At 44.8% G+C, this 288,358-nt stretch overlaps 1 protein-coding gene across 4 annotated transcripts; it reads left to right on the forward strand.

The window, feature by feature from the left end:
• The first annotated feature begins 37,518 nt into the window (after nt 1–37,518).
• Nucleotides 37,519–209,409, forward strand: OS9 (OS9 endoplasmic reticulum lectin). 4 transcript variants are annotated; one of them, XM_069230849.1, is made up of 15 exons: nt 37,519–37,716; nt 65,171–65,347; nt 81,225–81,288; nt 82,023–82,099; nt 85,571–85,669; nt 90,272–90,473; nt 99,360–99,512; nt 102,955–103,082; nt 108,129–108,180; nt 130,527–130,615; nt 150,677–150,907; nt 151,544–151,739; nt 201,728–201,895; nt 203,246–203,358; nt 208,181–209,409. In XM_069230849.1, exons 1-15 carry the CDS (start codon nt 37,552–37,554, stop codon nt 208,319–208,321), a joined length of 2,055 nt encoding a protein of 684 aa, XP_069086950.1. In that variant the 5' UTR covers nt 37,519–37,551; the 3' UTR covers nt 208,322–209,409. The 4 variants fall into 4 exon arrangements, with proteins under 4 accessions (XP_069086950.1, XP_069086952.1, XP_069086949.1 ...); XM_069230848.1 differs by having other exon boundaries at nt 37,520–37,716; nt 150,674–150,907; XM_069230850.1 differs by lacking the exon at nt 37,519–37,716 and adding an exon at nt 37,876–37,943 and having other exon boundaries at nt 150,674–150,907.
• The last annotated feature ends 78,949 nt before the right edge of the window (nt 209,410–288,358 follow it).

Genomic DNA, 288,358 nt, shown 5'->3' on the forward strand with positions numbered 1-288,358 from the left:
GGCGTGACGTGTCAGTTTTGTTACCACCAGTTTATCACTGACCTTTGATGTGGCAGACTTGTGTGGGTGTCTGGATTTTGGCAGATTCCGAGCTGTGGGTCGTAATAGCTGTAGCGGATTTCCGAGGCCGCGGCAGTGTGTTGGCAGTCTTCTGCACAGCGGTAAGTGGGATTTACCGCCAATGTTGTAATGAGGGCCAATGTGTTCAAGGATGAGCCACGACTTAATCAAACAGGAAAAGCATAATAAAAGTGTCTTGAGATTGCTCATGTTTGGCAAAAAAAACAGCTCTAAACAATTTCCCTCCCACCCCTGTAACTTGACATCTACTCTCTATGCTAATTATATTGCAGTTGTAAGCTCCAATCTCGATAACATGCAGTGTAGCAATCAGTTACTAGATAGATCTGATACAAAATGGCCTTGAGCATTCACCCTTGACTAGCGGCTCATGAGTACTATGAGAGGCCTAATGTCCCTCTCCTGCTGCTCTAATGTCAACAATGCAAGAAGCGCAGCAGAAGAGCTTGCGCTCATGAGGCCAGCAGCAGAAGCGGCATTACCAGAATCTGCCTCGCAACAGTGACTGTTTTAAAGGATTCCAAAAGACAGTCCCATTCTAACGCTAGTGGATGTCTCCATTGACCTCTGTAGTCTTCTCTGTGAAGTGCTGTACTTTCAGCTAGGCCCCACTCCCCCACTTCTGTTATCCACTGTACTATTGGAGGTGCTGTGGTGGCTTTCCAGCACTTAGTTAGTAAGCACTTCGCTAATATTAAAGCTAGATCAGCAAATCGTGATGTCACCTTTCTTCTCTTAGTATGTGAGAAAAGTCCTAAAAGGCAGGATTCTGCCATTCACCATTCATCTCTCTCAGTTACCTCCGCATGTTCCAGTGTGGGACCAGTAAGGGACTATACTGGGCAATTCCGAAGCATATGCAATAACAACGCTTCGTCTGTTTTGCACCTAGGGCATGCCGGTGATGCTGTTGGATATAAAATGTGTAATCTATGTGGTGTAAGATATGGGCTGTGCAGTATTGCTCTGTTAGGGTATTCTACTATGGAGGCCCATTCTTTATCTAGAATGTCCCTTCCTTTGTCTCCTTCCCATTTGATCCTCAGGGGCATCAAGGGCGGTGACAGGTGTGCTGGGAGAACTTTATAGAGCCATCTGATTAGATGCTGCCCATGCCTCGTGGTATAGACTGCCTGAATAAATGTGTGTGTCAGGGTTTCAGTTCCTTCGGGTGCTTAATAACGTTTGATATAATACAATATATCATGTAATAGAACCAGTATGTTGGGAAAGTTGTGTTCATGGGCCAAGTCAGTATGAGTGAGCAACATTCGATCCTGGAATAGCGATCCAATCGCTACCACCCCTTCTTGTGCCCACAGTTGTATCCTAGATTGTGTTAAGATCCCAACAATCATAGTAAGTCCAAGTAGTGGTATGTTTGGTGCGTAAAGCACCATAGCAGAGGTATAACGCAGAGTCATCTTCCAGTATTGGAGGGCCACACACAATAGGAGCAGTAGATTATCCGGGGGTGAGACCCTGGGCAAATCAAATAATGGAGTTGGCCCCTACATAACATGAATTGCGTATATTCTATTTGCTCTAGGTTTTGTCCAGCCAACCAATATGCCAGCCACTGTAGCTGTCCTGTTATGCAATAAGCCTTAAAATCCGGTGCTTCCATTCCCCCTTCATCTGCTGGAGTCTGGAATTTTGCTAAACGTACCTGTTGTCTACCATTACTCCTTATCAAGTCAGTCAGGAGAGAGTGCAGGGTTTTAAAATAGGTAGGTAGAACAATATGCGTGGCAAAATTACCATCTTGGCAAGAGCCATGCGGCCAGCAATCGATAACGGTAGGGAGATCCAAAAGCGGATCTGAGACATGAGTGAAGTGATTGCGCTCTGTAAGTTTCCATCCAGGAGATCCACAAGGGTCCTGTTTATATGTATTCTTAGATATTAGAAAGTGTCAGATGTGACTCGCAAAGTCTTGTTACCAGATAAGATGGTGTTCCCAATATGAGCCCTCCTGAAAGAGAATGCGATTGATTTACTATAGTTTATTTAAAGTGCAGATAAGGACGCAAAGTTGATAAATATCTGGGCTGCCTGCGTCAGGTTCTGCCCCTGGTCGTTTGCACACAAAATGATGTGTTCAGCATATGAGGAAATTGAACGGGTCGTAGTTCCTATCGCGATACCCAACTCGCAGCACACTGCCAAAGGCATTGCATCATGGGTTCCAGTGCTAATTCAAACAGCAAAGGAGAAAGTGGGCATCCCTGCCTAGTGCCATGAAATATGGGGTATGAGTCTGATGCCCTCGCCGTGGGGAGGCATAAAGTAGCCGTACCCAATGTATATAGGCTGGTAGGAGTCCAAAGCACTTAAAAACCACAAACATTTAGTCCCAGTGTAATGTATCGAATGCCTGACAGAGGTCTAGGGAAAGACAACCAGCCTGGGGGTACTTGTCACCCACATCATCCATAATATGGTATGGACAGCGAATATTAAGGGATGTATTTCAGCTTAGTACAAATCAACATTGAGTTGTGTGTATCGGTTTGTGTAGTAGCAGGAGGAGTCTCTGCACCAAGATCTTGGCCAGTATTTTGTAATAGGTGTTTAATAATGAGAATGGTCTGTACGAGGACATATCGGTTGGGGCTTTTCCAGGTTTTAATTACAAGGTCACCAAGGCCTGCTTTGTAGTACAGGGAAGATGGCCAGTAGCTAGGGAGGCTTTATACAGTTTTTCCAACTAGGGAACCAGTTTTGTACTATAAGTGGAATAAAATTCAGCTGGGATACCATCTGTCCCCAGCCATTTGTTGCAAGCCAAGTCTTTTATGGCCCCCCGAATTTCACTCTGTGTAATACGTGCCGCTAGGGCCTGTTTCTCATTGGTTTTAAGTTAAGGCAGAGTGAGTTTATGGAAGAATAATCAATACTCCGGTTGGCTCAGTTGCGTGGGAGCAGAATAGAGGTCTGTATGGTAGTCACGGAATGATGTATTAATATCAAGCTGAGTGTCAGCACTGGTTAGTTGAAGCGTGTGTATGTGAAAAATGGGAGTGGGAGTAGGCATGTCTTTTATCATCTGTGCCAATAGTGTACCCGCTCTAGCCCCCTCACTGTGAGTTCGCTGCTTGTATGATCTATAATATACAGGACACAAACGCTCAAAGAGATCATTATACTCGATATGGGCCACCCGTAAGGCTAGGGTTTGTGAGGTATTGAGCGCTGCATCTGTGTCTAGCTGGCCCATACTGGCTCCTACTCAGACAAAATCTTTTGCTATCGTTTGTCGAGCACCCACAGTAGCCCCCATAACTGCACCTCTAACCACCACCCTAAATGCCTCCCACTCCACTAATAGGGAGGAAGCCATACTAGCATTTTCTATAAAGTAATTATCAATTCATGTGGCAAAGTTGTCTTTAAGCACGAAGTCTTCCAGGAGTTGTGGCTGTAGCCGCCACGTAGGTATCGGAATGGGCACCCTCCCCAAGGACATCGTCAGTTCGAGCGGGTTGTGATCAGACAGTGTTTTTCCTTAGAAAGTAGTGTGGGTTATGTGAGTCTGTAGTGTGGAAGTGCACAGTATACGATCAAGACGGATGTGTAAATTGTGTGGAGGGGAGTAAAATGAGTATTTGTGCATCCCTGCATTTCTAGCATGCCATATGTCTATTAACATACAGCCCTGCGTCCATCCCCTCAGGGCCTCTGCCTGCCTATGGGCATTGGAGCCAGGTAATGGCGGGGTACGATCGGTCAAGGCACAGGTTCAGTACTGCGTTATAATCGCCACCCATTAACCAGGGTAGCTGTGCCCAATTTGCCAGGGCAGTAGATAGGTGTGCTGGTAATGTGCCCTGTTCAATTTTGGGGGCATAGAGGCTTCACACTACCACAGGCTCTCCATCTAAGGTGCCCTGGAGCACCACATATCTGCCATTGTTATCTATATTAGTATTAGTATTATCTGTCACTTCAAAGGGGACTCCAGAGGGCAGCCATATGGCCGCTCCACTGACAAACGCAGAATAGGAAGTGTGGAACAATTGCCCTCTCCACTTCCTGCGCAATTTAGTTGCCTCATGTTTAGTCAGATGAGTTTCTTGCAAGTGCACTATGGCCCTCATTACAACCCTGGCGGTCGGTGATAAAGCGGCGGTAATACAGCTAACAGGCCGGCGCTCAAAAAAACTGGAATCACGACCATGGCGGAAACCGCCAACACAGACAGCCACTTTAACACACCGACCACTACGGCGGTAGCAACAAACACTGCGGCGGACACCGCCAACAGACAGGCGGAAGACAATGTACCGCCCACACTATTACAAGGCACCAATCCGCCAGCTTTTCCGGGGCGGTACCAACGCCATCAAAAGCACGGCGGAAACCGTCTTTGGAAGGGAAACCACTCACCTCACGACACTCATCGAAGAACCAGGATGCTATGGAGCCCAAACTACAGGTCCTGCCCATGTTGCTGTATCTCTTAATACACCACGAAGTAGAAAGAAGTCGGCGGCGGCGACGACCACGGTGAGTACTGCACCTAGCACACAGGGGAGGGGAGGAGGGAAAAGAGAGTGACACACACATGCAAAACGCAACACCCCCAACCCCCACCCACAACAACACACACACAAACCTATCCAATAACATCACAGATACACCCTCTCACCCCCTGAATGAACGCAAGGACCAAACAAAATTAGTTTAACTAGTGTAATATTCAAACAATCAGATAGCCCAAGAGAACAGCAAATAATCAGTATACATAAATATTTACAGCAAGTACACAAGTCCGTACACTGTCCCATCAAATGTCTGTGGACCAGTGGTCCCAAAAAGCATGGGCGAAGCCCACACATGACACCTGCCTCAAAACGGAGAGAGAACACTGCAGGGGCATCAGGTCGATAAAAAAACAGGCACCTCATGGCGAAGGGGAGGGGGGCACCTCAGCCGGATAATGGTACGACGCCACTGCTCCTCGAGGGGGCTCCATGCCCGCTGCTTGCTCCTGGGGAGTGCAAAGACACAGTCTCTCAAGTGGGCGGTTTGCCCACTGCTTGGTCCTGGGGAGTGCAAAGGCACAGTGTCTCAAATATCTCAAGTGTGTGCACTGCCCACTGCTTGGTCCTGGGGAGTGCAAAGCCACAGTCTCTCAAGTCTGTCAAGTGTGTGCACTGCCCACTGCCTGGTCCTGGATAGTGCCAAGCCACAGTCTCTCAAGTCTCTCACCTGTGTGCACTGCCCAATGCTTGGTCCTGGGGAGTGCAAAGCCACAGTCTCTCAAGTGGGTGGGTTGCCCACTGCTTGGTCCTGGGGAGTGCAAAGCCACAGTCTCTCAAGTCTCTCAAGTGGGTGCTTTGCCCCCTGCTTGGTCCTGGGGAGTGCAAAGCCACAGTCTCTCAAGTCGGTGACATGTTCCACTGCTTCTGGAGAAGGCTTTGTGCCCAGAGTGCTTTATCCTGCCAAGGACTGTGTTGTTGGATGTTTTTCTCCACTGGTTCTGGAGGGGGCTTTGTGCCCAGAGTGCTTCATCCTGCCAAGGACTGTGTTAGTGGATGCATTTCTCCACCGGTTCTGGAGGGGGCTTTGTGCCCAGTGATGCTGCACCTGGGGTGTGGCATGTTGACTTCGTCTCACCTGGTTGTCACAGCCACACGAAGTACCTGGAACAGGTAGCATGATACTCCATGGAGGCAGACCCACAATCCATCCTGCGGTGACTTAGGCTGCCAATTGCTGGTTCGTGTCAGTGCTGGAGGTGGTGTCTCAAGTGGCGTGTCCAGGGTCAAAGACGTCACCTGCAGACTCTGATGGCTGCACACTGGGGATGGGGCTGACGTCCGACAGAGTCGCATCGGCTGTGCACGTGGCGGTGCTGATGGTGGTGCAGGCGGCGGAGAAGCTGCCAGTGCTGGCCGTGGTGCAAGTGACTGCTGGGGTGGATGGAGACACCAGACCGTCTCCGGCAGCATCGGATGGCTGATCCTTGGGGAGGATGCTGCAGACTGACATTGTGGCAGCGGCGGTGCAGGTGGTGGTGCAGGTGGCGGTTGGAGTGGCGGTGGTGACTGGGGTGCATGTGGCTGCCATCGCTGATGATTTGGTGGTCATCAGCCCCTACCCAGGTGAAATTGTGCCCAGAGGTGATGTGCCCTTTGGCTTGTGGCCCTTCCCCATCTTGACAGCCGCTGCAGGGACCTTGGCACCGTCCACTCTGTGTTTGTGCGAGGTCTTGCTGGGTGGGTGGTGTGACTGTCCCCTGCTGGAAGCCGGTCCCTTTTTGAGCTTTGCAGGTGGTGGAATAGGGTGGTCCTTCTTTTCTGTTGGTGGCACACTGGCAGCTCTGACGGTGCCCACTTTGACCGTACTGGAGTAGCAGGGACCACAGCGGATTCAGATTTGGTGGCTGAGGTGCTGGGCTGGGATCTAGACATCCTGGCCCTAGGAGAAGGACGGGGGAGGTGTAGGGTAGAGCTTCAGGTTTGCTAGGTACATTTTTTTGGACACACTGGGACGGGAAGATGGAGGGGGTTTGGGAGTGGAGGAAGAGGTAGTGGTTGTAGGAGGTGTACGTCTGCTGAGTTTGGGTGAAGGTGCATGGGTTGGAGGCTGTTGTGAGGTGGACGGGTGTTGAGTGGGTGTGTGCCTGCGTTTGTGTACTTTGGGAGGAGGGCTCACAGACACACTGGGAGAGGACACAGGGGACGTGTGAATGGTAATGGGGTGGTGATTGCACGTGAGTGGTGTGTAGTGATGGGCGTGCTGATGATGGAGGTAGTGGCTGAGGATGTAGTGCATGCAGGTGTGAGTGGAGATGAGACTGGGAGGGAGGTGGAGGACATGGAGGAGGGGGACTCAGTGGAGGCAGTGGTTGTTGGTGTGTCTGCATGGGTATGGTGCTGTGTGAGTGCCTGTGGGATGTGTGGTGCTTATGTTTTCCTGTGCCACTTTTGTTTGTTGATGTGTGTGCATGCTGGGCTGATGGTGTGCTTGGGATAGGCAGAGGTAGAGGGGATTGGGTCTGGCTAGTGGAAGTTGGATTGGGGAGGCTGGACAAAGGGACAATGGCTGCCATCAGTGCAGAGGCCAGAGTCTGAAATGCTCTCTGTTGGGCTGCCACACCAGAATGAATGCCCTCCAGGTATGCATTTGTTTGCTGCAAATGCCTCTTGACACCCTGGATGGCATTCAGAATGCTTGACTGCCCAACAGTGAGGGATCTCAGGAGGTCAAGAGCCTCCTCACTGAGGGCAGCAGGGCTGACTGGGGCAGGGCCTGAGGTGCCTGGGACGAAAGAGATGCCCACCCTCCTGGGTAAGCGGGCATGGGAAACACGCTGAGGGGCTGCTGGGAGGGCGTTGCTGGTAGGGGGGATGGCAGCGGTACCTGTTGTGTCGGTGGGCACAGAGGTGCCCGCCACCGCAAGGGAGCTCCCATCAGAGGAGGAGTCGCTGTTGCTGGTGTCCCCTCCTGTCCCCGTCGTGGAGCTCCCCTCGCCCTCCCTCCCACTGGTGCCTTCACCCTCCGTGGATTCACCCTCCTGGGCCATGTGGGATGCAGCTCCCTCCATCTCAGGTGTCTCTGCTCCTCCACCAGATGATGCTAATGCACACAAGGACAGGGTGACAAAACAAGAAGGGGGGGAAGACAGAGGAGACACATGGTTAATGCCAGCAACACCAGTACCGCTGGCGGGCACAACACACAGGGAGCAGCCCTATGCACTAGGCCATGCACTAGCAGTTAGTAGGAAAATCACCTGCCCATGGGGGACTATGCCTAACACCATTTGCTGGACACCTGGAACCCACAGGAGCCTGACTAGTTGTAGATACCCACTACAGCTATTGCAGTTGGAGTGCCTCAGAGCCTGCCTAACAAGGGACCTACGCTACCAAGTTCGCCCTGGCCTAGGGGAACCCACAGCCCACATCCCCCACCCAGACACCTCATAAAGCGCGCAGAGTCAGCTGAATGAGACTGTACTAACCCCCTTGTGGCTGCTGTGATGCCCTCAAGCGCCCATCCAACTTTGGATATGCCATAGCGAGGATCCGGAACATCAGGGGGGTCATGCTGCGAAGGGCACCCCTTCCACGTTGGGAGGCCATCCCCAGCTGGGCCTTCGCCATCTTCTTGCTCCAGTGGCGCAGGTCCTCCCATCTCTTGCGGCAGTGGGTGCTCCGTCTATGATAGACCGCCGGGGTCCGCACTTCCTTGGCGATGGCATGCTAAAATACCCTTCTTCTGGTGGGCGCTGACTTAGTGGAAAGGTACAGGATGAAAGGAAATGACTCTCCCGTCCGGACCGTCATACTTATTGCACATCAGTGCCCACCCATGCCCTGACGCACATACACTCAAAATCCTCACATGCAGGCCTCAGCCCACATGTATCTTCCATCTACATCACTCCATACATTCATGGCCCACGCATCATGCTCACAGTGTACTCACCTGTTTGTCTGGAGGACCGTAGAGTATCATGTACTGGGGGAGGACCCCATCCACCAGTTTGTCCAACTCCTCTGCGGTGAAGGCAGGGGCCCTTTCCCCAGACACATGAGCCATTGTCACTTCCAGACTGAGGTCACAGCAGCACTTGCAGTGTAGGTCCTCTCCTGTTGAAGGTCAGGTATCAAATGAGTGAACAGATAGAAAATGGCAGTAACGTCCGCGGCGGTGCGTACTGTCACTGCAGGCGTATATCGTCATTGGCTCCTGGAACCCATAGGGCCCAATGATAACCAATGCTAAATTGCTCGTCAGTCTTCGACCGCCTACCGTGATGCTGCAAAATGCCAGCGCAGTTACCTTATTTCCCCTTGTACCTCCTTACAGGTCAGGCAGCTGGCATTTCAGGGGGGCACATGGCATGCACCTAACTGCGTCACAGCACATTTTGGCAGAAATACGGACATAGCACACCACACACGGATTTACTCACATTACAAGAAAAACACTTGTGCAACCTATGTGGTACATGACCCTCTGTTCACCATTCTCCTCCATAGGGCATATCCGCTGGGGCAAATGATGAGATGGCATCATCTTCCAGTGTACAGACCCCTGGTGGACCTGTCGACAATGGAAGACAGACACATCATTATCACCTACAGATTTGATCGTGCCACAATCCAAGAACTGTGTGCCCAGTTGGAGCCAGACCTGATGTCAGCTATCCGCCATCCCACAGAAATACTCCCTCTAGTGCATGTCCTGTCAGTGCTCCATTTTCTGGCAAGTGGCTCCTTTTAAACTACAGTGGCCATGGCATCAAGGATGTCTCAGCCAATGTTTTCTAACGTGTTGACCAGAGTGTTGTCAGCCCTGCTGAAACACGTGCGCAGCTACATCGTATTCCCCCAGTTGGAGGATTTGCCCACAGTGAAAGCTGACTTCTATGCCCTGGGACATATCCCCAACATAATTTGTGCCATTGATGGTACACATGTGGCATTTGTCCCCCGCAGAAATGAACAGGTGTACAGAAATTGAAAAGGCTACCATTCTATGAATGTCCAGATGGTGTGTTTGGCAGACCAGCACATATCTCATGTGAATGCCAAGTATCCTGGCGCTGTGCATGACGCTTACATTTTGAGGAATAGCAGCATCCCTTATGTGACAGGCCAACTCCAGAGGCACCAGGTGTGGCTAATAGGTGAGCCCAAGGTCCCCACACAGTATGAATAGGTGTCTGGGTATGGGGTAGTCACTAAGGGTTAGTATGTGTCTAACAGATTTTCCTCGACATTTGCAGGTAACTCTGGTTACCCCAGCCTCTCATGGCTACTGACCCCAGTGAGGAATGCCAGGACAAGGACAGAGGAACGCTACAATGAGGCGAATTAGGCGTATTATTGAGGGGACTTTCGGCCTCCTGAAGGCCAGATTCCGGTGCCTCCATCTACCAGGTGGCTCCCTATACTACTCACCGAAGAAGGTGTGCCAGATAATCGTGGCATGCTGCATGTTGCACAACCTGGCTTTGCGACGCCAGGTGCCTTTTCTGCAGGAGGATGGGCCTGATGATGGTATTGTGGCAGCTGTGGAGCCTGTGGACAGTGAGGAAGAGGAGGCAGAGGAAAAAGATATCGACAACCGAAACAACAGCATTATGCAGTACTTCCAGTGACACACAGGTAAGAGACTGGCACTGCTCATCTCATATCTGACTACTGTAGGACATTGTATAAGTCAGCCTCTTAACCTCTGTGTATGGACACTGACAGTTCACTTTGGCTTTCCATTTCACAGATCAGGGTACCTCATTCTGCCTTCTGCTATATTTACTGCTGCCCAACAACTGTCATACATTGGTATGTGCAAATGAACATTTAGATTGACATTTGTGGAAGAAGTTGTAATTATACATTTGTGAAAGTACAGACTGACTTCAGATTGGTTTGTGGGTCAAGGGTGTTTATTTATGTGCTAATGTGTATAGGGGTATGTGGAAGGGGCTGGGGTGATGGTGGAGGAAGGTCCATAGTAGAGTCCACTCTGTCGGTATCACAGGTGCATTGTCCAATGTGGCATAGGAAGTGGAGCAATGTCAGTTAAAGGTGGACAGGGTGACAGAGTGGGACACAAAGGTGACAATCAGGAGAGTCTTATTTCCTGGTGGGGGTCTTGGCAATGTTCTCTGTCTTCTGCCTGGATCGCAGGCACCGTTTGCGGGGTGGTTCTCCTTGTGCAGGGGCTGGGGTGCTGGTGGCCTGTTGGTCCTGTGGCGGGACCTCCTGTCCACTAGCGTCGGAAGACGTGGCAGGCTGTTCATCGTTCGGGCTGGTGTCAGGGGCCCGGTGGTATGCCACTGTCTCCCTCATGGTGTTGGCCATGTCTGCCAGCACCCCTGCAATGGTGACCAGGGTGGTGTTAATGGACTTCAAGTCCTCCCTGGTCCCCAGGTACTGTCCCTCCTGCAGCCGCTGGGTCTCCTGAAACTTGGCCAGTACCGTGGTATGCTCCCGTGATGTTTGAGAGTGCCTCGTGGAGGGTTGGTTCCCTGGGCCTGTCCTCCCCCTATCTCACAGTAGCCCTCCCAGTTTCCCTGTTATCCTGTGCCTCTGTCTTCTGAACCGTGTGCCCACTGCCACTGACCCCAGGTTCCTGATTGTCTTGAGTTAGTGGGTTTGCCTGGGTTCCCTGTAGTGGTTTACACACTGCTGATTGACGTGTCCTGGGAATAGTGGCATGGGCCCGCTGAGTGGGTGCTGTGGTGGTGTTTCCTGAGAGGAGAGGTTCTGTGGTGGGTTGGGACTGTGGCAGGGGAACCGACGGTTCAGAGGTCCCTAATGGGCCAGGCTGGTCATTTTGATCCAGGCGTGCAGAGCTGCTGTTGTCACTGTGGGCCTCTTCTGTGGGGGGACCTCCTGTCCGGTGACGTTATGTAGGGGTCCTTTTGGGGTGTAAATGCATTGTTATTTTATCTGTGTGTGCAATCTTGTGCAATGGGTGTGTTTCCCTCTATTACTGTGCTTGCAATATCGCCTTGGCCCTTGTGTGAGTGGTGATTGTGTGCCCTGGGTGAGTCTCTCCTTTAGACATGCTTTGGTGATGGGTGTCCATGCAGGTCTGTGAAGGGTGTCCATGCATTGGTGTAACATGCAGGGCTTGGTATTGGGATGAGTGGGTTGTGATAGTGGGGAATATGTGAGGTGGTGGAGTGATGGGGTGAGGGTAGGAGTTTGTGATGGCATGCTTGTAGGGTGGGGGATACAGTAGTAAAGATTTCCCTTACCAGAGTCCAGTCCTCCTGCTTCTCCTGCGAGGCCCTCAGGATGCATGATAGCCAAGACTTGCTCCTCCCATGTTGTTAGTTGTGAGGAGGAGGTGGAGGCCTGTCCTCTGTACGGCTACCTGGTGTCTGGATACCACGGAACGTACCTTCCCCCGTAGGTCTTCCACCTCTTCCTGATGTCATCCCGTGTTCTTGGATGCTGTCCCACTGCGTTGACCCTGTCGACAATTTTTGGTCATAGCGCCATCTTCCTAGCAATGGATGTCTGCTGCACCTGTGATCCAAATAGCTGTGGCTCTACCCAGATGATTTCCTCCACCATGACCCTGATCTCCTCCTCAGAAAACCTGGGGTGTCTTTGAGGTGCCATGATGTGGTTTGAGTGATGTGTGAGGTGATGTGTGGGGTGATGTTTTGGGGTGTGTGGTGTTTTGTGTGTGGATGGTATATGAGTGATGGTGTTGTGTGCCTCTGGATGCTGGTGTGGTCTTTGTTTTTCTGTCTCTCTGCTTCTTCCTAAATTTTCGTTGTAAGAGGTTGTGGGTAATGTGGGTGTGTGTTTTATATTGGATTGGGTGTGTGGGTGTGGTGTGTGTATATGTATCAGGTGTGTGTATTTTGAATTGTCCAATGTGGTTGTGTTTTGTAAGTGTGTGTGTATTTTGAGCGCGGCAGTGTGTACCGCCAATGGTTTACCGTTGTTGAATGACTGCCACGTTGATTCGTGGGTCGTGATAGTGTGGGCATATTCCTGTTGGCGTAACGGTGTGGGTTTTGGTACCGCCAATTTATCACTGACCTTTGGTGTGGTGGACTTTTGTGGGTGTCTGTATTGTGGAGGATTTCTAAGTGTGGGTCCTAATACCCGTAGTGGATTTCTGTTGCGGACATGGTATGTTGGCGGCCGTCGGCACGGCGGTCAGTGGACTTTACCGCCAGGGTTGTAATGAGAGCCTATGTGTGCTGTGCCACGGTTTAACTGAGCCAGTATTCTGTACCGCTTATGAAACGGAGCCCATTCCGCACACATTCCTGGTTCTAATGTTATAGCTACGTATCAAAGTCATCACAGGCCCCTAGTATGTAACTAGGTAGGGTGGCATACATGTACCGGCAATGAGTAGTATAGAAGTCATGTGCTAAATGTGTAGATGTTCAACAAGTATCATAATTAACATTTACCCCAACAATTTCCAATACTAGGCTAAGCATAAAACCCACTTGGCCAAACCTGTGATAAAAAGGAAACCATTAAATCACAAAGACGAGCAATCGCTAGTGGGGCAATAGGCATGTAACCATAACACTTCTCATTAGTGATTAGCAGTTGGCTCAGCGTAATAACCAGTACATGGGCCTGCCCAGGCCCGCCAGTCAATGGTAATTATGCACTCGCTAGGAAGGGTAGGCTCAGGAAGACCAATGGAGGGGCCATCTATTCATAGTTCGTAGCAATGTTTCATGACCAAGACAGACCCTAGCAATAATGCTTTGGCACATAACATATACTGTAATCAGTCAAGGTTCAAAGTCGCTTTGTGTGCCCATCATAGTAGGAGCGGGAGCAGGCGGTCACTGCATGTCAGTGCACCGCCCCTTTCGGTCCCTTCAGCACCTCTCAGTGATGTTTAGGTCATAGCTCCTCCAGGAATATATGTTGTGGGCCATCTGGGGCGTAATAGATAGGAACAAGGCGACGCTCCCCTCCGAGTCTGAAGCAACAGTATTATCCACAGAGGAAACAACACTTGGAAGGGGAGAAGGGGCTCGTCGTATGGAATACGCCCATTTAATTGCTGCTCTCCGACTCCACAGAGCCTAATTTTTAAGTCACTTAGGGCCAGATGTACGACACAATTTTGCAGTCTCAAAATGTGAAAAACGCCATTTGTGACCGCAAAATGTCCTTGTACAATGTACCATCCTTATTTTGTGAGGCGGTTTCCTGTTACTGACTCGCAAAATAGGGATTGCGACTCGCAGTTAGGAAGGGAAGTTCCAAGGGCATAATTGCGAATCGCAGGCCCATGTATGATTGTTTTGTGACCATGAGTGCGGTCACAAATCAATGGCAGTTAACATCAATTCAAAATTGATGTTAACCTATCCGCAAACAGGATGTAGGCGAAAATTAGTTTTTCAGAGCAGGCAGTGGTCCCATGGAACACTGCCTACTCTAAAAAAATGAAAAGAAAACGTTTCATTATTATTTTTTAAATGCATCCTGCTTTCCTTTAACCCCTTGGGTGCCCTGGACGTAACGGGACTTTCCTCACCTTTCATATCTCTCTCTGCATTTCTGCTGCCCGATCGCAATGCGATCGGGCAGCAGAAATGCCACTAGACACCAAGGAATTTTTTGTTTGTTTTGTTTATGTCATAAGGGGAGTGGCCCCTTGGGCAAGGGCCGCTGCCCAGGGGGGCAATTTATTGTTAGGCTATTTCTGCCCACCCCTGGAGGCAGATCGGCCTATTATAATTAGGCGATCTGCCCCCAGAGGGGGCAGAAACCGCTAGACACCAGGGATCATTTTTTTTCATGTTTACTTTTTTTTATAAATGGGGAGCGACCCTTTAGGCAAGGGTCGCTCCCCTGGAGGAGCAAATTGTATTAAGGCCATTTCTGGCCCCCTTGGGGGCAGATCGGCCTATTGTAATTAGGCTGATCTGCCCCCGGGGGGCGGAAAACCCTAGACACCAGGGTTTTTATTTTTCTTGTTTATCTTATATTTTATTTGTGGGGAGTGAACCCTTAGGCAAGGGTCGCTCCCCTGGGGGGCAAATTGTCTTTAGGCCAACTGCCACCAAGGGGGGCAGAAACCACTAGACACCAGGGAGTTTTATTTTTTTGCCTCCATTTCATGCAAGGGGGGGGCGACCCCTTAGGCAAGGGTCGTTCCCCAGGGGGGCAAATCTATTTTTAGCCATTTCTGCCCACCACTAGGCACCAGGGATTTTTTTTTGCACCAATTTCACGCAAGGGGAGCGCCCCTTAGGCAAGGGTTGCTCACCTGGGAGAGGGGGGCAAATTTATTTTAGGCCATTTCTGCTTACCTTGGGGGCAGATCAGCCTATTTCTATTAGGACGATCTGCCCTCGGGGGCAGAAACCACTGAGGCCCAGGGATTGGTGTGTGTGTATGTGTGTGTTTTGTTTGGTTGGGGCAGCTCCATGGGCAAGGGTCACTCCCCATGGGGGGCACATTACTGTTGGCCATATCTGTCCCCCTGGGGGCAAATCGGCCTATTTTTGGAAGGCCCATCTGCCCCCAGGTGGGGCAGAAAGCCCACCAGAGACCAGGGAAGATTTTTTTTCCAAAATAAGAGGGTGGGGGTATGGCCATAATCCCACCCCAAATAAATGGGGCCAAAGTTGTTCTGCCCGCCGGTAGGCACCAGGGATCATTTTTTTTCATGTTTACTTTTTTTTTTTATATATGGAGAGCGACCCTTTAGGCAAGGGTCGCTCCTCTGGGGGGAAAATTGTATTTAGGCCATTTCTGCCGCCCTTGGGGGCAGATCGGGCTTTTTATATTAGGCCAATCTTGACACCTCTAGACACCAGGAATTTTTTTTGTCAGTTTCACACGAGGGAAGCGACCCCTTGGGCAAGGGTCGCTCCCCTGGGGTGCAAATTGTCTTTAGGCCAACTGCCACCAAGGGGGGTAGAAACCACTAGACACCAGGGAGTTTTATTTTTTGGAGTCAATTTCACGCAAGAGGGTGGGGTGACCCCTTAGGCAAGGGTCATTCCCCTGGGGGGCAAATTTATTTTAGGCAATTTCTCGCCACCACTAGCCACCAGGGATTTTTTTTGCACCAATTTCACGCAAGGGGAGCGCCCCTTAAGCAAGGGTCGCTCCCCTAGTAGAGGGGGGCCAAATTTATTTTAGGCCATTTCTGCACCCCCTGGGGGCAGATCGGCCTATTTCTATTAGGCCGATCTGCCCTCGGGGGGCAGAAACCACTGAGGCCCAGGGATTGGTGTGTGTGTATGTGTGTGTTTTGTTTGGGGGGGGCAGCCCCTTGGGCAAGGGTCACTCCTCACTTGGGGCACATTGTTGCTGGCCATATCTGTTCCCCTGGGGGCAAATCGGCCAATTTTTGGATGGCTCATCTGCCCACAAGGGGGGCAGAAAGTCCACCAGAGACCAGGGAAGATTTTTTTTTCCACAATAAGAGGGTGGGGGTATGGCCATAACCCCACCCCAAATAAATGGGGCCAAAGTTGTTCTGCCCACCGGTGGCACATGGGGCAATTACCCCGGATCCACTCCCCGGGGGGGAAGAAAGCATACTAGATGCCTGGGAATTGAAAAAATATATAAAATAGTGGTGTGGTGGTTCCCAACCAGTATGGGCCTGGTTATGCCCCCACCCCAACTGAAGAGGGTAATAGTCTTTCAGATCTCCCCCCGCACACTAAAACATCTTATCCCACTGCAAGCAAGAGGACATTTGATTATTTTGGGTTTCGGTTTTACATTTGAGCCATGAGAGCTTGGCTAACTCTCAAAATCGTCCCACTTGGAATGGTGAGGGCTGCACTTTTTGGACTTTGGGACGCTGCCATGTAGAAATATCCACAAGACCTAGACACATCTGAAAACTAAACATCTGGATGATTCCAGGGTGGTGTGCTTCACATGAATCCTGCACCATTTTGTTACCCACAATGCTCTGCAATCCTCCAAGTTTGCTGGAAATCACACATTTTTCCCACATTTTTGTGATGGAACCTTCCGGAATCTGCAGGAATCCACAAAATTCCTACCACCCAGCATTGTCTCATCTATACTGATAAAAATTCTGCTGCACTTGTCAACCTAAAATTATTTTTTTTCAAACTGCACTTTTGGACATGCTTTGCATCCCCCTCGAATTTCGACATGTTTTTGCTTCTTCCTTGTCACAGGCACTTAGCCCACCTACACAAGTGAGGTATCATTTTTACCGGGAGACTGAGGTGAACGTTGGGTGGCAGGAAATTTGTCCCAGTGCGGAGATCCCACACAGAAATGTGGGAAAAATTTGATTTTTTAGCTAAATTTGAGGTTTGCGGAGGATTCTGGGTAAGAAAACATTGGGGGATCCACGCCAGTCACACCTCCCTGGGCTCCCTCAGGTGTCTAGTTTTCAGAAATGTCTGGGTTTGGTAGGTTTCCCTAGATGTCTGCTGAGGCCTGCAAAAAAGCAGGTGCCCCCGCAAAAACAGGTCATTTTGTATTTGATAATTGTGATGTGTCCAGATAGTGTTTTGGGGGCATTTCCTTTTGCGGGCATTAGGCCTACCCACACAAGTGAGGTACCATTTTATCGGGAGACTTGGGGGAACGCTAAGTGAAAGGAAGTTTGTGGCTCCTCTCAGATTCCAGAACTCTGTGACACCGAAATGTGAGGAAAAAGTGTTTTTTTAACCAAATTTTGAGGTTTGCATAGGGGTAACAGAACCTGGTGAGAGCCCCACAAGTCACCTCATCTTGGATTCCCCTAGGTGTCTAGTTTTCAAATATGCACAGGTTTGGTAGGTTTCCCTAGGTGCTGGCTGAGCTAGAGGCCAAAATCCACAGCTAAGCACTTTGAAAAAAACAGGTCTTTTTTTTGGGAGAATGTGACGTGTCCACGTTGTGTTTTGGGGCATTTCCTTTACCGGGCGCTAGGCCTAACACACACACAAGTGAGGTACAATTTTTGTTGGGATACTTGGGGGAATGCTGGGTGGAAGGAAATGTGTTGCTGCTCTCAGATTCCAGAACTTTGTTTCACCAAAATGTGAGAAAAAAGGGTTTTTCTTAACCAAATTTTGAGGTTTGCAAAGGATTCTGGGTAACAGAACCTGGTGAGAGCCCCACAAGTCACTTCATCTTAAATTCCCCTAGGTGTCTAGTTTTCAAAAATGCACAGCTCTGGTAGGTTTCGCTAGGTGCAGGCTGAGATAGAGGCCAAAATCCACAGCTAGGCACTTTGCGAAAAACAGGTCTGTTTTCTTTGGGAGAAAGTGATGTGTCCACGTTGTGTTTTGGGTCATTTTCTTTCATGAGCGCTAGGCCTACCCACACACAAGTGAGGTACAATTTTTGTTGGGATACTTGGGGGAATGCTGGGTGGAAGGAAATTTGTTGCTGCTCTCAGATTCCAGAACTTTGTTTCACCAAAATGTGAGAAAAAAGGGTTTTTCTTAACCAAATTTTGAGGTTTGCAAAGGATTCTGGGTAACAGAACCTGGTGAGAGCCCCACAAGTCACTTCATCTTATATTCCCCTAGGTGTCTCGTTTTCAAAAATGCACAGCTCTGGTAGGTTTCCCTAGGTGCAGGCTGAGATAGAGGCCAAAATCCACAGCTAGGCACTTTGCGAAAAACAGGTCTGTTTTCTTTGGGAGAAAGTGATGTGTCCACGTTGTGTTTTGGGTCATTTTCTTTCATGAGCGCTAGGCCTACCCACACACAAGTGAGGTACCATTTTTATTGGGATACTTGGGCGAATGCTGGGTGGAAGGAAATGTGTTGCTGCTCTCAGATTCCAGAACTTTGTGTCACCGAAATGTGAGGAAAAAATTGTTTTTTAACCAAATTTTGAGGTGTGCAAAGGATTATGGGCAACAGACCCTGGTGAGAGCCCCACAAGTCACTCCATCTTAAATTCCCCTAGGTGTCTAGTTTTCAAAAATGCACAGCTCTGGTAGGTTTCCCTAGGTGCAGGCTGAGATAGAGGCCAAAATCCACAGCTAGGCACTTTGCGAAAAACACGTCTGTTTTCTTTGGGAGAAAGTGATGTGTCCACGTTGTGTTTTGGGTCATTTTCTTTCATGAGCACTAGGCCTACCCACACACAAGTGAGGTACCATTTTTGTTGGGATACTTGGGGGAATGCTGGGTGGAAGGAAATTTGTTGCTGCTCTCAGATTCCCGAACTTTGTTTCACCAAAATGTGAGGAAAAAGGGTTTTTTTAAAACCAAATTTTGAGGTTTGCAAAGGATTCTGGGTAACAGAACCTGGTGAAAGCCCCACAAGTCACTTCATCTTAAATTCCCCTAGGTGTCTAGTTTTCAAAAATGCACAGCTCTGGTAGGTTTCCATAGGTGCAGGCTGAGATAGAGGCCAAAATCCACAGCTAGGCACTTTGCGAAAAACAGGTCTGTTTTCTTTGGGAGAAAGTGATGTGCCACGTTGTGTTTTGGGTCATTTTCTTTCATGAGTGCTAGGCCTACCCACACACAAGTGAGGTACCGTTTTTATTGGGATACTTGGGGGAATGCTGGGTGGAAGGAAATTTGTTGCTGCTCTCAGATTCCAGAACTTTGGGTCACCGAAATGTGAGGAAAAAGTGTTTTTTAGACAAATTTTGAGGTTTGCAAAGGATTATGGGCAACAGACCCTGGTGAGAGCCCCACAAATCACCCCATCTTGGATTCCCCTAGGTGTCTAGTTTTCAAAAATGTGCAGGTTTGGTAGGTTTCCTCAGGTGCCGGCTGAGCTAGAGGCCAAAATCCACAGTTAGGCACTTTGCAAAAAACAGGTTTGTTTTCTTTGGGAGAATGTGATGTGTCCATGTTGTGTTTTGGGGCACTTCCTTTGGCGGGCGCTAGGCCTACCCACACAAGTGAGGTACCATTGTTATCGGGAGAGTTAGGGGAACGCTGGGTGGAAGGAAATTTGTGGCTCCTCTCACATTCCAGAAATTTGTGTCACCGAATTGTGAGAAAAAGGTGTTTTTTTAGCCAAATTTTGAGGTTTGCAAAGGATTCTGAGTAACAGAACCTGATGAGAGCCCCACAAGTCACTTCATCGTAAATTCCCCTAGGTGTCTAGTTTTCAAAAATGCACAGCTCTGGTAGGTTTCCCTAGGTGCAGGCTGAGATAGAGGCCAAAATCCACAGCTAGGCACTTTGCGAAAAACAGGTCTGTTTTCTTTGGGAGAAAGTGATGTGTCCACGTTGTGTTTTGGGTAATTTTCTTTCATGAGCGCTAGGCCTACCCACACACAAGTGAGGTACCGTTTTTATTGGGATACATGGGGGAATACTGGGTGGAAGGAAATTTGTTGCTGCTCTCAGATTCCAGAACTTTGGGTCACCGAAATGTGAGGAAAAAGTGTTTTTTAGCCAAATTTTGAGGTTTGCAAAGGATTATGGGCAACAGACCCTGGTGAGAGCCCCACAAATCACCCCATCTTGGATTCACCTAGGTGTCTAGTTTTCAAAAATGTGCAGGTTTGGTAGGTTTCCTCAGGTGCCGGCTGAGCTAGAGGCCAAAATCCACAGTTAGGCACTTTGCAAAAAACAGGTTTGTTTTCTTTGGGAGAATGTGATGTGTCCATGTTGTGTTTTGGGGCACTTCCTTTGGCGGGTGCTAGGCCTACCCACACAAGTGAGGTACCATTGTTATCGGGAGACTTAGGGGAACGCTGGGTGGAAGGAAATTTGTGGCTCCTCTCAGATTCCAGAAATTTGTGTCACCGAATTGTGAGGAAAAGGTGTTTTTTTAGCCAAATGTTGAGGTTTGCAAAGGATTCTGGGTAACAGAACCTGGTGAGAGCCCCACAAGTCACCCCCATCTTGGATTCCCCTAGGTGTCTAGTTTTCAAATATACGCAGGTTTGGTAGGTTTCCCTAGGTACTGGCTGAGCTAGAGGCCAAAATCCACAGTTAGGCACTTTGAAATAAACAGGTCTGTTTTTTTGGGGAGAATGTGACGTGTCCACGTTGTGTTTTGGGGCATTTCCTTTCCCAGGCGCTAGGCCTAACACACACACAAGTGAGGTACTATTTTTATCAGGAGACTTGGGGGAACGCTGGATGGAAGGAAATGTGTGGCTTCTCTCAGATTCCAGAACTTTGTTTCACCAAAATGTGAGGAACAACTGTTTTTTTGCCATATTTTGAGATTTGCAAAGGATTCTGGGTAACAGAACCTGGTCAAGTCGCTCCATCTTAAATTCCCCTAGGTGTCTAGTTTTAAAAAATGCGCAGCTCTGGTAGGTTTCCCTAGGTGCCGGCTGAGCTAGAGGCCAAAATCCATAGCTAGGCACTTTCCGAAAAACAGCTTTGTTTTCTTTGGGAGAATGTGATGTGTCCATGTTGTGTTTTGGGGCATTTCCTGTCGCGGGGGCTAGGCCTACCCACACAAGTGAGGTACCATTTTTATCGGGAGACTTGCGAGAACGCTTGGTAAAAATAACTTTGTGGCTCCTCTCAGATTCCAGAACTTTGTGTCACCACCTAAATGTGAAGAAAAAAGTGTTTTTTTTAGACAAATTTTGAGGTTTGCAAAGGATTCTGGGTAACAGAACCTGGTGAGAGACCCACAAGTCACCCCATCTTGGATTCCCCTAGTTGTCTAGTTTTAAAAAATACACAGGTTTGGTAGGTTTCCCTAGCTGCCAGTTGAGCTAGAGGCCAAAATCTACAGCTAGGCACTTTGCAGAAAACACGTCAGATTTCAATGTAAAAATGTGATGTGTCCATATTGTATTTCCTGTCGCGAGCATTTGGCCTACCCACGCAAGTGAGGTACCATTTTTATTGCGAGACTTGACGAAACACAGAATAGCAAATCATGTGTTATTGCCCCTTGTCTTTCTCTACATTTTGTCCTTCCAAATGTAAGACATTGCGTAAAAGGAAGTCTATTTGAGAAATGCCCTGTAATTCACATGCTAGTATGGGCACCCCGGAATTCAGAGATGTGCAAATAACCGCTGCTTCTCAACACCTTATCTTGTGCCCAGTTTGGAAATACAAAGGTTTTCTTGATATCTATTTTTCACTCTTTATATTTCAGCAAATGATTTGCTGTATACCCGGTATAGAATGAAAAACCATTGCAAGGTGCATCTCATTTATTGGCTCTGGATATCTAGGGTTCTTGATGAACCTACAAGCCCTATATATCCCTGCGTCCAGCAGACGTAACAATATATTGCTTTCAAAAATCTGACACTGCAGGAAAAAGTTACAGAGTAAAACGTTGAGAAAAATCGGTGGTTTCTTACCTCAAATTCAATATTTTTTATTTCAGCTGTTATTTTCTGTAGGAAAACCTTGTAGGTTCTACACAAATTACCCCTTGCTGAATTCAGAATTTTGTCTACTTTTCATAAATGTTTAGCTTTCTGTGATCCAGCATTGGTTTCACACCTCATTTCTGTCACTAACTGGAAGGAGGCTGAAAGCACAAAAAATAATAAATATGGGGTATGTCATAGTAAAATGCCAAAATTGTGTTGTAAAATGAGGTTTTCTGATTCATGTCTGCCTGTTCCTGAAAGCTGGGAAACTGGTGATTTTAATACTGCAAACCCTTTGCTGATCCAATTTTCAGGGAAAAAACCACAAGCCCTCTTCTGTAGTCCTTTATTCCCATTATTTTGAAAAAACTAAATGGTCACTGTATTTTGGCTAATTTCTTGGTCTCCTTCAGGGGAACCCATAATGTCTGGGTACCTCTAGAATCCCTAGGATGTTGGAAAAAAAGGACACAAATTTGGCATGGGGCGCATATGTGGACAAAAAGTTATGAAGGCCTAAGCGCAAACTGCCCCAAATAGCCAAAAAAGTGTCTGCCACCTGAGGGGAAAAGGCCTGGCAGCGAAGGGGTTAAAGAAAAAGGGCTGCATTAAAAAAAAATGCTGTATTGAAAAAGCAGTCACAGACATGGTGGTCTGCTTAACCCCGCAACCCGCCATCCCTCTGAGTGCGGCTTTTCCCAAATGGGTCGCAAATTGCCCAATGAATATTAATGAGGCAGGTTGAGGTATGGACGAAGAAATCGGAAGAAACAGGTAATTACTCCAGATTTATTTATATGTGTGGAAACATGGAAAACCCCAGCCACTGCCTCAGCCTCCAACTGCCAACTATCGGAGTCAGACCGCGTTCCTTGAACAGAAGTTCCAGAACCAGAAGATAAACGCCACACCACCTCCCTCACTATACCCATTAACAATGCACATTTCGTATCTACACAACTTACATGTTGCAACAATTGTAAACATAACTATAGTCTAATACAGTTTTACAAACAATGAGGAAAACCCTTTAGAAGATACAAGATATTATTATATATTTTTTTTAAACTAATGCCAGACTTTGGGGGTCATTCCAACCCTGGCGGTCGGTGATAAAGCGGCGGCCAACCCGCCAACAGGCAGGCGGTCAAAAAAAAGGTGTTCTGACCCTGGCGGGAACCGCCAACACAGGCCGCCACTTTAACACTCCGACCGCCACGGCGGGACAGACAAAACAGCACGGCGGTCACCGCCAACAGGCAGGCGGCAGACAATGTACCACCCACCCTATCACAACTCACCAATCCGCCACCTTTTCCGGGGCGGGAGCCCCGCCAATAAAAACACGGCGGAAACAGACTACGAATGGGAAAACGCTCACCTATACACACTCCACGAGGACGGAGAACAGCATGGAACCCAAATTAAACATCCTACCAGCTATTGTCTACCTGCTCATCTACCACGAGTACGAACGCCGGCGCAGACGCCAACGGTGAGTACTGCACCTACGACACAGGGGAGGGGGGAGGAGGAAAGCTTACGGGCACACACATATACTACCCCCCCCCAACTATCTACACACCAATGCAGAGCACCAAGTCACAGTGACACCACCCAAACCCCCCGGAATAATGCAAAGACATAATTAAAGTGAGAAACAACATTTATGTATAAAAGAGGTTCTTTGAAGTCATGGTAAAATAGCAATATGAATTGTAAAAAATCAAGTAAGAACATTGCGAAACCGATAAACATAGGCAATAAGTCCTGCACAGTCACTTAAATTTCCACTGTCCGTAGGCCAAAGTGTATCAACACATGGGCAAAGCCCACACAGGAGACCTGAGTCCGTTGGAGAGAACACTGCTGGGGCATCAGATGACAAAACTACAGGCACCTCAGGGGGAAGGGAAGGGGGGGCACCTCAGCCACATGAGTTCACGATGCCAGATCCACGAAGGGTCCACCATGCCCACTGTGCCATCCTGGGGAGTGCAAAGCCACAGTCTCACAAGTCTCTACAGTGGGTGGTCTGCCCACTGTGCCATCCTGGGGAGTGCAGAGACACAGGCCATCAGGTGGATCACAGACTCCACAGGTAATGGAGGAGGCAGGGTGCCCCGAGTGCAGCGTGAACACTAGCTCAACACAGAACCGGCACTGTCAATGGGCCTGCGGTGCTTGACAGGAAGGGCCCAGCGGAGCGGTGCTTGAGACGGCGGGGCCCAGCGGAGCGGTGCTTGACAGGAAGAGCCCAGCGGAGCGGTGCTTGAGACGGCAGGGCCCAGCTGAGCGGTGCTTGAGACGGCGGGGCCCAGCGGAGCGGTGCTTGAGACGGCGGGGCCCAGCTGAGCGGTGCTTGAGACGACGGGGCCCAGCTGAGCGGTGCCTGACAGGAAGGGCCCAGCGGAGCGGTGCTTGAGACGGTGGGGCCCAGCTGAGCGGTGCTTGAGACGGCGGGGCCCAGCGGAGCGGTGCTTGACAGGAAGGGCCCAGCGGAGCGGTGCTTGAGACGGCGGGGCCCAGCGGAGCGGTGCCTGACAGGAAGGGCCCAGCGGAGTGGTGCTTGAGACGGCGGGGCCCAGCGGAGCGGTGCTTGAGACGGCGGGGCCCAGCAGAGCGGTGGCTGACAGGAAGGGCCCAGCGGAGCGGTGCTTGAGACGGCGGGGCCCAGCTGAGCGGTGTTTGAGACGGCGGGGCCCAGCGGAGCGGTGCTTGAGACGGCGGGCCCAGCGGAGCGGTGCTTGAGACGGCAGGGCCCAGCGGAGCGGTGCCTGACAGGAAGGGCCCAGCGGAGCGGTGCTTGAGATGAAGGGCCCAGCGGAGCAGTGCTTGAGACGGCGGGGCCCAGCGGAGCGGTGCTTGAGACGGCGGGGCCCAGCGGAGCGGTGCCTGACAGGAAGGGCCCAGCGGAGCGGTGCTTGAGACGGTGGGGCCCAGCTGAGCGGTGCTTGAGACAGCGGGGCCCAGCGGAGCGGTGCCTGACAGGAAGGGCTCACCGGAGCGGTGCTTGAGATGAAGGGCCCAGCGGAGCGGTGCTTGAGACGGCGGGGCCCAGCGGAGCGGTGCCTGACAGGAAGGGCCCAGCGGAGCGGTGCTTGAGACGGTGGGGCCCAGCTGAGCGGTGCTTGAGACGGCGGGGCCCAGCGGAGCGGTGCTTGACAGGAAGGGCCCAGCGGAGCGGTGCTTGAGACGGCGGGGCCCAGCGGAGCGGTGCTTGAGACGGCGGGGCCCGGCGGGGCCCAGCGGAGCAGTGCTTGAGACGGCGGGGCCCAGCGGAGCAGTGCCTTTCTGCACGGCGGGCCCTCTTCAGCAGTGTCTTTCTGCACGGCGGGGCCCTCTTCAGCGGTGCCTTTCTGCACGGCGGGGCCCTCTTCAGCGGTGCCTTTCTGCACGGCGGGGCCCTCTTCAGCGGTGACTTTCTGCACGGCGGGGCCCTCTTCAGCGGTGCCTTTCTGCACGGCGGGGCCCTCTTCAGCGGTGTCTTTCTGCACGGCGGGGCCCTCTTCAGCGGTGTCTTTCTGCACGGCGGGGCCCTCTTCAGCGGTGCCTTTCTGCACGGCGGGGCCCTCTTCAGCGGTGTCTTTCTGCACGGCGGGCCCTCTTCAGCGGTGCCTTTCTGCACTGCGGGGCCCTCTTCAGCGGTGTCTTTCTGCACGGTGGGGCCCTCTTCAGCGGTGCCTTTCTGCACGGCGGGGCCCTCGTCAGCGGTGCTTGTCCAGTCATTCAAGGGAGCCAGACCTGGCCAGGACTCCCTGCTTAGTCGCCCTCCGACCGTGCAGTTGCTGGACCCTTCTGTGACAGAGTCCTGGGCCCGTGGGTGTCCTCCCTCACACCCGGGATGGGGCCTGTGGGGCCCTCCTGGTCCGCACCCCTGCTGGCTGACTTCTCCGCCCTGCTGCCCTTGCCCTCCTTCGATGAGGCTCTCTGGCCCTTGCCTCCCCTGGATGTTGTGGCAGGTGACGGCCCAGGACTTTGCTCCTTGGGGGCAGCCGTGTCAGTCTTCTCGTGGCGGCCCTTGATTTTACGGGTCCTCTTTCCAGGGGGGGGCTGGCTGTCCCCTTGCTGCTGGCCGATGTATCAGTGCTGGGAAAGGGTGGACTACAAAACCCGTGCACAATGGTGACACTTGAAGCAGGGCTGGTGGTGGCTGAGGTGCTCTTGGGACTCTTAGCAGATGGAGGGGGTGGGTCAGGTGGGGCAAAGAGGTTAAGTTTGGAGAGGTAACGTTTTTTAGGACCAATGTAAAGGGTAGGTGTAGTGGGTATGGGAGTGGAGGAAGAGGATGTGGTTGTAGGAGAGTCAGGTGTGCTGTCTTTGGGTGCAGGTGCTTGTGACGTAGGCTGTCGTGAGGTGGTTGGCTGTTGGGTGGGTGGCTGCCTGCGTTTGTGTGTCTTGGAAGAGGGGGTGACAGACACAGTGGGAGAGGACACAGGGGACGTGTAAATGGCAGTGGGGGTGGTGACTGCACGTGTGCGGACTGTACTGGAGGGTGTGCTGGTGGTGGAAGTACTGGCTGATGGTGGTGTGCATGCAGGTGTGAGTGGAGACGTCACAGGGAGGGAGGAGGGAGACGACGAGGAGGGGGACACAGGGGTGGTAGTGACTGTTGGCATGTCTGCATCTGGGTGTTGCTTGGGTGAATGCTTGTGTGATCTGTGGTGCTTATGTCTGGATGAGCTGCCCTTGGGTGTTGAGGTGTGTGAAGGCTGGTCTGATGGTGTGGATGGGATAGGCTGAGGAATAGGAGACAGAGACAGGGTGGAGGCAGTTAGAAGAGGGAGGCTGGAAACAGGGACAATGGCTGCCGTCAGTGCTGAGGCCAGAGCATTGAACGATCGTTGATGGGCAGCCTGACCCAAATGAATGCCCTCCAGGTATGCATTGCTCCGATGCACCTCCCTCTCTACCCCTGGATGGCATTCAAAAGGGTAGACTGCCCAACAATGATGGTCTGTAGGAGGTCAATGACCTCCTCACTGAGGGCAGCAGGGGTAACATGGGCAGGGCCTGAGGTGCCTGGGGCGAAGGAGATGCCCGCCTTCTTGGGCGAGCGGGCACGGAGCGAAGGCTGAGGGGCTGCTGGGAGGGCGGAGCTGGTGCGCTGGGTGGCAGCTGTACCTGTAGAGGCGGGGGGCCCGGATGTTGCCGCCACCGCTAGGGAGCTCCCTTCCGAGGATGTGTCGGTGTCGCTGGTGTCACCATGGGTCCCCGTTGTGGGGCTCCCCTCGCCCTCCGTATCACTGGTGACCTCGGTGTCTGTACCATTGCCCACCGGGGCCTTGTGAGTTGCAGCTCCCTCGTGCTCCGATGCCAATTCTCCTCCGCCTGATGATGCTAATGCACACATGCACAAGAAGATAAAGAAAAAGGGTGGGGGGAGAAATAAAAACAGGTTGAGTGCATGCATTGTCAACACCGTCGGCGGAGAGGACAGACACAGGAGCCTCATGCACCACGCCGCGCAATCAGGGTACACTACTCAGTACTTGTGACTAGGCCAACAGGTCCATGGACAACAAATGCGCACATGGGTGATGCTGGACCATGGATTGCTGTACTTGGCACCCTACAGAGGTGGGGGGCGGGGGCACAGGGCCATGCCTAAAGGAGGGGACTACACTACAGAAAGCGCCCTGGCCTAATGTCACCCACAGCCCTCCTCCCCCACCCAGACGCTTCCACTGCGTGTAAAGATAGCAGAATGTGCTGGTACTCACCCCCTTGTGTCTGCTGTGATGTCCTCACGCGCCCATCCAAATCGGGGTAGGCCACCGCCAGGATCCGGGACATCAGGGGGGTCAAGGTACGACTGGCACCCCTCCTACGTTGGGAGGCCATCGCCAGCAGTGACTCGGCGGTCTTCCTGGTCCCGCGGCGGATGTCCTCCCACCTCTTTCGGCAGTGGGTGCCCCGTCTGTTGTGGACCCCCAGGTCCCAGACTTCCTTGGCGATGGCACGCCAAATGTCGACTTTCTGATGGGCGCTGACCTATTTGACATGTACAGGGTGGGAAAGGAAATTTCAACATTTTTCTGCATGTTAGATGTGATTGCCCCCCCCTCCCCAACCCTGCCATGTGGCACATGCTCTCATCTGTCGTGCCTTGCACTCCTCATTCGCTCCCCACCCCACCATCTTACATCCACCATACACAACCCAGGCATAGCCCATTCAACGTGCACCCAGTGTACTTACCTGTTGGTCTGGAGGACCGTAGAGTAGCGCATACTGGGGCAGGACCCCATCCACAAGTTTCTCCAACTCTTCTGAAGTGAAGGCAGGGGCCCTTTCCCCAGTCGCAGCAGCCATTGTCTCTTCCAGACCGAGGTCACAGCAGCACTTGCAGTATAGGTCCTCTCCTGTGGATGATCAGGTCTCGAGTGATTAAGCAGATAGAAAATGGCGGTCACGCCCGCGGCGGTGCGTACCGCGGCGGTGCGTACCGCGACCGCCGGCGCACATCGTCATTGGCTCCTGAGACCCATAGGGTTCAATGTTAACCAATGCTGCTTTGCGCCGCGGTCTTCGACCGCCTACCGCCACGGTGTGCCACGCCAGCGCAGTGACCTCTCATCCCACTGTCACACTTCACAGGTCAGGCAGCCGCCATTTCAAGGGCCCACATGGCATGATTTCTACTGCGTCACACAGGCCTAGGCCTTGAATTGCCACTCATACAAGCCTTTCAATGCATAGCGATTCGTGTACTGTGCAAGCTGTGGGAACGAACCTGTGGGTTGCTTGACTCTGTGCTCCATGTTGTCCTTCCTAGGCACCATCCGCTGGGACTTGCGAGGAGAAGGATGAATCCTCCTGTGTACCGACCGCTGGTGGACCTGTCGACAATGGAAGAACGACATATTATACTTCGATACCGACTTGACCGAGCCACTATACATGAACTGTGTGCCCAGCTGGAGCCAGACCTGATGTCCCCATCCGCCAACCCACAGGGATTCCCCCTCTGGTGCAGGTTCTGTCAGTACTCCATTTTTTGGCAAGTGGGTCTTTTCAGACAACAGTGGCCATGTCATCAGGGATGTCTCAGCCTATATTTTCTAAGGTTTTGTCCAGAGTGTTGTCTGCCCTGATGAAATACATGCGGAGATACATTGTTTTCCCTGAGGAGGGTGATTTGGCCACTGTGAAGGGTGATTTCTATGCCCTTGGACATATCCCCAACATCATTGGTGCCATTGATGGGACCCATGTGGCTTTAGTACCCCCAAAAGACAATGAGCAGGTGTACAGAAATAGAAAAAATTACCATTCGATGAATGTCCAGGTGGTCTGTTTGGCTGACCAGTACATCTCCCATCTAAATGCCAAGTTCCCGGGGTCAGTGCATGACGCGTATGTCATGCGAAATAGCAGCATCCCTTATGTGATGGAACAGCTACAGAGACACCGTGTGTGGCTAATAGGTGACTCTGGTTACCCCAACCTGCCTTGGCTATTGACCCCAGTGAGGAATCCCCGGACCAGGGCAGAGGAACGGTACAATGAGGCACATGGGCGAACTAGGAGGATTATAGAACGGACCTTCGGGGTCCTGAAGGCCAGGTTTAGGTGCCTGCATATGACAGGGGGATCCCTCATGTACTCACCAAAGAAGGTGTGTCATATCATCGTGGCCTGCTGTATGCTTCACAATCTTGCATTGCGACGCCAGGTGCCTTTCCTGCAGGAGGATGGTCCAGATGGTGGTGTTGTAGCAGCTGTGGAGCCTGTGGAGAGTGAAGAGGAGGAAGACGACGGGGACGACACGGACAACAGGGACACAGTTATTCAACAGTATTTTCAGTAGCACACATGTAAGAATCACCCACGCCATTTTACATTTACTTCTGGCCTCCTGCATCTCTACTTTCTGTGTTTCCCCCCAGTTCCTTTTCACTGATTTTTGACTTTCCCTTCCCTTTTCAGAGCTGTATGACCCACAGCGTGACTTCTGCTTTGTTTGCCCATGGACTAATGCTTATTGACACTGGTATGTTGTCATCACAATGTAAATGAACATTATTGCACCGTTATGTGTAATACATTTGTAAAGAATACAAGCAGACTCCTGACATTTGAAGTGCAATTGGTGATTTATTTTAAGTGCTGCGTATAGGTCCATGATAGTAAAACGGTGATGGGTGGGGGTGGAGTAATGTCCATGGCAGAGTCCAGTTCTCAGTAGCACAGGTGCATTGCCCATATACCTGTGGAAGGATGGAGCAGGGGCAGTTCAAGGTTGGACAGGGTGACAATGTGGGACAGTGGGATGACATCAGGGGGTATCGTTTGCTGGCGGGGGTCTTGGCATCCTACTCTGTCTTCTTGTGTGATCTCAGGTTCCGCTTGCGGGGTGGTTGATCTTCAGCAGGAGGTGGGGTTCCGGTGGCCTGTCGTTGTGTGGGGGCCTCCTGTACACTAGCGCCGGCAGAGGTGGTAGGCTGTTCGTCGTACGGGCTGGTGACAGGGGCCCTTTGGGGTACCACATGGTCCCGCAATGTGGTGACTATCTGGTTGAGGGCCAGGACGATGGTCCCCATTGCAGTACCGATGTTCCTGAGTTCGTCTCTGAACCCCATGTACCGTTCCTCCTGCTGTGCCTGGATCTCCTGGAACCTGGCCAGTACCGTCGCCATCGTCTCCTGGGAGTGGTGGTATGCTCCCATGATGGTGGTGAGGGCCTCTTGGAGAGTGGGTTCCCTGGGCCGGTCAACCCCCTCTCGCACAACAGCCCTCCCAGTTCCCCTGTTTCCCCGGGCCTCTGTCCCCTGGATGGTGTGCCCACTACCACTGCCCCCAGGTCCCTGTTGTTGTTGGGGTGGTGGGTCAGCCTGGGTGCCCTGTAGTGGCGGACACACCGCTGATTGACGCGTCCTGGAGACAGAGGCATGGGCCCGCTGGGTGGGAGCTGTGCTGGTATTCCCAGAGGGGGTTGGGTCTGCTGTGGCCTGTGTCTGTGTGTGGGGAACCGACTGTCCAGAGGTCCCTGATGGTCCGGGCTGGTCATCAGGTTCTAGGTCGACAGAGCTGCTGTCATCACTTGGGGCCTGTTCTGGGGGCGGGATGGACAAATCTGGACCCTCCTGGCCGGTGTGTTTGCGTTCGGGCCCTGCAGGGGTAAAAGAGTATGGTTATTGCTTCTGTGTGTGCCATGGCGTGCGATTTGTGGGTGCCCTTGTCCCCCAGTGCTGGCATTCCCTTGTGGGAGGAGTTGTGAGGGTGGTTTGTGGGGGGGGGATGGGTATGTGCAGTGGTCATGCTTGGGTGATGGGTGTCCATGGTTTGTGTTGGCATTCAGGGATTGGTGTTGTGTTGGGTGGGTTGTGCTGGTGAGACATTGGCAGGGAGGATGTGTGCTGGGGGGTTGGGGGTGAGGGTGGGGGTGTGGGTTGGCATGCTGGTGGTTGGGGGGGTGAAGTAGTTGGGATTAGACTTACCAGAGTCCATTCCTCCGCCTACTCCAGCGAGGCCCTCAGGATGCAGGATGTTCAAGACCTCTTGCTCCCATGCTGTGAATTCGGGTGGAGTGGGTGGGGGTCCACCACCAGTCTTCTGCACAGCGATGTTGTGTCTTGACACCATCGACCGCACCTTCCCCCGTAGGTCGTTCCAGCGCTTTCGGATGTCTTCCCGGTTTCTGGGATGCTGTCCCACAGCGTTGACCCTGTCGACGATCCTTTGCCATAGCTCCGCCTTCCTGGCTATTGTGGTGTGCTGCACCTGTGTGCCGAATAGCTGGGGCTCTACCCTAATTATTTCCTCCACCATGACCCTGAGTTCTTGGTCCGAGAACCTGGGGTGTCTTTGGGGTGCCATGGGGTGGTGTGGGGTGGTGTTTGTGGTGATGAGTGTGGTGTGTGTGGTGGTGTGTGGTGTTTTGTGCGTGGATGTAGTGTGGGTGATGATGTTGTGTTCCTCTGTGTGTTGGGGTTTTCGATAGCTGTGCTCTCTCTCTCTCTCGCCTTCTCTCCGAATTTCTAGTAGTGGGGGTTTGTGGGTGATGTGGGTGTGTGTTTTATAGTTGATTGGATGTGTGGGTGTGGTGTGTGTATGTGTATCAGGTGTGTGTATTTCGAATTGTCCAATGTGGCTGTGTTTTGTAAAGGTGTGTGTATTTTGAGCGCGGCGGTGTGTACCGCCAATGGAATACCGCGGTTGAAAGACCGCCGCGTGGATTCGTGGGTCGTAATGGCATGGGCGTGTTTGTGTTGGCGTGACGGTGGAGGTTTGGTCATCTCCAGTTTATCGCTGACCGCTGATGAGGCGGCCTTCCGTGGATGTCGGGTTTTTGGCAGTTTGGCAGTTGTGGGTCAGAATGGCCGTGGCGGTTTACCGCGGCGGTAGAATGGCGGACTTCTGACCGGCGGTAAGAGCCTTTTACCTCCGAGGTCAGAATGACCCCCATAATCTTTCAAAAAGACTGGACTGTTTTTCAATCTCCGAGGCCTACTTCCTTCTCCCTGAGCCTTGTGATGTTCCATAAAATTATCACATTGCGTTTTATCACACATACCACACTCATCACGACCTTGTATAGCTCTTGCTACTCTATTCAAATTCCATATTCTATGGTCACTCAACTTTACTGCATTCTTAAAAACTTTAATCACCTTAAAAGGTTGACTGAATTTGGATTCACCCCCTTTCCTAGGTAATTTTATCTTCACCCAATCTCCCACACTTACTACAGTTTCTATCACTGCTTTTCTTACATCATACAACTCCTTCCTACGCAACATTTTCTCTCTCTCTTTCTCTCTCCAATTTCCAGTCCCATCAACCTGACTATCCACCATCTTTTGTTTCTCAGATACTCACAACGGCAAAATCTCAGTGTTTGGCCTCCTTCCTCTAAATAATTGGAAAGGAGCAACACCAGTAGAAGAATGTGGAGTAAAGCGATACTCTCACTTTTTTTCTTATCACTACCTCCCAATTACACCCTGAAGACAGAGCTTGTTGCACACTTTCTTTCAAAACTTTGACAAACCTTTCAACCACACCATTGCTTTCTGTATGATAGAGAGCCGCTTTCTTATGCCTCACTCCTCTCTCACGAAGAAACTCTTCCACCTCCTTTGAAGTGAATTGCACACCATTATCAGAAACAATAGAGCTTGGAAACCCCTCCTTTTCAAATAAATCTTCTAAAAATTCAATAACTACTTTCGACTCCATAGAATTTACAACTTTAACTTCTGGCCAACGTGAAGACATATCCAGACACACTAACACATAACGATCAAATGAATTAATTCTCAGTGGTCCCAATATGTCAATAGCAATGTCTGACCAGGGGCGGTTTGCTTGTTCTCTCAACACCATTGGTTGCGTCCTGCACTTCAACCCTTTATCACACGTCGAGCATTCAATGCAATTTCTTACCATACGTTCTACCTGTACATCCATAGCCGGCCACCAGTATCCTTCTCTCACCCTCTCCTTAGTATTGGCTATACCCATGTATCTTGCATGAGCGTGCTTTACTAAAACTTCTCTTATGTTGGTCGGGGGAACCAGTTTTGTGCCTCTCATAAGCAAACCATCCACAACTAACAACTCATCTTTGACCTGCCAAAAACCTTTCAAAGTATCATCACATTTACTTTCCTCAGACCAACCATTATTCACCAGAGACATCACCTTTATTAACACCACATCATTCCCTAATCCAACCATCCACATTTCTTCAGAAACAATCCCTTCTGATATTTTGCACACACTGACTTCCTCATCCTCTTCCACACCTTCTTCCTCCTCCATGACACCTTCACCGCTTTCAACATTCACCATCCTTGATAGACAATCAGCTAACATCTTATCCACACCAGCATTATACAAGACCTCAAAGTCAAACTCCTGCAGCGCAACCACCCATTTCCGTATCCTATGAGACACTAAGTCTATTCCTTTCTTGCAAAACACTTCTTTAAGTGGCTTATGATCAGTTTTGATTTGAAAATTCTTTCCCCACAGAACCTTTCTTAACTTACACACTGACCAATATACAGCCAGTGCTTCTTTCTCCAGAACATAATAATTACATTCTGCACCCCTCAACGCACGAGACACAAACAAAATGGTACGTTCAACACCATCCTTTCTCTGCATAAGTACCGCACCTAAACCTTTAGAGCTGGCATCAGTCAATATTGAAGATTCCTCTGATGTGGCAAAACTGCCTAAATTTGCAGCTGAGGTCAAACAATGTTTTAACACGCCAAACTGCTCCTCACAATTTTTTGTCCACTGAAACTCTTTTCCTTTCTGCAACAACTCCCTTATACCTGACGTCTTCTAAGCCAAGTTAGGAATAAACTTGCCATAAAACTCCACCATGCCCAAAAGCTTCATCACTTCTCCTTGTTTTTAGGACTCTCAAGTTTACAGATTGTGTTGACCAAATCATCCTTAGGTTTGATCCCTTCACCACTTAGGAGATGACCTAAATATTCAATTTCCTGCAAGTCAAACTTGCACTTCTCAGCCTTCAAAGTTAAACCAACACTTTCCTCAACCGAATATCATGCTGTACCACATCAGAACCAAAGATCAACACATCATCATGGTACACTTTAACACCTTCCAGCCCGTTAAGAATATGCTTCATTACTCTCTGGAATACTGCAGCTGCGGAAATTAACCAAAATGGCATTCTCACAAATTTAAATGTTCCAAAAGGTGTCACAAAAGTGGCCAAATCTTGACAATCCAGATGCAGGGTAATTTGATGGTTACGCAGAAGCTAACTCCAGAGATGAAAAGTGTTTTGCACCATCCAGAGAACACAATTAATCGCAAATATTAGGCAGTGGATAATGATCCACAATCACCATCTTGTTGAGTTCCTTAAATGTACACACAGCCTTGCACTCCCATTAGCCTTCCTTGCCGTGACCACCGGAGACAACCATTCTGTAGCCTCGACCTCTTGTATAATGTCTTCATCTACCAATCTGTCTAATTCCATCCTCATGTCTTGTCGCACCAAAATTGGTACATTCCTGACTTTGGCAATTTTAGGTTTGGCATTAGATTTTAATTTTATCAACTGACAATTATTCTTGAGACAACCAACCCTTTTAGTAAAAACTTCTGGAAACTCTTGCATCCATTTTACATCTCTTTCCCGCACCAGACTGACCACAGAATCATTCCTCACTTGTACATCAGGCACCTTTTCACTTATGTCTTTTCTAACACATACTGGGGATCCTCATTAGGATCTAAATATACATTAAGATCTTGTTGATGCACCCAACTGATAAGAGAATCTCCCTTCATGGAGACATAAATTTTCCCAAGGTATAATTCTGTCCTTTAATTCTATGGTGCCCCAAAAGTATACTAGTAAACGTATTGGTACAACTCCATATCCTCTTGGTTTAATGTCTGGATTAAATAGTCGAACACTGCCAAACAACGTTTGCTCAAAAAGTGTTTTGGGAATGAGTGTTATTTTGGCACCAGAGTCAAACAACATTTTAACAGGACTGCCATTCATTTTAACCACTTCCAGAGGGCCATTGCCAGAAAAACTTTTAATCTGAAAAATGTAATTTTCTTTCTCTATATCCTCTTCATTGTCCACAATGCCCACCTCTTGCACTTTCTTTTGATTTTTCACTGATCTACAGCACCTTGTGAAATGACCCTTCCTTCCACAACTTTTACATTGAGCTTTCCATCCAGCACATCCTTTAGTGTTAGCAAAATGTCCCTCATTACCACATCTAAAACATTTTCCCTTCAATTGCCTCATGCTGCCTTTATTAAACTCTGATCTTGCTAAGAAGCTTAGTATTTTGCACAACCTGTACCAAGCTTCCTTTCTGACACTCAGGCCCATTGTCACTTGAATATATTTCTTTCTTCAGAACCTCAGAACATGCTTTTGAATGTTCAAAATTTTTTGCAGCAATAATGACCTCCTGCAAAGAAGGGTTATCCTTGTGCCACATGCTTTCCCAGGGTTTATCTGTAGAACATCCTAACATTAACTGATCTCTCACTCTTTCATCAAGTGAAGTTCTAAAGTTACACGTTGAGGCCAATTTTCGCAACTCTGTGATGTGTTGTTCCACAGACTCTCCTGAACGCTGCAGCCTCCGACCAAAATGATAGCGTTCGAGAACCGTACTTATCTTTGGAAGATAGTGCATATCTAATTTCTTGATGCAAATCTCAAATTAATTTAAGCCTGCCGCCTCTTGCTCTAACAGTTAGGGCAGATGCTCAAATATTTCCTGCCCTTCCGATCCCAAACAGTGCATCAAAAGTGAAGTTTTCCTCTCCGCACTCAACGATCTTCCACACACTCTTGCGTATTGAGCAAATACTTTTTTCCACTTAATCCAAGGAATAGGAGGACTTCCTGGAGTTGACAAAAAAAAAAAAAACAAAGGTACAGGAACGTTCTGCATCCTTTAATTTATTATTTTTTATATATTTTATTTATTATTATTTTTAACACTATATATATTTTTTTATCTCACCAAGATCGGAACTATAAACTAAGGTAAAAGTCTCAGCGCCTTCCTCAAAGTACAATACAAATAAATACAGAATTTGTACTTAATTTAACTGCATGAAAAAGACTGAAGCTGCACCCACAGCGTTAAAAAAATGACTTTATTGGCATGGAGACACAACACTGTGCGGAGAGAGAGAGTGCGAAGCTAAAGCGCTCGAAAACAAATGAGCTGCTTAACCTCTCCTCTCCACCATGCCCTTGAGGTCACCAAGCCTTTTTGACGCCCGTACTCACGGGAGCGATTCACTGCCTCCGAAATTAATACGTGTATCTGCCGACAAACATGTCCAAGGAGTTCGTCGCTTGTCCCCAAAGTGAAGTATGGACGAAGAAATCGGAAGAAACAGGGAATTACTCCAGATTTATTTATATGTGTGGAAACATGGAAAACCCCAGCCACCGCCTCAGCCTCCAACCGCCAACTGTCGGAGTCTGACCGCGTTCCTTGAACATCAATGTTCCAGAACCAGAAGATAAACACCACACAGGTCCCTTGCGATCCAATTGGTAATTGCAAACAGTGAGGTTAACTCTGTCTTAGATTTTGTTTTGTGACTCACAAATAAAAGCTCATACATCTTGTCCCAAAGCAATTGCTGTTTCATATCCTCCCAGCTGAAACACAGTCCAAAGGTCAACACCAATACCTTTGAGATAGCCGCGTCCAATTGGCTGTGCCAATGTTTGTTTTTTGGCTTGTATTAATTGTGATATATGTGTAATCTTGAGACGGGCACCGCCATTCCTCCCACGATTTAAACATTTATAAAGTGAGGTATTTCACGTCGCCGCCGGAAAAGTGCAGTCGGCTAACCTGCAAGAAGAACTGACCGTACCACTTTTGCTACGGAGGTCACTGACAGCTGCGTGTATACAAGGCGGAGTGTAACCCAGAACACAGTTGAGTGGCAGACGGGTGTGCGAATCGGCTACTGATTGGCTCAAAGTACAACGGAAACATCAAACTATCCGCCTATCCCTAACGAAGAGTACCTAATTTTATTGGCTCTGTAAGAGCTGACTCGGACCAATTAGCTCCGAGCACCTGAGAACCAAAACAAATCGGAGTCAATTGAATTGAGAGTAGACGGCTGAAGGCTGAATGAGTAAGACGGACTACTTAGCTAGCCAATAGGAAGTTTCCCTAGTGTGTCTGTGTCCTATCGGCATTGTCGGGCGGGTGCGGCTTTGACATGGTCGAGGAAGGGATTGAGAGCCTTACCAAGATGGCGGGGCCACGGCTCCTGCTGCTTCTTTTCGGGTTATGTGAGCTTACTTGGGGCTTCTTGAACCTGGAAGAGCTGACTCACATGAAGTACGGCATCGAAATAGCGGCCGAGCCTGTGCTGCGGGGCCAGGTGAGCCCTAGGGAGGAGGAGGGAAGGGTCAGGAAAGGAACATATGTGAGAGGATGGGCATGAGAGAGTGTGTGAAAATGTAGGAGTTCCTGTTAAATAGGGAACGTACCTGAGGGGTAAGTGGCTAGGGACTACAAGGGAAGAAGAGGCCACCGTGGATCAGGGTGGTAGGTCAACAGAGGGAGGACAAGCGAGGAGGCGCGAGGGAGCACATGAAGTTAGAAGAGGTACCAGATGGCGAAAGAATGGGAAGATAAGCGGGCAGGGGTATGAAGCGTGGCAGATGGGGAGAGAGAGGCAAGGTGGCAGATGCAGGTAGAGCGACCACATATTGGGGACATTTGTCGCTTGGCGTTCATTTAACAAATCTGCCTTAAGAGGAGTTACAGATGTATTTAGTTGAATGGGTCCACTTAAAGTAACATCGTGCATTACGATGATTTGTTGAGGTTGCCGAATTAGAATAATGGTGTAATTGTGACATGGAGCTCTTTGATCAATGAAAGCTTAAGGGATGAGTCAGCTGAAGAGCAAAGTAAAAGAGTGGATGCAGGACAGCGGTTGAAGTGTATTAAAGTATGGGAACTGTGATACTGCAAGCAGTTGAGGGAGAGTCATTGACCATGGGGGTGAGGTCAAAGGTGCTGCCAATAAAATATGCTGTAATTTTTTTTATTTTTTGGGGGGCTTTCGCCAGTCAGGTAGTTATATATAAAATAACATGCAGCTTAAATGAATGAAATGAAAAATAAATCAAAAAAGTTGTTACTCATTGGGAAATGCACTATAATGCATTTAGAAACCTGTGTTAGTATATGCACTGCAGAGGTCTCTGGGTAACGAGCGAGTCACAGAATTAAGGGCCTGATTTAGATGTTGCGGGTAACGGTCCTACTGTGGATTTTTCAACTGGAAACCGGTCCACCTGCTGTCTTTAGATGTTTGCAGCCCCATAGATGAAAGCCATCATTGGAAACCCCGCCAAGAAATACAGCTCACTTCGACGATGGGAGAGGGAAAAGTGGATGCCGGCGGGACCCCAGCCACTTTTCCTGCCATGCAGATTGGGATGTGCCTTCCTGTCGAGAAAAAATGTCTGAGCTGGCGGATTGGAGGGGTGGGAGTGTAAGGGGTGTTTGGGGAAAACTCACCTTTTTTCCCCATTCCACCCCGTCTTCAACTGGACATGACTTTACAACACCTGCTCTTATTACTGTCACCAACCCATGGAGAAAATATGACCCCTCCCGTTGCCGGATACAAAGGTAGGGGTGCCGCAATGCCAGGGTACGTTGGGTGGGCACTGCTTAGGAGGTCAGGACCACTGCAGTCATATACATGTCGCAGTCAATTTTGTTTCATATGCATATGTCTGGGACACGAGTGGGTCAGACACAGATGGATACAAGCTGGTTCACAACACATATCGCACACATACGCAGCTGTCGTTATGGTGCCAGCATTCATTGGCAAATGAATGCTGGCACCACAATTACAGTACATTCACACCTGTCAGCTGTGTCCATTTGTGCACATTCCCAGAGGACCTGTACTTGTCATGCCGTGCTGCTAGTTGTGTGTGTCAGTACGTCTGTGTGTGTTTGTGGATTGGCTGGTTGAGTTGGAGGGACCTGGAGTGGGAGATGTGGTTGTGACTCTGTGTGTTACTTGCATGTCAGATTGATCTGTTGCTGTGTGACACTTTCAGGTGAGTGTGGTCGTTCTGTGGCAGGCGATGTCTTGATGTATGTAGTTGTCCGTTTGTGTTTTTGTGTAGCTGGATATGTAGTTGTGTTGGTTGTTCTGGCTGTGTTGTGTGTGGGTGAAGTGTCAGTGGTGTGTTTGTTGTCATGGATGTATGTCAGTGTGTGTTTTAGGCATGTGTGGGTTGTATTAGAATTGTAATGGATGATGGTATGTTGTGTAGTGCAGGAGGACACCCATGGCAAAGCGATTGTGTGTTGTCACTTACCTCTATTCCATAGCTGCTGCCTTTGTACAAAGTCATTCGGTCCTGCTGTTTCCCTCTGTCAACAATCCATTGCTGGTCGTCTGCTTGCAGAGCTGTAACATCTAAATACTGCGGGCGGAACACCATCGACTTGACAGTCTTCTCGGGTCCATAGTCAAGACGGCTTGATGGTAACAGCACCAAGATCTAAATCCGTCTGATTCTTGGTTGCTGCAGTGGAAATAAGTGCCTCGTGTATTTTTAGTGCTACGAGGTCACAACTTGTGGCAGAAAGCACTGTGAATATGTAATTCTTTATTTTAAACTTTCATTACACACAGTATAAGGTAGACTGCTACAAGATTTGCAAAATGTTTAAGATAAAATGATGATCCTAAAATATAGATTTTAGTAATACCCAGAGTGTACATATTGCAATTGGTTTACATTTCTGTTCCTTCAACACCTCTAAGTATAGAAATAGCGAAATAAATACATTTACAATTAAAAGCACGCACTTCACAGCCCAGTTGTTAACTCTTTTAACTACCACTCAAAAATAATAAATCTTTGTCATCACAAAGCTGCGAGTGAAGTAATCAATTAAAGCCAGTACCGGCCCCCAAAGCATCCTTTAAATTTGCAGATTAACTTGTAGCTCATGTTTGAATTTCTTTCAGACATGCAGACACCATGACGGGAACGCTTCTTTAGCCATTTGCCTGGCTTTTGTTTTACTGCGCAGGAGACTCACTAGATGACACTTCAGCTGATGCATTTAAACTATCAGAATTGGTCATCTCGGGATGGTTGTCTTTTTACTAAATGTAAGGGAATGCTTTTTCAAAAATCATAAAAGTATGGGCATGTCGTGCCCCTCAGATCCCGCCCACTTCAACCACTTATGCATGGAAATGGAAAGTGTGAGGATGTAGGGGACAGCTGAGACAGAGACTTGGATGAGTAGGAGCAGAAGTGAGGGGTGCGGCACCTGAATGGGAGCAGTTGCTTGAGAGGATATTATGAGGGCACATGTAGAGAATCCAAAGGGACCAGCTAAAAGGGTACACTGTATGGAGTAGGCTAGGCAAAATGGGGCATATTATGAACAGTAACCGTTGAGGTAGAAAGAATAGGTGAAGAGCTAGAAGCCTGTCAAATGGCTAACGGACATCTGCGGGATTGGTGGGGTAGTAGTGGAGATGACAAAGAGAATGAGCTGCAGAGGGTTAAATGTTTAAAGGAAACATGAGACTGCATGAAATATCAGAGGGAAGGAAACCCCTGCATTATCCCTCCATCCTAATCCCAGTCATATACATGCCAACAGTCCCAATGTTTTTAAGCCAAAAATAGCTTTGTTTTAACTGTCTCCCACCTAAAATTACACTTGCTTCAATAAATATCTAAGAAGAAGAAACATTCCCAGGATCTTTTTCAATATCTCCCAGTTTTAAAATGTTGTAATGTATGCAGTCATTACTTGTTAGGTTAACTTACCTCCGACATGAGCAATAACAAGAAGTACCTAAAAAAGATACACCCACCTAGTAGGTATATAATAACTAACCCACCAAAGGCACTTCTGTTTTTTTTCTCATGACTGATACAGGAGTAGGAAGTAGGGATTCCTGCTGGGCTTGAGTCCCCAGCATGAGAGGCACAGGGATCTGCCTCTGCTGGGCACAGAGAGAAATGGTGGTGCAATGGATATTTGGATTATCCGAGGAAAGGTGTCCTGAATATTCCCTGCTGTTACCTCCATAACCAGTGATTAAATGGGCAGGTACTCTCCGGTACTGAGCACGTGCACTTCTTCAATTTGAAAGGGGGAATACCTGCACTTTTCAGCTCTGCTGCAGTACATTTAATGAGAGAGTACCAGCACTTCTAAGGAACAATCAGGTATTCTAAAGAGTGAGTATCTGGACTTCTGTATTTTAATTTAAAGCACTGTTCATAACAGAAGGTTTTGTTGTCAGTTACGGTGATTTGCGCCACCCAACTTTCAGGTTTGCTGATTTTCAGGTATGCGGTTTATTAATGATATTTGACTTTTTTAAAAATCTTAAGTGCTTACGGCTAGTGGCAGAAGCAGCTAAACCTAAAGCATTGCTATATGTGGGAACGTTTCCTGTATTATGGTGACCTTCAGTTCCGGCCTATCTCCTTTGAGTTAGCAGACGTGTACTTTGGAGATGAGACTCTGCCCATGTGCATTGCTGGTTTAAGTACCCACTCTTCTCCTGTATTTAAACCACATCAGTCTTAGGTCCAGCTGTTACTTTGTAACTAAGAGAAACACTCTGCAGATGTGGTCTCAGAGCAAGACAACGGAGTGTTTGGAAACAGGTAAACACTCTAAGAAAATACATTTGTTGAGGATGGTTCAGGCCCCTATCAATCCACAATTACTACGTAATACCTCTTCATCTGGTTTTGATGGGAAAATGAGAGACTGTGATAGGACACAAAGGGAAGTACATTGATCATGAAGTTCTGTCAGAAGTCCTAGCTAGGATTAATTAAACATGTGGTTACAGAGGGACGAGATGCCCTCCACTTCAGCTGATACAGTTCTCAGGCAATTTTTAACGGCTCTTTTGCCCAGGGCTACCTATCCAACATGTTCTGGATGTCTTAAAGCAGGAATGGTGTGATCCAGATACTATTTCTGTACCCAGGCCAATATCCATGCTTTAGCTATTGGTGGACATGGATAAGACTAAAATGGTGGCTTCTACAGAGGGGTAGCTTGGTGGGATTTACATCTCTCACAGAAGAATCTATTCTCAAGGATCAGACTGACAAGAAACTGAATTCAGCTTTAAAAAATGAGTTACTCTGGAAGTCATTTGGCTATGAGAGCAAGAATTTATAGAGCCTAATACAACCAGTCACTCCTTTCTGAATATTAATGATTTGTTTAAAGCAGTTCACGAGGGCCTGAATGTTGTAACGTATTGGAAGCATTTGAGAAACAAGCTGAATTCCTGTTGGATATCTCTTTTGATGTGATGCATGCTACAGCATTATCAGAGGGAGCTAAAATGTCTGCAGGGAGAAATCTGTTTCTTAAAAATTGGTGTACAGCCTCATTACAGAAGTCAGTTGTTTGTTGTTTACCATGTGAGGGAATGCGACTGGTTGAAGTGAAGTTGAAAGATAAGCTTTGTTGCTTTTCGAGAAAAAAATACATTCCTTCTTTAGATCACCTTCACCTCTGCTTCCGACAACGGCACATTTTCATGAAAATCTCCTTTTCATCAAGGTTATAGAAGACAAAGGAATAAGCGCTTCAGAAACCTTCCGAATCTCCTCCTACAAATAAACATCAGCACACCTGTCTATGCAGAGGGCACATCTACACCCATTGGGGGCCAGTTAAAGCTGTTCAGGACAGCATGGCAAAAGACTGACTTCCGACACTTGGGTCATAGAGGTTATCAGATCAATATTTGTCTCCATTCCCCCAGAGACGGGGACCATAATTACTCTGTGCTTTTCTGATCTGTCCTAGAAAAAGGCAATTTTGAAACAGTAGACACTTTGCTTCTAAAGAGATTCATAATTTCTGTGCCCAAGGTAGTAGGAGGAAGGTGTTACTCGATTGTTTTCTTAGTTCTGAAGTCATTGGAAGAGTTCAGACTGATTATCGACCCCAGGAAAGTCACAAAGTGGATCACAATACCCTTAAATTGGACATTCTTAAAAGTAATATAATCCTTTTAATAATGAAGGGGAATTTTAATGATTGCTGTGGAGGTTGCCATCCTACACATGCCCATAATTATGGACCATCAAAGTTTCTTGAGGTTTTGTCTCTGGGGGTCAGAGCTTTAAATTTTAGACCCTACCATTTGGAGTTAAATCCGCACTAAGGATATTCACCAAGATTGCTCCTTCAGTGACCTTGCTTTATCTCAAACGTTGGAGAATTTATCCCTACCTAGCCGACTGATTACTCCACTCTGCATGTGAAGCGAACGCAGTTCTGGGATAGAATGTCTGCAGGAAAACATCCTTTAGAAAAATTTGCAGAACTGTCTGATAATTCTGACAAAAGACATATTTCAGAACAGATTTGGGGTTGGTTTTTCTCCCGACAGAGAGAGTGAAGAGATTGAGACAGATCATGCTATAGCTGTTGAAACTGGAGCAAGCCACTACCACAGTATGGATCCACGTGTAGGGACATATGGCATCTTCTGTGTTTCTTATCCCATGGGAACAGGTATAGGCCTCAAGAAAATTCCATCTTCTCGAAAACATAGAAATGGAAATTTGTATTATAAGGCCCCAAGTTCTCCAATTCATCTTGCTGATGTAATTGTTACAAACACAACTTTCATTACTAAATATTAGAATTGAAAGTGTGGCATAGGGAGAAAACCTTTTTGGTCACAAAGTGTTGACTGCAGTTAAGAAATAATTTCCCTAAGTAAATGTTTGATGGCTTTTGGACACTAAGCTGAAGTAAACCTTGATTTATTTGTTTTTCATTGATCTCAACAAGGACTGTAGGAAACTTTGATATATCTCATAAGTAATGACAACGAGGACGTAAGGATTATGAACAGGGCTTGAAAAATCTACTCTGCCACTCGCTATGGCATGTAATTTTTGATCCGATCAAACTATTTTTAGGACTTTCTCGCCCCTTCTGGCGGATTGACAAAGAACAGGTGTTCTGTCCAGTCAAAAAAGGGAGGGGCAATAAAAGATGCCTTTAAATCTTGATCTTGTATGTCACATTTGCTCTATGTTCACAGAGAGGTCAAAGGTCTGTTTGTCTTACAATTAATTTTCCTTTCAACTGCAGAGTTCCAGGATTTTGTAAGGTGAACTGTCTGACCTGCTGTTTATAGTGTGAAATGAAAGGGTACAGGGTGTCAGTTTTTTCTTAACACACAACATTTAAATTACTTAGTCAACTGTACAAACATTTCAAAATATATATCGCTAGTTGTGAAAGACCATTTTTTGTGTTTCTGTGGGAAGAAAAAAATATTTTAATAGGGTGAAAACAAATCAGAATACTTTACGTGTTGACGTGCAAAGGATGTTTTCTGAAACCCAATTTTCACAGATTGTTAATACACTATATAGTTTTATCAGTAAAGCTGCAAGTTAGTGGAAAGGTTTTTGGACATTTCTTGGAAATGTACTGTGTGCAGAGAACAGTATGATACCACATGTTGGTTTAGTAATATATGTTTTTGAAAGTGAGTGTTTAAATAAACTGAGAAACACCACTGCCCTTATGGCAATGCTGTTCATAAACTAAAAGCAAGTCATGGGTCATGTGTCCCCTATATGTGGGCTCGATAATTGTTATACATGTAGCAAACCTTTAGTCAAACAAAATAAGGGTTTTTGTACAGCAGAAATGCTGAGCTCACATATCTGATGGTGCAATCATATGTGTGAATGAATAAAAAGGTGACTCTAAACTCTGTGCCTTGAATCATACAATTTGAGACCTGTTTATGGATCAAGTACTTTACAGTTAGGTTGAGTAGATTATTCAAATTACTCGACCCGCAGGTCTAGTAACATTTGTATGATTTTTCGAGGCCTGATGTTGATTACTAGTAAGTAACCAGGGCATTAGCACAGTTGAGAAGAACAGTAGAACAGCGCAAATAAGCACCAACAGAATGGGCTAGTTAGAGCTAGTTGCTGAAGCATACTGTTGTCATGGCTTGTAACTTTTAAGTTATGTATGGCAGAGTGATTTTTTTTTTTTTGTCGTCTGCTAGCTTAAAAGATTCAACTGATTCAATTGTAAAGGGCACCTCACTATGCCTTTAATGTTTTTTAGCTAGCAAATGCGACTCCATGCCCGATTCTGAACTTGTTGTGCTAGCACTTTTATTTGCTGTGCAGATGTTTTGCATGAAGCCTTTGTGGCCCAGTGCACTTCATTTTTATCGTGCCGTTTGTTTAACACGAGGCATCAACAGCTTCAGTATTTTGAAAAAAAAAATGCTTCTTCTCAGTTCCCCTTTTCAGCCTATCTTTAGGCTAACCTTTAAAAGAGTTTCGGATGAGCATATTTTTCTCACAATCTGCCAAACTCCAACGAATTAGTAAACCTGCCTTTCACTTTGGGCCAGGTTAAATGCACAGGTGGTCCCCACGAGGAAAGTGTATCCCTCGACTTCGACAACAATAATTTTCTCACCAAACCCTTCTTTTACAATCGGGGACAATTCATACATTTAATGCATATTTATTAGAGCGAAAACAGTCTCAACATTAAAATAGTAACTACTATTTGTTAAAGGTGCTCCTATTCAGTGGTGGCTCAGTGCAGAAGTGACAGTGAATGAATGGTGCACTGGCGCTACATACAATCCTATATACATGTGACTGAAAGGGATAGCATGATATTCATCAGGACACTCGCATCCTGAGTGTCAAGAAAGCCACATTCCAAATAAAAACAGCTCACATCCGAAAACTGTTTGACCCGCAATGCCAAGTTAATCAGAAAGTGGTCATCATCAGGACAGTAGATTAGAAGGAGACATGAAACAGATATGACAGGAGTCTCATATATTACAGGGTGTTTACTTCAGAGCTTGCGTCAATCCTTCAGTACAGAGGGAAAATGTCCATCACATATTCCATTTATTCGGGTTCCCAGCAGAGAGAGACACTGTCTAGGAAACTTACAGACGCCACTCCCAATATTAAATACATGGAATATGGAAATCTGCAGTAGGAAAACCATTTTCCCCCAAAATCAAATTGATACTGAAAAAGCTGTGGCAAACTCTGGAACTGGGTTCTGTTTGTCAGTAAGCAGGGAGTTAGAAGGTGGAATGGGCCTGGCAGTGATTTCCTGTCTAATTCTTTGTACACATGGTCTGACTGTTTTATGTTCAAGCATTTGATAACAATTAAACGTTTTCCTATTGTCCACATAGTTGTTGTGGACTGGCACTAATTTACTATTAAACACCTATGGCCTCATTCGCAGAGGTATTATACGACCAAAAATACCGCCAGGAACATGCAGAAGGATTCCTGACAGACATAAATGGTTTTACTACAGCAGATTTCTCTGCCAGGAGTGCTGAGAAATCTGCGGTAGTAATTCCCATACTAGAGTTGGGAAGTTTTACAAGGCGTGGTTTGTATTTTACATTTGTGAATGTCAACAAACATGGGTATTCACAAACTGAAATTTGACCTTTTCTCACCCTGGCAATGGTTGGAAGGTTGAATGGTACGTTTCATATAAGACCACATATAAAGAATAAGCAGTCCTAAAAATAAACACTTCACTGGTGCAATAGTAGGCATGGAACCCTCGCCTAACATGATTTTCCAGGCATACCATAGCCCCTGTTTTTAGTTCTGCTGTTAGCCAAAACATTTTGATTTTATTAATTTACTAAATTACTCGTTTACTGGTTTTAAAACTTTTGATTTTACCACTATTAAATGTAGAATAAACTTATTTTAAGGGGCTTTCAGCTACCTCTCTTTATCCAGTGGTATGTTGTTGGCCCATTCACATTTGGCTTCTGCCCACTACAGCATACAACATGGGGCAACAGTTCAGCCTACATAAGTCACTGGTTATCATCAGTTTGAGTGACTGCATGTTGCTCTTTCTCAAGAATCACATTGCACACAAGTTCGTTCTCTCAGTGCCAGTGTTTTTGTTTTTACTTTATATTTACTTTACGGTTGTGTTAGTATTTGGGTGTATTATATGCAATGGTTGTGCTTCCTTACTATGTAATACACTTGGGAAAACTGTCTTGGGTCCAGTAAGGCTCGTTTGTAAAACCTTTAGGTCAACCCAGGGTAAATATTGCTTCGAGCAGCAAAACTTAAGCAAAGGAACACGTGTAAAGCATTTAGAAGCACCAAACAACAAAATAAGTCACGGAACACAAAATAAATCTGACGCCATTTGTAGTAATAGATTATATTTTTATGAATGTTTAGAGACCAAGAGAAGCAAAATTCACCAGAGGGTACCAGAGATATAGATTAAAAAGATGTAAACCTCAGTGCATTGGTAACCATAACCTTTGGAAACATTTGAAAAGTCTGAAAGAGTTGTGTTTGGCTACCAGCCCAACTAGGGTGACCAAATCCAACAGTGAGATGGGCAAGGGGGCCACCAAGGAGTATTTGGACAGTTATCTGGTCGCCAACTCGTTCTTCAGCCTAGTTCTGAACTTTACAACACGCCGGACATAGACTTCAATGGAGTGGGTCATGATGCTGAGGGTGCAGGAACTGGATTATGCTCTGGGTGGAGTGCGGTTGACTGGAGGTGTCCTCATGGTTACTCCTAAGTCAACAAGTCATGTGGGGCAACTTTAGCCGTCGAGGTCCCTCGAAGTGTTCTTTGAGCCAGTAGAATGCCAGCTGCTGCTGGGCTACCAATCTCTGGCCACAGCGGGTCCAGCGATATCCTTTGATGGAGGCTAGTGTCCTTCTTGGGCGTCCAATCTGGACTTGGACAACACTCCCGGGTCCAGAAGACTTGGGTGCAACCTTTGGCTGTCAAGGATCGGTCTCTTGGGGTGCCTAGTGGCGGTTCTCCAGAAGTGGCTACTGACTTGTCATGTTGGGCTACTCCAGCTTTGATGGCCCTGGTGCTGGTTCTAGGAGGTCAGCCAACTGACCCTCTGAGTCAGTTCTTTGGGGTGGGCCCTGGGAGCGGCTTTTTATCAAGCCAAGAGCCGTAGGTACAGTCCTGTCTTCACTAGCCCAAGGCACAGTAGGTGCAGACCAGCAGATAGTTCAGCCTCACCTGTCCTGGTCCAGGGGTCAGCAGGGCATTCCTCTTTCCGCCTTTTCTCCAGTTCTATAGTGATTTGATGTTCAGGGTGCCATATTTATTCCCAGAAAGTGCCCTGGAGGGGTTGATGCAGTCACTAGCCAATAGGCTACCTGGATCTCTGCCACCCCGTGGCCACTTACAGTTATGTGTGGAATCTAGCGATTCTAGAGCGCACTATTCTACCCACATCCAAGATGTCTGAACTTTTCCTTGGATGTTAGGAGCTAGGTAGCCCATCCTAGAGGTGTGGCTACTTGTGTGCTACCCACCCACGGGAAAATCTGTTTGGGCACTGGTCTCTCCCTCTCTTTCCGCTGCCAACCTGTCTACCTGAACAAAGGGACAACCACTCAGGAGTGTGAGCGCCATTTGCCCACCGAAGGCGGCTTTGGCTTTGAAGCTCACCATTTGGGACAACACCCTGAGTGGTTTCCTACAAGGGGGCAGTAACACCTCCCTCTGTAGCAGGGTACCATTTTTTCTAAGCCCTGCAGTTGTTCACACTACTCCCCAGTGACATTAAATTTGATGTGAGCATCATGTCGGGTTTAACACAACAATTAATTTGATACCTTGAAGTGCCCATGTTACTTGTCCCATTAAGAAGTTAGCTGGGCTAAGAACTTAGCCGGTAATGCTGGTAATTGATTGTTAGCCAATGGGCTACTAACTTTGCAACAGCAACACAACAGTTTGGAAGTGTTACTGTCAGGACAGATTAAAAGCATATGTTCTACCTAATGATGTATAGCTCCCTGCCTCAGGGCTTCATAGGCCTTCCTTAAGGGAAACTTAAATATATTGTTAAGGGAAGTGGGACTTTGCCTTTGGTTAAAATGACAAAGTCCAACTAGCAGTTTAAAACTGTTCTTCCAGGCTGCAGTGGCAGACTGGGAGCCATTTTGTACTTTGTCCCACACAGTGTAGCACAACCAGTGCTGCAGCCCTGGGAGGACACTCTGTCTTACATGCCTTGGTTACCCTTGGTACCATATACAAGGGACTTATAAGTAAGTCGGCTAGTGCTATTTGGAGGTAGCAATTTCAACATGTACTTTGTAAAGGGTTAGAACATTAGCACTGAGGTTTGGTTAGCAGCCCTCATTGCACTCTAAGCCCAAACTTTGGGGGTGATCATGCAAAAAAGTATTTCCTCACAAGCTGACTTTGTGTTTAGAGACTGATCTGATAAGACATTTTTGACGTGAGCACCTGGCACATTCCATTTGTACCAGTTTCTTGCTTCTGCCAGTATTGTTGTAAATTCTTTTTGGATTGTCCTTTGTTGATCTGACTGCTGCTGTTTCACAGCATACCAGATTGTGTCTATTTGTAGTTATATCTTTCTTTTATAATATGAAATAGCTTTCACCCCATTTGTGTTTTTCATTCAGTCCTTCTGCCTTTCTTTCTTCTGCTCCTTTTTGTTTTTTTCATTTGACACATTTGTCTTTCTTTCGACCCACCTGTCTTTGATCCTTTTTTATTTCAATCTTTTTTCTTTCCTTTGTCGATTTTCTTCTGATCCCTCTCCTACTTTCGATCCTTCCTTCTTTTTTCAAGACTTCTTTGCTTTTCTTTCTTTTGATCCTTCTGTCTTTCCTTTTTTCTTTCTTCCGACCCTTGTGTCTTTCTTTCGTCTTGTTTTGTCTCTTCAGACCCTGCTGTCTTGGATCCTTCTTTCCATCTTTCTTTTTTCTTTCCTTCTTTCTTTTCTGTCTTTCGAGCCTTCTACCTTTTAATCCTTCTATTTCTATTGAGCCTTCTGTCTTTGATCCTTTTTTCTATGTTGATATTTCTTCTTTCTTTTGGTCATTCTTTCAATCCCTGTGTCCTTCTTTCACTCTTTTTTGATTTTCTCTTTCTTTCCTGACTGGTCCCTTCCTTTCTTGCCTCCTTTAGTGTGTGGTTGTCATTCACATTTTCTACCACCCACTCCAGCATGCATTTGTCATTGGCTGAGGTACGTCATGCTGCTCTTTCACAAGGAGCTTATCAAGACACAAAGTAGTTCAATTCCGTGCAAGGGAGTACTATGGTAATGCTTGCTCTTTTGAGACCAGAAAAACATTTTGCCTTTAGCCAATTTGATTTATTTTTAGATTGATGCAGGTGTGACAGCTTCCTAGTCAATAAACTTTTACAAAAATCTTGACTAAACAAGAATTGCCAAAAGGCTCGCAGCCAACGCCTGATATTTCTGCCGTAATGTATTTTTAAGTGATGCATGTAAATTAATGGGAAAATGAAAACTGAGAAACCATGCTGGAAGGAAACCAATTCACTGAAAACCAATTTTAAAGAAAAACAATTTTAAGGCAAATAAATAAAAAATTAAAGGAAACTCTTTAAATAAGAGAAAACATAAGGAAAAATCCAAAATTATATTAAACTAGGGTAGAGTTTAGGGCTAGTTTTTGGGTTCAGGGATGGGTAATGGTTAGAGGTGTTCAAGGGTTTGTAGGGGTCAGAAATGAGTGGAGTTAAGCCATAGGAAGGAATTTTAAGGGTTCATGGATGAGTGGAGTTTAGGCGTGGTGAGATTTTTTAGGCTTCAGGAATTGGTAGAATTTAGGGGTGGTGAGGGGTTTTGAGGGTTCATGCATGACTGATTTTTTTAGGCTTCAGGAATTGGTAGAGTGTAGAAGTGGTGAGGGGCTTTAGGGTTCAGGGATAGGCAGAGTTTAAGGTGATGAGGGTTTTTAAGGTTCAGTGATGGGTATAGGTTAGGGGTAGTTAACAGGTTTCAGGATTGGGTTGAGTTTAGGATGGTGAGGGGTTTTAAGAATTCATGGATGGGTGGAGTTTGGATGTAGAAAGGGTTTTTAAGGGATTGGTAGAGTTTAACTGTGAGGGGTTTTGGGGGTCATGGATGGGTGGTGTTTAAGGGTGGTGAGGGTTTTGTAGCGATTGGTGGAGTTTCGGTATGGTGAAGCTTTTTAAAGGTTCAGGGACGGGTGGGGTTTTGGTGTTGAAACAGATTTGCAGGGTTCAGGAATAGGTGGAGGTCAGGGGTAGTGATGGGTTTTACAACACAAGTATGTGTGGAGTGTAGGGGTAGAAAGAGCTTTTAAGGTTCAGGGGAGGGTGTAGTGAAGGGTTTTTAGGTTTCTGAGATGGTTGAAAGTTAGGGGTAGAAAGGGCATTTAGGCTTCATGGATGGGTGTAGTTTAGGTGTGGTGAGGGGTTTTAGGCAGCAGAGATTAATGGTGTTTCAGGGTTGTGAGCAGTCAAGGCTGGATGGTGCTTAGGGGTGGTGGGGGGTCTGCGAATTAAAAGCATCCTAAGTAATTAATTGTTTGACAATGTAAAAGATATGAATCTGAAATAATGTCCCTTGAAGGAAAGCACTGAAATAAATACATTCCACAAAACTGTTTCTGAAAGTAAGACCAGCAACCATTGTATTTGCACCTTACGAAAATACAAAAGCTAATTCCAAACAGAAAGACACTCTTTGAATTGGTTTCTTTGGAATGGTAAATTTTGTTCGTTCTGAAAATGTCCATTAACTTTTTAAGTGAAACAGTTTTGCAGTAATCATGAGATCTTTTTTCTATGAAATCACATACAACCTTTTTATGATTTGTTTTCTTTTGACAAGCATTCCCAAGAGGAGGCCTGGTAAGCTGTGTCAGTTGCAGATTTCTAGGCAAATGTCTCTCAAATGCCCTTACTTTTTGAAAAGTCTCCTACTAGCCCTGTGTGCCGTTATCCATAGGGGAAAACTCAGCAAAATGCGCATATATACATATATATATATTTATATATATATATATATATATATATATGTATATATATATATATATATATATATATTTTCTCAAAAGGGAGACTTTTTTTTTCTTTGTGCAGAAATCCTTCCTGTACATCCCCAGCAAATCTGAGGGATGATCTGTTCCCCTTCTCTTCCTGGTAGAGGAGTAAAAATCTCTTGCCATTTATAGGGTGAAATGTCTTTGGGGAGCAGTTTGGAAACGCCCACAAATGTACTTTTTAGGTCAAGCGTAAGCTAAGCATATGGCGTCTTGTGTACTTTTGGTATACTTCTGTGGGCTTAAATCAATTTTATTTCTTTTTCAGTGTCATTCAAAAATCCTTGCTTGCTAGTGGTCAGTCTTGCCTCTTTGTCACTCCTTTTTCTCTTTGGTAGCAGAGACTAACTACCTTATAATTACGCTTTGTTGTGTTTATCTGTTCTTTGGGGGACTTTTTCTTGGTTTCCTGCTCCTATGAGTCAATGTGCTTACAATGCTAAGCTTGGGGGCACTATACACGCATCCTATTGCTTTGTCCATACCGCTTAAATTGCACCGCCCCCCAGACACGGATTCCTGCTTGTCTGCCACCCAATTACCCCCCTCCCGCTTGTTAACTCCTCTGCCACCGTGGCTGCTTGCCCCGTACCCGTTGTTTTCTTTTGCCTCGTCGCTTCGTACTCATGGTGATATGTTGTTTCTTCATCTACCTTGTTTTCGGACATCTTGCTGTTTCTTTGCGATGTTCGCAGGTTTTTTTTTTTTTTTTTTTTTTTTTTTGCAGTTTTATGTAGCGCGAACTACAAAGGTATTGGGGCGCTTTATTTTTTTGCAGTTTTTATAAAGCGCAAATGTGATGCAGAGGTATTACAGTGCCTTACATGAGCACCGGTTACATTCCACAAGAACACATTACTTTTTGGTAGCAAGGGGAGAATAAGTGATTTGCCCAGAATCACAAGATGTTGAGCCTGCGCTGAGACTCGATCCATGTTCTCCAGCTTAAAGTTAGCAGCTCTGACCCTTACACCACATCATCTACCCTAGGGTTCTTTGTGTGGTGCGTGTTGGGGCAGTCTTGGAATAATTTGTTTTGTTTTATATACCACATGATAATACAGGATCTGCCATTTCATAATGCTGCAAAGCATTGTGTCATTCTTCACAAAATCGCTCTTATTCATTCAAATCAACCTTGCAGAGATGAGGTGAAAAAGCTATGTCAGGATTGTAATCTGTGACATTCTCGTTCTGTCAAGACCTCTGCAGTGGGTGCATCAATCAACTGACTTGAGTAGAGCTTAACACTAGGCAATAGCACATGCTCTTGATAACCTCTAGAAGGTCATCAGCCAAGCACATAGGTTAGTGCTAGGCAAGAAGATGACAAAAGGTGTTGTCTCCAAAATGGTGGAAACGGAGTCATGACTCCAGACCCAAGCACTTCACAGCCTCGGGCTTGATAGCAAAAAACATCTAGCCCTTGGATGTAAATTGGGCCTCTTCAAATAGAGTTCAGTTAATATAGGCTGCCATTTTTCTAACGCTGTAGCGCGAAGAAGCTAACTCAAGGGTGCCACAGTGAGAGGAGCAACGTATCATAGGGCACAGAAGTGGAGCAAACTCGATCACTGCCTCCTCCCAGAATTCACTGGTGTCATGGCTTTGATGACAGTCCCCTCACAGCTACTGCAACCATACAGATGCCACTTCCGGACACAGCGCTTGAATAGCACTGCTTCCTGTTTGAAGAGGCCCCACCTCAAATATCCCCCCACAGTTGCTGTCACAGGCACAGAGCGCTTCCCTATCACCCTCTGGACTCCTGTGTATAATGATCCACGCATCATCTATCACAGTCCAGTAATGTTTAACCTGATCTCCTCTCTTCCATCCCCACGCTTCATGTAACCACTCCACTAAGTTTCCATGCATCATTTGATGTAAACACTATGCATTATTTCTCATTGCCGTGGTAACCAGATGCATGGAAAATCAATGTTAAGAAAATATCTTTCTGACCTTATCAAGTGGCCCTTTTCTCACTCCTACTTTGGCTGGTGTTCCTCTTAGTGCTCCAGCACACCTCCCTGTGTCAATAGGAATATACTTGTGTTTGTTTATATAGGTACACACCCCAAGGACTACATCTCAAAGTCAGTCCTGAACAGTAACAGTAAAGACCCCATGGACAGGAGATGTTTTAAACAGGAGAACTGTTGTTTCACAAAAGGTGGCCACCAGGACCAGCCACTGCTTGTACTTATGTATCCCAAATGTGTTATGACTGAAGTTGTTTTTAGGTCGAGCTTTAGCGTTCGACGTGGTGTAAACAAAAGTATACTTATACTGTGGGGTGAAGAAATTTAATTTGTCGGTTGCCCTGTCCTTTAAAAATTCTTGCTTGCTATTCGTAATTTCTGCATTTTTCTCCCTCCTTTTTCTGTTTCAGAGCAGTGACGTAGTACTGTATCCTTGTACTTTGGTTTCTTTATCTGTTGCTGTGAGGGACTTTTTTTTTTACATTTCGTAGGTGCTTCCTTTTAGGCTGGTAGCTGCCTGTGTTTTATTGCAGCATTCTGTTCCTCACACCTCTTCTCATGTCCCTGACATTTGTTTTGGCTTTATTCCAGTGCTGTCCTCTACCCTGCTCCTAAAATAAGCTTATTTAACTAATAAGCTTGTTTTACTAAATAAACGGCTCCTAAAATAAGCTTATTTTACTAAATAAAAACACTATGTGCCCTCGCATCGCCTCCCTGAGAGTCTCTCAGTCTCTCTCTCCAGGGCCTCTCCCTGTCAGCACTCACGACATGGCACACAGGGCATTGCTTATCTTTATTATGGTCCGTAAATCTTCATTCTGCTCTGCTAACTTCATTAGAGCTTTTTTGTTTTTGCTCGTGGGCTCTGTTGCCAAAAGATAAAATTCACTTGTTTGAAATGTGCCAAACCTATTGCATTGCAAATGCTTGGTTCCAGGCTATTTCTGCTGTAATGTTATGCAGCGGGGTGGGTATGGCGGGATTAGCAGTGTCTAGGTCAAGGCGACATGCTGCAGACAGTGCCATTTTACAGTAAATCATGAATGCAAAAAAAACAAGTGCTCCCACTTACAGTGAGTTTCTGAACACAATATTTCTTAATTGTGTGAAGATTTTTTTTTTTTTTGTAAATGTCTGTTGGCATTGTTCGGGAGAATCAAATCAGGCTCGATATTTTTCTTTAAATAATGAATCGCATGGGAGTTTATTTGGTAGATTAAATACAATTAATAGGAAAGATCTGACGATTTACTTCTCTTAGAGAAACCCACTCATACTTCGAAGAACAGAAAACTTCACAAAATTGGATGCATGTGCCTGTTACGAGAAGACTGACCAGTTTTGTGACCATTCATATGGTTTAGATTTCTCTCGCCATCTTTATCAGGGAGAAAGGAGGAGAGCTGCTCCTTTTAATTCACCAGCTGTATTCTTCTCCCACATTCTATGTCTGCATCCCCTAGGTCAGAGCTGCCGCAGACGCTGACATCACCGCCTAGCAAACCCTTCGCACAAATGAAAACGCCTATTGCAATTGGCATGGCAGATTTAAATTTAGGATACTAAATAGCAACATTTTCATTTTTTTGCTGCAGATAGAGGAAGAAGGTAAATGGAACTGCTTTAGTTATATGCAGGGCCACATGAATTAAATGGCAGAAAAATACAAAATTATGAGGCAGGGCTGTCCAATATATGTGGAAAGAAAAGTCCAGTTATGAATTTACAGTGTCAATAGCTCTAACTCAATAAAATGCGAGACCTATTGCATTGCAAGTGCTTGTTTGTATTAGACAACAAACAGGCAGGATCCATGCCAGGCTTGCAGGGTAACAACTGTGTAAATAAGTTCTATATATTATTTTTATGTAATTTATCGTAAATGGATACCAAGAAACGCTGACATGGTTCTGGACCTACCTTGGATTCCCAAAAAACATACATTTAAATCGTTTTCATAGCCTGAAAAAATGCCAATGAACCAGCCCTGTAGAGGCCTCACTGGGCACCACTGTTCTACCCTATTGTCCAAACCCAGGCTTCCCTCTCTACTCTGAGTGGGCCAGATGGCAAGGCTTCAATTTTTGAGTAGTCAACTCAGAGATAATTCTGACTTTAAAACCATCAGCCAGTGCACAAATGTATGTACCGAAAAGGCACTGTCAAGGACCAAGAGATTCAGGTTAACGTATCTGTTCTACAAAGTCCAGTCCTGAGCCGAGGGCTGTCATAAGACTATTAACCCAAGGCAGTGCTTTAAGTGAATACAGAGTACCCGCCCTTCTGTTTTTCCATTTAAAGCACTGACCCAAGGTCCCAGATGTTGCACCTCTGGAACCTATCCTGTCGGTCCATCCACCACTGAAGCTCTGTTTAACCAATCTGAAATCATTTGAAGCCTCCTTTTCAGCTAAGGTGCCTCTTCTGTTATTCTCTTTGTATACAGTCAATGTTTTTAAAAGTTAGGTTGGTATTGTCAATATAGAGGAATACTTCCTTTAAAAGTTTAACACACAGAAACATGTGGCTGCCCCCCTTTTTTTTTTTTGGTTTGTTCCTAACTCTTTTGACCCCCTCATTATCCGGGTTAAATGCCACAAAGGTGCCCCTTTGTGGCTTGTTTGGAGCTATAAAAGTTTAGGTAAACATACTAGAAATGGTTGCATCTCTAGGGTATCACAGCCAGTATGTAGGAATGAGGCAAAATCACTCCCAAGATGGCAGCCTTCTTGTGTCCTCTCTCCTGCAGCGACAGGTCTGGGAGGGTTGCTGTGGCACCTGGCATATATCCACTGCACTCCAAAACAAAACACATAGGTAAAAGACATTGAAATAAAGAACTGCAGTAGCTCTAGCTATCACAAATGTGAGGCCTATTGCATTGCAAATGCTTGTTTTGTGTGCCTTTTCAAGGTTTCAAGGCAAACAATGTCTTTGACTGCCCACTTCCCACTCCTTAAATTTGGATTTACTACTGCAGATTTGTCCATACTCGTAGTGGAGAATTCTGCAGTAATAAATGCCTTTGTGTAGTTCAGACGATGTAAAAAAGATAAATTACCTTCGTGAAAAAAGGGCCTGTTGTGTCCTGGCTGTAATTTGTTGTTTAATTCTGTGTGCGCATAGTCTACACATTCTCTTCTCAAGCAGCGTCCTATGCAAAACCTTCAAGACCAGACCTATTTATTGTCAATATTTTGTTCAAAAATAGGTATTTGCTATTGAACACATAGATAAGTCTGGGCAGCAGTCTGGTGGTTACTTTGGAACTCATAGTTATTTGTGCCCTGTTAGTAATTTACGGTTTAATTTTTTTGTATGCTGATTTACATGAGTTTTTTTTTGTTTATTTTTTTATTTTTATTGACTTTTTTTAAAATAAACAATCATGTGGGTGGCATGGCAGCTATGCATAGTGGGTTTTACGTGATGTAAAAATGCTATATAATAATGAGTGCACACATCATATGCAGGTAGGATGGTGTTTAAGACACAATAATGGTCCTATAATGTGGCAATTGCAGGTCGTGGCGGTCTTTAAAAAACACAAAAAAAGAAAAAAAAACAGCAGAGCACTACTTTGCTATGAAACAAGTATTACATAGTGTGCTCCATTAGGGTCAATGTATGGACTAGATTTGTCTAACATCCTCTTCTGTAGACAGTACCACCTTTTAAGGGTGAGACTATTTACTTTTAAAGTTTTTCTTGAGTTATTGTTACCTCAAAATCCCAGACCAATCTGACATTCCTTAAGTAACAAATAATGACAGAGTCACTAGACCTATGTGAGATCTATTGCTTTTGTATTGTATGCAGCGGAGTGGCATTGAGAGTCAATGGAGTGGGGTGTCAGTGGAGTGGAGTGGAGTGTCAGTTAATGGCATTGTGTGGAGCTGCACTGAGTGGAGAAGCATTGAGTAGAGGGTCACGGAGTGGCATTGTGTGGCCTGCAATAGCAAGTAACGGGTGGCATTGTGCGGCGTGGAATGGCATGGAGCGGGGTGGTGTGGGGTGGCTTTGGGAGGAGTGGGGTGGCATTGTGTGGAGTTGCATTGGTGTGGCATGGAATGGCACTGTGTAGAGGCATTGTTTGGTTTTGAGTGGAAAGGCATAATTGTGTGCTTCATCTCCTAATTCAGAAAAATATTTTCTTGCTGGCAACAACGAGAGCCCCTGCAATCGGTAAACTGCGAGCACTTTTTGCCCAGCCATTTTTCACGGTGTTCTGTATAGATCACAGGTACTTTGCACCTGCCCTGCTTTTATGCTAAAACCTTCAATCATGGTGCCCCTCACACCTACTTCTTTTGACAGAAGTTGCCTCCAAGCAGTAACCTTCCCCTTAGTACTGGTAATCTAGAAGTAACAGTCGCCCCAGTGACTTCGGCAAATTTGATGACTCCATTGACCCTCGTCCCAGCTGCCATGGCAGAGCTAGTCTTTCTCCTTGTTGGGAAGATTCCTCTGGAAAAAGAGCTCCACCAGATCACCTAGACCAAGTGGCATATCTCCAGGAGTGCTGCACTCATCAGCTTTCGGGACCTTTCCAAGTCTGGGTCCCACACCGTTGCTCCACTTCTCATTTTTTTTTTATAGAGCATATCAAAAGACATGATACCAGTTATCTTGGTCACTGAATTAAGTCCTTATTAAAAGGAAGTTCCATGGTTATTTCCTTCATTCTACTAGGGTTTCCACAGAAATACACAGATGTTGTCATATAGGCCATATGAAAATCTCGTCTGTGATATTTTTGCCCAGAAACATAGACCAGTCTTCTTAATCTGTAAACACACAAGTGAACTTGTGCTTCATCTAAAATCCTACACCAGTAAACCGTAATATACCATAGAGAGCAAACAGTTTTAATTTTTGGAATTGCAGATTTCCTAGTCCCTGAAGTGGCTCCTCCCCGAAGAGTTAAACCACACGACCATAGATTCTAAGTTTTACTGTTGCTTGCAAAGCAAGTTTCAGAGGGCTACGACTGCTATGTCTCAGGAGACTTAAAAGACACCAATACTTTAGAGAAGAAGTTTCACAAATCTGCCCTTTCAGCAGAGAAGTACCAAAGTAATCTGCTTATAAGAGGAATATTGGTACACAGTAAACTAAACAAGTGGTCCATCTGAAAGCAAAGGAGACTTTCTGGTTCCAAAAATAATGAATGCACAATCGAAGAATCAGTTGCAGTTAAATCATTTAGATGAGCGCCAGTGCCCCAAGTGTAGAACGTTATTGTATCTAATAATTAAATTAAACACACTTTGCGAGAAGTGGAAAAAGTGGCCATAGCAACATTAAGTGCAGTGATAGTACTACACAAAGAGTATTGTAGAAAAACGATTTGTTAATAAAAGTATCTAGTCCTTTAATAGTAAATATTCTACTTAGTAAAAGGTTCCACTGTAGCATTGGAAACCCTTTGGCTGCTAAAGCAGAATATCCACATATTGTACTTGTGAATGTGTCTGGGAGATGATTAACTTTTTAGGAATACATCTTAGAGGTGCTCTTGTGGTAATTTAGGACCACTTCTGCGGATACTCCTCTTCCATTTCTTCGTGCTGCAGATGAGGTGTCCTTAAACAGCTACAACTCCACCAACTCAAGCACTAATTTTTGACCAGCCACATTTCACAGTTATTGATTGAAAACTAATCGGCATATGTACTTTAGTGTTGGTCGAGCAGCCAAAAATGAATTGCATAGGAGGTGGTACTTTAAAGAAAGCAGGATATTTATTCTCCTCGTGTTTCACAATTAAGTTTATAGGAGGCAATCTTGAAGGGGAGCAGCCTGCTTAAAATCCTTGTGGGATTCTGCTCTGCTTCTTAGCTTTCTTGGAGTCCTTGAAACCCTAAGTACCTTCATATCGTCAATATTTGTAGCCTTGCGACCACAGGCAAGCAGAATGCACTGCTAGGTGTAGACATAAAATGAGTACACGACCCCTTTCCTGGTCATCTGTTCTCTCTTGTACACACCCAGCCTCTAGGTCATCATGGGAGTGCCAGACTGATACCAGGATAGCACTGGCCAACTGTTGAGAGAAGTCACACCCTGCTGTACCAGGAAGCTCTCTAAGCTCTTCAGAACCTTTGAGCTCCAACGCAGCAGGCATTCCAACATTTAGAAGTACCTAAGAGGAGACTCAGAAATAATAATTTTCCCTTTACTTGCATTGTATTAAAAAGTTATAATTTATAAAAGGCTTAAATTATGTTATTTTTTGGCTAAAAAAACAGTCTTCCACCTCAATCAAGACTGTTGCCATGTAGGTGGACGGTGTTAGGCTGGCTAACAGAAATTGACAGATTAGTGCCAAGTGAAGGGAGATGAGATAAATGTTTACTTCCGGAGGAGAGAGTGGGTATTCGCTGGTTAGAGGGAGCAGAGGTCTACACTGGGTGGCAGCAGGGTAACTTCTTGGTGGAAAGCGTAACCTACTAAGTGGAGGTGGAGGAAACTGCTTGTCAGGGACGGATAGCCAGACAGACAATACTAATTGCAACTACAGCTATCTGGGTTCTTCCTTTGTTTGGCAGTCTTGCCACATTATTCTAATGTGGAAATATTAAGAGACACTTTTTTGAGCAGAGTATCACTGTTTTAAAGATCTTCCTAGAGGTTCACCACCTATACAACCAACACTGGCCCTCATCATTGGTTGTGCTGCCTGCAGTAGATGGACCTGCACAGTAGTCTTTGCTGTGTTCTCAAGCTTTTAAATTCTGTACATAAAAGTGCAGCACATGGCGTTTGTCTTTACAATGGATGTCTCACTCGCTCTTTGAGAAGTGTAGGACTTTTTTAGATTTTGCCTGCAGACTATTCTTGGCTGTCTGTTTGTGAAAGCCCTTTTCTTTTCCCTATCATTATATCTTATTCAATGTCTTTCCTTCATCTTCTTGTTTTTGTTCCTCCCGTGGAATGCAGCTTCTTTACCATCATTTTGATTGGTGGGTGGCTTGTTTCACTCAACTGCTTACATTCAAGAACTATTATTTTCTTTTTCTTTCGGTACTCAAAAAGAGTGCTTGTGTCTTCTTGCTTTCTCCCTCAAATGCTGCTTTCCTCTCAAATACTGTCCCCAATCCACGTGCTCCGTCCTCCTCATTTAGTCCATTGCTCTCCTGTTTTTTCATCCCACCAGCTCCCCCATTACGCCCCCAACCCTCCTTTTGTGCCCATTTACAAAAAACGTTTTTTGTTTTTTTTAAGTGTCAGGCAGCTGCTATTTGCTGTTCTGTTTTTAAAATGAACTTTTGTGCATGTTTTACTTTTTATTGGTCTTTTCAAGTGATGTTCTCTATATTGGCACGGTAAATGAAAAAGAAACAAAATGACGGTAGCATCACATCATATTCTCCAAATGTTTGGTGGCGCACGTGTGTACATATGTTATCATGCTGGGCCACCATAGCGTCATAACTCATATTTTTGCCTACATGCAATTGCTCTCTTTTCTTTTGTTTTCAAGTCAACCCTGCACAGCATTAGCTAAAACCATTGGTAAAGCCAGTAGATCCAAAAGATGAGCTCTATTGTCTTTGCCATTCATTGCTTGTTTTAAATTCCTTTTATTCGCTGTACTTCAACTGTTTTTAATTTCTTGAACTCAAAATGTTGCTTTTTTTGCTGATCTTTGCCAGAGAGTCATTTCACGGGCAGGTTTGCTTATTCTGGCTCCTCTTCATGTTTCCTGAGTTGTCCAACAAAACAGATGGCTCACCTGAGTCCCTGCTAAAACCTTGCCCTTCACTCCAATATTAAGAACTTGTCCTGGTTCTAGTATTTGCCAATACCATTATGCCAGTCTGCGTTGTGGTTTTATTCCTGCGGTGGCTCAGAGCCTTTCTTTGCCCAACAACGATATTAACAAGAACTCTGTTCGAAACTCTCTCGTGGGTACCTAAGAGAGGCCACAGTCTAGTGGAATAATCTGCCCTATACCTCGTGAACAAGTGGATTTATTATGTGGAAAAGGCTTCACAACCCCAATGCATTCCACATTTGGTGTTTTACTGTGCTCATTAGATAAATAGGCTCTTCCTGCCCTGGCGGTCTCCTTCCTAAGTGTACACGTAGCACTGAGTGTTATCTATGTTTGATTGTTTGCACGTGTTATGCTCCCTCCGAGAGTCCATTGGAGTTGTGTAGATAAAATCTGCATCCCTAGAAGCACTCTGTGTTCTTCATTGGTTAGTCCCTATACTGTCATAGAAAGCGGGGTTATCTCAAAATGTCACTGCACAGTCTGATTCTCTTCAAATGTAATGCTGACTACAATTAAGAAAAAAGTGCTACTGTGCACCTACAGCTTGAAACTCTTCTCCAACTTGGAAAGGGTCTACTAAAGGCAAAAAGGCATCTCTTTGGCAAGTGCCCGACTTTTTCTTTGTGTCACGGTGTGCTGAAGCTTCGATTTTTCAAGCAAAATCGATTGGGCCGGCAAGCGGTCTATGTGACATTTGGTTAGTGTAAACACAAGTCTTGCATAATTTGTAATCTCGCTGTGAGACCTTGACTCTATTGGAAAGGGAGCTGACAGAAACAGTGAGATGTAGCAATTTTCCTTCTACCAGCACTGAAATTAAATGTCTTTTCCTCAAACACCACCGCAATCAATGTCACCCGATGACCAGAAAGACATGAGGAATGCTGCTGAAAGCTTGGCCAATCTCAGGTTCTCATTAAGAGGTTGTACTAAAACCCCTACAAGTCAATTTACTTAGTGGATAAATTAAGCAAAAGCACACAGCTCATAATTGTCTTTTTAAACTCTGCGAAAGGGGTTTCAGATCACTGCTGCTCCATTTGAGCAATTTCCAACGACATTACATTAATCAGTAGTCGAGAGGGCATCATCACAACATGACTGCCTTTTATTTAGGTTGGAAAGCATAGTTTGGTTTGAGAGTCACTGGCCACTCAAACCTTCTTTAATCCTTGAAGAAATCCCTTTAAACTTGGGCTGTGTGGTTTCCTTCATACTCCCAGAAATCAGGGTTGTGGGAATTGTGCTGCCCGACGCCCAGGACATATGGATTTCTGTCTTGGACAATAACTTTTAACAACTATTTCATCTGCAGGACAAGCAGGCATTACATTTTTCATCTGTAATTACAAATTCTGGTTGGGATGCCGAGAATGGTGGCAACCTTGTATGGACAGCCAGAAAAGGAGGTGAAAACAGATCCAGTAAGTGTTGAGAAATGTTCGATGCCTGTGATTGGCTGGAAGCCAGGGTCTAGATGTTAGGCATTGTTTGGCTGGAATAGGGACTGAATTGTTCTTTCTAAAGTTTTAGGGAAGATGCAAGGCCCTTGTTGTTTATGGAGGGCACCTTCAATAATACATCCCACCCGGGCCAAAGGGCCCATGCTTAAAGATGCGGCTGCTGCAATTAAATGTGGGAACGTGGAATACAGAGGCAGCGTAATCTTGAAGCCATCTTGGGCCTCTTCAGTCCATTTACAGGCACTCCCTGCCCCTACAGTTCACTCTTGCAGATTTCTGCTTTTTTCCTTTGTGAGGCTTTTCCTTTTCCTCTTTCTTTGTCTTTCCCATATGTGTCTTTTTCTTGCAGTAAATGCTTGAGGCAGAAAAATAAGTGCCGGCGCTCCGCACGGGAAACAACAAGCACAAATTGAGTACTGCCATAGGGCATATTTAAGAGCCTCTGGTGCCATTCTAACGCCACATTAATGTCATTTTTTTACACAAATGTGGCGTTAAAGGCCCAAAAACGCTGCACCATATTTACAAAGAGGCGCAATACAAGCATGCCTGCATCAGGCATAATGTATGCAAAGAGGCTATCCTGCGTGGGGGGGCGGGGGCAAAATAAATGACGCAAAAAATCTGTCAGATATCTTTGTGTCATTTTTTTCGCCACTTTTAACGCCTGCTCAGAGCAGGCATTAAGAGGAGGCTTCCATTGGTTACAATCAGCCTCTGGGTGCTTTGCAAGATTAACTGAAAAATTCTGACGCTATTCCTCTAACTACTGCCACGTTGGGCCATATTTTAAATATGATGCACAGATGGTGGCGTTAGGGAGGCGGTAAGGGGTGCAAGAAAAGTGGCGCTGCACTCTGTGCAGCGCCACTTTTCTTAAATATGCCCCATAGTTCTGTTTTTTTGCAGCAGGCATATTAACCCTCTTTGCTACTTTATGTTGAGTCAAAGCTGCCACTAGGCAAAACTCCCATCTCTCTCTCTAGCAGGAAAGTTAATCACAAGAGGTATCTTGACATTTTAATTGTTTCTTCATGGCTAAACGCACAAGGAACATTTCAGCAGATGCTTTTAAATCGCAAGTTTCGGAAGTTATTGGTAAACTCAGCGTCCCCCTGAAGTCAGCGCCCTGTGCGGTCGCACCGCTCGCACCACCCAAAAGCTGGCCCTTTCTGTGGACCCCCACTTAATCACAATTGGAGTCCAGGGTCCCCACTGAGTCATTATTGGAAGCCAAGGACCCCCAGCCTAAACAATTTCTATGATTTGAACCTCAAAACAATACAAAAAAATACAAAGCAAGTATACACCCAACAGATACTCAAAAATTGAAATATTTTGTTTCATTTACAATCAAATATAGAAAAAGTTTTTTATTTGCTTGTTTATTTGTATACTCATTACTAATTTTAACTCATTAATTGTAATAATATTTAATTTTATAAAACAGCCGTGGACCCCCGGAGCAGGCCTTGCTGACTGCTAAGGATCCTTTAGACCACATGTTAAGAACCACTTTTGTAGAATGCAACTGGTGTTCCTTCCGCAAAACCAGGAGCGTACTTCATGAATAGCAACTTAGAGCAGTTCCTTTTTCCTTCCATCCTTGACCTTCCCCCCCCCCCCTTTTTTTTTATAGAGTAAATCCGATGATATAGTGCTGGTTTCCTCAAAGTACAAGCAGGCATATGAGTGCCGACTTCCGGCGCTGGCTGTGAAGTTCCACCACGATCGGGATGAAGATCAGCAGAGATACTCAGGACAGGGCATCTCTGACTTGCTGAAGCCGATGGAAACCGCCCCATGCCTAATCAAGGTAATGGTAACAAAGTACCGTTTCTTCTTACATGTTCATTACCGTCAACATCTTATTTCATGCAACAATGAGGACGAGCACCTCTCCAACAAGTTAGTTGCATGATTTTTTTTTTTTATCCATATTTTCCTCACATGTCATCCGTATTTATCCACATCTACTTATTGTTTAATAAAAACATATCATACGTATTATTGTCCTTCATTTATGTATGTTAAAAATGTACATTTGAGCTTGGATACCTGTTGGATTCTGTGCTATTTAAGTAACCTATTGCAATGTTATGTTTTAATTACACTGGTTAAAGATATCGTTATATTCGTCCAAATGTTGACGCTTGTGCATAAGTTGCCACAGAGAGTCCTGGAAACAAAAGTCCTGAAGTCACTCCCATTGACCTAGAAGATGCAGCAACAACATTGGGAATTAAAGTACCCTAGTTCTGTCTTTATATACAGGCTGTAAACCCGTTTTCTATCTATAATTTTGCATAACTATTGTTTTTAAGCCAGGGTCTGAACGCCTGCTAAAAGGCAGTGCCAAGTGTGGCTGGCTCTGTGTCTCTTCTCTGGAGTAGAGCATCCCCCTTGCACCAGTACCACCCTCTTTGACTCGCACCACAGGCACGCCACAGTGGCTTTGTGCACAGTATTCTCTGGGAGCTCTTGTATCAGACTTAGCTTTTATGTGTATTCTACACGTTACCTTTTAAATACAAAAATGGTAAATGTCAGTCACTTAAACACCACTGTAAAGTCAATACTTAACTTGTAGCATTTATTTAAGTTGCACAGGGTGAGAAAAACGTCATACTAGACATGGGTTGACATGAATTTTTACTAGTTATCAAAACTCTTTGTTGCCACAGATGTTATAAGTAACGACCATAAATGCAAGTGGCGATTTCTATAAAGATTATATATTCTAATGAAACTTACTTTTGAGCGCATGTAGTCCAGGGGTTGCACCGAAACATTTCATGAAAAGTTTTGACTAAGCCTTGTCTTAAATGTGCATTTCTCTAAATACTCCATTGGCCTTTTTTAGTCGCATAAGTTTGAAGGGGCTTGGGGACTGCAGACTTCACTCAAACACTTAAAACAACCATTTGAAAAATCAGTAGGACTCACTTTTTAGGTTGCATGTCTGGTTTGCAAAAAACATCTTGGGGACTTTCAGACAGTTGACCTATGAATGCATTTTGCTCATTGATTACCATTGGCTTTGTGGTTTGTAACTCACACATTCTGGCTTTCCATTTGTGGCTTTATTTGCTTTAGGCTCTGAAGGTTCAGTTCTTCCCCCCTGTTGCCTAAATCAGGTTTTCTGTATTTTTCCACAAACTCGAATTCTGGTAACAGGTCTGTAAATCTTGTCCTTATCTCGTCACATTTGTTGTGCATTCAAAGACCAAGGCCAAATGTCAAGTGCTGTTTTCCAAGGGTGCTTGTTTACTTTTCTTTCTCTGATTTCAAAATGAGAGGATTTATGCGACAATCTTGTTGGATAGTGGGGGTAGGAAAGAGGTTTTTCTAGCACACAATACCATTTAAATGAACTGTCCTAAGTATTTCAGAATATATCAGAAATAGCAAAAACAGTAGGCAAAATGAATTTGTTATTTCTGTAGTGTGTTGCAAACAAATACTTTAATATGATCAAAACAAATCATTACATTGGGTGATGCAATTTCCACATATTTTTTGTTTGTGCACTGTATAGTTTGATTAGTAAAACTCTGTCTGTGCAAGTGTGTTGGTCATTTCAATTAAAAATGTGTTGCCTGTAATGGCAGTGCACTACCACACCTTGAATACTCTGCTCTACACCACTCCACACCACTGCACTCTATTCTGCATAACTCCACTTTACACCACTCCATAGTATTGCACTCTGCACCTCTCCGCTGTGTGCCACTACACTCCATGCACTTCACTCTGCACCTCTCTACTCTACCCTGTACCACTCTACTCTATGCAAATGCACTCTTCTCCACTCTTCTGTACTCCACTGCACTCTTAGCCGTTGCACTCTACACCACTCCAGTCTGGGCCACACCAATCTATTCTGCACAACCCCACTCGGTGCTTCTGTACTCTACGTCACTGCACTTTATGCCAGTGCACTTTCTCTACTACACTCAACTCTATGCCCTTGCACTCTCCGCCAATCCACTGTACGCCACCCTAATCTGTTCTGCACCACTGCACTCTATGCCACTTTACTCTATGCCATTGCACTCTATGCTGCTCTTAGCAGCACATTTCACCCTGCACCACTCAACTCTTCACCACTTCACTCTACTCTGAAACAATCTACTCGACGCCACTGCACTCAGTGGCACTCTACTCCACTCTGCACCACTCTATTCCACTGCATTATGCACCACTCTACCCTTAACCACTGCACTCCACGCCAATGCACTCTACACAACAGCACTATATGCCACTGCACTCTACTCTGCATCACTGTACTCTGCCACTGCTTTCTACTTCGACTGCAACATTTATAAGCACCATTGCACACCTGCAGTGCAGGAATGCACATGGCTGAAGATTGGGCCAAGACCAGGCTGGGCCAGGTCCTCTCTCTTGGTTTTTCTCCTTTCTTCTCATGCATTCCTCTTGGACTCCTGCCTGCTGGGAGGTAAGACTGAACCTTTGCCTGTTTTCCAGTGGTCCTTTCCACCCATTTTCTTGGGTAGCTTGTGGCAGAATATTCTACCCTTCATCCCGCTCTACTGACCGACGGTTGGTAGTGGGCTTTCAGATTCACTAAATACAAACATAAACTGGGAACCCTTAATTTGGCTCCCATGAGAAACTCAACTTTCGATGACTTCATTGAATAGGAAGTGGGTGTCATAGATAACGAGATGCAGAGAGGAGACTGTCTCTTGTTTATGACAATCTCGACTTGTCTCTGTTGGCCACCTCCAGGAACCTGCTGATCACAACAAAGGATTCATCACGGGGAGGTAGTGGAGAGTGCATTACAGGACCTCATCTTTCACCTTTTAGTGCCACTACCCCGTCTTCTATATTGGTTATCCTAAACGCCGCTAGTTCCCCTGCCCCCCCCCCCCCCCCACCCCATTGCAAAGCTTAAAAAGAAAAGCAAGCAGCCAAGACCTAGGATCACACAGCCTGTCCACCAGATCACACAGTCAGCCTTTGGTTGCAATGTCCAGCTCACTTGTCTGATCGATGCCTTCAAATCTGTCCTGGTTACAAGCCTCTCTCTTATTTTGGACCGCCTATCTGTTATCGGAAGTAAGCTATCCGAGGCTATGAGGCCATGGGGTCTGGTGCTGGTCCAGGGAAGTAAACATGCCTAATCGTTGCTACGTTCGCCTCACAGACTGTTGCTCTTGTAAATGTGGCCAGGGGACCTGCTTTGCTGTCTTTACCACCACCCACCTATATGCATTCAGGAACTTCTCATGTTGCCATGCCCCATCAACCCGGGGTGCCTTTGCCACCCCTGGATTCCACAGCTGGTGATCCGCAGGCAATGAATCATTTTTGTCAGGCAGAGATCACCCCTGCAGTGGTAGTGACTTTGCCTTTAATTTACCTCTAGCTGCATGCCCTTATGTCATCATCCTTACCAATGGTTCGAGTTAAAAAAACAGATTTCTGGAAGCTCACAGCAGCTGATGACCAGCGCCGCCCATTGGCTGAACCTACATGTTCCTCACTAACTTAATTTGTTCCCTGAAGTTCTGTTTGCACGCAGAGTACCCTGGGTGGGTCCTATGAGGAGAACTGCGTCACGGTCAACTTTGTCAAACAATTGGTTACTGAGGAGATGATTTGTGCCTCGTACATGGGGATATCCAAGTTGAATAATGTGAAGGTTCTCTCTCTGGTGTATTTTTATCAGGTGGTGGGTCCCAAGGCCTGGCCTCCAAGGGATTTGTCAGCTTATGAGCTGCCGTCATGGGCCCTTTTTTTATGTACCCATTACCAACCGACTTTCTACCTTGGCCAGCTGTTGTAGTATTGACCGATTGAAATGTTACCTTCCTTCACAAATTGATGCTGATCGAGGCTGTGCCTCTGACTTTGAAATTCAGGCTCATCACAGGGCTTATGATCCACCTCCTACATTAGTCCCTAATTCAAGTGCGGGTTCAGGCTCCAAGTCAGTATCATTGTTGCCAGATCTCAAATCTGGGGTCAGACTGTTGAGTTGGAATGTAGCTGGTCTCGCTTCCAAAATCCGGGATAAGACTTAGCTGGATTTAGTTTTTTCTTATGACATTGTTATTTTACAGGAGACCTGGGCCATAAGGGAGCTTTTCTGTGAACGCTTCCTTTGTCACTCAACCTCCGCTGTTTCATCAGGAATGGGTAGGGCCGTGGCCGGGTTAGCAATCTGTTTCAGAACTTCTCTTGACTGTACCATTTTGCCAATACCTTTGCATAACATGTTAACTCAAGCGTTCCTTGCCCAGTGGTCAAAGTCTTTTAGCTTTGTGCTTAGCAATTTTTATAATGATAATTTGTATTCAAAGTCAAACCTAAATTTGTCTCTCGTGTTGATTTAATTTGCAACCTGGAACCTAGCTACACACGTCATGATGGTAGTTTTAACATTGTCCTTGCTGAGATTTCAATGGCACATTGGGTTCATGGGATGGTGGTTATAATGATTTAGATTTGTTTGCTTTTGAAACTAGTTCCTCGGATATCCTGGCCGACCCCAGTGATTGTAAACCTCAGTTGCTATTCTCTTATCTGATAAGCATGACCTATGAAAATGTGTTCAAATGGGTCACCCCCCAGTGTTTAAAACTACCTGCCTTCGTTGGAGGGGCAGGCTCATTGGGTTTTCGTTATATATATTAGTTAGTTGGAATCTCTTTGGCTGCCTGGGGGGATGGTAATCTTATTTCCAGCCCTTACAGTGATCATAACCCTCTTTCTGTCACTTTGCTTTGTCCGAAGCCCTGTCGCGGACCAGCGTTTGTGGTGGGGAGGAGGGGTCTATTGGGGGCGGAGGAGTGGTGTTTTGGGGGGGGAATGCCCAGCTCTTGCCGAGCAGTGGTGGGCTTAGGCTCTCTTGGAAGTCTGCTAACATGCATGATATTTTGTGCAGTATTTGCGTGAAACAATTGGGTTTGCTTGTTCTTTTACTTGCGATTCTTCAAGCAGCACCCCCCCCCCTCCACACACACACACAAAAATCTCACCTCCCACTTCTGGTTTGATATAGATGCCATTCATTGCCTAATGCAGGTATTGAAAGCAACTTCACGGGCCCTGGCCAAGATCATCTCTTTCTTGGAAGACATATAAGTTAGCTGTCTGCAGAAGGAAGGCAGATCTTAAGGAGGAGGTTTGGTGCACTTTGGTCACTGCTTGTAGGACTGACAAAACTGGCCTATTCTGGCAAATGGTTAGTAATAACCAACTGATCAAAACTGACACCATTTGCATATACAATAACATTAGCGCAGATTCTTGGATCAAGCACTTTAAGCAAGTTTATCACACGAATGAAAGTATGAGAATCGAACATGCCCTGCCTGTGCCCTCCTATCTGTTAGGTATTGAGTTTGTGGTGGAGGAAGTAGCTAAAGTGATCTGTAATAGCCCGACTGGCAAAGCCCTAGGGATCTTTGGGCACCCATTTTAATGTAATATGCTTATCTAGCATGTCAGCTTGGCATCCTACCAGAATAGTTTCTATCTTTAAAAAAGGGAAGAGGGTCTTTCCTAGGTGTTAGAGGCCCATATCCCTTTTGGATTCTACTGTAAAGGTTATTGGAAGGGTTATCCTTGACAGATTTTGTCTTGGCTTTCGGATAACCGAATCATCCCAGACGTCCAGTATGGCTTTAGACATGGTCTGTGGACCCAGTGGCAATATCTCAATCTTTCTTTATTAGCAAATATATCATGGCCCACGAAGGGTCTTTGTATCTTGCTTTTATGGACCTGGCCTGTGCTTTTGATAGCGGTCAGGTCCAATCTTTGGGGCGTTCTAGTATCCCTGGGGTTTGATCCCAGGTTGATAGCTTCTCTATGCACACTCCACAGCAACCTGCGTGCATGCATCCAATTTGGACAGAAGGAGAATGTGCTGAGAGTTGAGGCCTGAGACACTGGGTTCGGCATGGCTGCGTCCTTTCCCCTGTCTTGTTTCATTTGTATATTAATGGCCTGGCGGCAGCTCTGACCACAATGGGCAGGGATCAGCCGACAGTGAAGGTATGGCGTGTCTCCGTTCTCCTGAATGCAGGCTATGCTGTCTCAATACACTGAACGGCCTCCAGGCTTTATTGAACTCTTTTGTTGATTTTATTAATAGTTTGTGACTGTACAAGAACCTTGCCAAAACATTTGTAATCCCTTGTGGGCCAAAAATGCAAAACTGTGTTGTCTTGCACTGCGGGGTGCCCCCTAAGGAAAAGTTACAAATTTCCCTTATTTGGGGGTTACCTTTGACTCATGTGGGTCTTGGGCGCCCTGCTTAAAACCATCATCTTAAATTCTGTAACTCAGAGGGGTTTCTTTTTTAGTTTGGTGTCAACGGTAGGAAGCAAGCCAGTGGCTCCTCTTGATGAGATCCACATCAGGAAGTGTGTGCGATCCTCATCTATGTCTGTGGCTTGTGGCGGTTCAAAGCTGTCAATAGATTACAGGCCCGGGAAACTAGGATCTGCAAGCGTATCCTTGGAGTGCTGCAAGGGTCCCCTAATTATGCCACCTATGAGGAATTGGTTCTGCCATATATAGTGGTCACCATTAAACTGGCCCCTCTGATGCTGTGGTGCTCCATCTGGCACAACCCGAAGGCCTTGCTGAATAGGGATATCATCATGGATTGCCTAGGTTATGATACGGGTCTCTGTATCCCATGGTTTAGGCATGTTAAGGATATGTTTAATAAGTTGGGTAGACCTGATATTTTTACCTCGCCTGGTGACATCACTGCAAGGAATAAATGTTGGTTCAAAACAGCTTTTAGGGACGTTATGAGCAGGGAAATGGTGGAGTCTGAGTTGCGAAGCCCACTAATCGAGAGTATTTGTTTGTACAAACTACTCCCGGAATGGAACCTTACTTGACTTTGGTTCCGAAAGGAAGGCATAGGGTCCGTCTCACAGGGTTCAGGCTGGGTTTGATTAGGTGTCATCTCTCCTTCTTCCTGATCTGAAGGGAATTCTGGCCTGCCCCTGCGATGAGTGTTCACTGAAAAAAACTGACACACTGTCTTCTTTTGCAGGTTTTATTACATTTATAATAGGAAGATTTTAATTACACTTCCGGGATGCTATGCACCACACATTTTCGACATTTCCCTGCTCTTTTGTATTTACAGTCCCGACCCCTGAGGTTTGTTTTGGCGTGGCCACTTTTCTGAAACATACATCACCGCTTATGCGTTCTTTATTTTAATTGAAATTATTAGCTTTGTGTTCTGCGTCTGCCTTTAGGTCATGAACCCAGATTATTAATGACAAGATGCAAATGTTTCTTCTTGCACTATATATTTATGGATGCTTTTATGTCTGCTTTGTTGAATTGCAGGGCAGCATAGAAGTCGTTTTTTGGTGCATGCCATGCAGCTTCAGCTCAACATTTTGCATTTATTTTTTACAGCTAGCTTCCATGGTTGTTAAGACTTAGCTGTTGGATGTTTTTTTCTAATTGTATTTTAATTCTGCATTTTATAGTGTAAGTGCACTTTTATGGTTTATTTTGTAAACCAAAATAAAGCTGCTGATGATGATGATGACTTGCACTTGTGTGGAGTGCTGAAATGAAAAGAAAAAAGTAATTCCCTAAATTTCGATGGTGGAAAGATGTAAGTAACCCAGTCAAAAGGACCAGCACAAGAAGGCGGAAAGTAATTGACGAAATTAAAGAAATTTGACAATCGCTGTGCCACCCAGAGTTGAAGGCCTATCAGGCCGTGATACGGCCCCAGTTTCAGTATGGTGCTAAAGTGGTGGGCATGCCATAGGAGATAAAAATAGTTGGGACCTTGAAGAAGGAAGGTGGCTCAAAAAGTTACTGTCCCTCCCCCCTCACCCCCCTCTATATTGCAGGCAGTTAGAGTAGAAACAGGCTTTTCTGGATGGACGCCTCTAGCACAGGCAGAGGTAATCAAATTTTGGCCAAGAATAGATAGTGTAGAATCCTCTAAAATCTTCCTGTTATGTAAAAAGAAGATATTGCATACCGAGCTATATTGGGCCTATAGTGTTAGAGAGAGGATCGAAGCATATGCTAGGGAATTAAAAATAAATGTTTTGGAGGGCATCAACTAGTTAGGAGTGAGTAGGACGGAGCTGAAAAAAAAATAATACACCAATTTTCAAGGGATGTGGAGCTCACTTATTTGAGAAACATGCAATCAGTTTCTCACTTGTTAAGCTTATGACGAACGGTGAGACCTTCCCCCTATCTAGAGAGACTGCAGAATATTAAGATGTGCTGCAGCCTGTTTACATTTTGTTGTGGCTTTAATCAGGTTTTGATGGCATGGGTTTGCAATATCCTACTAAACCAAGGGAAAATCTGTCAATGTGGCCTTAACGTAAAAGGGAATTCAATGCATGTCCTAATGGATTGTCTTTTTAAAGCCTATCCTTTTAAAATATGTGTCAGAATTAGGGCACAAGCTAATAAATTATTGGCTGAAATGAGATTTTTTGATATGACTGTGCCTTGGGGTGATTTTTAGTGTCTGTTGATAGTTTTTTACAGTCAACTGGGTGATAAGTTAATTTGAGTGGAGCTTCTCTTTTGAGGAACAGTGATGTTTTAGAATATAGAGATTTTATTTTTGAATGTACCTGATTTTATTGTTTTATATTCACTTAATTTTACTCGTTTGTATTGGATTTTAATGTGTGATTCTGGTTTTAGATTTTGTTTAAAATACTATGGTCTTAATAAACATATGCTTTGGCTGGCTGCTTGACATTGGAGAAGAAGCAAGCAAATGAGAGCGACAAGAAAGCTAACCAGGGGTAATTGTCAGGCTGACCTAAAGCCCACTCACTGTAAGTTTTTGGGATAGTCTGGAGGGCGTCTTGTGACAACAGACACCTAAAAGCTACCCGTGAGACAGACCTAAAAATTAAATCACCCTATCCTATTATTTGAGCTGTGTTTGCAACCTGAGCAACATTTTGTGATTGAAAATACAAGTCAAATCACACCACCAGGCTGTGCTCCCCTGTTTGCCTTATACCAGAGGGCATTGACTCTGGTTCTTTTTCTTGCATATAAGTGTAACCAACTATGGCTCGGCTACAGATGTTTTTTGTGGCTCTATTCATTGTGTTAATGTTTGTATTTGGTTTAGAAAGATACACTGTACCTTTCCAATCAGAAATGTTCTTTTTTATTTAAAAATGTATTTGGGTATTTCGGTAGTGCAGACCCAGCACAGACAACAGAATGTAACACAGAGAACAAGTATATGGCCCTACTTGTACCGGTTACATGTCCAGGTGGGATTTTACAAGTGCAGTGTGCAGGTGGACATGAAATGTTCAAAGGTACAGGGTTAAATTAAATTGTACACTTTATGTAAAAATGTGTAAAATTTTCAGAGATGTACATTGAGTATATGCTCTAGATTACAGAACTATGAAGGATGCATCAACATCACTTATTTTTTAGATAAAAAGTTCAGGGGCCTACAGTTTGACACTACTATGCTAGTGGGAGTTCTTCAGCTAGATATTCAGAATTGTTGTTGTGTAATACAGAGACCTACCGTTTGACACTACTATGCTAGATGGAGTTATTCAGCTAGATAATCAGAATTTTGTGTGTGTAATATTATGTATCTTTTATGCAGCCAAATAAACGTTGATGGGTATGAGAAAATATATCATGGGGTTGTGGGAGTAGGGTGTTACACCCATCAATGTCGGAGCATGCAAGTTATTGTACAGGTTGAATATAAGATGTGTGCTTTGTGGAAAGGTTTCATTTCGTATGGTAGCCTCGTCTGGAAAAAACATTCGTTTGGGTTCTTGGTATCCGACCTTTGAGGGAGAAGCTGAATTGATTAGGGAGCCTAAAAATTGGTATATTGTAGGTTGAGAACCTATCTCGCTATATAGATTTAAAACAATCCTTCAGGGAAGGTTGACTGCAACAGAGGATGCACTCTTTCTTACCTATCACTGCAGTTTCTCAGGTGTTGGATACTGGACGTAGAAAATACTGCAATATATAGTTGAGTGTTAGCATATTATTTGAAAATGTTAATTTGTTAGGCAAAGACGACACCAAGTGACTTAGTATCTGCTAATTATAGTGTCATCCTAATGCAGGATGAAATAGAACTTTATTATCAACAGCGTCAAAGGGCACCAACGGGACGAGAAGGACTAGCAGGCGGAAATCATCTTTGTGCATGAATTGGAGTGCATTTTTAATCTACTGCAGAGGAGCAGTTTCAGAGTAACATTATGGGCGGAAACCATTTTTGTATTTATCCGGTGTGTTGTGGTCATTGTAGTTGAAATGTTGATACCACTATTTCACGGACTTTGCCGGGGAAGGAGAAGTTAGCTAAGGGACAATAGTTGGTGAGGTAAGCTGGACCAAGGTTAGGTTTGGTTTCCCCTCGCGCAGTTTGACAACTTTTCAGGAATGATGGAAGTTTCTAAATGGAGGGATTTCATTATTAAGGATGGAAAATGTTATTCTCGTGAGATGTGCAATTGGAGATGAGAGATGAGCTCATGTAACCTAAGCTGGGAGGTGATGATTGTAGAAGGCGGCTTGCATGATGGCGCAAAGTTGCCAGATTTGTGAGGGCATGGCTGATCATTATAGAGGAAGTGGGGGTGAGTCGGGTCACTGATGAAAGCAGTGTTTACATTCTAGATAATAGTGAATAAGGAGGTCGGCAATGGTACATTTTTAGGGTCGAGCCTGCGTTGCATGCGCTCGCGCATGCGTATCGCAGCAAGACTCGTTTGTATTTAGCAAAGGGCTCGGAGCCCTGTCAACTTCACGTCAGTGTTTTTTATTGGTTCGTGGGCTTCCCTAATAAAATCTGCTTGCTTTCATTAGTCGAAGGCACCCATATGTTATGCCTTTTCCGGTGGCTAGCCCTCCTCGAGCGCAGCGACCAAGTACAGAAAACATGCGAGACTCTCTGTTTTCCATCGGGCTCGTGGACTTTTTTTTCTCTAATTTACGAGCGCGATCTCGCTTGGCAGAAGTCGAGCGCTTTACATACTTGATTTCACTTTTTCTGGTTATGTACATAAATGCACTTTTGCCCGATAGGTGAAAAGTCAGGTTAAGAGTTTACAACGCGATCAGCTCGAACATGAGCAAACGCGAGACCCGTTGCATTGTAACTGCTTATTATTATGGGCGAGCACAAAGTGGTCGTCCATTCTGTAATCTCTCTTTTGGCTTGAAACCACGCCCATGCCACGTCAGTCACTAACATTGGTTGGTGAGCTTGCCTTTTAAAATCCGCTTGCTTTCATTTGTGAAAGGCATGCATATGTCATGCCTTTTCCGTAGTTTAGCCCACCTAGACAGCACTGGTAAAGTACCAAAAACATATGAGGCTCGATGTTTTTAGCCTGGAGTTCGGACTACTTTATCTGTTTTTCCCATGCAGCATGGTCGAGCTGCGTTTTTTTTTTTTTTTTTTTTTTGCTTTACAACGCTAATAGCTGTAACTCGAACAAATGAGGGACCCGTTGCATTGAAAATGCATCTTAAGTGTGGTGTGCACTTCACTTAACAGAACCTGCTGCCGCTTTAATCTTTCTAAACGTTTCTTGAACGTCATGATTGTCACCTTTTAGTAATTCCTTGAAAACTGTTAATGTGTCCGAAAAAATGAAACGGTTTAGTGATCAACAGATATGGCATGAATTAGGTTTTATAATTCAATGTATCTCAAGTTCATATGTAGCCCTTCTACACGAGTACTTACAACCCATTCGTAAATTAGCTTTTCTCCTGAAACATCACGATCTGTAAAACAAACATAGGAATGTTACTAGTTTCATTACTCCATGCCTAAAAAAACTGAGCTTCACTCTGAAAAACAATGCAAGCAGTACCTGCAAAGAATAATCAGAAATATCAATAGCGTGTCCACTGGCCGTTTCGGCTCACGCCAGTAAGAATGCTTTGACCGTCCTCCAATTTTCTCTCTATGTTCCGACTGAAACTTTTTTGTATGTTTCCTAGATGTATTGTGGTTCTTTAATAAAAAACAACCAAGCCTCATCTTTTCGAAATTTTCAGCGAATTTCCAACTTTGGTACATACTTATTTCTGTTCCCTCCGCTTTTAAAACCAGGTGTGATTTTGAATATCTGAAATTGTAACTGAATCAGATAGTGTCGCTCAGAGTTAAAGTGGATAGCCATTGGTGTTTTGGCATTATTCTCACCACACACACACACATGTTAAAGTCAATTGTTTCAACGTCCGTGCTGCTTTGCTGGTTCTTTCCTATTGTGATTGTTCTTTGCCCTCGTTGAGCGTCGTAAATCTAGATCCATGTGCATGTTTCATAGTTTTTCCAGTCAAATGCATCGCTTTTGATTTTACTGTCATGCATGTACCTACAGTAAGGTTCCATTTGTTTTTTACTTCATGCAGTACTTTCTTTCTGTCTGGTCGATCTGTGTTTGGATCAATGCCCTTATTTGGGTGATGTTAGTGTTGATTAAATGAATTGCAAATACCTCAATATTTTTTTTAATGTAAATTCTTGTGAGCATTTATTTAGAATGGTTTGACATTGGATTTTGCATTATATGTTCATCCAGTTAATTGGAGAGAGATGTGCAATCCTCTGGGAATCCTTCACACCTTGCAGTACTGTATTGGGGGAGGTAGCTAAAGTTTGTGCTTCATCTTACTTACATTGTTTCAAATATTCCATTTGACCTTCATTTTGTTTGATATTTACCGGTGATGTTGTTTCTGCTGTTGTGTTTTAAGAAAAGCATGTATCTGTAATGCTTCTGCCTGGGGGGAAATATTTTGAGGTCTTTGTCACCTTCAAATGTTAAGTGTCATTGAAAGACAAGTTTATAATGGGTGCAGAAAGTTCAGTCAATTCCCAGGAAATGCAAACTAAACCCAGAATTATAAAGAGTAGATTAGGTTGCTATCCCAAGTGCACGTGCTCCTCAAACATAATGGATAGTATCTGAAATTTGGCGAGTGCTACTTCTAAACCAATATCCATATCTGCCTACATGACTCTGTGTGTGTTTGTGTGCTGTGCACTCCACTTAACAGTAGCTGTCAACCATATCAAAAACTCATTGCTGTTTTCTAATGTCTTGAATGTTTATCTTTTAATAATGACATGAAAATAGTTAATACTTTTCACAACAAATCAAACTCCTCAATGTTCCACTAATATGGCATGTCTTAAGTAGTGTGATTCAATAATAATTCTTCAAGAATTCTTGCCCCATGTGTGCAAATACGCATCTCTTCCAAAACATTTGATTTCCGAGGCAATAACTCCTGCGTGGTAAAATGGCTTGCACCCCTAACTGAGGGAGCGACGAGATGTGAAATTGGTATCCTTGTTTTTTGTTTGCCCTTGTAACCACGCTAATTTAGTGTGAGCGCATGGCCCTCAGCCTTTGCTTGCAAATGCTAGGTCCTAAACATGTTCTGTGTCCTGTAGGGCACAAGAAGCGTGCCCTTATAACTGACATAGGACTACTGGCCATGTCCTGGTTTAGTCACATATAGCAGTGTTTGTGATGTAATGAGTTTCGTGAATCCTGAGTTACCACCATACGATTTATTTCTGCGTCAAAGTGCAATCTTGACCACACTAGTGTTAAACTTTATTTTAGTGTGAACTCTAAACCTTTATGCTGACAATTTGTGTGCTTGTATATTCAGTGGATGTGGAGCACGTGTGGTAGTATGGTGAGAGGTTGGGTAATGGCACCATTGAGATCCATTTTGGGCAGCGCCTGGTTTAGCCTGGCACAAAATGGGTGGGGTAAGTAGCAGCTCCATGAAGAATCAAACAATGAGAATGTTTTTGTGCATGCTGATGGTGTGAGGCTGCTGGCCGTACCAGCCAGCGAGACTGGTTCACATCACTATTGAGCAGGTATTGCATGGCTGGGCTTGCATGAACTGAGATAATGTACCTGATTCACACAAAAGTGGAACCTTCTGCTAGAATGCAAACTTTTGCCAGTACAAACTCTGTGTGCATAATGATTGTTGAACTGATGTCTGAACTATCCAATAGGGCAGTGGTTCCCAAACTTTTTTGACCCGCGCCTCCCTTGACCTATTGGCTGCGGCTCCCCATTATGCAATTTTTTTTTTTTGGGTGGGTGGGGGGATGTGAGCCGGGCCTCAGGAGTACTTACATTTTTCACGCTGAAAATAATTGGAATAAAGCCAATGAAGGTATTATAATCATAGATGTAACAACATAAAAATATAACATTTGTTTAATTAAAAAAATATATAATTGGTTAAGTCAGAAACAATATAAACTATGCTTAGAAATCTGTACTGAGGGGAATGTCTCCAGTACTAATCCTATGCTAGACAGCATATGCTCTCCTATGCACTCTGGTGTTTGACTGTGCGTCGCACAAAGCAGCCTATTTGTGTGCTAGATCTGGGAGTGACACCAGCAGCATGCAAAGTTTTGCATATATGGTGCTGCACTCTGTTTTCTCTTTAATGCAACAATGCACAGCAAAATTTGAAGTTTCATCACATTGTGTGAAATCTTAGTAAACTTGAGCCTGCAGGTTTTTGAGAATAGAACTAATGTGTACTATAATTACTACCACTAGATGGTGTTTGAGGATTAAACTTCAAGGCCCTTTCTTGCTGTATTTCAATTTCTCACTCGAAATTCCACAATCACGAGCTGTGTACTCTAAACAAGGAAAACTGCTTTTGACTTTTTTTAATGGAGGGGATTATCTAAGTTCTAATATACAGCTGCAGAATTAGGTCACTGCTATCAGTAATGATGCAGCTCATGGCGCCCCTGTCTTGTTTTGATGGCGCACCTGGGCGCCGTGGCGCACAATGTGGGACCCAGTGTAGACATAAGCCAATTACTTCTGAACACTGTAAGCGTTGCACACTAATTCTCATGCACTTTATGGAACGATCCTTGAGTTTGGATTGCGCGGTGTGCCTTTCCAAAGGGATTGCATTATCATCAAGAAAACTGTTCTTGTCACCCCCACTTTGACAGCTCAAACTTGAACTACTGTGGCCTAATTATTACCTGTTTTGTATATCTGGTACCTTGCACTGCTACTGGCACAGCGTTTGGCTATGTAAGCGCTTGTTTAAGTGTGTAGACTGACATCCGGGCATCTTTCTCCCACCGTGCCTCGCTAATTCTCCCCTCCCCTGCCTTCCCTCGCTCCCTCTCCCATTCCTTCACCTCCACCCCCATTTTGTGGTAAAAAAAAAAAATAGATTGTGGGCACACTGTATATCAGAAGAGCCAAAGAAAAGCTTTTGCACTTTAGAACCTGGACCAAATGGGGCCTTGCACCTGCTGACCGCCCAAGATACTGCTTCTCGCAGGATGTATACTTAGAAAAGCGCTATTGCTAGAGCTAACATTTTTTATATCCAGTATTATGGCAACACTGAGTATACAGGCAGCAAGAAAATATCTCCAACCTCCGTCAATGAAAGTGTACGTCCTTTGCTAACACATGTGCTCTGAAAAACATGGTCAATTGGTTTTCACCTCGCAGGGACAAGAACAAATAAAGGCACTTTTTTCCTGACTTTTTTTAAAAAAATGCAAGGAGGAATTATTTTGCATGCTTTCGACTAAAGTATATCAGTTTTTTTAATGATTGCTTTTTCTCCTTTGTAAATGTCAGACAAAGGATTGGTGGACCTACGAGTTATGTTATGGAAAGCATATCCAGCAGTACCACATGGAAGGTATGTTCTTTCAAATGATATGTAGAGCATTGATCCCTGCAATACTGTTCGTGATTTGCTTTTTTGTGAGTGTGGCTACCTCCGATAGCTTATATATTAAGGGTCAGAAGGGTGACCTATCAAAGGCAGCTGTTGCTTTGTGTACTGCATGTTTGCTTTCTGGATTTCGGGCTGATGTCTTCTAGGTGGACTATTAAAAAAGAGAGTAAAAGGTGCAAATACAGCTGTCCGCTGTGCCTGGTTCCACCAACTGGAAAGCAGAAAGGCCAGCGCTTTCACAATTGTAAACCTTTTGAGGGTTTCTTAAAAAAGACTGGCCTTTGACCTGTTGTTTTTGCTTATTTTGTTTATTTATTAATCTACTTCAATAGTAATCACTTTATCGGGAATGACCTCCTGACTGCCCTCAAGACTCTCCTTACGTCTATGACTCTCTGCCTATTTTTTATGTGATTCTTGCACTTTGCTTGTTTTACTTTTTTTATTGACCTTGCTCTACTCAGGTAAGGGTGTTGGGCTGGTCGGACAGGGAAGCCAGGAGCTAATCGTGTGATTATTAATTCCCTATATATCAGCATATGTCCAATCAGAACTTGAGGGCAGCTAAGGGTTTCATCTCTAGGCTAGAAAATGTTCCTAGGCATGTGCCAACCCGTGAACAAAATATTTCTCTAAGCTACTCCCCAGTCTCCGCAAGAAAGGTAATTTTCATCTGTTTTTTTCTTTTTCTTCAGAATTGGAAGTGAAGGGAGATGTTTTATACCTTGGCTATTATCAGTCTGAGTTTGATTGGAATAATGAAACTGCAAAAGTAAGTTTTGTCTGCAATTGTAAAGTCGACTCATAAATATATTGTAGGTTGGACAGAGTTTACACCTGGTTAAACTGCTTCCCGAGGCGAAATAGTGAAGCTCCCTGCCTTGTCATCATGTTATCTTCAAGTTGCAATATGCGTTGTGATTAAATATGTGACTTTACAGTCTCGAGTTAAACAAATGACTCCGTCACTAAGGACCATGTGCTCTTCTAGTGAGTTTTCGTTTAATATTCAAATAAATTGTGAGAGTTGTTACCCTGGTTTACTTTAGTTGATGCACTTTAACCATCTACATGCAGCTAGGAAAGGTGTTTGCTTCAGCAGTCAGAGCAGTGGAGCTCCGAGCCATGGCAAAGACCTTCTCTACCAAGCAATCAGGCTGTACAGATTTGCTTTGGGCTTGGTGTCACTCTGCATAGGTCTAATACCCAACTGCAGCATCTGGATAAGGTCCATTCAACAAGAACTGAACAATCCAAGGAAGCAGTTGACCAGCTTGTGGGACGCCACAGTTTGTCACAAGACCTCTCAAAAGGTGCTGTTATGGAGGCGGTTCCTCTAGCTGCAGTATCGAGAGTGTGAAGAACTGAAGACACCCTGTCTACTCTTCTGTCACTAAGGATCATAAAACAGTTTGAAAAGGGGTGCAGCAGAGCATTGCATCCTGTACAGCACATTATGGTGCCCTGGGAGCTCAGCACTATCTTGAACCATGGTATGTCTCTCTTAAGGGCCAAGCTCATCTAAAGTTTATCTCTTGTCACTTACATTGGCAAGGAGACTATGGTAGATGGAAGCTTCTACTGTGAAATAACATTTTCTTCACTTTGAAAGGTCTAGTAATCCTACGGACTAACTCTATATTCTCCACTGACTCCATCTGAATGAACCTATGTTGTAATACGTAAGGTCATAATCAGTGCATGGAGGGGGTGAAAGCTATAGTTAGGTCAGGAATGTAGAAGTGATGAATGTCAGTGTTTTTTGTTTTGTAAGTGTTAGATTTTATTTTATTTTATTACAAGTAACCATAATGTCACTTTAATCACTGTGTAGTTAGTTATGTTGGTGTTTTAATAGGAAGAGTTTTTTGTTTCCCCAGTAACTTAGGCACTGGTTGAGGAATCATCACAAACCTTTCCCAAAATAATGTTCATCCACCTTCTCGCCTTACTGGAATATTTTGGGGTGATCCGTCAAAATGGGGCCAAAGGGGCCAAAACACAATTACTCCTTGCAATTTCCATAGGGAATTTTAGACAGAGCTAAAGCCAAAAAGGCTAAAAGTCATAAATCCAAATTTGCCATAAAGCTAGATCTTTTCCGACAAAGCACCATGTTTGAGATTAGGTGTAAATAATTTTAGTAGTTTTATTGAGAATTTTAGGCTTCATATTTATATATGTATTGGCAGTTGGGTTGATATTTAAGCCTTCTAAATGACTGATGAGACTTTTTGGGGACAAGCGCTCCGATTGGCTTGCCGCAGCATGAACAGAAATGTTGCTATGCCCATTAAAGGACTCTAACCCCAGTCCAGAATTCACTCTGGCCACATAGTGCTTGCTGAGACACCCCTCCAAGTCTCCCATACCCCACCAACCAATTTTTGTTTTATTTTATATATTTTGTGTTGTAGTCCCCCAGGGCCACAGACACTTAAAAAAAAAAAAAAAAAAAGGCAGGCCCCTCTTCATCACAACCCTCCCAGTGTGGGCCAGGGCCCTGGGGAGACAACACATTTTAATTAAATGTGGGGATGGGTGCTTACATCAGCCCCCACTCCCCGAGCAAACGTTTGAACCTGGGGGCCCCATCTCCTGTGTCCTGACTTAAGTTAGTGTCCTGTGGACTACACCCCCCGAACACCCAGGTAGATCTACTTCACTTGCTGCAAGAGCACAGGTAGGAAACACTGGATTACTCCAGCAAGAGCAGAAAGGAAAGCTGCTGATGCCAGAGCAGAGCAGTTTCAACTTTTATTGAAACAAGCTACTTCTAACCAACCAAGCCCCATTGGGTTGCCAAAACACTTTAAGGGGAGCCCACTCTGTCCAGATATCCAAACCACTCTAGGTGACCAAGCTCCTAGTACGCACAGCCTTCGCTCTGTGCGCAGCGCTTCACAGAGAGCTCACTTCCTTGAGATACCAAAGCCCCATCGGGTGGGCAAGCCCTTACTATGCATAGCCTCCACCATGTGCACAACTCTTCACAGAGATGGCACTCCCTCTAGACACCCAAGCCCCATAAGGTCGCCAAGTTCCTTCTGTGCAGAGCTATTGCCCTGTGCATAACTTTTCATGGAGAGCCCACTCCCTACATACTGTTAAACCCTGTTAGGTGGACAAGCTCCTACTACGCTCAGCCTTTGTCCTCTGGACAACTCTTCCCAGAGAACCAGCAGCCTCCCCACATGCAAGCCCTTTTTAGGAGCCAATTGTTATATTAGCTTACAGTCATTATCAGTTCAGAAGCTGCAGAAAAATTGCTCCAGACTTGTCTCACTGACTACCATTCAACGTTTAGCAAACTGTCACACTCATTGATTGATGGAATCAGTAATGTCATCAATGATCTAATTGAACATGCAATGGGTTATGTAATATGTGAGGTCTTAAGCAGTGCATGGTGGGAGTGCACGTTATAATTAGCTGAGTTAGCTATAACAAGTTGAATTTCATGGGTTTTTAGGTTGTTGAACTTTAGTTGTATCTCATTTCAACATCAAACTGTTACTTCAACCTGTAGTTTTGTCAGTGAATTGCTATGTTTTCATGTTCAAACTTGACCTAGAGCCACCCCCCCTCAGTTGGCTTAGAGCCAACATCCCAACTGTGCACCACCTTTGGCGCACCGGGGGCTGTGCAGTGGTGGGGGGTACAGCAGGGCCTGGTCTCTGCAAGGCCCTGCGCCCAACACCCCCACGGCCAGTCAATCCACTGCAGTGCACAGCCTTTTACCATGCAGAGTAGGTGGTTGATTGCAGGGCATGGTCTCTGGTCAGCCCTGCATACAACCCTACCACAGATGGCCAACCCCTTCTGCGTGTGGCCTTTGGCCAACCTGCTGCAGACAGCCAATCACCCTTTGGGACTGCCCTATTTTTCTTCTCTATTTTTTTAATTAGTTTTTCTCTGTTACTGCAGTACTTGCCACATAGGAAGATAGAGGTATAAAGCACTCTGCTTACACATCTACTGTAAAATCCGAGCTATGTTGGTCTCTAGGGTGAGTAGGGGGGCTTATTACTTCCACTTGATTTGTTGGATTGTTTCAAATGAGGGGAGTATGCTACTAAACAAACTCTGTTGTTGACACCTATGGCCATGGTCAGACTCTCGCTTCTCCCTAGAGGTGTGACCTGTAGGTGGTATGAGGCGTGCCCTTCTCTCCAATCCTCTGCCTTAATCTTTCCTTCTGTCAGTGTCTGAATGCTGTCCTTTTCATTGTCTGCCCATGCAGGCCACAAAGCACCACCGATTAAAGAGGTACCACAGTCAGCTATATGTGAACGGTTCGAAGTGTGATCTGAACGGCCGGACCAGGGAAGCAGAAGTGAGAGTGAGTAAGAGGCATGCCTCTAGAAAGATTTATCTGATAAACAAGGTGTGTTTCTTATGCGGTTTTGATAGATTTGTACAAACGATGCAACTTCTGAGTCTCGTACAAAGCACATATGTTAAAAAATAAACGAAAACATATTTTAGGAGTGAAAGAAGAACTTAATGGTGATACTATATTGCCCACTTGTACCACTTGCCCAAACAGAGTAGTGTGCCAGCAGGTCTCTATCACTACTCTTTGGGTTTGATGTTCGTAGAAGCAGGTTGTAAATCTTGATTTCAAATTATGTGCCAACATTTTGAAAGCTGACTGGAATTGTTTTATACAGCTTATGCAGTCACATCATTGAATTTCCATTAGCAGGGCTCGTAAAATGAATGTGTAATATTAACTAAGCAAGTTGCAGGTTCCATCCATTTTATGTGTGGCTGCAAATGCATTTATGGAGGTCTTCAGCAGGCATCAGACCCCTTCCCTACACTTGTAATACCTCAGGAAACATTTTTTTTTTTTTTTCTTTTTTAAAAAGCCTTTTGAAAGACATATGGTGGAGAAGAGGCTTAAAAATCCGGAGTCATATATTCATACATCTGCTGTATTTTCTTATTGTGTTTGAAATACGGTTTTTCTTGTAAGATGGGGCCTTAGAGTTAGGGAAGCAAACAAGTGCTGAAGACTAGCCAAGTTAGTTTGATTCTATACATAGAATATTTGCTTCTGATAAATCCAGATACTGTCTTTTAACATTCTTGATTTGCCACTTGGCTCTCTTTGTTCTGCTGCATATGATGACTCGTGGAGCCAAAGTGATGTCTAAACCCACCTTCTGAGGTTTCCCTCTTTCCCGCCACTGTTTCCTCCTTTCTGTAGGCACATTTCCAAAACGACCCCAATGCGTTTACCGACGATTGCGGTGGTGCGTTGTTGATGCGCAGGAGCACATATCCACAAAGACGCACTAGTAACAATCACATTGCCGAAGGCACACAAGGTTGCTGGAAACGTTTCTCCCTTGGTCCATCACGTAGCCTCAGTGTACAACATAAACGGGGCATATAAAACATGCTAGGTAACGCTTACTGAATTACTCGTAGAAAATAATCTGGTTGGGTAGGCCACGATGCTCATTTTACAGACACTAAACCTCAAAGGAAGCACTTACAAATATAAAGGTAGCAGGTGCCCCAGTTGAAGATCAGCTTCTGGAAAGGACATGCCAACCTAAGTCTTGGGCTTGGCAAAGATAAAGCAAGGCTGTGCGCTCAGAGATTCCAAAGCAGAAAACAATCTAGAATCCTTCCTGGAGGTGAACTAATGATGTACTGGAGCGTAATCTGTATCTGACTGTGACGCGCGGGTCCTATCTTCCTCTCCTGGAGACACAGAGTTGAAGGTTCTCCCTTTATAAAGCACCTGTAAGCTCCGCCCGCTGAGCCACGCCCCGTCTACACTCGTAGTAGGTAAAAGAATTCCCGCCTTTTACCAGGATGATGGACAGCTTTCCAAAACGACCCCATTGCGTTTTACCGACGATTCCGGTGGTGCGTTGTTGATGCGCAGGAGCACGAGGACATATCCACAAAGACGCACTAGTAACAATCACATTGCCAAAGGCACACAAGGTTGCTAGAGACTTTCTCCCTTGGTCCATCACGTAGCCTCAGTGTACAACATAAACGGGGCATATAAAACATGCTAGGTAACGCTTACTGAATTACTCGTAGAAAATAATCCGGTTGGGTAGGCCACGATGCTCATTTTACAGACACTAAACCTCAACAGGAAGCACTTACAAATATAAACGTAGCAGGTGCCCCAGTTGAAGCTCAGCTTCTGGAAAGGACAAACCACCCTAACTCCTGGGCTTGGCAAAGATAAAGCAAGGCTGTGCGCTCAGAGATTCCAAAGCAGAAAACAATCTAGAATCCTTCCTGGAGGTGAACTGATGATGTACTGGAGCGTAATCTGTATCTGACTGTGACGCGCGGTTTCTATCTTCCTCTCCTGGAGAAACAGAGTTGAAGGTTCTCCCTTTATAAAGCACCTGTAAGCTCCGCCCGCTGAGCCACGCCCCGTCCACCCTCGAAGTAGGTAAAGGAATTCCCGCCTTTTACCTTTTTACCAGGATGATGGACAGCTTTCCAAAATGACCCCACTGCGTTTTACCGCCGATTCAAGTGGTGCGTTGTTGATGCGCAGAAGCACGAGGACATCTCCACAAAGACGCACTAGTAACAATAACATTCCCAAAGGCACACAAGGTTGCTGGAGACGTTTACCCCGTGGCCCATCACGTACCCCTAGTGTACAATATAAACACAAAATCGTTTTTGTAGTAGGTTCTCCCTTTATAAAGCACCTGTAAGCTCCGCCCGCTGAGCCACGCCCCGTCCACCCTCGAAGTAGGTAAAGGAACTCCCGCCTTTTTACCAGGATGATGGACAGCTTTCCAAAACGACCCCAATGCGTTTACCGCCGATTCCGGTGGTGCGTTGTTGATGCTCAGAAGCACGAGGACATCTCCACAAAGACGCACTAGTAACAATCATATTGCCAAAGGAACACAAGGTTGCTGGAGACGTTTTACCCCGTGGCCCATCACGTACCCTTAGTGTACAATATAAACGGGGCGCATAAAACATGCTAGGTTACGCTTACTGACATACTCGTAGAAAATACTCCGGTTGGGTAGGCCACGATGCTCAATTTTACAGAAACTAAACCTCAAAAGAAGCACTTTCAAATATAATCGTAGCAGGTGCCGCAGTTGAAGCTCAGCTTCTAGAAAGGACAAGCCACCCTAACTCTTGGGCTTGGCAAAGATAAAGCAAGGCTGTGCGCTCAGAGATCCCATAGCAGAAAAAGATCTAGAATCCATCCTGGAGGTGAACTGATGATGTACTAGAGCGTAATCTGTATCTGACTGTGACGCGCAGGTTCTATCTTCCTCTGCTGGAGACACAGAGTAGAAGGTTTCTCCCTTTATAAAGCACCTGTAAGCTCCGCCCGCTGAGCCACGCCCCGCCCACCCTCGAAGTAGGCAAAGGAATTCCCCGCCTTTTACCACGATGATGGACAGCTTTCCAAACGACCCCACTGCGTTTACCGCCGATTCCGGTGGTGCGTTGTTGATGCTCAGAAGCACGAGGACATATCCACAAAGACGCACTAGTAACAATCACATTGCCAATGGCACACAAGGTTTGATGGAGATGTTTTTTACCCCGTGGCCCATCACGTACTCTTACTGTACAATATAAACGGGGCGTATAAAACATGCTAGGTAACGCTTACTGACATACTCGTAGAAAATACTCCGGTTGGGTAGGCCACGATGCTCATTTTACAGAAACTAAACCAATAACAATAAAATACACACACACTCTTTTAAACCTGTCTGACTAAGTATTTTTTACCCATGATTCTAATTATGTATTGTATGTGCATATGTGTGTTTTATTCATGTGTGTGTGTGTATAAATATATATATATATGTGTATGTAGGTGTATATGTTGTTTCTGTGCCTGGCATGTTTGTGGATCATTGCATGGCTCCTGATATCTATGAATTTCTGCTCTCTTTTTATCACACTTATCTACCCATCACTCTTATGTCATGTCTCTATCAAACTATCCTCCATTCTCACTCGGACTCATCCAAAATCCCTTCGACCACTTTCATCTCCTAAAATATCTCTGCCTAAGCTCTTCCCCTCCACCTCCACATCTAACTCACCAAACCTCACTCTAACTCTGTGACCTCCCACACAACCCTACTAAATTCTCCTGCATTCTTCTCACCCTACTTCTATGCTCTCCCTAACCCATCCACATCCTCTTTCCCCTCCGCTCCCCTATTATTCATCTCAAGCCTTTGGATTGAGTAAATGAAGGATAAACTCCCAATTAACACTTCTGGATTTCTTTCCTCCTCCACCCCTCCATTACTCCAGTCAATCTAACTAACAAACTCTCATATCTGCAACTCAAATTAACTCATAATAATACTAAAACTGTACTCCTTATTAAATTATACTAATCCATCACTAATTCTTGTTGGGTACCGGAGTAGCGTGCTACTCATCGAAAAGCGCTTCAACGCCTCGTCAGGGGTAGTAAGCGCTATATAAATACGATTACAATTACATTAGTTCTTGTTGGTAGTATGCCTGCTGGTTGCTTGAGTCTTGCCTGTATAAGAATTATTTGTGCAACCTTACAGCATGAGGTATGGGAAGCATTACTTGATCTGCTCTCAAATGATCCAGTTGATGTTGTAGACCTGCATCGCTTCTATCCTACACGGCAAAACAATTGGCGTCTTCTGCTGCCTCCACTTCTCACAGCTGACTCTGGTGAACTTCATCTTTAAGGTTATTTTTTTTCTTAAATCGTACTGTATCCACTAGCAGCGTACGAGAAACTCACTGTAGACTTCGCTCTGTTTCCTCCGTAGGAAATTGCCAGGCCTTTTATTTACCCTCATAGACTTAACCAACTTGCACCCTTCAGTCCCATTTTTTGCCCAATGTTTCTCTCGGTCAGGTCATCAGTGCTCCAGAGAATGACCTTGCCGCTGCTTCTGTTCCCTTTGTACAGTTCGTCTGCGAGGAAGGCAGCGGAGACTACATCGCCCGCATTGACGAGCCCCAGTCCTGCGCATACGTGCTGACGGTGCACACCACACGAATCTGCCACCACCCCTTCCTGCGCCCCCCTTCCACCGCCAGGCCGCAGTCAATACACTGCCACCCTGCCCTTAGCCCTGAGCAGTACGTGGAGTACGTCCACGCTCAAGTCTGTGAGTTGCAGCCATGCTTTTTCTCTAATTTATTATTTTTGTTTACAAGGTATGGAAGGAAATAAAGCAGGGTCCATGTGCCTGAAAGAGGGTTAATCGAATTAAGCGCTCACCAGGGATATCTGTGTGCGTCTCAAGGTCACAAGTTCAATTCACTGTGAAGCTAAAGCAACGTTCTGGAAAAGTAAATTCACCTGCATATGTGGCTTAATGCTTGCTTGTAATCTGTGGAAATGCAGGTGCTTTGCACCTGCTCATTAGTGCCTGTCCGTATGTTGCCTTTTATCACGTTCTCGCTTCCATTTACTTACTGTGAGAGAAAGTTTTAAATGTAACACCAAAATGTGTAATTTAGCATTACATGCAGAATCTGATCAAGATGTGGCAATTGCGATTTCAACAGGCCAGCGTTTCATCCTCGAACACTTGCTGTTTTGTTTTTTTTAGCATTAAACACTTTAGACTTCTATGCACTATGCTGAGTGTTTTCTTTTAATGATCCATTGTTTATAAATTCCATTAGGTTGCATAGTAGTAAACACCCTTATTTACGGTACTTTGAAACAGCAGAACTGAAGTATAATTGTATGGGATTTGAAAAAAAATAATTATAACGGAGCAGTCTGTAATGGGAAGTAGTTTCTTAACATCTTCCCATTTGCACCGTGCAAACAAAGTGAGATTCCCATCTGACTGCTTTAAATTTAGTTTGTGTGACAAATGCAGGAACATACGGTTTGGGGAAAAAACTTCCCAGATACGGGCTGCACAACTGTGGAACAAGCTTCCAGCCACCCTTAGAGCAAGTGCTAACCTTACCTGCTTTAGAAAAAACGTAAAGGCTTGGCTTTTTCCTAAAAAGTAGTAAAAGGTATGAGGTAGTCCTGGTCAGGTAAGATGATGAGACAGAAAGGTGAGGATTTTTTTGTGGAAGAGGATCTGACAAGATTGAAAGATTGATATAGCGCCAAGATACCTGTAAAGTGTATGTTGAGCTCTATAAATGTGTTTTACTTAAATAGATGGCCAGAAAATAGTGTTCTTGAGGGAGACAGACCTATATGGCAGCCTTCAACCAAGTGCATCGTAACGAATGGGGTGAATTTCTTAAAGATGATTAACTTTACCCGGTTGTTTATATATTTTAAAAATACTTTTAATTTTCTTTTTAAATTACTTTTCACGAACACGAATGGAAACAATGTTGGTTATTCCTCCTAATGATCGGACAGGTATTGAAAACCCTCTGTAGCTTAGGATAGCCGACATCTCTAGAGGTTAACGTACAAGTTACTTACCTTCGGTAACAAAATATCTGGTAGAGACATATTGTAGTTGCAGATTCCTTACCTTAAAATTTTCCTCCAGGCGTCAGACTGGATCTGGCGATTTTTCTTCAAGCAATACCCTTGCTCGTCGGTAGGTGGCGTCGGTCGACTCTGCAGGTGTCGTAGACTTCTTGGTCGCCGTGATGACATCGGGAGTAGTACATAGATGCTGCTCTCGCGCAGTGATGTCAGTTTCTTTTAATGACTTTCCACGCCAGAGCGCAGAGCCGCTAAGAACACTGAGATTGGTGCGCCAGAGCTAATGACCTGAAAGGGGGAATCCCTGTCCCTAGAAATCAGTTCGCAAGCGGTAAAGATAGGTGCGCGGTAAGGAATCTGCAACTAGAATATGTCTCTACCAGATATTTTGTTACCGAAGGTAAGTAACTTGTACATCTGATAGCGATTTCTAGTTGCAGATTCCTTACCTTAGAATAGATATCAAGTAATGCCATCCTCAGTGATGGGCTGCGAACCAAGATCATACTAGAAAGTCCTGCGGGACCGAACAACCAAAGTAGCCATCTCGACGGACCTGACTATCCAGGCAGTAATGCTTAGCAAACGTGTGCAGGGATGCCCACGTAGCTGCCTGACAGATATCCAGGACAGGAAGTCCACGTGCTAACGCAGTGGAAGCAGCAGTTGCTCTGGTAGAATGAGCCCGCATGCCTTCAGGAGGTTGCTTCTTAGCCAAAGCGTAGCACATTTTGATGCAAAGAAGCACCCATCGAGAGATGGTACGCTTTTGCACTGCCTTCCCTTTTTTCGCACCCACATACCAACAAAGAGTTGATCGTCCACCTGGAAATTTTTAGTACGATTGAGGTAGAATGCCAACACTCTTTTTGGGTCCAGACGGTTAAGTCTGTCCTCCTAATGGGAAGGATGTGGAGGGTGCGTAAAAGGTAGGCAAAGTGATAGACTGGCCTACATGAAATGGTGTAACCACCTTAGGATGGAAGGAAGCTCTAGTGCGTAACACTACTTTGTCAGGATGTACAGACAAGTATGGAGGTTTTAAGGAAAGGGCTTGAAGCTCACTCACTCTGCGAGCAGAGGTGATAGCGACCAGCAAGACAGTTTTGAATGTGAGGAGCCGCAAGGGACAATTATGCATTGGCTCAAAGGGGGTACACATCAAATAAGTAAGTACAAGATTAAGGTCCCACTGAGGCATGATAACTAGAGTGGGAGGCAATAAGTGGGTGAGACCTTTTAAGAACCTACTCACAATAGGAGATTTAAACAGTGAAGGCTGATCAGGTAGCCTAAGAAAGGTGGAAATTGCAGAGAAATACCCTTTAAGGGTGCCCAAAGCAGAGCCCTGCTGGGCTAAAGAAAGAATGAACAGAAGAACCTCTGTCAGAGGGGCAGAAAGGGGATCAACAGATTTGTTGGTACACCATGCCACAAATCTATTCCAACGACCGGCGTATACAGTTTTAGTCCATGGACGCCTGGCTGCCAATATAACATTGCAGACTTCGGGAGGAAGGGCAAAAGCCGTCAATTGTTGCCGCTCAATTTCCACGCATGAAGGTGGAGGTTAGACAGGTTCGGGTGCAGACCCGTCCCCTGTTGCTGCATCAGAAGATCCGCCCGAAGAGGCAGTCTGAGTGGAGGATCGATGGACATGCTCAATAGCTCTGGATACCACACTCTTCGAGCCCAGTCCGGAGCCACCAAGATGACTTGGGCCCGGTCATTCTTGATTTTCTTGAGAACTCTGAGAAGAAGAGGGATAGGCGGGAAGGTGTAAAGGAGGCCTGAATTCCACTCGAGACGAAAAGCGTCTCAGAGCGAGTGCTGCCTTGGAAACTCCAACGCGCAAAACAGCTGACATTGCGCCTTCTCTGCAGAGGCAAACAGATCTAACCAGGGCTCTCCCCACTGCTGAAAGAGACCTTGTGCCACCTCCGGATGGAGACGCCATTTGTGATCGACTGTGTCTCGACGGCTCAGTTCGACTGCCCTGGCGTTGAGGGAATCCGCCAGATGTTGAACCATCAGGGTAATGCCCTGATGTTCCAGCCATGCCCAGAGGCGTAGTGCCTCCTGACAAAGGGTCCAGATCCCTACTCCGCCCTGTTTGTTGGAGTACCAATTGGCAGTATTATTGAACACCTGCCCCACTTTCCCTTTGAGAGAGGGAAGGAATGCTTTCAACGCAAGCCTGATCCCAGGGAGCTCCAGCAGATTGATATGGAGCCCCAGAAGTGATGCATCTGTCACTATAGAGAGATCTGGTTGGGGAAGGGAGAGGGATCTGCCGTGGACCCAATTTGGATTCGAAAGCCACCACTGCAGGTCTTTCGCAGTCCCATCTGAGATCTGAACCATGTCGGAGAGATTCCCCTGATGCTGCGCCCACTGGAACTTCAGGTCCCACTGCAGAGCCTGCATATGCCACCTGGCATGTGTCACTAACAAGATGCAGGAGGCAATGAGGCCCAGCAGCCTCAAAGTCAGTCTCCCCAAAACCCTAGATCAAGGCTGAAAGATTGGAATTGTAGTCTGAATGTCTTGGACTCGCTTTTCGGGAGGATAAGCCCCGAAACTGCACTGTGTACAGAACTGCTCCGATGAAAGGGAGCGTCTGAGAGGGAGTCAGGTGTGATTTCAGCACATTTATAGTGAACCCCAGCGTGTGCAGGAGGTTCGCCGTAGTCTGAAGGTGGGAGACGATTGTCTGGGGCGAGTCTGCCTACAATAGCCATTCGTTGAGGTAGGGGAAGACCCCTAACGTGCGCAGATGAGCTGCAACCACCGCCATCACTTTCGTGAACACCCGAGGGGCGCTGGTAAGGCTGAAGGGGAGCACGGTAAACTGAAAGTGCTCGTGACCTACCACGAATCGTAGGTAACATCTGTGAGCAAACATGATGGGGATGTGGAAATAAGTGTCCTGCAAATCCAACGCTACCATCCAGTCTCCTGGGTCTAAGAAAGACAGAACCTGAGCCAGGTTGAGCATTTTTAATTTCTCCTTCTTGAGGAAGTAGTTCAGGTCTCGAAGGTCTAGGATAGGACGTAAACCCTTGTCCTTTTTTGGTATCAGAAAGTAGCGGGAATAACAACCACAACCTACTTCTGGCACAGGGAACTTTTCTATAGCTCCCTTGGCCAAGAGAGCCACGACTTCCTGGCGGAGAAGCGCCAAATGATCCTCTGGAAGATGATGGTAGGATGGTGGCATGTGTGGTGGAGCAGATTTGAAAGGGAGGGAGTAGCCCTTCCGAATGATCTGCAAAACCCACCCGTCCGTGGTGATTAAGTTCCCAGTGGGGTAGGTGATGACGGATCCTGCCACCAACTGGGCAGGAGTGAGGGGACGGACTAGGAGGGTTTGGAGGCTGCTGCGGGGGCAGAGGTGGACTGGACAGACCTCTGGTTCCCTGTCCCACGGCCACGTGGGATTCCTCCGCCACGCAAAGGCTGGCCAGTGTGCATGGCACGGTGGCTGGGTGGAGGACACGAAAGGGATGAAAAGTGGACTGTGGTGGGTGAGTGGCCGAGGAAAGAGTGAGGGACCGAGCCGTAGCCCAGTAATCCTTGAATCTCTCCAAGGCAGAGTCCGCTTTGTCTCCGAAGAGATGGGTGCCATCACAGGGCATGTCCATGAGTGACTGTTGGACATCCCCTGAGAAACCAGAAGTGCGTAACCAGGCGTGGCGCCGAAAGGCCACTGTCGTTGCAACCGGTCTGCCCAGAGAGTCGGTCGTATCCAGCCCACAACAGATTGTGAGCTTCGCCGCGTCTCGTTCACTGCTTGGGAGTCATTCACTGCTTGGGAGACGATAGCACAGGCCTCCTCCGGTATCTGCGGCAGGACTTGCTCAACAGTATCCCATAGGGAGTAGGTATAACGGCCCAAAAGGCATGCAGTGTTCACAGACCGCAGCGCTAGACTGGAGGAAGAAAACAACTTCTTGACGAACTTTTCCAGCCTTTTGGATTCCCTATCCGGGTGTGCGGAAGGGAACTCGCCTGAAGAAGAGGAAGCCTGGATAACACGACTCTCAGGCGTGTGGTGTTGGGACAGGAATTTTGGGTTCTGGGTTGTTCGGAGCGGGCCGATGGCGGCGAGCGATAGTCCTGTTCACAGGAGCCCCTGTGTTGGGTTTGAACCATGTACCCAAAAGGACATCAGTCAGGGCCTCATTAAATGGTAAAAGGGGTTCTGAAGGAGAAGCCTCAGGCTGAAGGACCTCAGTCAGGAGATTAGACCTGACTTCTACAGTAGGTAGCTCAAGGCCGAGGACCTCAGCTGCCCTACTGACCACCATACCATAAGTTGATCCTTCTGCCGTAGCCACGGTAGGAGGAGACAGCATGCCAGCGTCAGGATAAGTATCCAGACCACTGACTTAGCCCAAATCCTGTGCCCAGTCAATAGCAGGGTCATCCTGGTATTCATAAGGGTCCACGGACCCCTCCAATTCCTCCCCATATTCGTACCCATAGGAAAAAGGGTCTGAATCCGACCTGAGGCGAATAGGCCCCACCGAAGCCGAAGGCGGCGTCAGCCGACACCGCTCCGAGTCGTTTGGGGATAAGAATTGGGTTGATGTCGATAGTGGGCACTACTGACGTCGGGAGCGTCGATAATCGACCCGGCGCTGGGGAAGGTCTCGAAATTGCGACTGGCGCCGGTGCGGATCCACGCACGGATCCGGAGGTGACAGAACCTGAAGGCCCCTCATCCGAACCCTTTGGGCCAGAAGGTGCTGTAGCGGGGTTGGCCCGCTCAAAGATGAGGCGCATGGCCTTGTAAAACTCTTTCAGTTGGGCGGGGGTCGCTCCGGCTCTGGGAAACTCAGGGAAGCGCAGAGTCGACACAGGCTCTGAGGACGGAGGACTAATGCGTGGACGCTCGTCCCGCGTTGCGTTGGCCCAGCAGTGGGGGGAAGTCGGAGAGCAATGGGACTTTCTTCGTCTACTTCTTATTACCTTGACCCAAGGATTTCGAAGAAGACGAGTGGTGATGACTCTGACTGATCTCGAGACCTTCCTCTCGAGCGAGTCTGAGACCTACACGGAGTTGAGTGCCGGGTCGCCATTAGCTTTAGGGAGCGCTCCCTCAAAGCCTTTGGGTGCATGGCCTGACACTCGGAGCACGACTTCAGGTCATGGTCGCGCTCGAGGCACCACAGACAAACGCAATGAGGATCCATCACTGACATCATCCGATGGCAGTCCTCACAAGCCTTGAACCCGGTCTTCGGGGAGACACCAAAGTTGTACACAAAAAACTTTGACAAAACGGTCGAATTCAGCAAAAAAATAGCCTAGGGTAGCTCTTCTCCGGATCAGCGCATGGCGCGGAAAGAAAAGAACTGACGTCACTGCTCGAGGGTGGCGTCTATGTACTACTCCCGACGTCATCACGGCGACTACGACGCCTGTGAAGTCAACCGACGCCACCTACCGACGTGCAAGTGTATTGCTTGAAGAAAAATCTCCAGATCCAGTCTGACGCCTGGGGGAAAATTCTAAGGTAATGAGTCTGCAACTAGAAGTCTCTATCAGATACAGGGCTACAGAGCCTCCTCATATTGCGGCTTGTAACACTTTTGCAACCGACTTCCTTTATCATTATGTTGTTGGTAAATATGCTGGTGAGCGTGGTTCCTCACATGCATGGAGTAATGGCGCCCTCAGGGGTCTACTTTTGTATAATACAAGCATGGATGCTAACCAGAGTCACTGACTTTGCCGATGCTTATTTTATTATAAAGAAGCTGTTCTTTTACATTTTAAACTTTAAACTAGTGGAGTGGGCTTCGCAGGAGAGGAACCTCACCTTGCTCTCTAGCCGGTTATTCACCCCTTGCCTGTCTTCCAATTAGCACCGGCTGCGGCAGATAGAAATGTCTTGATAAAGCAGGAGTTTTTTCCAAGTAGTTAAAGTTCTTTGCTACGAAAGCAGCATGTTTCAATCAGCTCAACGAAAATTGAGTGTTTCGGGAAAATAACTACCCTTCCGTGTCTCTGTTCTCATTTATTCTAATTCTAATTAGGATTCCTTAGAAACAGGCAAAGCATCACTGTTAGGATGCCAGCCGTTTGTACAAATAATATTGATGGTGATGTTTCTGCCTACAGTAGCTTACCAGAACTGTTCATTTTCCTGCACTGATATGGTTTAAATAGAACTTTAAATGCCCTTTATTCAGAGAACTAGCCCCATCATAACCTCTTTGCAGCACGAGTCCATTCCAAGCATGTGCGTCAATCCCGCTAGGCTGCAGCTCTTGCTCAGGCAAGAGCTTACATACCTTACAAGAGCACATATCTAGGCAATTTAGGCCGAGAATTAGAACATTGACAGGTCTTAGCCTTCAGCACCCTGTTGAGGTCTAATTGAATCCAGATTTATCTTGTCCTCCTCCTAATTAATCTTTAGATCTGTGTACACGAGAAATGTATCTATTTTGGACCTGTTGAATGAGAAGTCTATTAGAGATGCCTGTGTACAGGTGTTGAGGAATTGGACCTCCCAGAGCTCTTTATGGACTTCATGGCGCCACTCGAACAGAATGCCAGGGGTTCTAACCCTATTTCATATCGTGGTTCTTCTCATTTTGCCCTCTCTAGCATTCTTACTTCCCTCTCCACTACCTTTCTGCCTGCCAATCAAAAGCTGCGGAGAAGGTACCCAGAGTGCACTGTCGATCCATCTGCTGATATACTGTGTTTAGGGAGCACCAAACCACCCGCGAGGCTTCTCTCATTTCCTCAATCTCGTTCCTTCTTTCCACTCCCCTAGTGCTTCTTGTTATCTCTCCTTTTCCCATCCCACCTGTCTACTCTCAGCACTTTCATGCAGGACCAGGGCAAATAGCAAGCTGTACAAGGTCTTGTTTATACAAGCTTCCTCAAGCAAAGTGAGTTATGGTCTTATCGGACGATCGCCCATGTTGTCAGCTATGATTTGGGTACTGCAACAGAGAAAACATCCTCCATAGTTCTTTGCAGCTAACAGTGAAACTTGTGAGGAGGTTTATATTCTTAAAGCAAATAGTCTGTAATTTTCTGGCTCTGTCTGGCGTGTATTTCGCCTGTTTGTGTATATCCAAGGGACTGGGCATTTTTCTTACTAGTCCTTAGTCCTGGGTGTCCTTTGCAAATGTTCTGTGACGCCCTCAGTTCTTGCCCAGTACCTCCACTTCAAAGCTTAGCATGCATGTTTAGCGGAGGAATAGGTATCCCTAAGAGATGTTTGAGCTATAACTAAATGCTGTCATACAACTACTTTGCCCCTCCCTCCATTAAGAAAAACATCTCTATTGTTGCAGAATTTTGTCATCTTGGTGCGATTCTTACTCTTTAATTTAGTGCTTTTAGTACTTTTGTATCATCAGCTGTGAACCTGCATGATCCTGATTTTCCAGCTAGATTTTGCTTGTAAATTCCATTAGCCGAGTCATGCCAAGCCCATATGTAGACTTTAAACAGCACTGGGGTTTTCTTTGATTTGTATTGCATTAACAATTGTTTAAGCCTTCTTGTAGAAGAGTAACTTGTTCATTTTTTGCTTTGTTTCTCCTCAAAGCGGACACCAAGCAGATAGTGGAAGAGATTTCAGAAGAACTAAATATGATTGACTCTGAGGCATGGCGGGACAAGGGGTCAGATCCCACGAGTGCCCATCCTGACACTCCTAGGCGTGAATCAGTGCTTTACGGTGACGAGGAGCAGCGAGTAGGTAAGAATGGTTCTCAGTGCATGGCCCTAAATGCACTGCTGGTAACTGATGCTAAAAAAGAGCTTGAATATCCGTTGGAATTAGAAACTAAACACCACTGTTCCCGATTGGCAGTAAGAAAGTTTGAGTTCTTTTCAATCAGTTTACTAAATTAAATACCAAAAATGACTTTGCCAGCTCTGCAAACTTGAATCGTTCAGCCGGAGCAGTCTTCTGATGTTTCTCCCCAGTCGGAGGTTTACGTTTATTAGTTCTGTGTGTGAAGAAAAAGGGAGGTTGTTGAGATGCTTCTCTTCCCTCAGTGACCAAACCCCATTAAGACCGCTTACTTCACTTCCTTCTACAATATATTAATTGACCTGTGAAAAATGTATGGAAATTATCAAAATATACTTTTCTTGTCCTTAATGAACCCCCTAAACACCTCCTGCGTCGCTCCTTTCTTAGAGCTTACTCTTGTCTGTGGAAGAGTACGGGGTGCTGTTAGGATATGGCCAACTCGCTTCCACGACCGATAGCGGACTGAATGGGTAACTCTCCTCTAAATCCAGTCGACTGTGTAATCTCATCACCATCTCCCTTCCCATCAGTCTGTTCTGCATAAACTGGTAAACCTGTTCACTATGAGAAGGACCATTCTCAACTGGTTATCGGTGATGGGCTGGTCAGTGTTTTGTCCCTTCAATAAAAAGCTGCCAGAGTCAGTTGTGGTTTTCCATACAGGTTATTTTTTCTCTGTTTCTGCCCACCTTTCTTGTTCTTCTCTTGGGACCTTTCCCTCCGGATAGTATTTTGGAGATCATAAGACTAGGTGACATCAAACTTCATCCAAAACCTGCACGGACAGAAGTATTATCCATTTGATACCACAAAAGATATGTTTTTTTGCGTAGCCCAACCTGATGTACTTCTGTGGTTTTAGCTTGACAATTAACGCTATTACTTTCATTTGTAATCTAGAGCTCTCACGATACAAATTCAGGCAACATATGTCATGTTTTCAGGTCTCATTAGAACACACCATTGATTTATCCACAGAACTGGCCCATCAAGAGGCAGACGCCCTGTCACTTCTGGAACACATTCGAAGTCTGCACCACTAGGTAGTGTGCACCGGGTAACCAAGTCTAGTTTGGTGTTTGTTTAAAATCCTCCTCAATTACAGTAGAACTACTGAGTCCTGAAGTCTGATAGCGGAAAGGTGGTCTGTTCTCTTGTCCGCTGGAGCACGTGTGGATTAAAAATGATAGCAGTGTCACAAACCACAGCACCCACTGTGCTGGAGTCATGAGGAACACCAGTACATGCCTGGTCAACATCAGTATCTAGAGAATGATATTAACTTATAGGGCCCAGATGAAGACCTTCAGTCTGGCCAATAGTTGGAGACGCTTCAGTATTTTCCTTTCCTTTCCTTTTCCTTTCCCTTTCCTTTTCCTTTTCCTTCTTCCACCTCCTTAACCCCTTCCCCTTCTCCTTCCCAGGACCAAGTGGAAACAATTTATGTTTTGTTGTAAGACCTTTAAAGGATGATTAAAAGCATAACCAGATACTTGCTGTGTCCACAGGCCTATTAGGTTATTAATCATATACAGTCTCCCTAGATCACGGTTCATTAGAGGAAGAATCCCCCCTGGGAAGAATAAGTGAATAATATCTCTGGGACGTTATGGTTGATAATGGGCCCATCAAATCTCCATGTATTGGTAGATGCATGAAACTCCATTCGGGTTTTCCATAAATCTTATCCCAGGGGCTTTTTTAATCAAGGATTAGCTCAACACCTGGCAGGCAGTCAAGGAAACAATGCGGTTACCAGCGTTATTGTAATGTTGTCTGACTCGTGAACTTCTTAATGTCAATAAATGATGATGGCCAAACGCTTCAACGTTGAATCTGAGTGTAACTAGATGAACCAGTTATCACTTATAAAAACATGTTTGTGTGAAAAATGTATTTGCATGTAGGCCTGGGTTACAGCAACAAATTAAAAAGTCGTACACTTCAGGGCATGCACAGTGTATTCAGTCTGTGTGTATAATGTCATTGTTAAAAAAAAAAAACAAAAAAAAAAAAAGTTAAATTACGGTCATCATAAACACCATCTGTCAAAAGGAATACAGGAATAAATGTCAGCCAGAATAGGAAAATAAATATGAAAATTTAAATTTAAATGCCCTCTGTTGTTAAGACACGCTCTTCATTGTTGGGCTTCCACAAGTGGCACCAGGAAAACTAGAGCCCTGTCTGCCTACGACCTGACCCTATCCTCTCTAGAACCCATCAGTTCTACATCGTTGCCAGTTAAAAAGGGACCATTATTGCAGAAAGCTCCGTAGTTGCTTATGTGGCTAAATATACGAAATTGTGCAACGTCGGCCAGCCACCATCCGTACATATTACAAGACATCATTATTTTTTTCAAGTGCTGGTTCCATGCCATATCCTGGGGCCAAGAATTTCCCTTTATTTCCGATTTGGTGTATTGACGTGTAAGCATTGCAGCCTCTTCTCTTAAGCTCAAACTTCGGTTTCTTGTGCTATTAAAGGACTCTAATCCGTGAGACGCAGGGCGTGCTAAACACTCCTGCAAGATCATTCCAACGCTGGGGCAGTTTAGCTCCGAGCAACCCCTGGTCAAACAGCCTTAAGAGGTGACGGAAACGGAACTGCAGAGCATGCTGATTGTGGCACACAAGCATTCAGAGGACTCTGTGCCGAAATTGCCTTTTTTTTGTTAGACCTAAGAGGCATCTGACAGAGAAAATTTGATAAAGAAGAGAGGGGAGGCTTCTTAACGGGGAAGTGGAGGATGTTTAGCCCTAGACGTATCTAATTTGCTGCACCTCCATCTTGAGTATGGCAGAGCTCTGAAACAAATTGGTGCAATAGCAAGTTCTAAAATGTTTCTTTCCTCCCAGTCCTTGCTGCCATGCTTGTCATTACAAGTACAACTGGAGTGCCGAGGAACAGTTGCTTTCATCTGGATATGCTGAAAATGAATGGCTTTTCAAATAGAAGACTACAAAATCTGCCTAAGGCAATAGTTTAAAACTCCAGCCAGCCCACAGCTTGTAAAACAGTTGAAGGTTTTATTAACCTTAATATTGAGGATTACAAGCACAAAGCTGACGGTGATATTTTTTTAGAAGCCTACTTCCTGACTCCCTAACCCTGATGATATTTTACCACTGCAGTAAGGTCTTGTAACGCTCAGTGTGGCTCTCTGTCTTCGTTGAGTTGATCTTCAGTTATGATTTTAACAGTCAATTCAATTTGCGGTCGTGCAAATGTGCTCTTTCACCTCGCCAACTAAACATATCTGCATGACTGTTGATTGTTGGGTTATTAATGTGTGTCCTGTTTGTCAAGTGGGTGGGTGTCAGTTTCCTGCGATTTTTATTTTTCTAATTGTCTTTGACATCTTTATTGGTTTTTGCAGCAGATGACCATGAAGAAACACTATCTGCTCCTGGAAGGGACAGTAAAGGAGAAGACCTGGATGATTCTGAAGATGACTTCTGGAATAAAGTACTGAGACCGCAGGACGGGGATGGAACGGAAGCCATGGTAGGCGTGGATTCTGGACTCCAGGCAGTTGAGAGCTCTTGATCGCCTGTAGATCTGTCCGGAACATTTCAAAAGTTGTCTTTGAGATAGTTTACCCTTTTTGGGAATACAAACAAAAGCAGTGGATTTAAACCTTTTCACTTTTGTAGACCACCAATTAATCGTTACAGGAACCCCCACTGAATCAGGTTTGGAGTCCGCGGATCCCCCCACTGGGTCATTACTGGCAAAGGACAAACATTTGTCAGATATATAAATGATGAAATATTTAATTCACTGATATAAAAAAAACTAAATTTTAATTGAAATGTTGGAGCATTTCTAAATTCAGTTAAGGCCACTAATCGTCCGTACTTTATTCTGTCTTATGTTCTTGCATTGCTCCCACTAATCAACCCGAGGGTACTAACTTAATTTTTAGCGTCCTATTTCAGATTACATCCCATTTACAGAACGTTTAATAAATTGCAGTTGCACATTTTCCTTCTTTATTTATGTACACTTTATTAATCTGTTAATAATATTTAATTTTCCAAGCTTTGGCAGACCTCCCATGTAGGCTTCAGGGACCCAAGGCATGAGGTGGATTGAATACTATGCAGCCTTGGTATTGGGAGTGCCAACATTTAAATACCCTAGCTTCTGCCCAGAGCATTGGGCACTGGCACTCATTCTTATACAAATTAAACATTGGGCACCACACTGCTCTTCCATCCTACCTCTCCCCATCTACTACCTATGCTAAAGCAGCTCGGAGGGCTATATCTCTCTTTCCAAGGAGAATTTCAGGCTCCCTTGGACAAGGTAGCTGAGCTGGTTCCAATAAAGGACTTTTCTGTTTTAGACCTTTGTCTTCCAAACTTCTTCAAAAAGACATTCAAGAAAAATAAAATTTAATGTGCTCACCTTTGCTCAAGTTCTTTCTGACCTAGATCCAGGAGACTGGATGGTAGTGTGGAATTAACAGAATGTCTCTTTCACATCCCTGTCCTGCAATCACACAGATGCTAGCTGCCGTTCCAGGTAGGTCACAATCACTTTCAGTTCTCTGGGCTCCCCTATGACCTCACCAGTGCCCTTCGAGTTTTTAAATGGTGGTGGTAGTAGCACATCTTCAGATATTGGGATGCCAGTCTTCCCATACATCGACGACTGACTAATTAAGGTGCACTTGCCTCGGGCAGTCGTAGACCACCTCCAGACAAAGGCAAATCTCCTGACATCTTTGGGATTCTCATTCGGTGTGCCAAGGTCCCCCCCTCCCTGATGACTTCTTCTCAAAGGATCATCTGAGCCATTCTGGATACGGTGCAGTTTTGAGTCTTCCCTCCACCTCAGTGAGTCCAGGACATTCAGGTATGATCCTGAAGTTTCATCCTTTGATCTGGGTCTCAGTGAAAGCCTCTTTGAGACTTCTTGGCCTCCTGCATACTCCTGGTAAACCACACCAGGTGGCACATGTGGACTTTGCACCACGATCTGAAGTCTGTCAACTCAGCCCCAAGGAAACCGGTCAGATTCCATCCAGGTATCGAAGGTATTGAAGGAAACTGCAAAGAATCGGATTAGTTGATGCTAGACAGCAGTTGGACCAGTGGCAGTCCCCTCTTCCTACCTCATTCAAAGTGGATGGTTGAGATGGATGCATCGTTGCTGAGTTGGGGAGGCGACCTGGAAGAGGTGGAGACTCTTCTCCAATGGAGACCTGGCACCACATCAGTCTGTTGGTGTTGTAGGCGACTTGCTTGGTGTTATAAGCCTTTCTCCAGTGTACCAGGAAGGAACAGGTCAAGGTTCTCACAGACAACGCCACCTCAGTGTGGTACTGCAACAAGCAGTGTGTTTGTGGGACCTGTGCCAGGAGTCACTATGCCTTTGGAACTAGGTGAGTTCTCAGGGCATCCCCCTGGTGTCACACCATCTGGCTGAATCTTGAAACGCCAGAGTAGACAAATTCAGTCTGCTGCCTGGTGGATCATGAATGGTGATTGCACTTGGAAGTGGTGTACAGCTTCTTTTGCCAGTGTGTTTAACCCTGGCTCTGTCTTTACGCCACCCCAGAGGGGACACAGTGTCCAACCTTTTGCATGTTGGAGTTCCCAAGACAGCTCTCTCAGACTTCTTTCACCTGGAATGGAGTTGAGACTCTTGTACACCTTCCCACCTCAACCTCTGTAGCCCAAAGTCCTAATGATCAGGAGCAAATGGGCCCAGGTTATCCGAGTGATCTCTGATTGGGCCAGGAGAGTGTAGTTCCCAGAATTTCTTTCCATGAGCGTATGTGTGCCGATTTGGCTGCTGCTTTGTAAGGACATTCTGTTGCAGCAGTATGGCAGAGTTCTCCATCCGACTCTGCGTAACCTACACCTCCAGACCTGGAAATTGAGCTGTGACTGGTACTTTCGACAAGCTCAGTTATTTTATGTTGCTTTTTGTTCTTTTATTGGTCCAGCAAGGACTTGTTTTGGCTACTTTTAAAGGTTACTTGTCAGCCTTTCTACAACTGCCTGATGAGCCATCATTCTTCAACCTGTTGTGATGTGTTTTTTGAAAGGACTGACCCATATTTCTGCGAAAGCCATTTGTGATGCCTCAGTGGCACCTTAACGTGATTCTCTTGTTCTTGATGTGCACCTCATTTGAAACATTGCATAGTTCTCTGCACTTGCTGACTCTGAAGACAATGTTCTTCACTGCAATAATGTCAGCTTGTCACATGAGTGAGTTCTCAGCTCTATCTGTCCAACAACCATATACAACCTTACTAGACAAACTGGTGCATAGGGCCTTTGCGGCGTTGCTGCCAAAATTGTGATGCCTTTTCACATTGGACAATCCATCACCCTTCTGAGGTTCTTCCTCCACATCGTCCATCCAAAGAGAAGGCAAGACTACATCGTTTAGACCGAAAAGAACCTTGAGATTCTCTATCGATTGCACCTGGGAATATTCGGTAGAAGATCAAACCTTTGTGGGATTTTCAAAAGCAAAGAATGGAAAATCACTGCCTTGGACATCTTTCAGGATGCAACGTGGACAGCAGTTTACTCGTTCACAAAGCACTCCTGCCCTGATAGTCTGGTCTGGTGGGAGAGACACTTTGCCTGCTCTGTCCTGCAGGGCTTTTTGGTCTGAGCCATTCCACATGCCCACCACCTGGGTAGATACTGCTTTAGTGTTTATTCACAAGGCAAGGAATCTGCAGTGAGAAGTATCCATCAGATGTCACTTACCTTTTGAAACAATCTTCTTTTCTGGGAGATTCTCTATCTAACCTCATATTCCTCCCCATTCTGTGGAATGGACTCCATCTTAAAAGCTCCCAATTTGGAAATCCTCACACTGTCAAATTAGTTTGTCTAGAGAACTGCGTCCGACAGCGCAGGCTGATTCAGTAAGAAACTGAAGTCAGCACGCACTGGTGATGGTTATATGTGGCTCTGGCATCCCTTCCAGTGTGGGTCAGACTCAATGTGGAGCCACATGACTCCACATTCTGGAACAAGGGAATTACTAAGGAAAATCTCCAGATCCAGTGTGGCATCTGGGGGTATTCATAAGGAGAGGAACTTGTAGTTAGCTTGAGAATCCACCAGAAAAAGTATCCCCGAAGATAAGTAACTTGTTTGTTTAGCCAACAAAATGTGTGCCTTTCTGTTAAGTCACATTTACTTCTCACTATGTCAGAAAATGTTATGTGGACTTTGACGAGACCCTGTCAAAACCCCACACCCGTTTTGAGAAGACAAGTCGACACAGACCTCCATGGACAATGGGCTTATTTAGCAAATTCTTCAAATGGTGCAATGGTTCGTTGCAAAGCAAAAAGCCTCATTTAATGAAAATGGGCTTTAGCTATAATTCTGCTACCATGTAATATGTAAGATGTTAATAAATTTGTAGACATCCAGTATGCTAGGAGGTGGCTATTAAGATTTTAGTGTAAAACATGAATTCGCATTTGCGCAGGAAACCAACTACTTTTCTACGTTTAATTTGAGATGTCTTCACACCATTGATCATTTTCAGATATTCTCCTTGTGTCCAATGAAAAATTGTAGTGATATAGCCTTGAAAGACTCTCAAAAAGCCTTTTAAAATTATCTAATATTATCATGATTACATTAACCTTACAAAAGGGAGCATGCATGCATACAGACAGTGCCTCATTTTTCTCTGTCAGAACTTGTGCTTTGTTTAACCATACACCTGAGCTGTGGAGTACAGCAGTGGTTAGCAACCTGTGGTCCGGGGACCCCTGGGGGTCCGCGAAGCCTCCTCAGGGGGTCCGCGACTGCTTAGAAAATGAAATAATATTAACAGATTAAGTCCCAGCAGTCAGTGGAGGGGGTCCTCGGATTCTAATAATGATTCAGTGGGGGTCCCTGGATTCCAGTAATGATAACGTGGGGGTCCACAGAATTGAAAAGGTTGGGAACCACTGGAGTACAGAATTATTTTTGAAAGTATTTTGCATAGTACCCAGTTCACAAAACTACTTGCTCTTTTAAGTTAGGCTTACATGCACAAACAACATCTTTTTTAGAAGAGCAAAACAACTTCTGGAATTATCAGTCGTTGGTTTGTCTCTTGAAATATGATTGACTCCCACCTACACTTTTATGTAAATAAATCTACTCACATGGGCAAATTGTTGGATTATCTAAAACAGGATTATGTGAATTGCCCAAATAAGCTAAATGTGTACATTTCAGGGTAATCACAAACTCCTGTTAGACATCAAGGGCTACCAAAAACAAAATGTGATTGCATAGCAGTTTGTCTGACAACCAACCTACTTACAGTTGCTTTCAAGCATTTAGAGGAAGTTTCAATGTCAGTGTGTGCTTTCTACATGAGTTTCTTAACTGGGTTAATTAAGTGTATTATTTGGAGACCTGGGTCTCTTTGAAATTCATGTCCATTTACTAAAGATAAATTAACAAATAGTTTAGGAACCTGCTTACCCCTGACTCAGCTGTGTTCAAGTGTGATTACGCTCATGCACAGGAAGAATTCACCCCGTATATATTTTTTTTCTTGCAGAAGGATGATTCCAATTTAGCCAATGTAAAGATGGCAGATGATCAAATAGATGGTAAGAATTGGGTGATTCTACATATGTAATAAGAGTTGTTTTTGTGCCTCTAGCCATATAGATCTGCATGCACTGTACTCTCTTGTTTTCTCCTTGAGAGCCATTTGGAAAACCTGATGGCCATTGCTCAGAGAAAAACATTGAGTCCAAGTTTAACTGAGTGATGATGTGGATTACTGCAAATCCTCTATATAGATTGCCTGTCTGTTTTCTTTTCCCTTTTTCCAAGCAGACCACAGTTACAAAAGTGTCCATCTTTCCTGGAGTAGGTAAAGTGACACTGTGCTTTTATGCTTTTTCTTACTTGCCATTCACTGTCAACATCACAATAGCCCATACCACAATTAATTCCTAATATTGCATCTTCCTTGCATTTGAAGTAATAGACAAGCACGCACAAGAAGTTACTAAGTTCTTTTCAATGTTCCCATCTCAACAGTGTTGGACACTAGCCATTCACCTTCTAATGTGCTAAGTATGACATAAAAATACCATATGTATAATACACACATTTTTTATATATGTTATGTGAATGTTAGGATATCTAGAGGCATGCACATACAAATAAAGGAAATCTTGAGAGAGGATACCTGGATTAGTGAGACCTTTGGTGTGCACATGTCGTTTTACCATCCATCCTGAGGGCTTTCTAAAAACCATTTCCAGGTTTTGTGAACATTAAAAGCCCTACTGGATGTTATCCTGTTTCATGGTGACATCTGACATTGTTTCATTGTTTTCATTTTGACAGTGTAAATTAGTGCCCTTGGGAGAAATAATTGTTTGTGCATTTCTTCTTGTGTGCAGATCTGTACATATCTATAGAGAATCTACCTTTTCTGCATGGTCATCCTTGATTTTTCAGTTCTTGCTGGTTTCTATATTTTTGCTGGCTTTAGAACTCTGTGTATGTTACCCAGGCTAACCAGTATTAAAGTGCCTGTGCTTCCCTTTAAACATGGTTGCATTGAAATACTCTTAATTGGCATATTTAACTTGACTATAAGTCCCTAGCGTATGGTACAAAGTGTACACAAGGGCTGGAATGTAATTGCCACGAATGAACTTCAGCATCTATTGTGCCATCCACTGCAGTGGCAATGCAAATATACCTTCTGGCCTACCGTAGTAACCTTAGTTTTAAAGTGTAAAAACTACAGTTTGAGCTTTCAAAATAAACACTTTGATAGGTCAAACCCTCCCTTTTAAATATTAATTTGTCACCCCTTTGGGGACCTTGAAACCCTTTATAGGCCTGCCAACAGACAGCAAACATGGTATTTAAAATTAGTACATGTAGAACTGTAATGTTGAAATTCCTTTAAAGTAGCTAGCACCCAAAAGCTATTTTCGTTGTAGGAAGGTTGGCTGGCCCATAGAGAAACACTGGAAAAAAATTATAAATACTTATACTGTATCTCGGAAATAGGACCAGCTAGAAAAATGATTAAACAACTATTTTTAAGTTAAGAAAGCCTAGTTTAGTGATGGTGTCAGATTTGTAATAAATCTAATGGAAAGTTACCTTTTGCCCTGTCTGAATTTCCTGGAACCCAATTTGCATTGGCTTTCCAACTTCTTCCAGCCAGTGACTAGCCCTGAATATGTGCAAAACAATTGTGAAATGCCCCTCAGGAGCAAACAATAGGCTGACCTCAATGGGCAGTGATGACTCATCTAGGTTCAGGATAATATGCATTGTGGAGGCTGTGGGTTTCCGTTTTACAGCACAGTGTTAAATCCTGCTTGACATGTCTATTGAGCGACATGCAACACCTGGGGGCATGTGAAAGGGAGAGAACAGCAAACCAAGACAATTCTTGTGCAGTATACCTTGTTCTGGTTACAGAATTACCTTACTTTTGTGCGTGCTGCAAGCCTTCTGTTTCTGGTTTAGCTGTGGATACTGTGCCTGCTTTAAACTGGATTTTAGTTTTAGTTGTTGGAGGAAACTCAGATTACTTTATGAGCTCCCTACTCATACCCTCAGCCTTGGAGCCAAGCTTAGTGAGGCTGAAGTCTTTAGCCATTTTGAAAATGTCCTGACACATGCCATTTTGGGCCTGTTGGCAGTAAAGCAAATAGGTCCTCCTGAAAACGTGGGACTAATTAGCCCCAGGAACTTTACCCCATTGGTTGGGGTGGGGCGATGTTACCATCACCCACCAGCTAGTGTCATATATAGAGCTGGCATCTCCAAGCTTCCACTTCAGCACACCTTCTGAACATGTGAAAGATCAGAAGAGAACTTAACCTGTTGTCTGTGACCTGAAAGTAACCTTGAAGCTGGACCTGCTTCCTCTTGTACCCAGGACACAAAAGTGGGTTAGTTGGCTGCCCTTCTCTCTGGATACAGGGAAACACCAAGCTTCAAGAGCCTGTCTACTGGAAGTAACCTACTGACCAGTGGCAACTAGACCTTGCTGTTGGTCTGTGCCTGGCAAGTGCCTCCCCTGAGGTCCTGGGAGCCTTCAAAGTATATTCTTGTGGTTGGTTTGAACTTAAAGTACTAAAGCCAGAAGGTAAAATCTTTGACAAGGACAATGTTGTTTGGTGTATTTGACCCGCATTTAATCGTGGTCAGCCTCAAATTGACCCCAGGTCACGGTTTACAGCAACCATTGACTATTATTGGCGCTTTGTTCTTTTAGCCACTATTTTTACATAAAACTTTAAAAATATGTATCTCTTGTTCCCACTTATTGGAGTTTTGTTGTTTTGGTATCATCACATTTATAAAATTCTACTCTTATTTTGCTAACTTGAATTGGGATTTATATTGTTTTGCATTTTGACATTATTACAGTTTTGGTACTGCATAAATACTTTGCTCATGTGCCCCAAATTAAACCTGTCTTCTCTCTGCTATGCCCACCTGGGTTGAGGTCAGGTTAATTTAGTTACTTTATGGGTTCACCATGACAAGGATTGTGATTGTTCCTTGGGGTTGATAATCACCCACCCTAATTGATAATCCAATTTCCTATACTATCCATTGCAGTGTTAATACAAACTGTATGCCGACGTAGTAATATCAGAATTACACTGTAGAACAGTTTTACAGTTGTAAAATTTGCTGTTGTGCAAATGCAAGGTACATACATTAAATATCATTTTGCAGTAAACTCTGCCATTAATTAAAAAAATATATATATTATTATAATTAATAGCCACAATGTATAATTAATACCAAAGTTAGAAAGGGATTTTTAGAGGGACACACCTAGAAATATGAGAGATGAGACAGACTGTCTTGTAAGATACGAAGATGAAATATGCCGACTAATATAATTTGTAAGCAATGCCCTTTTTTATGTCATCTGCATAGTTCCCTTTATGCAGTGGCAAATGTCTTCAAATGTACTTAATGCTTCCGGATTAATCTACATCGCATTTTAAGAAACTAAAGTTTCTAACTATTAAACATTTACTTATTCCCTATTATATTTCTTCTTTCCACATACCAAGGCTCTGTAATTCAAATGCTAGCTGCGAGTCCGAGGATGAACCTCCCCCTTCACCCCGTGGTTCGTGCTCTGTCCATCAGGGAGAAGGATACTCTTTTATATCAGTTACTAATATGACTCATCATTTGAAGCACACATAAGCGAAAATAGCTGGGATAAAAGGGAACATCCCACTGCAGATACAATCAATGCTGATCAAATAGAACAAGGTGGTGGTACAGGAAGTACTCCTGTGAGCCCAGCTATATGGAGTTAGACAGCAGTCAGGATTTCCGAGTGGGACTGTGTGTGTGTGTTTTTCCAGATATGCAAACACTGAAGCCCTTAATAGAGAGTGAAGATGCAATCTGTGATCAAAGAAAAGTATATGGTCTAAGTGTTTTACAGGGAGTGTCCTGCTTCACAGAGCACCACAGGAATTTCTACATTGATGACAATTTGGCGCTAGCAGCCTTCCCTGTATACGTCCTACTTGTAAAGAGCAACAAAGTCTGGAAAGCAATAACTTCTGACTTATGTACACACCAGATGGAAGCAAATTAAGTGGTTTCTGCTAAATTTATTTTTAGTAGACCTACGATTCTGCCTTTTATGGGTGATATTTGTTCACTTTGCATCCGGTTTAAAAAAAAAAAGGATAAAAGAAATCCTTTCTTTGATACTTTGGGTTTTCCCCGTGGGCAGTAATATGGGACCCATTTATGTCTTGCGCTGCATTGCCCTTATTGTGACACATGTATGACTCATCCATACCTAACGCTTGAAACAGTTTCTTCAGTTATGCATCTACTGGCGTTGGTGTTCCGCGTTTCAGAAATACTCTGTGTAATTTCACCACTGAAATGCAAGCTTCCTGGAGCAAAGTTTCCATTAGGAAGCAGTCTCTTCTTCATCAACTAACACACTGCAGCTAAACACATTTTGTAATGTATTTTTCCATCACTGAAAACAAAATGACGTGGAGCAACATATTCTCTCGGGACCTGCTTCTTCAACCAAATCTATTGGAATACCAGGCCTCTTCAAAAGTGACATGTTCAGTCCGGAATCACCAGTTACTTTTGTGGCACTTTGTGGCGTTTGGCAATTGTTTCATCACTGGAACGCATACTAAGTGAAGCGTTCCCATGAGTCTGTGTTTGACAAGAAGTCCTTTTCACAGTGCCTTCTTGTTAGTGAAATGAAGCCAAAATGAACATTTTCGATCTATAACTGTGAACTGTCTTGACTAACAGTGTAACACAGTCTAAACAGTAATCAGTCCTGTGGATTTTTGCTTGATTTTGGACGATTTTGAATTGAATTGCGGTGCGTTCACGTCACTTCACAGCGCTCATTGCCTCAGAGAACTAGTACATTTGTAGAGAACTTTTATAATGCAAATGTAGTGAGATTACCACAGTTTTCGTGAGTCTTCGCTCACGTACTTACATAAAATCCTGTCTGCAGTATTTTTTTCTGTAATGTTACTCCACTGAACGTCTCCATGTTGGGATTCTTTTTTCTCTTTTAAATGTGACACACTATACTTTTTGTTGGTTTGCTGCACCTCACAATGGAGTAAGGGGATTTAGAAACCAAAATGCAAAATATTACTCCACATCTATTTTTAATTCTACATCCACATAAACCTGTACTGAAATGGGCTAGATGGAAGAATGTTTTTCAAAAGGATGTACAAATGTGTGGAGCTGATCTATATGTTGAAAGAAAATTAGCTGTACACATTGCCTTGGTGCCGAAGCACTAAGATAATCTTCCAGTCATTTAGTCCTGAAGAAGCTAATCTTCTTCATGAATATGTTCTAAAGAAAAAAATCTTTACGTACATTAGCTGCGTAGATTAAGTACCATATGAGAACCCATCATTTTGGCTTATGTAGTCACCAAACAGCTGAATCTGTGGATGATATATAATTTGACTCATAAAACGTGCTCTTTCTTTTACATTTGTAAAGGTAGTTGAAGAACGAATTGCAAAGATTGGGAGAAGTTGGTCTGACTCTGCAAGTGGAGAAATATCAGTTTAGGAAAGAAGAGATTTCTTTATCTTGAACCTACTTTATAGGGTGATGTTTGAGGCCAAAACAGTAGCTAGTGTGTATAATATCTGTAAATTAGAGTTTCTTAAGAGTAAGGAGAACGGCTTATTTTTAGGTATGGTTTTGTTTTATAATCCCAGTATATCCAACTTCTCTTTCATTTCTGGTGCCCTTGTTTGAGAAAAAAGCATACATGTTTTGCATGGAGCAGTGGATGTAATGAGGAGTTCAGTTTTATTAAAACATATTTAGCAACATTACCTGATTGCAAAGCACTTGTGCCATGTAGAGAATCTGTTATGGTCACTGAGGCTAGTGTCGAAGGACTGGGTGCTGTGTTGTGAAGAACAATTGTGATTTGAAAAGAGTGAAAGTGCATAATATAGGGTTCTGAGTCTAACTCATCAGTGCTCAAGTAAGGCTCTAGCAGTCAGTTGAGCAGTATAAAAAAATAAATAAAAAAAAATCAGGAATATTTATGCATGGATTTTTTTGTCATTCACTCCTACCACAAACCTTTGAATGAAATCTTGATAAAGATAGGTTTAGATTTGGTCTCTGCTGACATTTGCAGGTGAATGGTAAAATTACAAGAGCATACGTTTAACGTGGAGTCTCTACCAGGGTCCAAGAATAATGCTGCGGGCTGTCATTCTACATTTTGTTCAAGGGAGCTCCCTGAGGACGTAGTGGGAGGAGATGAATAGATGAAGTGACGGATGAAGTGACTGTGTGATCACTCGCGGAGCGTGCCGTAAATTAATGGATAAAGTTTGGCCTAAGAAGTAACTGATCAGTTCCGATCTTCACCTGTATATTGGAGAGGGAGAAACTTTGATAGTGATTGTGTGATTCTGATAGGGATATGATTGGTAGTACCTAATTGTCTCAGAGATAAACTGGTTGGATTGGCGCATGAGGGGCATCTAGGTATCGTGAAGGTGAAAAAATGTCTGAGGGAGGATTTGGGGTTTTGATCTGAAAGTGGAACAAGGCGTGCAACAGTGTGGAGAATGTGTTGTCAGTGGCCATGTTTCTAAGACCAGGATACCTCCTGTAGTGACCTACCTAAAGGTACACAGCAAGATATTTTGTAAGGCATTGTTGATCTTCTCTCTATGCTTTATATGATAGTGGCTGTAGACATGTACTTTTGCTGGCCTGAAGTGTGTGCCATAGACACTTCTTCAGATCGGTCATTAAATTTTGGAAGAGTTGTTTAGATGCAAAGGATTTCCTAAATTGCTCCTTAATGATGACAGCGGTCCTCAGCTGTGCTCTAGAGAAAAGTTAAATATTTTTTTGTGTGATGGTGTTCTACATAAGCATGCTGTTCATGTCATCCTGAATGTAATGGGATGGTTGATGCGTCTTATCAGAGCATCGAAAGAGTCTGCAGCTGGCGAGACTAAGTGGTTTGCACTGGAGAAAGGTGTTTAAAGAACGTCTGGTTAGCTACTGATTATCTCCTCATTCAGCTACTGGTGAGACACCTTTTGAGTTATACCGTGGCTGAGTTCCTCATTCTAAGCTATGTCCCAGTTGGATGAGTTGGTGAAAAGGAGTGATTAATTGTTCAGTTAAAGATGAGTAAAGAATAAAAGAGAAAGAAAAGTGATGCTGAGAAAGTGTTATTTTGATGCAAAAATTGGTGTGCACATTAATGTTTGTGTGTATGATTTTGTTAGAATTTTGTCCAGTAGGTTTTGGAAGTAATTTAAATGTACTGAACCTAGAAAAATTGTCAAACTGTTCCACAATACTTTCAAAACTAGTGACGGTAGAATACCTGAGTAGAGTCTTGGTTCACAATGCTTATTTCTCTCTCTATAGTAGTCAAAGCTGGTTTGGTTCTTATGTAACTGTTTAAGTGAACTATGTTGTTATAATTTGGGTAGGTACTTTTGTATTGAATGAGGTAATTTTTTAAGGGATATTTAGTGAGTTGTTTGAAGTTTAATTTAAAATTTTGTTATACTCAATCTCACATTTCAATATTGTTGTACAGAGTTTCTGTGTTTTGCTTCTAATGGATACAACTACCTGTGGATTCCTCACCTTATGAATTCTCCCAATGCACCAGCTTTGACGGAATCTTTCTTCCCAGCTCGTCACGTCGACGAGGACGTTACAATTGCACGGCTCCGCACGCAACTCCACCTGACGTCATCGTGGCCATAAGAAGTCCTCGCCGGCGTGCTGACGTCAGTTCCCTGTTTTCCGCGCCTTCGACGCTAACGTTTTTTTCCTAGCTCTCGAACAGTTACTGTTTCGAAGGTGTCTTGTTGTACTTGTTACACTGTCTCCACCAAAGAAATCAGGTTTTAATCCTTGTCGTGAGTGCGGGGGTCATATGTCAGTCACAGTCCCTCATGAAGACTACTTGTGGTGTCTAAGTTCGGACCACGATGTAGAAGGGTGTGTGTCTTGCCGGAGAATGAACCCGAAGGCCTTAAAAGAAAGAGAGACTAAGCTCTTCTTAGCAAAAGCTAAGAGGGGATGCAAGGGTCATCGGAGATCTAAGGCGAGGGACTCTTCTTCTCACAAGTCATCAAGATCTCATAAGAAGCGGCGCCGGCACGATTCTCGACGCCGTTCTTCCAGAGATTGGTCTCTGTCCCCTTAGTGACAACATCATATGGCGTGGGAGGTCAGTCCAACTATTACTCCCCAGCCTCAGAGTCCACAGGTTTCTCTGGTGCCATCACTGATTGAGGTTGTCGAGTCCTCTGACTCACTTTTCACCCGTATTGGCTCAGGAGCCGGTGGCGCAAGTTTTGGATCCGACCCAAGCCATCAAGATGACCAGAGGTCTCTTGCCTTCCCGACTACTGGAGTGGGTCAGGCGGCTTTCCCTAATGCTATGTTTAGCATTTTTATCAAAACTATGGCTCCTGCTGGTGCACCAGCTGGTCCCACGGATCCATTAGCGTTTTCCTTGGGTTCGCCGGCTCTGTAGAAGTCCGCTCCATTTGTGCGCTTCTATCCGGCTGAGAGTGCTGGTTCGGCGCCAATGATGTCACTTCAGATAATGGCGTCGATGGAGTCAATACAGGCCGGCTGGATCACGGTTGGGACGCAGTTTATGTCCACCATCTCCTCCACCACGTCCATCTGTCTTGAAGCCGGCGTCGTCAACGTCGGCTAACTCTGTGGACGCCGAGGTTGTAGGCCACATTGAGATCAAGGAGGAGAGCCTTGAGGCTCTTGGAGGACCAGGAATACCAGCAACAGTTATTAGAGGAAGGAGAGATTCCTGAGCCTATGGGGGAGTTTCAGGGTCTGGACGATGCAAGTGGACTGGATACCTTCCCTGAGTGGGATCTTTCATCCCCAGGTGAATATACAGAGGAGGCACAATCCTATCATACTGTCTTAAGGAAGGCTGGTGAATTTTTGGATCTCCTGTTGCCAGCTTCAGAAGTAAAGACAAACATCTTGACGGAGGTGTGGCATCCTGCCTCTACTTCTGCGGAGCCCCTCCTCCCATTCAATGATGCTGTTACTGAGCCTATTTTAGACATTTCGAGAAACTGTTACGTGTCCAGTGGTTTCCAGGACTGTGTCAAGGAGTTACAGGGTTGCTCCAGGGTAGCCTCGATTTTGATCCCAATGTCTGACTCCTGAGAGCTTGGTGGGCCAAGCTTCTTGTTCTGCCCGATCTGCACCTGGCTCGTTTCCCGCTACTCCATCGCACAGGGAGTCCAAGAGAATGGAGCTAACAACCAAGAAAAGTTTCTCCCCATGTAGTATGGCCCTGAAATCGGTCAATGCTACCTGTGTGCTGGGGAGGTATGTTCATGCCCTGATGGACACTGAAAGAGCTGTAGTGCTGAACTCGCCTCAGGGTATACAGGGGCAGTTTGATGAGCTCCTTTTAAACACTCAAGCGGTGGCCAAACAGATTATCCAGTCTGGTCTGGATACAGCAGACTCAGTAGCCAGGGCAATGGGCACTTCGGTGGCGACCAGGAGTCATGCGTGACTTAAGTCTTCCGGCTTTTCCACAGACGTTCAAATAACTTTGTTGGACCTTCCGTTTGACGGCAAAAAGTTGTTTGGGTCCAAAGCGAACTCTGCTTTAGGACGTTTCACAGACAGCAGGCGTCAGCATCTACACCCTTTAGGTCCTTTTGGAGGTTTAGGGGGTTTGGCCGTGCATCCTCTCATTGTGGAAGACCACAGTCCAGCACTCAAGAGCCTGCCAACCCTCTCTATAGATTTTTTAGAGGGTGGGGAGGGTTAGGACACGAGGAGCCACCCAGCAGCACACTGCCTCATCCTCTTCCTCTGGGGGAACCCAACAAGGAAAGCAGCCCTAGTTTTCTATCCATCTTGGATCATGCTTCTCCTGCAGGGGACAGGATATTTCATTTTCTCCACGAGTGGGAATTAGTCACATAGGAACTCTTGAGTACTAAATATTGTGGGGAAAGGTTATGCCCCTCCTTTTTGGGAGTCCCCCCCGTCCCCCCCCACCATCCCTCCCTGTCATTCGTTTTGTTCAGAAGATCATCTCCTGTTGCTTCAGGAGGAGATGCAAATCCTTTTGTTAAAAGGTGCAGTGGAGTTGGTTCAAGAGCAGGAAAAGGGTCAGGGATGCTGGTCGAGATATTTCCTGATTCCCAAGAAGGATGGTCGATTGAGGCCTGTCCTGGACCTGAGGATTTTGAATTGGTTCCTCAAACAGGAGAAATACAAAATGCTGACTCTAGCACAGGTGCTTCTGGCATTGAACAAGGAAGACTGGATGGTGTCTGTCGACTTGCAGGATGCTTATTTTCATATCCCCATTCTGAAGTCCCACAGGAAGTATCTCCGGTTCGTGATAGGGTCGCAACACTACTAGTTTACGATCCTTCCTTTTGGTCTTAATTCCGCACCTCAGGTCTTCACGAAGGTAATGGCGGTGGTTGCAGCAGACCTCAGAAGGAATGGAATATCTGTATTCCCTTTCCTGGACGATTGGCTGATAAAAGCCAAGTCCCCAGAGCTTCTGTTGCATCACTTGCAAGTGACAACAAGGTTGTTGTTCAATCTGGGCTTTTCGGTGAACGTGCCCAGGTCTCACCTGGAGCTCTCTCAGTGCCTCCGTTCATAGGGGCAGTACTGGATACCACATTGAATCGGGCCTATTCTCTGCCTCAGCGGATTCAGGAAATTAAGACGTTGATTCCAATGTTTCAAAATGGAGCAGTTGTTCTGGTCCTCAAGGTCCTATGTCCGCTCGCTTCTTGCATTCTGTTGGTCAATCGTGCATGTTGGCACATGAGGGCTCTACAATGATGCCTCCGCAATCAGTGGTTTCAACACAAAGGGGATCTCAAAGAGACGATAACGATCTCCAGAGATCCTGCAACGGATCTACAATGGTGGGCTGTGGACGGCAACCTTTCTCAAGGAAGGCCGTTTTGTCTACCACCTCTAGTGGCCATGATCATAACGGATGCTTCCACTCTGGGTAGGGTGAGGTGTGGTGGGGGGGACGGGACTCATCGGAGGGGGAGGGGGGGGGGAAGGGGGACTCATCTGGGTGGGCCTGGAGGTCAAAGGTCATTGATCTCCAGTGGAACAGATGTTTCACATCAATCTGTTAGAATTATGGGTGATACGTCTGGCTCTCAAGGCATTCCTCCCGTTCCTTCGCGGTCAGTCAGTCCAGGTCTTGATGGACAGCACTACTGCAATGTGGTACATCAACAAGCAGGGAGGAGTGTGGGGGTCATACCTCCTCTGCAAAGAGGCTCTGGTCCTGGTCTCAGGACCATCGGATTTACATAGCAGCAAACCATCTGGCCAGGGTTCTCAACAGGGAACAATCTCAGTCTGCATTTCTCAGCCAATCACAAGTTGCGTCTCCATCCTCACCTGGTTCTTCACATCTTCTGGATGTGGGAGTTTCCACAGATAGACCTGTAGTATCCGGTGCAAGGAGCATTGGGGGATGCGTTTCAGATGTCTTAGTGAGACCAGTTACTTTACGCATTTCCCCCCATACCCTTGATTCCTCAGGTTCTGAGGAAGATTCTCCAAGATCGGGCTTAAGTCATTTTAATAACTCAGGATTGGCCAAGAAGGGTGTGGTACTCAGACGTTCTCCAACTCTTACTGTGCCTTCTGCTCCGTCTCCCTCTCAGGGCAGACCTCCTCTCGCAGTCGCAGGGGCAGGTTCTACACCCCCACCTCCAGAGCCTGCACCTACATGCCTGGCGATTGAACGGGGCAATCTGAGTTCTTATTCTCTCCCTCCAGAAGTGGTGGATGTTATCTCATCGGCCAGGCTACACCCCACCAAGACTGTCTATGCTAACAGATGGGCAAAATGTGTTGCTTGGTGTGGAGAGAAGCAAATTGATCCCTTGAAGGCCCGTTTGTCTGATGTTTTGCTTTTTGCCCTTTCCTTGGCACAGAAGGGATGTGCAGTTGCCACTGTGAAGGGTTATTTATCGGCGCTGTCAGCCTTTCTGTGCCTTCCTGTTCAGCCTTCCTTATTTAGGTCTCCTATAGTTATAGGTTTTTGAGAGGCCTGACTAACAAGTTTCCTCCCACTCTGTTTCTTATGCCTCAGTGGGATTTGAATTTGGTTCTAACTTTTTTTAAGGGTTCACAGTTTGAGCCTTTGCATTCTTGTCCTTTGAGACTTTTAGTTTTGAAAACAGTTTTACTTTCAGCTATCACGACTGCTAGGCCTATGAGTGAGCTCCAAGCTCTGAGTGTGAAACCTCCCTTTACATCCTTTCATGCAGACAAGGTGGTGCGGAGAATCAGGGCGGCTTTCCTTCCTAAGGTTGTCACTCCCTTTCATATGAGGCAATCTATAACACTCATCATTTTACCCTACTCCGTGTCTTTCAGAGGTGGAAAGACTTCATTGCCTAGAAGGCGCTCTGAGTTTTTACATTGAAAGGACAAAAGACTTTCATATTGATGATCAACTCTTCGTTGGATATGTGAGCAAGATGAAGGGTAAAGCCGTCCACAAGATAACCCTTTCCAGGTGGGTCATTCTTTGCATGAAGATTTGTTATTCACTGGCAAAGAAGGTTTCTCCTGAAGGTATTTGGGCCCATTCCACCAGGGCTAAATCTGCTACTTCAGCCTTGGCTAGAGGTGTCCCAGTTGCTGAAATTTGTAAGTCTCTAACTTGGGATTCCCTCCATACTTTTGCAAAGCATTATTGATAGACCTGGAAGTTAGGAGGGACGGGCATTTTGCACGTTCTGTTTTGCAGGATTTCTTGGTTTGACCGGTCAGGCACCCACCTATGAGTGCAGTTCTTCTTTGGGATTCTGTTCATAAGATGAGGAATCCACAGGTAGTTGTATCCATTGGAAGAACATGTTACTTACCTTCGTTAATGCTTTTTTGGTAGATACAGTAGCTACATGTAGATTCCTCACAGTCCCACCCGCCTCCAAGTTGCCTGTCTGGTCATACCAAGACTTATTTTGCTATAAATGTATATTAGTTTTTGGTGTTTTTTATATAAACAAATATTGTGATTTATATTTGTATTTGGATTGGTATATGTATGTTGTTCTTGTGAAGTCGGTATTCACCTGTTCGCCTCAAGGGCATGTAAAAAATGGTGAAACTGACGTCAGCACACCAGCGAGGACTTCTTATTGTCATGATGATGTCGGGCGGAGTCGCGTGCGGAGCCGTGCAGTTGTGACATCCTCGACGACGTGAAGAGCTGGGAAGAAAGTTTCTGTTGATTGCTGGCTCATTGGGAGGATTCAAAAGGTGAGGAATCCACAGGTAGCTACTGTATCAACCAGAAAAAGCATTAACGAAAGTAAGTAACTAGTTCTTTTTGTATAAAAGGAAGATGTGTGGTATCTTGAACATTCCATTGCCCTGTAGTCTACTGTTGGAGTTCATAAATTGGTATTCTTGAATGATCAAGTTCTTTATTTATTTGCACAATAAATTCAAATCACAGCAAATCATTGTGGTGAAATCTATAGACTCCGCAAACAGAAGGTATTAAAAACAGTGCAATATGACCCATGTTATATATATCAAAATTTTACGACCTCAGACTCATCATAATCCATTAAATAACTAAACTGTTATTTAAAAAAAAAAATGCAGAGTTCACACATCTAGACCCATTAAGATTAGATCCACACCAAGCAATTTACTATACGAGTAAGATGGATAAAAATAAAAGGCTGTGAAGTAGAAAAGGTCCATCAAATGGTGAAGGATTAATACAAGTACGAGAACTAATAAAATATAGATATCCTAGCCTAAACTGAGAATATGCAGATCTGTCCTCCAAAGACTTTAAGTACTACTTTAAGAAGTGTATATTAAAACGATCTAAACTTTGGCAGCATGCTATACCATCATTCAGCCTCATCATTGCGCTTGTCATCTATGTAAAAGTCCTCCAAGAACTCTTTAAATACTAATTTTAAAAGTGTATATTAAAACAATCTACTTTGTGGCTTGGTTTCCCATCATTCAGGCATTATCGAAAGATTCCAGCATTGACAGTTATTGATTGGTGGTGGATGAGGTTTGAATATAGTAGGCTCATATAAGCACAGAAGTGTTTAGTCTTTAATTCTAAAGAACCTCATGCTGGAAATTCCCTTGCTTTTCACAATCCGTGTTGTTGTACCTCTACTTATGTGAGATTCCCATTGAGTTCTCATTGTAGTGAGTGAGATTTTATTTAAATGGTGTAGTGATATTTAGACATTTGCACGGTTGCCTTATGTTCTATTGCCAGTAATAAAAGCAGATGCTGAACTATGTTAGTTGGCTTGCTCATCAAATTTCTGTCCCCACTATTTTCATACAGAGTGATATGACTGGTTAATTGGCTCGCATATATCCTTGATTCCAATATTTAAAATCCCGTGAAACACAGCTGATGGTGACCAGGAGAGTATGCTGCCTTTAATTTTTTGCTTTCAAGGTATGTCATGGGCCATTCCAGCCCATCATGGCATTTCTCGTCTCCCTGGTACCTTACTTCATGTGGCCTTTCCAATCAGAATCTGTTGCCAAGCCTACTCAGTAAAAGTTGTTTCAGCAGTTTTAGTATCAACTAGCGACTTTGCCACTCCCTTAATTTTGCAGCTAGGTAGTAAAATTCAAAAGCTTCCCATCTGCTACCATACCACCAGATCAGTTCTACCTGCTTAGATAATTTCTGGAAGACTTTATTCAACAGCTTCACTGGTACGTTAGTAGGACACTGACCTCTTTGTTGATTATACTGCCCTACCAATATTGACGTAGGTAGTAATTAACTGTGATTGGTGTATTCTAACGCATAAATGTTTAAAGGTCTCGGACCCATTGAATCTCACCTCCATGTGCCATCAGCTTTGTTTGTTGCTTCTATGTATTCTAACAAGATATGCTCCAGTTCACACTAAGGCAGAACAATTGGGCAAAGATCAAAGACGTGTATTGTCAAAATCAGTTCCCACATACAGCAGTAAGTTTACTGCATATAATGCGATAAAATGTTTTGAGCTTTAGGCCAGCAGCCCTCTGTGACTTGTACTCTTCATGGCTGATATGAACAACAGATGTTCTTAACCCTTGCTATAGGCTGTAAGTACAGCATTTTGATCCATCATCTAAATAGTCTACAGAGTTCACTTGTCTTAGAAAGGAATACTTGTAAGCTCAACATCAGAGTATCAAAGGCCTTCTCAGTGTCAGGTGAGGCTTCGGAGGGCATGTGTAAAGAGCTATGGAGATCATTAATAATGTAATATTGTTTCAAAAATTGGATGATGTATTTGTATTTGGTACAAAGCTGTTATGGTTGAGGTGAATCAGTTCTGGATGCACCATCAGCAGTCTTGATGCCAGGATTTGGTCAATATCGTGTCTGTATTTAACGTAATGGAAAGTAGAATGCCATGTCTAATACACCATTATTTAGTTAAAATAATGCATCAATTCCTGGTCAGAGCAAAGCCAGCCATCCCACGAGGCATTGCATAGGCTCAGGATCCTTAGCACCATCATTTCCCCTAATGTACCATGTAAATTTCTGCAGGCACACTGTTGGTACCCGGCGTTCTGTTCATGCTAAACAAGCTAATCACCATGTTAATGTCAACCAGCAGGTAATTTCTAGTGGCGGGGAAACAACGTTGATAAGTATATCTCTTGCAAGAAGGAGTTTAACTGGTCAATATTCAACCTCTGTGAACTAGAATACATCTTTGCATGGTATTCTTCAAATGTATTATTTACGTCTCCGTTTGTGTATCTGATTTCACAGTCCTGTCCAACTAATGCTGTCAGTTTGTACCTTTCTGAGTCTAGCTTAATCAGAAGGGCCAACATGCAGCCCAATTAATTAGGGTTATAAGCACTATAATTGTGGCAATTTAAGCAATGTGAACCCTTTGTGTATGCTGCTGCTCTTTATATATTATTGTTCCTTTATTCATTCAATGCAGTCTGTGGAGCATGACATGTTTACGCTTGCATGCCACCAGTGGTGTGTAACAACTGCGGTCCAGTATCATCTTCTCTAGTTCCCTCATCTAAGTTTCTTTAGCTACCTATTTTTTATGCAGCACTGGATTAGTGTTGCATACCTTTTTTAATCCCTTTCTGTTGCACGGTTGTGTACCAGACCTGTCCGAGAACTAATCACACTCATGTTAAATAATTAACTTTTGAACACTGGGACCCTCATTACGAGGCTGGTGGTCTTCAGCTTTGGCGGCGGTCTGACTGTGAAATTACATTGCTGGCGAACGCGCCACAGTCCAACTGTTGGCGCTGCCACGTTTCTGCTGGCTGATGGCCTTGCGGTCTCAATCCAATGCTTTGATGGATTGAGACCGCAAAGCCATCCCACTGACATTATGGATTAATAATGTCCCTGCTATTGCCATGTAAAATTTAATTACCAGTGTATGTTACTCTCGTGCGATACTGTGATCCATAAACCCATACATATCTGTTCCACAGACTTTCCGTATTTCAGTCTTGACACTCCCATCTAAGTTATTTATCCTATTATCATTCCTCTCCCCTAGACCGGGGAACCTCAGTAACCATCTAGCATTCTCTAACTTACAGAAAGAACACTGATCAAAGAGTGTGTAATTATGGAGTAAATATCCCAACAAAGCACCAAACACCAGGTTTTGGTCACGTACTTGCATAGAATATGTGTGCCCCGTTTATCTCCTTAGGCCAAATACAAATCACAACACATTACTTGCATAGAAAGCAATGGCCACATCAGTGTTCATCTCAGGGATCTCTATCTAGATGAGGCCACTGGCAGCCATTTCAGTGATTGAAGGACTTTCCTGTGTGCTTGTCTGAAAAGTGGTCAGATCACTTCCTAACATCACATTTCTCTCATCAGTATCCTGTTTCAGTGCTTCCACTTTTCCATGTTTTTGTTTTACTAAATTGAATCACAGTCCCTATAATGTAGGAGTTTTGTCATAACTGACCAAGGCCTGACACCCCACCACGTTGGCAGCGCAGTCGTCATATGTGCTCTTTTTACTCCAAAGGATTAGTCCTTTTGGTTCCACAACTGTAGAAAGACAGTTCTTTAAGAACAGTTTTATAGATAGGCCCTCTAATTTCTTGGGAAAAGCAATGATTTAGGTGCTGTTAAGCCAGGTCTGCACTTCAGCACCTTCAACTCTATTTGAAATTTCTCACCCTCCCCTCAAGATCCAGCACCATCTTGTCAAGACTCATCACGTCGGGCTCATGGGTGACAGTTTTGGATCTCCATCACTCCACCTGCTAGCTTACACTGATTGGTTCTCAGCAATTGACTTTAATCATTTCCACATTTTTTTTATACTCCCTTGCGGCTCTAGTATCTTGAACAGCTTAAGGAATATAATCAGACTTGTTTTAAAGGATTAAATATTGGGTGGTGTCTTATGGAGTAATTTTATGTGCTGTAGAGCCAAGGGGCAGTAACAGTTTTTGCATTTGTTGGTCTTTTTTTTACACGCATAGCCGGCTTAGAGCAGCATGGAAGGTGAACCAGCTGAGTAATACACCAGGTTCATCACCACACGCTCCAACCTCTAACTGTGTAAACTTAGCCACAGGACATAAAACTATCAACTTGGCTACAGGAACATATTACTGAAGTTGGATACTTTAGTTATTGTATGTGCTCCATTTTTTCTACTTTTGGAAGAGCTAGTGGGAGTTGGGTAACCCTGTTCAGGTTGTCTCTGCAGTGTAATGTCACTATAGTCCTCCTTTCATACACAGGAATTCAAGTTTTTTTGATCATTTGGCCTAGAAATATTACTTTTTCTTTTAAACTTTTACAAAGATGTATATTCCCACGATAAGCAGTGTAGTGCTGATGTTTAGGTCGAGCCTAGGCAGTGCGCATACACTATTTCTCGACATACTGTAATCTACTTCTGTGGGCTTCCACCACACCCATTACAGGCCATCACTTCCATTCGTTCCTTGGCCTGCCTTTCAAAATTCCTTTGGTTTGTTAGGTAAATGCTTTAAGTTTGTCCCGTCTTGAGGCTGTTTTGTTACCGCCTCAGAGACTGACCCTGTCACATGCATTATTGTTCGATCAGCCATATACATTAGTGTTGGCACACAACTTTTTTCTTGTGCCTCCATGCTTTGGCTCATTTTAGGTTGTTTCTTCCTCTGGCATGTTGCTGTTTCTTTGGGGTGTCTGCACGTGACAAAGGCCGCAGGCTAGAGGGGGATTCTTTTTCATTTATTTATGTAGTGCAAACTCGGCTTGAAGATTAGATTGCTTTACATGAGCATTGATTAAATCTGCAGTGACATTCCTAAATTCTTCCCAAGTTTAGCAGTTGAAAAATATACAAACTGGTGCCTTTTAAATAGAAAAAAACAGAAGGGAAACCCTCAATGAGGCTCTCCCTGGCATTGCTGGAGAGCCAATACTACAATATTCACTGCACTTGGGAATCTCACCCCACAATGCTTGCAGGGTATTCCTTTTACAACACGTTTGCCCATAACTCAGCCTGTGGTGGTTCTAGGACAATGGGACCACCATCAAAATGTTCAGCATGGCATGCTCTTTCTGTCTAGGTCAAACTTCTGGGTCCCCAAACTAGGTTGGGAGGGACCCCAACATCAAAACCTCTCCCACCATTCAATGTCTTTTTAAGCTCTCTCTGGAGCTTTTGCTTTACAGCTGGGAGTAGTTTGTGTTCTAAGGGCCTTGTTTGTAATATTATTCCAACAGGCATGCTAGGTCTGAAAATGTGTTATGTATTATGCCCTCGGGGAGCTGGATATATGGTTACACTGCAGTGCTCGTCTCTTTTCATGTGATTATGCACTCTAGGGGCTTATTATATGGTTACATGACCATATTTCTTCCAAATGCTATTTTTATTGTGGTGCCCTCTGGGGAATGTTCTTACAGTTACAGTCTAATGCTAAGTGTATGAAGGAATGCACAAATACGGTTTATTTCTGATAAAGGTTTAATGTGCTGCCTGGCTAAATACTTATAAGGTCCCAAAGGCAAGACATATTGGCTATGCCAATGCTTGTTTAAAGTTGTTGGGATACTTAAAGGGCTCAAGACCTTTTGACTTGTTTTAACTTGCTTATCGGGGTTATCAATACAAAAAGCGGCTCTAGAGTAACAATTTGTGATGCTTCTGAAAGGGTTCTTAAGACATTATCCTATTCACCCTTGGATAGTAGGGGAGTTAAACTAAACAGGTACTTGACTAATTACAGTTATGGAATCTAGCTGAAGATTTTGAACAAATTAGCAACTCAGATCCAGTGTGTATATATATATATATATCTATACGGTCAGGTCGGTAGGTCTACTATTGATCATGTTTTTCTCACCAGTACAGTCTCAACTTGTGTATTTTCTGGGGGCTCAGTGGCCAGTGGATTTAGTGATCATAATTCAGATGTCATAAACGTGAACCAACTGATCAATTCCAAAAGGAATAACAAGATTAAACCTACCAGTTTAGCACTAAGACATAAAGGGATCATGGTACAATGGATGACAGTAGATATGACACTGCTTTTTGTCAACATTATCAGGGCCAATATTCCTTTTGGTAAATAAATGGCCTCTGCATCCAATATGACTGCTCATTTATTGATGCTTTATCGACATTGGCCTTATTTTCTCACCCCTATGAGAAATCGTAATTCTGATCAGCCCAGCTGCCGCAATAAGGACTGCAGGGAGCCCAGTAGATGCCTACGAGCAGCTACAAATAACTCCAAGGACGAAGAGACTATTGCATTGCAGAGCTACTTATAAAGTTGCCCTAAAGAACAGGCGGCTAAATCTAAAAGGGGAAGCATGGGAGAACTTGGTCAGTTTGTCTTCCCTTAGAGACACAAAGTTGATATTGGAAAATTGCTAATTCACTGTCATTAAACCTGGGGGTTTCGGGGGGCTGTCACACACATTAAGGCAGATGACTGTGTTAACATTTCAAGTCAATTTACTACCTGGAGGGTCACTCCGTATCAGATGGTGCCTTACCAGCATCCATGTGATAATCTTTTAATGTCTAGGACACAAAACTGTCCAAGCATTGATCAACTCTTGTGGTATCCATGGATAATTTAGATTTGGAAACTAATTTTAGCACATCATACTGTAAGGTTAGAAGTATTTCCATCAAGGGCACAAATGTGGGTAAGGTGGTGCATTTCCTGTACTTGGGTAGTACCTTTGACTCCATGGGTATAGCATCTTTCTGCCGAGCACAAGAAATGTAGCCATCTGAATGTGCCCTATTTAGTTTTACCCAGAAGATCAGGAACAAACTCACCCACCATCCTATAAAAGTCTATAATTGCAAATATATTCCAGTTTTTATCTACAAGCCGACTATTTGGAAATATCGACACATCCAGATTCTTCAGGTTGTAAAAATAAGTTTTGTAGGCAACTTTTGAGGCTTCCATCCATCAGCCCGCATTTCTTTCTGCATGTAGAGTTAGGTATGGGCTATGCAGTGGACATTGTCGAATTAGAGCCATTACTGGTATGGCTGTCTGTATACTGTAGTGTAAACCCCACACTTCACTGAATCGTTCTGCCATCAAAGACTACTCAGCCTGTGACAGCAGGCTTTTGATACCTTGGCTGGAATATATAAAATAATTAGCCATCTTGCTCAGAAGGCCAGAGCTATTTACTAACCCGCAAGGGATATCACAAGAAGACAAAGCATGGGCCAAGGAGATGTTTATTGCCCCTGCTACGCTATCTAGAGAGGGGGAGGAACTGAAGAAGCTGTATAGACAGGAGTATCCAATAATCCAAACAAACTTGGTCCTGGAGTCGCACTTGAATCTTGTTATTAATTATTGGGAAAGTTCTCTGTTTACCACATTTAGTGCAGGTTCCATTTGAAGCCTTCTTTCCTTTAATCCAATATGATCCTGTAGCAATTTTTGTATCTCCATGTGACGAATCCTCTCCTCTGACAATCTTGAACATTTTTGCACATTTCATAAACACTTTAGTAGACAATTTTTTTAACCTGTGCTTAAAGGCAAGGTTTTTTTTTTTAATGTAAACCAGCTTTGTTCCTCTTAAAATTGTTAAGTTATCCAATTATCTGTAAGCTGCAGGAATCTTTTCAAAATCATCTCTAACATATTGGAAAACTTTGTTTTTTTTAATTCTGCCTTGTCATATTTTTAATTTGTCTTTGGTCTGTGCACTGTTAATGAATGATTGTATGTATTTTCTTTGTATATTCCTTTTAAATATCCAAGCTGTATTGTTAACTTTTACTTTTAGAATTAGTTTTTCAATAATTGTCTACCTTGTCTGTCTTAGACCACTGGTTTGTCAGTGCCTTATCTTAGATTGCATCCAGAAGTCTATATTGAAATTAATTTCATTCCTCTTCACTCAAAGGCTCTATAAGCAGATCATAATAGTTTCAAATATATTTTCTGTTCCACAAGCATCAAGTAGAGATCTCTGAATGCTGAGGCACAGACTCACTCCAGGTTTGCATAGATGTTGAAGTTAATCTGTTAACCTTTTAAAGATTTGTGCATATTGCAAATAGTTCATTGACTCATTCTAAAATGACATATGTCGGGGCTAAGCTTTAGCCCTGTTGTGAGATGATGTTCATTCACGAGGTTGCCTGTAGTCTTATTTTAGGATGATATATATCAGAGATGTTTTATAAGTTCGTCAAAGGATGGCACGCATGTATCAGCAGTTTTTAGTTGACTTTCTCAAAAGTAGTTTATTGCTGAATAGTCACGAGTTACGGGTATATGTTAGAAGCAATTTGAAAACCTGTTCTACAATGACATATGCATATAGTATCTTATTTTGCAGGCATGTTGATAAGTGGGTTAATTTGACAGTAATTCAGTTTGGGGAAACACTTTTTGATTTTAGCCAATGTAACTACAGGCAAAGCATTAAATAAAATGAAAATGATGAGTCCATCATATGCTTCCAAGAGCCAGTACTTTGGTGTGTAATATGGTTCTTTGTTTGGAAATTCGCAAAGCATTATTGAGAAGTGGCGAGAACAATCCTGAATTTATTACATTGCACAATTTAACATGAATACCTGATTAAAATTTGTATTAGCCTGAATTTCAGGCACCCTGCACAAAAACAGGGTTTTGAGGCATGTGTTTCGTTAAAGATTAGAACAATGCATAAAGAGAAACTTTATTAAAGCACTATATATTTTTCCAATTCACCCCCTCCCCCCAGTCAGAAGATGCGGCCACAGAAAGCTGCATTCTTTATCCATACCTTTTTTGACCACATAGAGAAGAGTGCTTGTTGCTAACATGCCATTTTTCTGTTTTCTTCCAGGTGTGGGGAAAAAGTTTCAATACAAAGTTATTCGAAATTCCGAAGAGCTTGTTAAGTTCATCGATGGGCTGAAGCAAAATGTGAAAAAGGTGGGTTTGTGGACAGACAGTCAGTGTAAGAATGACAAAAACAACAGAATTTTATATGTGTTTATATGGGTTCATTTCATTCCTTTTACCTTGTCAAAGTCTGAAAAGAACATCTCACCATAATTGTACCGAATTAAAACAAGGCAGATGCTGTACCAAGAATTTCTGAACACAAATCAGCGTATGATCCAGCACTGCATGGAATTTGTTCAGCAATATCAGTAGCGTTGGAAACTGATGGACGTCCTAAGTGCATAACCTTCTCAGACAACTCTTTAACGACATACATAACCTTCCCTTTTCCTGCAGCATAAAATCTTCAATGTTTTTATCCCCCTAAGATGTCATAGAATGATAGTCCGTTTGGCGGTTGGTTTATTAGAATGCAACACAGGCTGTTTGGTAACATCAAATTTTCTATAAAAGTGATACCAGCATACCACAAGCCGCTAATTACAGTCCTTGCACTTTTTCAAGATTGCTTTATTATATTCAATCTTGTGACGCAAAGGGACCATAAAAAGATTGACACTGCTGTAAATGCATGTTTAAAAAAATATATATATTGATTTTATGTGTATCAAATAAACAGTAACAACTTATACAAACGTACAGTCGGTCTTTCAGCAGAAAAAGCATGGCATTCATGTTTTTTCTCTTTTACATGGAGCCACTCCACAGAACAACTTGCGTTTTCATTATTTGCTCCTTTCCCAAGACATTATCCAGCTTTCTTGACATCATATCCCTTCTAATATGTCTGAAAATTATAAGTGTAGTGGTGTATACTCTCTACCCCCTCCCCTCCTCTTGTTTTACTGTTTACCCTCTTTGGGGTAGTGCCTTTTCTGATGTTCAGGGAGGTCTGGGGCCATATTATGGAAAGTGCCCCAGGGGCACAATGGGCATTTGCGCCCGCTTTGTGTGCCCCTGGGGCACTTTCGTATTACAGAAAGGGCCGCAGATACTTGTGTTGACCTTTCTGTAATAAAGATAGCGCTGGTGCACATATAGCACCAGTATTATAACCAGAGGGTGTTCCATCATTTGCATTGGGGGTGTAGCCCCATGCAAATGATGGAATCCCTTTGCTGCTGCGCCATGTTATAGACACAGGTGCACAGGAAAAGAAGCTGTCAGGAGATGGACACTGTCAGTGCATCCCTGATAGCAGCCCACTAGAGAAGGGAAGGGCGTCCTGTGTACACCCCAGACATCCCCTTACAGGCGTGTGCTGTCAGTCACTACACCCGCCTGCAAGGGATCTCTAATACTCCTTAAAAATGCAGGTGACGTGCTGCATGCACTGAGAAACATGGAGCAGCTTTTAAACAGTTACTCTGTATTTCTCATAAATGTGCAGGACATTAACTCTAAACTCTAATACAACGCACTTCCCCCTATGTGTGCAGGGTGCTCCTTTTGAAAGGTGCGCCATGGCGCAAATGAGGAGAATGCACCCTATGTGTGATACACCCCTAGTGTCTTAAATCTTCTGTTAGTTTTCCATCACTTCTGTTTTGCTTGATGTGTTGTTCTTCAGCCACTGCAGATTGCTCCAAATCCCTCCTCCACTTCTGATATCTTGGATCAAGTAGTTTAATCCAATGTATAGCTATGGCTTTTTCAGAGGTACTCTGCCCAGTGAGGCCTATCGCCCCATAATCTTATTGGACTTTTTAGTGGGGTGGGGTGGGGGTTGTGATGCATGCCCAAGAGGCGTTCTTTAATGGTCTTTTCAGTTCCGATCCCGTCACTTTACACATTCCTTCTAGTATATGTCCCAGAATTTTCACAAGGTTGCACTCTCCAATTCTTTATGTAGAAATTTGGCCTCAGGTTTATGGCTTCTATTACAGTTGGAGGATATTGATGTTTCTGATTGAGACTTCTAGCTGTAGATTCTTCACCTTTTGAATATTCCCCAGATGTCAGACTGGACGTGGAAACTTTTCTGTAGTACCTCTGCGTGCTGCAACGTGGCACCTTGCTGCTTTCCACTGGAGCTGATACGCTCTGGAAGTGACATGTGGGGCTTATATATGTGCCACTCCAACGCGCTGACGTCAGTTCCTTTATTTCCGTACCACCAGACGCAGACCTGGAGCTTCCTGTCATCTCTCAGAGACACTTTTACCTACGATTTTTGTGCACAATTTCTCAGTGTGCAAAAGATGTCACCTCATAAAATGACGGGGTTTAAGCCCTGTAGGGACTGTTGTAAACAGATGTCTGTGACAGATCCCCACCAGATGTGCCTGTGATGTCTGGGATTAAGCCACGACGCTAAGACCTGCGTAGACTGCGCGTTGAAGAACCCTTACGCCATCAGGTAATGTGAGGTGAAACTTGTCTTTGTCTTTGTCAGCAAGCACAAAAAGAAGCAGAGTTGGGACCGCTGCAAATCCCGCTCCAAGGCTTGATTCCATACTCGCTCCCAGAACGGATGGAGCTGGTCTAGACTTTGATCTTCATTGTGCCCCAAATCTTCAATCTTCCAATTTTTCTACTTTGACGGCCATTATTACCAAAAGGTTAAAGGGATATCTTTGGGGGCTGTTTTCGCCCCTAATTTGGCCATCCTTTTCATGGACCATCTTGAGGGCACTGCCCTGTCGGCACATTGATTGGGTTTTCTGAATGGCTCAATGCTAATTGTAGTAGGCTTAAATTTACGCTCACATATAGTAAATCACAGTTTTAATTTCTGAATATTTTGATCAGAACTTCAGGGGGTGAATTATACACCACACTCTTGGAAACCCACTGAGAGGAACACAGTTTTATCATATGCGAGCCACCCTCCCCGGGCACTTGGGGATTCACTACATGAAGTTTCTATGCATTAGCAGAAATTGTTTCTTGAAAGAAGATTTTTTTTCTAAGAGGCTAATACCCTGGTGGGACAATTTATCAGTAGGGGCTACCCGCATAAATTAGTGAAACGCTCTATGAAAAGGGCGTGGTATTGTCCATGTGAGGTGCTGTTAATTAAAAATGAATAAGGAACACATGGTATGTCGCTACTTTCTCTCGCATTTTGAAACTTGAAAAAAAAAAAGTATTTCGGAACATTGGTTGCTACTGAATGCGGGAGGGGTTTGTATTGAATGACCGATGTTTGCACTTCGTATGGAAGATTGAACTGCATTGTTACCGCATGAGATTTGGACTGCACTGACATAACATGATAATCAATTACATATTATGTACTCTTGTCTCGAATTACCATGATTTGCAGACTATAGATTTTTCTCATGTTTGCCCTTTGCAGAATGATGTACTGTGGTGACAGTATGCCGTGACTGGTTATAATTATGAACGTGGAGGGTTAGACAACAAGCTCTGTATGATTGGGATATGTTTTTTGATTTATTTTTCTTTCATTCTTTAATTCTACGCTACAACTTCATTTCTTGAATTGACTCACTCTTGCGGTTTCATTTTATATATTGCAGATTGTTTGGGTCATCATTAGTAACCTCATGCGGTGTTCTTGAATTTTGGACACTTATTTATTTTTGTTTTTTTAGTTATTTTCAATTTGAATACTGTGGCTGTCATGGCTATTTAGATTGTGTCTGGCTATATGACTTATGAATATTATAGTTATCAGTCTCTTCATATTTGCAAAATGCCATTCGGTTGGTATAGTTGCTTCTGCAATTGGGCACTGGTTGGTTCAATATGTTTCTTTACTTAGACACTAAGTTTATGCTTTCTATAATTCGCATGCTTTACCTGGCACCAAAATGTCTGGATTATTTTTGTTACTATAGGTAGAACACCCTTAATATGACGTACAGCCCTTGGGCTCGGAATTAGCTGTTTTCCGTTGCTTATGCCGTCTCCTATGAGACATTATGTACATTCAAGATGGTGCTGTGCCAATTAGTGTGTTGTCCACGTTACTCTTCTTCACATAGCGTTTTTGATACTTTGAGTACACTCAAGATGGCGCCGAACCATTGAATCTGCTGTTTGTTTCTTCCTTTTATTTCGCGGTTAAACACTTCTGCTTTCTAGCACACTGAAAACTCAGCCTGATCTTTAAATGCGTCCGGTATAATTGTCATTCCTGCGATATTCACTGGTATTTTACACGTCCTTTTAGGATGATGCGCATCGATTGACTCGAGTTTCCATGCCTACAGCGTACTTACTCTTGCAAGACTACTATCATGCACCCCCCTACTCTGGGTTCACCTGCATCTTATTGTGGCTGAGTGGTCTTGAACACGCACCGTAACTCCATTTTTTATTTGAATTCTTGCGATTGGTGAGTCTGTAGCACACTATTTACACCTCTGTGTATCTACGACTATTGTGGTATTCATTCAGTGTTCTATTGTTAATCCAGATAGGGTTACCTGAGCCTTCCATTCTGAATGGTACAGCAAGATGATATTTATGGATATTTGAATGTGAAGTGTATCAATTATAAGGTATTATCTATTTTGGCTGTTTTTACTCACAACTCACTAGTTCTTGTTAGATATTGTCACTCACACCATGTATGAGCTGCTTCACAGCCGTAGCGTGGTTCTCTCTTATACACCCCATTGACTTTCTGGTGGTTTCAGTTGACTGCAATCTTTGGCATACTTTTTACATGGAGCAGTATTGATACTGTGAGGTTTGTTCCCTCTTTCACTTGTTCTCCTCCTGTTTGCCAGTCTCAGTGTGGGATCCTTTCCTGGTACTTATTTTTCACCATACTGGCCTTTCAGTGACAACCAGACTATTTGTAATTTACTTTGTTCATGCAATTTTGTGAAATTAAGTCAGTTTTTCTGTTTCTTTTTTAGAATACTCTCAGGCACTAATTTCTAGTCCTCGTGGTGGTCCTATGCAAATTCCTTTAAGGAACAGAAACGTCAAAAAAAAAATGTGTTTATCAATTAATGGTTCTTTGTTTGAGTAGTGGTACAGCACAAATTCAGCGGAAAAATATGATATTCCTTTGTGTTGATGTCTGTTGCCTGAAACAAAGAAATGCTGAATAATTGCACTTCTAAGTATTGTATATTGAGGATTGGTTCCTTATATAAGAAGTGGTGCTTTACTTTTTTTTTGACCCTGAAACATGACATTTCCTTGTGCTTATTATTTGTGACCAAAAATGGTATTGTACATAATATAATACTCCGTAAGAGCTCATGCTTTCCACAGAAGTATATGCATAACCACTTTTTAGTGGATTAATCTGATCCCATGTTTTTTTGTGACGACTCAAGCATTGCGGGGAGTTGGCCCTTTCACCCTTATTTTTTCCTTTTATATAACATTTACTTTTTGCATTTTATCCTTGAAATTGGTACACGCACAATAAATTATATTTTTTTACACTCTCAGATTTCATTGTATCTCTGTGTGTACTGGAAAAGTATTTGACTCTGTAAGGGATCACTGTTTTTGACAAAATACTTATACCCCAGGTCCTTTTCTATAATTTGGATTCCCCCTTGTTTTTTTTTTTTTTTTTTTAACTCCACTCCTCAGGTGAGCACAAGAAACCTAAGAAGTTAAATGGAACTCTGCTCTTTTGCGCTATTCCCATGCCCCTGAGAAAGCAGGTACGCTGCGCAAACGGTCCGGTTTCAGCTCCTAAAGACTGCCAACTCCAGATCCGATTCCGCAGCTAGTTCCATCACACCCGAATTCCCAGGGCCTTAAGCCACGCACCTGATCGAAGAGCTCTGTGCAGCTGTGCGCCGGTTGTTTGGATCTCTCTGGACTTCTGCGGGCCCCATGGAGCCAACAGGGTCTCCTGGAATACGACCAGCAAGTTTGCCTTTGACACCAGCAGGATTACCAAGCTGCCTCTCCCCCATTCTCCAGTACCGATGCTGCCCAGGCGCCCACCACCTCACGAGGCCTGGTGATGTTGATGCCGACTTCACTGCCTGAATTGGTGGCTCTCTTCTTGCTGATCTAACATTGACTTATGTCACAACTGAATGCGACCAAGATGTCTCTGTTAGCTTTACCTCAAGGCAGACAACATTCTCTCCACTTCCTTTGTAGATTGGATTCAGACAATGATGGTGAACAGGGTGATTAGTTTGTTCGGCCCTGTGTAGATGATGATTGGTATGTGGACTTGCAAGATGCTAGTGGCTGAATACCTCCTCAGAAACAGACATTTTCTCTTCCAGGACTAGCAATGGAGGAATCTGCCTCTCATGCCATGGTTATGCGTAGGGTGTAAGAAGTGCTTGACCTGACCTCCCCACCATAAAGGTGAAAACAGATGTACTGACTGAAGTCTTGCAGCCTGGCCAGACTGCTTCTGAGCCTCTTCTACCATTCAATAAGGCCTTGACAGAAACCCTCCAAGGGGCTAGGGCTAAGTCTTGTACCGGTCCTGCAGTGAATCGTCAGATTGCCTGGCATTACCATCCTGCTCCGGGCGACCAGGCCTTTTATGTCCCACCACCCCTCTTCAGAGATTCTTGTGGTGCAAGCTTCCAGTAGCTGGACAAACCCAAACAATTTCCCAACCACTTCCCTGATAGGGAATCCAGGAGACTGGAGATGTTCAGGAAGAGGTTATTCTCCTCAGCCAGCTTGACCATCCAATCAATTAATGCCTTGTGCCTTCTAGGCTGCTACACCCATGCACTTTGGAACTGGATAGCACAAGTCCTTCCCGACATTCCCGAAGACCTTTGGCTTGTCTTCTCACAGGCACTACAAGACAGTTGTGATGCAACAAAGTTCTTGATTTGGTGTGGCTTAGAGACACCGCCATCTCTTGCTTGGGACCTGTTTGTTTGAGGAAAAGGGTGACTCTGCCATTGCGCACTTCAAGGAGAGTAGGGCTACTGTTTGGTCCCTCTGCCTCTTCACCCAGCCCCGCAAGCAGCAGCAATTCCACCAGTCCTTTTGTTGCTTCGGTAGAGGCCTTCCCTACCGGCAGCGTACCCCACCACAGCAGGGAACCTAGCAATTTTGCTGTAGAGGCCGTGGTGCGGGCAAAGTCATTGTGCCACCTAGTCCACCACCACCACCCCCCTGCAGCTGCCCCACCTGCCACACCTCCTCAATGTCCCCTAACAGCGTCAGTCATCCGATAGGAGGCAGAATCCATCAATTCTGTACTGGTTGGCAAGCAATCACATTGGACAGGTGGGTCCTTAAAATTTTCCATAAGGGTTGCGCTTTGTTCTTTCTTTCATCCCCGCCGCACATTCTATCTACCCAACGATTGAGCATGAACCATCTATCCATTTTGCAACAGGAAGTGTTGGCCTTTATGGCTAAAGAGAGTGTGCCAGAACCAAAAGAAGGACGTATTTGCTATTCCCGCTACTTTCTGGTGCCCAAGAAGGATGGAGGTTTTTGAACCATTTTAGATCTGCAACTTTTCAATCACTTCCTCTAAAAAGAGAAATTAAAGATGCTCGCCAAGGCCTAGGTCTTATCTGTCCTTCACCCATACACTGGATGGTGTAATTGGACCTACAGGGTGCCTATTTCCATGTTCCCGTCATGCCTGCTGGCGCTAGCTGCTGTTCGTGATGGAAGAAAAGCATTTCCCGTTTGCTGTGCTCCCCTTTGGACCTATTAGCACCCCACTGGTGTTCACAAAAGTGGTGGCAGTCAACCTTCGGAGGTTTGGGGTGTCCAGTCTTTTCCCTAACTGGACGACTGACTGTTGAAGGCAGTCGTCAACCACCTCAAGACAACGGCGCACCTCCTGTCATCTTTAGGGCTCAATATATACTTCCTGTAGTCACACCTGACTCCTTCTCAAACGCTCTTTTTCATTGCAGCCATTCTGGACACAGTTAGGTTTTGTGCCTTTCCCCCAGAAAAGAGAGTCCAGGACCTTCAAGCTATAAGCTGGATCGTTCAGCCTTGGTCAAAATTTAAGTGAGGTCGACTTTGAAGCTGCTAGGACTGATGGCCTCATTCATCCTACTGGTTGAACAGGCCCTGTGCCAAATGTGAGCTCTGCATTGGAATCTAAACCAACATCAAGAGGACCTCTCCGATCACATCCGGATTTTGGGGGAAACTATGAAAGATCTGCAGTAGTGGCCACTGGACTTCCATTCTGTCAGTAGCAGACTGTTCACCCTTCCCCACCCAGAGCTTGACCAGTGGTGACCAATACATTGCTTCTGGTTTGGGGTAGCCATCTTTGAGAGATGGAGATCCGAGACCTCTGGTCTCTAGCAGAGAGCCATCTGTAAATCAACCTTTTGGAGCTAAGGGCCATCTGCTTTGTGCTGAAAGCCTTTCTGCAATCCATTAAGGGGAGGCTGGTGCAGGAACTCGCAGATAACATCACTGCCAGGTGGTAATTCAACAAAAAGGAAGCAGTGAAGTGGCAAACCCTGTGCCAGGGAGTATTACGCCTCTGGAAATGGCTGGACCACCAAGGAATTTTCCTGGTGGTCCAGCCAAATTTTCCTGACACAGTCGTTGAATGCTGTGGGCACCTAGCAGATTACAAATAACAGCTACACCCGGAGGTATTGCAAGGTCTGTCCTGTGAATGGGGAGAAACTTAGCTTGATTAGTTCTCCCAACTGCAGAACGCGCAATGTCAGCATTGACTTTTCCAAGGCGACTCTGGCTTGGAGGCACATTTGGTCTTGGTCGGAACTCTGGACTTCTGTTCTCCTTTCCTCCTATACCTCTCCAGCCCCGAGTTCTCAAGAAGATCAGGACAGATCGGTCCCAAGTCGTCCTATTGGCTCTGGACTAGGCACTGAGAGTATGGTATCCAGAATTCCAGGGTTTGAGCATCTGGCCTCCAGTAAGGCTGCCTCTTTGGGAGGATCGGCTATCATACAAAACCGTTGTCTTCTCCACCCTGGCCTTCACAACCTCCACCTTTGTTCGTGAAGATTGCATGGCGACGACTGAACACCTTCAACCTTCCTCCAGAGGTGGTTGATGTCACCTCGACAGCCAGGCATCCCTCGTCGAAAACTTTATACGTCTGTCATTGAAATTAATTTTTGGTTTGGTGCAGTACTCGCCAAATTGACCCTCTACAGGTCAAGATGATGACTGATGTCTTATTATTTGTTTGGTCTCTCGCCCAGTAAGGCATTGCTCTGGGCACAGGCCTCTCTGCCTTCTTACGGTTGCCTGATTAGCCCTTTTTATTTGAATCACCTGTTGTGATGCATTTTTTAAAGGACTGCAACATATGTTGTACCCCTTTACCTTCTTTCATACCCAAATGTGACCTCATCCGCGCATATTCAATGTGTACTCCATTTGAGCTGTTCCTCACTATCAAAACTGTTCTCACCTTGGCACAGCATGTGAGTGAGTTTAAACTCTGTGTTCATCCACCTTACATCACCAACTTCCCTGAAAAGCTGGTTCTGCGTGCCAGGGCGTTCTTTCTCCTAAAAGTTGTGATGCTTTTCCCTTAACACTGTCCACATTTTATGTTGCAACTCATCGGTTCCCATTGCTTGGACCCCAAGAGGGTACTCCGCTTCTACATCGTCTGTACCAAGGACCACTGGGTGGACGATCAGCTGGTTTGTGGGGCTCGCCGGAGCGAAAAAAGTCAAGGCTGTGCTGAAGCACAGCATTGTCACTGGATCCTGCTCTGCATTAAACTCTTCCATGCAGTGGCGAAAAAGCTGTCTCCAGAAGGGCTGCGTGCCCATTTCACAAGGGCAGAGTTGCTACCACTCAGTTGCAAGTCTGCAGAGAAGAGCAATTTGCTTGTCATGTCTTGCAGGAATTTCTGGTTTGAGTTCATCCACAACCCTTGTGGCATTAAGTACTGCTATGGTAATTATGCAAAAGATAAGGAATCTGCGGCTAGAAGTCTCTATCAGAACAACAAGTTACTTACCTGCGGTAACTCTCTCTCTCTTTATTGTAGACACTCTATCTAGCCACTGATTTCCCACTGATCCTCCCTTCCTCTACCTTTAATAAGATCCCAAGTCTAGGAATCTGCACACTGTCTGCCAGTTTGCATTTGAGGATTTGCGTCTCGTGTCATGAACAGTCCTGACAACAACTGATGTCTGCACGTGGAAGTGGTGACTATATATGCTCCGTACATCATTTCCTGAGCTGAACAACGCCAGTACGGAGAGGTTCTATGGAAACGTTTCCAGATTCAGTCTGACATCTGGGGAATGTTAGGAAAGGTAAGGAATTTGCTGCTAGATAGTCTTTACCAGAAAGAGCATTAGCAAAGATAATTAACTTGCTCTTTGTGGAGGTAGGGGAATTTAATCAATTTGAATCTTGCATTTGTTGAGATTTTTTTAAACCTGTTTGCATGCCATATTCCAATTTGTATCTGTTAGGGATTTCGGGTAATCTCTTTCCTATTGCTCTCATTCTGGCTATATTCCCCCTCTATCATGAACCAGTTCTGTGTATAGATTGGTAATTAATTTCTGGCCGATCACCAAATTCAGTATCATTGCCATTGTATTAGTTACCAGCAGCATAAATAGGAAGCATGTGCAAATTTCTCCTTAAATGTGTGTTTTTTACTGCTAGTGAATGATGCCTGGAGCACTACCATCAAGTCACAACCTCTTGACTGTAGGAGCTGTTGACAAGTTTGTTGTGGCTGAGAAAATTAGCACCATGATCCAAGAATGTTTTTTTTTTTTTTTACACTTTGGTAACCTTCGTTGTTGTAATATTTTTCTACACAGCAGTTATGATTTAGTAAGCTTTGGGTTTGGGACAGCCTTCTGTGCAGAACCTATATCCTCCTGTATTCTGAGCTTGTCTGTGAAGACTATGTAAGGAACACTCAGTCCCTGACCAAACCTTGTTTTGGTAAGGTATGTGCTTGTCAGGAGACTGTTTCAGTGTCCACCACAAAGCAAAAGCAATAGATACCTGTTTCAGTTTTGTAGCACCCACGTGAGGAGAATCAAATCTTTTATCACTCTAAAGTTGCTCGGAGGCAACAGATTGGTGCTCTGTGAAGCTTCTGATATCAGTAAGTTGAAAAACAATAGCATTGCTCTCTTAGGCACTAAACAAAATAGAAATTCATAATTTCCGTTTGCTGGGGTTAAAAATGAGACAATATTGCTGTCTCTTAGCATTCTTCCAAGAGGATCAAAATAAAAGTACTAAAGGCATGTAGAGTGTAATGAAGACTGGGGTTGGCTTAAACGTTGTGTGTTAATTCTGCACTACAAAACCTTTTTAAGGTAATGAAATAGCAGAACTCTACTGTATGAAAAAGTAGTGCCACTCGATATAAATGCTTCTAGACAACCGCCTTGTTTTCTGTAATGTCCTCTATGTATCCTTCAAAAGCCACATTTTCCTAAACACCATCTTGTCTTGTAGAGATGGAATCGCTTTTATGGAATGCATTAAGTAGGTTAATCCATTAGGTGAACTCTAAAGTTTACTTCAAGTGTTGCTAGCCCAATGTAGAAGAAAGACCAGGTATGGCAGTAATTAAAATATTTTAGCGAGAAAATAAAGATCATGACCTTTTACTTGTTCAGGACATCCAAACAAAAAGGCTTCTTTGGTCTACAGATTCACAATGCTTTCCTCAGTCCCACTGTAGATGGCGGCAACATATCAAATATTAATGGTAAACTAGCAATACCATTCTATTTCCTTTGCTCATTTGCACAGGGAAAGGATTTACTAACCCATCTTTAGGCACTGCTAGATATTCTTTGCCTTTTTTTTTGGATATGGCCATGCAACAAAGCTGGCCCTGTCAAATCATTATAGTGTCTTCCTCTGATGCGCTGTATAAGTGACTACACACTCCTTTATTTTCTATGGTCCTGCTTCTGCACAAAAACTCACACTTCAACAGCTGTGTTAAGTCTCCTTTTTCTAGTATGGAAGATCTTCATGACCCTTAAAGAGAGATCTTTCTAGTTCTGCTTTCCAGCTGCAAAAGAAAAGTTTGCAGGAGACTTTCAACAGGAGAAATTTCCCACAAGTGTAAATGATTCTGTATACAGCGTCTTTCCAAGTGTGAGTCTTCTAGACAGTGATGTTTAATTTGAGACTCTTCTGTGCGTAGTCTTCCACTTTGTAACAGCTCAAGACCTAAGTATTCTTCTTTAAGAACTAATTTTGTAAACATTGTTGAAAGTTCACTGCTGAAGCAGAAATATATATATTTTTTTATATAAGACCAGTTGCTCAGTACTACTTTTTCAGGCTTAAAAGAGAATTTCCTCAAGTGGAATTCTACTCCTATTTGGAACGATGATGATATACATGAGCTCTACTACATTTGTTGTGAAATGTCGGGCCATCTTTCATTGTTTCTGTAACATCTCCTAGAGGAGGTAGTGAAATGACAGCTGTGTCTGTTGATGGGTCATTTTGCATTTTGTCATAAAACCTTACTAGTTCTTAAGTCTTGCAGCCCACTGGCTTGTTGTTTTTGATTTTCACGAAATCAGTAACAGTCAGTTACTCTTCCAGTTGTCTTCTGACACTTTGAAAAATACAGCATCCTTCAAAGAAGCAAAACTTCATAGTCTGGATCAGGGATTAAAGATAAGAATCAAAGAAATGTATCACAGGCGGATGGGGCAATCAACCAGCTAAGAAAAGAATCTGTTAATTATGTAATATTGACGTACTAGATCTTAACCATATAATCATCATTTGCCCCGTACTATACTTTCCTCATTGACAATTCCTAAGGCTTTAAAAAACAAAAAAAAAAAATATATATATATATATATATATATATATATATATATATATATATATATATATATATAATAATGTTTGCACTGTTTATACAACTGGTCGACTGCTTTTTTGGTTCTGGAAAATTAAATTATTTGTTATAAAAGTTGTATGTTTTTTATATTTTTAAGACTGTGTATTGAAGTGAACTTGACATGTTAAATGATGTGTGGACCTCTCTGGAGATTCAAATATTTTAAATAAACTTGAACCTGAAGGGTATGTCACTTCATTCTCCGGGATATTTTAAGAGCGACCCCTTCCAGAGTAAACACCAAACCTGTTATATCCAGGGCTCTGACATCCAAAACCTCTCTGCAGAAAAGTAGACATTGAGACATTGCTAATTCTTTTGATAGCTCCTTCCTTGAGTGGTATTTGATATTGTGCCAGGACAGGAAGAGATGGAGCAGCAGGTCTACATCTCAGAAAGACAGAGTACCTTTGATCCAGCAGAAGAGTCCAGTGCCCCTAAGTAGTTTCCTAACCAGTGGGTGCTCACCTACTAGGAGGCCTTTGCTGGGGTAGTTGTTGGCTGAAATAGCCAACCTGAATGTATTCACTGACCTATATGTCATGTTGACTGGGAAATTTAGGGTGTGAACTATGTCTGTCCCTATGGGACCAGACCCCTCTGTGTGCCCAAACTATCCATCTTGACCATGCCGATTTATACCTCTCGACTGTGTCATCTGCACCTGTCCAGTTCTAGAAAGGCCTCATCTGGTCTCGAAAGACCCAGAACTTCTAATGTTTCCAGTAATCTTCCATGCCATGAGATGTAAGCTGCCTGTAGTGATTGAAGATGTACACACAGACGGTTTATCCAACATTAACTTTATTCAAGTGTCAGTGATACATGGAAACGTCCCAGCCACCTCAACCGCCTGGGGTAAACTGTCCTTACATCATTCTAAAAGTAATCTGAGTTCCACGTTCCAAACCCCCAAGGTACATTCTATACACTAATCATTATCACACTATAATACACCAGGATACCAGAGACCTTTCCCTTTTGAATTAAAAAAAAAAAAAAAACGACATTATAGTATTATTCTAAAGCATAACAAACACAAAACCAAACAAACTAGATAGTGAATAATGGCAAATGAGAAGATTAAAAATTATCTTTTGGAAACATAAGATATGTGTTCAAACATAATCATTCATAAACCTAGGAGGAACCACAATGCGCTTCCTAAGCCAAGGTTCACAATCATTACCATTCTCAGTAAGGATACTTCCTTTCTCCAGGTTAGCACGTATTACCACAACTCTATTTATGATCCAAATGCAGTTGCCACTAAGCTTAATAGAATTCTGAAATATGTCCACAACTCGAAAAGGTGTAGAAAATTTTGAAGTTCCACATTTCTGTGGGAGTTTTACCTTTACCACGTCCCCAGCTTCTAGCACCTCCCCCCTCCCCCCAAATCCCTCCCCAGAGTGTCACACATCATCCACAATGGCTTCACCATAGTGTTAGATTTCCTTTCCCGAAACAACTCCATGGGCACTCGACCTGTAACTGAGCGGGGGATTAGGTGGTAAACTTCAACCCTTTCCAACAAGTCTTTTTTACAATTCTTATTTTGTGCCTTACAAATCTGAATAAACTATTTTAACACTGTTGAGCCTCTCTACCATCACATTAGTTTTGTGATGATAAAGAGAAAAAAAATTGTGTTTGATCTCTCTCAAAGATAAGAAATCCTCCATATCTTTGGACACCTGTAGGACTCCATTGCCTGTCAAGATGCAATCTGGAAACCCTCTTTGCTGAAAAAATCCCTGAGAAAAGTAATTACTTTGCCAGTTTTTACACTTTGTGTAATAAATATTTGAGGCCAATGCAAGAATATATCCATCAGCACTAAAACATCTGACTGACCAGCTTTGCTAGTGACTGACCCCAGGATGTCCAAAGCTTCTTCCTGCCACATTCTGTGGGGTGCTTCTCAACCATCTTCAGTTGATTGGTTTATAACTTTTGTCACTTTTGTCCATACCTGGCCACCAGAAGCGAAAACTGATCCTCTTTTTTTGTCTTAAAAATAGCCGTGTCCACAATGACCCAACTGTATGAGTTTCTCTCTGATTTTACTAGATGACATCATCCTTCTATTTCTTAATAGCAACCCATTACTTTCGAACAATTCATTTTTCACTTTCCAAAAGCAAATTTCTTACCTCTGTTAAAATGTCATCTTCATCTAAAAAGGAAAATCTCCACTCAGACTCGCTGACCACACCATCAGTAACCTCACAGACCATATAATCATGTAGGTCCCAAATCTCATCTTCCATATCGGGATCCGAATCATTTTAGTTCAGACTTAAGCATGACAAACAATTCACAGTTTTATTCTTCACTCCAGGGATATTCATCACCTTAAAAATATAATCCTGTAAGGCCACGACCCCTTACAAACACGACTTGAAACAGTATCCAAGTTTTTCTCACAAAATATATCTGAGTGGCTTGTGATCCGTTCTTAGCTCAAACTCCTCCCCCAGAGGTTGAGGTTAGGTTATGAGGGTTCCTGCCAGGATGCCTAAAGAGATCTTGAAACATAGGAGGGAAGATTGGAAAATCGCAGGAAAGTTCCCTCAAAACTGGAAACCAGGCTTGCGATCTCCACAGCAGGGTCATCACTATCATTGTAAAACGATAAACTAATGACCTGCTTTCTTTAACCAGTCCTGGAGAAATACATCCATTGCTGCTGCCTCCAGCTGAAGTAACTATCTAGCAGGTAATTGAGATGAGATGTAAAGAGGTCCATTATGATCAGGCTCCCTTTGGCCAAGATCATACAGCATACCGTCTGGTCTAATTTCCGTGAGCCAATGTCCTGCAGGTGGTGAGAGTACCAGTCTGACACTTAGTTGGATTTCTGTGAAAGTTATTGCTCTGCCACAAGATCTGATTTTCCAGGCAGTAAGTCCAGACGTTGTTGGTGAGTTCTAAGACAATCCATGGTCTCACTAAGTGATTTATGGATCAAATGTATGCAATGTTGTCCGTTTTCAAGAAGACACAACATTGGATCCTGTCCTTCATCCGGCACTATACTGCAAAGGACCTCACCAGCAATTCCAAGCAGTTGATGTGCAGATCTTTCATCTGAGCAGACCATTTTCCTCCTGTGGAGAATTCCCCACTCCTGGTCCTCCAGCCGGTTCTGCTGGCATCCAGTTCTATGATGAAATCTGCTTAGTAGTCTAGTATTGCTCTCCCGTTCTAGGCCTTCATGTGTGAAAGCTACCAGCTTATCTCCTCCTTGGCCTCATCTGATAGAGGTACTATATATGAATCCTTGAGATTCATCGGAAGGTGTGGGTTTTTTAGGTGTTGAAGGACTCTGTAATGGAGAGGACACAGGAGGGTGGATTGGATGGATGAATATAATAGGCCCATTTGGTGTGTGTCACACAGCAATGTCCCTGGTTTTGGAAGACTTTTGTCTAGTTTCTGCTTTATTTTTGCCATTTTCTGTGATGGGAGACTGTGTCGCCTGAGTGAAATCTGTCAAACCCCAGAAATATGGTCTTCTGGGTTTGTGATCAGACAGATTTATCTTTATTGCTGATGAAACAGAGGTCCACCCATAGGTCCACCATCGTCGGGAGCTGTTCCTATCGGTTTCTTGGGTATTGATCTATTAGAAGAATGTTGCTGGGGCATACAGTGAGGCATCTGCCTCTGTACGGGAGGTATTCCTTTGCCGGTTTCAGCATCTTGGTGAAACGCTTTGGTGCTGAAGAAAGCCTGAACGTAAGCATTGTAAACTATAAAATCTGTGCACCCCAAATAAATTGTTGAAAACAACAAGGAGGGGTTAAAACATGAGCAGTGAGATAGACGTCCTTGAGGTCCAAATTGATCATCCAGTTGCTGGACATCAGGAGATCTCTTAAGAGGTGAACGCCCTCCACCCTGAAATGACGAAGGACCAGCCACTTGTTGAACTCTTTGAGATATATGATGAGGCGTTGTCCCCGTTCCTTTTTTTTCCCAAGAAATATATTGTTCAAGAAACCCCTAGAACGGGTCAATTTGGGAGGTATTATGCCGTTGGCAAGTAGCTCCGTTACTCCTAGGGAGGCGGCCTGTTCTGAGAAGATGAGGGGAGGGGGACTTAAGCTTTGGTATTGTCACCATAAAAGTCGATCCAGGATCCTTGGACCTTTTGCAGGACCCATGCGTCTGATATTTGAGTCTGACACTTAGGGAGAGAATCTGTCAACCTGACCCATACTATTGAAATTGAAGAAGTGTGAATGCTTATCGTGTACAGTAGACATGTTGTTGGTTCCTCTGAAGTCGCCTCTGGAACCCTACATACATAGGAAGCCTTTTAAGAGGAATAAGCCCTAATAACCCTAGCCTGGTCCTGCCAGTGTCCCTATCTGGAGCCTTGACTCCGGCAGAGGGCTAGGTATTGGAAATGACCCGTTGAGCACCTTCTGCCATGACTAACCCCAACAAAAAATAAAAAAAACTTGCAATTAAACATCCTTTTAATGGAACTTGCACTTGTGTCTAAGAAGGTGAAAGTTGAACAAACTTATCCAGATCATTTATGAAAGTGTCTCTGACTAACCAATCCTGAATAACCGCTCCAGCATTTGAGGTGGCTCCAACTTTGGATCAACTTTGATTAGAAGTGACTGCGTCTGTCAATATAATACAATTAGCGGTGCCCAATAATGTAATGGCCTTCTGTGCACAGCTGATCTGGGAAGATTAGGGATCTTGATTCCTTTGCCTCCTCTGCCATGTCAAGGAATTTTGTATTGCTTGCATTTCGACGTCATCTGAGGCACCTGGACCTCCCATTCGAGACTGTAAGACATGGAGGCAGCTGCTAATCACCCTTAGCCCTGTGGAGGAAGGGGGTGTGTTTCTTGGTGAGCCTGCATCTGGGGTCTGGTCTACAGCAGCCTGGGACTTGGAGAGTGGACCTTGCAGGTCCACCATTTTGCCCTTGCCGGGAGTGGTGAAAGCGAGGGGCGGACCGTAGACTCCCAGTCCATCAAGTGAAATCTGGGGTTTGGGGGCAAAGCCAGTGGTCCCCACTTCCTTCTCCAGGCCCTACAGCAGTGACTGATTGCGGCTGGAGTGTGTCCCTCGCACGGTGAGCTGCTGAGGATTGAGCTAAACTCTGTTCTGCCTCAAATCACCCTCTGACTCTCCTTTGAAATCATTCTCGTTCAGGGGCATTGGGGAGTGCAGACTGAAGGTATGAGGGTCTGGACCTCCCAGATTGGAGGCCTTGAATTAGGGATAGTAGTGAGTTCCTCTCAGGGAAGAAATCATGTGACAAAAAGATACTCTAGATCCAGTCAAAGGTGTCAAGGTCGACTGCCTGGGTTAGTTATTTTCCCCCCTTTCTTAGAAGAGCTTGATTCAAGTTTCCCTTGAGGTTAAGAGACCACTTAGAGTGCAGATTAGTCTTTCGTCCAGGGGTGTAGTTCAAGCACTTTTGTGCAAGTTGCATTAGCCTCTTCTTTAGATGAGCCACGGCATTGGATGCGGGTTTATGTATGGGGACATCTACCGTCTCAAAAATCATCCACGAAGGAGAAGTAGGACACACATTCCTCCTTAGTGTATGATTCATCCAACTTCTGCATGATGTGGCCTTAGTTTAATACTGGAGGGCTGAGTTACGGTTTTGTGGCCATCGGAGATCAATCGGTGTCTTTTTTGCCCTGAGGACTTCTCAAGCCATATCAGTTTTCAGAAGGCCCAGTGTAAAACAATGAATGATTGCCTGGGTCGGTGTCACTCTATGCGCAGTAGTTGTATACTGCGTTTTAACACCCATGTCTTTATGTCTAAATTCCCTAAAAGTGGCATTCAAACTCCAGAAAGGCGGGCATTGCCAGTAGCAAAGTCAGCAGTCGGGCACCCTTCATCCACCCAATACGGGAAATCCTTTGGCGCTATTACATGCGTACCGCTGGGAAAGAGAAGAGCATCCTCTGCGATAAACTTGAAACGTAGTCCGCCCCATGCTGGCAGCCACAGTCTGCAGTGGGGGGGGGGGGAGGAAGCTGCATAAGAACTGCGGTGACCATTGCTGCGGCCCACTGGGAATAAAAAAGTGGTTGTTAGTCTCTGCACATTGTTAAAGTACAACTAAGAGCATAAAACAATTAGCCTACAGTACGAAATAGCCCCGTGTGGAATACAGCAAACACTTAACCGTGGCTGCTGGAGCAGGGGAGAAAGGGGGGGGGGGGGGCATGACGATCGACATGGAATTATGGAAAAGTGACGTTTCTGTGATAGGCTAAAAGTTTGTTTACTTTTCCCAGGCGTTAATGGGAAAGAGAGTTTGTTCATGTTTAATATGGCTGCTGGAAATAAAATTTGAATAAAGGGTAGCATAATCCTTACCTCTGGTCCCGACATAGAATCACATACAACCCTCCCAGTCTCCCCTGTTTGGAACAAGGTGATGTTTTGCACTTGCTCCAAACAGAAAGGAAATACTACATAGTGTTAAGTCCTTTTCCTAGTTTTAAACGCTGTAAGGTTGCAAACAGAGCAGTTCGCTAGTGTCATTCAAATGTTAGAACAAAATAAGTGTTGCTCCAAGACACCCTTCGTAACAGCATGAACATCTTTAAGAAAACATGCAGGGGAACTGTTTGTGCTTGCAACTAACTTTCTCTTCCACAGCAGGCACATTCTCCTGCAAATTTCGTTCATATCCGATGCCTGTTATGAGAATATAAAGTGTTGATTTTTTTGCAAATTACCAATGTTACACTTCACATCTTCCTTTGCATTTAATGAAAATGTCCCTAAAAGGACTTTCATTTTGGACTTTTATTATACAGATCTGGTTGGAATAAATAAGCCCATTTAAAATAATCCCCTGATCATTCGCAATATCCACAAACATGTTTGCTTTTCTTTCACTCCTTTCTTCCTTCCCACAAATAGTGGTGTGGTTTACTATTTTGTCCCAATTGAAAATTCTAAGGGCATAGCATCTATTTCACTACTTGGTATGTTATTTCTTGCTCCTGTTTTGCAATCAAGCATCGCATTAGTATTTACAAAAGATGTTGTTTGTGAATGGACATGCATTGTCATTGTTAGAAATTAACTTAAGTCACTGGTGTACGTAGAGAACCGTAAGAGTAATAATCCGTGTAGGTTTGATACCCTTTTGGGCAGCTGAGCGCTCATTTTGACAGGATAGGCTAGTTAGCCTGGAACTGGATCTGTCCATCCCCAGCCCAATGCTGATTGAGTAGATACTGAATCTTGGTCCACTATGAAGTATCCCAGGTGATAATTTAGTCTTTTGGATCAACTTTTATCTTTATCTCCTGTAGCAGGAAGATGAGGAGATACCCCCAGATGACTTGACTCAAAGCACAGAAACCCTAGCCAGCGATGACGTGGCACAAACTGAGAAACCACCTGAAGATGATGATGATGAGAGTGAGCTACTCCGAGAGTTTGAGAAAGAGCTGGAGGATATCCTCATACCCAAATCTGAAATGTCTGAGGTGAAAGAGGATGTGAAAGTTGGCGTGGAAAGTCAATTTGACAACATAATTGATGAGGTAAAGTATGCTTTTGCTCTGTTAATTTTTGCTGTGTTTCAGCACACAATGGGAATTGTGAAATGTTCAGAGCTGCAGAAGTGGGCATGGTGGACTTCTGGTCGAGCTCCTGTACCATGGTATAAGGGCTAAGTATCTCAGTCCTGCCTTGCTTTTTGTTGTCCAAACTTGACCAGATCCTTCCTTTACCGAGCCTGCGTTGTTTATTAACACTTGCCTTTGTATGTCTCGGGTCTGCCCTTGGCAGGTGATGATTGCTTGATTTGTGCAACCTAGAGCCACTCAGCCTAGTGAATGCATGTTTTGACCTGTATCCCTAACCATGGAGTTCTAGGTTTGGCCTGTGCCTCTTGACTTGTCCGACCAGGTTAATGCTGGTCTTGGCTGGCACTCCTGGGCTGCTCATATAGGCTGATGCATGCTTTGGTCTCTGTCATTCACTTTTTATTGTTAGGTCTATTCTGTCAATACAGTACTTTCCTTGGTCTAGATAAATTATTCAGGATCCCATGTGGCATACTGACTCAGAATTTACAGGGACTGTTTAAGCGTTTATTTTTGTTTTAGAAAAGTTTGGCCTGAGTGTTTGGCTGGAGCATAAAATCTGCACACCATCTCAGAATCACTGTTTTACAGACGCAGGAGGAGCTGGCAGCTGAGGGCCTGAAAGGAGAGTTTGACCGAAAGCAAGCATCCAAATATCTGGCCTCGACATTGAACAAACTGATCAACAAGCTTGATGATAAAGACCCTGAACCAGGGACTGATCAAGAAGAAGGGGATGAAGACATAGCAAGGGGGAACCCAGGCCCTGCTGCCAAATATAATGACGGTACTGATTACGTTATTGGTTTATGCACCTGCAAATACATTATATTAGTGACACTAAGTAGAATTCTAGCTAACAGGAGCATGTTTCGGTCTAGCACATGGCTCTGTATGGAAAACATAATAATGACCAAACTCTATTTTTGAGAGAATTGGCTTTCACCTGCTCCTAGTACCTGTGTGCCAGCAGCGCGAGCAAGCTCCTGATATGTGCCATCTTTATAGGCATTCTTGTGCACTGAAAGTCACGTGTTGGTTCCTGTTCTAGGATGCTTGCATTTTGCAGCCACTTGCACCCACTGAAAGACTGCTATAAAAAAGTTCTTGCAGGGCTAGTTGTTTCCCACAAATCACCAGGAAGAGCCTTCGCTTGGCTCTGGAGTCTTCCTGCCTTTGAGAAAGGATTTTAAAACGTGCCCGGGATATACTGCTATGTTTTAAAAGTGAACCAGAAAGGTCGGGTCAAACAATATTCTCCTCTTATTGAATAATTTCAAATCATGAGTGTTCTGGTATGTGACTCGACAACCAATAGAGGATGCGCTTAATGGTGAGAGACTGCGCGTTCTGCCTTGAACACATGCTTTATTATTTTTCAGGATGCCAAAAGTACGCCTTTGAGACGTGTGTCACTTGCAGTATGTGGAACAATAAGTCTGCATTTTAATCACAACTCTGCTGCTTTTCCTATCCATTGTTGCTCCGCTTCACAGTCTAGTCCACAGAATTTAGAGTAATTCATTTTACATTCACTGATTTAGGATTCGTTTGGACTAACTTCCTAATACACCAATAGGCCTCTGACGTTAAAATACAAGCTCTGGTAGCCTGTTAGCCTACCATTAAAATATCTTAATTTCTGACACACATTTTTGAGACACTCAGCAATCCTAGTTGTGGTTTTTCTGCCCCCACAGCAGGGCATGCACAATTGAACATCTTTTATATGCCACTCTCGCTCTCCACAATGCCCCAAGTACATAACTCATTTCTCCTCTCCTTCCAAAACCTCCATTAGGTTTTTGTAGTACTGTAACAGGATCGATAGTAAAGCAAATTTTAGAGCTTGGGACACTGCTTGATTCAGTAATTGAATGAGATTTAAGTTAACATGCTGGTGATTTCTGCCCTGAAATGTTCTAGTGCATAGAAGTGTTGCAGGCAGTGTTCCCTCTAATTATTGTGTTCTGTGTGCAGCAGTGATCTGCTTGTGTGCAGAATTGATTGATTTGAGAAACTTGATTATACTATTTAATAATAATAGGATTATAAGGGAACCTTCCATAAATCATTTAAAGATGGTAAAAAAAAAAAAAAATCAAAGCATATGTCACTATTAAATTGGCTAACAGTCACCGCTTTGAGATAGAATTCTGAATAAGAGCTCATGCACTATTGAATTGCTTCTAGTTCTACTCCTGTTCTGAAGTGCTCATTCTCTCTAGCACAAAATAAAAGTAGGTTCCCTTCACATGCATTGTGGAATTCGCACACTGTTGTGTTTCAGAGCACCGTGTGCTTCAGACACATTGCGTGACAGCCACATACACTTCAGATGGGAAGCACTATGTGTTTACTGCACCTGTAAAATCCAACCTACCTGAAAAATAACATTATGCAAATATTGATCAAAAGTGTCTATTTACCTTTAGAAATAGTACCCATGTTCGATCCTCTGACACGAGATAGAAAGACTAATATCTGTACGAGTTAGGGCAAATGCTGCATTCCCCACAACCTGTATAACTGAAATCCAGAACTAGAATATCAAAAATGAAGATTGCAAATGGGCTTGGCCACATGCATTTTGAACTTGTTCAGAGGATATTTCCAAAGTCTGTGCAGGCGAACTTGCTGTAGGCTTGCTATTCCAATTCTGATGAACAAAGACTGCATCTCAGAATGCATCAAATAAAAGGAATGGAAATGCATCCCACCAAGTTCCGGCTGCCCAGCACCTCCGCCTGTGTTTGAGTTTTGTGGCTGACATATATGTTTTGTGAAGTAAAGAACAGTCTTGAAATGATAAACTATGCACTGATCCAATAGTTTTAGCTGAACCTTCACCTAACACAGTGACCGCATAAAATCTAATGAGCTTAAACTTAATTAACAAGCTGGTATTTAAAGTGAAAAATACACACCTACCCAGTAACAGAATGAGCCTCAGGGAAAAGCTCCTTGCTATCAATTGATTGAATTTAAAGGTGCTTCCTTAATTCCAAGCATGAAAGGAAAATATAACACCTGATTCATCCACCTCCAGTCACACACAAGTACACCATAAAATGAATACCAAGGTTCTTTGCTGTGAAAGGGAACAAAATATAGCATTTGTGCCAAGGTAAGAAGCTTATTTTCTTATATTATTGTCGTTCTCTACATAGTTAGCTGTAGATTAGCTTCCTTTTGTTGGTGCATAGTTTTTCTCTCTCAATGTGAAATATTCCAGATGCAGATCACATTTCTGTTAGGTTTTTTTATCGCTTTTTGTTAGACCTTTCAGCAGTGCAAATGGAGCAGCGAAAACCTAAGAGAGCTCCTTCAGGTAAAAGCAAAACATACACATTTTAATGGATCTTGTTCTTTGTAACTTTTCCTGGGTTTCACCTGCACTACACTTGCGAAATCTCTTGTAAATTAAAAAAAAATCTTAAAAAGGGCTTACAGCCTGCCTTTTATTGACCATTGGTTGGATTCAAAGTCACTCCCATTTATTTGCTTCTCGTTAGTCAGCAGCATTAGGTTTCACTTCCTCTTTTCCTCTTCTTGGCATTCGCCTGTTTCCTGGAGAATGGGCCAAGTACAGTTTCAGGTCGGCGGCCAGTGTCCTTCAGTTGGGCGTCCACTTCTCAAGCTTATTTTTTAGTTAGGTACTTGCACTTGCACCCCTTAAGAGTGCACGTGTTTTCTGACTGTTTCCCTGCCTCCCCCGCACCTCTTCTGCATTGTTCCTTGCATCTGGAGCCCTCTCCCCCATATTGTTGCTTGTACCAGCTCCCATGTACACGTGCCGTTGTATTTCGTACCCCTCCTCGCCATCCTTAATCTCACCTCTATAAGCACTAAGTAAATATTGGTAAACCTAGGGACCATGTGGTCCTCGTGAGTAAACAGCAAGCAGGAAAGGGATCGCCTTGGTAAGTCCTAAAAGCTTTCATCTGCAGTCAGCCTTTGTTTCTAAGAAGGCAGGTCCTCATCCCTCCCATTTTTTTGCTCTCCATAAACGTCTATATGGTCAAGCCACGTCTACATGGTCAAGCCCCATTATTTAAAGAATAACACACTCACACAGCTAAGAACCACAGTCCCTTGTGTCTCACCCGAGACCAGTGATAAAAGGCAGAAACAGCCTGTTTTCTTCTCTGTATGTATTTTGCCTTTTGAATGGCTCCCAGCCTGTTTCCCCTGAGTGTGCAAAGTGCTCATAGGGCTTGAATTCTCCTGACCGGACCTGTGGAACTGACAAAGGCTTCCTGATACTTGAAGTCCCTCCCATGGACAGTGGAGGGACTTCATCGCATACTGCTTTTCTGGGGTCCATAACAAATAGGTATTTATTTAGCATGCAGGTGGCCCAGCTACTCCCTTCATTGCCTGCATGGCATGGAGAGGCCTATGGGGGACTGAACCTTTTATTTGCATGTCGCATCGGCCCTAATCAACATTGATGCATGGTCTCTGCCACTGAGAGCTGCTCCGAGCAATATTTGATGCCAGCCAGGCCCTCACTCCACCCTGCGGGTCCTGTGGCCTAGCCTGGGCCTCTGATTCTCTGCTTGCTGCGGGGGAAGGATTTGGTGCTGGTACTTTCTCACCCGCACTGGGCCTAGGTCTTTCAGGCCCCTAGTGAACAGTCTCAACTCCACTGGTGACACTGGCTGGGTGGACCATCCTGGGCAGTAGTATTGACCCTCTAATCTTGCCCTACTGTTTGGAGGTGCCTGTGGAAACCTAGGGGAGGGCCTGTCCTTACCGCTTCCTATAGTGGGACTCAAGGGGTGACAATCGCTGAGGCCGGATGGACTCTGAGTGCAAGGGGTGAACCCATCTTCCATGCACAACCAGGGCCTAACATTAGGAAGGCATCTCTGCTACAGCAAGGACCTCAACTGGCTCAATCTGGAAGAAACAGAGCTGTTGCCCACTTCCCTGTTGGCATGGGGCCCATTGATCCTATTGTGCAAATTACTGACTAGGTATTACACACCAACACCACTGACCCACAGGATAGCGCACACTGATGGTAAATTTACCTACATCTGGCAGCCCTTATTAGAATACTTCAACCATTTAGAGCATTTCTCCTTTACAAATCCCAGGCTTAAAGCTCTTCAACCTTTCACTGGAACAGCAACCGGTAAAGCACTTTAGACTGCTAGGTAGAAGTTCTCTATTCCCCTCCCCCCAAGCTTTTCTCTACCACTCTGCGCCCTGTATGCCTTTCCTCCCTCCCCTCTGCCCTCCTGGAATCTCCCTCCACATTTTGCTCTAGGACAGCTGCATGCCTCGGAGAATCCATAGAGCACTGTTCTGACTACTACTATCTGTTCCTTGTTTGTTTGAATTTGTGCTTATAGATTTCGGGGCTATCTGTAATATCTCTACGCATGGCATGTCTCATTGCTTTCCCTGCTGAGCTTGGCCGCCATTTGCAGTGTTGTCTTATTGCTGTAATTGTGCCTTTCTCCTTATTCCACTGGTAATGAAGCTGGTGGCTTTTACTATTGTGTGTTGTGTTGAGTGATGTAACTTGATTTAAAATTATTAAATAAAAAAGGTATAGTAAAAAAAATCATTGACAACACCATTAGGTCTTGCATAGTTGAAACCAATTGGCTTTACCAATGCCTGTTTAAATATAGACTCACACCAACAAACTTGCTGCAGATTATGTAAATATTAATTTGCTACTTTTTTTTTCCTTTAATGACTAAAGAGGGGGGTTGGTTGGAGTGAGGACGACATTAAAAACAACAAGCATTGGCAAAGCCAATAAGCCTTGTCTATAAAAGAGCTAGTGGCTTTGGCAATGTATTTTAGCCATGTTTCAGAGCAGTTCTGCTGCTGCACAACATGGCAATAAGTTAGAAACAAAATGCTATGACACAGCTGGCACTGGCAACATCATAGCATTTTTTTACATATGATGTGTGGGCAACATGAATAATAGGAGTGAACCAGTAACGGGGACAACAGGAGCAAAAAAAAAATACTATGACATGGACAGCGCTGTCCACGTCATAGTGATTTTTTGATTTTTTTTTTTCTTATGCCAGGTGGATGTTGCAACACAGTCAGCAGGAGGGTAGGGTTTGAGGGAAGTAGCAACACAGACAACGGAAGAGTGAGTGGGAGGGAAGAAGCAACATGGACAACAAATGGGTAGACTGTGAATGAATTAACACTTCCATCCAGGTAAAGAATCCGGCAGGTGTTCAATAAATCAATATGAAGGTTGTTTCTAGTTTCCAGTGGAAAAAAAAACAAGATATATGCACATGGTATAGGGTACACATGTAGAAAAATTATATTCAGGGAATTGTAAGTCAATATTAAGGCACAGCTAAGAAAGAGTAGTGAAGTTGGCCACAAATGAGGCCCTGCAAATTATCAGCTTCTGTTCCTACCGAAAGAGGTGGGCAGCCATACAGCAGCTGTGCTTTCCAATTAATAGTAAATATTTGCAATACGATATCAGTATGGGGTCGGATTTATGATACCTTAATATAAAAATACAGTAAGGTAAAGGAACGGCTTTGCCATTTCTTTGCTAACTTCCCTTGATCTTGTGCAGTGTCATGACTCGCCTACGGACCCTCTGCCTAGCTAGGTTTAGTTTTATCAACATCTAGTAGTGCTTTATATATAGTGTGTACTTGACCGGAAGGTATTAGAGCACTTTACGTGAGCACCAGTAACATTACACAAGGATACATTAATTTTTTTTATTTTTTTTTTAGTTATGGTGAGATTAAGTTATCTGCCCAGAATCCTTAGATATTGAGATAATGCTGAGACGTGAACCTGGTTCCAAAGTCGGCAGCTTTGACCATAGAGCCACATCCTCTTCATTGCTTTGCTTCTGAGTTCCCTGCTGGCTGTGTGAAGAGGGCAGTGTTAGGACATGCATGCAGATGAACCGAATGGGGACAAAGGGGGGAGGGGGGTGTTATAAAGAACTTTCATGTGTGTGAAAGGAGTCATATTCATTAGTAGTGAATCAAGTAGTAATATGGGGTCAACCGAGGGATAGCAAGTGCCAGTTGTTAGAAATTCGAATCTTGCTCGAGGCGGGAGGGAGGCATGTGTGCAGCAGCGACACAGCTTTAGTCGCATAAAGGCACAAACTCTATGGAGCAGTGCTAGTCGTTGAACACCAGCGGGGATGTTGTGGTGGTAATACTTTGCACAACGTCCGTCCTTGAAGTTGCAGTTAATGTGCAACTGTAACTTACGTAAGTACACCAATGACCTTTAACTTCTGCTGCTCCACTGCAGTGCTGAGTTAATAGAAGACTCACTGCTCCAGCTATGGTCCAGAAGACTTTTTTTAAAAATTATTTCACATTGTGTCTTCCATGGACTGAAGTGTAGTAAAATGCAAATTTTGAAAACCAGGGGAAAAAAGTGCTGTGACATGGCCAGCACTGACTGTGTCGAGCCCTTTTTTTTAAAACCATGAAAAAAGCAGGGAGCTTGATGGAAAGCAACACTAGGGGAAGGAAGGCGTGATAATAGATAGCAGAACCAGGGGTGTGTATAGAAAAAACAAAACAGAAGATTGGGTGGGGGGTACGAGTCTAGTGGAGGGTAAGTGTGAGGCCTGAAGAAGAAATAGTACCTCATTCATGTCGGGAGCAGTGGACGGGCACTGATTAATTTGAATCAATCAGTACTTGGTCCCTGCTCAACAGAAATAAACAAATGACTTTCGGCCTCCACTGGCCAATTAGGAGACTGAAAAGAAGAGTGGCACAGAAGCCAACAAAGGGAAAGCCAGGAGTGTTCAAACTGGGGAGGTGGGGAGGCTCAAGTGATCCCGGGGGGTTGGGCGCCAGGCTCTAGCCAAAAAGATGCATTATGCCAATAACATGGTTTTATTTTAGGCTGAAAAAATGAGCAGCAGTAAACTGCTCTATAATGAGCCATCACTAACATATTTGGTTATTTATACCCAAGCTTGGAGTATGTGTCAAAAGGGAAGGGACTCCAAATACTCTTCAAAACCCCTACTGCTAATAATCACACTGTGGATACTTTTACATGCTAGTAAGGCCTGTCTGACCAGATTAGTTTGTTTGACATTATGTATTAGATTGCATTTTTAAAATAGTAACATAACTATTAACTGTAATATGTAAACATATTTAAACATTGCCACTTTAATAGAACAACTGTGAAAAATTCGAAGGGGGACCTGATGGTGTTTTTTTTCCACTGGGGACGCAGCATTAGAAAGCTTGGAGACCAGTGGTGTAAGCCATAGGTGACTTAAAGCCCTTTACTGTACACAATAAGTCTTGCAAAAGAGAGCACGTGCCCTAACGTAAGCTCAACCTAAAAACAAGAAGGCACCGATTTAAAAAAAAATAATAATAATAATTTAAAGTACTTTTCCAGGAGTGAACTAATGGAGGTTAATGCTGCGTCTCTCTCTTTCACTTTGAGATATTTTACAGTTTTAATGATCTGTTTAGCTGTCAAAAAGTTCCATCCATGGCTGCAATTGAGCAGGATTCTTGGGTAGGACAACAAACTCCGCCTTCGTCTGGCAGATACAGATGTTGGCAGACAGGCCTGGGGCAGGCTCACTCTGGGGGTGTTTTTGAGAGCTTGACACTCAACATGCCTGACATGCCTGCGGAAGTGGCCCGGCTAGGGCCGGGTGCGGGTTGCGGACGGGTGAGCGCCCCTTCCCTGCTACGTGCCTTGAAACAAACACTAGGAATATCTGGCATTTGCGCTAACCTGTCTTGGTGCTACATTTTGCTCAATACCAGCACTAGTCAAGAAGGAACGAATGACAAAGTGCGAGACTCAGCAGCATTCAGTTCTCCACTCACCACCACCAGGTGGTTGATCTTCAGCCTAATTACCCACTGTGCCATTAATAGATACGTTCTGCCTTAATAGCTATTAAAGTGCTATCTCTAACTAGTACTGTACTAAATTTACTAGCCGCTTTTTTCCAAACTGACTGTGAAACAATTTAGATCCGGTTGCCTGCTTCAGGGAAGAGCCTGTGCAAAAATGAAATCTAATCCTCTTCGGAATAAGGACCCCTCAACCTTGCAGTTGAAAGGGGAAAATCAGATTTTCACTCTGGGGGCAAATGGAGAAACTTCAACAGGAGAGTCCGACTTCTCACACGAGCCCCAGAGATGGGTTTGTGGAAGTTATGCAAGTGGAAAGTACGGTGAGCTTTGTGGGGACTAGGGTATGGTTGGACTCCAAGTTTGGGGTGCCCGCCTCACAGAAGGATGTCTCAGAGTCTTGTGAGATCAACTCCAGTCAACTCGTGTCTGGCCTTTCCTCCCACCTGTCACCTCTTATTCTACCTCTATCAGTGCCGGTACTGGAGGCAATGTCTCCCTCCCAGCCAACTCATAGAGAGGGGCTACCACACCAAAAAGTCCCACATTGCGAGATGATGATTTTACTCTACCAGACCTGGATTTAGAATTATGTAAGGGATATGGGGCCAGATGTATCAAAGGTTTTTACCCATTCTGTGTCAATGGGTAAATGCTTTAGTACATATGGCCCATGGTACTCAAACTAAGGGGGAGTTCTTGCAGTTGGCAGGAATTCCCCATCACGCCCCCCCCCCCCCCCCTCAGGTTTGCAACTTTTCAGTAGAACTCCATCAAATCATCCTTCATTGATTTCGAACTTATCAGTTACTCCAGACCTGGCTGTAAGTGAAATACATTTTTGGCAACCTGCCGATCCCAAAAGAAAAATGTCAAATACCTTACAGTGTCTGGAAAGACCTTTAACTTCAATTTTACAGTTATCAGAAAAATTTGTTGGGGGATATGACTGTGTCTTTGATACGGTGACAGCAATATTAAAAAGAACTGACTAACAAAAATAAGGACATTGTTTTAGGCCCAAGGAAATCTGTTGGTTTGGAAGGACCACGACTAATGGGAAGAAAGATCCATCGTGAAGAAGTCTGTTGTCAAAGATTTTGGCTCACAGGCAGGAAAACCTCGCAACAAGAAATGCTCCAAAGAAGCTCCTTGTATAGGTAGTCCAGTCGACTTTATTCGGTTTGCCTTCAATAACTCTTTTACTGAAAAGAATCCGAGTGAAAACCCTTATGCAATGAGCAGGCTGTTGAGCAGGAATTGTTTCCGATTTTTAAATCTCGCCCTAAACCAGTGCCATGCATTAGCGATTTAAATCAAGTAAAAACTTGGAAAGAGGGAAATATCACGTAAAGGAAAGAAAAAATCTCTTTGAATACTTTCGAAGAACAATCAAAGGAAATTACGTTTTGGAGAAATCATGGATAAATTATCTAACTCTGAGGGCCCGGAGCAAATTCCGTCTTCAGCACAGCCAGCAGTTGATCCTCAAAAAAACTCTAATAAAGTCACTTGTTTGAGAGAACCCCTCCTGTGAAGGAAGATATTTTTAGGTTGGAAGCATCTTTCACACCCTCTTCCCTAAACCCTAGGCTGCTCCTTTTCTAGATTCTGATACTAGAAAGTCATTTGGCGCTAAAAAGGACAAAGGCAGCAGAGTGTTATGTGGACTTTTGTAGGTTGGACTTCATCCCACTTTTTGATGGAGATTTAATTTTAAATAGAGCTTTTCCACTCAAGTGTTTTTCTGAAATCATGAATTTAAGATTAGTTGAAGGTAATTATATCTAATTGGTTTCCGTATTGATGTTATCCCACTTATGGAAGATGAGGGGAAGCAGACCTTTGGTGCAGCTTCCTATGGTTTTAACACAATGGGCAAAGAGCAGTCCCTCCCCCAAATCCCCACCTGCAGTAAAGGGTCCCTGTTGCGTTACAAGGGGCTGAAAGTCCATCTAGGAATCATGGTAGACAGGTATCTCTTAGGGATACCTATAGTTTCTCTTCTCTAGTAGTATGTGAAGATGAATTGTCTAGATGGGATTGGTTACCGGGCCCCTTATCCAGTGCCTCCCAGAGTGGGTGCTTGCAACTCTCTTATAACTAGCAATGAGTTACAAATTCTCTCTTGGAATATAGCCGGAGTACAGAACAGTCGGGAGAAGCCCCAACTTTGGCATCTTCAAATGCAGATGTAATATGTCTCCAGGAGACATGGAGCGTAGGGGTCTAGTCTTGCATGATTTCTTTACCTTGGAGTGTGAAGCAAAGCCCTCAAGAAGGGGGCATGCAATGGGAGAGGTGACGTGTCTGTTGTCTAACAAGCTTAAATGGAGGTAAGAGTGTTATAAAGATCCCAGTAATCTGTTTCTCGCAGTAACCTAGTTTAATACTGGAAACTAACAAGGAATTTTACCCTTATTGCTGATAAATGCTTATATTCCCCCCCGAGAGCATCTGTGATGAGCTCCTAGGTACGTTGTTTTCTTATATCAAAAAAGTTGCTGCAAAAGATGAACTTCCACATTTTATTCTTGTAGGAGATTTAAGCTGTAAGATATCTCATTCTGCCCTAGATCAGCCTTGGAATATTGGGGAAAAAAAGGAAGCCTTGCAGATCCCTCCCACTATCTTCCCCTCGAATATAAGACTAAATAAGAAAGGGAGATCTCTGTTGACCCAGCTAGAAAAAAATGACAGTATAATTGTTAATGGGAGGGTTACCCTCTGATTCTCCAGCAGCTTTCACTCACAGCATCAGGGGGGAGGTCCATCTAAGGCTACCTAATAGTAAGTTGTTCCTTGTTTCATCTTTTGGGTGATTGTGAGGTGGCAGATTCCCTGCTTAGCTACCATAGGCTGCTAGCTTTCTCCTTGAATATCAACACATATACCCTATGAGTACTTGGAAACCGGATAATGTGCTTTAAGCTTCAATAAGAAGACAGGGCGGGCTCATTGGGATTTTAGGTCAAGTGTGGGGTTGAAAGTCAAATTAGAGGCCACGCTTGGCATTTTAGGTCATTGGGTTGGGAATGAAATCGAGTTAATACGTTGATGAAGCAGATAATAAACAACACAAAACAGAAAAATTCACTGAATCGCCCTAAGGTGACCCCTCTTCCTCTTCTTCCCCTAAATAGGGAAATAAATGCACTTGTTAGGGAACAATATTTGGCTTTTGATATTGATAGGAAAGTGAAGGTGCAGGTATTAAAGAGGAGAAGGACGTGAGTGAAAGTCTGTCAAAAGAGAGAAAAGCATGGGATAAACTGTGGATAAATTGAGGGAGGCCGCAGTCAAAGGCAAGTCCTGGACTTTTTGGACGTTAGTTGGAGTTGGCCGTGTACGAGAGCTAGGTCTTTCCATTTATCCATAAAGTAATTGAGATGGGTCCCCTTTATTTAGGGTCTTTATGTGGCGAATCGGAGGGAGACTAAACTATTTGTGGTAAAGAAGGACCTGCCCCAGTATGACCCCCGACCAGAGTAGAGATTATGCTTGCAGTTCAAGGAATGCATGCCTCGACTGCAATGGGGCCTGATGAGATTCCTATCTTTGTTCTAAAACCAAATCCATCAGATTGCCCTTCTGGATGCAGTGGGTAAAGTTTTTGCCAAATGTGTATTGGCCCAAATCAATAAATGGGTGGTAGAAAATGAAATTCTCCCTATGGATTCTGAAATAGACATGGAACCCTTGATAATATAACCGCCCTTTAGGCTTTAACAGAAAAATATGTGGTAGTAAGAGGTGGGGTCCTTTATGTAGATTTTATTGATTTTATTATTATTATTTTTCTCACAGCCTTCAACAAAGTAGATCATCCTCTGCTATGGAATAAGCTGCTAAAATTGGATATGCCTGGCACCCTCTTAAATTTAGTGATTGCTTTGCATTTTGATAGCTGGGTAGGATGCTTAAGGGGGGGGATGGGGCCTTTCACAAGTTATTCACACTCCTAATGGGTTAAAACAAGGCTGTCAACTTGCCTGTTTCTCTTTTCTCTTTACATCCATAACCGTCCGAACTATCTGACCCAAAGTAAGGGCAATGCCCCTTTACCTGGAGGAAAGGCTATTGTTAGTCTACTTTATGCACACGACATAATCATTTTTAATCTAACCTTAAAGGGTTAAATTGTTGCCTGCAGGCCTTACAACAATTTGCTGACACTCATTTCATGCAGCTAAATGTAAGTAAAATTAAAACAATGTGTTTCCAGGGAGAAAGAAGCCACTCTATAGAAATTATGCATGGTTCTTGGGTCCCCATAGACTAGAAAATGTTAACTCATATGTTTTCCTGGGGATGACAGTATGTAGGAACCTAAGTGATAAGGCCATGTAGAAAGAAATATAGCCAAAGCTCGTTCTCAGGACAAAGGCTTAGATACATTCTAAAAAGCCACAGAGAGAAGGCATTTTACACTCTTGCCAGAGGTCTATTGCGCTAATATTCCAGACTCCATGGTGTCTGGTACAGAACTAATTGATGTTTCTACATGGGGCTTTCCAATAGAGGATTGTGTTCTTAGAAGCTTAATCCCTGTGCATTCATCGTCCTCCATCACAGCTTTACGATTGGAATTTGGCTTGAGAAGTACCTTTGATCAGGGCTTTGCAGGGGTAGTGCGTTGGGCCGCATATCTGGTAAACTGTGATGACGACTCATTAAGATCTTGTATAAAGAAACAAATCTTGGTCAGTTTAGAAGATAAGTCAGTAATTAGAAAGAACTTTATGGTAGCGATCGAGATGTTGCATTTGGATCCCATAGTACTTCAACACAGCAATTAAAGGAGAGTCTATAAAAAGCCACGTTATTTAAGTTTTCATTTGGACAGATAAGCATGGGCGAAGAAAAGGCTCAGTCAATTTGTGATTGACTCTTACTTGGTAAACAAAATGCAGTCTTACACCTACTGGAATTTGCCTCACAGCCTGAGACTCTTCTTGTTCCTTCTAGGAAAGGGCTTTCTCCCATTAAACCTCTTGTTTTTGTACAGCATATCGGCAATCCGTATTTGGTGCCAAGTGGGCATTCAGGATCTTAATCATGTCATTTTCAAATGCCCGCTCTTTCCTCCCACTGGCGGAAGTGGTTGAGGCCTATCTGTTTGCAATTATAGATTTCCTCTGCTCCAATGCTCCTTAATGCACTGTGTTCACCTCCAAATGAAAGGTTCTGTTTTAGAATTTTAAATAAAAAAAATATATATATTAAAATTTTATTAATGATGTTTGATTTAACATTTAAGGTATGATGTGTCAATTTTTAGCTATTTTATCCTGGTAATCTAATAAGTTTTATGATGCCTTCAAGATATGACAATTATTTTTGTGTATGTGTAATACTTTCCATTTTTTCTTTTTGGAGAAATTGATTTGATGTTTTGTTCCATGTGCACCTACTCTGTAAGATTATCATTACTCATCATGATAGTCATATTTACAGTACCATCAAAGACTCCTATGCAATAGTCATGTTTACTATATCAACCAAGATACCCATGCAATATGCCTGTCCTCAGAACCTCTCTATGTCTCTTGTGCCTCAATTATGCTTCAGCACAATTTTTGACAAGGCCTCCCTTGTTCGGTATTCTGCCACCGGGACACTGCTTCCCATATCCTACTGTCTTACATTCCCCATCGCAGAAGGAGCAGCCAAGATTTCACCTCTTTTCACAGGCCTGTGTCTGAGGCAGCTCTTACTGCAGCGCCTGCACTTTCAACATCTTCTCTCCACACACTGGAGTTTTTCATTGCTCTTATTACGTCAACAGTGTGAATGTGAATTCCTTAGAGCCTGTTCAGATCACCAATGCACAGAGGAGAGAAGTCTTACCATCCTTGCCTCTGTCTTAAATACAGACTCGAGCATATGGAGGAAATATCTGCACTCAACAGACTTGGGCGCAGAACTGCACACAGCCATGACGGAGAAATCCCATCCCACTAATATTTGACTTGATTAAGCCCAGAATCAAGCTCAATTCCTCACAGGTCTGGTCCTTTGTCTTGGATGCAAAGACTCCTGCCACGAGCACACCATGGAGAAATCTCTGCCAGGTCCACCTCTGACCAAATCATCACAATTCAGTGTGTTTTCCAGTAAACCTTCCAGCATTTGCTTCTTACCTCTGCTCAATACCAAATCACACAGGGTTCTTTCCACCACCTTAACCATGTTGCTGCTCATGTTTTTTGCACCCCATTATAAGGGCAAACAATTTCTGCCCAAATAAAGATGACACAGCACTAACAGCAGAGTAGGAGGATTGTCTTTGTGTAGGTGATAAGTGTGCCTACAGGACTTGAAACTGCGCAAAGTTCTGGACAGGTGTGGGCATCGGGAACTGTTACCGGAACAGTTGTCCTGGATTGTGATTCTGAACCTCTTGTACCTTTCTGGTCACCCTCAGCTATTGCTGGTGATATATGTGTGGATCCCATTGATGTTCTGCCTCCGTTTTATTCTACCAGTTTTATTGCCTCAACTGAATGCCATGGCTGAAAAAATATTCCACATTCAATAAATATTTTTGCTGTATATAGAGGAATTATTATGGCTTCACTGCCAGTATCGCTGTTGGACGTGCCGGAATGTCCTGGAGAGGGCTGTAAGGTGGAATGGAGCCGCAAGGAGTGCACACCTTGAAGCTTTGGACCACCGGCGGCTACTTCACTAATAAGTTTGGAGCACCGAACGCGTCTGCCTCCAGACGATTAGCGCAGTGTAATCACCGGCAAGCGTTCTTTGGTGAGGAGCAAAAAGGGGCCTAGTTAAGGCTTGGCCTGGCAGTGAGGGCAGGGGGCTTTTTCTGCAGGAGGTGTTGAATATCCCCAAAGTGGTGGCAATGTTGGTAGCTATTGAAACCACACAAAGTTCAGTAATCCTGACCGTGAATAGCGGCAAAGGGGTGGTGGCGGCGACATTGCAGCACTACACAGCTGAATTCTTTAACGACAGAAGGGGGAGTTAAGTGTTTTTGTGAACTGTTAACGGTTAAATAGCAGCTTTCCGTTCCGCATTGGTAAGAGTTTGCCTAAGATGCCTCTTTTAAAGAAAAATGTATAAAACATGTGGGAGCAGGAAAAGGCAGTAATGTTTGTGTGAGAAGAGAAGATATACTAACATCAAGGGATCTTGGGACTTTCTCCCCCACAGAAGAAAACAAAATGGGAGCTGGTGGTATCCAAGTAGTGGGCAAAGCTCATTCATCAGCAAAAATGACTTGCGGTCTGAAATAAAGACTTTGTGGGAAAGCATTTTAAACTACCTGTTCTACCGAAGTCTACAAATATGGGACGTGTGGTTACTTCATGTGGTGCTCCCAGGATTTGTTGGACACATGATTGAAGGAAATTTTGGACCTTTATGGAAACTCGGGCGCTATTCACCCTTGGCTTTCCTCCTCCCCATGTTTGGTCTGCCCTGTAGAGCTGAGCTTTCCAAGCTCAGGTGAGGGAAATAGGGCTGAAGAGAGTGCAGAAGGGCTCTCTCCAAGCAAGGAAGAATCTGTTGACGGACAGTTGAAGGGAGTGCTGTCAGGGGCACCTGATAAATCTCTCTCAGGTTGATAACCAAGGGACACTGACTACGTCAGCGGCAAATATTGGTTCTTTATTGTCAGTCCTTCTCCCATGTTGGAGGTCCCTCTGTTAATGCTGAAAACACTACATGGGCTATTAGTAGTTTCTCTTGCCGCAAACGAGTCACTGAGAGCGAAGGCTGGGTTGCTAAAAGAGATCTTGTTAGAATTAAAAGCAATTAGTTCTTCTATGCTCTCGTTGGTAAGACCGGTACTTTCCTAACCAGTGAGTAACGAGGTGCCACTTGGCTAAGGGGAGCTAGGTGGTCCATTAGAATATTAATCCAGCAAGCCAATGTCGGTAAGGAGACGAAGTCATGGGCTGGGCATGAGATGGCAGTTGAGTCAATTTAAGATCAAGGCCCCCGGCCCCCTTTTTTAAACCACAGACCATCTCAAGTAGTACAGCTTACCCCTTTGAAGAGCCAGCAAATGATAAGAGAGGTAGGTGCAGAAAAGAGGGGGGTGGTAAAAAGGGTTAAAAGTAAGGCTCTGGTGGGTTCTGCTAAATCTCAGGAGGGTTTCAGGGCTAAGAGCAGCGGTTACGCCAGGAAAAGTAACAAAGCAATGCTGCTCTCCTGTGAGGGTGTAAGGAGCTCTAAGAAATCTAGCCTCTCTGCATCCAGATGAAGATTTAGCCCTAGAGCAGGTATACCCTACCCATAGTGAGCCTAGGGTAAAATATGTGTAATTGGAGGTGATCTGAAAAGGTAAAAAAAAAAGCTGATAAATAGAAGCTGTTAAACAGTTCAAGTATTATATCTGCATCCTCATCCTGTAAGGTACTGGAGGAGGTTGCGTCAAGAGATATTGAGTATGTAGCGTTCGTCCAGTCCAAAAGCAGGTAGAAAAGTAACGAAAGTTAAAGTTAGTTCTACTGTTTTTGTAGATTTGGTATTAGAGGTTAGTGACGCTCTTAATAAATTAGAAGTAAGAATAGTGCCTGCAATTGAGGTAGAACTTTCTCACCCGAACTTCCCCTGTTGGCAAACCACGCTGGCTTAAATAAGGAACAGCTAAATTTGGGGACTGTGGGGGAGAGGGGATGCACATCGGTCGCGATCCTGGGTGGTGTGGTATAATCATGGTATCCTAAATGTCACTATTACGTTCCAGCCAACAGATAGCGCAATAGATCTGAGCCCTCTAAGCAATAGGTTTGCCCGCCTAAGTGTTGATAGGGAGAGGGACCTTTCCTGTGGTGGAAAAGCAGACTAAGTAGTTGCTGCACCCGCCAGATAGAGGGTTGTTTTCTGGAATGTACAAAGATTGGGGAATTTTTTTAGGAGCAACAGATCTCACAAAACTATGGAGGGGAATGAGATCATTTGTTTCCAGGAGACCTAGTTGGTGGGTGATGTAGTTTGTAAAAGGACAAACTAAGATGGGGTTCGGGCAGGTGAGGGGGTGGGCTTATGACACTAGTCTCAACTAAATGCAGTAAAGGGGCAAGAATCATTCAGACAAGTAGTGATTGGCTACTAGCTTGTTCATTGGATCTTTATGAGGGTTGCCTACGTCAAAATAATGTAATAGTTGCAAATGTTTACATCGATCAAGAGGTAACCTTGGAAGGAGGTGTGGGCGGTGTTCCAGAGGGACCTGGTGGGATTGACAGAGCTGCCACGGGGCCCACGATTCTCCTTGTAGGTAGATTCAACCTCCCTCTTGACCCGGGGCTGGTTGATGCTGGGGGTTTTAGATTTGCTAGAGAGCTATGGAATTCCCAACACAAAGTTTGAATGGAGAATTACACGTATTCTTTTCGTTGGTAGGGTTTATATGCTTAAATGGCTATTTTAAGGGAGATTTACCAGCAGCCCAAACTTTTCTGTATGGGATCCAGCAGTGCCCAGTTGATTATATATTAATTCAGGCATGGTTATTTGCCTTCTGTTCAGAATTTAAGGGGTTACGAATAAGTGATCACCTGGGAATGAAAATGGCCATAAAAGCAGCACCAGTATCCAGGGACTGAGTGCTACCAATGGCAGTAGAGTTTCCAAAATGCCTGATAACGAGGATAGATGAAGTATACATGGACAATTTGAGGCAGTTTCAAATCATTATTGAGATGCACTGTGATAAGGCTGTATGTGAATCAATGCTGGTATAGTATTCAAAAACCGTTGCTGAGGTAGTCAGTAGTTTAGTACCAGTAGTAAGGCTATGTAATAAGAAAGCAAAAAAGGCTTTATGTTGCCAGCCTTCTAATCAGAAGTGATTTGATGAGGAGGGTGTATTTGCTAAAAAGGAGATAAGGAAAGCAGGAAGGGTGAGCCAATCCATGGACTCCTTAAATGCAAATGAGACCTATAATTGTAACAACAAAAAAAACAAAAAAAAGGGAGTATGAGGCTTTAGTTAAGACAAAGAAGCAGGACTTCTTCCAGAAGATTGGGACCTTATGATTAGACCCTACAGGAAAAGGATATGAGGAAGTTCTGGAAATTAATCCAAAGGGGATGTAGTAATACATTCTCCCCTGCCCACTCCCCTACCCCCCCCCCCCACCCCAGCAAGATGCATGGTTCCAAAAAACAACTGGTAACCTTTCTAAGCATTATCTATAGGGCAAGGGAGACAATAGCGAGGGAGAGCTGGCTAAAATTGGGTGAGGAAGCCTTGCCGTCCTTTTCCGTTCCTTCCTTAGCCAAAGAACAGGGGAGTTTTAAGCCCAGGCACTCAACTATAGACTATTGCTTTCACTTGTAGGCCATGTGGCAGAAGGCAAAGGAAAAAAACTAGGAGATTGTTCTGGTGTTTTGTCAATTTTAGCTCAGATTTTGATTTGGTAGATCGGAGTATTCTCTGTGCTAAATTAAGGCAGCAGAATATCGCCCAGTGTCTATTGGCGATCCCGCAGGAATTGCACTCTGAAAATTGGGTCCAGGTGGAACTTGATTTGGAAGGGGACCTCTCAGGAAGAATACCTCTATGAAAGGGATTAAGGCAGGGTTGTGTCTTGGCCCCTTTTCCTTCTGGGGTGGGTGCAGGAGTGACTCAATCCTGTTCACCGAAAATAGGGGGGAGTCACAGGCCGAGCCTACACTTTGCAGACAATTTGGCAATTTTGGATCTGACCCAAGTAGGCTTTCAGAGAAAGCTGATTAGATTCAATAATTATTGTGAGGTTAACAAATTGAAGGTGAACTTGGAAAAATATTTCACTTCAAGGAAAAAAGTGGAATCCTATGAATGGCTGCTAGGTAATAGTAGGGTTGAGGTGGAATCGTCCTTTAAGTATCTTGATAAGATGTTTACGAGACAGTTAAGCTGAGCCCTTCATAAAGAATTGGTGTATATAGGCGCAGCAGCAATGATTGGGGTCCTAGTCTATTTTACGAATACCTTTGGTGACCCCTCTAGGTCTCCACTTTTGACAGCTTACAATGCAATGGGCCTTACTCAAATATCTTTATGGGGATAAGGTATTGTCTCCAAGTATGAAGGGAAGTTGGGAGAGATGTGAGAACAAGTGTCTGAATAAACTGTAAGTCCTCCCAAATAGTGCGATGAGTCAGGCAGTAAGACCGGTAGGAGAATTGCATGTTTGGAAATTCTAAGCTTATAAAGCAACCCTGCGATTTTGGGACAATTTTAGTCCACAGAGGGACAGGAGATATCGGCCATTAGTGCTGCTGAGATAGGAAAGTGTGAGTTAGGGTGGGTGGTGCAGATCAGAAAAAGGTTAGCAGCTATTATGGGGCCCTAAAAATGGAGGAATGTAAGATAACGGAGGCCTCCCATCTTTCGAAAGCTGAACTAAAAATGGCCTTTAGAGGAGAGTCCAGATTGGCTGATATGGCGTATGTAGGGAATAGACCTTCTGCTAGGTATATCATAGATTTTTCAGAAAACATGAGGGCTTTTCCGTACATATCAGCTTTTCCTGACTCCCAGCTACGCTTAGTCCTATTGAAATTCCGGCTAGCTTTGAACCTTAGATAGATAGATAGATAGATAGATAGATAGATAGATAGATAGATAGATAGATAGATAGATAGATAGATAGATAGATAGATAGATAGATAGATAGATAGATAGATAGATAGATAGATATAATTTGCAACCCTCTTAGATGCAGAGAATAATTGTACATGTGGTTTGCTGTGCCAACATTTGAATGTTCATCTGGTGATTGATTGTTATCATTTTAATAGGATTTGCTGCTTGATTTAAAAGCCATTGTTTATAAGATATTATATAAATCATCATAATGAGGCACTTGCACATTTGTTGAACATGTAATTTTTAGATGTTGCGTGTGCCCTGGCAAAATTCTTAAAAATATGTTTGGATTAGCAATGTAAGGTTTTTGGTCAAGAGTGTATGATCGTTATCTTAGAGCTGGGGTGCTTGGGGAGAACAGTTTTTATGTATTAAATGTAGGGTATTTGGTTAGTATCTTGTATCAGAAGTATTGATGGTGGATGGAGATGTGGGGGTTTAAATTAAATGATTTTATTTGTTTAATATGTATGTTTTAAAGACAAATGTCTAAACATTCATACATATGAATCTGAATCTGAGTGTTGTAGGATTCCCCAGCAGGTATGAGTGTGGGACAACAGTAATTGGAGCAAATTGGAGCAGGGGAACATAATCCAGGCATAGAGAATCACAGCTCAGATAAAGCAGAAAGACAGGACAGGATGTTCTGTTCCTGAGAAACTTCATTGTTAGACAGAAGCACTGAATTGTCAGAACGATGTGCGGGGTCCAGTAGCCACTTTTCAATCTGTCTATCCATCTCTGTACATATACATATATATATACATATATATATATATACACACACACATGCATCTATCTCTCAACGAAGCATCAAAGCATATTTTATGTATATAAAATGTTTTTTCTTATGAAAACCAGTTTCTTTCAAAACAAACTACTGGAACAGCCTACAAAAAGGCCTGTATTGGCCAACTGTGGCCGACTTTTAAAAGGAAGTCCAATTTTAAAAGCAGAAAAATGAATCACTACAAATATCATATTGACAAGAAAACTTGGCACTGACCTTTTTAAAGGACGGAAACAGTAACAGATTAACCTAATAGGTAGAAGCCTGGAAGGGTGGGATAACTGCAGCCTCTTCGAATGAATACCGTACCACCAACTGTCCTACTGATCGGACTCTGGAGCACAGAGCTCGACCTTTATAACGTTTTTCTTCTTCTATTAATCTTATCCAAACCTTTGAAAAACACCTTGACTCAGCATCTCTAGGGGCACAGAGTACATAGGACTGTGTTCTGGTTAACAATATATATATATATATATATATATTTTTTTTTTTTTTTTTTTTTTTTTTTTCTTCACCATTCCTTTTTGTGAAGTATCCTACTTGTGGAAGAAAGAAATGGCAGCCAGACCCTCACACTGTATTGTGTGCCTTCCTACTTCTTCTCATCCAGACTCCTGCCAATTTTGTCTAAATCGCTCCAGGGGATTGTAAAGGCCAGCGAGAAGATCACACAGGATGGGCATCTCTTTACATTGAAACCAGAAGCACCAACACAGCATTTTACGCCTGCTACACTCTACAACCACTCTGTTTGGAACCTGTGTCGACTACGAAAAGCAGCATTTGAAAGCAGAGTTGGAGATACATAAAGCTATAGGTCTTGAGAAAAGAAAAGAGTACAGAAACCCGGTACAGACCCTGCCACAGGTGTTACCAGCAGCACTGTGTTTAAGCCCCTCAGTAGTACGACAATACTAGCAGCAACAACATCAGAAGTGCTACCACCCTCATAGGTCTGCATAAAGTAGGCAAGCTTAAAACACCAGCTTCTCCAGAAAACCTGCTAAGCAGCGACTCCCCATTTTCCTCCCTCTTCTGTTTACCACTCTGGTGAAGGGAAGAATTAGAAATCATCTTGAAGAGTGGACAAAATTAACAAAGTAGAGACTGCCGCTGAATATTGTGTACCTTGGTTATTCTCTGACGTTTCAAACATCTCCACCACAGAAATTGCCTCAGTATCATTGAAAGTTACTCCAAGTAAAGTGCAGCACCCTTCTGATGGAAAGGCAGTGGAACCTATCCCTCATTCACAAAAATGAAATGGAATTTACTCCTGTTCATTTTTAATTCGAAAGAAGGGGACCAGGTACAAATATGGTTGTCTAACTCTAGACCTCAGATCAGCAGACAAATGCATAGAGAAGTTCTGCATGTTGGCACTTCATTAAATATATTGAATGTGTGCCAAAGGAGCTTTGGGTGCCTATTTCAAAACCCCTATAAACCAGAAACATAATATATTTGTAGGTTTTATGGTGTGCAGTGTGCATTAGCAATACAGATTCTTACCTTTTATTCTCATGCTAGCCCTACCATCGTGTTCAAATTGCATGACAGCAGTCTCTGCATATCATAGAAAAATGAAAATTTTCATGTATCCCTAAAGACAACATTGACCTGTTAGGTGGCCCAAAATTACTTCACAGTAACAGTCACTGTCCTTCAGGGATTGTGTCTCAAAGTAAATCACTCAAAGACCGCAGTAATGCCAGATCAGTCTATCCATTATGTAGGATTGGTCATAGACACAAACTCTGCTTAAGTATATTCTTCGGAGAGACTGTGATCTTTCTGTCTGAAGTGTCAGTAGCTTATGGGGACAAAAAATCGGACAGCCAGCCAACTCATCACTTCTGAGCTCAATGGCATTCTTCATCTATCTGGTACCAAATGCCCACTTACAGATGAGACCATTACAACAGAGCCTGGAAAATATGTTGTGCCAGCTCTCACGCAGATAGGAAGATGAGATGACTCAGTCTCTCCGGCTACAATTCCCTAACTCTATTCCTTGGTGGTGGTAATCATCCAGTCTCCTAAGGGGTGTACAGTTATATCCATACACCCCATCCCAAACTATTGGAACAGATTCTTCCCTGCTAGGTTGAGGAGTTTACATGTTTCTGCTTCAAGCTTAGGGAATGTTGTTGTAGATGGAGAAGCCTGACTACATCAACCTGCTTGAGTTGAGGGCAATCTGTCTAGCTCTGAAGTCTTTCCTACCAAGCTTCTACACAACATCCGTACTCATTCAAACAGGTAATATTATGGTGATGCAATACATCAACAAGGTGACACAAGATCCAGCAATTTGCCTTTAGAAACACAGATAATTTGAAAATCGTTGATTGCAAGGAATTAGCACATTACAGCAGTCCATCTACCTGGTTCTCAAAATACTAAGCGGATTTTCTTCGCAGAGCAATTTAAGACAATCACAATGAGTGTTCAACTACACTGTGCTACTTGAAGTCTTTTGGGGATGTGGGTATCCAGAAATAGACTTACTTGCAAATTTAGAAAACAACAAATGTCCAAGTTAAACAACCAGGTATTACCAACCAGGCACTCTGGAAAACGCTTTTTTATTCAGTTGGTTGAAGGTGTTTAAGTGTTTCCTCTGATTCTGCAAATTCCAACAGTAATCATCAAGCTAACGGGAGACAGAGTTGTAATGGCGGTTGACCAACCTACATTTTTTTTTTTTTTAACTACCACATACTGCTGCGCATACCAGATCTCCTTTTCACATTTAGGGGGTCATTATGACTTCAGTGGGCGGTTTACACTGTCCGCTGAAGTCCCAACGGGCAGGTTGCCACTAGTGCGGCCGCCTCCTCATGGGCCCCATTATGAGTTTCCCACTGGGTCAGCGGTGGAAACCAGCAGGAAACAGCCTAGAGTACTGTTGCCAGCTCGTAATCTAGCCGGGCAGCTATGCTGTAGTGCGTAGGGTGCACCAGCACTCATCGCAAAGTTCACTGTCTGCAGCGAAGACAGTGAACTTTGGAGCAGGGCTGGCCAGGGGGGCTCCTGCCAATGGCATGGGCAGTGCATGGCCCCCCCAGGGCACCCTACACGTTGTCTCCACCAGCCTTTACATGGTGGTGCTACCGCCATGTAACTGCTGGCAGAGAGGGGGTCGCCTTGGTGGATTAGGACCACCAGCCCATCAGGATGCGGTGTCCTAGCGGAGCGGTCATAATGTGCCAGTCAGACTGCCACTAAAGCAGTGATCCGACTGCCACTGTGACGTCGCCAGGGCCGTAATCAGGCCCATAATGTCTAAATTCGGCACCCCACCCTTCCATCATTAAACTTGGCTCCTAAACTCTTGTAATAAGGCCATTGAAATCTTTTGTAAGATGGCATGAACATTTTGAAACTAGCAAGAAGTCCACCCACCAGAAAATCTTGTGCTTTCAAAATGAAGAGGTTCTGCATCTGGTGTATCAAGAAAAACAATGATCCAAGCAGCTATCAAGAGTAAGCAGTACTTATACGTTTTTTCTTGATGTATGTAAAAGTGAACTGCAGTTTGCTTCAATTAAAGTATGTCTAGCAGCCATCATAGGTTACAAAATGAGTCCTTCCTGGATCCCGCATGTGAGCCATACAGTTCAGAGCTTAATGAAGATTCCCTTGGGGGAAAGCTTGGATTAGAGAAAACTAACTTCCATCTGTATCAGGTTTGGAAGATTGTGCTCATGACGCCTTTGGGTGTGCACACCTTGGTAGGAGTATTGTTTACAGGTTTATTGGACTCACCCAGATGGAGCACAGGGAAAAGGTCACTTCAGGGTTTTTTTTCGTGTTTGATGGGACTCTCTCAAATGCAACAGGCAAACTTGATGCACCTCTCTCCCATGTTTTGAGGACCATTGATCAGATTGATGAAGAAAGACTTTTCAAGATTTATGCTGCATAGCTCGTATTTTTGAGGAGAGGTCCCGGTGGTCTCACGAGATTTTTCCCCAAGTTTGCAGGACAAAACCAAGTGATAAAAACCCAGGGGCAGGCACTTTATATTTGGAGGATGGTAACTCAAGACGAATTAGGGAACACAGCAGCCCGAGGAGTGCGTTTTTCCTCTGATCGAGACACCGAAAGCTGAGATAGACCATGAAGACAGGGTAATTTCTGAAGATGTTCTTTCCAGGTGTAGAGAGCCTTAGCCCTGCTGAAGTGAAAGATAATTTGGTGGCATCAGTGAACAGATTCATTTCCAGGATCAGATGGAGCAATAGAACAAAGTGGCCTTTGGTCAAGGTTGGACTGGGATAGAAAATAGGTTTGGACACCAAATTATTTCGAGCTTTTAAAGACACGTATACGTTTTTTGCAAGGGATGGAAGACTGCATGGTTTTCAGCTTACTTCAGGCAATATTTGTTTTTCTGTCAGGAAAATCCACAGTAAAATCTGGCCCAGCAGATCATAAAATAGGCTCGCAAACATCCACAAACTGTCTCACGTACGGACCTGTCTGACAAGGTCGTTGGGCACTACATGATTGCCCTATAGGAGGCCATCCCTTCTCTGGAGAGTTTTCAATCGGTTTTGAGCAATAGATCACCAATGGATCGTCAGGTTGAGGAGGTGTGGTTGGAGGGCTCATTTTCCGGGTTTGGAAGACTGTACCTCAGATCCGGCAGTTAGAGGGGCTTCTTTATTAGATTTGAATGGATATTTAACTCCTGTAGAGGAGTAAGATGCTCAGTGCATGAAGCTATTTTTTCAGGTTTGCTGGCCAAACTAGACGTGGTAGGGGCACAAAGTTAAGGAAATGCTTATTTTCAGGGTGAAGGATAACAGCCCAAATGGAGGAGAGTGATGAGATAGGTTCAGAAGAGTGGCATTTTCATGTTTGGATGCCTTTTCCGTTGAAGCCAGGTTTTTTTAATGTGATTTGAGGAGAGGAAATTCTGTTCCTGGTTTGCGGGGCTAAATGTAGTGCAAGGACAAGGTAAACATAGAAGAGGGTCCTCTTTTAATGATGTTTGCCTAACCGGTAGCCCTGGTCACTTATGGTAAGCATGATGATTGTTTGAACCCTCTCTCCTTGCCGTATTTGGATTGCTGACAGAGGGGAAGCCATTTTTCAGGTGAGGCCCGAAATTAACGTACTTTCCTCCTGATACGCAGATAGGGAAGCTTGTAACAAATACGCAAATATCATGAGGGCCAAGGACACGCATCATTAATGTCACTGCTATGAAATTCACGATGAACTTTCATTGCCCTGCTCCTCCATTGCAGGAGTCTGTCAGGTTTTTGATATGGTATCGGCTAAAAACAATATATATATATATATATATATATATATATATATATATATATATATCGCTCAGTCTTTTAATCCTAGTTATTGAGCAGCAAATACCTTGCCAGATGGTCATTAAATTGTTGTGGACAATCACATTCACGCACTTCCCTACCCTGAAAAAAATGATTATTGATTAAGGTAGGCCCCTGACCTTGGAAAAAATGGCAGTCTGAAAGCAGTGGCGGATTGTGATTTCAGAGGAGGGCTTCAGACTGCCTGCTACAGTTTCAAACAGTAAATCCCAGTGACATCAACGCACCATGAACTCTTCCAGCAGCTAACGTGTTTACAATTTCTGCCCTGTGCTGTGGCTCCAGACATTTTCTGCAATAACATATTATTTAATTCTGCCTGGCACTCGCCTTTGAGCCTCAGCCCTGATGTTTTGCTATACTTTGTTTTGGCGACTTGGCCAGCGGGTGTACAAATTTCTCTGGAGCAGATGCGGTCAGAGTCGGACTTGTACTCAAAATTGGCCCAGGCACCCAAAAGAAAGTGGCCCACATTTGTGGATCACCAACTTTCATGAATCAGTGTGTCGTTAACATCAGGGACTTATTTAGGGGAGAAATGTGTGGTAAATAATTAATTTTAAAGTTTTTAAGGCCAGTAGCTTCATCCAAGACTGGAAACACCGTTATTCTAATACATAGCACCCTCCAGGTGCGGCCTTTGCCCAAAAAGCACCCTGGACAAAATCAAATTTGGGGCTCCTATATTCCTCCCTCCTCGATTTCCACCCTCCCCTCACAATTCAATTTCTCCCTTTTTCTTAGTGGTGTATTTAACACTACCTTTATCAAAAGATCACTAGCATTGGATGTTTTGACCAAGACCCAGGGTAGGAAAGGGAACATTATTGGGTTATGAAACGTCTATGCCCTGCTACCTTCAATGCACCTGATCTTGTCTTCAACATTATTGCTGCAGATGATCTTAATATGGGACGTTTTGTGTTCACTGGTCAGTCAAATCCTGGCTGATTACCTTAGCAGTGGCCAGCCTCTGAACACATATTCCCATCCCCCCTCACCAGAATCACCTGTTAAATTGGAGGTGAGAAGTTTTGGGAGGGGGTGAGACTGAGAGGGGAGGAGGAAATGGAGGAAGAAAACTGAAGAGAATGTTCAATTTTATATAGTTAATGAACAGGAGCTGCCGGCTGAATTAACAAAAATAATAATAATAATAATTAGGAGAGCTCATTGTGTGCCTCTCTAAACCTGGGCGCCCTGGGCCTGAGCCCAGCTCACCCATGCCCAGCCCTGTCTCCATCCACCCTTTGTTTCATCATTCACTGTTCACTCCTTTTGTCCCTTGCCAGCTCCTTTTTTTCTTTACTTACGTTTCCCATTCGTCACTCTGTCTATACCAGTCTATCATTCATAGCTTTTCTCCATGCAATCTTTCCTCTTCCCCACTGTTTGTCTCTTCGCTCTGCGTCTCTCATTTCCTTTTTGTCTCCCCTTTCCCCTTTCACTCCAGGATGGAGGGTGAATGAGATTTTTTTTGTTTTAGAACAGCACCACTGCCAAAACGGTGTTTAATTTGTATCTCTCTATTCAGATGTTTTTGTAATTGCAAAGTTATTTTCAACGTCTTCAGTTGGTGTGTTTTTCTCTCATTCCATTGCACAGTATTTGGACGAACCTCCCAATCTCAAGCATAGGAAAGTGGCAGCAGTCACCTGTGGCTTGTTTAGCCAATCGTTGTGACCTTCTGTGGGGGGCAGAAGCCCCCCCCCCCCCCCCCCCCCCCCCCCCCCCAACAAATCCCTGCTAATTGTGCTTCTCAAAGGCTCACTGTCACCTTTTGATCCCGGTAATGGAAGAAGGCACCACATGATGTGCGTCGTGCGGCTAGCCAATTGTTACTCTGCAAATAACAATTAATGGGCGTAATATGTTGCTGAGTCAGACTACCGCTCACCTTTAGCTATAGGAGTCTATTTGTTAGAGAAATCAGCCCTGGTATGTGATGCTGCTTTACCCACAGACGGAAAAACCGTCCCACTAGGTGGCCTCCGTCACTGGCTCCTCGGGCAGTGCCCTATTGCCCGTCCTGCCAACCCGACCCTGGAGCGGTATCTCAGGAAGGTTGACTTGAGTTTGGGGTTAGACCCACAGACTACCTTAGCAATGCTATAAACATTTTTAGAGCAGGAAAATATATTACGTAGCATGCGCCACATTTTACAGCAATAATTCTTGCAAACGTACCATTTATATTTACGTCGACGCCTAATACACTCATGTTCTACTCACTGAAAATAATTGGATAGAGTTTCTTCTTTAACTATAAAAGAAACTGTTGCCATGATCGTCAGACATGGGACAGAAATGTTATATTTAAAAGGGGCCAGAAATGTGTTTACTCTTTTTCCAGAAAGCAGAGCGGAAGAACAGGTACCAGCCTGCTAGTTTCATATGCATTTGAGTGATTTTGCCACCTGTTTATTTATTATTTATTTATTTTTAACTCGGCGTGTGCTGTTTCCGGGCTTATAACCCTGGTCTTTGGCTCGGATGAAAGCTTGATGTTCTTGTTTAAGTGAAGGCGCCGCGTGTTTGAGCACCTTTATGCTGTTGCAGCACTCGTATGCTCGAACTCTGGGTGAATCCCCAAGTTTAAACTGCAGCTTCGGGATAGGCCGGGCTAAGCCTGCGCTCCATCATGATGCTCGCCCCTGCCATCTTCTCGGACAACGCCAGCATCTTCCTGGGAGTTGTTGAGCTTGTTTCCATCGCCCGTGCCCGCACCGCTGCCCGGCTTGCACAACCTCTTGTCCAGAGCCCCTGCCTTTTGTGTTTCTTATACGGAGGTGGTTCAGGTTTTAGTGTTTCCATATCTTTCACCAGAACCGGTTCGGCTCGTTTGGCTAACTGGTTGCTTTTCAGGGAGGCTACTATCTCTGAACCCCCCCCCCCCCCCACCCCCCTCTTTTGTAGATGTCAATATGGACATGTTTCTACACCAGCCTGCATACACTGGGGACGTCTGCCGCCACAATAGGTTTCTTACAACCCTCCCCCGCCCAATCATTTGTGCTGCAGCATATGTTATTTTATCGCTCATACTCCACAGGCCATCTGTTCGTGTCTTTTGCCCAAATCTAACTTTGTTAAAAGATGTGCAAAGGTCTCCTCTGCTTTTCAGAAAAATTATCTGCTTCTGGGCACTTTGTAACCTCAAAACGTCCGAATAAACTAGTAAAAGGCTCACCTTTGAGCACAGAGTGCGTTTGTCGTCTCTAATGTTTGCTCCCTATTAAGATGATGATTCATTAGTCAATAGAGGTTAACAATTCTTAAAAGGGTGAAAGTTTGCTATAAAGGGGATAGCACTTCAGTCAAAGGAGATGACACATTAGAGGGCGATGATCAAGGCTTACATATATTGTTGATGGCATTGAAGATAAGAGATGAATTGTAAAGTATGGTTCCACGGCTGTCAGTAGAGGTAAACCACAATACACTAACAAATCTGTTTTCGCTCATTAACAAATGGCACTTCCTCTTTGCTCTTAAAATATCCTTACCCAGATTGTGTTCTTTTGTAGTGCTTGTGTGTCTCTACACATTTTGTGATAGATATTCTGGAACCTTTCATCAAACTTACATTCAAGTTGTGTGTTCTGTTGGGAAGCTAAGTTCTCTACATTGGCCACTTGTCGCCAAAATATTTATTGCGGACTTTTGCGAACAGTCCTTTAAAGTCCATCAAGTTGAAGTAGTCAGTAGCTAATAATGCCTTAAATCGTCCACTAGATACAGAGATATTGCAACAATTCCTTGGGAGAAGCCCCCAAACTCCTTGGTGAGTATTGCGTCAAATCCGATCAAGATTTCAGCAACATAACTGGACACGTTCCCCTTAAATTCTAGCACACGTTACACATTTGTCTTAGTGGCCTACTGGATCTCTGACTCCCTTTTGTGACGTGGTCTACAGATCTAATCAAGCTATGGGACAACATGCTAACAGAAGCCGGCCAAAGGTTACATGCAGCCTGTGTTGCCTTCAACCAGTAGTGGCGTTTTTTAGTCAAAGACAGTGATGGCTTTTTTTCAACTGCACTTTCCACCTACATTTACTTTCTGAAAGAGAAAATAAAAAGCCCGGAATCCGAAGTGCTGTCGACTCCACTTCCTGTAAAGGGTGTTGATGTCCCACGTAAGTGGCCAGTTGGCAGCTATGTCATGAACTCTGACCGTGCCAGTTGAGTGATGAGTACCATCTTGAGATTTTTGGAAACAATTAAAATGCAGTTATTTAAGGAGGGCAGTAGAATCGGGGCGCCTTCTTTTTCATAGCCAAAAATGTACTTTTATGTCAGCGGGTTGTCTTCATAATAAAAATAATCAATATTTCAGGACGAGAAAAGCTATACGTTTCACCACCAGATGGCAGTATCCGTTTTCTGACGAACATCAGCTCCTCTCATTCCTTCCATTTCGTTAATGTGAAAAAGAGGTTTCTTATATTCACATTAAATAACTCTTTTATGCTTCTACTTGTAGGAGGCTGGACTGGCTTGTAGTGAGTACCAAGGGGTACTTGCACCTTGCATCAGGCCCAGTTATCCCTTATTAGTGTATAGGGTGTCTAGCAGCTTAGGCTGATAGATAATGGTAGCTTAGCAGAGCAGCTTAGGCTGAACTAGGAGACGTGTGAAGCTACTACAGTACCACTTAGTGTCATATGCACAATATCATAAGAAAACACAATACACAGTTATACTAAAAATAAAGGTACTTTATTTTTATGACAATATGCCAAAGTATCTTAGAGTGTACCCTCAGTGAGAGGATAGGAAATATACACAAGATATATATACACAATAGCAAAAATATGCAGTATAGTCTTAGAAAACAGTGCAAACAATGTATAATTACAATAGGATGCAATGGGGAAACATAGGGATAGGGGCAACACAAACCATATACTCCAAAAGTGGAATGCGAACCACGAATGGACCCCAAACCTATGTGACCTTGTAGAGGGTCGCTGGGACTATTAGAAAATAGTGAGAGTTAGCAAAATAACCCTCCCCAAGACCCTGAAAAGTGAGTGCAAAGTGCACTAAAGTTCCCCTAAGGACAAAATAGTCGTGTTAGAGGGAGAATGCAAGGAAAACACAAATCAGCAATGCAACAACGATGGATTCCTGACTGAGGGTACCTGTGGAACAAGGGGACCAAGTCCAAAAGTCACAAGCAGCTCGGAGATGGGCAGATGCCCAAGAAATGCCAGCGGTTGGTGCAAAGAAGCTCTTACTAGGCTGAAGAACTGTGAATACTGCAGGAACGACAAGGGCTAGAGACTTCCTCTTTGGAGGATGGATCCCCCACGCCTTGGAGAGTCGTGCAAAAGTGTTTTCCCGCCAGATGGACGCCAACAAGCCTTGCTACACGCAAATCGTGCGTTTGGCGTTTTTGGACGCTGCTGGGGCCCAGGAGGGACCAGAAGGTCGCAAATTGGACCTGCAGAGAGAGGGGACGTCGAGCAAGACAAAGAGCCCTCACTGAAGCAGGTAGCACCTGGAGAAGTGCCAGAAACAGGCACTACGAGGATGCGTGAAACGGTGCTCGCCGAAGTTGCACAAAGGAGTCCCACGTCGCCGGAGACCAACTTAGAAAGTCGTGCAATGCAGGTTAGAGTGCCGTGGACCCAGGCTTGGCTGTGCACGAAGGATTTCCGCCGGAAGTGCACAGGGGCCGGAGTAGCTTGCAAAGTCGCGGTTCCCAGCAATGCAGCCCAGCGAGGTGAGGCAAGGACTTACCTCCACCAAACTTGGGCTGAAGAGTCACTGGACTGTGGGGGTCACTTGGACGGTGTCGCTGGATTCGAGGGACCTCGCTCGTCGTGCTGAGAGGAGACCCAAGGGACCGGTAATGCAGCTTTTTGGTGCCTGCGGTTGCAGGGGGAAGATTCCGTCGAACCACGGGAGATTTCTTCGGAGCTTCTGGTGCAGAGAGGAGGCAGACTACCCCCACAGCATGCACAAGCAGGAAAACAGTCGAGAAGGCGGCAGGATCAGCGTTACAGAGTTGCAGTAGTCGTCTTTGCTACTATGTTGCAGGTTTGCAGGCTTCCAGCGCGGTCAGCGGTCGATTCCTTATCAGAAGGTGAAGAGGGAGATGCAGAGGAACTCGGCTGAGCTCATGCATTCGTTATCTAAAGTTTCCCCTGAGACAGAGACCCTAAATAGCCAGAAAAGAGGGTTTGGCTACCTAGGAGAGAGGAAAGGCTACTAACACCTGAAGGAGCCTATCAGCAGGAGTCTCTGACGTCACCTGGTGGCACTGGCCACTCAGAGCAGTCCAGTGTGCCAGCAGCACCTCTGTTTCCAAGATGGCAGAGGTCTGGAGCACACTGGAGGAGCTCTGGACACCTCCCAGGGGAGGTGCAGGTCAGGGGAGTGGTCACTCCCCTTTCCTTTGTCCAGTTTCGCGCCAGAGCAGGGGCTAAGGGGTCCCTGAACCGGTGTAGACTGGCTTATGCAGAATTGGGCACATCTGTGCCCAACAAAGCATTTCCAGAGGCTGGGGGAGGCTACTCCTCCCCTGCCTTCACACCATTTTCCAAAGGGAGAGGGTGTTACACCCTCTCTCAGAGGAAGTTCTTTGTTCTGCCATCCTGGGCCAGGCCTGGCTGGACCCCAGGAGGGCAGCTGCCTGTCTGAGGGGTTGGCAGCAGCAGCAGCTGCAGTGAAACCCCAGGAAGGGCAGTCTGGCAGTACCAGGGTCTGTGCTACAGACCACTGGGATCATGGAATTGTACCAACAATGCCAGGATGGCATAGAGGGGGCAATTCCATGATCATAGACATGTTACATGGCCATATTCGGAGTTACCATGGTGAAGCTACATATAGGTAGTGACCTATATGTAGTGCACGCGTGTAATGGTGTCCCCGCACTCACAAAGTTCAGTGAATTGGCTCTGAACAATGTGGGGGCACCTTGGCTAGTGCCAGGGTGCCCTCACACTAAGTAACTTTGCACCTAACCTTTACCAGGTAAAGGTTAGACATATAGGTGACTTATAAGTTACTTAAGTGCAGTGTAAAATGGCTGTGAAATAACGTGGACGTTATTTCACTCAGGCTGCAGTGGCAGGCCTGTGTAAGAATTGTCAGAGCTCCCTATGGGTGGCAAAAGAAATGCTGCAGCCCATAGGGATCTCCTGGAACCCCAATACCCTGGGTACCTCAGTACCATATACTAGGGAATTATAAGGGTGTTCCAGTAAGCCAATGTAAATTGGTAAAAATGGTCACTAGCCTGTCAGTGACAATTTGAAAGTAATGAGAGAGCATAACCACTGAGGTTCTGGTTAGCAGAGCCTCAGTGAGACAGTTAGGCACCACACAGGGAACATACACATGCACACCTATGAGCACTGGGGCCCTGTGTGACAGGGTCCCAGTGACACATACATATAGGCCACAAACCTATGAGCACTGGGGTCCTGACCAGCAGGATCCCAGTGACACATAACAACCATACTGAAAACATGGTGTTTTCACTATGAGCACTGAGGCCTGGCTATCAGGATCACAGTGAGACAGTGAAAACAGTGACAAACACCCTGACATACACTCACAAACAGGCCAAAAGTGGGGGTAACAAGGCTAGAAAGAGGCTACCTTCTCACACAACCCCCCCCCAAACGAAGGACAATAAGGCTAACCTTGGCCAGTTGAGACTTTATTGTCTAAGTGGTGATAAGTAGAGAGTAGCTCTGCAATAGACTGGTTACTCCCTTTATCATCCACTATATGGTTACTTCCCTGTGGGGATGTAAACCACCCTGTTTGAAGTTTTTTAGCTAAGCAACAATGTGAAGATGTATTTTCAGAGTTTCTATCAGTAAGTTTTAGGTTAGAGCAGTGGGAATTGTCCACTGAACCTATTTGTAGTGATGGAAATGCCAGACAGGGATGCTGTCTCAGAAAAGCCAGAGCTGGGCAAAAACTTTGTCCATCTGGCTGGAAGAGAGAACAGGGATGCTGTTTCTCTTGAGTTGGAGCAGGGCAGGGATGCTGTCCTATGAGCTCCACACTAGGGCAGGGATGCTGTCCTAAGTGTTGTGAGGTAGTGCAGGGTTTCTGCACTAAAGTTTCTCTGGGAGGGTTGGAGGGATGCTCCATGTTAACTAAAATGGTGCTGTTTTTCTCACCAATGTTAGTTATCCCACAGAGAGGTACTTCCACCTCTGGGAGTCCAGCTTTGCCAGCTGATGATTCCCTTGGAACAGGTGCCACCCCAGGAGAGGTTTCTCCCACCACAGGAATAGTATCCTGAATGGTAGGGTGGTTAGGGGATACTGTGATACCCTTTTTACCTGTTGATGGAGAGGGATCCTGAGTTTTCAGGCCTTCTCTCCTTTGCTTTTTCATTTCACTTGAAATGAGAGGGAACAATTCCTCAGGGATGCCCAGCATGGCTGCATGGGCATAAAACTCTACATCAGCCCAACCTGAGGCCTCTAGGTCATTACCTAAGAGACAGTCTACAGGTAAGCTAGGTGATACCACCACCTGCTTAGGGCCAGTAACTCCACCCCAACTAAACTGAATTATAGCTAAGGGAAGAAACTTAGTGGAGTTATGGACATCAATAATCTTATACTGTTGTCCAATGATGTGTTGTTCAGGAGGCACTAGGTTTTCAGTCACCAAAGTGAAACTGGCACCTGTGTCCCTGTAGGCCAAGGCCTCAACACCATTTATTGAAACTGTCTGCCTGTACTTATCCATTGTAAGGGGACAAGCGGCCAGTGTGGCAAGGCCAATGCCACTAGGTGTGACAGAAACTGTCTTGGGACTGATTACATCAGTTTCCACTATGGACCCATAAGTGAACCCAACTACACCCTTTGCTTGACTGTTGCCAGCAGTCCCACCACTAGTACCACTACTGCTAGGGGCACTAGAGCTTGATGTATTAGTGGTGGTAGGCTCAGGGGGTTTACCTGGACAGGACTTATCCCCTGGCCTATGGCCTCTGTTTTTACACACAAAGCACCAAGGCTTTTTAATGTGTGCAGGTTGGGAAGAAGAGGAAGAATTTGTTTTATCCCCACCCTCTGAAGAGTGTTTAAGATTTGAAGTGGGATCTTTGGTTTTACCCTTATCCCCATGCTTATCTTGAGATTTTTCACCATCTTTCTTCTTATTGCCATCTTTGTCACCCCCTGTATGAACTTTTCTGTTCACCCTTGTTCTGACCCATTTGTCTGCCTTCTTTCCCAATTCTTGGGGAGAGGTCAGATCAGAGTCTACCAGGTACTGGTGCAACAAATCAGACACACAATTATTAAGTATATGCTCTCTCAGGATTGTGTTATACAGGCTTTCATAATCAGTAACTTTACTGCCATGTAACCACCCCTCCAAGGCCTTCACTGAATGGTCAATGAAATCAACCCAGTCTTGTGAAGACTCCTTTTTGGTCTCTCTGAACTTTATCCTGTACTGTTCAGTGGTTAAGCCATAACCATCCAGGAGTGCATTCTTAAGAACTTGGAAATTGTTAGCATCATTTTCTTTTACAGTAAGGAGCCTATCCCTACCTTTTCCAGTAAATGATAGCCATAGGATAGCAGCCCACTGCTTTTGAGGGACATCCTGTACAACACAGGCCCTCTCAAGTGCAGCAAACCACTTGTTAATGTCATCCCCCTCCTTGTAAGGGGGAACTATCTTATGCAGATTCCTGGAATCATGCTCTTTTGCAGGATGACTATGGGGAATACTGCTGCTGCCACCATGGGTATCTAAACCCATTTTCTGTCTTTCCCTCTCTATTTCTAAAGACTGTCTATCCAAATCCAGCTGTTGCTTCTTGAGCTTCAGTCTGGTTTGCTCCACTCTCAATCTATTGAGCTCCCTTTCTAACAATCTGTCATCAGGGTGGGTGGGAGGGACATTTCTAGATACAGAGGTATGATGGGAATGAACAGAAGGAGACCTGTCCCTTACAAGGGGCACCCTAACAGCTTGGCTACCAGCATAATGTGAGAGCACATCATCAGTATGATGTGATTCAACCTCTGTACCAACTATGCTAGACTGTCTAGTAATGGGCAGGCTGAGAAGTTTCTTTCCTGAACCTTTTCCTGGGGGAGTCCCTGGATCAGATTGAGAACCATTAGCTACTTTTTCTACAGATTGGGCACTTATGGCCTTATCCTGTACTCTAAGCATATTAATTAACAGTTCTAAGGAAGGATTCTTCCCTACACTCAAACCTCTCTCTATGCAGAGACTCCTTGCTCCTTTCCAGCTAAGGTGATCATATGCAAGTTTGGACAGTTCAACTTTTTGGCCTGTGCCAGACATTTTTAGAGAGAGTTAAAGTGATAGACAAAGAGAAAAAAGTTTTCAGAACTTTTTGGAAAGACAGAAAAAAACTTTTTAAACTTTTAAGAATTTTTTGAAAGTTTAGAAGTACTTTTCAGCACTTAGAAAAGAGTGAAAAGAGAAATGCAAAACTTTTTGGCTATGTGTATATACACTGACCTTGTTTTGTATATTTTTCTCTTATGAAAAGTATAATGACAAGAGTGGTAAGTAGTCTCAAAGCACTTATCCCACCGCTGCACAACCAATGTAGGAGGCTGGACTGGCTTGTAGTGAGTACCAAGGGGTACTTGCACCTTGCATCAGGCCCAGTTATCCCTTATTAGTGTATAGGGTGTCTAGCAGCTTAGGCTGATAGATAATGGTAGCTTAGCAGAGCAGCTTAGGCTGAACTAGGAGACGTGTGAAGCTACTACAGTACCACTTAGTGTCATATGCACAATATCATAAGAAAACACAATACACAGTTATACTAAAAATAAAGGTACTTGATTTTTATGACAATATGCCAAAGTATCTTAGAGTGTACCCTCAGTGAGAGGATAGGAAATATACACAAGATATATATACACAATAGCAAAAATATGCAGTATAGTCTTAGAAAACAGTGCAAACAATGTATAATTACAATAGGATGCAATGGGGAAACATAGGGATAGGGGCAACACAAACCATATACTCCAAAAGTGGAATGCGAACCACGAATGGACCCCAAACCTATGTGACCTTGTAGAGGGTCGCTGGGACTATTAGAAAATAGTGAGAGTTAGCAAAATAACCCTCCCCAAGACCCTGAAAAGTGAGTGCAAAGTGCAACTAAAGTTCCCCTAAGGACAAAATAGTCGTGTTAGAGGGAGAATGCAAGGAAAACACAAATCAGCAATGCAACAACGATGGATTCCTGACTGAGGGTACCTGTGGAACAAGGGGACCAAGTCCAAAAGTCACAAGCAGCTCGGAGATGGGCAGATGCCCAAGAAATGCCAGCGGTTGGTGCAAAGAAGCTCTTACTAGGCTGAAGAACTGTGAATACTGCAGGAACGACAAGGGCTAGAGACTTCCTCTTTGGAGGATGGATCCCCCACGCCTTGGAGAGTCGTGCAAAAGTGTTTTCCCGCCGGATGGACGCCAACAAGCCTTGCTACACGCAAATCGTTGCGTTTGGCGTTTTTGGACGCTGCTGGGGCCCAGGAGGGACCAAGAAGGTCGCAAATTGGACCTGCAGAGAGAGGGGACGTCGAGCAAGACAAAGAGCCCTCACTGAAGCAGGTAGCACCTGGAGAAGTGCCAGAAAACAGGCACTACGAGGATGCGTGAAACGGTGCTCGCCGAAGTTGCACAAAGGAGTCCCACGTCGCCGGAGACCAACTTAGAAAGTCGTGCAATGCAGGTTAGAGTGCCGTGGACCCAGGCTTGGCTGCGCACGAAGGATTTCCGCCGGAAGTGCACAGGGGCCGGAGTAGCTTGCAAAGTCGCGGTTCCCAGCAATGCAGCCCAGCGAGGTGAGGCAAGGACTTACCTCCACCAAACTTGGGCTGAAGAGTCACTGGACTGTGGGGGTCACTTGGACGGTGTCGCTGGATTCGAGGGACCTCGCTCATCGTGCTGAGAGGAGACCCAAGGGACCGTAGTAATGCAGCTTTTTGGTGCCTGCGGTTGCAGGGGGAAGATTCCGTCGAACCACGGGAGATTTCTTCGGAGCTTCTGGTGCAGAGAGGAGGCAGACTACCCCCACAGCATGCACAAGCAGGAAAACAGTCGAGAAGGCGGCAGGATCAGCGTTACAGAGTTGCAGTAGTCGTCTTTGCTACTATGTTGCAGGTTTGCAGGCTTCCAGCGCGGTCAGCGGTCGATTCCTTATCAGAAGGTGAAGAGGGAGATGCAGAGGAACTCGGCTGAGCTCATGCATTCGTTATCTAAAGTTTCCCCCTGAGACAGAGACCCTAAATAGCCAGAAAAGAGGGTTTGGCTACCTAGGAGAGAGGAAAGGCTACTAACACCTGAAGGAGCCTATCAGCAGGAGTCTCTGACGTCACCTGGTGGCACTGGCCACTCAGAGCAGTCCAGTGTGCCAGCAGCACCTCTGTTTCCAAGATGGCAGAGGTCTGGAGCACACTGGAGGAGCTCTGGACACCTCCCAGGGGAGGTGCAGGTCAGGGGAGTGGTCACTCCCCTTTCCTTTGTCCAGTTTCGCGCCAGAGCAGGGGCTAAGGGGTCCCTGAACCGGTGTAGACTGGCTTATGCAGAATTGGGCACATCTGTGCCCAACAAAGCATTTCCAGAGGCTGGGGGAGGCTACTCCTCCCCTGCCTTCACACCATTTTCCAAAGGGAGAGGGTGTTACACCCTCTCTCAGAGGAAGTTCTTTGTTCTGCCATCCTGGGCCAGGCCTGGCTGGACCCCAGGAGGGCAGCTGCCTGTCTGAGGGGTTGGCAGCAGCAGCAGCTGCAGTGAAACCCCAGGAAGGGCAGTCTGGCAGTACCAGGGTCTGTGCTACAGACCACTGGGATCATGGAATTGTACCAACAATGCCAGGATGGCATAGAGGGGGCAATTCCATGATCATAGACATGTTACATGGCCATATTCGGAGTTACCATGGTGAAGCTACATATAGGTAGTGACCTATATGTAGTGCACGCGTGTAATGGTGTCCCCGCACTCACAAAGTTCAGTGAATTGGCTCTGAACAATGTGGGGGCACCTTGGCTAGTGCCAGGGTGCCCTCACACTAAGTAACTTTGCACCTAACCTTTACCAGGTAAAGGTTAGACATATAGGTGACTTATAAGTTACTTAAGTGCAGTGTAAAATGGCTGTGAAATAACGTGGACGTTATTTCACTCAGGCTGCAGTGGCAGGCCTGTGTAAGAATTGTCAGAGCTCCCTATGGGTGGCAAAAGAAATGCTGCAGCCCATAGGGATCTCCTGGAACCCCAATACCCTGGGTACCTCAGTACCATATACTAGGGAATTATAAGGGTGTTCCAGTAAGCCAATGTAAATTGGTAAAAATGGTCACTAGCCTGTCAGTGACAATTTGAAAGTAATGAGAGAGCATAACCACTGAGGTTCTGGTTAGCAGAGCCTCAGTGAGACAGTTAGGCACCACACAGGGAACATACACATGCACACCTATGAGCACTGGGGCCCTGTGTGACAGGGTCCCAGTGACACATACATATAGGCCACAAACCTATGAGCACTGGGGTCCTGACCAGCAGGATCCCAGTGACACATAACAACCATACTGAAAACATGGTGTTTTCACTATGAGCACTGAGGCCTGGCTATCAGGATCACAGTGAGACAGTGAAAACAGTGACAAACACCCTGACATTCACTCACAAACAGGCCAAAAGTGGGGGTAACAAGGCTAGAAAGAGGCTACCTTCTCACACTACTGAATTGTTTCATCTTGATATTTGTGAATTTCATATCTTTTCTCTTAGCACAAACAAAATGCTCTATTTCCAACACTTAATGCTCTATTTCCCACACTTAATGCTCTCTACAGCTGTCTGTCACAATAATAGGGTTAGTGGGCCTTTGTCCTTTAAATTGTATACGCCAAATTATAAGTAATTGTCCTTGGTGGTCCTAGTGTCCTAAGTCATATTAATCATCGATAACTCCCACTGACATCCGCGCCTTTTTTCTCTTCTCACCAGCACGCAAAGTAGCTCTGGTCAACAACAAAATAAATTATGCTGTCTCTTTATATAGCAAACTTTTAAAACTGAATTGTGTCTCAGGGCTTGACTAAAAGTGCAAAGTCCAAACTGAATGACATTTATTCTATCAAATTTGTTGGAATGAAGGCTAAGTAGGTGATGCCTAATGTAAAACATGTGACCTGCCTCAGCTTGGCACCAAGCTGTCCCACTCGTTATAAAGCCGCCCGTATGCATATCTCAGTATGTTTGTATTAATTAATCACTTTAAGGAAAAATGTATTAAAGTAAGATTGTTGAAAATTATTTTCTAATTCTGTTCTGTTATTGTCTTTATTTTTAGCTTTTCTTAAAATCTAACATAATAACCTTCCAGACTACAACAAAAAAGAAGAATACTTAATGTTAAATAGTTTGGGATATATTCACAAACTATATTTTGTATGACATAAAGTAGTATTACTATAATGCAACTCACATGTTAAAAAATGCTATTCTCAAAGTTATGGGCGGACACCTCCTCCACCCCTCTCCTAGCTTTTCTGTGAAGAGATTTCTGGACACAAAGGTATACGGTTCAGGAGTAAATGTGGGTGGGAAAAGAAGGAGTACCTGGCAAACTGAGAATGTTTACTTCTAAATGGGATGAGTTTAGGGAAATTGTAGATGGTGTTTAGAGAGAAACAGGGTAATACAAATACACATCCAAAGTAAGGTGTACCATTGTTATTCACAAACTACACTTCCAAAGTTATCCAGTATTGGATCTTTTCATATATTCACATGCTCGAATCATTCCCCATTATTGAAGTGGGAGTCCAGCTGTACTATGTTAAAGCAGTATGTAAAACTATCATGTGCTATAATTTCACTAGGCCATCAGTGTAATAGCCTATCTATGTCCTTTTTTTTTTAAAAAAAGGACCAAACTTGAACAGTGACCAATCAGGGGCAGGCACCGTCTAGGACACTCCCAAGAGAAGCTGAATCCCTCAGATTTTCAGCACACTTCATGTGTGAAGTGAGTCTCCCTGAGCTCTGCTCAGTTTTTTTTCTTTAAACAAGGTACTGGGAGTTTATCTCTTCTACAGTGTCTGATTCTAAAGGCTTTTTTCATTCCTGCAAGACCTGTTGGGAAAAAAAGAGTTCATGTGGGTGATCCACATAAAACTGTATTTATTGCCTTTATCCGGACCACAAGGCTAAGGAGTGCAAAATATGCTGCACTTTCTCCACAAAAACTCTAAAAAAATAGAGAAGGGAGGCTGCTATTGTGGCTACAAAAAAAACTAAAGCCCATAACACGTCCTCGGCTGATAAAAGGGCTATTTCACTAGAAGGCATTTCTGAAGAGAGCAGAAAATCCCTCAAGCCTCACCATCATGCGAGGGACTCTTAAGAAAAAGGAGAAACACAATCAATTCTCCTCTGAGGCATAATTAACTGCTCCTTCGACACCTTCCAACCCACAAAAAGATCTTCCTACGCCTCTTCTTCTGACGTGTTGACAAAGAAGAAATTCTCCTAAAAAATCTGTCGACCACACCATCACAGTCCACAGCAAGATTGTTGTCGAGGACCATCACTACTATCTCATCATCGAGTTATCCAAGGGCGCTAACAACGACAACAGCCTTCATGGATTGTTCATCTTGTTGGTGAGGATTGTGGAGATGAGAGGGCACAGCTATGCCCTGGTGGATGAGGATCTCATCGACCAAGCCTCAGTCAGCTACCTCATTGATGACTACATCGACATCAACCCTGGCAACGAAAGCACTGTCAACCAAGACCTTGTCGACGACTACCCCATCGACAACAGAGAAAGCACTGACTACACCACCGTTGACAATGATAAAAATTACAAAACTAACAGAAGCATCCTTAAGACCTGGGATTTCTTCATCAACTAATATATCTTCTTTAATTCCAAGTCATCTATTGGACATTGATGATTCGGAGGAGGAGGGCCCTTTCAGACCAGCTCACAGCCCCTCTAAACTCTGTGGCAAATGCCTAGAAGAGGAAGGTGACTGTTATTAGGAGAGAACGTTTTTCCTGGGTTATTATCATTAGCCCTCTGCACAGAGGCATTCAGACCATTTCAGATACTATCCTGACTCTTCGCAGTGACAGGATGATTTTTTTTATGCCTCTCTTTTGTACAGGATCTTCAGGCTATGCTATCTGATTATAGAACGTGTTTCCCTCCACTAACACTGCCACTACCTGTTTCACCAACAAACATTCCTCCATCTGCCACCCCAGTCTGACACCTCCAATCCATATACCTCCACCACCATGGGCAGACCCATCGTCCTCTGATGACAATGACAGAAAGGAAGGCGAAATCGCAGACCCTCAACCTCCACCGGATGATTGGGACGATTGTCATTTCCACACCGTCTCCACCTCCACAATAACTAGTTGATTCACCTCCAGAAGACATTGGAGGATTTCACAACCTTATGGAGATGGCAGCAGCCAGATTCCATCTTCCTGTAGCGGTTCAGCAGTCTGACTGCTTTCTTTATGATTTTAAAGACCAGGCAAGAAAATTGGGTCAGTCAATACCCATCATTGATTATATCTGGCAGGAGGGTATCAAAATTATGAAAAATCCCACTACAGAGGCAGCTGTTCTGCTGTGCTTTGAAAAAAATACAGAGCACCAGAGGATTTCCCTGCATGCCAGACAGAGATCCCAGACCAGACTGTCATTGCTCAAGTGGCTCAGAGAAGATTAAAAAACCTGTCTGCTTCAATATCAGTACCACCAGATAAAGACAGATATCACCTAGACACTATAGACAAAAGATTTTCCACCAAGTCAGAGATCACCGTCAGAGCTTCCAATTTCTTAGCCATTCTGGGCCGCTATGACTGACAGATGTGGTCAGACATAATTTACCTCATCCCACACAATCGAAAGCCTAAAGCAAAAATGATCCTGCAGGAAGACCAGTGTGCGTCTTGCGAGATTGACTGTGCTTCCACAGGCTTCAGACAGCTTGCAGGCGCAGCTGTCTTACGACACCAGGGGTGGCTAAAGCGATCTTATTTAGACCTGAGATTCAATCAAAAATACTGGATATGGCGTATGATGGGGGCACACTTTTTGGCAAACATGTCGATGAGGCTGTACATGCCATTAAGACAGCTACTGATACTGCTAAATCCCTCTGAAGCCTGCAGTACAGGAAGTTGCCCTTTCAAGGCACTCAAGAGGAACATACCAGCGCTCACAGCAGTACCAGCCCTATCAACCCCAGTACAAGTCAACATTTCAGCAACAGCCATACCGCCAATCATCTACAGCGGGTTTCTCTTAACAAGGAGCACTCCGAAAGTCATCACATCAAGCCAGAGACACAGTGCGCAAGCAATAACCTAATTCAGGTACCATCTACTGCACCCTCTTATCACCCCATAGGTGCAAACATCTCCAACCATCTCTGTCATTGGGAGAGTATCACATCAGACAAATGGGTATTGGATCTACTCACCTATGGCCATGCCTTGGAGTTTACAGAGAAACCACCAAGCAACCCACCAAGGGTGCCTTATGCTTTCCAAGGGAGCAATAGATAACGTTTTAATTTCTCAGAGAGGCAAGGGATTACACTACCGTATCTTCCTTATACATTAGAAATCAAGGGCATAGAGTCCTATCCTAGATCTCAGGAAGCTAAACAAATTTCTCTGCAAACAATCCTTTCGAAAGAATACTCTCTTCGACATCCTTCACCTACTGAACAGCAGGAACTACAGGACATCTCTAGACCTGGAAAATGTATACTTTCATATTCCCATCCATCCCAAGCACTGCAGATACCTCTGTTTCACAGTACCTAGTACCCATTATTAATTCAGACCCCCTTTCAGTCTCAAGTCACCCCCTCATAATTTTACCAAGTGTTTGGCTCTGGTCATCTGGTATTCCCTTACTTAGACAACTGGCTGCTAAGAGCTTCAACCCCACAACAAGCGGTAAAAGCCATGAAAGCATGCCTCTTACATTTTCGCAGACTGGGTCTTCACAGTGAACAGGCTAAAGTCCTCAACCACTCCCACTCAAAGTATGGGGGGGCTTTCTGGAGACAGTACAGAACAAAGCCTACCTTTCACAGGAGAGGCAGCAGAGACTAACAGTCTTGGCCCACAAAATATCAAGAAAAAAGTATGTTTCAGTGAGATTGTTCAAGCCACTCCTGGGCATGATCTCTCCTGCAATTGACCTAGTCCCAGTCATTCTCTTCAAGATGAGGCCATTAGAAGAGGAACTGCAGCTCCAATGGATCCACTCTCAAGGCATCTTCGAAGACTTGTTATCCATCACCCCGAAGATGAGAGACGCTACAGTGGTGGTCTCACAAGCCTAATCTGTCTCAAGGCCTCACATTTTTACTATTGGTTCCCGATTTCGTCATTACGAAGGATACTTCAATGGATGGCTGGGAAGGCCACTTACAAGACCTGCAAATCCACGGGAAATGGTCAGCACGTCCGCAGAATATGCACAGCAACACCCTGCAAGTCTTTCTCCCACGGATAGCAGGATCTTCCGTGCTTGTCCACATGCACAACATGACCAAACAAACAGGGAGGCACCAAATCCTTACTACTCTCTCCCGAAGCCCAAGCGCTATGGGTTTGGCTAATGACCCACAACATATCCCCGAAAGCCGAACACGTCTCACGAGTATACAACACTAAAGCTGACATCCTCAGCAGGGCCAAAGATAGTTGTCATGAATGGGAGCTGGACCAAACCCAGCAGGACAAAAAAAAATCACAGTGGGGAAAACTGGATCTCTTCGCCACAGACAGCAATGCCAAATACCAGTTTTACGCCAGTGGATACCCACTCCCGGGGTCGTGAGGGAATGCCCTTTAGATGCAATGGTCTGGGATTTATGCATACTCTTTTCCCCCTTCCCACTGATCCCCAAAGTCCTCAACAAGATGAAGGCAGAGAACTGTCACCTTATTCTCATCGCTCCCAAGTAGCCCAGGCAGCACTGGTACACAGAACTCATTCTCATGTCCAAAACCAAACTGATAGGCCTTCCAAAGATTTGAGCACTCTTGTCGATGAACCAGGGCCAAATATTACACCCAGAACCAGCATCTCTGCATTTACATGCATGGCTCCTGAATTATATTAATTTAGAGAATTGAACATCACTCAAGAATGCAGAGACATCCTATCTAAAGCGAGAGCAGACAGCACAAATAAGACGTGCATGTGAAAATGGAAGCAATTCTGTTTCTGGTGTCATCAAAATGATTTGCACCCTTTTAAAGCCTCTGCTGAACAGGTTTTGCCAAATGCAGCCTTGCACGTGCTTCTGTAAAAATCCACATGGCAGCAATTTCGAGTTACAGGCAATCTGCAGGAACTCTATTGATGTTCCTAGACTCACTAAGCAATTCATGAAGGGCTTGTTCAGAGCTTTTCCACCAGTACAACCCCCCCTCCCCCCCCACCCCCCCCCAACCACCTCCCAGAATGGCATCTTAATGTGGACCTCTCTCAATTGATGAAGCCTCCGTTCAACTAAAGTTCCTCACATGGAAAGTCGCTCTGTTACACGCATTCACGTCTACCAGATGGGTTAGTGAAATTCAAGCCTTCACTACACAAGAACCTTTCCTACATTTCAAAGATGAGTTTGTACTTCTCAGAATAAACCCAAAGTTCATTCCAAAGGTTTTTTTCTCAATTTTATCTCAATAAACCGACAATTCTGAGAACATTTCTTCCCAATCCATCCACACCAGCTGAAAGGACTCTCCACACGTTGGACAATAAACAATGCCTCAAATGTTACCTTCATCGTACCAAACATACTCACAAGACTGATCAACTGATAGTCTCATATGGGCAAAAACCATCATGAGACTGCCGGGACTGTAGCTACAATAGCTTGATGGATTTCAGCAACAATTCAGTTTTGCCACTGCAAAGCAAGCAAACCTCTAACAAGAAGAGCTAAAGCACACTCAACAAGAACAGATCCACTTCTGCTGCTCTGTTTGCAGGCACATGACTGAAGAAGATATGCAGTGTTGCGACATGAAAGAGCACCATTTATTCACACAGCACTGCTGCCTCGAATCAACGCAGTACAGCGACGCAGCAGTGGAATAAGCTGTGTTACACCATCTATTCCAATAAGGTGAGCCTCTTTCAGTAGAGGTGTTCTACTCATATTAATTTTAAAAGCTTATCAGATTACTGTATAGATACCTATTTTATTGTACTAAACAGGTTTTGGTTTCCTTTATCTAAAGGTATTATATTATATATGAATGCTTGAGATTTATTTCTATGCTTTTATATATATATATATATATATATATATATATATATCTCTCTCTCTGAAGAAACCGATTGAGTATTTTTTTTATTTTTATTGTAATCTGTTACCCACCATCCTCTAAAGGTACTCAAGTTACCTACAATTCTGCTTGCTATTCTGATTCAAGCATGTGCATCTATGAAAGATCCAATACTGGATAAGGTAAGAAAATGAGTTACTTACCTGTAACTGCAGTTATCCAGTATATAGGTTCACATGAGACCCACCCTCCTCCCCTGAGAGGCTCCCCTTATGACTAAGGATAGCATTCTAACCTGTGCTCGAAAATTTGAGGGACTCAGCCTCTCTTGGGGGTGTTCTAGAGGGTGCCAGCACTTGATTGGTCATTGTTCAAGATTGGTCCTTTATTTTTAAAAAGGACATAGATAGGCTAGTAAACTGATAGCCTCGTGCCATTATTGCATATGATAGTTTACATACTGCTATAACATAGTACCACTGGACTCCCACTTCGACGACAGGGAATGATTCAAGCATGTGAATCTGTGAAAGATACAAATACTGGATAACAGGAGTTACAGGTAAGTAACTTATTTATTTACTACGGACCTAAAGGAGTCAAAACGGGTGTAAATGTACTCCGGCCCAGGCTTGTTGTAAGTCAGATACCACATGGCCAATCACAAGTACTGCAACAGATTCTCAGAGCAAACCAGCTTTGGCAATGCCAATTGGTCACAGCAATCTGAGATATATATTGGCGTTGTCATTGGTATTGGTTTTTTTTAGCCATTGAGGAAATGGAGCATTCCCGGTCAAGATGGTTGCAGGATCTTTAAATCAGGGCATGTCAGAATGTCCCGAACAGCCACAATAGTGCAGGATCGCAGCCCCCAACCAGCAGTGCACGGCACAGCCGATCCAGCTCCGTATGGGATGGGATCAGCACTGTCATCAGGTGCCATAGCCAAGGGAACAGGGGTCGGTGAAAGCTGCGCTCAACACCGGACCAAATGAGCAGGCACTGTGCAGTGTGGCAGTGCTGCGAATTTCTTGTAGGTCCGTGGGGATCACAATGTTGGATTGTGGCGAGCAACGGAAGTCAGACCGCAAGAAGCAATGCGTGCCATATATCCCCTAGAGGTAATTGGCGAGAAGTGAACCTGAGGGCTGGAGATTAATTTGTGCGAGATCTGTTTGACTACCCTCATAAAGAACTAAAAAAGTAGTTCATAAACTACCTTGCAAATGTGCACTCCAAAATGGTTAATAAAAAGTTAGGCGGTGCTATCGGGGACGGCTAAACACCAGAAGAGCCATGATGCATGCATGCCTTTAAAAATGAGGAGTATGACAAATGGAGTGACGATGGTGCCAGCCAATGGGAAGCCTATGAGCGGGCTGAAGCCCAAAGCAATAGATCTCTCTCTCTCTAGACAGCCAATGCGCGCCGTCTAAAGCCGAGACCTAAAAATGGAGGTATGTAAATAAAATAACACCCCATGGGAGCTAATATTTAAAAAAAATCAATTATTTCAACATGTGATTGTGAGTGCATGATTGTTAAATTATATATAATTATTAAATAATTTGTTTATTTTAATAGTTAACAAAACTAATTAAAACATTACATTTAAAAAAAAAAGTTTTAAAAATGAAACTAAACAACACAATATTTTAACAAAATATACTACATATTGAATACAAATAAAAATGTTAGTGTGGGTGAGATTTTAATTAATGTGTTAACATTTATACATTAATGTAATTTACATTATAAACAAATAATTTGACTAACATGCTGCACATTTTTATTTTATTAGTTGTAGGTTAAAACGAAATATTTAAAATTAGTTTACATTATATCTTACTTTTTTTTAATTTTTTTTAAGAACAGTAAACATTAATCATTTTCCCTGTACTTTCCCCAAAGGGAAAGGTCGGCAATGGTGGCAGAGATCGCAACCTACGTTTTGTATAGTAACTAATGGTAACTTTACATTCAGAAGGCTTGTTGTAAGAGGCTGTGCCCCCTGATTTGACAGGGTGGAGACTGTTTGCAATGATGAATAGAAAAAAAGTGTAGATACCGAGCGGTATAGTAGTAAATATACATGTGAGTAAAAAAAACAAGCATTTATTTACCTTTAACAGGCCCTTATGGCTTAATGACTTAACTAACGATTTTCATAAAACAGAAAATGGTTGTATCAGAAACAATCCTGTGCCCAATGCATTACAAAGTTTCCATTCTTTCTTTTCAGAGCATTATTAAAGTAAATTTACAGTTTCCTTTTAGTACAAGTTGGTAGTTCCCCTGCAAGCAGTTAATGCTTATCACTAGAGACCGCACTCGTTCTTAGATCAAGCATAGTAGCGCGCAAGCACTGTTTTTCCGACATTTTGGTATCAATGTGCTCTTTTAACCACGCCCACCTCACAGCCATCACTTTCACTCATTCGTGTGCTTGCCTTTCAAAAATCCTTTGTTATAATTAGTAAATGTTTTGTTTGTCCCTCCTTTGGGCAGTCTTGTTACCGCTTTGGCCATCGACCTGTTACATAAATAATTGCACATTTGCCAATATGTTTGGCTGTGAGCAAACTTCTTTTTCTTTTTTTGTGTCTCCTTTGTTCTCACGCTCATGGCGGGCGAGGTGCTTTGAATTGTCTCGCTTATCTCAACTGTCTTACTTTACATTTTCAATTTATGTGGCAAGAAAAGTCCATTTAGGAATTTACAACGCTATAACTCGAGCAAAAGTGAGACCCGTTGCATTGCAAATGCTTGTTGAAGCTTATGTCCTAAATGGGTCCCTTGTGAGCTGAAAAGGGCATCTCTTCTAGTCATACACCCTGCAAGAAATCAAATTTAAAATTGGTTTTGCTAATGCCCAGAGGTCTCCATTTGGTCCATTTCATAAGTAACCATGATGTAATTGACCCTGAAATGCTGATTACTCAGTTATAATGTGAACATAGCATCTACAAATCATGCTGTTTATTGCAAACAGCTTTGTAAAAATAAAGCGGTTCTTCAAATCCATTCTCGTTGTGTTTCAGACTACCAGATTTTCATTTGAACCACGCTGCTTCCCTTTAATTTTTTTTCCTAATATCTCTCCACTACCAAAACAGTCCTTGAACAGCGTTAAATCTTAAGTATTATGTTTTTCTATGCTTTGAGAGGCTCGTGATTTTTTTTTATGGCTTAGAATTCTAATATTAAGATTAAATGTACTTCTCAACGTGTCTGATGAGTTTATGCACAATAGTCCGTGTTGTAGAAAGGCTAACTTCAGAATTCATTCCACAAAAGGGAGACAAAGAATTGGTCAGCATCCACCCTTGCTGAATTTTGTGTAGCCGCTTGTTTGGAGTGCAGCCTATGCTCGCTTGAGGACTGTGTCCTACCATGGTGTTTTTAGAAATTAGGACTCAATAGCATCATCTCTATACAGTATCCGGTTCAGAGTTATCAACTGTGACTTTTTTGTGTCAGCTGTTTTTTCTACCACTAAGTGCTGTAGTTGATTGTGAAGGTCCCAAACTGCCCTCATTCCTGTGAGGAGACATGTCATCATCTTGTTGAATAAAGAAAAGTAATACAGTTCCTAGAGGGTTAGTTTGAACAAGATTTGCAATGTCATGATACTTAACCCTCCCTTCCCTCGTTGCATTGTTATGTTGATGAAGTTGGTTTTCATCCATTGTCCTTGCTATGATTCAAGTTATGGGTGTAGCATGTTAGACCTGGACAAAGTATGGCCATCTCATCAATATCTGTTGCTGCAGATGAAGACTCAGATGCCCGCGTCAAAGTCCGGGTAACGAAGGTGAAGCCCGGCAGCCGTCTACAGAAGGAGATGAAAGTTCGCGAGATGAGCCATGAAAACCCACAGCTCAGACACATTGAAAACGTGGTGAAAGACCTGCTAGAGAAGGAAGGACTCAAGGCAGAAGGTACCCACATTCTCTGGTGCAGGCCCCTCACCTCCCTTTGGGGTCTGCTTGAACTGAGAACTAAAATAAAATAGCTGCGCCTTCATGCTTTTTGGGGTGCTGTGGCAGTGGCTGAATAAGAAACAACACACACATGCTGAGCATCTTCATTCACTTGGCTTGCTTTGCTTGCTACTGCGGTTGTGGTGGCCTTTCCTGGTACAATTTCTTACTTCTGGACTAGTCTGGTGAATGTGTTAGTTTCGTGTAACATGCGCTGTACATTCCAGGTTCTAGCACAGAGTGGGAGTTTAGCACAGGAAGCAAATTTGACATACCTAGTTCTACCTATCTTTTGAGAATATCAACAAAGGTTGTTCCACTTGCTTTTACTTGTCAGTAGTTACCCCAAGGTGAAGCTGGACAGTATGTGGTAAAACTTTGTATAACCCACAGGCATTCTCTCACTGAGTTGTCACAGCTGTTTGGTGGCATACCCTCTTCTTCATAGGACCCAGGTTGCCATTGTTCTGCCCATTATTTCAGTAGCCATATGATTTGGCGGTCTTCCATCCTTTGTTTTCAAGTTCTCACATTTGGTGCCCTAATAGCCTCTCTCAATGTAAGCACCATGGCTTTAAGGGACATGGAGTGATAGCAGATTTAGTCACTTTTAAGTTATTGTTGGGTGATGGCAGTGGTGAGCAGCGTGGAAAGGTGTAACAGGTGGGCAGTAGGAAAAGCTGGAACACTGCAGCGTTTCAGAGGCTGGCTGGCACTTCAGTGTACTGTGGAAGTATGTCAGTAACAAGCCTTGTGAGAAGCCTGCACTGAGGGAAGGATTAAAAATGCCATCTATGGCCCTTAAGTTGGCACTTGATGCAGCTGAAGAGCCAACACTGGTGGACAGTGTGAGGAACTCGCACAGGTGATCATGTGCAAAGTTAGTGGCCTGTGTGGAAAGCTGGTGGGTATGGTAAGGAGCTATATGTAATATACCTGCAGGGTTGTCTGGCTGCCCCGGGGCTCAAAGTATGCCTTAGAGTTACTGCTAGTATTTTCCAGCAAATCAAGGGAGGCAAGCTTTTCCATATTCAACCAAAAAGACTTCTGATATGTCAGTGGGTTTTCTTTTTTTTTTAACGCAGACCTTGCAAGTAAATGCTTTTTCTCTTTTGTCATTCTGCAAAGGCCATCCTTGGCCAGTCAAATGTTTTCACCTCATTTAGACATTACGCTGACAGGTTCCCACTTATTTTTTTCATGCTAAATCCATGGCTACCGATCTCCACTTTATAGGTCTTATTACACTGCATTGATGCTTATTACACTAACCTTAGTCTGTCTTCTCTCTCTTTCGGCGACATGCAGGGAAAATCGAAATCAAGATTCTAACAACAGGGGCATTTAATGATGATGACGAGACACACTGGCTGTCAGAGGAGGACACCAAAAGCTTGAAAGACATCTTTTTTAATATTTTGGTAAGCATGCTTTAAACAAATCTTAATATTGTTTTTGTCAACAGCATCTTGTGACAGCAGCCAGTCCAGGGCCTGGAAATTGATTTCACATATGCTAGTTCACAAGCCAATTAATCAGAGGAAGATTAGTCCACATTAGACATGTGTGATGTCTGGCCACAAGCTATATCATCTTTCGACACATTCGCTTTTTTTTTTTTAGATTACTAGCTTCTGTAAGCTGACACACAAACTAGATGTGAACATTTCAGAGGTTGATTGAGCGTGAATTTTATTTTTCAGTTGGAGAAAGATCAGTAAAATCACATAGTTCTCAATGTTGGTATATATAGGTCTCTGCTCTTAGGTTAGACAATATGCTTTTTGACCTATCTGGATACAAATAATGGTTCTGAATGACCAAAGAGAGTATTACAGAAGTTTGCATAACTACATCGCAACAAGGAGGTGAGATCGTCGGGAATATATTTCATAAACAAGTATCCTGGTTTCGTAGCACTCCCAGGATGTCCTAACGTCCATGTAAAATCATATAGAAAGTAACAGCTTTTGGTAACTAGATGTCAAGATTGTAAGATTGCCCCCAGAGGTCTGACTTTTCTGAGCCCAAATGCTTCTCCCACAATTTTAGGATTAAGATAGCATGCAGACTAGGACCCGAATTTATGGGATCCGTGGGACTAGTAGTTGCTGCTGGCGGAGAGGTCTTATATCACAAGCTGCCTGGCCTTTTGTGAGGCTCCATGATAGTGACCACTTATGTTGGGCACGCTTTTCTGCCTGACTCGCCTATCGGTATTGTCGGACCATCACTAGTTAGTACAGCCATAAGGCTTTATTCATACCTAATTGACTACCCTGCTGTCCAGACTTTTCCTGAAAGAACCCGTCACTAAAATTCCTTCTAATGCATAGCCTTTTGTAAGAGTCTTCCCGCAGTCTTGGGCGGCTCTTGATATATCCAGGGTGTGGTCTGCAGGTGCTCTAATCCTTCTTGACAGATGTGTGTTTATGGTGAGACATTCTTAATCCTCTCCTGTGTGGAGTAATCTGGGGGTGTATTGCACATATTGGGATCTGAAACTCCATCCTGAGTAAATCACTTTGTGTAAGCCTTCTGTAAAGTGATACCGCTTTCTTCGGGTTTACAGGAATCAAGGAGATTTAAGTAGAGCAGTGTCTTGAGAAACCAAGCGAGTCCACTAGTAAATGGCTGCTTGAAGTGGATTGTTTCACCACAGTCTCAGAGCCCTGCCTCACTGTCTGGAGCCCTGCTGGGAGCAGACTGTCTGGGACCCTGTTGGAAGCGGGCTTACTAGGGCCCTGCTGGGAGCGGTCTGTCTGTATGTCTGGTGGCCCATCTAGTGGCTTGGCTAGTGCTCTACTCAACACCTCTTTACTGACTTTTCTGCATCTCCACTCTGCTGCTACTTCTGTGCTGTTCACTCCAGTCTTCCTCATTGTCCTTCCTCTAGTGTCTGTGATGGACCACCATTCAAATAGTGTTCCCAGTGTCCACTGTAAGCATGCAGAATCCAGCTATCATTGTCAGTCCATGAACTATAGTCCTATTCCTTTAACAATTGATAAAATCTGTGGACCTGGATCACATGCAGTGGACTGCTGTACCTGCAGCAGTTTGACCCACTACAGGGAGGTGTACTATAATCTGCTGTAGTGGGCTATTCCAGCAATTGAAGACCCACTCCAGCCTTTTAGCAAGGGATCAGGCCTTTAATGGGTGGTATAATCTACTATGGTGGGCTTTAAGGCTATTGTACCATCCCACCCGATGAGGACTGAATGTTCTAATTGGAAAAAAAGCCTCCTAGGAAATGCAGGGGGATTACATCCCCTCGCACCTCTGTGACTTTAGAGATTTCAGAGCTTTTACTGTGTATCTGGCTGTTACCGATACCTCCACACTCAGCAGGAGCTGTGAAAGTGGGTAACAATTATCCCTTTACTCCTTGGGCTCTCCTAAACTTTCATCATTTGACAGAGCCGATGAAGATGGAAGCTGAGCAGAATTCACACCACTCTCCTTCCGAGGCTCCAGTGACACTGTAAGCATCAGGAGTGGGGGGCTGTTGTTTGCTCTCCTACACAGGCTCTGCCTCTCTTTCCCCTGCCTAATCCTCATGTTCTGGAGAGGCAGGGAAATAGAGAGGCTGTGGATTCGGATATTGCAGTATTGCACAGGGGGCCTAGACCAGCTTGAATAGTCTGCTCCTGCTCTATTGTCTTCAGTGGAGCTCTCAACATTCAAATGTTATGATGTTTACAGAGTATGAAACCATGTTTTAGGCCCCAGCTGCTGGCAACGGCCTGTAACAAGGGAGAGGTTCTTTAACAACCTGTACAGCATGAGGATAAAAGGACTGCAATGCTTCATTCCATGGTCTGAGAGCAGGGTGTTGTAAATAAAAAAAGGAGAAAAAAACAAATCTTGAAATGCTGGAGACAAAGGTCTATACAAGTCCAGCTGGCACTAAGCTAACTCCAGGTTGCTCATTAGAGCGCTCAGTTTTCCATTGCTGTAATATAGCCTTTTATCCCATTGTCGTAGGCTATACTGGACATTAGAGACCCGCTCTAGTGTTTTAGGCCAGAGGCAAGAGCCTATAACAAGAGACTGGGAGTTTAGTGGCCAGTGTGGTCTGCTATGGCAGGCTTTAAGGCTGTTAGAATATTCCGTTCCATGGTGTTTGCGTGTTCTAATTTAAAAAGTAAAATGGCTTTCTGGGAGTCTTATGGGTTTTAAAACCGCGCTGATACGCGTTGGAGCATTTGTGCCATAGCAGTTGTGGTGCACTTTTAGCAAGTGCTGCTGTGTGCAGTGCCACGGCAGTAGCTGTCCACCGTGGACAGCAGGAGTGCGAAGGGAGGGTGAAGTCAGATCTCCGTCTGCTCTGCCAGGCTTCTTCCCTTCTTGTGGTAGAGCAGAGGGAACTCTGGAGCCGAGGGGAATTCACCCCTCCATGCTGATATGGCTCCACTGACACTGTGAACCACAGGGGGAGGAAGCCTTGTTGCCTTTACTCTTCTCCAGTCGCTTCCTCTCTCATTCCACTCTGTAATTCACGTATGAAGGTGTGGATTAGGCCTTTGAAACAGCGGGCCCATAGTGGGTTTGTATCCTGCTCATTGTCATCCAGTGTTCCATCAACAATAAGAACAGACTGTGAGTCACGCGGCAACAGGATTTGCAATCCTTGAATGGAATTGGTGGAGGTGGCCAGGAAGAAAAAGCAAGTAAATGGCAATGCGAGAAGACGAATATGGCAAGGTACGTTTTCTGCTGGTAATAGCTTGCACACGAAGGGAGCAAATACAAATTCTCCGGGAACAAGTTTGAAAGCTGGCAGAGGGGTATGTTCATTAAAATCAAAACTGGTTTGTGTTTTAATTTATTTAAGAGGAGCATCATGTGGTGAAGATGTGCATGCCTGTAAGAAGATTTGAAGTGCTGTACAGCCTCAAGGAGTTTTACGGATATTGAGAGGTCAGCAGCATAGACGGAGCTGCACACGTCGGTACTTGAGTGGACTAGTGCTTACATCTTCGTCTGTCATCTTAAAATAGAATAAACTGGTATACTTTAAAAGGCCTTTTTGTAAAGAGCAGATTTAACTTTTTGGCACTTTGCCCCCACACTGGACATTAGCATACAACAGAAATGCACAAATTACATGGTGACAAGTAAAGAAGATGCGATCGAAGGCAGTTCACCTAGCCTGGACTAAAGTGAGAGACAAGGTTGGCCGGAGATAAAAATTAGGAACTCTTTGGCTGTGTAGCTGTAAAACATCTCTAGTCTGTGTTCAGTAGGCCAGTGTTCCCCAAACCCTGGGCCGCGGACCGGTGCCTGTCCGCGGATCAATCGGCACCGGGCCGCCCGAGGTCTTCAAATCTTGAAGGCATGTTTAAATACAATTAAATTAAAATTATTAAATCAAAACAAGCGGGCCACGGAAAAATTATCAAACATTTACCGGTCCGCGGCGATAAAAAGGTTGGGATTCACTGCAGTAGGCGACTGCAAGATCGGTGGACATCCTAGGCCAGTGATGCTTTCAGATCTGCGTGCCACTGGTATACTGGAAGCTGGCAACGTTTTTGATTGGTACTTTAGTGAATGTAAAGACTGAAAAATGCTGGGAACCAAGTCAATCTCTGGATGCCTTGCAGGCCATCCCAGAATGGCCCGGATTAACATATCGAAATAAAGTAAGATCACACCTTTAGAAACCTACAGAACCTGATTAAGCTGAAACTTCAAAGAACATGAACTACTATTCTTATAGAAGGACAGAAAAATAAAGAAGTGCTCCCACAGAGAGATTTTGTTGAAATAGAAAATAAAAGGTGGAGTTGAGATTCCATTTACAATGTTTTGTGTTTATATTATGCAGTTTATTATATATTTATTAGCACCTATGCAAAAGTGTATATTCTATTTTTTTTTTATATCTGTAGAGCATCTAAATTGCTTCATAATTTTAAAAGCTGCAAGATAGGAAATGATTTCTGAATGAATCCAAAAATGCAAATAGATGAATTAGAAAGCATATTCACTTGTAGTCATCTTTCAGTCTTATAATCGGGTCAGTGGTGTCCCACAAATTATACAAAAGTGGACCCACTCCGTGAAATGCCGCAACATATACATATAAAGAAGATAACATTTTCTGAATACATGTTCTCAAAATATACAATTGGTAAATGTGCAAAGTAGTTAACAGACCTCTATTGTATGTTGTGATCCATTCACAAACCTTCCCCTCCACTGACTAAGCAGGGTTTTTGTGTTCCTCCACAGATACATGGGACAGAAGAAGTTCACAAGGAGAAGAAGCGGCAGCAACAACTCGAGGAAAATTACCGGTTTGTTTGGGATCACAAGGCAGACAATGCCAAAAAGTCAGGTAGCAACACAGACTCTGACGAACTAGATTTCTGAGTAGGACAACAAAATCCCGTAAAGTTTAAAAAAAAAAAAAAAAAAAAAAAACGAGACATTGTCCCATTGACTTCCTTATATTCTGTCCAAGTCTGAACGGATCTCCAAGTGTACAGTACCTGCAGAATGACTCTACCGGCGTTTTTCGTGCAATAGCCCTGTTCAGTGAAGTGGGAATTTGTGACTTTTCTACACTGTTGATGAGATAAATCCTTAGTTTAGCTCAGTGTGCAGTTTGCCTGGGTGTGAGCTTGTTGCAAGATAGAAAAATCAAGTTTTAGCAAAATCTGCTTTCTGTTTGTCTGCGGGTGATTGGTGTGTGCGTTTGTGTCTGAATTGATGGCGCGTAGTTAGGCAAGGAGGACCTTCGGTCCTTGTTGTGATCTATGTTGGCAGAACTGTATGCTTGCATTGCAATAGTTGAAAAAGTAGATTTGCACTGGACATGAACAATTCTGTAGAAAAAAGCAGCCCCAGAATAGTTAATACACGTTCTAATACAAAATATTTGAAATTCCCCTACGCGTAACCCACCTTGACTTCCTCAAATTGAGGACTGTCTTTGTATGTTCCAAAGGTAGGTCACTAATTTGTCAGTGTGACATACTAATATCCGACAAATTAAGATACGATGAGCAACCCCCTTTGGTAGATGCCATTCAGAAGAACGCGATTCCAATACCAAAAAAACCAGAGATTCAGTCTTCCTTTTCCTTCAAAAGTACCGACATTGGACTATAGTAAACATTCCAGGGAAGTGCCAGAAGCGAGTGCTCCATGGAACAACTTAAGAGGTAGCCTTCTTGCAACTCAATAAGAGATGTGAACAGTAGCAGGATTGTCAACAAATGGAGGGTGATACAAGAAAGGAAGGCAGATGCAGCTCGGATGCAAAGAGGTTTTGTAATTAGCCACCATTTCGAGTGCTCTCTGGGAGGCCTGCCTCTCCTTATTCATCCTGTGCTTCAGAACGTTGTTAGTATGGTCTGTTGAAGAGCTGAACACGAGTTATTGCATTATTTCCAACTATGCATTGCAATTATGAACTGATGCAAAAGATTTAAATAAACGTGTGATTTGATTTCTCAGTTGTGTTTCTGTCTCTTATTTCCAAGGGGTTAGGGGAAGGGGGAGAGGGGAGGGGTGGGGCGTTTTGCTTTTTGATGCATTGTGTACATCTGTGGTGCTTCCACTTGCTGCTCAAAACGCGAGTTTCAGCATTTAAGCTGGCACCATGGGACCACTTGCATTCAAATACTTTTACACCAAAGTATAAATGAAACCTCTCACATTTGGGTGAACAGGGATTCTTTGTAGCTGAGGATAGTGTAGACAATGAGACAAACAATGCGGGTGGATCTTGTATCTGGCTGTGATGCATTGGAAGTTATTCCCTTGTATAGCCACCGTGTCAAGTGCTAATGTTCTCCTATTAAAACAATGAATAAGAAACCCTCAGGGAATGATTTATCACTCTGTCTTTATGTCTCAGCGTAATTGACTCTATTGTAACTTGAAGATTTTAGAAAGCCATGCAATTCGGAAACTTCTTTCTTGACTCTGACCCCAAAGCCTGGAGAACATTCTGATCACAGTTTCGTTTTTTCCTCTGACCCAAGGAGTCCTTTGGAGACTATTCGATTAGAAATGTCCTCCTTGCCTCTGACCTTGGAGCTCAGTTCTTGCTCTTGTAATGTTATTTTGTACTTAAATATTACTCTTATTTCCCAAATATAACACACACCACAAGATGTATGGACTGTGGAACGGGGCTCCTCGCACTTCATTTCAAAAGGAAGGACATCTTGGGCTTCTGGGTGCTGCCTTGGGTCCTGTTCAGTTTAACTCTGACCGGTAAGTCTTGCAAGCGGGTTCCTTCCTGTGAAAAGTGATCCTGGAGGTTGCATACATTGAGTAGATTGGGGCACGTCGATCTTTCAGCATCTTTACAAAGGTAGGTTATTCAGCTCGCAGTTCCACTTCCCAACCCAGACTTTTTAATCTGCCACGAAGTTGTAGTGGACACTCTAGTACCAGCTCCACAGCCAGTGCCACAAGATGTGTTCCAACTTTCCTGGCCCCCGCCGCTGTCCCCAACTGACATCAGAGCTTTAACCGGGGCAGTACTAGTATTCTTTACGAAATGTACAGCACATTTGGACCCCGCTTCTGCACCAAATTCTTCACTGAAAGCTTTGAAAACAATTCTGCTTTTGGCCCTGGTGCCGGTTTTACTCTCGTCACCATCAGTGCCAGCTTCTGATTTTCTAGTGATCTGACATATTTTCTGAGGACTCTATCTAGCCTTTTCAGGTCCAGGTGGATGAGTCAACAGTTGTTGAAAGAAGCTGCTTACAAACTCCTTCCTTGTGATGAATACTAAGGCAAATGTCCAATTCAAAAGTTCCGATTCAAATGTCATGTATGATATATCACAATGACAGTAGTGAGGTGAGCTACCTTCTCCCTCTCTTGAGCACCAATACAGAAGACTATTTGGCCCTCGAAAATCCTAGTGGCCGAAAGATGTTGCTTGATGTGAACTTGGTCTACTCTTCGGTGCTTCTCACTGAGAGAAGTGGCTTTGTTTACTTCAGTTCTGTGCAAGCTGTGGAAGTGTTTTGAGCTGCCCTTGCCATAGCAGAAGCCAAATCATATTTCCTCTTGGCAGTTCTCTAGCCGACCTCCTCTGGCACAACCTGTGTTACTATTAAAAAATGCATTCTAGACAGTGGCCTGGGATAAACTGGCTTTCACAGTCATTGCCCCGCTCTGGGGCTCTGAAATTCTTGATGACAGACCAGTCTCCTCAGAGCCTAGTGGTAAAGTCATCCTCATCTTCCAATCAGTTGTGATTATTTTCCCACCTCCCTATCGGATAGAGTTGAAAAGATTGAAGCCATGGATAAGAGGCCTTTTTCAGGGAGCCTGGTTCTACATTCAACTGAGACTGTTCTTTTGGCCTGATATTACCATATCTGGTGGGCGTTTGTTCCTCATCTTCCTGACCACCTTCTGGATTTTGCAGGAGTGGTGCTTCATAGGCAGGATGCAGCAAACCAAAGAAGTACTAAAATATGGACCTGGTCTATTGGATCTTCCGTCACCATCTGCTGCCTCACATAGATGTGTGCCACTTGATTTTTGGAGATGCCCAAGCATTTCTAAGGGGCATGCCCTTTGATCACATCCTCCTTTTTGTGATAAGTCAAGCTCTACACAAACCACTATTAACAAGGATGGGCATGGGTCGAACATTGGGCTGTGCTTCCCAGACACATCTGTTCCATCAGCAGTATTGCAAATTCTGGTGTTACTTCTGGGACATGCCCTTTCACAGACCTGAGCTTCTCTGCCTGTTCAGCGACACAATACGATTTTTTTCCGACTTTGCAGAGGGCACAATGCTTCTCAGGGATGTAGAGGTCAGCAGCAGTCCTTTTCCTTTTCTCCAGCACCTCTAGCTAAGCTGCTTTAGTGTATCCTTGAATGAACACGTGGCCCACAGGGGAAGAGTGTGCTTTGACTTTGAACAATGTCAGAACATCACTAAGGATTGATACTGTCAGTATTTCCTTGTTCCCAAGGAGGATGGGGGCCTCTACCCCATTGTCTACCTTCACGTTCTGGAGCTCTTCCTTCACACATAAAAGTTCAATATGCTGTCCCTAGCTTAGCTGTTACTAGCTTTGAAGGATGGCGACTGGATGCTGTCCCTTGTCTTGCAGGATGTGTACTTGCACATACAGATGCTGCAGTCACACAGAAAGTACCTGCTGATTGTGGTAGGCTAAATTTATCTTTGTGTTTTCATGAAAGGTATATAGGTGGTGGTGTATCTTTGCAGGGCAGGGCTTTCTGTGTTCCCGTACCTTGATAATTCACTGCAGAAGGTGTTGCACCACCTGCAATTCACGATCTCCTGCTTTTTGACCTAAATGTTTTCTGTCAATCTCTCTAAGTCGCGCACTCTGCCCTCCAGGTGACTGTTTATCAAAGTAGATTTGGATACTATCCCTCAAAGCCTTTCCACCTCTGCAGCAGTTTCAGGGTATTTAGACTATGATCCAGATGTTTCATAGGGGAGCTTTTCTTCCGACCTTGACAGCCCTTTGTCTTCTGGTCCTTTGTTTTACTTCTTACTCAACTCAAAATTTGACATAACAAATGTATCAGAGGCAATACAGAATAAGATTAAGCAACCTACCACATCTAGCACAGTTGTTTTAGAGTGGACATGTCACAAAACTACAAAAAAATGAGAAGGCATCGAAGCAGTTATAAGGCCCCGATGTCAAGGTGATAAGAGACTGGGCAGATGTAAACACAGTGGCATATAAACCTAAGACTAATGGGTTTGTTGGAGAAGGACGAAAGAAGAAATCAGCCTTCCTTCCTCAAGTAATGAGGGTTGAAGGCGAAAATCCTTTTCTTGGCTAAGTTGAATCTACTGAAGGAGGGGCAAATTGCATGTTGCTGATCATAAAAGATCTGCATGACTTGCTAGAGTGGGGAAAAATAAAAAGCCACTGATTCATGAAGTATGGGCATACAAATTACTATAGGGGTTAATCAGTCAAATGTTCCTGGAAAAAGTCTGATGGACCATAAAGACACATTCACAAACACAAAGGAAGCTACAATTGAGAACCAGAAAGGAATACTTTTGAACACTATATCGGATTCAACAGCAATTGCTTTGAGTCAATGCATCCCAACCGTTTTTCTGTCTTAAATTTTCCTGAACGCCAACATTGCAAGTTTGCCTCCCAAAGCATACCCCCCCCCAAGTTCCATCTCCCTTTTCCTTACCCCCACCAGTATTAGTTAACCTAGTAAGCTCATTATTTCTTCCTGACTATTTTATACATTTGTGGCCCACAAGATTCAGGGCCTTCCTGGGTTGTCTGGGAAAGGAATTAACCTTTACCCTACATACTATGGGAAGATGGGACAAGGTAAGTCGAATAGAGAGAACAACAATATGTGTGATGGTTACTCAATCTGCCTACAGACTCGTACCTGTTTGAATCCTCTTGGGCACCAGATAGGATCCGGAAATTATACCAGCTCTCCCACTCCGTTACATGGCTCCACGGTTCTGGGCTTCACCCCATACATATCAGAGAACAGCACAAAATGTCACACTGGTATGCTGACGTCAGTTCCCCATACCTTTTTCAAAACCATTAGAGACAGAGATGAAGTTGACGAGATTGATATAATGAGCAGTGCATGCACAAAGACAGGGACCTTATTAACAAACACAGGACCATTCCGCAGAATGGTAAAGTGTGATCAGTGAGGATTCTCCAGGTGGATAAAGTATCCTCCAGAATGATTGTTACCCAGGGTATTGAATTTGCTCTTCTGATGGATACTTCTACCTGCATATTTCTCATCTGTTGAATTACTACCAAAGCAATTCCCCCTAGGTGGGAGGTCTGAGGAAACAATCAAATGAGAACTCTTCCAGCACTTATCTGGCAATCTGTGCTTCTCTGTGAACTTCAGAATCCAGACAATACCTGGTAAAACTGTGCATTGACAGCTATGTTGCCACATGACAGATGTCCAAAAATCAGCACTCACCAAGAAAGTGCCAAAGAGGCAGCCTTAACGTTGGTGTAGCAGGCTTTGATTCCTTCAATGGACACTTTCTTAGAACTATGGTAGCCCAGGAAAAATTGGTTATCCACCCAAAACTCACAGGTCGATGCGGCATACAGCAAGTTCACAATGTTCACAGGGGCCACTTGCTGGCGTGACATATTATGGGCCCAGACATACCTGAAGGAGTCAGGGTGCTTGCTGCCTCTGTGTTCTGTGGATGGAACCATCCACCCTTCTCAGCACTTTCACCTGGGTGACAGTTATAGCACCTCGAGCTATAGTTCCCCCTCGAGGCACAGCAGACCTGCAGCCAGAACTCACATGGGGTCAGACCCGCTCGTTGCCAATGTTGTGTCATGGGCCCTGGGCCCACATGCCACGCACATAAGGCATGCAAACATTTATTGGCAGTCTCATCTGACTGGTGACGCCTGTAATGGATGGCTATGGGGTTGAGTGTAGAAGCCAGCCCTCACAGAGTGGCTGGTGGAAACACTAGAACGTGTCCAGCAGGACACTACACCACCTTCTTCAGGCACTCCTCCGCCAGCAGTTTGTGTCCCCACTCAGCTAACATGGTGCTTCCTTCTTCTGAACACCTGAGCCCTGGCCCTAGTAGATCCATTAAAAACTACTAGCTAGCCAATCCCAGTGAGTCCCCTTTTCACAGTCTGTCCACTCCGTGTTTCCCTCCATCCATTTAGGGGTGCTTTTTGGCTTCCATCTCTCCTCTAATTCTTTGTTTTCTCATAAGGGTGGAGAAGTAGCACCACCTTAATTATGGCACACCTGCCTGGCCCGGCAAATAGAGCAATAGAGGCAAATACCATAAGATATGGGGCGCTGCAGCGTGCAGTAATTAGCGTGTCTTTGCTGGATGAGCAACGGTCAAGCAAACACAAATATTCCTGCAAGCGTGGAGGTTGCTGAGCAAATACCAAAGGTAAGCTTATTGTGCTATGTATTAGTTGTGTTGGGCTAAAAATGTTAATTAGAGATATTAGGAGATCTTGGGCTGTTAAAAGACAAGGTAGTCTAAATTTGAAAAGGGATGTTTTCCTCTACCAGTTTGACCATCTAGTCTGTTAATGCTAGTTGCCTGCTGGGTCGATATTGTCACACCCTCCAGGATTCAGTTGCTTAAATCCTCCCAGGTCTGCCCTGAAGACCTTTATTTTATACTGACCCAGACCATTCAGGATGGTTGTGACACTGCCAAATGTATGATCCTCTGCATGATTGACACCATAGACTCCCTCATGTAAGAGATTGGAATAGTGTTGCTATTCTTTGCCATGCCTGGCTGCTATCCATAGGCATTTGGGGCAATGTCTATTCCTCCCTTATGGACTTGCCTTTTGACAGGACCTGTCTTTTTGGAGACAAGGCAGACTCTGCTCTTGAGTGCTTCAAGAAGAGCAAGACCAAAGTGTCCTCCTTGAGCCTGTCTGTTCCACCACGCCAACTGCATCAATTTTTATTGTTTTGCATTTTTATATAGTGCATGCTCGACCTAAAGGTACTGGAACACATTACATTACAGAAGGCCACATTCATTTTGTTTTTGTTTTTTGCCAAAGAAGGATGGAGGTCTTTGTGCTACTGTAGACCTGTGCCCTCTCAACACACTCCTCCAGCATGACAAATTTAATATGATCGCCCTGACCCAGGTCTTCTTTGCCTTCAACCCTAGAGACTGGATAGTGGTGTTTGAACTAGAGGATGCATATTCCCATATACCCATCCTGAAGTCTCACACGCAATACCTGCTGTTCTTGGTGGGACACAAGCATTTTCAGTTTGCTGTGCGCCCCTTTGGTTTCACTAGTGCCCCTCGGGTGTCCATGAAAGTGATGGTGGTGGTGGCAGCACATTTTTCAGAGGTGAGGTGTCCCGGACTTCTCCTACCTCGATGACTGGCTGTTGATTCCAAGTTTGTCCCAGGCAGCCGTAAACCACTTCCAGACTTCGGTGACCCTCTTCTCATCTTTGGGGCACACTATCAGCATGCCGAAGTCATGTCTGACTCCTTCTCCAATGCTCCCCTTCATCTGAGCAATTATGGACATGGTTCGGTTTTGTGCCTTTCCCCTGGAAAGAAGAGCCCAGGATATTCAAACTTTGATCCAGATCATTCAGCTTCTGTCTTAGATTTCATTGAGGTCGACTCTGAGGCTATGGCTCCTGCCTCCTGCTGGTCAAGCACGCTAGGCAACATATTCAGGCTCTGCAGTGGGATCTGAAGTCTCAGTTGGCACAACATCAAGGGGACCTCTCCAACCATGTCCAGGTTTCAGAGGATACTAAGAACAATATGAAGTAGTGGTTGCTGGACCACTTCTGAGTCTGTGGCAATCCCTCTCTTAACCTCACCTAGAGCAGACAGTGTAAAGTCATATCTGAGTTTGGGCGGCCACCTTCGAGAGATGCAAATCTGAATACTCTGGTCTCTGATGGATCGCTGGCTACAAACCAGCTTCCTGGGGCTGAGGGCCCTCCACTTGGTGTTGAAAGCCTCCTTCCGTCAATGAAGTGGAGGCTGGTACAGATGCATAAAGACAACACTAATGCCATGAGGTATTGCAATAATGAGGGCAGAGTGGGGTCCTGGGTGCTGTACCAGGAGACACTATGCTTCTGGAAATTGCTAGACCATCAAGTGATGTTCCTGGTGGTGAACCACCTAGCAGGATCTTTGAAGACCATGACGGATGAGCTCAGCCTTCAAATCCAATGGATCACGAGTGGCAGTTGCACCCGGAGATGGCGCAAGGGCTCTTACTCCACTGCTGAGAAAGTGCAATGTCAACAGTTCTGTGTGTTGGAGTTTCTAAGGCGTCTCTTGCACTGAGATGGGTTCCACCTCAGGTTTGGACTCTGGACTCCTGTATCCCTTCCTGCTGATACCTCTTCTGGCAAGAGTTCTGAAAAAGATGAGGACCAACTGGGCCCAAGTCATCCTAGTGGCCCCAGATTGGGCACAGAGAGCATGGTATCCAGAACTTCTGGGCATGAACATCTGTCCTTTGATCAGGCTGCCCCCTCTGGGAGGATCTGCAGTTGCAGCAAAGGGCCAGGCTTCTGTACCCGGACCTTCTCATCCTTCACTTTCGTGCTTGGAGATTGACTGGTGTCAGCTGAACACCTTTGACCTTCCTACAGAGCTGGTTGATGTGATCTTGGCAGCAATGCGCCCGCCACAAAGACAGTATACGCCTGTCATTGGGACAAATGTATGACTTGTTGCGGCACACACAAAACAAAATGACCCCCACCATGCCCCGAAATGGTTATTTGACGTTATATTTGTTTTGTCCCTCGCCCAGTAAGACTCTGCTTTGGGCACAGTTGAAGAGTACCTTTTTTGAAGGCATATGACATCTGTTTTCTCCTTTCCCTTTATCATGTTGCAGTGGAACCTTAACTTGGTCCTCCTATATTTGATGCCAACTCCCTTTAAAATGCTTCACAGCTATCCTTTGAAGTTTTTCACCCTCAATACGTTGTTCCTCAATGTCATCAAATCAGTATGGCAGGTGAGTGAGCTCCAGGGCTCTGTGTTAACCTACCGTACACCACCTTCTTCCCTGACATATTAGTTCTGCAGGCATGAGCATCCTTGCCGAAAGTCATGCCTCCATTCCACATTGGTAAAACCATTATCCTCCTGGCATTCTATACCTCGCCTCACCCCTCGAATGAGGAGAGGCTCTATCGCTTGGACCACAAAAGAGCACTGAGGTTTTACATTGATGTCACCAGAGAACACCAGGTGGCCAGTTTACTCTGCAGGGTTTGCTAGAGTAAAAAAGGCAAGGATGTACAGACACTGACCATCTCCAGCTGGATTGTGCTCTGCCTCAAAATCTACTAAAGCAGCCTCCAGTTAGACTACAAGCTCATTCCACCAGGCCAAAGGCTGTTACCATGGTGTTGGCACACTGAGTTCCTATCCTGGACATATGCCAAGCGGCTATGTCGGTGTCATTCTCTGGATAGCCATTTTTGCCCAAAAAGGGCATTGCGTCTGCTCGGTATTGCAGGACTTTTTAGTTTGATCCAATTCACAGGCCCACTTCCTAATAAATAATGCTCTGGTATCTATTCAAAAGTTGAGGAATCTGTGGTTAGACATCGCTATCTATTTCTGGAGCCACCAGCCATGTAGTGGCACGCAGGTGCTGCTCAAAAGTTTCCAGATCCAGTCCGACTTGGGAATATTCAAAAGTTGAGGAACCTGTGGCTAGACAGTCTCTACCAGAAAGAGCGTTATCAAAGAGAAGTATCTTATTTGTCAGGAGATATTGAGGCTTTAGTCATGGGCTTGTGCTCATATCATTGGCTTGTAGGTGAATTGTCTGGTACAGTCTGAATCAGTGTGTAGACTGCTTATGTTGAAACTACCTTACAGATGAGTGGTGTCCTCACCTGGAGTTAGTTTGCTTCATCTTCAGCCACTGGAGCAGCGCCTCAGTGGATATTATAGCTACTCTAGAACAGGCAGTACCAGTGGTTCTGTACCCTGTGCTTTCCATTGAATTCATCACTGCGAGATGCGTTCGGTATGAGGCAAGACGTTTATCTCTGCTACACGCTCCCTCTTCCTCTGATTCCTCACGTGCTCAGGAAGCAGTGTCTGGACTGAGCATTGATCAGTGGTTAGGTTGTAAAAACAGTTTTTAAAAAGTAAGTGCCAGGGTCCAAAGTATTTCAAGGGAGGCTACTGCAGCTTGCACAACTCAATACCCCTGCAAGTGCCGCTAAATGCGGTGCCACTGTTGCATACTAACCTTCACACTTCAAACAATGTGCCAGTTTGGACAATAGCATGTCACACAAGCCTGTGAGAATGGCCTGGACGAGATAATTGTATTGTAATTTTAAATACTTGGCTGATGTGCTATGCTTAAAAATTGACAGACAGTGCCACCTTGACAAACGCTGACACATACCTGCATAAATTAGGCACTGGTGCAGATGATGTTGATTGCACCAAATTGGCCTCATACAGTTAGGATTTCAGATCTTATTCGCCTAACTTGGTATTCCGTGAGGCATTAGTTTCCCCCTTTTGAAATGACACAGTGATACCTTAATTTAGTGCTCACGTTCTTGATGTGTTCTCCCTTTGAGTACCATGCACAATTGTTCCTTAAGACTTCTGGCCTTGAAGACAGTCTGTCTTTGCTCGATTATGTCAACTAAGTGAGCTAGCAAGCTGCAGGTCTGGTCTGTTCAACCTAATTTGCTGGATTATGTCTCTGAAAAAGAGGTCCTGGGTACTAAAATACTGTATGTTTCTACAGTGTCACCCTTTCCTGTGGGCCACTCCATTACTTTTCACATATTTTACCTGGCTCCTCGTCCTACCAAACAGGAGGAACCACTGCACTATTTGGAGCCCTCAGCTTTAATGCAGACAGAACCTGTGAGTTTTGGGTGGATAACCAATTTTACAGGGCTACCATAGTTCTAAGAAGGTGTCCATTGAAGGAATCAAAGCCTGCTACACCAACGTTAAGGCTGCCTCTTTGGCACATTCTTGACGAGTGCTGATTTTTTAACATCTGTCATGTGGCAACATAGCTGTCGATGCACAGTTTTACCAGGTATTGTCTGGATTCTGAAGTTCACAGAGAAGGACAGTTTGCCAGATAAGTGCTGGAAGAGTTCTCATTTGATAGTTTCCTCAGACCTCCCACCTTGGGGGAACTGCTTTGGTAGTAATTCAACAGACGAGAAATATGCAGGTAGAAGTATCCATCAGAAGTGCAAATTCAATATCCTGGGTAACAATCTTTCTGGAGGATACTTTATCCACCTGGAGAATCCTCACTGATCACACCTTACCATTCTGCGGAATGGTACTGCGTTTGTTAATAAGGTCCCTGTCTTTGTGCATGCACTGCACATTATATCAATCTCGTCAACTTCATCTCTGCCTCTAATGGTTTTGAAAAAGGTATGGGGAACTGACGTCAGCATACCAGTGTGACATTTTGTGCTGTTCTCTGACATGTATGGGGTGAAGCCCAGAACCGTGGAGCCATGTAACGGAGTGGGAGAGCTGGTATAATTTCCAGGTCCTATCTGGTGCCTAAGAGGATTTAAACAGGTATGAGTCTGTAGGCAGATTGAGTAACCATCACACATATTGTTGATCTCTCTATTCGACTTACCTTGTCCCATCTTCCCATAGTATGTAGGGTAAAGGTTCATTCCTTTCCCAGACAACCCAGGAAGGCCCTGAACCTTGTGGGCCACAAATGTATAAAATAGTCAGGGAGTAGAAATAATGAGGTTACTAGGTTAACTAATGCTGGTGGGGATAAGGAAAAGGGAGTTAGAACTTGGGGGGTATGCTTTGGGAGACAAACTTGCAATGTTGGCGTTCAGGAAAATTGAAGACAGAAAAACGGTTGGGATGCATTGGCTCAAAGCAATTGTTGTTGAATCTGATATAGTGTTCAAAAGTATTCCTTTCTGGTTCTCAATTGTAGCTTCTTCTGTGTTTGTGAATGTGTCTTTATGGTCCATCAGACTTTTTCCAGGAAAATGTGACTGATTAACCCCTATAGTAACTTGTATGCCCATACTTCATGAATCAGTGGCTTTTTATTTTTCCCCACTCTAGCAAGTCATGCAGATCTTTTATGACCAGCAACATGCAATTTGCCCCTCCTTTGGTAGATTCAACTTATCCAAGAAAAGGATTTTCGCCTTCAACCCTCATTCCTTTAGGAAGGAAGGCTGATTTCCTCTTTCTTCCTTCTCCAACAAACCCATTAGTCTTAGGTTTATAGGCCACTGTGTTTACATCTGCCCAGTCTCTTATCACCTTGACATCGGGGCCTTATAACTGCTTCAACGCCTTCTCATTTTTTTTTTTTTTGTGACATGTCCACTCTAAAACAACTGTGCTAGATGTGGTAGGTTGCTTAATCTTATTCTGTATTGCCTCTGATACATTTATGTCAAATTTTGAGTAGAGCAGGATGGTGTTGTGGTCCTTATTAATTGCCTAAATGCACCACATAGGACATCATAATGCATGTACTCGAGGAGTGGGTGTTACTGGGGACCTATATCAAGGGTCCAATTAACTCCTGTGGTGTAAATTTAACTGGGATTATGGATTTATCCCTGAGGATCCACTGGGAAATGATGAATTACCACATCAATCTGTAATTCCTCATGCTTTCCAGCAGTTACCTCTGAAGATGTCAGCAGCTTTCCAGCAGCCACAATCTGAGTAAACCTCATAGGTTGCAGTAAACCTACAGACTCTTCAATTATAACAGGTGTAGGGAAATTGCCCTTTTTGCAGGACCACCCCCACTTTTTGCCAGATGTTTCTGCTTTTCCGGCTCTGAAATGCACAGAGCCCTGCTTACCAGGCCCCACTTCATGTGCTCTGACGCCTCAGTGTATGTACAATTGGCTAATCCCTGATTGACATATTTAACTTACCCAGCGTACCCAGGGCTAGTAAGTTAATGGTCACCAGTGGACTATAACACATATTATGCAACCAATGATGTGAAAAATTTAAATCATGACTCTAGGTCTGCCATTGCAGTCTGTGTTGTGACAGTGAAAACACGGCTCTAGATCTGCCATTGCAGCCTATCGGCAATGTTTAAAACTGCCAACTCAACCTGGCAAAATAACCAATTTGCCATGGACCAACCTTACTTTTTTATATCTGTAAGTTGCCCCAAAGGCAGGCCTTAGAAACCCATAGTGAAGGGTACCAGATATTAAAAAGAGCATGTCTAATTTAAACTTTACATGCCCTGACAGTGAAAACTCAAAATCTTTGTTTTCATTGTAGCAAGACGAGTAGTCCCATTAGCTAACTCTAGTCCAGACGCTACATGCTAGCATCTATTTGGGACCACCAAAACCAATACTCCAGGGTATCAAATTAATAGTTGCATTTATGCTGACTTGATACTAGTCTGGCTTAAAGTAACTGTCAATGCAAAGTTGCTTGCCCCAAAGTTCTAGTAACCGTTTATGATTACCTACAGCAGTTGTCACCTGAGACTACCTCTTGCCCTCCTGCCAAGAGGTGTGAAGCACTTTCTGGAATGGGAAAAAAAGGACTATTGGTGGGAGGAGATATGATATCCTCTAGAAGGATGGCTAAGAGGGCTGTGGACACAGATGGCCCAGCTTTAAAGAGACTAACTTGACTTATACACTAATGAGAATCACACTGAAACCTGCCCTTGCTTTTCCGTACGTAGACAGGCTGGCCTCTCCTTCAGAGAAGGAAAACCTGTTGAAGACTGGTTTTCCAGGGAGGGTGGCTAATTTTACTGGACATACTGAGTCTGGACTGCAAGGGCTAGTTCGTTAGCAACTTATTAACCCTCAGGGGCACAAAAGCTAAAGAAGCCCTACACCCACAAAGTGCCCAGCTGAACAATTCGCCCTGGACTTGCCCTGAACTCCACTGGTGTGGCAGAAAGATCGAGTTCTAGCCCCCTAAAGGCTCCTCTCAAGTGCTTGACTCTTGGCGGCTTGTAGGGGGGTGGACTCTTTCTTGTGACAGATCTGCAATTTGCCAAATTAAAACCAAAGATAACGGTTCCTGAGCCCACAGTATGAGGCTCATAATCCACTGCCATAGCCAATCTGTAGGTAGCCTGTAACTCCAATGAGAACCAAGCCTTCACCGAACACCTGGACTTCAACATCGAACCCAGGGCTGGACTCCGGCTGCAGAGGACTCCCCCAACGTCGCTGTTGATGAGAAAAGGAACCAGAAAAAATTCTAAGTGTGAATGTAAAATCTTGACTAGGACCAAAAGGTGCCTGCATATTGCCATGACTTCCATCATGATCGCCCTGAAATTTTGACTTTGGCCCAGACTCTTGGGCTCAAGACTCATAGACTACCGCTAAGAGTGAAAGCAGTGATGTACAAACTTTTTCAAATTTTCATAATTGTTAGAGTGGAAAACAGTGAATTATGAAAACCTTGCAAAAATCATAACTCTGGTTCCCTTCATCAGATTTTTGTCATTTTGGTGTCTGTTTGAAGATAAACAATAAGCTCTATTTATATACATTGGGGTAGGGTTTTTATTGTGTCTACTTTCTTATTTATTCACTGTGTTTGTACTGGTAAGTGCATTACACTTGTTCTCTTTGAGTTAAGCCTGACTGCTCTGTGCCACAGCTACTCATGACTGAGCTAAAGGTTTGATTTAAAGAAACCTAACTGAACCTGAGGCAGATTAGTTCCATTATTACCTGTTGAAGACTTTCAACCACCCCAACTAATAATCCACTTCTTGTTTCTTCCATAACGTTAATCTTCCCCCAAATGTGTCACTATGCGATAACTATGTAGTTGATGATCATTGAGAAACCATCTCTTCCATTGTTTTTGCTGCTACTATCAATGATCAGCTACATGTTCATCAGACATATCCTTCTTTTCCGCCATCAGCAAGACCAGGGATGCTTTATTTAATAATTTCATCACTAGTTTTGTTCTGACCTTCATCTGTGCTGAGGAGATTGACTGCTAAAAGTCTAGTATATCATGGCATGGACCCAGTCAACTATGACCTCACCATCTCACTCCTTGGTAGTTGTAGTACGCATTTTGCCATTCTGCCTTCCAATCACCACATCATTCCACGAAGCTTACCCCCCTACCTATACTACCTCTAGAGAACATTTGATTATAATGCTTACTACATCATCTAAGCACTAGAATTTGGCCTTCATAGAAATTATACTGATTGCAAGCTATTGCCCAACACCTATTATACCTTGCTATGGTTCTCCACTTTAGATCTCGAGCTTAATAAAAGCACCACTTGGAACCTTGCTTATACCCCAGATTTCAAAATTGTATGGTCTCTGGATTGACTTTGACTACCTCTGACTCCAATTTTATCCATGGTCATCGAGTTCCTCTCAAAAATATAATTGATTTCAATTTGTAACATCCCTGCACAAATGTATTGATGAGTGCGTCCGTAACTAACATATCAGTTTTCCCACCCAGGCCTCCTTCCAATTAATCAAAACCTTTTAAGGACAATGGTTTGAAAGTATCCGTTCCAAATACCCTACTTCACCTTGAATACTGCCCAAAATTGACAAGTTATTGATTCTAGTCTAAGGCGGGTGTATCTGCAATCAAGAGGAATTTCCAACCATGCATGATCTCGGAGGCGTCCATGTAATACAGGTCTGCCACCAGGAGTGATGTTGAAGCACCGTGGCTTCCTAGCAGAACAGCGGAAATAACTTTATGTAGAACACATTTAAGTTTGCCAGCCCTCCGTAAGTGGGAAAGTACATAGCATCATCACTGCTTGGGCTAGCGGGAGTAAAGAGCATAATATTTATACCAATTAAGCAACACTATCATCCTAATTTATCTGCCAAATGTTACCAGAATTTTCTGGAAAGGCAACACATTTCCAAATCAGTACACATTGAGCGCCAGATTTGACGTGTATTTAACCGCTCCTTTTAATGCAAACGTTTGATACACTTTCACCGTAGGAAAGTGATTTTGTTGATTTATCAGTATTTGGATCTTCCCCCTCAGTACCCCCAGGATCCTGTCCATCTTAACCACCCCATTAAGAGAGTTTGCTTATTTAAAACCATTGCAATATAATAACATGAAAAGCTTTAATCAAAGTGTCGGTTCTAGCGAGTAATGTGTGTGTCACTCAGAAGGTATAACTCATTAAAGCATATTAAACAGACACCTCTCCAATTCAATCATTGCTTTCCACATTAACAAAAGTCCTTTATATGCCGGTCCTTTGTATAGAATTGAAAAATCTATTGATCACAGCTAAGTTTTCAGATAGATTGCCATGCACTAACTAGGACGCAGTCTTGCTAGCACATGCCACAGCTCTAACCTAATGACAATGTATCCCCGTGAACAGCCTTTTTAATTCTTCACCTGTACCAATGTAACCAGTGATGCAAAAACTCAGGCACTTTTGTCCCTACTTAGCTTGATAAACGGTTCCTATATTTTTCACGTTAAGGACTGGTTTAAGATGCTAGTTCTGGGCATCTGCTGTGTAACCAAAAGGTCAAACAATACATTTTGTGTTGCTGCTGTACACAATCTACAGGTCCTCAATTCCTTAGAAGGGACCCATCTTTCAGGGGTTGATTAGGTTGCTCCTATTAATTCTTTAGAGCGGGTATTAGATTAGTAGTCAACTGTTTCTGATACACCTTTCACAGCAGGAAAGCTTCCAGCTAGTTTGTCACCCTGTTTTATTTAGCCTCTTAATTGGAAAGTCTTGCATTATTATTTAATTGTGTGCTGTAGCCACTCCCTCCTCGTGAAACCCACACTTGCTTAATCTGTCAAAGCAATTCTGATTTATAAGCTTTTGAGGCGCTGCCTGTTAAACCAGGCAGATACTCCACTTGAAATGAAATTGGAGCTGTGCTTGTGGATTGGATATACGAAAGGTTACCAGGCAATTCATTTCAGTCTCACCAGTCGAACCCTCTCAGATGAAACACAGAGGCTCTTGCTGTAGAATAACATAATCACTCTCCCGCTCAGAGAGGCCAAAACATATATTTATTATTGCTGTATCAAGAATCCAAGCAGTTTGAGGCTGATTAATTGCTGTCCTCTTAATCTATTCTTGTGACGAACCCTTCCAGATTCCAGGCCTAAATGTGCTAGTTTTCTGCTTGTTCTTACCAGCTGGCTCCAGCAGTACCTGGGCTCCACTCCACGTGTTGTCTACACTGTTCCTACTCAGTCCTTCTGATTATTTTTTTCTCACCAAGATCATCCTGCCATCTGGCATCCCAAAGCTCACAGTCAAAGGCCGCCCCCCACAAATTCATCTCTTACGACTGTGGATATTATTATCAGAATGTTTGACCATTCTCTCTCTGCCATACCGCTAAGTAGTGACCACCCCTTCATAGCTCCCTCGCCATAGCCCCCTGCTTGCAGCTTTGCCTGTTGATGCTTGGCCTGCCTAAAAATAGCAACTCCAACCAACTTATGATATTGTAAAACACCGCAGAAGGGCTGAATACCCGGGTACTCCTTTGTTGCTGAGCCCATGTTTGAAGACATCTGTACTCATGCTCTTACACAATTTACTTGTGGCAGTATTGAGCTTTGCCCTTATTTTGCCACTTTGCTATGTGCATTTGTCCTACTCCATTCAAACCTAGGTATGAGCTCAAACCATTTGATGCTGGTGGTTCCCAACATCCTAGGCCTGGTAGTAAGCCTTCGTAATATCAGTGAGCAGTTGTACTTAGCCTAGAATTTCTAGGGTCGTAGCCCTTTAGATGCACTACCAGGATGTCAGCCCAAGTGCCTTTTTTCATGATGCTGACACCCATATGAGCCAACTGCTTTTATTCCACCTTGGGTTCCTGAATCAGTCTCTGTTGGTGTTTGGCCGCTGAATCTCCTTGTATTTTGCCTCATGTCTACTCATTGTTGTGTGTTGGTCACGTACGAATATTTTATAAATTAAACTATCTTCCTGCAGTCCTTGTTTCCTGTCAAGACACAGACCCTGTTTTATGGCAGAATGTGTATTCAGCATCATTATTGTCTGCATAGGTTTTGTATGTATTGCACTTTTACTGCATCACATGCTGTGCTGGCATTGTTGCTGCTCCTATTCTAAAGAAACTTGTACCGAAACGTGCATGCTCCCAAGTCCTAATTTCAATTTCTCCAACATGGTAAAACACAGTCCTTGATGCTTCAGTTGACCTCTGCCCAATGGCTCCGGCCCAGTCAACACAGCAAAATTATCCACGGCAGCCCCTCCTGGCATGCGGGGTCACTGCACCATGACCACATAAGGCATGGGCAGCTACCACACAGCAGTCCCTACAATGGCAGTCCCTCTCAGCCTATGAGGTCATCGTACAACTACCACTCAAGGCTTCAGCCCTTAACACATGGTATTCTTTCATACGACTATCTTCACTGCAACACTCTCCTGGCATATGGGGGTAGCAGACTCAGCCCTGCACACAGGCAACAACCCTATCAGTGCAGCAGACGTTTCCTCTTACATCGCACTGGGATTCACTTGACAAGTCTCCACAGTGGACCTTGTTCCCACCAACACCCTCGTCTTCCTCAAAGGGACACGCTGGTTTTGGCAAGCAGACACTGGTGCTCCATGCTCTGCGGCAGGTGGTATTGGATTCCCTGGGTGTTGTCCTCTTACCCAGTAGGGAGACTAGGAGGCCTTGGCCCCCAGTCATGGTCACAGGCTGAAGTCTTGCAGAGTTTCCTCTTCTCACACAGCTCGTCTGGCTGGTTGGTTGTTGACAGATGACAATTTTTGAGATTCCAATCCTTCTTATAATCTATTTCCAGACACCAAATGTGATTAGGGTCTGAGACTGTGAAGTTTTATGTTGGGATTCTGCTTCTTTTGAAATGCATACTCCTCTGCTCCCTCTTTCTCTTGAAAAGCAGTCTGTCACAGCAGGAATATCTCCAAACCCAATAGTCTCACAGTACAAGACATGAGAGTGACTAGAGTTCACACCTAGATGTCAGCATCAGTGATGTGTGCATCAAATGTTTAGCCCAGGACTCTCATCCATACTCTTTGTGATTCCTTTATCCGCCCCATCCCCTTCCTGAGGGGTGCCCAGGCCACGTCCTTTGACCTCTCACTGAATCAAAGAGCATCCTTTGAAGTGTAGACCAGAGGTCTGGTCCTCCCCAGAGGGTCCTCAACCCAACTCACAGGTATGCCGCAATCCACAAATCTGTCTGGGGAGGATCTCTCTACCTCTACTCCATGCGTCACCATGCATGCCTGGGTCTCCCAAAATGGAACCCAGGGCCTTTCATGTATTGTACCATCCACAGGCACATATACATTTAGTGCACGTATACAGCATAGAGGCACTGTACAGTACTGCAGGCTTTATGTACTGTGACAATCAGACATACACCCAGCACTTTCACTTATCATGCATGCACTGCATCCTTCATGCATGGCGCTACTCACAGGTACACATACTCCAAGCAAATGCATTTATCCGGCACACCTTTGTACAGCACTACATCCTTCAGTTACTGTACCACTCATGGGCACATGGACAGCCTCCACATGCACACACCTTGCACGCACTTGTAAGTAGTTCACTATCCTTGCATTGTACCCTTCCCAAGAACACCTACACCCAGCGCAGATACACCACTTCTGCACTATACAGTATTTCACACCATCCTGATGTAGACCAAGAGTGAGTTAACCAGACAACAGCAGTGGATCCTTAAAAAGTGAGTGAGCCTTTAGGGCTCATTCCAGTGACACAGGTTAGAAAGGACCTGTTCACGTCTACCGATGACTACACAGTATGCTGCCACCACCGCACCCGTTCTGCTGAACTCCTGGCAAAGGCGGTAGGTAGCCTTCCACCACTTCAAAGGTAGTGCTTAAGGTTCACCTCACTGTCCAAACTGTGGGACAGGCCTATGTCATGGAGCACACGCATGATCCGTGCTCGCCCATGAGAACAAAATTCAGCATTAAGGATCCAGACATCAGTAGGGTTGGGCACTCATGGCAGAGGGTCAAGTATCATGCAGAGGACTTTTCTGTTACAACATGGTCCTCTTGGTTTCCCGTTAGTTGCTTTTTCTCCTCCGTCAGGGTGTACTCACACAAAACCTGCCACAAGAACCTGTTGCAGCTGTGATTCTCTGTAGCCACACTCACCAATTCAGATGAAGAGAACAAGTATCTCTACAGCTGCCCCAAGACTGACTTCAAGGTTGTTCACTTAAGCCTTTAATGTCTGCTGACACTACGTTTGTTACAAATCCTGCCTAGAGACTTGAGCCCTGCTGTTTCTGTTCTTGTTTGGGTGTCCAGGTCCTTATTGGTTCCAGCACCCCTCCCCCTAGTACGAATTACCCTACCCTATGCTGGGGAGGCACCTGGGAGTAAGGATAGGGGCCGGCCTCCTCTCTGTTGCAAATTCCTTGTGACGCTGGGGTTGCAGGAGCAGATTGGACCTGTTGGTCCTTCCTTGTAGCACATGAGAGCTGCACACTGACCCCCACCAAAGTTGTCTGCTGGGTCGTGATTAGACAAGTGCCCTGCCTGTCCCACCTCTCATGGGCCCTGGGCCCACATGCTAGGCAAATAAGGCACTCAGACACATGTGTAGGGTACTGGTAACTGGCGTCAGGCATGTGCGCCCGGCCCCTATTATTGGCAGGGTCACTTGACTGGTGACACCTGTGATGGATGGGTGTTGGGGTGAGTGCAGCAGCCAGCCCTCACAGAGTGGCTGGTGAAAACACTAGAACATGTCCAGCAGGACTCTACATCCCTCCCAAACTTTATTGAAAAGAAACAAACACGTCCAACCTTATGAAAAAGAAATAAACAACATAATAAAACACCACTGAGTCTTTCTGTCTCATCAGGCAGTCTGCAGGACAGTGTTGGATCACTGACAGGTGCATCTGGGGCACCCAGTCATCACAGCACGCATCCGTAATTTAACTGGATGATTCTGGGCACGATGGGGTTGGGATCCTTCGACAGCATGTCTGTTGGGTTACAGTTCACATATGTACTGTTGGTCAGTCCTGTCTGTTTCCATGGTGTTGGAGTTGGTGTCAACTGTTCAAACAGGGTTGCATCAGAAGCTTTGGTGGAATCTGCTGCAGAGGTTTCTTTGGAGGTGCACTGGCTCCGTGGATGGCAAACCCGCAGAAACTGGAATGACAGTGCAATGTTTGAACATCTTCCACTGAGGCCTTGGTGCCTCCCATTACCCATGGGTAGAGCAGCTTTATACTGATCTCTCATGCCAGGATTGTCTCACGCCAGAATTTCCTTGAGGCCTTTTTGCTGGGTTGCCACAGGACCGATCGGCTTTGCGGGGCCTCTCATAGGCCACGCAAAGGAGTTGCTGCAGGACCACCAACAGGGCCATGGCCAAGTGACTCGTGCAACCACAAAGGGTGGGTGAATCATGGTCTGTGTGCTCTTGCCAGCAGGACTCGAGTGCCTGTGGAGCCTAACAGATGGTCTCTGGGTGATTGCTCTCCCATGGCCCAGGAATGCCTCTTTGGTCTCCTGGTGTTGTTTCGCAAGGGTTAGGCTCCACTCTGGCTGTGAGATGCTCCTTAGGTGGTTCTTGTGATGCATGTGGTAATGATGACTTTATTTCCAATTTGACAACTTGCGCTATAGGTGGCGAGGTTTCTTGGAGAGATGACTGGAGAGACTTCGTAGTCACATGCGGCTCTTCTTCTTTGCTATGTGCTGTCATTAGCAGGGATGCCATTTGCCTCAAGCAGCAGGTGACAGGTTGCTGGATGGTCGCCCTGTGAAGCATAGGGCAGGTACACACTTCGCGCGTGCAGACGGCTTATGTTTGGTACTCCCGTTGGGCTGACTCCTGTGATATCACTGCACCCTGGTGGCTGGCTTATGTAGATAGATGAACTCTTGGGTGGTAATACGAGTCCTCGATCTTGAACGCACTTCTTCACTCCTCTTGCACACCTATGGGTGTCGGGATCTTTCGTGTGACAGGTCTGTCGCACCTTTTTCTCCTCTCCTCTTCTTTTTCACGATCTTGGTGCTCAGCTTGCTGGATCACTTTCCTTCAGCATTCGTTTGAGGGTGCAGTGCTTGCACCTCAAGGCTGCACCGACGCAGCACAAGGTCCTGCCTAGGTTTGTGCAGGCTTGGTCACTCCATGTGACATTCTCCTGGACTGGCCAGAGGTGGCCATTCGGTGTTGGGTGGCCGACTGGCTGACATGGTCTCAGGCTTGGAATCATGAATTGTCTCTGCGCCCCTTGAACTTAGTGCCATTTCAGGCAGTGATGGGGCTATTTGGCAGCCTCTATGTGTGTGCCATCAACTGGCACCTTACACGTCTGCCCATCTTGCTTGCGGTGGTGGCCATTTGCCACTAAGGCATGCCGATCTGTCTTCTTGATTTGAGTAGTGGCAGATGCCACTTGGGTGGTGGGACGCGCAGTACTCTGTTCATTCGGCCACTGACTATCCTTGGCCAAGGGGTAGGTGCTCCCTGCACTGTGGATGGTGTGGGTATGTGCAGTGGGATCTCCCTCTCTCAGTCCTTTAGTGCAGCTGCTTGGGGCGAGGCCACAGAGGCAATGTAGTCTCAATGAAAGGCAGCAGGGTTTGCTGGTGTCTTTCTGGTTGACCACTCTTTTAGTAGTAGTGGCGGGCAGCCACCAGTGGGCGCATTGCTCTCTGCACTCATCCCATCTTCCTTGGCCTCCGGCTACTGCATCATCATGCATGTTCTTCTCTCTGAGCTGAGTGCCTGGCACACAGTGGTTTCCTTCTTGGGTGACAGCCCTTTTGTACTCTTTTTTTTTTTTTTTTGGGAGGGGGGGTGCTCTCTCGTGCAGCAGACTTAGTATTCTTTACGCTTCTTAGCACCAATAACACTTTCTTGCAGTAGGATTAGCATCCGCATTAGGAGTGAATTACTGGTGGTCCTGGCTGTTACTCCTTTCACCAGTGTAGCAGCTCTTGACTGTCCCGGCTGGCTGATTCTGCAGGGGGAAAACACGTGGGGTTAACATACAGGTACTGTGCGGTTAGGTATTGCAGGAGCAGTGTGTAGGGCGCTGGTCAGAAAAAATGCAGCCTCCCTGGGCTTCAGGGGGACTCAGCCATCCTTTGCAGGTAGTTGTTAAAACTTACAGTGCAGCCTTCTTTCTGCCTTGTGCCAGTGTGTGGGAACGGCCACTAGGTGGCGCTGTAGTCACTTTTTTTTTTTATACAAAGGCTCCTGCTCAGAAGCTGTGTGCCTCACGGGTTCTCAGGAACGAGAGACTAAGCATTTGACAAAAGTCACAACCCAGACAAGAGCTCGGCCTTTGTCAGAAGTGTTGATTACCGCAGAGCCTGACGAATGATATGAGGAAGGTTCACTCACCAGCAGGGAGGGATCCACTTTGTTAGTTCTCCTGAACATGCCATCTGCTGGGCAGCGTGCACTCGCACTGTAACATTGTTGATTCTTGTTGGAATGTGGTTGGATCTTGTCTGCTGGTTGTCCTGGCACCTCATGTAATGGCCGCTGCAGCAGTTGCAGGAAGGCTGGATGGGTGGAGGCGCACCACGCCTCACGGACTCATTCTCAGCTCGTCGAGGATAACCTAGTCTGTTCCTCCACACTGGCTGCGATTGCCTGGGCACTGCCTGCAATGCAGTGTGGGTCAGCAGCTCATGGGTGCCTTGAGTGTTGAGGGTGCACCACTTTAGCTGCGCTACTCCTCTCCTTCACCAACTTCTCACTCACACTGTTGCGGGACAGGTCGATGCGGCATACAGCAAGCGCTCAATATTCCAGATCTTGCTGTGGTTTTGCCTGTGCAGCTCCCTCTTCGATGAGAGGACGCTTGTTCCTACCGGAACAGATGGTGGTATGCAGGGGCCACCTGCTGCCATATCTCAGGTAGAGGCGTGCCATATCATGGGCCCAGACGTACCTGAAGGGGTCAGGGTGCTTGCTTCCTCTGTGTTCTGTGGATGGCACCATCCACCCTTCTCAGCACTTTCACCCGGGTGACAGTTATAGAGGTGAGGAGTCGAAGGTGAAATAGTGTCTTTCTTTTCCACCACAACAAAGAGAGGGTCCCCTCTACTCTGAGCGACGTAATCTCCGCCTCTCTTTGGAGTGGTTGGCCTGCTGGCTCATGGCGGGCTGAGCAGGGGTCCTTGCAGGGGCATGCCTTGCATACGACAGGTGAGGGGGCACCTCGAGCTATATTTCCATCTCGAGGCACAGCAGACCTGCAGCCAGCACTCACGGGGTCAGACCCGCTCGTTGCCAATGTTGTGTCATGGGCCCTGGGCCCACATGCCAGGCACATAAGACATGCAAACACATATGTAGGGTACTGGTAACTGATGTTGGGCACATGCGCCCGGCCTCATTTATTGGCAGAGTCACCTGACTTGTGACGCCTGTAATGGATGGCTATGGGGTTGAGTGTAGAAGCCAGCCCTCACAGAGTGGCTGGTGGAAACACTAGAACGTGTCCAGCAGGACACTACACCCCCTTCTTCAGGCACTCCTCCGCCAGCAGTTCATGTCCCCACTCAGCCAACATGGTGCTTAGAGTCTTCTAAGCCTTCTTCTGAACACCTGAGCCCTGGCCCTAGTATAGCCACTAAAAACTACTAGCTAGCCAATCCCAGTGAGTCCCCTTTTCACGGTCTGTCCACTCCGTGTTCCCCTCCATCCATTTAGGGGTGCTTTTTGGCTTCCATCTCTCCTCTAATTCTTCGTTTTCTCCTGAGGGTGGAGATGTAGCACCACCTTAATTATGGCACACCTGCCTGGCCCGGCAAATACAGCAATAGGGGCAAATACCATAAGATATGGGGCGCTGCAGCGTGCAGTAATTAGCGTGTCTTTGCTGGATGAGCAACGGTGAAGCAAACACAAATATTCCTGCAAGCGTGGAGGTTGCTGAGCAAATACCAAAGGTAAGCTTATTGTGCTATGTATTAGTTGTGTTGGGCTAAAAATGTTAATTAGAGATATTAGGAGATCATGGGCTGTTAAAAGAAAAGGTGACCAGAAGGAGACATGAAAAAAGAATAAGAGCAAACCTTTTGATGTATTGTCTTGTACGTTTTGTTCATATTTCAGAAACGTAACCGAACCACCTCCCAGGAAGGAGGCATTCAAAAGTTAGCATATCTGCGTTTAGATTTGTGGAGTCATTCGACATAGTGTGGTAGTTTCGTAGCAAGAATTCATCTTTAGTCCTGCCTTATACACTCACTCTAGTCTATTTTTCACTCAACTGTATTCCCCACCCAAACTATGCTATCCCCATCCTTTCATTCCCTTATCCTACTCAGTGCACTTCTCATCCAGGACAACAGAAGAGATCTTCATTGATAGATTCAAATGTAAGAATAGTTCACCACAACACGTGGGGCCCTGAAACACGTAATATCCGTACAGGCAAATTCTGTGGTGAAAGATGAGTATGAGAAGTCTAATAATATGGAGATGTAACCATATAAAGCCTATTAAAGGCTCCGTTTTCTGTAATAGGTTTCCTTACATAGCACTAAAGTGCAGTACCCAGACTATCTGTTGTCTAGAAAAAAAGGGGATCTTAATGCAGCTTTACAGGCAGTACTATTAATAAAGCCAACAATACATATTGTTCCTTTAAGGCTCCACTTTTTCCCATATCCCTTAATGCTTAACACTGGCAGTTATCGCCAACTCAGTTCTGTTTGTCCAGCTCGTGAGAGTGGGATCTTGGAACACTTCAGGATGTTTTTAAGCTATTTTTAAGTAGGAATTTTCTCTATGAAGGTATATGTTTTTTACCACACTTGACATATAAGCTACTTCAACCCTTATGTAGCATTTCCAAGCATTTCTCCATGTTTTCGACAGCGATCCTGGCCGCCACGCTTTCACTATTTGTGATGTCTTTGCTGTTGGAGCAAACTAACTGCTTCTGAGCTTCACAAAATGTGTCGTCCGTCTTCCAGCATCACACTCTGCAAAGAAGTGCGATTTGTGTACATAAATGCCGAAGAGGACCCTCAGAGGAAAACCTGAAAGAACAAGGAGGCTAGAGAGTAACCCAAAAGGTGCTCGAGGGAGGATGCATTATCTTCTGTGACTGTGCCTTCAGCCCCACGGCATCCCCATAGAAGGGTGATTCAGGGACAGAAAGAGGAAAAACGAGAGAGCTGCAGCTATCAACACTCCCATTCCTCCTGACATTGTCACTCCTGATTGACGTTGTTCATCTCAACGTCAGTAACAGGTACTAGTTCTACCGGTTCACTGTTGAGGAAAGGATCCATCTCAATAGTAAAACATTGATGTCATTCAATATCCCAAAAATACATTGATGTCAAGGCATTTGAAGTCATCTGTTGTGACTTTGAATCACTCAACATCGCATTATTTGATGTTACACATTGTGACTTCAAAACACTCAGTATTCACCCATTACGGGTGGTATTTCAGGCACGTCTTGACACAAGGGAAGCAACAGGGGTTTTCTCCTATGCTTGCTGAGTTGAACTACATTCCATGCCATCCTGGACCAGCTTTGGGCGGTGCCCCCACACCAGGTGCTGACTTAGGATAGGGCTGCCCTGTTTGCAAGTGTATTATGGTTTTAAAAGCACCTGCTGCACCTGTTTCTTGCCTCCAGCAGTTTTCATGTATCAAGAAAAATGTCAAGATAACTCTAAGGATTAATGTTCTGCCTGGAGACAGATTGGAGCACTGTTGAGTGGCACTGTTAAAGGGTGATAGTGAGGCAATCCGTGCTGGAGGTGGTCATTGGGGGGCGCCGACAAGCATTGTTGCACAGGGTGCCACCGGCGCTGAGGCCGGCCCTGATGCCATCAGACATTTGTTATACCATAAGATGACCCAGTCTAGGTTCATTTATAACCTCTTCTGGTGCTGCCTCAACTTACATTAAAATCCGTGTTGGTGTCCAAGCAAATGTCTATATCACCAGTAAAATAAAACATCTCTTTCTCAGCAATGTTCACCTACACATGCATATCCTCCTCCTGTATCAACATTATTTGACACAAATCAAGATCAGCCTTCATACAAGCACAGATGGAAGAGAACTCAGACTCCATCACACCCAAGAAGAACTGAGGACATAGATGATGGCAACACAATATTATCTTCTATGGACTACACCAAAGTGTTCCACCAGCAGTGACCAAAGCAACTGCTACAAGCCTTCTTGAAAAATACGTCTTCAGAGCAGGTTTCTACTTTCCTCAGCATTGATCTTAAGACTGACTTACTCATTGAGTCAGCAGTTTGCAAAATAATTGCTTCTGCTACTGAATCATCAGCTCCTCCTGACAAGAACACAAAAGAATGGATGCGGCTGGCAAAAAGATGTACAGAAAAACTGCAGAGGTGTGTAGACTATTTGCTAAAATACCAAAGGCAAGATTTCCACTAGGTCATGCAGGAAAGTCTTCTGCCCTCAAATCAGTAAGTACTGAATCAGTTTGGCACGGCAGTTGTCATGGTATTACCTTGAGAATGCCCTTTTGACTGTGCTACACAACTCCAAAGCCTACAGCTAAGTTTAAGATCTTTTCTTAAACTTCCTCTTTCTGGCGCTGTACTTTTGTGCAGCGTATGGAAAAATACATGCAGCACATGAAACCTAAAGAGTGGAAAATGTTGTTCTATAAGAGAGAAAGGCATTCTTCAAATTCCAGTACAAGCAAAAAAGATTGCTGTGATCACCATGTCAGAGTTCAATCTCCTTGAAGGTCGTGCCACCGTCAACCACATCATAAAGGTCACAGGTACTCTACACTTTCATAAAATGGGCTCTAAAAGCAAGAATTCACAGACTTAGTTCTCCTCATCAGAAAGGCAAATGTCTAATACAATACAAGGCAATGACGCCTTCACTTCCCACCTTTCCACACACACAGTACGCGCTGGAACTGAACTGCTGTCACCCTATTGTGACATTAAGGAGTGCTGATCGAATAACGTCTGTAAATTTCCCTAACCCTGCTAAGTTCATGGGAGTGCTGTTGGAGAAACACAGGTCCGAAGCTTTTCTGCAGGTTCTTATTGCGTTGGTCCGGATTGAGGGGACTAGCAGTCGATAATAGTTGCTGGCAAGTTTGGGGCAACAGTACAACAGATTGAGCCAAGATTTCCTGTGGTAGATGCAAAGACTGCAGGATATTGTAATTGTAATTGTAATTGTAATCGTATTTATATAGCGCTTACTACCCCTGACGAGGCGTCGAAGCGCTTTTCGATGAGTAGCACGCTACTCCGGTACCCAACAAGAATTAGTGATGGATTAGTATAATTTAATAAGGAGTACAGTTTTAGTATTATTATGAGTTAATTTGAGTTGCGGATATGAGAGTTTGTTAGTTAGATTGACTGGAGTAATGGAGGGGTGGAGGAGGAAAGAAATCCAGAAGTGTTAATTGGGAGTTTATCCTTCATTTGCTCAATCCAAAGGCTTGAGATGAATAAAAGGGGGGCGAAGGGGAAAGAGGATGTGGAAGGGTTAGGGAGAGCATAGTAGCAGGGTGAGATGAATGCAGGAGAATTTAGTAGGGTTGTGTGGGAGGTCACAGAGGTAGAGTGAGGTTTGTGAGTTAGATGTGGGGGTGGAGGGATGAGCTTAGGCAGAGATATTTAGGAGATGTAAGTGGTCGAAGGGATTTGGGATGAGTCCGAGTGAGAATGGAGGATAGTTTGATAGAGACATGACATAAGAGCGATGAGTAGATAAGTGTGATAAAAAGAGAGCAGAAATTCATAGAAACATGCCAGGCACAGAGACAACATATACACATATTTATATATATTTATACACACACACACACATGACTATACACACCCATCTGCATATACAATACATAATTAGAAACATAGGTAAAAAATACTTAGTCGTCCATCCATCATCCTGGTAAAAAGGTGGGAACTCCCCCACCTACCTCGAGGGTGGACGGGGCGTGGCCCAGCGGGCGGAGCCCACAGGTGCTCCACAAAGGGAGAAACCCTCCACTCTGTGTCTCCAGCAGAGGAAGACAGAAACCGCGCGTCCCAGTCAGACACAGACCACGCTCCAGCACATCATCAGCTCACCTCCAGGAAGGATTCCAGATCCCCTCCGCCATGGGATCTCTGAGCGCACAGCCCCGCCCCGCCCCATCCCTGCTAAGCCCAAGAGCCAGGGTGGGCCGTCCTTTCCAGAAGGTGAGCTTCAATCCACATTGTACACTAGGGTACGTGATGGGCCACGGGGGCAAAACGTCTTCAGCAACCTTGTGTGCCCCCGGCAATGTCATTGCCACTAGTGCGTCCCCGCGGAGATGTCCTCGCGCCCCTGCGCATCAACAACGCACCACGCGAGTCGGCGGCAAACGCAGTGGGGTCGCCTTGGAAAGCTGTCCATCATTCTGGCAAGAGGCGGGAATTCCCTACCTACTTCGAGGGTTGACGGGGCGTGGCTCAGCGGGCGGAGCTTACAGGTGCTTCATAAAGGGAGAACCTTCTACTCTGTGTCTCCAGGAGAGGAAGATAGAAACCGCGCGTCACAGTCAGATACAGATTACGCTCCAGTACATCATCAGTTCACCTCCAGGAAGGATTCTGGATCTTCCTCTGCTATGGGATCTCTGAGCGCACAGTCTTGCTTTATCTTTGCCAAGCCCGAGAGTTAGGGTGGCTTGTCCTTTCCAGAAGCTGAGCTTCGACTGCGGCACCTGCTACGTTTATATTGGTAAGTGCTTCCTTTGAGGTTTAGTTTCTGTAAAATGAGCATCGTGGCCTACACAACCGGAGCACTTTCCACGAGCATGTCAGCAAGCGTTACCTAGCATGTTCTACATACCCCGTCCACACTGTACACCAGGGGTACGCGATGGGCCACGGGGCAAAACGTCCCCAGCAACCCCGTGTGCCCCCGGCAATGTTACCGTCACCAGTGCGTCCCCGCGCCTCCGCGCATCAACAACACACCACCGGAATCGGCGGCAAACGCAGCGGGGTCGCCCCGGAAAGCCGTCCATCATCCTGGCAAGAGGCGGGAATTCCCCTACCTACTTCGAGGGTGGACGGGGGCGTGGCTCAGCGGGCGGAGCTTACAGGTGCTTCATAAAGGGAGGAACCTTCTACTCTGTGTCTCCAGGAGAGGAAGATAGAACCCGCGCGTCACAGTCAGACACAGACCACGCTCCAGCACACCATCAGTTCACCTCCAGGAAGGACTCCAGATCTTCTTCTGCTATGGGATCTCTGAGCGCAGAGCCGTGCTTCATCCTTGCCAAGCCCAAGAGCCAGGGTGGCTTGTCCTTTCCAGAGGCTGAGCTTCGACTGCGGCACCTGCTACGTTTATATTGGTAAGTGCTTCCTGTTGAGGTTTAGTTTCTGTAAATGAGCATCGTGGCCTACACAACCGGAGTATTTTCTACGAGTATGTCAGTAAGCGTTACCTAGCATGTTTTACACACCCTGTTTATATTGTACACTAGGGGTACGTGATGGGCCACGGGGTAAACGTCTCCAGCAACCTTGTGTGCCTTTGGCAATGTTATTGTTACTAGTGCGTCTTTGTGGAGATGTCCTCGTGCTTCTGCGCATCAACAACGCACCACCGGAAACGGCGGTAAACGCAGTGGGGTCGTTTTGGAAAGCTGTCCATCATCCTGGTACGGTAAGAGGCGGGAATTCCTTTACCTACTTCGAGGGTGGACGGGCGTGGCTCAGCGGGCGGAGCTTACAGGTGCTTCATAAAGGGAGAACCTTCTACTCTGTGCCTCCAGTAGAGGAAGATAGAACCCGCGCGTCACAGTCAGATACAGATTACGCTCTAGTACATCATCAGTTCACCTCCAGGAAGGATTCTACATCTTTTTCTGCTATGGGATCTCTGGGAGCACAGCCTTGCTTTATCTTTGCCAAGCCTGAGAGTTAGGGTGGCTTGTCCTTTCCAGAAGCTGAGCTTCAACTGGGGCACCTGCTACGTTTATATTGGTAAGTGTTTCCTGTTGAGGTTTAGTTTCTGTAAAAATGAGCATCGTGACCGAACCAACCGGAGTATTTTCTACGAGTATGTCAGTAAGCGTTACCTAGCATGTTTTATACGCCCCGTTTATATTGTACACTAGGGGTACCTGATGGGCCACGGGGTAAACGTCTCCAGCAACCTTGTGTGCCTTTGGCGATGTTATTGTTACTAGTGTGTCTCTGTGGAGATGTCCTTGTGCTTCTGTGCATCAACAACGCACCACCGGAATCGGCGGTAAACGCAGTGGGGTCGTTTTGGAAAGCTGTCCGTCATCCTGGCAAGAGGCGGGAATTCCCTACCTACTTCGAGGGTGGACGTGGCGTGGCTCAGCGGGCGGAGCTTACAGGTGCTTCATAAAGGGAGGAACCTTCTACTCTGTGTCTCCAGGAGAGGAAGATAGAACCCGCGCGTCACAGTCAGACACAGACCACGCTCCAGCACACCATCAGTTCACCTCCAGGAAGGACTCCAGATCTTCTTCTGCTATGGGATCTCTGAGCGCACAGCCGTGCTTCATCCTTTGCCAAGCCCAAGAGCCAGGGTGGCTTGTCCTTTCCAGAGGCTGAGCTTCGACTGCGGCACCTGCTACTTTTATATTGGTAAGTGCTTCCTGTTGAGGTTTAGTTTCTGTAAATGAGCATCGTGGCCTACACAACCGGAGTATTTTCTACGAGTATGTCAGTAAGCGTTACCTAGCATGTTTTACACACCCTGTTTATATTGTACACTAGCGGTACGTGATGGGCCACGGGGTAAACGTCTCCAGCAACCTTTTGTGCCTTTGGCAATGTTATTGTTACTAGTGCGTTATTGTTACCCGCGCGTCACAGTCAGATACAGATTACGCTCTAGTACATCATCAGTTCACCTCCAGGAAGGATTCTGGATCTTTTTTTGCTATGGGATCTCTGAGCGCACAGCCTTGCTTTATCTTTGCCAAGCCCGAGAGTTAGGGTGGCTTGTCCTTTCCAGAGGCTGAGCTTCGACTGCGGCACCTGCTACGTTTATATTGGTAAGTGCTTCCTGTTGAGGTTTAGTTTCTGTAAATGAGCATCGTGGCCTACACAACCGGAGTATTTTCTACGAGTATGTCAGTAAGCGTTACCTAGCATGTTTTATACGCCCCGTTTATATTGTACACTAGGGGTACGTGATGGGCCACGGGGTAAACGTCTCCAGCAACCTTGTGTGCCTTTGGCAATGTTATTGTTACTAGTGCGTCTCTGTGGAGATGTCCTCGTGCTTCTGTGCATCAACAACGCACCACCGGAATCGGCGGTAAACGCAGTGGGGTCGTTTTGGAAAGCTGTCCGTCATCCTGGCAAGAGGCGGGAATTCCCTACCTACTTCGAGGGTGGACGGGGCGTGGCTCAGCGGGTGGAGCTTACAGGTGCTTCATAAAGGGAGAACCTTCTACTCTGTGCCTCTAGGGGAGGAAGATAGAACCCGCGTGTCACAGTCAGATACTGATTACGCTCCAGTACATCATCAGTTCACCTCCAGGAAGGATTCTAGATCTTTTCTGCTATGGGATCTCTGAGCGCAGAGCCTTCCTTCATCTTTGCCCAGCCCAAGAGTTACGGTGGCTTTTCCTTTCCAGAAGCTGAGCTTCAACTGCGGCACCTGCTACGTTTATATTTGGAAGTGCTTCTTTTAAGGTTTAGTTTCTGTAAAAAATGCGCATCGTCGCCTACCCAACCGGGGTATTTTCTACGAGTATGTCAGTAAGCGTCACCTAGCATGTTTTATACGCCCCGTTTATATTGTACACTAAGGTTACGTGATGGGCCACGGGGTAAACGTCTCCAGCAATCTTGTGTGCCTTTGGCAATGTGATTGTTACTAGTGCGTCTTTGTGGAGATGTCCTCGTGCTTCTGCGCATCTACAACGCACCACCGGAATCGGCGGTAAACGCAGTGGGGTCGTTTTGGGAAAACTGTCCATCATCCTGGTAAGAGGCGGGAATTCCTATACCTACTTCGAGGGTGGACGGGGCGTGGCTCTGCGGGCGGATATTATAGGTGCTTTATGAAGGGAGAACCTTCTACTCTGTGTCTCCAGGAGAGGAAGATAGAACCCGCGCGTCACAGTCAGATACTGATTACGCTCCAGTACATCATCAGTTCACCTCCAGGAAGGATTCTAGATCATTTCTGTTATGGGATCTCTGAGCGCACAGCCGTGCTTTATCTTTGCCAAGCCCAAGAGTTAGGGTGGCTTGTCCTTTCCTGAAACTGAGCTTCAACTGCGGCACCTGCTACGATTATAATTGCAAGTGCTTCCTTTGAGGTTTAGCCTCTGTAAAAAGAGCATTGTGGCCTACCCAACCAGAGTATTTTCTACGAGTATGTTAGTAAGCGTAACCTAGCATGTTTTATACGCTCAGTTTATATTGTACACTAAGGGTACGTGATGGGCCACGGGGAAAAAAACGTCTCCATCAACCTTGTGTTCCTTTGGCAATGTGATTGTTACTAGTGCGTCTTTGTGGAGATGTCCTCGTGCTTCTGAGCATTAACAACGCACCACCGGAAACGGCGGTAAACGCATTGGGGTCGTTTTGGAAAGCTGTCCATCATCCTGGTAAAAGGCGGGAAATTCCTTTACCTACTTCGAGGGTGGACGGGCGTGGCTCAGCGGGCGGAGCTTACAGGTGCTTTATAAAGGGAGAACCTTCTACTCTGTGTCTCCAGGAGAGGGAGATAGAACCTGCGCGTCACAGTCAGATACAGATTACGTTCTAGTACATCATCAGTTCACCTCCAGGAAGGATTCTAGATCTTTTTCTGCTATGGGATCTCTGGGCGCACAGCCTTGCTTTAGTTTCCAAAGAAACTATAAATCAATAGAAATATACATATAATCTGAAAAAAATAATTATCCCCATAGGCATATGCAGTTCATAGTTGTTTGAAAAAGGTGGTTATGAAGGAAAGAGCCAACTCTTGAGTAGTTTCCTGAAAACAAGAAAGTTATCTGTGGCTCTTATAGTTGGGGGTAATGAATTCCATAGTTTGGCTGCTTGGACGGAGAAGGATGTACCACCTACAGTCTTTTTCTTGTATGGTGGTGTTCTAAGGCGGGGTGCCAGTCTTGAGCGGAGGGTTCTTTGTTGGATGTATTTGGTAATTTTCTTTCTGATGAAAAGCGGTCCTGTTCCATGTATAGCTTTGTGGGTGATACAAAGCAGCTTGAAAGTGCATCTTCTGGCAACGGGTAGCCAGTGTAGTGCTCTCAAGGCAGGGGAGATGTGGGCTTGCTGCTTTATATGTAGTAGTAGCCTGGCTGCGGAATTCTGGATACGTTGTAGTTTTTTCATAACAGATAGAGATGATCCATGGTAGAGGCTATTGGCATAATCCAGTTTGGATAATACAAGTGAGATAGTAGCTTGCACCTTGTGTGGAAATCCGAGGTGAGGGAAAATGCGTTGTAAAGTCTTTAAGGTGATGAAGCTTGTGCGTGCTAATTTGTCTACTTGGGCATTCATAGTTAGTTTGGAATCCATGGTGATTCCTAGGTTTTTCACTTCCTTGGATAATTGAGGAGGTGGTCCGAGATCGTCAGGCCAGCCGCACAGAGGGTCATAATGTTTCCAGTCACCACATGTGAGTATTTCAGTTTTGGAGGTATTTAGTTTGAGATGGCTCCAGGTCATCCACTGATCAACGGCTCTGAGGCAACTGAAGATTTGAGAGTTTTCAATGTTTTTGGGGTCTTCTAATTGAAGTAGTATTTGTGTGTCATCTGCATAGTTGTAGCATGTGAGATGGAAATCATTGATCAGTTCTGGTAAAGATATCATGTAGATGTTAAAAAGCAAAGGTGAGATGATTGACCCTTGGGGGACCCCTGTTTTTGTGAGGTAGGGTTCGGATGAGAAGGGGGGTGAGTGGATGATATTTGCTCTTTTTTGGAGATAGGAAGTAATCCAGTCGAGCGCAATCCCTTGTATGCCGGCTTCGTGGAGTCTTTGAGTTAGGGTGTCATGGTCAACTGTATCAAAGGCAGCTGAGAGGTCCAAGAGAAGTAGTGCAGCAACTCCATTTCGGTCAACTGTGTTTTTAAGATCGTCCCAGATTGCCATGAGTGCCGATTCATTGCTTCTTCCTGGGCGGAATCCAGTTTGGAAGTCTGAAAGTATAGAGTTGTCTTCAATGAATTGTGACATCTGGGCGAATGCTGCTCTTTCTATCAATTTGCCCAGGAAAGGTCCATTTGTGATAGGTCTGTAGTTGTTTGGGTCTTGCGGGTCTCGATTTGTTTTCTTTAATAATGGTCATATGTATGCCTTTTTCAGGTCTGTAGGAAAAGTTCCTGAAGTTAAAGAGTTGTTGATGATTCTTCTTACAGGTGTGGCAGCGGAAGTAGATAGCAGGATGTTCTTGAAGATCTGTGGTGGGCAAGGGTCAGAAGGGCAACCAGAAGGTCTGCTTGCTTTGACCAAATCCATAAATTCATCCTGGGATATTTGTTTGAAGGACTGTAGAGGTTGGGATGGTTTATTCTTAAAGGGTATTTTAGTAAAGGGGTTGGTGCTGATGGTTTTCTTCTGTTTTAAATAGGAGTCCAGTGTGTCTGCCTTGGTTGTGTAGTGAGTTGCCAATTTGTTTGTGAAATCTTGAGTGGTGGGATGACTTCCTTCCATGCATGTGGGTTTTCGAAATTCATTGAGAATTTTGTAAAATTCCTTGGTTGTAGATTGAGCATTTAGAATTCTGTCTGAGTAGTATCTTTTTTTAGCTTTTTTGATTGATGATTTGTATATCCTGTTAAGTTTGTGTAGCTGCAGTTTGTCTTGACTGTTGTTTGTTTTGAGCCAGGTCCGCTGCAACTTTCTGATTTGTTTTTTAATCTTTTTAAGTTCTGTGTTTCTCCAAGGTGTTGGTTTTCTTTTGTCATGTTTAGTTTTTCTGAGTGGTATTAGGACATCAAAAGCTTCCTGTAGCCACTCATAAAGTTTAGGTACAGAATTGATTGTATCTAGATCTGTCTTTGCTGTTAGTTGTGTTTCTAAGTGATCCAAATTGAGTTTTCTCCATGGTCGATAGGTGTATGTATGTAGGTGGTTGTGGGGTGTGTTGATTTGTGGAGTTGTCTGTCGGAAAGTTATCAGATGGTGGTCTGACCAGGTGGTTGGTGTGATGCTATGAATAGTAACAAGTTCAGGCTTAGCAAAAATGACATCTAGGATGTGACCAGCGATGTGTGTGGGATTGTGTACAATCTGATGTAGATTCAATGCGAGTAGGCCAGTGGTGATAGCTTTTGGATGGGGCATATTGGGTTTGTCAAACCAAATGTTTAGATCCCCAAGAATGCATAGATTGGAGTATAGTGTAATAAGGTTTGAGACTATGTCAAGAAAGGCATCTGGGAAAGTGGAGTTGTTAAGTGGAGGTCTGTAAAGGAGGAGAAAGTTACAGGTGGAAGTTGGAGTAGGGTGGCATCTGGTAAGGAGGGCTTCACAACCTTGTATGGAGATGTTGTCTGTTTTACTGAGGTTTATTTCCTGTTTGAATATAATAGCTAGTCCACCTCCTCTCTTGCCTATACGGTTTTGTGTGATGGTTTGATAGCCTGGGGGAAGGGCTTCGTGCAATACTGGTGCCATGTCATCTCCCAACCAGGTTTCCGTAATGAATAGTAAGTCAGGTTGTGTGTCTGTGAGCAGGTCGTAGATGTGGTGCTTGTTTTTTGAGAGTGATCGAGCATTTATGAGCTGGCAGTTTAGATAGGGTGTGTTAGTGGTGGTGTTGTTTTGTTTAGTAGAAGGGTAAGTAGTATAATGTGAGCTTGAAGCAGGAGTGTTGCTAGTTGTGTTGACTGTTTGAGGCTCACAAAAGTCTTGCTTTTCAACATAGTGTTCCTCTTCCAGCAGGTTAAGGAGGCATTTTGTTGGGTCTGTGTGTGTGGGTGGTGAACTTGGTGGCTGAGAGAGCCATGAGGAGTGTAGTGTTTTTTGTAGGGTAGTTTTATTATGAAACAAACAAGGGGATGCGAGGTTGCTATGAGTGGCATGTTTTTTATTATGTTTGCGTTTGTTTAGTGTGGAAGGAGTATGCGTTAGGGGTGGGGGAGGAGCATGTGGATCATGATGTAAGGCTCTAAATTGTGCAATGGAGGAGAGGCGACTGAATGAAGGTTGCTGGGATGGGGTGCTTGTGGTAGGTGTTTGTGAAGAGTGGGGGGGTAGGGGTGGAGATAGGGTGGAATTTGTATCCTGTGTGTAGTCTTGGGGGTGAGAGTGGGTATGATGAAGAGTGTAATGTAAGTTTGTGTTGCTTTGATGTGCTGATGTTTGTGGTTGGTATTGTTTTTGTGGAATAATGAGAGGGGTTATTGGTGTAGTTGTTTTTGGTGAGGGACTTGTATGCGAGTTAGTGCTGTTAAGTGGAATTTGAGTGTTAGATGGGGTGTTGATGTGTTTTGGAGATGAATGTATGAGGTGTATATGAGGTGATGGATGTGTGTCAGGGAGATAAGTATTAGTTGAGATGACTGGAAGAGGTAATATGTGTGGTGGAGTGAAATGTGGGAATTGTATGGTTGTGTGTAATTGGTGAGCAGAGGGGAAGAGTGTGTGTAGATGATGTGTTTGAAGGCAGGGTTTTGGCATTGTTATGAGTTCAGGCGGTCTGTGTGAAGCGAACAGCGGATAGTGTTTTTGGTTAGTATGTGTAGAGAGTGTGTATCTGGGAGACTGAAACTGAGAGAGTTGTATGTTGTAGTTTTGTATTGTGTGGGCGGTGGCAGGTAGTGTTAGTGGGAGGGGATAGAGTAGTGTTTGCTGTGAGTATGAAGGTGTTTGACTGTAATAGTTATGGGGTGTATGTGTATATGTGTTGTATGTAGGGTATTGTGTTGGGTGGTGGGGCAATGCATTATGTCTGTAATCAGTTTGTGATGCATGAGTTGGATGTCTTTGCAGATAATGTGTTTGCATGTTGAGGGATGTGTTGGGGCAGAAACCATTTCTGGTAGAATGAGAATGGGAATTGGGCAGCATTTCTGGCCCTAGTCCCTAGTCCCTACCTGTCCCGAACAGACCCAAACAGACAGCTGCCCTTGTCCTCTCCGCCCTTTGCCTCGACGCCCGGGCTCAGACGCCCTGAATCCTAGCCTTTTATAGCCCTACTGGCCAATAAGAAGCTGGTCCTAACCCTAGCCAATCCGATTTTTAAACCCTAATTTAGCCAATTAGTGGGAGACCCAGCCCTAATCACCAGTCACAGCCCTATTTCCTGACCCCCAATCACAGCCCCAGCCCTAGAAACCAACAGCCAATCAGAATCCCAGTCCTATCCACCAATCATAAATGCATCCCTGGAGCTAGCAACCAATGAAACACCATCTCCCAAAAGAACCTATCATAACAGCATATGCAACAACCACGAGGAACCTATATAAGGAGCAAGTTAACTAAAGTCCAGTCCCTGGGTCCTGGGGGAGGCTACTGGTGCTCTATTCAGTATCTCCTTGGATACAGACAGGCTGAATCCACACTTTCAAACTAGCAGAGTCTACTTTTCAGGTAAGGGGGAGATTGTTTAAGAGACAAACACTGCAATAGTTCTGGGCGCACACTCTAAAAATCGGGCTTTTTAACGCAAAAAAGACAGGGGGGCAGACAGCTTTTAAGCACAATTTAAATCACACAAACAGATTAAAAAAACAGTATTGCCTCATCCTGCCTCACCCAGGAGGGGTTGAAATCCATAATTGGTAGGGCGAAGAACCTCATGAATATGATTTTCCTGCGTGTAGGAGCTGTGACGGCTTGGTGGAAGTAGGACTGTGCGTTCCCCGGCGTGTAGGAAGCATCTAGTGCCTCGAGGGTGGAGCTGCAATGAGGACTTTCAGTATCCAGTTCAAATTAGATTTTCTTGACCTGCACATTCACCGCTCTTTTCCAGGCTGAAAATGGTATGTCCGGATGGTGTAGGTTGTAAGCCTAGATTCTCAAGTTACTGATTGCCTCTGCTACGTGTGTTTGCCATGGGAAGTCCTACTCCTCAAAGGTTATTTTAAGTTATGCTTTAAATGTGTTCGCAAGGGCAAGGTCCTGATGTTATTTTGTAGTAGATCCCCTTGGCATTCGAGTTCTGTTCGCCCACAACCCAGCTCCAGTCTCAACATCACTCTCCTGGCTTGCCAGGGTGCATAAAAGATGTTTTGTTATGCTGAAATTTGGGTCTTCTTAAGTTGCATTTCCAGTACGTCAGGGAAGGCAAGATGACCATAATTTAGAGCTGGAATCAGTTTTGCTCTCAGGACTTTCAGCACTGGTCCCACTGTTGAGCTTTGCAGGTGCTGTTTAGGTCTTTCAAGCTGTGGATGACTCCCGCACCCTTGCTTATAAGGTGCTTTAGGTGGGTCATAGGTTTGTCCCCTTCGGTAAACCGGACCCCAAAAAGTTGTAGTTTGCACCTGTTAATATTTGTGGCTTCCCAAACCACCAGTGTGCTTGTTTCTTATGGGGGTGTTTTTCAAAGATGACAATTGTGGTCTTTCCCTGGTTCACCTGAAGTTTATTCACCTGGTTGAACGTGTGGTGTGCAGCAAGGGCTCTCTGTAGGCCTGTTTTTGTTTGGTCCATGATTACAATATCACCTGTGTACTGCGGAATTGGGAGGTGCACCCTTCCCAGCCTTGGTATAACTAGGCTATCTACTTCCATTGCTTTGGCCAGGTCAGCTATATAAGGATTGAAAAGGGGAGGGGTCAACACACAGCCCTGTTTAAGTCCGTTGTTGGTGGGACCCTTTGCAGTTGCTGTGGTTGGGCCTGTTTTTATACAGACCCAAGTCCCCAGGTATAAGAATGTTACGACCTTGTGGAGCAGGGGAGAGATTCCCCATACTGTTAATTTTCCCCCACAGCTTACCACGATCTACCCTGTCAAAGGCTGCACTGTAGTCGAGAAAGCAGCAAAACTAGGGTGGTTGTTTGCTTTGGGGCTCAATGCAACAGATATGCCATTGCTATGACATTGTCCATCGTGGAACTTTCTGGCTTAAAACCAGATGAAAGTGTGGAAAGATACTTTTGTCTGTTACCCAGGCTTCCAGCTCTTCCAATAGCATGTGTGCATATTCTTTGGCTTCCAGATCTAAGAGGGCGATGAGCCAGTAGTTTTCTGGGTTTGAATGATCACCCTTTTTATGGATCGAGAAGAGAATTTACCCTCTCCATGAGATCTGGGTTGTTGAAGTCTTGTGCTGTTTTGAATATTGAGGCGGGGAGCCCGTTAGGTCTTGGGGCACTCTTTCTCCTCAATTTGCGTATGGTCGTTGTGACTGAGGCCTCTGTAATAGGGATGGCTGGTTGAGCGCGGCAGTCTTGGGCAGGAGGTTTCTGGGTGGATGTTGTTTCTTTTGCCTGGTCATCTGTATATAGGAGCTTGGTGTAATTGATCCACTCCCTTTCTGCCACGCCATTCTCCTTAGTCTGGGCAAAGTTACTGAGGTTGTTTATGTGTTTCCAAAAGTGGGAATGATTCTTCTCTTGTAGGATGGTGAAGATCTTTTACCATTCCTCTTCGTTGTTTTGTTTTTGTTTTTTGTTGCCGTACGTTCTGCCTGTGAGCTACTCTGTATTCTAAAGTCCAAAATAGTTTATATCGCCTCGTCCTTTGTTCACTAAGGTTATTTGGAGATTGTGCATACTTTTTGACCAGTTCCTTGATTGTGGTGGGAGAGGTGGTTGTTCGAGTGAGGGGATTCCTCTCGGAGTGGTCCTTGGTCTTCTCCCCAGAGCTGTGCGAAGATCTGCAACACATTCCTCTCAGTGCGACAGAGGTGTAAGTGTGCTGGATGATTTAGCAGCTTACTCTTTTTTTGCAATCCAAATATTTAATTTTTCCCCAAGGGTAACTGTCCATTTGATTCTGGAGAGGACTTTGTGACGTTCTTCCCCATTTGGTTCCCCAAGTGGCAGTAGTTGTAGTGAGGCCTTGATATTTAAATGCAGGGTTGCACGCAGAGGTCTATGGTCACGTTCGCCTCTGTCTACTTCGAAGGTGCGGATAGGTGTCAACTGTTCACTAACTAAGATATAATCGATGGTGGATATGTTCCTGAAAGTAGGAGGAATTTGGCATTGTGGGTCATTAGCTCCTTTTAAGGATTACACGTAGACTAGCCTACAGTTGTTAAACAGGCTCTGAAACGTTGCAACATCTGGCGATGGTCTGATTGATTTAGGTTGACTGCCAAAGGCCCTGGTTTTAACGCCTCTGACCACTATCGTCATGTGAGAATCATATTTGTTTAATAGCTCTTCAATTGGGGTTACTAGAAAGTTTATGGGCTGTTTTTTCAGGTGCCGTGCAGGGTTGACAAAACAATTAATTAGCAGCATTCAAAGAGGTTAGAAGTCTCACTTCAGACCTTCGATAAGCAAAGCTTTGAGTGTATGTAAATTGGTGAATATTGCAGGGGCCTCTATTTTTCGGGCATGCTTAACAAAGATGGAGAGACCGCCGGATGGTCGGCCAAAGATGTTGCACTTTGTTGCTGGAGTATGAAATTCATAGTAGATTGGGAGCGTTGTTCCGGTGGCCCATATCTCCTGAAAACATAGGATATCTCCTTTATGAAGGTACTGGAGAGCTGAATTGTCCTCTGTGATTTTCTTGAGTCCTGCCATATTCCAAGAAATTATTGTTAGATGTGGACTGGATGCCCTAGGGCCCTAGGATGTCTGCCTTGAATCCAAGTGTGGGTGGTGTTAGGAATGGCATTTGTGGAGACTCGGGCGGGGGTAACCCACTGTACTTCTTAGAGGATCATTTAGCTGGGATACACAGCCCTTTGACCATTTATGCATGATATTTTGAAAGCGTTCTACTACTTCAGCTCAGCTTGATATTTGATGGCATATTCTGTGCTATTTGTCCGGCCCAGAACGGAGTAGGCACTCTTCTTCGGGGACGGGGCCTGAAGCACGTGTGGATATTTCTCTGGTTGTTTTTGTTTGGTGTCTGTCCAGCATTCTGCAAACAGGGACACTTCCTTAGACATGGCGATCTGATCTGGTTGTTGGCATAGGCCTACCAGTGTTGACTCACCATGGGTTTCACCAGGAAGTTTTTGAAACCTAAGCCAGGTGAGATCGTCAAAGCGGATGTTAGCCAAGGATGGTATATATTTGAGTAGGTAAAATATGTTGCCCCTATTTAAGATGTCATGTTGGCCTTTAAAATGGTATCTGGGAGTTGGCACTTTCTCCAGGGTCCCCATGCTCGCCTTTACGGCGGGTGGTTCCAGTGCTGGGGCACTGTGTGCCGGGGGCGTTAGTTGGAGCAGTGCCCAAGACTTCCGCTGTTGAAGGTCTGTTTTGAGTGGGGCCTAAGATTGGCGCAGAATTGGGCTGGCCGTGTAACAGTGAAGTTGCATTGACGGGGACCCAGTTGGGGAGCCCCTCCGGTGTCTGTGCTTGTCTCATTGATAAGATCAGCTTGGGTGCTTGCATCCAACCTCTCCTTGTTTATCAATGGGGGGATGGGATCTTTGGAACTAAGGATCCTGCCCTTTTATGTTTGTCTTTGAGAGTGGGGGTGTCTTGGTGTCTGGTCCTTTTACTGCAGGGTCTTTTGTGTTGTTAATACCTGGCCTGATGGCAAATATCGAGCTAATAAGGTTCGGGGAGGGGTGGGGGGGCACCTGGCACCCCTCCGCTTTAAAAAGTAAATAAATAAATAAGGCCCTGGGAGATAGTCACCAGGGCTAGGCCCTCTGGCAAACCCAGCTCCGCACAGTAGAAGGCCATGCCCTGCGTGTGGCTGGCTGCATGTTGGGGTTTGGCTTCAGGGCCTTGCCGCAGGCCAGGACCTGTGGCCAAATCCCCCCCCCCCCAAAAAATAAGACTGAAGGCCCTGCACATTGTGGGTTTGGTGACCTTTACAGAGGTTGGCTACAGGCCAGGCCTTGTCGCTAGCTGCCCTCTATGCACAGCCAAAGGCGGGATGTGCAGTCTAGGGATGGCTGCATGTGGGTGAAGGCCATCCATGGCAGGGTGTTGTATTTACGTATTGTAATTAAATATTACTTTACTTAAAAAAAAAAAAAAATAATAATAATTCACTGAAAAACACCACATCTTCAAGTAATTTTATAGTTATGTGAATTTGTCGGTGACAACATTAACATTTTGAACTAAAGGAACCACAGAAATTTACCAGTTATAGTTAGCAAAGTCAACTATAACTTGCGCCCACCATGCACTGCTTATGACCTCACATATGTCATCACTCATGGACATGGCAAGGCCAAAGTAATACAGCAAACGTTCCCCCACAAAGCACGACTGAAGGCTGTTTGAGGTGTGGGTGCCTGCGGGGTTGGCTGTAGGGCCTGGCTTCAGACCGGGCCATTCAGCGAACCCCTCGCTGCACACGTCCAAAGGCCATGTGTGGAGCAGTGTGGGGTGCCTACAGGGGGTTCAGTGCCTATGGGCGGTTGGGCACAGGGCCTGGTCATAGGTCAGGCCCTGCTGCCACCCACCCCGCAATGCACAACAAAAGGACTTGTATGGCATGGATGAATTAACCTAAGGGAAATAAATATTACTTAAGGTAAAAAAATAAAAGAAATCACTGGAAAAAAAGAAAGGTTACAGTGTCTGGGCCCGCACTATTTTAACATCACTAACTTTATTGGAAATGCTGTAGTTATATTATAAATGGTGTCATACAAGATGTCATTACTGATGTAATATGTGGATAGCCGTGCATGGCAAGGGTGCAAATCATAGTTACCTTAGGGCGCATGTTACAGTTTTTTGAGATAACTAACTGTTGTATTTCTGTGGTTTTGTGTCCATAAAATCTAATCCTAACTATAATGCCCCTCTAACCTTTGTTTTTTAAGTACATTTCTAGAGTTTTAAAAATTCTGTTTCCTAACTACATCCCTGTAGCCTTTGTTTTTGCTGTGAATTTCTAAGTTGTTTTTTATTGTTACGTAATATTCAATTACCATATGTTAATCCAACCCCCACCGTGCGCACGGCCAGCCTGGCTCTGTGCCTAACCCCCCCATAGGCAGCCAACCTCCCATGACCTTTGGTTGTGCGAGGAAGAGTTTGGCCGCAGGGCCTGTGACCAGACCCTTCACCCAACCCCACCTTCCCAAAGGCACCCAAACCTGCACCACGCACAGCCTTTGGCACCACCCAAGGCACCCAGTGTGCAGTGCCTTAATGCCCCCACATTCCCTGCCAGCTCCTCATCTCCAGCAGGAGCCGGCATTGCTCCTCCATGCAGGGAGGAGCAAAAAATGCTGCTCCTTACATGGGAGCAATTGTTTCATCTGTTTTCCTGCCAGCTTGACAGTGGACAGTAAAACAGATGACAAGTGCGCTCCCAGCAAGCGGGAGCTGTTTACCTGCTCCTACCCACTGGGAGCGGACTTACTGTTTCCTCTCGCTTGGTGGGACCAGTCAAAGCTCCCACCAAGCAACAGCATGCAACTATGTCCAGAAGGCTGTCACCTTGGTCCATAGGGTGCTGGCCTTAGGGGATGGCGGTCCCCAGGGCTATTAATGGCTCCAGGAGGGGGGACAAGTGGCTCCCCTCCTTTGGTATTGCAGGACCTGTCCCGGGAGGTGGTGGTCCCTGTGGCTGAAAATCACACAGTAGGAAGGGGGGCCACGCAGCCCCCAGCCCCATTCACAATTCAGCAAAGTCACAGGGAGGTGATGGTCCACGGGGTCAAAAATTGCCATGGAGTGGGGCCACACAGCTGCCCTCCCACTTTTTCTAATTTGGGCTGCCCCTGCGGAGATGATGGTCCCCGGGCCATTAATAGGCCCAGGAGTGGGGTCCACGCATCCCCCACCCCTGTAATACTTTGGCCTTGCCCCGGGGAGGTGGCGGTCCCCTGGCCTGAAACGGCATGGGGAGGGGGACCGCATGGCCACCCTCCTCTTCTTTTAACGTTGGCCTGGCCCTGGGGTGGTGGTCGTCCCCGGGACTGTTTATTCTTGAAAATTTACGTTTTGCATCATATCAATAGTGAATTTCAAGGCGCATTGATGATTCATTCAACCAAAGGCGAGGGCTTAGAATAATAAAAGCAAATTGTTATTTTTCAGATACATTAATGTTAATGGAAAATATTATTACATCTTTGAAATTAAAACTGAAAAAGAAACATTAGCACATGGTCTAAAAGTAATATAGTTAATTATTTATCCATTCTTTGATTGGATAATAAAATCCATCAACAAAATATGATCCTCATAAGATCATAAAAGCAATGAAAGCAACAATAATTAAGAGGAGATCTAAAAGCATTTTCATATACAGAACTTACAGAATTAAGCAATGGAGCGAGTACCCAAGTTCAACAATTTGGATCTCATAAGCCATACTGCGTGCAAAAATTTGGAGACAACATAGACCACCGAACATACTCATGTAGGTTTTTCAAATTCTTAAAGCATTGGTTTGATTTAATGCCCCTTCACAGCTGACAAGATTGGAACATCCCATCTGGTTCTAGGAATTGAGTAGTCAGAACAAAAGAAAAATACGTTTCTCGGTTTCTTCTGAACAACAGAACACAGGGCACAATTTAGACTTGGTAGCAGGTTGCAACCAAGTAGATGTAAAAGTGCCTGTTGGAAGTACACCACATCAAAACTTCAGGTACAAGCATTGTGAAAAAAATGACATCTAGACATTCATCATGCTTAAATTCAAATTTCTGGATCACAAAAGCTTGTACAGTAGAGAATACAGATCTCTCCATTATTAGTTCCCAGTATCTATCCTCACCATGGCAACTGAGGCTGGCCAAATGGATAAAGTGTTGAGCCAGAGGTCTCAGGCCCAGGTGGATTAAGGAACTCTTGACAAAAAGTAACCAGTGTATTCTCCAATCCTTGAGTCGACAGATAATTTTGCTTAGCATGTCCATGTACGGCTTCACAACTCAAAGTCATGGGACCAGGGTGATCTCATGTACTTTTAAGCCATTAAGGAGCTGGATGCAAAGCTGTTTGTGGTGCAGGTGTGTGACATGCGTGGGTCTTGGTATCAGTCGCACTCCAGGTCCTGCTCAAAGTCCTGATCCTCACCTTCATCCAAGTCTAAATTCAAGAAGAGGAAGCACTAGAAGCGCTGAAGGGATTTTTCAGTATCAGGACTCCAATCCTGCTTTAGGAGTAGGAGTTGCGCCGTTCCCCTACTCGGATCCCCAAATACTTCTCAGAACCGAAGTTGGTGGAAGTCACCGCAGCATTGGATTTTCTTCGGCCCCAGTGCCAATACCAGCATGGGTTTAGACTCCAGTTCCTCCCTTAGTGTACCTGAAGTTTCTGGTGCCAACCCGATACATGTTGTCATTCACCCAGGCCATGCTGGTAGTACCTTCGTTCTCGCAGGTGTGCCATCGGAATCCCTAGAACCGTGAGCCACTTACTGGACAAACTTTCCTGCACAGTAGGCTCCATCAGTAGCTCCTACACCAAAGTCCATTTTGGTGCTGTTTCTGATGCTGCCACTGGCTTTCGAACCCATTCAAAAAGCCAAAGTTATATTTATGCCTTCAAGGAGTCAGGTGCAAGGGTTTGCAGAGGAAGAGCAGTATAACAAAGAGTCTTAGAGCAGGCCTTTGCCTAGAGATGAGTACCTTCAGAAACTGGATAATAGCTTTCACACAGATTCTGAACACATCAAGACCCCAGTGGGTATTTTGTTCTGCTACTTATCAAAAAACATCCTTACTTGACTAATCACAGTAATGCTCATGTGACTCATTGAGACCACAACAGTTTTTGGGATTAGGTGAGCATTGTTTTCATATTGAAATTTACACAGTATGCTTTTGGTAAATTTTTGTATTCTTCCAGTTTCTGGATTATCTATATACTTTGTGATCAACCTTGTCTCTATATGAGTCTTAACACTATGGTCTTGTCCTGTTGCTTCCAACGTTCAAAAGACCTCAAGGTTTCATGGATATCTCTACCTCTACATTCATGATCACATTATTACAAAAGATGCAATCTGGTAAAATGCATAACAATAATGTGCAAATCTTGATTTACTTTTCTATCTTGTCATGTTGCAGTCTTGATAAAGTCTGCGAGGACGAAATACGGGTCGGCTGCTAGATTCCTTTGGTTGTTTATCTGTCAACATCGACAATTGTGAAACCGTGACAATGCATGTAGAATAAATAGTTGTTACTCTTGGACTCAATGATAAGCTCTTTTACTGGTCTTTGATGACTTATTGTACGCATTTCTAGTTTGTGCTTCAATCGATTTGTATTATGTTGCAGTGGTTTGTCAGTCTTGGTTCTGCCCACATTTTACGCCTTATGTAGTAGGGTATTGGGGATTTCCAGAGTACCACAAATCTTTTCGATAATAATACCCGTTTCCATGATATTTACTCTCTATCCATATTGCTGGATAATCTATGAGGATGTGCAACCATCTCTAGTCACTGCTTCTATTGTAAGAGTAAGTAAATCTGCTTGAGCTGCAAGCAGTGCTGCTTAACATTAAAGGTGACCCTGCCTTTCATTCATGATCTATTGATCCAGATTGCTTCTGTACGGGCAAGTGGTGAGCTTGGGCTCATGGGATCTGTCTGGTTGTCAACCTCTTAGCAGCCTTCCAGAATGTGAGGGCCAATGACCTGAGTTGGCATCATCTTGCCAATCATGGATAATATCTGCATCTAGAGATGATATAGTCTATCTTCAGGGCCGGCTTTAGCGCTGGTGGCGCCTGGTGGGCAACCTTTTTTGGTGCCTTCCCCATGACCACCTCCTCGGATTCTCCCACTACCACCCAGCAAATGTGCCCCTCATCTCTCCATAGACCCTCTCTCACATACATTTCATTTGTTTCAAAGTGATGGTAAAGGCTAGCTTTACTAATCCACTCAGCTAGCTACATAAAATACAGATCTGTTCCTTGCAACAGCCATATTAACCCTCTGTTCTACTTTATGGCGAGTCAAAACTGCCACTAAACAAAACTCAGATCTCTCTCTTTCTCTCTAGCAGAAACATTAATCACAAGAGTTATCGTGATATTTTTATTGCTGCCGGAAAGCTGGACGCACAAGGAGCTCTGCAGCAGGTGCTTTTAAATCGTGTTATTGCTAAACACACCTCCCTCCCTAAGGTCTGTTTCCCACCTTCAGGTCAGCGCCCAGTATGGCTACACTGACTGCACGGCTCTAAAGCCGGCCCTGTTTATCTTTGCCCTCTGGAGCACCCCTTCAATGGACTTCACCTCTCATGAGATTGCATATTACTCACTTTTCTGCACCCTCCAATTTCCATTGCACTGAGCTATAGGGGACACTTTGCCTAAGCTAAGGCTTCATCTGCACTGTGCATTCCCTCCCATTCCTCTAATTCCTTGAGTCCTGAGATAACTACGCCAGGGTCATGCACAGATCATTCTAATTGCCTCAGACTGACTGTGGATTTTTGCATATGGGCCTGTTACATCTGTCACTGTGTCCTTCTCTCCTACTTGCGCTCAGTGTGGAACCCCCATTAGAGCCAGAGGGGCAGATTCTTCACCCCAGCATGCAGATCCTCACCTTTCAATCCTACAGAATGAGTAGTGCAGTCCAAGTTCCTTCCATCTACTGCCAGAGGCGGAGGATGTCATTATGTCACCCCTTTACAATATCTGCCTGATCTGGGCATTGGGACCTTTTTTGTATCCTGGTTTGCTGGGGTGAACGTTGATCTCCGCATTGCCCTTTCTCTAGCCTGGCAATGGTTTGCACTCGGTCTAGTTAAAGGTTACATGTAACCTTTTTCAGTCTTTCTTTGTTTACCAAACCAAACTTTAGAGTTCAAGTCATCAATTGTGAGGTAGTTTTTAAACGGGTTGTCTTATAAGTTTGCCCCTTCACCATTGAGAGCTTTACCTGGGTCTGACTTTTCTAATGGGTCTCCGTTCAAGAAGATGCATAGCTACCAGTTTCGGCAATTAGTGATAAAGACATTTTTCTTGGTTGCCCTTACTTCAGCTTGATGTCTGAGTAAACTGCAGGGGTTGTGCATCTGTCCCACATTCCCTGCTTTCCGGCTAAGCTGGTTTTGGGGACAAAAACGAAATTCCTTCTAAAGGTGGTGACCTCGTTCTATGTAGTTCACTTTATCACCATACTAAAAATCATCCCACTAAGGAGAGGGAGAGAGTCCATCGTTTGGAGTCTCATAGAGCTGCCATTTATTAAATAGAGAAGACCCGGGAGTTCCAGACTGCTGATCATTCATAGACTATGATGGTGCCAAAAAGCGCAAGGCTGTTCAGAGGACGGCACTGTTCAGATGGATTGATCTGTACATTAAAATGTGCTATGCCCTTGCCACTAAAGAACCTCCTCAAGGTATTTTTGCCCATTCCACCAGCGCAAAAGTACATTCTTCAGCTTCAGACAGAGATTGTGTTTCATTATGTTATGTTATTTTATGTTATGTTTTGTTAATTTGTATAATGCACTAATCACCCGTAAGAGTATCCAGGCGCCCAACAAGGTGGTAGGCAATGGACACTCTGAAAGTGATTTGAAAAGCCAGGTCCTTGGCTTCTTGTGGAACGCAGAATCGATGGGGAGGCTCTGAGGTGCTTTGGGAGATCATTCTAGGTTTTGGAGGAGATGAAGGAAAAGACATGACTGACAGTTCTGTCGCTGTGTATGAGGGGTACATGTGCAAGTGAGTGTCGTACCGAGTGGAGGTGTCTGGAGGGTTGATGAAAGTGTATTCTGTGCTTTAGGTATGTGGGTCCAGTGTTGTGTAGTGCTTTGTAGGTGTGTGTGAGGAGTTTGAAATGTGTGCCCTTGTGTATGGGGCGCCATTGGACTTCTCTGAGGTGAAGTGTGATGTGGGAGCAGCAGAGTAAGATGCAGGTGGGTCCTTTGCTGATCAGTGAAACCCCTAAGTTGTACATATAGTAGGGGCAGAGTCACTCACTGCTCCTGAGTGGATTGTTCTCATAATGTTAGTATTTTCTTCCATTGCTCCTAAGTGGATTGTTCTCACGATGAAAGCAAAAGTGTTCATGATTTTTCCTGGGTTTTCTGTGGGTAGGCTGGAGGAAAGACTACTGGGATTTGGTTGGGGTCAAAGTTGTTGTAGATGATTGCAATTTTGTTGCAGAAGAATTTCAATAGGTTGTTGCAGAGGTCTTGGGAAGGGCTGATGCTGTTGGTGGTGGATGCTAGTGTGTGAAGTCTTTGATGACTGTGATGATCTGTTTGCTACTGTTGGAGCTGCGTTCTATATGCTTGGCTAGGGCCTTCTTGCTGTCTCTGTCTCAGACACTTGTTGGGCTGCAACATGAACTATGATCTGCACCTTTACCAGGCATTATTGCTTCGACTCAGAAATCCACATGGATGGTCATGTTGCAAAATCTGTGCTGCAGAATGTTCATGTGTGACCATCTCTGACCATCGCCTTAGACCACCATCCCCGACCCATAGGAGGGGCCCAGCTATGATGTTGATGTAAAAGGTAAAGTATATTGTGGATATTCTCTCTATCTGCAGATTCCTCACCAATTATCCCCACCTCACCGTTCTGAGGAGTGGTCTTAGTTTTATGATAAAAAGGGTTTCAGTTAAGATTAGTATATGCTGCATAACTATTTTTTGATCATGTTAGCTTCATCCTCCTACTATTATGCCATGGATAAAAATAGATGAGGAACCGATATCAGGCCAAGAAGCTCCAGGGAAGCACTGGGAGAGGAAGGAGCTGTGTGTCTATGCCCAACTGAGGAGCCAGATGCTGTTTGGACTTTTTCTTTGCCTCAGAAAAAATGTAACCATCATCCGGCTCCTTGTTTTGGTTCAGGCACACATCTCTCCACCCCAGCAAGGAGCCCAGGTACTATGTGGATTCTTCTTAGGCTCAGAAAAAATGCAGCAATGTCTAGTTTCTCGCTGGAGTGCAGACACATACTTCTGCCATCCAGCTAGGAGCCCTAAAGCCAGTTGCATTTATTTCATTGCCTCAGAAAAAAAAATCCAACCAGCATCCAGCTCTCCTCGTTGGGTTGCAGAAACACACGTCTGCGCGTAGGGTTGTCCAGCATCTAAGGAATGCTGTGAGGTCCTAAATACCGGCAGGAGTTCTGGATAGTGTTTCTCGAGTGGATGCCACTACTTATCCTGAGTTCTCTGCACATTTCAAACATTCGTTTAAAAAATGCCTGACATTTCTCTGATGCAGATTTCTGGAATGTGTTAGTAACAGAAAAACTCACCAACCAGTGTTCCCGCACTTCCCCCAGTAGAGCAATACAACATGTGTGAGTGGTTCTATTGTAACTCTGAAGGACAGGCCACATATGTGATCATGTGAAGTCAATATAGGGTCAATGTGGTCTTTACATGGTTACTACTCGCTTCGCCTATTCCTGCACTGCGCAGTAGGCCCAATCATTAGTTGGGATAACGTTTTTATTTGTGAAAGTGTGGCTGGATAGTAGGACTATTGGCATTTACCCCAACTTCTGGAGTTTTCTGTCACAGCTGCTGTGCAGGATGACTGAAAGTAAAAAAAAAAGCTATGACAAGGTCAATGTTGACTGTGTCTTTGCGCATTTTTCATATTTGCTTTCAACCATGCTGCACAGCATTTGTGCTGCTGTGCAACATGGCTAAAAAATCACATTGATAAAGCCAAATAACTCTTGCAGATGCAAGAACTATTTGGCTTTGTCAATGTTTTTGTGGCAGGAAGGATGTAGGGCTAGCGACAATGGGTGTGAGGATGGAGCAAGCAAAAAAGGGTCAGAGGAGAGTGGGGAGTGTCACAAGGAAAGAAACAACAAGGGGGTGGGGGAAGGAACAACAGGCAAGCAACAATGCTGGAGGGCCATGGGGCAGCAACGACGACGGGGCAAATAATGATGTGAGAGGGGGCAAGCAATAATGAGCAAGCAATCATGCGGGTGGGTAAACGGGGGATAGGCAACAACAATAATGTAGGAAAGAAATAAAAAAAAATGTACCTCCACCTCAGCTTGAGCAACGGAATTACACTTTTCATGGAAGGGAGAAACGAATTAAGAAAAAGTGGGTCTGGCACGCACTGACAAATCATGAGCCAGCCAATAAGAGTGACAAGAAGAAAACAAATGCTAAGCAGTGGGTGCACGCCAAGACCCTTTTAGTTAACAATATGTTTTGCAAGTGACAGTACATGCGCTGTCTCAGGCGAGACCTAAAAAGCATCTTTGTACCCATGTGATGAACTAGAAGCTACAGTCCTTATAATGCAGTTAAGCAAAATACAGAATGTAAATTGAGATTTTCTTTTAATCTGTTTATTGTGCTTTGGTACAACAATTAAGGAAGTACAGCACTGGGAGGAAATTTATGACGGCTAATACAGCATACAGGTATAAGAGCATTGATTATTAAATTACTGAGCAACATGATGGGAGGTATAGAATTTTTTTGCGCCATCTTTTTCATGCACAGTATTTACCATCATATTTTCATATAATCAAACTTTAAGGCATAAAGGCCCTCATTGCAACCCTGGTGGTAAAGTCTGCTGACCGCCGTGCTGACGGCCGCCAACATACCGTGTCCACGGCGGAAATCCGCTACGGGTATTATGACCCACACTTAGAAATCCTCCACAATACAGACACCCACACAAGTCCCCACACCAAAGGTCAGTAAAAGACTGGCAGTACCAAAACCCACACCGTTACGCCAACAGGAATACGCCCACACTATCATGACTCACGAATCAACGCTGTGGACATTCAACCACGGTAAACTATTGGCGGTACACACCGCCGCGCTCAAAATACACACACATTTACAAAACACAACCACATTGGAAAATCCAAAATACAGACACCTGATACACATACACACACCACACCCACACCTTCACACCACTATAAAACACACACCCACATTACCCACAACCCCTTACACTGACAAATCTTGAAGAAGCAGAGAGACAGAAAAGCTAAGACAACACCAGCATCCAGATGCACACAACACCATCACTCATACACCATCCACACACAAAACACCACACACCCTAACACATCACCCCACACATCACATCAACCATCACCTCACACATCACCCACACCACATCATGGCACCTCAAAGACACCCCAGGTTTTCAGAGGAGGAGCTCTGGGTCATGGTGGAGGAAATCATCCGGGTACAGCCACAGCTATTCGGATCACAGGTGCATCAGACCTCCATTGCTAGGAAGATGGAGCTATGACGGAGAATTGTCGACAGGGTCAACGCAGTGGGACAGCATCCAAGAACACGGGATGACATCAGGAAGAGGTGGAACGACCTACGGGGGAAGGTACTTTCCGTAGTATCCAGACACCAGGTAGCAGTACAGAGGACTGGCGGTGGACCCCCACCTCCTCCCCCACAACTAACAACGTGGGAGAAGCACGTTTTGGTGATCATGCATTCTGAGGGCCTTGCAGGAGTAGCAGGAGGACTGGACTCTGGTAAGTCAAATCTTTACTATTATATCCCCCACCCTACCTGCATGCCATTACAAACACCAACCCCTACCCTCACACCCATCACTCCACAACTCACATATACCCCACTATCACAACCCACACATCCCAATACCAAGCCCTGCATGTGACAACAATGCATGGACACCCATCACAGACCTGCATGGGCCCCCATCACCAAAGCATGTCCAAAGGAGAGACCCACCCAGAGCACACAATCACCACTCACACAAGGGCCAAGGCGAGAGAGTAGTAAAGAGAAACACACCCATTGCACAGGATGGCACACACAGATACAATAACAATGCATTTACACCCCAACAGGACCCCAACACAACGTCACTGGACAGGCGGTGCCAGCCATATCCAGTCCCCCCACAGAAGAGGCCCACAGTGATGACAGCAGCTCTGCTCACCTGGATCAAGATGACCAACCCGGCCCATCAGGGACCTCTGGACAGTCGGTTCCCCTGCCACAGTCCCAAGCCACCACTGAACCTCCTCCCTCAAGAAACACCACCACGGCACCCACCCAGCGGGCCCATGCCACTGTCCCCAGGACACGTCAGTCAGCAGTGTGTCCACCACTACAGGGGACCCCAGGCAACCCCACTAACACAGGACGATCAGGGACCTGGGGTCAGTGGCAGTGGGCACACGGTGCAGGGACAGAGGCATAGGACAACAGGGAAGCTGGGAGGACTGCTGTGCGATGGGGAGGACAGGCCCAGGGAACCCACTTCCCACGACGCACTCTCCAACATCATGGGAGCATACCACCATTCCCAGGAGACCATGGGCACGGTACTGGCCAAGTTTCAGGAGACCCAGCGGCTGCAGGAGGAACAGTACCTGGAGATCAGGGAGGACTTGAAGTCCATTAACACCACCCTGGTCACCATTGCAGGGGTGCTGGCAGACATGGCCAACACCATGGGGGAGACAGTGGCATACCACCGGGCCCCTGACACCAGCCCAAACGATGAACAGCCTTCCATGTCCGCTGGTGCTAGTGGACAAGATGTCCCGCCACAGGACCAACAGGCCACCAGCACCCCACCCCCTGCAGAAGGAGAACCACCCTGCAAATGGTCCATGCGATCCAGGCACAAGACAGAGAACATTTCCAAGACCCCCCGCCAGGAAATAAGACTCTCCGGATTGTCACCCTTCTGTCCCACTATGTCACCCTGACCACCTTCAACTGCCATTGCTCCACTTCCTATGCCCCCTTGGACAATGCACCTGTGATACAAATAGACTGGACTCTATCCTGGACATTCCTCGACCATCACCCCAGCCCATTGGACATCCCCCTCTAATTATTAGCAGATAAATAAACTCCCTTGAATCACAAAACAATCTGGAGTCAGCCTGTACTTTCACAAATGTATTATTACAACTTCTTCGACAAATATCAATGTAAATGTTCATTTGCACATACCAAAGTATGACAGTTGTTGGGTAGCAGTAAACATAGCAGAAGGAAGAATGAGGTACCCAGATCTGTGAAAAGGAAAGCCAAAGTGAACTGTCAGGGTCCATACACAGCAATGAAAAGGCTGACTTATACAATGTCCTACAGTAGTCAGATATGAAATGAACAGTGCCAGTCTCTTACCTGTGTCTCACTGGAAGTACTGCATAATGATGTTGTTTCGGTTGTTAATATCTTCTTCCTCTGCCTCCTCTTCCTCACTGTCCACAGGCTCCACAGCTCCCACAAGACCAACATCAGGGCCATCCTCCTGCAGAAAAGGCACCTGGAGTCACAAAGCCAGGTTGTGCAACATGCAGCATGCCACGATTATTTAGCACACCTTCTTCGGTGAGTAGTATAGGGAGCCACCTGTTAGATGGAGGCACTGGAATCTGGCCTTCAGGAGGCCGAAAGTCTGCTCAATAATACGCCTAGTTCGCCCATGTGCCTCATTGTAGCATTCCACTGCCCTTGTCCTGGCATTCCTCACTGGGGTCAGTAGCCATGAGATGCTGGGGTAACCAGAGTCACCTGCAAATGTCGATGGATATCTGTTAGACATACACCAACCCTTAGGGACTACCCCATGCCCAGACACCAATTCATACTGTGTGGGGACCTTGGGCTCACCTATTAGCCACTCACGGTGCCTCTGGAGTTGCCCCATCACATAAGGGATGCTGCTATTCCTCAAAATGTAAGCATCATGCAGAGAGCCAGTATACTTGGAATTCACATGAGAGATGTACTGGTCTGCCAAACACACCATCTGCACATTCATTGAATGGTAGCTTTTTCGATTTCTGTACACCTGTTCATTCCTGCGGGGGGGAGGGGGGGGGGGACAAATGCCACATGTGTACCATCAATGGCACCAATGATGTTGGGGATATGTACCAGGGCATAGAAGTCAGCTTTCACTGTAGCCAAATCCTCCACCTGGGGGAAAACGATGTAGCTGCGCATGTGTTTCAGCAGGGCAGATATCCCTCTGGACAACATGTTAGAGGACATTGGATGAGACATCCCTGATGCCATGGCCACTGCAGGTTGAAAGGAACCACTTGCCAGGAAATGCAGCACTGACAGGACCTGCACTAGAGGGGGGATTCCTGTGGGATGACGGATAGCTGACATCAGGTCTAGCTCCAATTGGGCACACAGTTCTTGGATTGTGGCATGATCAAGTCTGTAGGTGATAATGATGTGTCTGTCTTCCATTGTCGCCAGGTCCACCAGGGGTCTGTACACCGGAGGATGACGCCATCTCATCATCTGCCCCAGCTATTTGTGCCCTATGGAGGAGAATGGTGATCAGAGGGTCATGTACCACATAGCTTGTACAAGTGTTTTTGCAGTAATGAGTAAATCAGTGTGTGGCATTGTCTGTCCGTATTTCTGCCCAAATGTGCTGTGACGCAGTTAGGTGCCATGCCATGTGCCACCCTGAAATGGCTGCTACCTGACCTGTAAGGAGGGACAAGGGGAAATGAGGTAACTGCACTGGTGGTGTGCAGCGTTGCAATTCAGCATTGGTTATCATTGGGCCCTATGGATTCCAGGAGCCAATGACGATGTACGCCGGCTGTGAAGGTACGCACCGCTGCGGAAGTGACCGCCATTTTCTATCTGTTCACTCACTTGATACCTGACCTTCAGCGGGAGAAGACTTACACTGCAAGTGCTGCTGTGACCTGTGTCTGGAAGCGACAATGTCTCGAGTGTCTGGGGAAAGGGCCCCTGCCTTCACTTCAGAGGAGTTGGAGAGACTAGTGGATGGGGTCCTCCTCCAGTACACGCCTCTCTACGGTCCTCCAGACAAACAGGTGAGTAAACTGTGATCATGATGCGTGGGACATGAATGTATGGAGTGGTGTGGATGGAAGATACATGTAGGGGAGGGCAGAGGCCTGCATGTGAGGATGGTGAGTGTGTCAGGTCATGGGTGGGAACTGGTGGGCAATGAGTATGATGAACCGGACGGGGGAGTAATTTTCTTTCATACTTTACCTTTCCTCTAGGTCAGTGCCCACCAGAAGAAGGGTATTTGGCGTGCCATCGCCAAGGAAAGTGCGGACCCTGGGGATCTATCATAGACAGAGCACCCACTGCTGCAAGAGATGGGAGGACCTGCGCCGCTGGAGCAAGAAGGCGGCGGAGGCCCAGCTGGGGATGGCTCCCTAACGTGGAAGGGGTGGGCGTCACACCATGACCCCCCTCATGTTCCAGATCCTGGCGGTGGCATATCCGGATTTGGATGGGCGCTGGAGGGCATCAGGGCAGCCACAAGGGGGTGAGTACAGTCTCATTCAGCTGACTCTGCGTGCTTTACGAGGTGTCTGGGTGGGGGAAGTGGGCTGTGAGTTCCCCTAGGCCAGAGCGAACTTGGTAGGGTTGGTCACTTGTTAAGTAGGATCTGTGGCACTCCAACGCCAATAGTGGTAGTGGCCATCTACAGATAGTCAGCCTCCTCTGGGTTCCAGGTGTGCAGCAAATGGGGTTAGGCATTGTCCCCCATGGGCAGGTGATTTTCCTAAGAACTGTTAGTGCATGGCCTAGTGCATAGGGCTGCTCCCTGTGTGTTGTGTCGGCCAACGGTGGTGATGTTGCTGCCATTGACCATGTGTCTCCTCAGTCTTTCCCCCCTTTTTGTTTTGTCACCCTGTCCTGGTGTGCATTAGCATCATCTGGTGGAGGAGCAGTGGCACCAGAGATGGAGGGAGCTGCATCCCCCATGGCCCAGGAGGGTGAATGTACGGAGTCTGAAGGCACCAGTGGGACGGAGGGGGAGGGGAGCTCCACAACGGGGACAGGAGGGGACACCAGCGACAGCGACTCCTTTGATGGGAGCTCCTTTGCGGTGGTGGGCACCTCTATGCCCTCCGCAACATCAGGTACAGCCGCCATCCCCCCTACCAGCACCGCCCTCCCTGTAGCTCCCCACCCAGTTGCTGTGCCCGCTCACCCAGGAGAGTGGGCATCTCCTTCGCCCCAGGCACCTCAAGCCCTGCCCCAGTCAGTCCTGATGCCCTCATTGAGGAGGCTATTGACCTCCTGAGATCCCTCACTGGTGGGCAGTCAACCATTTTGAATGCCATCCAGGGTGTCGAGAGGCATTTGCCGCAAACAAATGCATACCTGGAGGGCATTCATTCTGGGGTGGCGGCCCAAACAGACAGCTTTTCAGGCTCTGGCCTCAGCACTGATGGCAGCCATTGTCCCTGTGTCCAGCCTCTCCCCTCCAACTTCCACTATCCAGACCCAATCCCCTCTACCTCAGCCTTTCCCAAGCACACCATCAGACCAGCATGCACACACATCAACACACAAAAGTGGCTCAGGCAAACATAAGCACCAAACATCCCACAGGTACTCACACAAGCATCATACCCATGCAGACACACCAACATCCACTGCTTCCACTGTGTCCCCCTCCTCCACGCCCTCTACGTCCCTCCCAGTCTCGTCTCCACTTACACCTGCATGCACTACATCCTCAGCCACTACCTCCATCACCACCACGCCCATCACTACACACCGCTCAAGTGCAATCACCACCCCCACTACCATTCACACGTCCCCTGTATCCTCTCCCAGTGTTTCTGTGAGCCCTGCTCCCAAAGTACACAAACGCCGGCACACACCCACTCAACAGCCATCCACCTCACAACAGCCTCCAACCCATGCACCTTCACCCAAACTCTGCAGACGTACACCTCCTACAACCACTACCTCTTCCTCCACTCCCAAACCCCCTCCATCTTTCTATCCCAGTGTGTCTAAAAAACATTTCCTGGCTAACATTGACCTCTTCCCTACACCTCCCCCCGTCCTTTCCCTAGGGCCAGGATATCTAGCGCCCAGACCAGCACCTCAGCCACCAAATCATCGTCCACTGTGGTCCCTGCAAGTCTGGGAGGATCGAAGGGTGCACCCATCAGGGCTGTCAGTGTTCCACCTACTGAAGCCAAGGGCCACCAGATTCCGCCACCTGCCAAGGTAAAGAAGGAGCCAGCATGCAGAAGAGAAAAGCCGCACCACCCAGCAAGGCCTCATACAGAACCAAAGAGGAGAGTGCCAAGGTCCCAGCAGTGACTACCAAGGTGGGGAAGGGACACAAAAACAAAGGAAAGTCACCTCAGGGCACGGAGCCTCCGGGTGAGGGGCTGGTGACCCCCATTTCTCATGACAGGCCAGCAACCTGTACCACGGTGAGCACTGCCGCAATGACCACCACCTGCACCGCCGTCTGCACTGCCACCTGCACGGCAGCTGCCACAACTACAGTCACCAGCATCATCCCCAGAGGGCAACCGTCTGAGGCTGCAGGAGACGGCCTGGTGTCTCCCTCCACTACTACAGACACCTGCACCACGGGCAGCACCGCCAGCATCTTTGCCACAGACACCACTACAGCCACCGCCACCTGCCCCGCGACGTGCCCAGCCAGTGCCACTACAGCGGTCATCAGCAGCATCCCCAGTGGGCAGCCATCCGAGGCTGCAGGAGACGTCGTGGACCCTGCACACACTACATGAGGCACCACCACCAGCACTGGCACTACCAGCAGTTTGCAGCCTAAGTCGCCGCAAGATGGAGTGTGGCTCTGCCTCCATGGAGTATCATGCTACCTGTTACCTGAAAATCTCGTGGCTCAGACACTCAGGTGAGGGAATGGGAACTGCCACACCCCAGGTGCAGCATCACTGGGCAACAAGCCCCCTCCAGCACCAGTGGAGAAAACCATCGACTATCACAGTCCTTGGAAGGATGAAGCACTCTGGGCACCAAGCCCCCTCCAGAACCAGTGGAACATGTTCTGGAACATGTCACCCACTTGAGAGACTGTGGCTTTTCACTCCCCAGGACCAAGCAGTGGGCAAACCACCCACTTGAGAGACTGTGGCTTTGTACTACCCAGGACCAGGAAGTGGGCATGGAGCCCCCTCGAGGAGCAGTGGCATCGTCCCGTCATCTGGTTGAGGTGCCCCCCCTCCCCTTTCCCCTGAGGTGCCTGTTTTTTTTTTTACCTGATGCCCCTGCAGTGTTCTCTCCGTTTTGAGGCAGGTGTCATGTGTGGGCCTCGCCCATGATTTTGTTGCCCACTGGGCCATGCACATCTGCAAAGGATAGTGTATGGCCTTCTGTACATATTGTAAATATTTGTATATGCTGTTTTTTACAATTGTTTACTTTATCTGCCTATTTCTAATACATGAAAGAATTGACTCAATTCCTTTTGTCCTTGTGTTCTTCCAGGGGGTTACGGGGTGTATATGTAATATTGTTGCATGTATTTGTGTGTATGGTGTTGTGGGTGAGGGTGGGGATGTGCGTTTTGCGTGTGTGTGTCACTCTCTTTTCCCTCCTCCCCTCCCCTGTGTGCTAGGTGCAGTACTCACCGTGGTCGTCGCCGCCGTCCTTCGTACTCCTGGTAGATGAGAAGATACACCAACATTGGTAACACCTGTAGTTCGGGCTCCATGTCGTCCAGGTTCCTCGTTGGGTGTCGAAAGGTAAGTGGTTTCCCTTCCAAAGACTGTTCCCATCGTGCTTTTGATGGCGCTGGTACCGCCCTGGGAAAGCTGGCTAATTGGTGCCTTGTAATAGTGTGGGCCGCGGTGTTTGTTGCTACTGCCGTGGCGGTCAGTGTGTTAAAGTGGCTGTCTGTGTTGGAGGTTTCCGCCATGGTCGTAATTTCATTTTTTTTTACCGCCGGCCTGTTGGCGGTATTTCCGCTGCTTTATCACCGAACGCCAGGGTTGTAATGAGGGCCAAAGTCATGAACATGAACACAAACCAGGGGCGGAAAATAGGCGATGTGTGCATAGGGATAAGTCAAGTGCTGGGTGGCTCATAAGTGGGTCAGAGAGAAAAGGCAGCGTTCTGGGAGGTGGACATATTTAGTAGCAGGACACATTGTGAGTACGGCCTTGTCTGGGGAGGGGACATGGGCCACGGCCACTTGACAAACAGTCTGAGCCTCTGGAGCAGGGTTGAAGGCTCGGTTAGGTTGTGGAACAACCATGGGGTTGGGGGGGTTGGGGGTGTTTGGAGGATGTTGACAGTGGTCTAGGGCGGGAGATCATCATCACGTAAGAGCATGAAGTTGTACTAGCATTGCATCCTATTCCATTGAAATGAGATGTCTGCAGAGGCCTCTTGATTCTTTTCTGTGAAGTGCCAGACTTCAAGCCTCTGCCCACTGAGCTACGACTCTGTGCCAGGTCATAGTAGTGGGGGAGGGGTAATTGTGCCTGCCATTGTTAGGTGATTGCCCTTTTAGTCAACAGGAGTGCTTGGTCTGTGAATCGGGTCGACACACTCTCATTTAGGGCTTTTGTAAACCCCTAAAGCTACAGCCTTCCAAGTCTCGCATCACATAATGTCAGTTATGGTCCTCAGTACAGATCACCAGTAGCTGGTTAGTGAGGAACAATCCCAAAGAACATGACGTAAGTCTGTATCTTCCGAATGGCAACAAGGACAGGAGAAGTGTGGTGTCGGAGATATACGTTCAATTTAGCTGGAGTGAGATTAGCCATGTGGAGCATAGAGAACTGGATATTTTTGAAGTGGGCATGTCTATACACAAATTGGGGGTAGTCTAAGGCTGTGCATCATTTGGTGTCATGCAGTCCCCTTGATATATCTTACTCCAAGGTCCCTCATAAGAGTATGTGGGGAAAAGGGTTTTCACTCTTAGGGCTTTGTGTAACCAGCTGATCATGTGGTGGCCCGAGCCTATCACAAGTAGTTTCTGCACTACGACATGTATGGGGGATTCATCCCAAATGATTTCCCAGAGAGTATTGCATGTTTGCCAGAGTACAAAAGGAACTGACCAGGTAGAACACCATGTTCTGTAAGGTGTTGGTCAAAGGTGAGGAATTGGCCATCTATGAATAGGTCTCCCTAGATGGACAAATTGTGGGGGTGCCAGTGCCACAATACCCTCGATGTTAAGATCACATTCACACAGGGTAGGGTGCAGAGAGGTATCTCTGGGACATGAGGGTGTATGGTGTGTGTGAGTTGAAAGACTACAATGACGCATTTGTTGACCAGTTTTACCATTGTAGGAGGTTCAATGCCCAATTTGTGCAGGGTAGCAGCAGTAGGAAGATCTCTCTGGGATTCATACACCTTGGGTGAACCCTGTGTCTCTCATTAAGCAGCCAGCAGGCAAGCCATTGCAGCTGAGCAGCCAGGTGGTAATGTTTAAAGGACGGGGCTCTGAGATCACCTTGGCCCACTGACAGTTGGAATCTATGTAGTGAAATTCCACTGCGACCTGTGCCACATATCAGGTCTCAAAGTATGCTGTCTAGGTCACAGAAAAACCTACGTAGGTGAACAAATGGGACAGGGGAGAAGTGATAGAGTAAGCAGGAACACATTACCATTTTGGATAGGGCTATCTTACCCGTGGTTGCAAGTGGGAGTGTCTTCCAAAAGTGAATCTGAGTGTGTAGCACGGTTTGAGCTTGCATCAAATTACCTTCTTATAGGTCAATGTGTTTGTGAAAAATTCTGATACCCAAGTAACGGAATGCATATTCCTCCCAAGGTACTGGACCGCCCTCAAGAATGAGTTGATGCGGGGGCATGTCACATTTAAAGGGATAGATACACAACTTGTCCCAGTTAACACATAAACCTGATACATTATCAAATTCTTGCGGTGTTAATCATGTAGAAAGATGTCCAGTAAGGACGTCGCTGCGATACAGTACGATGTCATCCACGTATAAGGAGACAGTATGTGTGGTGCCTGCTGGGGGATACCACATGCGCCATCATCAGACCTTAGGCATGTAGCAAGGGGCTCAATTGCAGGTGAAAATAGTAATGGGGACAGTGGTCAGCCCTGTCATGTGCCTCTGGGACCACAAAACGGGGAGACACCAGCCTGCCAATACGGACCCAGGAGGTGGGAGCATTATATATAAATCGGATTAAAGCTAGAAGGCGCCCATCCATTCCCATGGTTGAGAGGACCTGAAATAAATAGTCCCAATCTAGCATGTAGAATGCTTTCTCCAGGTCAAGCATCAGATAGGTATCATGTAGGAATTGTGGTGGTTCTGGTACATAACGTGTAGTAGTTGGTGGATGTTGAAGGAGGTACTGCGCGCTGGAATTAATCCATTTTGTTCCGGGTGTATAAGGTCAGGAAGTGAATGCAGAAGTCTATATGCGAGGATTTTGTTTGAAATTTTGTCTCCCATGCCTAATTTAGCTAATGGGTGATAGGAGGTTAGTTGGCCGGGATCACAGCCAGGCTTAGGAAATGAGACCTTGAGTGCTTTCCAAAGAGACAGGGAGGGTGCCCATGTAGAGAGCTTCAATAATTAGCATGACCAGTTAGGGAACCAGTTGTGCCTCAAATTTCTATAGTATTCGATGGGGGGTCCCATTCATTCCTGGGGCCTTGCCTGTAGCCAAGTCAAGGATCACATCTTGGCTTCCTGCTCAATGATTGAGCCGTCCATTTCCTTCAACCTGTCCTCTGGTATGCGCTGGAGTGTAAGGGAGCTAGGAGGTGTGCAGTCACACCCGCGGTTGCTTTTTGGGCCTCTCCATAGATTAGAGTAGCAGGTGTGGAAGGCATCTAATATGGCTTCCTGGGTATGCAGGCTAGTGTTTAGGCATATTCGGAGAGAGAGTATGGGGGTGGTATGATCATTCTATTCTATAATTCAGGCAAGGAGTCTGCCCTCTTTCTTGCCCTCCGCATGCATTTTTGTAATGTATGCTGCGTGATTCGAGTACAGTAATTGTTCCATTAGGTTGGCATGTTCGTTGCTTTCAGAGTCCAGTTCCACAAGTCATTCTGCATGTGGGGGTGAGTCATGCTCTCATTCAGCAAGGGCTATACCCGTGGCGGAAATATTACGCCGTGTGCCCATAATAGTCTCCATGCAAAGCTCTTCATTCAGCACCTTAAAGGATTCCCATTCTAATGCTCGTTGTGGCTGTGTTCTGGTTTTCTTCGAAGTAATGGGAAATGTTCTTGGAAAGGGTAGCACGAAACACTGAATCTTGGAGGGGTTTGTATTGGAGATGCCATGTTGGGATTGGTGAGTGAGGTCTGCCCCATCTGAGATGAGCGACTTGAACGCTGTGATCTGAAATCACTCTCCCGAGATAAGTTGTGCGGTTGGTAAGGGAGGTAATACTAGGGTGACAGGAAAAGGTATACCACATTCATTAGGTGTGATATGTTCACAATGAACAGTTATGACAAAGCAAGAAGGCCTGATGTACTTATTATGAAAACCATGTGTTGATGGTAATAGTTTTTTAAAAGCGGATTGTTATTACACTGTGCTAAAGCCTGCAGGTAGGTATTTTGCTATACAGAATCTTGCACACAATAATAGTATGCAAGGGTTTTGGAGTTGGTGACCCACCTGAGAAAACGATGGGTGGGAAGATCTGCACTATAGTGATCTATAATACACTCTATTAGCATGGAATTTATATTGTTCTGACAACTGTAATTATGTACATATTCATAATGGTATTACTGTATACCTGATGGTTGCCTTGTGGGAACGCTTATGACTAACACAGAAGGTCTGAGTTGGTTATGATGACAAGCCAATAATAAAGGTTGTAGGCCTGATTGGTTATTATGAAAAGTTAATAATAAAGACAGTCTGCTTGACATATTGATTGTGAAAATCATACATTGAAGTCAATAGGCTATATTATTGTCTGTATTAAAGTGTACAATAGGTTTTTGTTGCACAGATTACTGTGGTAGGCAAGGGTTTTGGTGCTGGTTAACCCCTCTGACAAACCGTGGATACAGAAGATTTCTATTGTCAGTATCCCGGTTAATTTCTCTGAGGAAAGATAGGCTTTTGCTTTGCCAACTGTAATTTTGTATACATTTGTAATTGTATTACTGTGTGCCTGATGGTTGGTTGCCTTGTGGGAAAGCTTAAAATCAATACAGTAGTTCTGAGTTGATTAAGGTGACAAACCAATGAAAACAGCTTTAGGCTTGATTGATTCACTTAGAGAAGGTATTTCAGATGCTATAGGTTTAATCTGTTTAATATTAAGTTACAAGAAAGGCAATATGCCACCCTATTCCACCCACTCCACTCCTCTCTATACTACCCCACTCTAAAACAATGAACTCTATGACTCTCACTGCCACTGAACCACTGAACTCTATTCCCCTCTACTGAACTCTATGACACTCTACTCCCCTTACTCCACTCTACAACACTCTAGACCCACACATTGACTCTACAACTCCTCCACTCCACTCTATGACACTCCACACCACTAACTTTTAGCCATGCTACACAACAGCCACACTGGTGGACAACTTTGCAAAAACTCATTGCCAAGCCAATAGCTCTTGTATAGATGAGATCCATTGGTTTTGAAAATGCTTGTTACTAGTTTATTGCCTTTTCTGTAAAAAGCTGACATGATATGCATACATGTGGAATTTGTACATCATAAACCTAGCCAAAAGTCAGTGGACCACAATACAGGGTTAAAGACAAGTAAACAGTCTATAAGTGATTGGAGGGGAAGTTGTTTTTTGAGAGTGGAGGTGGGTGGGCTGTTGATAGGTATTTATGCTGGTAAGCCTGTCAGATCTTCTGAAGATATTCTAGCAAGAATTATTGCAGTGCTAATCCTCAACCCCAAGGGTTTGTCAGATGAGGTCATCAACACCAAAATGAGCCCCTACAAATGAAATTTGTGAGAGTGCAACAACAAATCTGACAACACACTTTATCAATGTGCAAAAACAAGCCACCCTTAAAGGTCTATTGGTTTTAACATATAAACTATACAAGAAATGTATCAGACATATTGCTGGTAATATTATAAACAGCGAAGATCTCTAATCACTGTACATGCCTCTATAGGTGAAGAGCTGATATACATATCTCAATTTTTTCAATATGTTCTGTAGTAATACTACTGACTTTCTAATTAAAAATATAAAACATAGAAAGCGCATCAAGCTTCCCAGGGATAGTGAGGATTGCTATGTTTAAAAGTATTGAAAATAGGGTTTGGGGAAAAAAAACATTTAGGAGAGTTCTCTTGCAAAACGTTTGCGAAGAAATGCATTTTGCAAAGATTTTTTTCAAGATTTTTTTTCAAGAAAATTATCCCGCAGGTGTAGGTAAGTGAAGTTTACAAAACTGGCAAACTTTATAAAGTGCCAATTTTGAGAAATGTTAGTTTTCGATTATCCCTACAAAATGTATTATCTACCTTTAGTGGAAGTGAAGCTCACTTGAGGACAAACTTTTAGTAATTTCTAAGTACTTGTGTTTGATCTGATTTAGATAGCAACTCATTTCTAATGTTTTTGTGTTTCTTTGCCCTATCTCGTTATACATAATGGAAGGCCTTTCTGAGCAGGACAGCACCATTTTGTCACTCCTGAGGGCCAACCACATCACCTAAAATGACTACCACTGTCTTTCCTCAGCATTGTATCATAGGTGCTCAACGCACTTTGGTTCAGCACCCCGTTTAACAAGTACTGGCAAAGCCAATAGGTCTAGCCTATGCAAGAGCTATTGGCTTTGTCAATGTGTTTTACCCATGTTGTACACCAGCATGGCTGCTGTTCCCCATGGCTAAATGCTAGTGGTGTACATTAGAGTTGTGTAGAGTGGAGTGTCATAGAATGGAGTGGTGAACGGGGGAGTAGAGTGGCAAAGAGTGGAGTAGAGTGGCGAACAATAGAGTTGAGTGGGGAAGAGTGTCATGGAGGTCGAGGAGTGGAGTAGAGTGGAGGGGACAAGTGGATTAAAGTGTTGGAAATTTAGGGCCTTATTTATACTTTTTGGTGCAAAACTGCACTAAGGCAGTTTTGCCCCAAAAAGTTTTGCACCGGCTTGCACCATTTTTTAGCACCAGCTGGGCACCATATTTATGGAATGGTGCAAGCCGGTGCAAAGGGTAGGCTAGCTTTAAAAAAAAATGACGTTAGGCAGTTTTGAGTCAAAATAAATGATTCTGACCAGATTAGCATCATTTTTTGACGCTAAGGGGCATATTTATACTCTGTTTGCACTGAATTAGCATCATTTTTTTTTACTCTAATTCAGTGCAAAACTAACTCCATATTTATACTTTGGTGCTAGACCCGTCTAGCACCATATTTATGGAGTTAAAGTCATTTTTTGGAAGTGGAAACCTACCTTGCCTTAATGAGATGCAAGGTAGGCGTTCCCGTGCAAAAAAATGACTCTATGGCCTTAACACCATATTTATACTCCCATGTAAAAATGGTGCAAGGGAGGGAGGAGGGGTCAAAAAATGGGGCAAAGCTTGCTTTGCCCCATTTTTTAAGACCTGGGTCAGGGCAGGTGTTAGGGGACCTGTGGCCCTATTTCCATGGTGGAACACCATGGAATAAGCCCAGAGGTGCCCTCCCTAGGCCCTAGGGGCACCCCCACCCACACTAGAGGGACTGTGAGGATGGGGGACCCCATCCCATGTAAGTACAGGTAAGTGCATTTTATTTTTGAAAGTGCCATAGGGGGCCCTGAAATGGGCCCCCATACATGGCACCGGGTGCAATGGCCATGCCCAGGGGACCCCTGTCCTCTGTGCTGGCCACTGGGGTGGTGGGCATGACTCCTGCCTTTTCTAAGGCAGGAGTCATGTGGCATGGTAGGTTTAGCACCATAAAATGACGCTAATCTGGTTAGAGTCATTTTTTTTTACTCTAACCTGCCTAAAGCCATTTTTTGGTGCTAAACCCTCTTCTTCTATACTGCCAGCCCCACCGAATAAAGTCATTTTTTAAAACTCTAGCCTAACCTTTGCACCGGCTTGCACCATTCCATAAATATGGTGCCCAGCTGGTGCACAGAAATGGTGCAAGCCGGTGCTAAACTTTTTGGTGCAAAACTGAGTTAGTGCAGTTTTGCAGCAAAAAGTATAAATAAGGGCCAATATTTTGTACGTTTGTGCCACTTTTGTGTCATAAAATGACGTTAATGCGGTGCAAAAAAAGTTTAAATCGGGGCCTTTGTGCTAGATGGGTCTTGCACCAAAGTATAAATATGGAGTTAGTTTTGCACCGAATTAGAGTAAAAAAAAATGACACTGATTTGGTGCAAACAGAGTATAAATATGCCGCAGAGTATAAATATGCCCCTAAATATGGTGTTAAGGCCATAGAGTCATTTTTTGCACGGGAACGCCTACCTTGCATCTCATTAAGGCAAAGTAGGTCTCCACTTTCAAAAAATGACTTTAACTCAATAAATTTGGTGCTAGAGGGGTCTAGCACCAAAGTATAAATATGGAGTTAGTTTTGCACCGAATTAGAGTAAAAAAAAATGACACTAATTCGGTGCAAACAGAGTATAAATATGCCCCCTAGTGTCATAGAGTTAAGTGCCGCAGAGTGACCTGTAGTGGCACTGAGTCGTAGAGTGGAGCAGAGTCATAGAGTGGTGTGGCATTGAGAGTAGAGTCGTAGAGTGGAGTGGAGCAGAGTAGAATCAAGTGGCATAGAGTGATGTGGAGTGACCTAGACTGAAGTGTGTATAGTGGCATAGAGTGGAGTAGAGTGGTCAAGAGGGGAGTAAAGTGGCAAAGAGTGGAGTGTCAAGAAGTGTTATGGACTGGAGTGTTGATGAATGGAGTATAGAGGAGGGGCGTAGAAAGGAGTCAAGTTTTGCAGAGTGGAGTTTCTAGGGTGGTGTTGATTGTAGTAGAGTCATAGAGTGGAGTCGAGTCATAGACTGGAGTAGTGTAGAGTGGAGTAGAGTCATAGAGTGGAGTGGTGTAGAATGGAGTGGCTTAGATTGGCGTAAAGTGGCCTAGAGTGAAGTGGCATAGAGTGGAGTGGCATATAGTGGATTAGCGGGCTTAAAGTGTCATAGAGTGAGTGGCACAACATGGAGGAAAGTGGAGTAAAGTAGAGTGTCAGAGTGGAGGGGGTTACACTGGATGGATGTAGAGTGGAGAGGAGTAGAGTAGAGTGGAGTGGCGAAGAGTGAAATGCTATAGAGTGATATGGAGTGGTAGAGGGTGGAGTAGTGTAGCATAGAGTGCAGTAATGTGTCAGAGTGGAGTGGGGTAGCGTGATCTGGCATAGAATGGAGTACGGTGGCATGGAGTGTGGTAGAGTGGAGTAGAGTGGCATGGAGTGTTGTGGAGTGGTGCAGAGTGGAGTGGCATACGGCGAGTGTCATACAGTAGATTGTTGTAGAGTGGAGTGTCATAAGGTGGAGTGGAGTAGTGTGGAGTATGCACGGTGTGGTAGTGCACTGCCATTACTTTACTTTACTTTTACAGCTTTATTTTGGTAAAACAATACCATAAAAGCATACTGACAAAATTCTTACATTTCTAGAAGAAACAAAGACACTTTTTTAAAAGAAAAAAGACAAAGAAACACTAAAAACTGATCGAGACCAAAGCTCCCTCAGGGCCATACAATACAAATAGGCGAGTTATGGGTATAAATGTTATTAAAAAATCAACAATTAATCACTAAAACACTATAAAATATACAGTACACATCATCATGCAGATCGCCATATAAATATTATAAAATTTTATAAAATACCCCTAAAGTATAAGCCTTAATACAAAAACAGTTAAAATTGCTATCTTGCTAGTAGTATCATTAACTATAGACTAGCTCAAAAAGTAACCATTATGAAAGTAGGATATATGCTTTTGAATGACTATTTGCCTCCAGTAGGTTCAAGTTGCCTCTACAATCTTAGCAATATAGATACCATCATCACGTGAGGGGTTATTTGACTAATTTTTTGAAAGTGATTAACAATCCCTAGGGCCCAACGATTCCTTTCTTTCTTACGTGCCTATATTGCTTAGAGGTCATATACGATCGAGTGATGCAAAAAGGCACATTGTTCTAGCAGCAGCAAATATTCACTTATCTACTAGAAACAAGTTATCTGATATTGATCTTAAAAACAGTAGGTAAAAATCGATTACAGTATTTCATTTGTAAAACCCATAAAATTTACCTCCCGTGCCATCAGGCACTTGTTTGCCTAACTAGGAGGAGATTTTTTGGGATAAAAGATAAATAAATATCAGAATCCAGGAACAAGTTTCATAGGTGACAATGACCATTCTAGGTAACTTAATCAACCTCCCAGTAGCTACGGTCCTCCCGGGCATAGACAGTGTCCCCTGAGCTAGATATATCCTTGGCCGATTATAGGTCCCAAGGCCATTGAATTGCAGAGGGTGACTCCCAGTTATCGATTTCAGGACCCATAGGTTGACTTTGGGAGTTTTGCCTGAATTAGAGCGCCTACAACCTCAGGCCCGCCTTGTCTCTGATGAATGAAATTGCTATTAAGAACCGGCTTAGACCAAAAACAACATATGGTATCGAGCTGGATCTAAAAAATCTGGCAGCTTCATTGTAGTTCCTGATTCCAACGTTCCTGCAGATGGGTCGGATCCATTTCTTCCTTAGTTTATCGTAGGCAATGCAATTTAAAAGGACATGATCCGTCGTTTCTGGAGTCTCCATATTACATAGCTCGCAGGTCGCCTCATGATTACTCCCATTCAGGAGACCCCATTTGAAGGTAAAAGCCTTGACCTGGAGAATCCCATATCGATACTTCATAAATAAAGCTTTTGCTCGTCTAGGTTGAATGGTATCAATCCATTCCTCAGCGCTCGGTAGTGGTTTAAAATCCAGAAAACTTAAGGTTAGTCTACCTGAATCCTTGCTATGAAGAGGGCTATTAAAGATGAAGTCCCAAAATACTTGCTTTAGTCGGATCTTTGATTGGGTTGTGAGTATATGCGGTTCATCCCAGTAGATTTTCAGCCCTAAATTGTAAAAGCTTTGCCTGATATAATAAAGCCACGGGAGGGAAATAGTCTTGTCCAAGCCCATGATCTCAATTAAGGCTTGCCTGTATTGGATCAGTTCAGGGGTTGTCCAAAGTCTACACCAGTAGAGCAGGGGCCTCAGGGCTGCCAATTTGCCTATTTGTTTCATATTAGTGTCATGGGCTAAGGGAATCAGCGGAGTCGATGGAGGGAGGTCCAATATCCCCCTCATGAAATTATTTTCCTGAGTGGCCAATGGAGTTAGTTTTGTGAATCCCCAGAGTTCTGCGCCATACAGAGCAGCGGCCTGTGCTTTGCACCTGTAGATCTCGAATACTGGTGACACAGTACTCGACCTTGAACATTTGTAATTTTTACTGATTGCCATAGAGCTATGAGTTAAGGAGATAGCAGCTTTGTTGATGTGCGGCGCCCATGACAATTTGGCATCAAGCAGTATCACTAGGGAGTTTAAATTTTTAACTCGTTCCAGTGCCTGCCCTCTAATACAAATGTTTCTCTTGAGTGCTTTGTGAGGGTTAACAGTTAAGTATTTAGTCTTGTTTGCATTTATTTCTAACCCCTTCAAGCTGCAATACTCACTGAATTTATCTAGTAGAGTTTGCAGGCCCATTGGAGTTTGAGACAATAGGATGGTGTCATCTGCAAAAAGGAGGGCGGGGACTGGATCATCATTCAATCTTGGTGAGTCGTGGTTACTTTGTTTCAGATGATGAACCAGATCATTGATGTATAAAGAGAAAAGAGTTGGGGCGAGCACACAGCCCTGTCTCACCCCCCTCTTGATAGGTATTGGGTCTGTCAACTCTCCTTTTGGCCCCCACCGGACCTTTGCAAATGTATTTTCATGTAGCCTCTCCAGCTGGCCCAGGAGGTTCCCCGGCATGCCCTGTTTTCCTAATGCTGCCCATAAGGAGTCTCTCGGCACCAGATCAAAGGCTGCGCGCAGGTCCACAAACGCGATATACAGGTGGCCTTTCTTTAGTCTAGTGTATTTCCACATTATTGTCAATAGCCTAAAGGCCTGGTCAACTGTACTGGTCTGTTGTCTAAAGCCTGCTTGGTATATAGACATTATGCTGTTCTCTTCTATCCAGATATTGATTCTATTCAGGATCTGTCTAGCATAAATTTTTTGTGTGACGTCTATGAGGCTAATTGGTCTATAGTTCCCTGGGTCTTCCCTGGATCCTTTTTTGTGGATTGGGATTATTTCTGCCCCTGTCCATGTCTCGGGCATTGGGCCTCCCCTTGCTATAGCATTACTTAAAAGGTTTAGATAAGGTGCCCAGATTTCTATGCTATGTTTGAATAGATCCCCCGGGATCTTATCCAAACCGGGGGCTTTTCCTGGCTTGATTGCTTCAATGGCAATCACCGTCTCCTCCAGACTAAACTGTAACTCGGGTAAAATACCCCAAGCCACTGGGGTTTTGTGTCTTGAGGGATAGAGATCGAAGGTGGGAGGGTCAGAGTAAAGATATGTAAAATAGTTAACCCATGTTTCGGGGTCTATGTGATGGTCTGTAGTAAATATCCCCTCTTTGCTACCATGGGTAACTATTTTCCAAAAGGTTCTTGCATCATTGCTTTTCGCTGCTACCAGCAGGTCTTGCCATTTTTGGTCCTCCCAGTTGCGTTGGGCAATAGCCAGCGTTTTCTTATAACTGGCCCTTGCCTGCTGTATGGCTAATTGATTTTTTTGCTTTAGTGCCTCTACCAGTACTCTTTTCCTCTCTCTACATTTGATAGTATACCATGGACTGTTAGGGGTGGTTTGGGCCTTCTCTTTTATGTGCTTATTCTGTAACTGTTTAGTCAGGACAGGTCTTAACATAGTGCTCAATGACTGGTGGATGGCCGTAATAGGAATGTCACTAGGTTTATTTTCTGCATAAGGCTCCAAGAGATCAGAAAATATGTTGTAAATGTTTATCAAAGTGACCTGATTGCCAAGTATTACTGGCCATTTTACAACCCTTCTGTTGTTACTGAGGGTGGGTTGTAACTTCACTTTATCATGTTCTATATATTTCGAGTCCAAATCTAAGAAGTGTGCCTTGAATTCAATTATTAGCGGGAAGTGATCGCTATCCCTTCTTTTATCAATTTTAAAGGTCGCTAGTCTTTCCCATGTGCTTATACTATGCAGAATGTAATCTATTTTTGAAGTTGAGTTGCCTCTCTGGAAAGTAACCAGATTAAGGCCGACTTCACCCACTCTGCCATTGCATGCCCTCAGTCCATGGTTTAATGTAAGGCTCATGATTTGCAGTGCGGCCACTGTGCCTGGGACAGTTTTTTCTATTGTTAGGTAAGGAATTGTTCTCATTCGGTCTTCCTCTTCTGCTAAATGTTCGAATCCAATTATAGGTTCATAGTTACAATTAAGGTCACCCCCTATCATAATTGTCTCACCTATTGGAATTTTTTTGAGCAGCTCGTCTAGTAGAGTTATTTCAGGAGACTCCACGTTTGACTTTCTAGGTCTTATATATACATTAAACAAGTGGGTTATTATCTTATTTTTTTTTCCCATTGTCAACCATAGAATGTCCTCCGACTCAGTGGCTTGCATGCGTATCTCAACATTTAATGAGATCTTCGCCCATACAACCAACCCCCCAGACGGTCTCCCTCTGGCAGCTGAAGTTGCACTGATAAAGTAGGTTTTATATCCTACTTTATACGGTGGATCTTTAAGCCACGTCTCCTGGAAGAGACAGACATGGTGTCGATCAATATAGTCCTGCCATTCGGGGTCTATAAGCTTGTTTTTTAAGCCAGCTACATTCCATGAAATCATGGTGATAGGACCCCTTCCGTTTAGGCTTGTGGCATTGAGAGTATGGCTCGGGTGAGTTGTTAAATTTTTCCTACCATACAAAGGCTCCACTGCGCTCCCTGCCCCTATAGCATGGAGATCAATCCCTTCATGGGGCTCCCCTACTATTTGGTCCCCATTGGGTTCCACTTGTGCCTGATCTATCTGGATTAGTCAATCTACTCTCTCAAGGTTTGGATCATAGTTTCTCTTTTGCAGTCCCTCATTGTGGTTAAGTTTATGCCTTTGTGCTCGAAGTTTGGTAGTTAATGGATCCAAGCTAAACCTCATGGCATTGGAATTAGGGGCGGGGGTTCTCTGTTCCATGTCAATCAAACCTCTGATTAATCTTCCATCCTTGAGTGTTAATGCAATAACGTCAGGTTTCCCCCTCTCTCCAGGGATTCTTTCTGCCCCCCTAATATCTGATCGAATTATGGATAAACAGTGTCTTTTAGCCCTGATCCAATGTATAAGCTTATTTTTTAAGGAGTCCTCATCTTCTCTGCTATTTAAGGGTAATTTTGGAACATTTAACAGATGAACAACATTGATCCTAGTAGGAGACCTATCCTCCTCAGAGTATGGGTTCCATATGGTGTTTTTGTTATAATCATTAGATGCTTGGGGATAGGAGTTCAAAGTAAGTTCCAAAATGCCTTTTTGGGGTCCTTTTACCAAGCGGGGATCTCTTTGTGGTTTCCCTGTTCCTTGGCATAAGTTACTATAATTTCTTCTCTGGGAATTGCGTGAACCAATATGTTCCACATTGACCCCTATCGTGCATCCCTGTGGTTGTTGTACAATCTTGGCTGTAGCTGGGGTAAGGTTAGGGTTAGTAATCGAATTTTGAGGATATGTGGATCTACCTTGTAGATGGGGTGATATGGGGGGGGACTCCCTTTCGCATTGGCCTCTATTGGTGCCCCTACCCCCCTCCTTTTCCACAATATCTGTTAAGGTTCTGACTTCAAGTTTCAAATCCCTAACTTCCTGGATTAATCCGGTGATTAGATCATAAAGATCTGCTATAGATCTTGTTTTATTTTTTAGAGGGTTCCCTGGTTCTGAATTGAAAGGAGTGATCCTTTCACTATCTAGCTGTACAGTTGGGATATATGGGTGTAATTCATCCACGGGTTCCCCCTCTTGTGCATTCTGTATGTTACTACTATCAAGTTCTGCCAAGACTGTATATTTATTGGAGCACCTAACTTCGCACTCCTGGATATGGCTCTTCTTCCTACCATTATCAATGGTGCATAGGTGCAAGGGTCTAGTTGCAGCAACCCTAGGGCTAACAGTCCTGACATCAGATGGTGCCTCCCCCTCTTGCTGGGAAACGATCTCTATCGCTTTATCTTCCAATAGTTTGATTTTCTTCGCGTAATAGGAGGTAATCTTTTTGTCGGGGCCCTCCCGAATAGTGGTCCTACTGCATAGTAGTGACTCTACCTCCTCAATAAGATCGTCTATTTCAGCTATCGTGCAGTTCTCACCCGCATTCCTAAGTTTTTTTACAGAATTCATCTTTCCCCTTGGGGGTTCTGATGCCTTGCGTTTTCCCATGGATTGAGCTGCCACTATAGAACTAAGCAGACCTATTGCCAGTTAGAGAAAAAGAAAAAAAAAAGGCAGAGGCCCAGCCTGTCCCCACTCCAGTATTTATCGGGTAATGGAAAGAGCGTCGCAACAATAGGTGGAGAATACGGTCCAAAGGCCCTCTATAAAAGGACCTATTTAGGAGTAAGTATCAACACAGTACCTTCAGGCAGCCATACGTGTAGATTGGCATGTCCATGCAACTTTGGATGAATGTCAGGGGGGTGGCCCTGCCCTGCCTCTTCCTGGCACGGACGGGCAAGGACGGGCCCGCCCTTGGCCCGCCCTTGGCCCGGGCACGTCCCGCGCGCGTCACGCGACGGCGGGAGCGCGATTAGAAATTTAAAGGGCTCCTGCCCTCGACACGCCTCCAGTGACCTCCTTGCGCTTCCCGCGACGGCGGGAGCGCGATTAGAAATTTAAAGGGCTCCTGCCCTCGACACGCCTCCAGTGACCACCTTGCGCTTCCCGCGACGGCGGGAGCGCGATTAGAAATTTAAAGGGCTCCTGCCCTCAACACGCCTCCAGTGACCTCCTTGCGCTTCCCGCGACGGCGGGAGCGCGATTAGAAATTTAAAGGGCTCCTGCCCTCGACACGCCTCCAGTGACCTCCTTGCGCTTCCCGTCAAAAGTATACAGTCCACAGGATTTATTATTCCAGCCAACACGTGTTTCGTCTTGGGAAGTTTTTATATCCCTTACGACTTCTTCAGGGCTTATTAATTTATTACTATTCTAGATGCAATCGATGATATAAGTTATTCCAATCCAGATATACTTGCAACACTAGTCGTGTTTCAACGTAAAATCCAATCAACTATAACGGGGTGCTGTATCCCAGCATGCTGTGCAGCCCAGAGACTTTCCAGGCGCTAGACACTTTCCAGCTCCGGGCAGACGACCTGCTCATGGTTTCTTACCCTAAGTGCGGTGCACTGCCATTACAAACACCACATTTTCATTTGAAATGATCATTCATGTGCACATGCAGTTTTGCTAATAAACCTATGCAGCACACAAATGATAAAATGTTTCAATGTCATCACCTAGAGCACTGATTTGTTTTGGTCGTATTAAAATATTTCTTTCCACCACACTTCCGAATTACAAAAAAAATTGCTTCATTTGTGCTTTATTTTTATATATTCTGAAATATTTGTACAGTTCATTCACAGACATTTCAATTTTGTTATTGGCTAAAAAATCATTTTCTTTCCCAGTACTAGAAAGATTGTCAAATAATCCTCTAAATTTGAAGTCAGAAAATGAAAAATAACCACCAAGCTCCCTCAGAAGACAGAGCTTGACATTTGACCTCTGTCTTTGAATGCGCAGCAAATGTGACAAGATAAGAGCAAAATTTAAAGGCCTGTTTACAGAAAGTGAGGACTTGTGGGAGAATACCAGGAGTAATTGTGAACAAGCTTTGACTCTTGGGAGGGACGAAGACATGATAGACAGCTTAAAACAAACATAGCCAGCAAATAGGAAGCCAGACCATGTGAGTTACAAAGCACAAAGCCAATGGTAAGTAATGGGCAGAAGGCATTCCCCTGAAAACTTTCAGTATGCCCACAAGAAGTCTTTTTGTCTGGTAGGCTTCCACCTAAAAAGGAGCTTTAGATTCCGGAATCATGAAACCGAGTGAAGGAGTTAAATAAGTATGGAAATTGACAATGTGCACTACAAGTGAGGTGCAGGGTTGGGGAGAGCAATCACTTTGTTAATGCCTGGAGATTCTTCTGATCGGCTGCATTTTTACTATGAGTTCTACATACACAATCCCACAGCCTCCAGTAGCACTGAATGATTTGTCTGCATTGTTAGTTGCTAGACTGCTGATTCTTGAATATTTCGACCCCAGTATATTGGCACCCGCCTCCTCCCTCTGCCTAATTGGTTAGTCATCTTAAACAGGAAAGATACGCAGAGTGAAATCGAGTCCCACATTGTCTACGCAAACAATAGACGAAGGGGAAGGACAAACGCCCATCAATGAGGGTAACATCTTAAATCAACATTTCTCCCTGCTCGAAGCTGTTACTTAAACTGGGTGAATCAGGAGAAGAGTTTAAGGAGACAGGGTGTCCGTCGGTAAGGCAGGGTCTCTGACCCAGGCTAGAAGCCAAGAAAGGCCCTCATTTAAGCAATATTTTAACTTTTTTGAGTTATTCAAACATTTAAATATATAATTAAGCACAATCTCGCTTGCAAGTACGATTTTATATTATTGCACTTATTAAGTGACCCAGCCATAAGGGGAAAAAAGATTAATTCCCAAATCTCTCCTCGTTTAAGCATTTGTATCCCCTTGACAGCAGCTGTTTCACTCAAATGTGGAATTCTTTTGAAAGAGCATCTTTCTAGTGGGCAACAATCTAATCGTGCTGAAAACGTATCTCACCTATTTGGCAACTCAAATCCGAGCTCTCGTCTCCAAGTTCTGATTCTTCACTACATTACTTAAACTCCATACATACCTAATTCCTATTGAAAGTTGTGAAGTGCAAAATAGAGCAGTGGCGAACAAAGTTAGTCCAAGCTGGCAAGATGTGTGCCAGATTTCTGGGCTATCCAAATGGGATACATTTTGATACAAATAAAATATATGGGAAGTATTTTCATATAAAGTATTTAAATCAAATAATTCACAAAGAAAGTGGCTATACTGATAATATGGTATGGATTTGGTTCTCATAGAGCCATGCTGGGCCAACTTCTGTCCCTTTTGCCCCGAGAGGTTCCTAACCAAAAGTCTGTTAAACAAATTTTATGTCAAGACAGGAGGCTAGCATTATGCATAACCTTTTATTCACTACTTCTGGGCAGCACCTTTAAAAGCTTGTAATAGATTGTACACATATATCACAATGGAATATAATTTTGAGTCCCATAAACATAGCTTGTCCACCATTTTCTCCCTCTTTTGTTACTCTTCTTATATTTAGTATTAAAGCGTGTGTAATTATAAGGTTTGGTAATATATACTTGTGATAGATTGTATAGCTGCTCTTCATACCCAATTTATGGGTAATGAGTATTAGGAGTTTCATTGTTCTTCAGATTTGATAATTTTCAAGTGTAGATCTTAGAAGTTTTATATTCTTGATAGGTTTTGTTGAAAAGTATTAATAAGGTAAGGAAACACAAATTTTATGGCCATTTATAATGTAGGATTTTTTTAATCCATAAAAAAAGGAAATGACCATTATTGAGCGTACAAGTCCTGTGCTCACATTCTATCGTCACATGAGGGCAAACGTGTGTAGCGAGCATAAAAGACAACATCATAATTTTCAAGGGAACAAGTCTTTTGGGCCTCTTTTTGAAGGTGAAAAAGCTTGATTTTTTTACGTCGGATATGCTGTGCCACATACATCTTTTTCAGAAGGAGATGGGCTAATTTTAAACAGGAATGAGGTTTTCTTTAGGAAATCGGGGTTAAAGCCAGTTTCCTTGGGAACAGTTGTAGCGGTTTGCAGTCAGGTGACAGTTCGTAACGATTGCAACCGCACTTCTCACAACAGAGCATCAGCGAAAGTAAGAGTTGTAAATATATTTAGGACATTGCCTATTTAGCAATAATTAAGATGGAAATACACTGTAAGTGCAAGGCTGCCATTATGAGTGAACCTAGTGGGGAAAATAATTCACAAGAGGAAATTATAAGGAAAATTCGAATTAAGGAGCTAGAGTATGAAGTTCAGAAGACTATTCAGCAGGTATTTAATCAGAATAGAGAGAAAAGAACTTTGAAGAAGAAGAATATTATTCAGTATCAGATGAGGACGAATTAAATAGGGGTCCAAATGGAAAATGTATAAAAAATCGTAAGCACATGAATGAAACTCAAAGTAAGAGAGGAACCCAAAGCGATTCAAACAAAAAAAGATGTCCAATGCGGCATAGAAAAAAATCAGTTACACACTGAAGATAGAAGTGATTCTTTGGATGATTTGGGATCATACAGTAGTCAGTCAGATTTAGATTATTATATGCTAGTTTCAGAATATATAGATGATTTAGATGTTGAAGTAAAACTTGAAATAAAAAAGAGAGTGCTGTTGTTGGCCCATTTGGGGAGCATCTGTTTGATCCCAAAGACATACGTCATTCAAGAGGTAAGGAGTGGTAGCCCTTTGAGCATGTGTCAGACTATATTAAGTCAAAGTTGTGAAAACCTTTAGAGAAAGAGGAGAGAAATGTAATGAGGGCTGGATGCTCTTGACCGGTAATTGATGAGAAGGTTAATGATTACTCCTAACTTGGACCCTGATTTGATCACTTATTTGTTTAAATTGGGAAACCAATCATATGGTTACTTTACGAACCAGAGTGGTACTCAATTCTATCCCCAGAAAGGTAGAGGACGAGGAAGATCAAACAGAGGTAGAGGACAGAGAGCTACCCAAACTGAAGGACAAGATGAGTACAAAGATCTTTTCCACTTTTATCCCTACAAGTATGGGAAGAAGATTGAAGTTTTTCAAGAAAGAATGGGAGAAGATAACCCAAGATGTGTGGGTTTT

This window comes from Pleurodeles waltl, chromosome 4_2 (assembly GCF_031143425.1).
Source record: "Pleurodeles waltl isolate 20211129_DDA chromosome 4_2, aPleWal1.hap1.20221129, whole genome shotgun sequence".
Lineage (NCBI taxonomy): Eukaryota > Metazoa > Chordata > Amphibia > Caudata > Salamandridae > Pleurodeles > Pleurodeles waltl.

Bases quoted from the DNA above. Each gene is read 5' to 3' on its own strand.
- OS9 (XM_069230848.1), top strand. From the start codon at position 37,552: ATGGTCGAGGAAGGGATTGAGAGCCTTACCAAGATGGCGGGGCCACGG. The intron at 81,289-82,022 runs GTATGTTCTTTC...CTTTTTCTTCAG, and splicing joins CCAGCAGTACCACATGGAAG to AATTGGAAGTGAAGGGAGAT. The intron at 90,474-99,359 runs GTGAGTTGCAGC...TTCTCCTCAAAG, and splicing joins GTACGTCCACGCTCAAGTCT to CGGACACCAAGCAGATAGTG.